The sequence below is a fragment of the Pan paniscus genome, chromosome 19 (genome assembly GCF_029289425.2).
Source record: "Pan paniscus chromosome 19, NHGRI_mPanPan1-v2.0_pri, whole genome shotgun sequence".
Lineage (NCBI taxonomy): Eukaryota > Metazoa > Chordata > Mammalia > Primates > Hominidae > Pan > Pan paniscus.
In genome coordinates, this window is record NC_073268.2 from 19513268 (window position 1) to 19730710 (window position 217443).

A 217443-nucleotide genomic window follows, 5' to 3' on the forward strand; every position below is an offset into this window, starting at 1 on the left:
GCATCATCAGAAAGGGGAGACAAAGGGAAGCCACAGACAGAGGTATCATGGAGAGAGAATCAACATGGCTTGGCATGAGACAGCAAGAAGAGGCGGGTGATGGAGACTCCCGGGGTTGGCGGTGAGGTCATTAACAGAGAGGGGTGGCCAAGGAACAGGTTTGGGGAACAGTGCAAAGCTGGAGATGCCAGATGGCTAGAAGGTGGAAATACTCTATGGGCCCCTGGAAACTCTGGTTTGGAGCCCAGGATCACGGTCAGAACTGAAGGTGTTAATCTGGCAGTCAACAGCAAAGAGAGGACAATTGAGAGAGCCAGGGCAGCCCAGATACACTATGTCCAAAGCCGGCGCTCCTCTTCTTCTTCCAGAATCCTCTCTTCTCCTGTGGCTCCCAACCTCTGCAGCCTCATCCCAGGCTCGCCCTCCCCACCCGTGTCCACATCCTGTCATCATACTTATTTTCTCAGTACTGATTCTCTCCATATTTTGCTCATCTCTCCTGCTTCCCATCCTCCTGCCACTGAGAGTCCAGTTTCCATCATTTCTCACCTGGTTCACTGCAAAGCCCCACAACTGGCCTCTAGGTCTGCAGCCTGCACTCTTCACCACTGCAATCAGAGAAAGATTTCTAAATTCCATTCTAGCAATGTTATTTGTCTTTTCTCCAACCCACTCTACTAAGAGTTGCCTACAAGGCCCTCCTCCACAATCCAGGTTGCAGACTGCAAGGCCAGCTGCATCTCCCTCCCAGTTCCTTGCATCCCAGACCCAGTTCCTCAAATATGCCTTGACTGTCCCCTGTCGCCATGCCCTTGTACATGTTATTCCTTCTGCCTGAATGCTCTTCCCACCTCATTCACCTGGCTTACTGCTAGTGTAGCTGGCAGCAACCAATTCAAGTATCACCTCCTCCAGGAAGCCTTCTTTGATCTATTCTATGAGTTCTTACCTCACCCAGGGATTCCTTCTACCCTCCACATCTATCGTTACCATGTCCATCTCCCCTGTTGAGGCCAGGCCTCATGACTCATTCATCTCTCTCCGGCACCAGGGCCTAGTCAAGTGCCTGGCACCAAATAGGTGCTCAACTACTGTTTGTTGAATGATTCAATACAGCCAGTAGTGGATGAGGACTCCAAGGGAGAGAGTGTAGAGAAATGAGGGGCTTAGGCCTGAAACTTGGAGGGTCTCAATTTTTAAGAATTGGAGAGGGAGGCCAGGTGCAGTGGCTCATGCCTGTAATCCCAACACTTTGGGAGGCCAAGGCGGGCAGATCACTTGAGGTCAGGAGTTTGGGATCAGCCTGGCCAACATGGAGAAACCCCGTCTCTACTAAAAATACAAAAATTAGCCAGGCGTGGTGGCTGACGTGTGTAATCCCAGCTACTCAGGAGGCTGAGGCAGGAGAATCGCTTGACCTGGGAGGTGGAGGTTGCAGTGAGCTGAGAATGCACCACTGCACTCCAGCCTGTGCGACACAGTGAGACTCTGCCTCAAAAAAAAAAAAAAGAATGGGAGAGGGAAACAGACAAAAAACACAGTATCTCAGAAACCCCGGAAAGAGGATTGGCCAAAAAAAATGCTCGTGATTGCTGTGAATACTTTCCCCTTTTTAACTGCCTTCATCTTTTAGGTTGCAGCTGAGTCCCTTCAGGAAGCCTTCTCTGAGCCTCTTCCACTAAGTTAGTCCCCCTTTATCCTCTCCCATCCCATACCTGCGCTGGTCCCAGGCTGTGTGCTCCCCCATCCAGCCCTCACCTGCTCTGCTCTGCATTGCAAGTGACTGACCCCTCTAGGCTCCCAGGCCAGTAAGAGGCTCTGGCAGGAAACCCAAAGGTAGAAGGAAAGGAGAATCCAGGGATTTCTCCCCATCCCTCTCAGTCTTAGTGGTATCTGTGGAAGTGGTTGTGTCTTCTCTATGGTTTCAACTTCTTCCAAGTGACCCCAGTCCCAGCCTTTGATTACACTGCCCCAGTCCAGTCCCTCCAACCCAGGGGTCGCAGCTGGATTCCTGGTTACTTCCCCCATTGTCTGAAGAACTTCTCCATCCTTTCATCCCCTATGTAACCAATTTCCTGCATTCAATTCTATGTTTATTCTGTTTAAAAACTCAGAGGCCAGGCGAGGTGGCTCACACCTATAATCCCAGCACTTCGGGAGGCCGAGGTGGGTGGATCACCTGAGGTCAAGAGTTCAAGACCAGCCTGGCCAACATGGTGAAACCCCGTCTCTACTAAAAATACAAAAGAATTAGCCGAGTGTGGTGGCAGGCGCCTGTAATCCCAGCTACTCAGGAGGCTGAGACAGGAGAATTGCTTGAACCCGGGAGGTGGAGGTTGCAGTGAGTCAAGATCATGCCACTGCACTCCAGCGTGGGTGACAGAGTGCATCTCAAAATAAATCTCAAAATAAATAAATAAATAAATAAAACAAAAATAAAAATTCAGAATGAGGCTGGGCTTAGAGGCTCATGCCTGTAATCCCAGTGCTTTGGGAGGCCAAGGCGGGAGAATCGTTTGAGGCCAGGAGATCAAGATCAGCCTGGGCAACACAGGGAGACCCCTACCTCTATCAAAATTAAAAAAAAAAACAACCCTCAAAATGGGTCCTGTTTTCCTGGCTGGATCCTACCTGACATGATACAGTCTCCCCATCTTCTTGCCACACTTGCAGTGGCTTAAGTCCTCATCTGTTGCTACCTGTTCAAGGAAGCTCCCTAAGGGCAGGGATTGGTCTGGAGGTTCCATGCTTCCTACCCAGAGCCTGACACAGAGGAGCTCAGTGCATCACATTTGTGGCTGGCTGCAGATAAGAAACTGAGACAAGGTCATCTACTAGGAGGCAGTTCATGGAGAGAAGGGCTGGTGAGCAGAAACCAGGCTGTAAGGAGCCCACTTGAGTGGGAGATGAAGCAGACTTTCAAGAAGTTTGGGAGTGAAGGGGGAAAGAAGGCTGGGCTGACAGTGCAGGGGAAAGCCAGAACTAGCAAGGTTTTGTTTGTTTGTTGTTTTTAGGGTGTCCTCGGCTTGACCTCATTTATAGGTTGAAAGGAAGAAGCGAAAGGAGGGAGATATTGAAGGGCAGGAGATGCTGGGACATTGGGAGTGGAATGACAGGACCTATGCGATCTCTTAGGAAGATTCAATTCACCAGAAGGCTTGAGGATAGTGTGGAGAGGAGACTAGAGGTAAGCAGGTGAGTCTGGAGGGGAAAATCTCCAAATCAGGAAATGAGAAGAATTTGTGTCAAGCCAGGGCACCCTAAGAAGGCTCCAAAGTTGGGAGAGGAGGCTAGATCTCTGGAAGGTATGCCCAGGACCTGTTCTTGTAAGGTCATCTTTGCCCAGTACCCTCCAGAGACCCCTACCAGCCCTCACCTCCATTCTTTGCTGAAATTGGCACTCCTCTCCCCCTCACCCACATCGCCATGGCCCCTCCTCTTCTACAGCAGCTCTGTGGTTTGTGGTGCCCCCTGCCATCTCCCTATGTGGGGTTGGTTTGGTGGGCAGCAGGCACAGGCCAGAACCAGCACACAGTGGTGTGCCAGCAGGTGTTTAACAACCAACTCAGGATGGGTAGCCCTGATTTATACTGTTTGCCAACTTCCATGGTATAAATACTCCCAACATGTCCAATTTCAAGCTACCAATATGAGATCACTGATCACAAAATAGCTAGAGAGAATGGATCACACTTTGCCTGCATCCATTTATCCATTTCCCCTCCTGCCTCCCTGGCCTCTCCATAGACCTCAGCTAACAGCAGCAGTAGGGCAGGTCCAAGCTGGGGAGGGCAGCAACAGCACTGTGGCTGCAACTTCAGGCAGTCCCGACAGGGAAAGGAAAACTGCTCTCCTCCAGGAACATCCACCCTACAGTCCCCAGTCATCTCTTATCTCAGCCTCACATCTGAATTCTCAAGTGTAACTTCAGAATCTCACAGTAATTTGGGGCCTGAAATCCACAGACATTCAGATGACTCATCAGCCACTTTCTCACTGGACATGGCTCAGCACCATAAACCATGCTGACTAAGGCAATAAAAACCAGAATATAATTTCCTTTCTTCCAAGGCAAACAGAAAAGGAAAAATGATCCAAGGATAGCATTCCTTCACTGATTTACTCACTCTTCAGCACTCTCCTAGAGAACTGATGGGCAATTGGCTCCCTGAAGCCTGAAGTCTCTCTGCAGAGTCCGGCATGCCGGAGGGCAGGGGCTCTGAAGTCAGACATGGTTTGAATCCTGGGTCTCCTGTTACAGCAAAGTGACACTGGGAAAGTTACTTCTGTCTGAGCTTCAGTTTGCTCATCAGTGAAATGGGGACAGTAATACTACCTATTCAATGGGGTCAGACTGTAGGGGTTTTCAACCGGGGGCAATTTTGCTTCCTTGGTGACATCTAGCAATGTCCAGAGACATTTATTGTCACATTGGGTGGATGAGGGAGTGCTATAGGTATGTAGTAGACAGAGGCCAGGAAAGCTTTTAAACATCCTGCAATGCACAAGATAGCCCTGATGTGGTTTGGCTGTGGCCCCACCCAAATCTCACATTGAGGCCAGGCGCAGTGGCTCATGCCTATAATTCCAGCACTTTGGGAGGTTGAGGTGGGTGGATCACTTGAGTTCAAGACCTGCCTGGCTGACGTAGCAAAACCCCATCTCTACTAAAAATATAAAAATTAGCCGGGCATGGTGGTGCGCACCTATAGTCCCAGCTACTCAGGAGGCTGAGGCACGAGAATCACTTGAACCCAAGAGGAGGAGGATGCAGTGAGCTGAGGTCGCGCCACTGCACTCCAGCCTGGGTGACACAGGGAGACTCCATCTCAAAAAAGAAAAAAAAAATCTCATCTTGTAGCTCCCACAATTCCGTGTTGTGCAAGGGACCCAGTGGGAGATAATTGAATCACTGGAGCAGTTCTCCCATACTGTTCTCATGGTAGTGCGTCTCATGAAATCTGATGTTTTTGTAAGGGGTTTCCCCTTTCGCTTGGCTCTCATCATTCTCTCTTGTCTGCTGTCATGTAAGACATGCCTTTTGCCTTCTGCCATGATTGTGAGGCCTCCCCAGCCACATGGAACTGTGACTCCATTACACCTCTTTCCTTTATAAATTACCCCGTCTCAGCTATGTCTTTATCAGCAGCGTGAAAACAGGCGAATACAAGCCCCGTCCCCCAACAATGAATTATCCAACCCCAAATGTCTATAGTGCCAGGCTGAGAAACCCTGGCCTAGAGGGAACATTCAGTGAGGTTATGCACATGAAGTACTCTAAGTCTGTCTGGCTTACTTTTTGTAAAGTATCAGAAAACAAGCTGCGATTCTTTCGGAATAGCACAGTCTTACTCTATTTCCAGACCTGAAATGGATGGGATGTGAAAACCCTTGAGTACTGAGAACCTAGTTCACTGCTCCAGGTGTGAGTCATCCTGTAAATGTCAATTTCTTGTATTTAAAGCAGAGCTGAGGCTGCACAAGTGACTCAAGGCCAGAAGCTTTCCCAGGTTGTCTCGACTTAAGCTTGGAGGAAGTAATCTCGTCCCGAAGCTCTCCTTCCAGAGGGTGCAAGCATTTCAAGACTCAGAGACACCACACTGCTCACTCTGGGTAGGTGTATTGTTTCTCACCTCACCCACACACAGTGGGGCTTGGAAAGACCTCAGAAAAGTAGCTGAAACGGAGAGGCCTTGCTTATCCCGAATATCTTCCTTACCAGTGTTTAGTGGTTTGCTCCTCCCCTGCAACCTGATGTGACATTCCTTCTCCAGAGTTACAGTTTTGAGTCAACACAGTTCACTGTCTCTGATTAATACACATTAGTGTTCAGGGACGGACTTAAAGACAGATCATCTTGATGGGGTAGGTGGGAGTGTACAGGGGACCCAGGACCAGAGGTGTCAAGGGAACCTGGGCAAAGTACAGAGACACTGGGTGTTTTAAAGAAGGAATAGTGAAAGAGAGAGAAGGCAAAGGCAAGCCAGGGAGCGTCTGCAGACTCTGGAGGTGTGCCCACATCTTTCCTGAGAAGTGGTGTGCCCAGAGGCAAACAGGTGGTGGGAGAGGCAATAAGGGCATCCAAGATTGCCGATACCAACCTGTACATCTGGCCAAGCTCTGCCTCTCCCTGAGTCACTGAAATGCAAAACCCTAGGGGTGGAAAGAGATTTGGGGGCCACCAGTCCAGCTTCTTTCTTGTCTGCCATCTCCCAGCTAGTCAGTGGCAGAGCCAGGGTGGGCGCCAGAGACTGTTTGGCTCTAAAGCACGGACTCTACGGGAGCCACAACCTCAAATGCTCCAGGGGCCAGACAGGTGACATAAGGTTAGATGGTTGGGTGGCGGGAACTGTAAGGAACCGCAGGCTCTGCTCTAAGGCATTCAAATTCAAATTTAAAAAAATATTGGGCCAGCCAAACAAAGCATATTTCTGGCCTGGGTGAGTGAATGAGGCCCTCAGGTTGTGAGTTTTTGACCACTGCCTAAATAAATGGTCTTCCCTATTCCCCAGCAGAGATGACTGTTTGGCACAGATATCCAGAAAGAAGAGTTCAGCTTCGGACTGTCTGCAAAGTAGTCTCAAGCAGATGGTGGTCTTTGCTCAAACACTTTCAGAGATGGGGTGTTCCTTACTTTTCAAGACAGCCTTGGGTGGGGCCTGCCTATCCCCGGACTAGAGCCACTCACCACACCTACCATGGACCCTTCATGGAAGTGGGATGCCCAGGGTAGGAGTACATCTTTTATTTTGCAATAAAAAAAAAAAGTTTGGATTTTTTTTTTTAAAGGACTGCCTCACTCTGTTACCCAGGCTGGAGTGCAGTGGCACGATCATGGCTCACTGTAACCTCAGACTCTCAGCCTCCCCTCTAGCTGGGACTGCAAGTGCAAACTACCACGCCTGGCTATTCTTTTATTTTTTTGCAGGGACGAGGTCCTTGCTATATTGCCTAGGATGTTCTCCAACTCCTGGCCTCAAGCGATCCTCCTGCCTTTGCCTCCCAAAAGCGCTGGGATTACAGGAGTGAGCCACCGTGCCTGGGCTGGAATTTATTACAAATAAAATACAAGCTCAGTGTGGAAACACTAGATAATACAGAGGGGCAAAAGTTAGAAAAAATTTATATACCTTCCCTACTCCCCACCCCTGACCCCCATTCAGAAAGAAGCACTGTTGACACTTCAATGCATATTCTGAACTCCAGGTCCTTTCTTTGCATACATCAAGCTCTCATCCTCTTGCCGGCTCTGTGGTCTGCAAACCCAGAGAGCAGATGCTTTGCTCAGCGCTTGTACCACGCCACGCACCCACATGCTCTCTTTGTACCTGGGTTTCAACCCACAGGTCGGGCCCCTGTAAGCCCTTGGCTCCCCAAGCTTCTCGAGGGCAGGCACTGTAACCTTCTTTACTCATTCCAGGGATTCTACAGGACCAGGCACACGGTAAGAGCTCAATAAAAACGTCTCTACCCCCACCACCTCCCGCCTCAGCCGCCACCGCTTGGCAGCAGAGAGGAAGCGGAACGCGCGCGACCCACGAGGGAGAGCGCCTCGCTGTCTCCAAGGTAACCGAAGTCAGTGGCAGGGAGTGCCCACGCATGCGCACACTCGCCCTTCCTTCCCGTAACCTCGAGAACGCAGCTGGTAAGACTGCCAGAAGCCGAGGGCGCATGTGTGGTTCCACCAACACCCTAGTCGCCTCCGCCTTCTGTCACTCCGCCCGCCCAGCGATCTCCCTTCTACAAACATCGTCCGGAAATAGTGCCCATTTCTGGAAACCAGGCCTCGTTAACCAATCGTTGCTAGGGAGCGGGAAGACGGGCTTGCCGGGACGACCGTCTCATTGGCTGGCCTAGGGGAGTGGGCGGGGCCACGGGTCGCGGTGCGGCCAAAGAAAGGAGGCGCGAAGCGAGGCAAAGTTACAGCCTCCGGGGGAGGCGTGGCCCCGGGGGCGGCCGAGAAGGCGAGGGGGCGGAGCCCGGGACCGGGGCGGGGCGACCACGGGCCGGGAGCTCAGCGGTCGGCGGCCGGCGGCGGGAGATCGCGGGCGAGCGGAGCGCAACACTCGCTTGGTTGGGGAGATCGGCGCTTGGCCGGTAGGTGACGGGGCGGGACCCTGGGGCCCGGTGCGAGGCGACCAGGGAGCGGCTGGGATGGATCGCCTCTCAGCCCCGGGCTGGGCTGCGGCCTGGCCCCTCGCCCCGGAGCAGTGGGGTCGGCGGCCAGGCCAGCGCAGTCCGACGTACCCCGTCCAACCCACTCGCGGCGGTCCGCGGGCGCGCCCTCGCACGCGCTGCCGGCGCCGCGCTCGCCCCGGGCCTCCAGGCCGCGCACTCCTGCCGGCCACACGCTGGCTCCGAGCGCGCGCAGGGGCCCCCTGCTTCCCCTTCACTAGTGCCCCGCGCCGCCGCCAGGCCCGCCCGCCTGCTCTGCGCCCCAGTGCCCCCAGGATGGAGCTCGCCTGGCGCGGGGCGGACGTGTCTCCTGCAGGAGTGCGCCCTGGCATCTGCCCTGGCGTGAAACCCTCCTGGCCTTTCATGGGAAGTTCTCAGGTCAAACCTCAAGGCGGGGAGCAGGAGCTAAGCCTGTCCTCAGCATGCAGCGGGGCAGTGCTGGCCGCCCGCAGCATCCTCTCTCCGCTCTCGGACCCCAGTCCTCCTCTGTAATTCTTGTGGGCTCTCCAACTCGGGACTTTATCTGTCGGTTCAAATATAACATTCCCATGTTGGAAACCCATCGTGGCCCTGGCATCTTGCAGCCACTGGGCACCAGGCAGAGAGGGGCCACTTGTACGTACGTTTCCCACCTGCCCGGGAGCCTCCTTAGTGCTGGGTAGCTTCAGAAAAAGTGTTTCCTTCCTAGTCGAGGTTAAAAAGTTGCTCTCGGCCCTAAAGGGTGGACTGGAGGTATGAATGAGGGAGAGGATAAGTGGTGAAAAGGTACATACATCAGCAAAGTAAATGGTAAAACTACTTTTGATCGCTGGAGACAATGAACACCAATGACTTAATTAAGGACTTTAAAAGCACATGAAATTAAATGATTAGAGTGAGGTCATGATATAAAATAGGAGTCTGGAGTTTATTCCAAGAAAAATGTTGGAAACCCCTTGACTAGAAACATGGTCTTTCTGAAAGATTAGAAGGAGACAGTATCTTAACATTAGTGATGTGTTTTTTGCTTAGTGTCTTCATACCTGTGAGCTCCGTTTTCCTTCAGATGGCTGTGTGGTAAGACAGATTGTAGTGTCTTGTTTTATGGGCGAGGCACCTGAGGCAGGTGTGTATGAGGGAGTGGGGGTGGTATATATCTTGCCTGATGCCTCATAGCTGGGACTAAGGATGGGTCTTCCCCAGAATCCTAGATCAGGACCACATTATAGAACTGAGATGCAGAAAGGAGGGAGAAGTTTTTGGTGTGGTTTTTATGCTCTTAATGTGAGAGGACACTTAAAAAGTGCTTGCCTTACTTTGGTTGTGTTTGGATTTACTCTTGGTGTTTTTTAAGTGATATCAATCAGTTTCTTTGGAGCGATGCCAGACCTCTGAATTTTTCAGACACCTTTCGGACATCCTTATTTATTTTGAAGGGTGTGGAGAACTTCTCAGAAGATCTCAAAATAAAAGTAATCGTCTCTGACTCTAATTTTAGAGATAAGTACCCAGGTATATGTATATGTACCAGCTCTTTGTGAAATCAGACAGCAAGACGCTGCCAAGCTTCAGGCCATCTTCTGAGTGTTTTCTGATTATAAGAAGCAGTTCTGAAGGGGGTTTTTTGTCATTGGTATTGTCTGTTAAGAGTTTGTGGGAGCGGCACCACAGAGACCCTGCCAAATCAGTCTCCCTCTATTAAACAAAAATGTCTGGTTGGGCTGTTTCGCCTCAACAGATGAAGGTTTGGTTCCTCATTTTGGTTCTCCTGTTGAACACTGACTCCTTTGTGATCTGCCTGGAATATGTGTATATCATTTACTGCTGAGAAGATGGCTTGCGCTGATTGGTTGTCCAGCCCTCAGCAACTGTTGTGATTTTTTTTTTTTTTTTTTTGGTGATTGATAACAGTTCATCCCTGGCTAGGGTCTGGTGAGAGATCTGCGGAGATGTGAAAGAGATGAAAGCTTTATCCAGGGTTGTTTTCTTCATTGTTGGCACCCTCTGAACAGTGTTTATCACTTTGGCCTGTGAAGGCACTTTTAACTTCCTATTTTTTTTCCTGTCTCAATGGACAGCACATGGGCTTTCCTAACAAGCCTGCCTGCCTCGATGAAGAGCTGACAGATTCATATTGGTTGGTTTGACAGATGTTCTTTCTGGGGGGAAAGTTCAGAAATCTTAAAAGCAAAGTCAGTCCTAAGTAAAAAGTCTAAGTCAGCCCGATACGCATAAAGGCAGCGTACTTCTACTGATGGCTTCCATCATCTCAAGGTTGTTTTTTTTTTTTTCCTGGCAAAAGGTTAAAATGCAACTAAAATTCTGCTTTCGTGATTAATAAGTCACTACCACAGTTGTGTCTGATGCTTCCTGTTTGCCCCATTTTAGTATTTCAGTTAAACTGGAAACATCTGAGCATTATGGGCACTATTGATGGCATCAGTGTGAAATTGGTGGGCCGGGGACAATTCCATGTCAGTGGATTTAGGGAGCTCTAAGGATGTCAGCCCCTCTGGTCTCCACACACCAGGATTCCCTAGTAAGGGAACAGAATGGGGCTGAGCATCTGCAAGAGCTGGGTGGGCGTTCAAAGTGATGCATGTGTGAAGGTTTTGCATTTACTCGGTGATGCTGGCTAAAATGCTGAAAGTAGTAGCCCAGAAAGGGAAGGCCAGACGTAGGGCAAATTGTAGGGGAGCATTTCTGTTGAGCTGAGCAGGACATTGAAGTATGAGATTTTTTTGTTCTGGGCTTATGACTGCCTGAATGACAATGCAGAAAAAGTCATTTTTCTTCAGTGGCCGGTGTGCTCTTTGTATTCTAGTTTAAAGGAGCCTCTTCCCTTCTTGCTTTTCTACATGTCTTAATCCCTCAGCTCCCTGATAGAAATCCCTTGAAATTATGTGGCATCAAGAATAATTTTATGGCCAGTCTTTGTATTTTCACACAATACTCATGTGAAGAAGGGCAGGGACAAAGATCAGAAAAGTGAAGCCTCATAAGGAGAAACAGACAGGATTGCTCAGAATCTAAACCCCCTTTTCTTGATATCTAGGTCACTGCTTTTTCTACTAACTTGCTCATGAAACGATAAGGATTTTCTTCCCCCAAACATGTCAATTTTGAATATAACGAAACCAGGGTAGCAGCTTTATTTATTGTACCAATCAATTATTAATTGATATTGATTGTTAATTAATAAAAGGCCAAAAGATGAATAGCCTGCTGCCTGGACAGATGTGCTTGTGCCCATTTTCCAGATGTAGAAACAAAGGCAGAGAGCCCGTGATTTGTCCAGAGCAACAGAACAAGTCCTTGGTGTCTCCGTGTCACATGTGGTGGCTGAGGCTGTCAGGTCAGAGAGACCTGGGTCAGGTCGAGGTCTGCCACGGCCTGCCTGTGTGCCCGCAAGCAAATCACTTCACTTCTCTAATCATCAGGTGCCTCATCTGTGAATGGGATCAGAAATACTTCATGGGGCTGTTTTGAGTAGAAAATGAGAGGAGATATGTAAAGTGCTGAGCCCAGTGCCCAGCACAGAACATAGAGGCTGTAACTGTTGTTGTTGTTGTTGTTGTTCTTGTTGATGGTGTTTGGTGGTGGTAGTAATAATAGTAGTAGTAGTAGTAGTAATAGTAGCAGTAGTAGTTGCCAATTACTGCATTGTGACTAAACCTGTTTTCTGTAAGATGATGTCAAGAAGGGTCAGACTGCCTGACAGGCCAGAGTCATTTTCTCAGTAGGACCTTTAGGGGGACAGTTCTTCAGTCTAAAAGCTTCAGCTCTCGGGTTCTCCCTGTCTTACACTATATACTGCCCTCACCATACTCCAAATGAGGCTACAAAGGTCCAGGCTCTGCCCAGTTGACAATCCTAACTCTGAGCTGGAGACACAGCTAGGCCTGTCTAGGGGCTTCCTGTGTCCCACATGTGATCAAGTAGGTTCCTGCATTAATCCTGGAGGTGAGGAAAGGGAAAATACTGTATGGCATGTAGATCAGCAAGGACTTGTTCTTTGGGGGAACAGGAGGGAACATTTGGTTCTGTGGGATGAGGTTCCCACTACCACATGGCATCCCCAGCTCACCACCCTTTCCCCCTCATAAAGATGTCTTTGTCAGCTTCTCTGAGACTCTGTCTGGGGGCCCAGGATCTGCAGTCAAGGACTTGGAGATTTCCCTTTAAATCTCACAAGAAGCCTGGAATGGTGACGTGTGTTTCTTTAGTCCCAGCTACTTGAGAGGCTGAGGCGGGAGGATCACTTGAGCCCAGGAGGTCAAGTAGCTATGGGCAACATAGCGAGACCCCATCTCTTGAAAGAAAAACGTTTGTTTTAATCTCACAAGGGAAAAAAAAAGTTTCATATTATATTTTAAAGTCTTTTTTCACCTTAATACAAAACAAAAATATAGGCTCTCACCAGGCTACTGTTCCCTTTAAATAACATTTTGTTTTCTCTTGGGGAAGCTGACTTGATGGCCGAAGGGTCATTTCTAAAGTGAAGCTAGTTTTTAGAAAAAATAGATCACCGGATGTCAAGCCTCATGTGGAGCTCGGTTCAGATGAAAATGAAACCAGCAGGCCTGGCGTGGCAGCTCTGCACTTGACTTCAGGCTGGAGGTGAGAGGCAGAGTGTGCCTGGACCTTGCTCCATAACTGGTTGGCCCCACAGAGTGCATTTGATAGGTGCCTTAGTCATTTTCCAAGCAGCTTTGCTTAGGTGAGCAGAGCACTTTCTCTGGAAGGTGAGTCACCCATGCAGGGGTGTAGGTGACAGGCGATTTATTCCCCAGCACAGTTGCAGAGAAAGTCCTCAGCAGACCTTCGTGAGGAGCCCTCTGCCACAAATCAGCCTCATCCCAGCCCCAGGGCTATGGAGGCAGGGGGCAGGAGGTAAACAGGAGGCTTCTAGGGCCAGTGGGCTGACAGCGGAGGGGGGATCGTGGACGGGGCACAGAGCCCAGATCAGCAGTGTCACTGACTCCTAAGTCCAGCCACCCTGAGGGTGGAAAATGGCCTGCTTCCAGTGACAGTCAGCAAAGAAGCAGGAGGGGAGCTTTGGCCCTGGGGAGCTGGGAAATCCCTTGGCAGAGAGCAGAGAGACAGGCCCTATTTTGGTGTGAAAAACCTTTTAGGAACGCTTTTCCACCTGCCTCCTTTTCAGCCACCTGAGTTGGAGGCTCTGCAGAGCTCCAGCGATTGTAAAGGCTAGATTAAACCCTGGATTTCAGAAAGCTTTAGGAATCCCAAGCCTGCCACCATCTCAGTTGTCTACACTTCTAGGACCAGGATTTGTACCGAGAAAGAAGCAGCAGGGGGTACTCCTGAGCCATCCCTCCCTCCCAGGTTCTGGTTACTACAGCTTCTCCTGACGCTCTTTCTGCTAAAGCCACTATCAGGTGTCCATTAACGCAGAGATTTTCTTCAGACACTGTTCTGGACTAGTGCAGTTGGTGTTGAACTTGACCGATTATGGTCAGGGACATCTATAAGCAATGTCCAGGACCAACTACAAGGAGGGCTTGACTTTAATGAAGCTGCAGCTCTTGCAAATAATCTCATTCCCTGTCTCTGGCAGACTACCAACCCAGCCCCTGTACCCATACCCCATCAATCTGGACCAACCAGTAGTCACCTCCTGCTGGCATGGCTAAATAACCTTAACCTCACTGTCCAGAAAGAGCTGTTAGGATTATAGCCTGGACATGATCATTCACATTTTTTGCAGTGAGAAAATGCAGAAGAGAAAATGGTGGCCCAAGAAAGCCAAGTGGGTTGCCCAAGGCCACACAGCTAGTTAATGGCAGAGCCTGAACTATAAAACCCAGACTCTTCACTGTACTCTGCTGCCAGGGAACGAAGGAACTAATCCTGAAGCAGGATTTTTTTTTTTAAACTAGCTTCTCCTTTTATTCCCCTACCCCAACCCTATCACTCTCAGCCTTTCTGCAAGCTCTGCCAGGCCTGGGAAGGGTGGAGCCACAGCAGCTGCTGCCCTGGGTCTAAGAAAAAGTAAACAGAAAGCTATTTGTTGGACGCTGTCTTATACCATGAGGTTCATGTAATCAAAAGGAGGTCAAGGTTGATAAGAAAATACAATTACCAGGAAGTCTCAAAGGTTGCCCACACCTTTAGGGCACTTTCCTACCTAGCCAAGCAGTATCTCACCTAGAGTGGGTATTTAGTAACTTTCAATGATTGATTACAGGGGTCCAAACCCACAGTGCACGAAGCTCTTCTGCATCTTTCTTCTGTGCAGGAGGTGCATGCATACTCTGGGTGTTATCCTAGCTGATCTGCCTGGCTCCTCTCAGTGAGAGGCTCTTTCTTGTGGGTGAAGCATGATGTCATGATGTCATATCTGGATGGTGGCCCCTGTAAGTGCAAAGAATTATTGTAGCCAAAATCTACCACCCACCTTCTACTGACATTAAAGTTTCCTTTTACTGGGCCAGAATTAAAAGGTAGGTGTTTCTGGTCCATACTAGGGATAGCCAGGAGGGTTGGGAGGAAAAGGAGGCTTAGCCAGCCTCCAATGAGGATGTGGTTGCCAGTTAAGATTATAAATGGAGGCTGGGCACGGTGGCTCGTGCCTGTAATCCCAGTGCTTTGGGAGGCTGAGGCGGGCGGATCACAAGGTCAAGAGATTGAGACCATCCTGGCCAACATGGTGAAACCCCATCTCTACTAAAAATACAAAAAAGTTAGCTGGGCATGGTGGCACATGCCTGTAATCCCAGCTACTCGGGAGGCTGGGGTAGGAGAATCACTTGAACCTGGGAGGTGGAGGTTGCTGTGAGCCAAGATCCACCATTGCACTCCAGCCTGGGCGACAAGAGCGAAACTCCGTCTCAAAAAAAAAAAAAAAAAAAAAAAGATGGACTCCTTTGGCCAAGGGAGTTGATTGGACCCACCAGACTCCTTGAGTCCTGCCCAACAGTCTCCACTGGCAGATGCTGTGCCTGGAGAGGCAGGAATAGCTTTGTATAGATCAATGTGAAGGACAGAGTCCTGCACCACCTCCCTCTAGTATGTATTAGATACTTGCAAATATATGCAAATCCAAGCCCAGACGGGTGTTGTCCAGTTCAGAAGGGTTATCTTCTCAAGCAATTAGAAGTAATTGGGTCTCTAGGTCAGCATTTAGGAAAGGGGATGGCAGGAGCAGCTCCACAGCCATCTTTCAGGACACCTGCTTGCTGGGGTGCAGTTAGAATACAGCCACCAAGTTGTGACTCCCTCCCTTCCAGCCTGCCAGGTGATTGGACAGTGTGGACATGTGTCCCTGTCCAGCCAGGCTCTCAGAGCCTGTGGCATTCATTTATTCCTCAGAAGTGTGTCTGTCCTTTCACTCAGGAACATTTGCCAAGTGTGTCAAATGGGCCATGTCTGCTAGGTGCTAGAAAACCAAACACAATTGAGGCACCGCCCTGGAGGACCTCACCAAGACAGGGGTAAGCTGGGCACGAAGGCAGACACCTCACAGGTCAACCCCGGTGCTGGTCGGGAGCCATGACTATAGGAGCTGGAGGGAGCGAGGAGGCCACCATGCGCAGCCCAGTGGCCCTCCTTTTCCAGCCTGAGCCAGCACTGTCAGGCGTAGAGCGTCTCGGATTCTGCAGGTGCCTGGGTGGGAACACCTTGGTATTTCTCTCACCCTGGGGTCTTGTACCACTTGTCAGCTTGGAGCGGGAGCTTGGTAACAATTGGGCAACTTCAGCACTCTGGGGGAAAGAAGTGCATTTTCAGAAGCGTAGGGACAGTCAGGAGAAATTTGCTCAAATGTTGCTTGGGCACAGTGGCTCATGCCTGTAATCCCAATGACTTGGGAGGCTAAGGCAGGAGGATTGCCTTTTAGGCCAAGAACTGGAGACCAGCCTGGACAACATAGTGAGATCCACCTCCAAAAAAAATTTTTTTTTAAACTAGCTGGGCATTGCCAGGCACAGTGGCTCACACCTGTAATCCCAGCACTTCGGGAGGCCAAGACAGGCAGACCACTTGAGGCCAGGAGGTCAAGACCAGCCTGGCCAACATGGTGAAACCCGTCTCTACTAAAAATACAAAAATTAGCCAGGTGTGTTGGTGGGCACTTGTAATCCCAGCTACTCGGGAGGCTGAGGCACAAGAATCACTTGAACCTGGGAGGCAGAGGTTGCAATGAGCCATGATCGCACCACTGCACCCCAGCCTGGGCGACAGAGCAAGACTCTGTCAAAAAAAAAAAAAAAAAAAGATTAGCTGGGCATGGTGGTGCTTACCTGTAGTCCAGCTACTTCAGAGGCTGAGGTGGGATGATCACTTGAGCTCAGGAGTTCGAGGCTGGAGTAAGCTATGGTTGTACCACTGCATTCCAGCCTGGGTGACAGAACAAGTCCTCCTCTCAAAAAAGAAAATATAGTTCCAAGTAGAATCAGACAGTGAGTAGCCAGCTAATAAACACATAACTGACCACCTCCCACCCCTCCAAGTGGGAATTGGGAGGGCAGTGACCACACTGGCACATCCCATAGGCTTGGTGCCACTAGAGAGTTGTAGGCAGGTAGATCAAGGCAGTGCTTCTAGGTAACTGGGTTCAGCATTCCAAGAAGGCCTTTCAAGGGTTTCAACAGAGAAGGCTCTTGGTCATCCTCATATTCCCGCTGGCCAGCACGGTGCCTGAAACATGGTAGCCACTGGTTAAATATTTGCTGTTGAGTGAAAGTACAAGACTTGAATCCAAACTCCTCTTGCTAAGCCCTGCTGGCCTCGGGGAGGACGAGAGAGCCGTGGGCTGTTTCATGATTTACCCTCTTTTACCAAAGAATCGTGTGAGATCCTCTGAGAATATTCCTCGTCATGCCCCATGTCCCAAGCCCTTTTATACCTTCCCAAGGGAGGACAAGAATATGACCCCTCATTATAAAGGGACCCCTCTGCCACTCATGTCCTCAAGCTGGTTACTTGGTCCAGCTTGTCAAAGAGCATGTGGGGCAGCATCTGAAATGAGGCCAGGGTCAAGGTTGCCCCGCCACAGGGCGGAGCTGGACCCGTGCCTCCTTCCATGCATTGGAAGCCTTCTGTGGAAGCTGAGTTCTTTGGGTTTCTTGTTTATTCTGAAGTTCCTCAAACTAGTTCCTCAATTTCAGAACCAGTCACCAGTGACTACAATGAACTTGAATTCTCCTATACAGGGAGCCTGAGCCTGTCTTTCTTCATCTTTTCTGAACACAGGTAGACGCTGCTTGAAGCCACTCCCACCTCTGAAAACCAGATTTCTAAACCCAGAAAGGAGCGGTGGGTGGTTGTATTTCAGCGAGATTGACCGTAGCCTAGGGAACTTCTTGCTCAGAATCCACCCCAAAAGGTTAAATAAGGAGAGTTGTTTTTCACAACCAAAATGCTGCTTGTAACGATGATCTCAACTTGGCAAGATCACAAAGTACGTTTTGAGTCATCAAAGAAACTGGCTGTGTTTCACATGATTTTAGTGTCAAGGGCAATTATGGCCATCTAATCTTTGGAAATTGGTCATGTTAAGTGGCATACAGGGCAGCCCCCACTTAATCAGAATATTCAGTTACACAAAATACCCTAAGTTGCAGATTTTGATGACACTTGAAATTTTTTTAATTAATTAATTAATTTTTTTTTTTTAATTTTTTGAGACAGAGTCTCACTCTGTTGCCTAGGTTGGAGTGCAGTGGCACAATCTCGGCTCACTGCAACCTCCACCTCCCGGGTTCAAGCGATTCTTGTGCCTCAGCCTCCCGAGTAGCTGGGATTACAGGCACCCACCACCACACCCAGCTAATTTTTGTATTTTTAATGGAGGCAGCGTTTTGCCATGTTGGCCAGGCTGGTCTCGATCTCACAACCTCAGGCAGTCCGCCCGCCTGGGCCTCCCAATGTGCTAGGATTACAGGTGTGAGCCACCACTCCCGGCCTGAAAAATTTTTTATACAATATACATTAAACATTCCTTGTTGCTTATTGTATAAAATTAAGTACACGTGTGACAGGTTTTTATCTCAATACTACCTTGCCCCACATGTTCTCCTGCATATTGGGTCTTTGTGGATCCATGATGCCCCCTGTGGCATCTTTTCTATTTGCTGTTGGCTCTCCTTGTGCAAAGGATTTGAAGGTTGAATTGAAAATACCATTGTAATACTTCTCTTTTAAAGCTTATAAAATGCCCTGTATCAGGGCCTGGGGGCAAAAGTACTGATGAAATTTATGAAGATAGCAAATGATGCTCGAGTCTTTGTTATAAAAAGAATGGTAAATAGGTTCAAGAAGCCTGCCGCCAGGCTTTGTAAAGTGAATGGCAAATTTGCATTTGTCATAGAATTTCTCCTTGGAATGGGCCTGGCTATGTCAGGCCTGGGTGGGCTGAGGAACACAGGCCCACCACAAGTCCAGCTTGGAGTCTTTCTTCCCTGTTGTCATTTTAAAGTTGCTTTTTCCAGAACATAGGCTGGCTGTAGTTCATGCTTCCTAATTAAGGTGCTTCCTCCCAGGCCAGTCCCTGAATTTCTCACTAACCTTTGACTTGTGACAGCTTCTGTATCTCGGTCCCAATTTTTAAAGCTTAGATCATTTGGGAGTAGAAAGAGTGTCATGGTTAAGAGTATGGGCTTTGACATAAAAGTCTCTTGTGCAAATCCTGCCGCTGCCACTTCACTGCTGCGTGGCCTTGGGCAAATTACTTGGCCTACTGAGGCCCAGTTTCTTCCTCCTTGTAAAGGGATAACATTAGTGCCTTGCTCACAGAGTTGTGAGGATTCAAGAAAAAAATGCATGCATTACCTAATACATGGCAGATAATAATAGCTGTCATTATTATTCATTTGTATGATTACCAACAACCAGCATGTAGTTATGTGTATACAAATAGCAGATTGTTGTAACACTCAAAGATGACCACAGGACAACTAATTTCAGCTTTAGCTGCCAAGGAATTGTGGGTCCCAGTTCATCACGCAGAGCTGAGGCACTGCCAGTGGACACAGAAGCCAGATGGGGTGTGCAGAATGCTCTTCAAAGAACATCTTCGTGGGTTCTTGCCGACCACTCTGTCCCTCTGCTTTCAGGATTGTCCTCCTCCTGCTTTGACCACATCTGTTCCAGACTTTCTGTCTGATGCTAGGGCTGCTGGCTAGAAGCTGTGGGAGGTAGGCTTCAGCGCCTTATAGCAGCAACTTTGAAGCAACTTAACACTTATAGACCATGACTCACATCTGTAATCCCAGCACTTTGGGAGGCTGAGGTGGGCAGATCACTTGAGGCCAGGAGTTCGAGATCAGCCTGGCCAAGATGGCACAATCCCATTTCTACAAAAAAATAAATAAATGAAATTAGCCATGCATGGTGGTGCATGCCTGTAATCCCAGCCACTTGGGTGGCTGAGGCATAAGAATCGCTTGAATTCGGGAGGTGGAGGTTGCAGTGAGCCAAGATCACACCACTGCACTCCAGCCTGGGTGACAGCAAGACTCTGTCTCACAAAAAAAAAAAAAAAAAACGGCCGGGCGCTGTGGCTCACGCCTGTAATCCCAGCACTTTGGGAGGCCGAGGCAGGTGGATCATGAGGTCAGGAGATCGAGACCATCCTGGCTAACATGGTGAAATCCTGTCTCTACTAAAAATACAAAAAATTAGCTGAGCGTGGTGGCGGGTGCCTGTAGTCCCAGCTACTCAGGAGGCTGAGGCTGGAGAATGGTGTAAACCCGGCAGGCAGAGCTTGCAGTGAGCCGAGATTGCGTCACTGCACTCCAGCCTGGGCGACAGAGCAAGACTCCGTCTCAAAAAATAAAAAAAATAAAAAAACATAAAACCAAAAAAAATCTTACACTTCCCGTCATACAAAGGTCTGACTGCTCATCTTGTAGCGGCTTCCATCTCACTGGAGGTTCCACTGATGTTTCCAGAGTGCCCACTGCATGCCAGGCACTGTGCTATGTAATTTAAACTTTGTTCCTTGCATTGAGTCACCGTGTAAAATTCTATCATGTAGGTTTGAGGATCCCTATATTACAGATAAGACTCCTGAGTCTCAGATTATGTGACCTGCCCATGGTCACACACCAGAGTATTGAGAAACTAAGATTCAAACTCAGATCTTCTGACTCCAAGGCCATCCTGTCATGTAGCTGAATGGCCATTCCTCAGGATTAGTAAGTAATATGTTGGAAGAAATTACCTCTGAGGGTCTTTCTGATCCTAAGAGCATTTTGATTATTCCTTTATGATTTATTTATCCATCTACCCATTTTTTCCCCATCTAGACTGTAGGCATGTTGAAAGCAAGGATAGCATCTTCACAGCAAATAAATAATACAATGTTTGGAAACCACCTATCTGATGCTATCTACTTCTCTGACACATAGAAACAGGAGAAAAGATATAACCCATTAACAAAAGAGTCACCCAGAAATTCCAATCCCAAGAGCTTACCACCTAGAATTCCTTCTACGTGTACACATAAATGTGAATAAGGGTAGAGTTTTTTCCATTATTACGTATAAGTGAAAAATTGGAAACAAAGTTTCCAGGTGGGAAAATGATGGTACATCTGTACCTTCCAATCTTATGAAGCCTTAAAAAGAATGAATTAGAGGTCAACCATGGTGGCTCGCACCTGTCATCCCAGTACTTTGGGAGGCCAAGGCGGGTGGATTGTTTGAGGTCAGGAGTTCAAGACCAGCCTGACCAACATGGTGAAACCCCATCTCTACTAAAAATACAAAAATTAGCCAGACGTGGTGGCTGACGCCTGTAATCCCAGCTACTCGGAAGGTTGAGGCAGGAGGATCACTTGAACTCGGGAGACGGAGGTTGCAGTGAGCCAAGAATGGGCTGCTGCGCTCCAGCCTGGGTGACAGAGCGAGACTCCGTCTCAAAAAAAAAAAAAAAAAGAAAAGAAAAGAAAAGAAATAAATCTAAATGTGCTGAGATGGAATAGTATTCATAGTATCTTAAGTGAAAGATACAATTTGTATGACATTACATGTGTATAATCCATGTTTCTTTTAAAAATAGTCCCAAACTAGGCCAGGCACGGTGGCTCACGCCTGTAATCCCAGCACTTTGGGAGGCCGAGGCGGCTGGATCACGAGGTCAGGAGATCAAGACCATCCTAGCTAACACGGTGAAACCCCGTCTCTACTAAAAATACAAAAAAAAAAAAGTCCCAAACTATATGTTTATATATGTATAGTAATTGGAACTAGAAGGATTTACATGAAACTTAAGTGTTTTTTATGTTGCAGAGAGGATGGGACAGTGCCGGGATTTTTTTTCTATATACAATTTTGTTTTGTTTACATTTTTACAATGAACAATTATTTTGGTATTGGAAAAAAATTTTTGAGATGGAGTCTCACTCTGTTGCCCAAGCTGGGGTGCAGTGGTGCAATCTCGGCTCATTACAACCTCTACCTCCTGGGCTCAAGTGATTCTCCTGCCTTAGCCTCCAAAGTAGCTGGGATTACAGGTGCCCACCACCACACCCAGCTAATTTTTGTATTTTTAGTAGAGACGAGATTTCCCCATGTTGGCCAGGCTGGTCTTGAACTCCTGACCTCAAGTGATCCACCCACCTCGGCCTCCCAAGGTGATGGGATTACAGGCATGAGCCACTGCACCTGGCCTGAAAAAAAATTTTTAAGCAAGGTTAAAGATCATATATAAGAAAGGCAGGAGAGGCTAGCTAGGAAAACTGTCCTCCCTTGGGTTTCCCAGACTAGGACTAACCCTGCGATTCCCACCCCTTTGCGCAAGCAGTGGAGGAAGGGCTGGTTTTTTTCTCCCTGGTCCACTTCTGCTGTTTTTCACTCTGGGGGGCCACTCGTGCCCAGGGGCATCTGGTCCATCCAGCACTAGCATGGGCCTGTAACCACGCGTGCATTTGCCATTCGATAAATCAAAGCAGGAAACAGTCCCCATCTTCTGAGCACCTTCCTATTTCTTGAGTCACAACTGATAAAACTCTCAGTCCTCAGCAGAGAACAAGGGAGGGAATGAAATGAAAACCAAAACCAGGAAGGACAAGCTTGCCCATCTCCAGCCTTCTGTTTTAGCGGCCCAGCTGCCAGAACTCAGTGAGCAGAACAGAAGAGCCACAGACTTTCTGGTGAAGTTTCCAGCCCACACATGGGTTTGTGCTTGCATGTGTGTGCATGTGCGCGCACAGGGTTGGAGAAACCAGCTCATCACATATTTATAAAGCCCCAATCTCAAGTGTGGACCTAATGCTTCCTAAATTCTCATCCCATGCCAAGAGATTCTTTTTTAGTTGTTTTCATGATTAAAAAGTAATACTTGGCCGGGCACAGTGGCTCATGCCTGTAATGGCAGCACTTTGGGAGGCCAAGGCAGGCAGATCACTAGAGGTCAGGAGTTTGAGACCAGCCTGGCCAACATGGTGAAACCCAGTCTCTACTAAAAATAGAAAAATTAGCCGGGTATGGTGGCAGGCGCCTGTAATCCCAGCTGCTCAGGAGGCTGAGGCAGGAGAATTTCTTGAACCCAAGAGGCGGAAGTTGCAGTAAGCCAAGATCACACCGTTGCACTCCAGCCTGGGCAATAGAGTGAGACTCCATCTCATAAAAATAATAACAATAATAAAAATAAATAAAAGTAATACCTACGGAGAAAATCAGTAGAGGGAGATACAAGAAACTGTTAACGGGGATCCCCTTATAGGAATGGAGGGAAGGACTCATGCTTTTCAATGGCACCCCTTCTGTATTTTTTTTTTTTTAACCACTTAGAAACATTATCTGTTAAAAATGAGAACAAAGGTCGGGCGCAGTGGCTCATGCCTGTAATCCCAGCACTCTGGGAGGCTGAAGCAGGTGAATCTCATGAGCTCAAGAGTTCAAGACCAGCCTGGGCACCATGGCAAAACCCTGTCTCTACCAAAAATACAAAAAATTAGCCAAGCGTGGTGGCACGCACCTGTCCCAGCTACTCGGGAGACTGAAATGGGAGAATCACTTAAGCCTGGGAGGCAGAGGTTACAGTGAGCTGAGATCATGTCACTGCAGTCCAGCCAAGGTGACAGAGTGAGACTGCATCTCAAAAAAAAAAAGAGAGAACTGAGAAAACTAATATGTGCTCACTGAAAAAGTGGAAAAATTAGAAATGTATAAAAAGAAATATTAAATCATCCATAAGCCCACCACCAAAAGAGAACCATTGCTATATGTCCTAGGTATCTGCATTTTTATAAATATCATTATAATATACCGACACATGTATATAGGGTCGTATTTTAGATATACTTCTGTATCCTCTTTCTACTAATTTAATATCCCATTTTTCCATATTGTTAAAATGATTTATAAACATTTTTAATGGATGTTCCATGATTTATTTAATAATTATCCTTCCCCTGTAATTAGACTTTTTTGTTCCAGTTTTTTACTGTTATAGAAATACTGTGAACTTTTTTTTTTTCTTGAGATGGAGTTTCGCTCTTGTTGCCCAGGCTGGAATGCAATGGCATGATCTTAGCTCACTGCAACCTCCGCCTCCCAGGTTCAAGCGATTCTCCTGCCTCAGTCTCCTGAGTAGCTGGGATTACAGGCATGTGCCACCATGCCTGGCTAATTTTGTATTTTTAGTAGAGACGGGGTTTCTCCGTGTTGGTCAGGCTGGTCTCAAACTCCTGACCTCAGGTGATCCGCCTGCCTCGGCCTCCCAAAGTGTTGGGATTACAGGCGTGAGCCATGGCACCCGGCTTTTTTTTTTTTTTTTGAAACAGGATCTCATTCTGTTGTCCAGGCTGGAGTGCAGTGGCGTAATCATGGCTCACTGCAACCTTGCACTCCTAGACTAAAGCAATCCTTCCACCTCAGCCTCCAGAGTAGCTAGAACTACGGGCACGTGTGACTATGCTCAGCTAAGTTTTGTATTTTTTTGTAAAGATGGGGTCTCACTATATTGCCCAGGCTGGTCTCAAACTCCTGGACTCAAGCAATCCTCCTGCCTTGGCCTCCCAAAGTGCTGGTATTACAGGCATAAGCCACCATGCTCAGCCCTAAACATTTTCGATTATGCTTTTTTCTGTTTTTTTTTTTAATTTGTTTTCTACTTAGATTGCAATTCTGTGAGTTGTGCACACAAAAAGTGGGTATCTTCACTTGCTATGATGTTTTATTGTTCCCAGAGTTCCTTCATCTACATTGTTTCATTGAATGAGTAAAAGGGAGTGGGGGCGTCAGGACCAGGAGGAGGATGAGGATAGAGGAGACAAGGTGCTGTGGGCAGGCAGAAAAGGAGGCCGTTGTACAGTGGAGCTGATGGGAGGAACTTCCTGGGTAGAGGCTGAGCCTTGCCTTTGAAGGACAAGCAGGATGTATGGGGTGGCCCACACAACAGCATGGCACACATGGGACCTGGAGAGTTGAGTAGCCAAGGGGTTGTAGAGAGATCAGACTGGCCAAAGCCAAACCCTATGTTTGGGGAAACAATGGCCAAAAAGATTATGGACCACAGAGTTGAGACTGAGCCCATAAGCAGTGCAGAGCCAGCAGATGTCTTTGAGCTTGAGGTTATCTTAAGTACACGATGTTTCAAGATTAGCTCAGCACCAGGGTGGGAGGTCAGAGAGAAGCTGGAAGTGGGTAAGACCAATGCCAATAGAATAGATGCGAGGGAATTGCCCTAAACATCTGAAGGGGCCTTATAGACAGTAGTTTCTGCACGGCTAGGGCTGGCCAGCCATCATCAGGCATGTGGTGGTAATTGCAGGACAGTCAGAAACTTTACCCCATAAATTGTATTTACCCTGCAGTTTGACCTGTGGGATTGGCAGCAAGACTGAGTTTTGTTTTTTTGAGATGGAGTCTCGCTCTGTTGCCCAGGCTGGAGTGCAGTGGCGCGATCTCGGCTCACTGCAACCTCCACCTCTAGGTTCAAGCAATTCTCTCATCTCAGCCTCCTGAGTAGCTGGGATTACAGGCACGCGCCACCATGCCTGGCTAATTTTTGTATTTTTAGTAGAGACAGGGTTTCACTATGTTGGCCAGGCTGGTCTTGAACTCCTGACCTCAACTGATCCAACTGCCTCGGCCTCCGAAAGTGCTGGGATTACAGGCGTGAGCCACCATGCCTGGCCGAGACTGAGTTTTTGAGGGCATGTCAGATTTGTTTCTTTTTAATAATTGATCTGTAAGATTTTAATGATTAATGTACCTTCACATTTCATATCCTCCTTAATGGGAAATGCTTATTCAGAAATTACTCTCCTGGGAAGCAGGCCTCAAGCAGGCCAATGAGTCCAGTTTTGAGGTTCCTCCAGCTGCGTTTCACTCACAGTGCCTGAGTGCAGGCCCCAGTAAGGCCCCTTCCTCCTTCCTCAGACATCTGTTTCTATGTCCCAGGGATCACATGGCCATTCTCCTTCTCCGCCTGAGGGAGAGAGTGAAGCAAGCCTTTCAGAAGCCTGTCACTTGTCAGATTGTTAGCCCAGGCCAGGGTGGGGGTTCTGTACCAATGGCAGGATTTTCTTTTCTTTTTTCTTTTTTTTTCTTTTCATAAAGACACAGTCTTGTTATGTTATACAAGCTGATCTCAAACTCCCAGGCTCAAGTGATCCTCTTGCCTCAGCCTCCCAAAATGCTGGGATTACAGGATTGAGGCACTGTGCCTGGCCAGTGCCATCTGCCCCTACTCTGCAGCTTCTGCCATCTGGAACTTTACCCCCAAGAGTCTGGGAGGAAAGTGGAATTATACCCCGCTCACTCATCTGAGAATTTAAACCCTGGGGGTATATGAGGATCAAGCGTGTGTCCATGGTCTGATACCTGAACTTCATCTGCAGCCTCCTCTCCTGGGACTGCCTGACTTACGCTTTACTCACCGACAACTTCAAGCTGCTGGTGATTGCTGCATTGACTCACCTCTGTGCCTTACCTTTTGCCATCCCCTCTACCCAGAACACCCTCTCCTTTTTCTTGGGCAGGTCTTGCTCACTGCTTCAGACTCAGCTCAGGCATCACCTCCTGGGCTGGACTAGGTGTCGCTCTGTGTTCCCGTAACATCTGCTGTGTGTCTATCTCTGTCCTTGCATCCCTGTACTGTACTGAACTCTTCTGACTTCTTGTCTGTTTCCCCCAGTAGACTGTAAGATCCTCAAGGGACAGTGTCTTCTTCCTCAGTGTACTGCCAGCACTCAGCACAGGGCCCAACACCCAGCAGACCTAGTACATGCCCAGGAACTGCCACGCATAAGATCCTTGCTCTGCAGCTAGACAGGACACTCTGGGGCCAAGACCTTACTCAACATAAAGCCTCAGCCTGCCTCCAGTCATTGGATTTGGAGGCTCTTTATCGGGTGCCTAGAAGTGATTATATCTTTTTGTCTTAAGTATTTTGTCTGATACGAATATTACTTCTTTGTGGTTAATATTGGCCTGGCACATCTCTTTCTATGTCTTTATTTCCAACTTTTCTGGATAATTTTGTTTTGTTTCTTTTAGTCAGCATCTAGCTGGATCTTTTAAAATCCAATCTGGTTTGCTGTTTTGTAATCTACTCACATGTACTGTGGTTAATGACATGCTAATATTTTGCCTTATTTCTGCCATCTTGTGTTTTTATTTTATATTTATTGTCCTTTTTGCTTATTTTTTCCTCCTTGCCTTGCCTTGTATCAGATTGACAGCATTTTCTATTTTTCCTTCTTTATTCTTCTGGTCTGAATTGTATTTCTATTATTTTAGTCATTACTCTTAAATCAACATACATACTAACTGTAATTTTTTCTAATAAAATTTAAAAGTTGTTGTACATAAAGTCCCCAAAAAGGCAAGGATCATGTTACTTTTTACCCATTGAACAACCCATTTCACCCATCTTCCTTATTATTGGTGTCTAGATTTTCATGTTTTAAAACGATTTAAACTGGCCAGACGTGGTGGCTCATGCCTGTAATCCCAGCACTTTAGGAGGCCAAGGCAGGCGGATCACCTGAGGTCAGGAGTTCGAGACCAGCCTGGCCAACATGGGGAAATCCCATCTCTACTAAAAATACAAAAATTAGCCAGGTGTGGTGGCACATGCCTGTAATCCCAGCTACTCAGGAGGCTGAGGCAGGAGAATCACTTGAACCAGAATGCTGAGGTTGCAGTGAGCCAAGATTGTGCCACTGCACTCTAGCCTGGGCGACAGAGCAAGACTCCGTCTCAAAAAAAAAAAAAAAAAAAAAAAGATTTAAACCAATTTTTCATATTCAACTGTTAATTAAATTGACCAACATATTGTTTGAGTTCCTGTGCCTACCATTGTTTCTTTTTTCTATTTACTTTTTTCTTTGCAAAGCACATCCTTCAGTGGTTCTTTCAGTGAAGGCAGTGCCACCTTACCTAGAACTCCTGTTTGTGTATGTGTGTATTAGATGTGCATTTGTTTGATTGTTTCAAGAAAATGAAACGACCTGTTAAAACCATGAAGTTAAGTCATAACACATAACATAACAGGATTTAGTGGCGTAACTGAACTAAAAGTCTGACAAATTGATGGCTGATTCAGCCCTGACTGACAAGACCCCTCATCAGTAAGGGATCTTCGTCTGCTTCCTGTCTACCTGGGCTAAGGAATTATTACCAACAGTAGATGGGCAGATGCTAGGGGTAGTAATATCCACATGGGTAGTAATACTGCTCAGTTCCTGGATGTTCTAGATGCCTCTGCCAACCAGATTTTATTCTAGGAAGGAACTGGAGATCCTTGGGTCCTAAGAGAATGGGCCAAGAGTGTCCTGGCTTGAGCCCTAACTCCATGTTGGATGCTCTAACTGTATAAATTGAGCCTCATTTATTCCTGTAGGTAATGTACCTCTCTAAGCCTTAATTTCTTCATCTGTAAAATTGGAGATAATATTGCCAACCTTGCAGGGTTGGTGTGGAATGCATCAACAAGGCAGATAGAGTTCCTGGCACAGTGCCCCATACACAGAAGACATTTATGGACGGTAGTGGCTATTACATTCCCTGGCACTTGGGAGACACTCATTGAATATTTATAGAGTGGATGCAGAAGCCTACCATAAAAGGCTTCATTGAGTAGATAGGCCTTAAAGGATAGGTGAGATCTGGGCAGACATTGATAAGGGAGGAAGGCAAGCACCCACTCCCTATGGGAGGAACAGGGTGGGCAGAAGAAGAGAATCAGAGGCTTGCCCAGTGCTGCCCTGCTCAGGCAAGTGAAGGAATCAGTCTGGAACAAACTGGGGGAAGGGCTGTAGGAAGGGCAGAAAGGGTAGAAAGGGGAGTCAGGGTGAGCATGTATGGGGACTTCTGAGTCTGCCTCGCCAGATGGCTGTTTTGCCAGGCCAGCTTGCTCTGCCTGATACTTGCCCTTGGTTCCCTCTTTTTTTTTCCCCTCCTTTTCTTTCTTTCTTTATTTTTCCTTTTGAGATGGGGTCTTGCTCTGTTGCCCAGACTGGAGTGCGGTGGTGCAGTCATGGCTCACTGCAGGCTCAAGCAACCCTCCTGCTTCAGGCTCCCAAGTAGCTAGGACTACAGGCGTGTGCCACCATGCCTGGCTAATTTTTTAATTTTTTGTAGAGATGAAGTCTCACTATGTTGCCCAGGCTGGTGTCAAACTGCTGGTCTCAAGTGATCCTCCTGCCTTGGCCTCCCAAAGTGCTGAGATTACAGGCGTGAGCCACCGCACCCAGCCCAGCCCCTCACTTTGAGTAGGCAGAGGTTTGCTTATTGTGGCCTGGTGGCCAGGCAAGCTGAAGACTTAAAAGAGGAAGTCGGGAGAAGATTGGTTTTCAACCAATATCTTATTAAGGAAGTTGAGTCATTCTACTTCTGCTGTTTATCCCCTCTGGGCATTCAGAGAAGGACAAGTTTTTACTTCCAGATGAAATAGTCATGAGAGGGATTTGCCTTGGCCCCTTGTAGACATTTTCAAGCTGGCCCTGTAAGACAGAGTTTTATTTCCCTTTCGTGTATGGAGAATCAAGGCTCCAAGCATTGCATGAACTAGGTAAGGCTCAAGATACCTTGGCTATATGGTGCTGAAACAGAGAAGTCCCATCTTCTCAGTGATGGCTTTTAGTAGCCTGGTGACAGACAAGGGAATGAACATTCATTTAGCCTCTTCTGTTGGCCAGGCAACCCGATTGGCATTTCATGTACTCGTCTTCATTCGGTCTTCAAAACAGCTCTGAAGGAGCTAAGAGAAGAAACTCAGAGAAGTTAAGTGGCTAGCTCAAGGTTTAGATGTTGGCTTAGGAGGCAGCAGTCTAGGTTCAACCCCACCTCTGCAACCTGCAACTGCGTAACTTTTGATGTGCTACTAAACTTCCCTAAGCCATATCTTCATGTCTGAAAATGAGATGACAGTAGGTACTTTGTAAGTATCGACAGTTAGTATTCTGAGTTGGAGTTGTCCAGCCCTCAAAGAATCCTGACAGATGGGCTACATTCTCAGAACTAGAAGGAACCTCAAAAGATTTCCTAGGCCGCTGGTTTCCAAACTCTTTTCTTGGAGAACTAGGGATTTTGTAGAGGTCCTCGGTGGATGAAGGGACACTGAGCATGTGGAGCTCCTTCAGCCAGGGTAGCGGGTTCAAATGTGAGTTACATGCCAGTTGCATGCATCTGGTTCTTTTAGTTATTGGGAGATGAGGTATGATTTCATTTGACAAAAATGGTCCCACTGCTCTTCTTAAAAAAAAAAAAAAAATTGTTAAGGCTAGAACCCATAACTTCTGGTTCCCAGTCTGGAATTTTTACTATGTTGTACTTGCTGAAACAGGGAACTGAATGAAATATGATATATTCTAAAAAGGTTATCATCTTTGAAGATTAACATTTAAAACATTGTTTTTGTATCTTCCAGTGAATCAAAAATTTGTTTACTGTAAACCCCATTCCTGCCCCAGAATCCTAGGAACAGAAATTTTACTGTCAGAGAAAACACCGCTCTCATCACCTCAGAACAGCACTGTCCAATAGAACTTTCTGCAATGCTGGACATGTTCTCTGTCTGCACTGTTGAGTATGGTAGCTAGTGTAACAAGGAAATGATTTTAAAATTTTACCTCATTTTAATTAAATGTAAATAGCCACATGTTGCTAGTGGCTACCATTTTGGACAGTGTCGCCTTGAGTACAGAGCAGGGGTCAGGTGGCAGTCTCTGGCCCTTTGGCATCAGAATCATCCAGAGAACTTGTCAGAAGTACAGATTCTGGGCCTAATGCCCAGTGACTGGTTCAGCAGGCCTAGGAGGAATGCATTTAAAGAACTTATCTGGTTATTCTAATCTGTGGTCAGATTGGAAACTGCTGCATTGGAGAGCTTTTCCTCAGAGTGGAAGAATAGAGCCAGAATCAGGCATTTAGCCCGGCCCTGATTTTCTAGGGAGACTAGAGGAACCTTCTGGGGAATGGCAGATCCTTGGAGAATCTGTTGAAAGCTATGGACCAAGTCTTCCCTGGAAAAATGCAAATTACATTTTTCTCCCTGAATCCATCCTTGAACCTAGATTAAGAACTCCTCATACAGCTATGCCCAGAGGTTGATCAGGTACCATCCAGATCATTCCTATCCCCCAGGCTTCTCCAGGAGGTCACTGAGGCATCACAGAAGAAAGAACCAACAGTGTCTGTGCATCAGGCCTCAAAGAATATGGAGTGAATTCTGCTCCTTTCCTTTCCTCTTCTGATTTCTTGGGCTTATGGGTGAGCCATGTGGGTTTGGCTGTTGCCACTGCTCGTGTCCTCAACTGTTATGCAGAGAGTAGAGGGCCCAATGCCTTTGGGGCGTGAATAAGCTGAGGAGAGTGTCTAGGCTGAGGAATGAATCAGGAGTTTGACTTGCCTTCAAAGGCGGAGACATAACTGGCTCCCACTTCGTCCTCCCCACACGCTGCAGGAGGGAGAAGGGGCAAAGTGTTAGGGCCATGAGCTGGGGTGACAGCCAGAGACCAAAGTCCAGGGCTGGGAAGGCCCCCTAGCCAGTAGTCCTGGACTTAGTACAGAACCATGATTTTTGTAGACCAGAGTCCAGATAGAATTAGGAAAGGAGGGAGGGAGCAAGTGCATCCGTATGTGTGTGTGTGTGTGTGCATATGTGTGTGTGCATGTGTGTCTGTGTGGGAGGTGGTGTTTGGGGAGAGCCACTGTCAGGCCAAAGTGTCCCAAGAATAGCCTCTTGAACTTGGAGGCTGTCGGTGAGGGTCTGAGTCATGGTGATGTGGCACAGAAAAGCCAGCCACAGGAGGAGCTTTACAGCTCCCAGGCCATGATTTGTGCCCCTGAGAGGTGAGGGTCAGCCTGTTTTCCCCATGTCCTTCACAAGTTCAGCTGCCATCTGCTGGGTCAGCTTCTCAACAGCCTCCTTGTTACTGTCTGCCTGCCAGGCTGTTGGATGAGTCATCGGGGAACTGCAAAGGAGTCTCTGAGCGTGGCTGCCTCAGCCTCAGCTTCCACTTCTCTGGGAAGAGGGGAGCCTGGTGTGCTCACAGAGGGGCGCTGGACAGCTGCCTACCTGACACCAATATGAAAGGACAACTCTGGGACTCGGGATGCCCTGCACCCCCTCTGGAGGAGTTCTAGCTCAGGATGACCTATCCAGAAGCCTCCGTTGGGCCATGCCAGGCGGAGACAGGCTATCAGAGCCCCCACACAGCCAGATCTGTAATAGCCACGTGCCCTCAGAGCAGCAACTGCACCACCTGGCCTCATTTTTCTCATTCATCAGGCAGGACTCTCTCTTCCTCCTCAGCATTTGGGATCATCCTGTCTCCAAAGGTTATGGAAAAGCAATCTCTGTCCTTTGAGTCCCTCATTCAGCCAGCGTCAGTTGCGTGGTCTGTGGCCCCTGTGCTATACACTGGGGAGGCACTGTGTGCAGGGCCCCACGTCTTCCCTCAGGAGCCTGTTGACCAGGGAGGACCTTAGTGTGCCCTCCTGCATTTGCCTGTAACCCAGGAGCTTGGGGAGTGGGCATCATAACCTAAAGAACCTAGGGTCTGGATCCTGGCCATGTCCTGTCACACGTGGGTTGGGTGACCTTGGGCAAGTCTCCACTGAATTAGGCCTCAGCTTCTTCAAATAGAAATGAGGAGGTCACGCTCACATCGAGCTCCCTGTGAGCATTCCCTACTGCTGTTAGGTTTGGAGACTTTTTGGTCTGTTCTTAAGATCTCATTTCCCCTGGTAAAGAGGCTGAGAACAGTGGGATCGGCTCTGGGCTTAGGTCAGTTTCTTTTTTGGAGGTAGAGTGGGGTGGGGAGGTGTGAGGTGGGATGAAAGTACAGTTACAAGAAGCATAGCCAGCCTTGAAGGGCTTTTGCCTAATTGGATGTCAGAACACCCCTTAGACTTTTTTTTTCTTTTAGAGACAGGGTCTTATTCTGTCACTCAGGCTGGAGAATGCAATGGTGCAATCTCAGCTCACTGCAGCCTCAACCTCCTGGGCTCAAGCATTCCTCCCACCGCAGAGTAGCTCTAGAGTAGCTGGGACTACAGGCCAGCTACCCCAGCTAATTTTTTGTATTTTTTTGTAGAGACAGGGTTCCACCATGTTGCCCAGGCTGATCTTGAACTCCTGGGCTCAAGTAATCCTTCTGCCTCAGCCTCCCAAAGTGGTGGGATTACAGGCATGGGCCACCATGTCCGGCCCCCTCAGACTTCTTAAGATCCTCAGGTAACAGTGAGGCCACCCATTCAGCCTCCTCAGCATCTGGCGTTTGGTACCAAATCCAGGCATCCTTGCAGGAAGCTGGAGCTGCTCCAAGTTCAGAGCTAGGAGACCCTTAAAGACAGAGATGCAAGGAACTAATCAATAGTGAACAACAAACCCCACCACACCCGCCAGCCAAGCTGGCAGAGCCTTTCATAGCCATCGAGGTGGGAAGACCAGTGAGGCAGATTCAGAAGGAGGAATGCTTCAACCTAGTACCTCAGCTTCCCACCATCTCATTCAGTCCTCAGGCCTCACAGGGCAAAAGGCCAGAGGCCTTAGAGTTCAGCTTCAGATGGTGTACCTGTCTGCCCCAGAAGCAGAGAAGTGATCCAGGGTTCACAGAGTTATAGCAAGGAAGATGATTTCTGCTGGTAGCAGCTTTAAGACAAACCTACCATCAGAGAGCAGTTATTAAAAATCTGTCTGCATTTGGGACCTTCTCAGGCTGTTTCTAAAGCAAGTCATGCCTGAGAGGGGCCCTGCCCTTTAAAAACTCCCAGCCTTTAAAAAGGTTTCCAAATGGTAACAGTCTCAAATCAGTGCTCTTCTCTTTTTTGCCAATTCCAGTCTGCAGGCTGTTTGCACAGATTGTTGGCAACTCTGGGTTGCTCTTCTTTGCAGCTTCCTAGGGCTGGGCAAGACAGAACCCAGAGAGACGTGAATTCTTATGCTTTATTCTTTATTTCTAGAGGTATAGGTTCGTGTTAGGGCCTTGAATATAAATTCTACTCCTGATGTTGCCTGAATGAAAAATGATACCTAGAAGTTTTCAGCCAATGAGTTTGGACATTAGAGGAGGAAGCATGTTAGTTCCTTCTGGAGAGCCACAAACAGACGCATTGGGCAAGGAACCACATGCTGAGCACCATTTGCATGCTGAGTTTTAGACTTTGTAGGACACACACACACACACACACAGATATCTACCTCCTACTAGGGAACAGAATAGAACCTTGCTTCTCTCCACTTGGAGAAAAGTCACTGTGGATGGTGTGTGCCAACAGGTCCTCTCCAAAGGCTTATGTGGGGTCAGTGAGGCCATGGTTTTGGAGTCTGGGATTCACCACCCTGTCCTGGGGAAACAAAGTTTGCCATAAAACAACAGAAAAAGATTGAGCCATCATAAAGGCAAGAAAGAGCCAACCCAGACATTTGTGCCACAGCTCTCCTAGAGGGAGTGGGCTGGCATCCTTGCTGGACACAGCGAAGGAGGCTGTTTATGTTGTGGTACTGGGAGGACCGGGGGCCTGTGCCGTGTGGAACATGTGTAGATGTTGAGAGGTGGACTCTGTTACCATTGAGGATGTTTGGAGGATGAGTATGTGTGGCAGAGGCACACATAAACAGGCAGAGACCCTTTGCCCCTGCCTTTCTCCCCCAACCCAAGGCTGACCTGTGTTCTCCCAGGTCTGGGATTCTAAGTGACCTGCTCTGTGTTTGGTCTCTCTCAGGGTGAGCACAAGCCTGGGAGATGGCAGTGATGGAAATGGCCTGCCCAGGTGCCCCTGGCTCAGCAGTGGGGCAGCAGAAGGAACTCCCCAAAGCCAAGGAGAAGACGCCGCCACTGGGGAAGAAACAGAGCTCCGTCTACAAGCTTGAGGCCGTGGAGAAGAGCCCTGTGTTCTGCGGAAAGTGGGAGATCCTGAATGACGTGATTACCAAGGGCACAGCCAAGGAAGGCTCCGAGGCAGGGCCAGCTGCCATCTCTATCATCGCCCAGGCTGAGTGTAGGGGCCTAGGGTTGTTGTGGGCATGGGGCAGGTGGGTGGGCCTGCAGGTGGGTAGCTGGGCCCAGGGGTTCCCTATGGAGGAGAGAGGTCCGTGTCACCGCTAGATAAGATTCTCATGAGACACAACCAGAGGTCTATGCCGAGAATCATGGAAAGTGGGGTTGTAAAAGTGCACAGATGGTGGATGTGGCAAGGGGAGGCTGTGCCCATCGTGACTGGAGCAGGGGAAGAGAGGTAACAGACGAGCACTCGGGACTCTGCAGAATCATCAAGCAGGCCATCAACCTTCTGCTGTGACCTTGAGCAGCCCCAGTGTCTGGAGAGGCTCCAGACAGGAAAGGCCAGGTCTCCTGGAAAGCCCCACTGGGGCCTGTAGGGCCTTCACCATCTTCCACCTAGAGGTGGCCCCACCCCCAGGAATGAGCACTGTGCTCTTGAGCCTGCTGGGCCAGTCCTGGGGCGGCAGGCCGCTGCAGGGTGAGGCCTAGTCTGGTCCTTTCTTCTTCTACTCATGATACCTTATGATGACTAGTAATGGTGGCTTCCCTTGGAGACAGAAACTCCCACGAGGCCTGGGTAGGGCCGGGAGTCCTCTCTCTCCAATGCCTTCCCTCAACCCGGGAGGCTTCTTGGGGTGGAACCTGGAGAGCTGGACAGCCGTGCTGGCATTTCTCCACACGCATACATCCTGCCCTCGTCTCCCACTTCCTCCTGGTTGGTTTTTGAGGACAGATGAGAGAATAAAAACTAAAATACAGAGAGTGACATAATAATTGTTTTAAAAAAATACACATATATCCACACTTATATGTACACACATATATAAATACCTAATAGCTGTTTTTCCTATGAGCCAGGCACTGTGTTGAGCGTTTTCTGTAGATCATCTCACTTCAGCTTCATAGGAAGTGAGGCGGGCGCCCTGTGATCCCCATAATATAGGCATGGCTATTTCAGAGCAGGTGGCTGAGGCCGTGGTCTGCTCTTGACCAGTAAGCTGAGAAGCTGGGGAGAGACAGTGCGGGAAGGAGGCATTGGTGGGGAGGTGACTGCCAGACAGGGGTTGTCTGGAAAGGAGGGGAAGGAGAGGCGCCAGAGGGGATCTCTGTAAAATGTCTCTCCCCTAAGTGCTAAATTCCTATTTTTTCTCCTCTCTGCTAATCTAACTCCTTTTGCTTTAGGTGAGAATAGCCAAGAGTTCAGCCCCACCTTTTCAGAACGCATTTTCATCGCTGGGTCCAAACAGTACAGGTAAGCAGGGGAGACAAGCCTGAGTGGGAAGGTGGGGACTGGACCCAGCGCCCTCGTCCCCAGCACTTGCCTGGGCTGCTCCTGCTGACCCCGGGCTCCCTCCCTCAGCACCTGTGGTTCAGCTCCTGGAACTCACCCAGGCTTTCCTGGCTGAGCCGCTCTCTCAGCCAAATAAGCTTTTCAAAGGCTTTTCACAGCTTGTGGCTGACTGCCTCTGGGCCACATCAACTTGACATTTTATTTTTATTCTCCTCAGAGTCCTTAATGCACCCCCTCGTTTCCCATCAACAGGGAGGGTGCTGGGAACAGAAGCTGCTTCCCACTCTTGCGTGACCGTGAGCGCAGGCCGGGTTGGTGGGGGGGGCCTTCCACCGTCCTCTATGGGAGAAACCTGCTGGTGCCTTTTCTCCTGGGAGATGCACCGAGTAGGGATGCGGGCGGTAGAAAAGGAGGGGACAGATAGACTTGGTGGCCCGGTAGAAAGGAAGCCAGGGTGGGGCTGAGTCTGTTCCCAGGCTCTGCATTCCCCCACAGATGATTTTTTGAAACGAGTTCAAGTGCTGGGCGCAATGGCTCTCACCTATAATCCCAGCACTTTCTGAGGCCGAGGCAGGTGGATCACGAGGTCAGGAGATCGAGACCATCCTGGCCAACATGGTGAAACCCCGTCTCTGCTAAAAATACAAAAATGACCTGGGCATGGTAGCGCATGCCTATAACCTCAGCTACTCAGGAGGCTGAGGCAGGAGAATCGCTTGAATCCAGGAGTCGAAGGTTGCAGTGAGCCGAGATTGTGCCACTGCACTCCAGCCTGGTGACAGAGTAAGATTCTGTCTCAAAAAAAAAAAAAAAAACAAGAGTTCAAGCTAGAAACAGCTCCTTCCCCTATCACCAGGCAGGTTTTGTATCATTGGAGTTTGGAACCTGCTAGTGATAAGATTGTGGGGAGGGCAGCTGGCTGCCTTGGAACCAAGAAATGCTCAGTTTGGTGGGATTCCTTCTGCTGTCCTGGGTGCCTTTTGGCCCAGGGTAGGAGCCTCTGATAGACACACTTCTTTCAGCTGTCCAAGAGAAGCCTGTAGGCCTCCAGTGGTCCCCAGGACTGCCATGAGTCTGCCTTCTCCATGGGGGCAGAAGATGAGGCCAAGGGAGGGTGGCTGAGGCCATGATCTGCTCCACAGCTGTTCTGCAGCAACCCATCTGTTGCCGGGTCCTTTAATACTTGGCAGGGATCCCAGTCCAGTTAGAGCCATGGCAGTGATGAGCCCCGAGGCCAGCAGAGAAGGGCAGGCTCCCCAGTACCAGGCAGCAGCCCAGGCTGTTCACCTTCAACAGCAGCCAGGGACCCCCAGGAACTGTGAGAATGGAGGTGACCAGCCTTACCTGTTCCTCCATCCGGAGGCAACAGAAACAAGCTCTGCTCAGTCAGAGCTGAGAGGCCTGCCATGAGCGTGGCCCCCTCCTAGGAACTCTCCAGGGGCAGCTCACCTTGGAGAGCAGTGAGCGAACCATGTCTGCTCCCCTGACTCTCCCCAAGAAGTGCTGAGTCTATACCCCATCACCATAGTAACAAGCACAGCTTCTTGGCAGCTTGCCTTGGGGCCAGACACTGAGCTGGGCTTTTTAAATGAACTAAATTATTGAAACTTCATTTCCACCCTGTATGGCAGAAAATACCAAACCCATTTTATAAGTGAGAAAACAGGTTCCTTGGGATTTAGAAACTTTGCCGCATTCACACAAGTAATGGCAACCTGGGATTTGACCTTGGATCTGCAGGAGTCCAGATACAAGTGTCTGGACCATTCCATCTTCCTGCTTCCTCGTGCTCAATATGCAAATCTGTCCCTTTTTTGACAGCCAGTCCGAGAGTCTTGATCAGATCCCCAACAATGTGGCCCATGCTACAGAGGGCAAAATGGCCCGTGTGTGTTGGAAGGGAAAGCGTCGCAGCAAAGCCCGGAAGAAACGGAAGAAGAAGAGCTCAAAGTCCCTGGCTCATGCAGGAGTGGCCTTGGCCAAACCCCTCCCCAGGACCCCTGAGCAGGAGAGCTGCACCATCCCAGTGCAGGTGAGACCCTCCACCCACTGCCCAGACCCCAGGTTCATGGGGCCTTGAAATTGGAGCCTGTCCCTGGGCCCTGGCCCTCTGTGCTGATAGCTGTGTTTCCCCCCACAGGAGGATGAGTCTCCACTCGGCGCCCCATATGTTAGAAACACCCCGCAGTTCACCAAGCCTCTGAAGGAACCAGGCCTTGGGCAACTCTGTTTTAAGCAGCTTGGCGAGGGCCTACGGCCGGCTCTGCCTCGATCAGAACTCCACAAACTGATCAGCCCCTTGCAATGTCTGAACCACGTGTGGAAACTGCACCACCCCCAGGACGGAGGCCCCCTGCCCCTGCCCACGCACCCCTTCCCCTATAGCAGACTGCCTCATCCCTTCCCATTCCACCCTCTCCAGCCCTGGAAACCTCACCCTCTGGAGTCCTTCCTGGGCAAACTGGCCTGTGTAGACAGCCAGCAACCCTTGCCTGACCCACACCTGAGCAAACTGGCCTGTGTAGACAGTCCAAAGCCCCTGCCTGGCCCACACCTGGAGCCCAGCTGCCTGTCTCGTGGTGCCCATGAGAAGTTTTCTGTGGAGGAATACCTAGTGCATGCTCTGCAAGGCAGCGTGAGCTCAGGCCAGGCCCACAGCCTGACCAGCCTGGCCAAGACCTGGGCAGCAAGGGGCTCCAGATCCCGGGAGCCCAGCCCCAAAACTGAGGACAACGAGGGTGTCCTGCTCACTGAGGTAACTAATCCCCCAGCACCTGTATATGTCCCTCTACCAGCAACCTGGGGGATGCTTTTCTCTCTTTATCAGAGTCACTCTTGCCTGTGGTGACAAATCAAACAGTAGGACAGTGCTCATTGTGGATGAAAAGTATCATCTCTTATTCCGCCAATCTCACTTCTCACAGCCTTTTTAGCGTCTTCTGTTCTGAGTTCTTCTGGTTGGTCACCTCCTGCTTGCTGAATGTGGGCACTGCATGAATAGTACACATGCTGAGGACAAGGGGAATCAGCCAGGAGCCACTGGAGATGTTATCATGGCCCCCAGAGACGGAAGATGAGGATGGGACCTGTTTTCACCACCCACCTCCTTCCCTTTTTCCTCTTGTTCACTTCCCAAATAATTTTATAACTTTAAATGATTTTATCAAACTTTGATTTCCGGGTTTTATTCCATCCATCCACTTTTTTTTTTTTTTTTTTAATAAATGTGTTTTTTGAGACAGAGTCTCACTCTGTCACCCAGGCTGGAGTGCAGTCGTACAATCATAGCTCACTACAGCCTCCGTCTCCTGGGTTCAAGCAATCCTCCTGCCTCAGCCCCCCGAGTAGCTGGGACTACAAGCGTGTACCACCACGCCCAGCTATATTTTTTTTAATAGAGATAAGGTCTTGCTATGTTGCCCAGGCTGGTCTTAAACTCCTGGGCTAAAGCAATCCTCACACATTGGCCTCCAAAAGTGCTCGGATTATAGGTGTGAGCCACTGCACTGTCTTATTCCATCCACTTTTTAATTTTTTAATTTTTTTGTTTTGTTTTGTTTTGAGACAGAGTCTTACTCCGTCGCCCAGGCTGGAGTGTAGTGGCACTATAACAGCTCACTGCAACCTCCCCCTTCCAAGTTCAAGTGATTCTCCCACCTCAGCCTCCCGAGTAGCTGAGACTACAGGTGTGCACTACCATGCCTGGCTAATTTTGTGTTTTTTGGTAGAGACAGGGTTTCACCATGTTGGCCAGGGTGGTCTCAAACTCCTGACCTCAAGTGATCCGCCCACCTTGGCCTCCCAAAGTGCTGGGATTACAGGCGTGAGCCACCATGCCTGGCCCCTCCATCCACTTTTAACATCATCCTTGACCCCCGCCCCTCTTCACTGTTCCTCCCTTCCCTCCACCTTCTAGCTCCTGAGTTTTGTTTTTTCATTGTCAAGGTGATTGGCAGTTCTGTTTCTGTCTCACCATCACAAGTCTGGGATGTTTTTCATCACAAGGATCAGTGGCCGCAGCCCATGAACCCTTCCCTCGCCTTCACCTCATTCCTCTGCCCCCTCTCTGGTGCTGCCCGGCTCAGATCCCTGCCTTCGCCCCAGGGCTGCCTGGTTGTGAGGGCTCAGCTCAGCAGCCCTGGCAAGGTCACCAGCTGGAGAGTCTTCCTCACTGTAGCCCTGTAGCCCTCTGCTGCCCTGGCCACTGAAACTGTCCTCTCTCTCCTGCCAACCCCAGAAACTCAAGCCAGTGGATTATGAGTACCGAGAAGAAGTCCACTGGGCCACGCACCAGCCCCGCCTGGGCAGAGGCTCCTTCGGAGAGGTGCACAGGATGGAGGACAAGCAGACTGGCTTCCAGTGCGCTGTCAAAAAGGTACGCCAGGGCTCAGGGGCTGAGTGAAGAGGGAAGCCAGGAAGGGGGCCTGGTGTGTTCCCTCTGCTTTCTGTCAAGGACAGTCGCAGGGTGGCCGTGGGTCTGACTTGTGAACAGAACTTGGCTATCACTAGCCACCTGAGGTCGGCTGGAACTGGAAGGGAGCAGCCTGCCACGTGTCCTGGCCTGGCTGCTGCCCCTGGCATGTGTGTATGTGAGAGGCAGTGTGAGAGGACGCACGTGGCCTCGGTGTCTCAATACAGCCAGGGCCTGAGGGGCAAGTCCCAACGTGGAAGATGGTTGGAGCATCATGAAATTCACACTGAGGTAAAACCCCTGAACCACATAGGAGGCCGCCCCTGACCTGGGCCAGATGATGGGAAAGCAGTAGCCTCCACCTGTGGGGCACTTCCAGGAGGAAGCCAGCCTCAGTGGGAGTGGGCAGATCTGCCAGAGTCGGAGCTGTGCCCCCTGTTGGCCAGGTGTGCCACAGTCCTGCAAGACAGACATGTTGGGGACATGAAGCTTGGCAAGACAGGAAGTCACTGGCCGGGTGGCAGAGCCCTGAATCAGACCAGGTCTGTCTGACCTGAGAGTTCGGCTTTCAACCACTCTTCAGGAAGAAGAGGGAAGAAGATAGACTTCTTGTCCTAGAGTTTTGAGTAGAGACAGAAGACAGGAATCACCCCTCCCACCCCTTCATCTCACTGATGTTAGAAGTGGAGAGCAGAGAGGACGGTGTGGCATGCTGGGCCTGGAGCTGAGGCCTCCTCCTGTCAGATCACACTGTCCGGGCCCAGAGGGAGCATCGGTGGCATCTGCAGACCCACAGACCTTACGGGTGTCGGTCCTTCTCCCCGTCACCAACCTTTCCCCCACCCCCAACTCTCAGATCATCTTGATTGGAAGCCACCTTGTCCCCAGTCAAAGCTCTCGGCCTCAAAGCCAGCACCAGGACCTAAGGCGCGTTTCTGTGGACCATCCCCTTGGCCCTCTGGGCAGGGTGAAGTAAGCTCTGAGATATACCTTGTTTCAAGTGGCTTATGTCAGAGACACTCCAATCCCCGAAAGAAAAGCAACAAATACAGGTAGAGCATCCGCAATCTGAAAACCCAAAATCTGAAGTGCTCCAAAATCCAAAACTTGGAGCACCAACCTGACACAGGAAATGCTTACTGTAGCCAGAGCACAAAAGCCTGGCACACGCTGGCCCCATTCAGAGCAGACGCTGCCACCACCGTCCGGGGTGCCTGTGGCCTTAAGGGGAGAGGAGACAGCTGGGATGTGAATAAACCCGGCTTCCCTGGTGTGTACTTGGGCTGGATGGTGAGACCAGTGAGGGGACTATCTGCAGGTACCACCCCAAACTTCAGACACACTGTGTCGAATACGAAAACTCCGCCCTCACCACCCCTGACTGGCAACACGTGCTGAGTGCGTGCTGAGTTCTTGCCAAGTTCTTGCCAGTGTGGATCATCGTCTTCCACTGGGGGAGGCCAAGGCCACGTGCCTGACCTGCTCAGCTGCAATTCCCCTCCCCAGGCTACCGGAGAAGGCTCAGCTGTCCCTCTTGAGAGGTGGTGGGAGGAGAGTGTGAGAGTGTGAAGAGATGCGCACCCAGCGCTGGGAGCTTAGTCACTGGGCTTCTCAGCTGTTCCCCTGCTGAGGGCCTCAAGAGTCCTCCCAGGCAACAAGGTAAACAACCCTAATATAGTGGAAGAGGATAAATACTCCATGTCTCGCCCCTCCCATCCACTGCAAGGCAGTTGGAAAAGCTCCAAGCACAAGGCATGGACTTCTCAGCACCAGAGCTGCAGCTCAAGCCCACCAGAGCTGCCACTCACAGAACCACTTCCTTCCCACCCCGGAGAATGCAGTGGGGATGGCTCTTTGGCAGCCCGCACAGCTGCCATTGGTTGGGCAGACAGCCCCTGCTTTCCCTCAAGGCAGTGGTGTCCTTTAGGGTTTTCAGCTGGAAGAGCAGGAGAAACAGTTCCCTGATTAGGAGATGGGGACCGGGAGGTGGATCAGGCATCAGAGGTCAGGCCGCACATCGGATCAGAGCAAGTCTGTGCCCCCCTGATGCTCCTTGGGGAGAATCCAGTGTGTAAGGTGTCACGTGGCAGTGCCAGCACTCCCTTCATCCTCCTGATCTAGATGCTGATTGGCCATAGGTCCAGGGTTTGATGCAGTTGTTTTTATTTTTAAGGTTTTGTTTGATCTTTTTTCTTTTCTTTCTTTTTTTTTTTTTTTTTGAGACAGGATCTCGCTCTGTTGTCCAGGCTGGTATGCAGTGGCATGATCACAGCTCACTGCAGCCTCAGCCCCACAGACCCAAACAACCCTGTTGCCTCAGCTTCCCACGTAGCTGGGACTTTAGGCACGCACCACCACACCCAGCTAATTTTTTATTTTTTGTAGAAACAGGATCTCACTATGTTGCCCAGGCTGGACTCAAACTCCTGGGCAACCTCCCAAAGTGCTGGGATTACAGGTGTGAGCCACTGTGCCCCACCAGGATCCCATTTTAATAGAAGAAACAACTACTTGTTTATACACGCATAAAAAGTCCAGGCTGGGTACAGTGGCTCACGCTTGTAATCCCAGTACTTTGGGAGGCTGAGGTGGGAGGATTGCTTGAGGCCAAGAGGTGGAGACCAGCCTGGGCAACATAGCGAGATCGCATGTCTACAAAAAAGTAAAAAATAGAAATAAAAAAGAAATTTTAAAAGTCTAAAAAGATTTCTGTCAAAGGGCAGTTACCTCTGAGAATAGGACTGGGGAATGGAGACTTTTGCTTTTTTTGGTATCATTTGCATTCTTTTATAATGAGCCTATATTTGTTTGCAATTAAAAGTAAGATCAGGGCCGAGCACGGTGGCTCACACCTGTAATCCCAGCACTTTGGGAGGCTGAGGCAGGTGGATCACAAGGTCAGGAGTTCAAGACCAGCCTCTGGCCAAGATGGTGAAACCCCATCTCTACTAAAAATACAAATATTAGCCGGGTGTGGTGGCAGGTGCCTGTAATCCCAGCTACTCGGGAGGCTGAGGCAGAGAATTGCTTGAACCTGGGAGGCGGAGGTTGCAGTGAGCCAAGATCACGCAAGACTCAGTCTCAAAAAAAAAAAAAAAAAAAGAAGTAAGATCAGGCCGGGCCTGTGGCTCATGCCTGTAATCCCAGCACTTTGGGAGACCAAGGGTGGTGGATCACAAGGTCAGGAGATCTGGCCAACACAGTGAAACCCCATCTCTACTAAAAATACAAAAATTAGCCAGGTGTGGTGGCGGGTGCCTGTAGTCCCAGGTACTTGGGAGGCTAAGGCAGAATTGCTTGAACCCAGGAGGCAGAGGTTGCAGTGAGCCGAGATTGTGCCACTGCACTCCAGCCTGGCAACAGAGTGAGACTCTGCCTCAAAAAAAAAAAAAAAAAAAGAAAGAAAGATCAGGCGGTGCGGCATTTATGCCTATAATCCTAGCACTTCTTTGTAGAGACCCCATCTCTACAAAGAAAAAAAAATTAGCCAGGCATGGTGGCATACACCTGTGGTCCTAGCTACTCGGGAGACTGAGGTGGGAGGATTGCTTGAGCCCAGGAAGTAGAGGCTGCAGTGAGCCAAGATCGTACCACTGCACTCCAGCCTGGACAACAGCGTGAGACCCTGTCCCCCAACCCCACAAGAAATGGGATCCTACTCTAGGGACTATTCTGTACCATGTTTTTTTCATGCAATAATATGACAGATTTCCTTATTGGCATATATACAACTCTCTTATGCTTTTTAACGGCCATGTAGAAGTTCTTATCCTAGTCAGTGGATGGATTGATAGGATCCATGAATTCTAGGAAATTTATTCAAAAGAGTGTTTGTCGGCCAGGTGCAGTAGCTCACGCCTGTAATCCCAGCACTTTGGGAGGCCAAAGCGGGCAGATCACTTGAGGTCAGGAGTTCGAGACCAGCCTGGCCAACATGGTGAAACCCCGTCTCTACCAAAAATATAAAAAATTAGCTGGGTGTGGTAGCGCATGCCTGTAATACTAACTACTCGGGAGGCTGAGGCAGGAGAATCACTTGAACCTGGGAGGCAGAGGTTGCAGTGAGCCAAGATCACACCACTGCACTCCAGCCTGGGCAACAGAATGAGACTCCGTCTCAAAAATAAAAGAATACCAAAGAAGGCCGGGTGTGGTGGCTCACGCCTGTAATCTCAGCACTTTGAGAGGCCGAGGTGGGTGAATCACCTGAGGTCGGGAGTTCGAGACCAGCCTGACCAACATGGAGAAACCCTGTCTCTATTAAAAATACAAAAAGTTAGCCGGGCGTGGTGGCGCATGCCTGTAATCTCTGCTACTCAGGAGGCTGAAGCAGGAGAATCGCTTGAACCCAGGAGGCGGAGGTTGCGGTGAGCCAAGATCATGCCACTGCACTCCAGCCTGGGCGACAGAGCAAGACTCTGTCTCAAAAAAAAAAAAAAGTGTTTCTGTGTTGCATGTATGGGCAATCACACATTTTTAAAGAATAATTCATATCATTTCCCAGATCCTCATAGGGGTCTATAGCCCAAAAAGGGTTAAGAATCACTCCTTTTAGAACATCTGGCTCAAGTGTGGAGTTCTGGGAGCTTTGCTTTGGCTCTGCTGCTGATCTGGGATAATGTGGCCCTGGCCAAGTCAACCCAGCTGTCACCAAACACCTGCTCTGTGCCAGACAATGTGCAGGGGCTGGGGACAGAGATGTGAAATCCACAGGCCTGACCTGAAGGAACCCGATTTGTAATGGGGGATAGACATTTATATTGGGGTAAAGGTGAGCAGCCTTTGGTCCTGGACACGTGTTTAGAAGGAAAATAGCACAAGGATCAGAGGAAAATACCTCGATAGAGGTGAGAAAATAAGGCGGGACCCTCTAATATTCATTGGACATCTGTGCACAGTACTGTGGTAGTCCCTTTCACATAGTTTACATTCCTGGAATCTTCAAAAGAATTTATAGAATTGCTCTTACGCCTTTTTTTATTGATGGAATAAAACAGATAAGAATACCAAAGAAGAGGCTGGGTGCGGTGGCTCACGTCTGTAATCCCAGCACTTTGGGAGGCCGAGGTGGGCAGATCATGAGGTCAGGAGAGCGAGACCATCCTGGCTAACACGGTGAAACCCCGTATCTACTAAAAATACCAAAAAATTAGCCAGGCATGATGGCGCCACCAGCTACTCGGGAGGCCGAGGCAGGAGAATCTCTTGAACCTGGGAGGCAGAGGTTGCAGTGAGCCAAGATCATGCCACTGCACTCCAGCCTGGGCGACAGAATGAGACTCCGTCTCAAAAATAAAAGAATACCAAAGAAGGCCGGGTGTGGTGGCTCACGCCTGTAATCCCAGCACTTTGAGAGGCCGAGGCGGGTGAATCTCCTGAGGTCAGGAGTTCGAGACCAGCCTGACCAACATGGAGAAACCCCATCTCTATTAAAAATACAAAAAGCCGGGCGTGGTGGCGCATGCCTGTAATCTCAGCTACTTAGGAGGCTGAAGCAGGAGAATCGCTTGAACCCAGGAGGCAGAGGTTGCGGTGAGCCGAGATCACGCCATTGCACTCCAGCCCGGGCAGCAAGAGCGAAACTCCGTTTCAAAAAAAAGAATACCAAAGAAAACAAGAGGGAAGTTCAAGGAGGAAAAAGTGATCCCCAGTGTCCAGCGTGCAGGCAATTGAGGGGAAGGAAGTGGCTTCTGTATCAGGCAGTAGGCTCATTGCTGACAGTGCTTCCACCTGGGGATGCTCAGTCCTAAATGTATTTTAAAACATTAGCATGGGTGCCAGGCACAGTGGCTCACACTTGTAATCTCAACATGTTGGAGGCCGAGGTGGGAGAATCACTTGAGCCTAGGAGTTCAAGACTAGCTTGGGCAATATGGCGAAACCCCATCTCTACAAAAAATACAAAAATTAGCTGGGCATGGCACCTATAGTCTCAGCTACTTGGGAGGCTGAGATAGGAGGATCGCTTGAGCCCGGGAAGGTCGAGGCTGCAGTGAGCTGTGATTGTGCCACTGCACTCCAGCCTGGCCAACCAAGGGAGACCTTGTCTCAAAAAAAAAAAAAAAAAGTTCAGCATGGAAAGGCCTTCAGGAGGCAGAGTAGCTGGCAGCTCTGGAGTCAGGCTTGCCCGAGTAAAAGCGCTGCTGTGATCTCTTATACCCAGTGACCTTGGGCAAATTACTTGACTAGGCTTCAGCTTCTTCATCTATAAAATGGGGATAATGATCCCACCAGCTTACAGGCTAGTAAGATCTGAATAACTAATGCTTAGAAAGGGCTTTACCGGTGCCTGGGAAATGATAAGTGGGCATTAGATCTTAGTTCTCATGAATATCCTCCTCGCAGTCCAGCCCCTCATTTTACGGATGAGGAACACGGAAGTTCAGAGAGGAGGGGTGGCCAGACGGGCAGCCAGCTTGGCCTGGAAGGCTGGGCTGCTTTCTCCTCTGGCACCGACTTCTAAAGCACCTTGTATTTTGAAGTATCTCCTCCCACCTCTTTGGTCTGGGTGGTTGGAAATATTTTTAGCATGGACGGGACACTCTAAGAGGACTTACAGATTTCTGCAAAGTTAAAGCCAAGTTTCCCCAACTCTTTTGGATCACAGCCCTGTTAATATCTCAGTCATTGTTTCAGGGCAACCCAGGCCAAAACAAATACCCAACAGTTCTGTTTATGAAGCAGTGAGGTCGAATAATAAGTCTTTATCCTAACAACTTGGTAGCCATTTGAAAAGCGTGACATAAGTTGAAAGAAAAAGGGTCCTTCCATTTCCAAACCGCCAGATTATTAACGGGATGTATGCCTTGTTGCACATCTCAACCCTTGAAATCAGATAGGACACCACCACCTTCATATCCCACATTTTCTCCTTGAAGTACTTTTAATCACAGTGACCTGCAAAAGCATAGCTTCATAGAGATACATTATCAAAGGGAATGTCACGTGCGTGATCGTACTTTGAAGCTGAACTGTCTCGAGCGAGTAGTTCACGGGGTGTCCTGCAGATACTGCGGTGGCCGTTTCCCTCAAATGTCAGATATCCATTTGGCGCCCTTCTGAGTTATCTGCAGTGCCCCGGGGTGCCTCAGCTCAGTTTGGGGGTGGTTAGGCTGAAGACATTTGCTAACAAGTCCTGTTGTTGAATTAGTTCCAACTCAGGTTCAGAGGCTTTTTAGAGCTGGAAACACTGGCAGAGTCAAAGTTCATGGGAGGTGATTAACCAAACCAGATATTAGGGAACCAGAAGGGCGACATTTTCCACTGATAGGCAAAAGTCCAAAAACCCCACAGTGTCAGGGCTGTTTGCCAAGTCAGCAAGTCTGTGGAGATCGCTTCCAAGCTGGTTCTGTTACTGCCAGCGCCCCCTGGCGATGCTACTCAAGGCTTACTTGAGAACCATCAGCAGCCAGGAAGGAGGACAAGTCTATTAAGGGGGGAGGGGGGAGGAATAGCATTAGGAGATATACCTAATGCTAAATGACAAGTTAATGGGTGCAGCACACCAACATGGCACATGTATACATATGTAACAAACCTGCACATTGTGCACATGTACCCTAAAACTTAAAGTGTAATAATAAATAAAATTAAAAAAAAAAAAAAAAGCCTAAGAGGCCGTGTGCAGTGGCTCACGCCTGTAATCCCAGCACTTTGGGAGGCTGAGGTGGGCGGATCATGAGGCCAGGAGTTCAAGACCAGCCTGGCCAACGTGGTGAAACCCTGTCTCTACTAAAAATACAAAAATTAGCTGGGTGTGGTGGCACGTGCCTGTAATCCCAGCTACTCAGGAGGCTGAGGCACAAGAATCGCTTGAACTCAGGAGGCGGAGGTTGCAGTGAGCTGAGATATCACACCACTGCACTCCAGCCTGGTGACAGAGCGAGACTCTGTCTCAAAAAAAAAGAAGTCTAAGAGGCCGGGCACAGTGGCTCACGCCTGTAATCCCAGCACTTTGGGAGGCCAAGGTAGGCGGATCACCTGAGGTCAGGAGTTTAAGACCAGCCTGACCAACATGGTGAAACCCTGCCTCTACTAAAAATATGAAAAATTAGCTGTGCATAGTGGCAGGTGCCTGTAATCCCAGCTACTGGGGAGGCTGAGGCAGAATTGCTTGAACCCAGGAGGCGGAGGTTGTAATTAGCTGAGATTGCGCCACTGCACTCCAGCCTGGGCGACACAGCGAGACTCTGTCTCAAAAAAAAAAAAAAAAGGTCTAAGTGTCAGTCTAAGTACCAGCTTCTCTGATGTGAGCTGGAGGAATTGGGGAGCTAGCACTTCCTGAGTGCCCACTGGTTGCCAGGCCTGGTGTCAGTTACCATTCTTCCAAATCCTTGCTCTACCCAGGAGCAGATACCACCGTCCCTGCTGTTTGCATGTGGAAATACGTGGATGGGAAGTCTGCTGCCTTGTTTTAAAAGGCGGAGCCAGGATCTAAGCCCAAGATGTTTATATCCAAGGCCTATTTCCTCCCACCAAGTTGCTGGTCCCTGCAGAAAGGAGTGGATGATCCCGGACCTGCCATTTGGCAGTGGGAGTGGCCTTGGCCAAACCCCTCCTCAGAAGCCTCCTTAAGTTCCCAGATGCTGGGAGACAGCTGCAAACAGAATAAACACTGCTCTGTCTATGTGGATGTTTTAGTCCTCCGGGAAAGAAAAGTGTTGAGGCCGGGCATGGTGGCTCACGCCTGTAATCCTAGCACTTTGGGAGGCCAACGCAGGCAAATCACAAGGTTAGGAGTTTGAGACCAGCCTGGCCAGCATGGTGAAACCCCGTCTCTACTAAAAAATACAAAAATTATCTGGGCCTGGTGGCGCACACTTGTAGTCCCAGCTACTCGGGAGGCTGAGGCAGGAGAATTGCTTGAACCCAGGAGGCAGAGGTTGCAATGAATAGAGATCACGTCACTGTACTCCAGCCTGGGCGACAGAGCAAGACCTCTGTCTCAAAAAAAAAAAGAAAAGAAAAAAAAATGCACCCGATGGAGTCCAAATCTTGGTTCTTGACAGTCAGATAAGTCAAAAACCCAGCTTCTGAGAGTAGACATGGATGTTGATAAGCAAAAGGTCCCACATCCTAGAAATTGCCCAGACATTTAGCTGGAGGAAAAAATGTTCTGCGTTTGGCAGATTTGAGGGCGGACAGCGTGCCAGCAGCCAGGATGACGAATGTAGGGGGGTTTTTGTTTTTTTGTTTTTTTGTGTGTGTTTTTTTGTTTGTTTGTTTTTTTGAGATGGAGTCTCACTCTGTCGCCAGACTGGAGCGCAGTGGTGCGACCTCGGCTCATTGCGACCTTGGCTCATTGCAACCTCCGACTCCCAGGTTCAAGTGATTCTCCTGCCTCAGCCTCCCAAGTAGCTGGGATTACAGCCACGTGCCACCACACCCAGCTAATTTTTGTATTTTTAGTAGAGACAGGGTTTCGCCATGTTGGCCAGGATGGTCTTGATCTCCCGACCTCGATCTCCTTGATCCACCCGCCTCAGCCTCCCAAAGTGCTGAGATTACAGCCGTGAGCCACCGCGCCCGGCTGGAATGTAGTGTTTTGTTTTGTTTTTTTAATTTTTTTTTTTTGAGACGGAGTCTCACTTTGTTGCCCAGGCTGGAGTGCACTGGCGCAATCTCAGCTCACTGCAAGCTCCGCCTCCTGGGTTCACGCCATTCTCCTGCCTCAGCCTCCCAGGTAGCTGGGACTACAGGCGCCCGCCACCACACCCGGCTAATTTTTTTGTATTTTTTAGTAGAGACGGGGTTTCACTGTGTTAGCCAGGATGGTCTCGATCTCCTGACCTCGTGATCCACCCGCCTCGGCCTCCCAAAGTGCTGGGATTATAGGCATGAGCCACTGCGCCCGGTGCGGATGTAGTTTTTATGTGGCTGTTTTTGCACACAGGCAGCACTCCAGAACTTTAATTAAGTACAAGAAGTTGCTCCTGATACCAAGGGCACGGGATACACAATTTAGCCTCTGAGGGTTCAGCAGGCCCCCCAGGCCCCTGCATCACCACTGGAAACAGCAGCAGCCTCTGTGTGTGGAGCACTAGGGTGCTGACAGGATGCCGGGGACCCAGCTCTGGTCCCCTCACCCTGTCTTAACAGCTGCCTCTGGGCCCTTGCAGGTGCGGCTGGAAGTATTTCGGGCAGAGGAGCTGATGGCATGTGCAGGATTGACCTCACCCAGAATTGTCCCTTTGTATGGAGCTGTGAGAGAAGGGCCTTGGGTCAACATCTTCATGGAGCTGCTGGAAGGTAAGGAGCCAGGTCCCACTCTTTCTCCAAATTCAGGGCCAAGAGTTTCCCCCTGAGTCTTGCCCAAGTTGGCCTTGGTCACTGATCTATCCATTGTTAACCTCTTGACCCTGTGACCCTGCTTTCCACTGCCTGCCCTGTGCTCTTGCCCTTGGCTGGCATGGAGGCTCGGGCAAGTCCCATGTATAGCCTGGCCTTTGGTCTCCTAGGTGGCTCCCTGGGCCAGCTGGTCAAGGAGCAGGGCTGTCTCCCAGAGGACCGGGCCCTGTACTACCTGGGCCAGGCCCTGGAGGGTCTGGAATACCTCCACTCACGAAGGATTCTGCATGGGGACGTCAAAGGTAAGGCCCAGGCCCCACGGCCCTGATCCCCAGCAGGCTCTTCTCTCACACCATCCTGTCTGATCTCCTCTCAGTTCTGGGCTAGCCTGGTCATCCCCAGTAGCAGGCCCTGAGTCAGGCTGACAGGACTGTGCCTGTAGGAAGGGGAATGATGTTCTCCAACCCCTTAGCCAAGCACTGTAGTTTCTGGTAGATGGTGGCCACAGAGAACCGAAGGTCAAGCTCCCACCCACTGGTGACCCCTGGTATGGGGTCGGCGCAGGCGAGCAGAATGGCAGCGTTCCCGAGTAAACCCTGCTCCTGTCCCTTTGCCCTCAGAGATCCTGCCTACCTCTAGCCTGAATTGATACCCTCCTCCCTTCCTCCACGATTAATGAAACTAATCAGAAGCAGCAGCTGCCACGTAGGGTCAGCCAGAAAATTACGTCACTGGAGGGCAGGCCAAACCGAGCCAGGGTGGGCTGGGACCCGGCATGACTCACCTGTTCCTCTTCCTCCCCGGGGCGGCCTGGCAGCTGACAACGTGCTCCTGTCCAGCGATGGGAGCCATGCAGCCCTCTGTGACTTTGGCCATGCTGTGTGTCTTCAACCTGATGGCCTGGGAAAGTCCTTGCTCACAGGTAAGGCCCCCCACCAACTGCCGTGCCCCCCAATGCATTCATTCGCCAAATGCCTTCCATGCTTTCCAGAATGGGAATTGAGGTGTGAACACTTAGGTCCACCTGTGTGTTTAAGCCCCGCAACCAGCCTAGATGATTATCAGGGGTTTCTTTGTTACGCGTAAATGTGATAATAGATGTCAGGTGCTCATTGTCGATGCTCCTGTACACAGGGAAGAGAAGGGAAAGGCTGGTTGACTCTCCGTAGGTCCCAGGCCTTCTGCCTTGGAGGCCCCGTGGCTCCCACCTCTTGTCTGGCCTTTGCAGGGGAGTGCACTGCCAGCCTGTGACCCCAGCTCTCCTGCGCCTCTGAGCACGGTTGGCTGGAAGCACAGTGGGCAGGCTGACCAAGGGGCCTGGGCTCTAAAGTCAGTGAAATATCTTTCTTTAACTCCTCTGATTATTGAAATAATCCATGCCCACTGTGAAGTATAGAGTTAAGCATATAAAAGAGGCAGAGAACAGAATTCTCACCATGTCTCTTACCCAGAGAGAGAATCACAAATTTTTTTGTTGTTTTCGTTGAGACAGAGTCTCACTCTGTCACCCAGGCTGGAGTGCAGTGGCACAATCTCAGCTCACTGCAACCTCCTCCTCCCGGGTTCAAGTAATTCTCCTGCCTCAGCCTCCTGAGTAGCTGGGATTACAGGCGCCTTCCACCATGCCCAGCTAATTTTTGTATTTTTAGTAGGGACGGGGTTTTGCCATATTGGCCAGGCCAGCCTCAAACTCCAGACCTTAGGTGATCCGCCCCACTCAGCCTCCCAAAGTGCTGGAATTACAGGCATGAGCCTCCGTGCCCGGCCGAATCATGAATATTTTAAATAACTCCTTCCAGGCTGTTGTTTTCCCTGTGCCTAGTTAGGGCCATTATAACACAATTTTGTGCCCTGCGTTTTTCATGTATAGCATTAAGGATAAAATGATTTCATTTTGACCAACGGAAAAAGAATCTTTGGAAGTATATGATTGTGTGTTGTTAAAGGACTATGTTGGCAATTCTGAAGATGTAAATTGAATGTGGACACTTGACCTCCACCCGTGTTGTTTTAAGCCCTTTTAAAATAACTGTAGTGGGCTTTTTCTTGTTACAAAAAAAAATGTATCTTTTCTGATTTTTTTTAACTTTTATTTTTTAGAGACAGAGTCTTGCTCTGTCACCCAGGCTGGAGTGCAGTAGCTCACTCATAGCTCACTGCAGCCTCAAGCTCCTTGGTTCAAGCGATCCTCCCACCTCAGCCTCCTGAGTAGCTGGGACCACAGGCATGTACCACCATGTCTGGCTCAATTTTTATGTTTTTTGTAGATATACATGGGGTCTCAGTATGTTGCCCAGGCTGGTCTTAAATTCCTGGATTTAAGCATTCCTCCCACCTCAGTCTCCCAAAGTGCTGGGATTACAGGCATGAGCCACTGCCTGACCCTTTTTTCTAATATCTGTTGAAGAAAGTAGAGCTAAGCAAAAATTACAAATACAAATCACCAGGAAAAAAACCACTGTTCACATCTGCCATCTATCCTTTCAGTCTTTTACGCATAGAAGTTTTCTATTACAATTTTTAAATTTCACTTACTAGTATTTCTTACTAGTAAGAAGTGTTACTTACTAGTATTACTTACTAGCCTTCTACAACCTAATTTGTAATGTCCAGCCCCTGCCCCATTTTTAAAAAACACTTTAAGGGTTTGGTCCAAAGGGCAGAGTCCACATCATGGATGCTCTGTTACTTTGTACAAGTTCCCAGCAGAGTCCCCGCCTAGCTCCTCCCTACAAGTCTGACTTGGAGACTTTATTTCTATATTTAAAGTATTTTAACATGGCCGGGCGCAGTGGCTCATGCCTGTAATCTCAGCACTTTGGGAGGCCGAGGTGGGTGGATCACCTGAGGTCAGGAGTTCGAGACCAGCCTGGCCAATATGGGTGAAACCCCATCTCTACAAAAATATAAAAATTAGCTGGGCATGGTGGCTCATGCCTGTAATTCCAGCTACTTGGGAGGCTGAGGCAGGAGAATCTCTTGAACCCGGGAAGTGGAGGTTGCAGTGAGCCAAGATCGCGCCATTGTACTCCAGCCTGGGTGACAGAGCAAGACTCCATCTCAAAGAACTAAAAAGATAATAAAATAAAAAGTACTTTAACAGTGACAAATGTAAGATACCCCGAGGATTAACCAGGGTGGCCATTGCCTAGTCTCCTGCCCATCAGCATTCCAGGTAACTTTGTCTCATCCCCCTTCTCAGGGGACTACATCCCTGGCACAGAGACCCACATGGCTCCGGAGGTGGTGCTGGGCAGGCGCTGCGACGCCAAGGTGGACGTCTGGAGCAGCTGCTGTATGATGCTGCACATGCTCAACGGCTGCCACCCCTGGACTCAGTTCTTCCGAGGGCCGCTCTGCCTCAAGGTCGGTGACGGCACCCAGCATGGCCAACAGGGGGAGCTGCAGGGCCCTGGGGCCCAGGCCGCAGGCTGGAGGGGCTGCTCTGCGGTGGCAGATGGAGCAAGGGGAGGCCTGGTCATCCATGTGGGATCCTAATTCAAATACTTGCCACCCAAATCTGGGGGTACAAGGGGAGATCCAGCTGCGGAGGCTCACCAAGTTCATGGCAGGTGAGAACTCTCTTCTGTCCATACCCTGGGCCCCATCCACCTGCCTCCTAACGGGCCAGGCCTGGAGGCTGTGGGCATCTTGCTGCCTGGCTCTGGCCTGTTTTACTGGCTCCATTTGTCCCTTTCCTGGGAAAAGTGCCCTCACTGTAGCCCAGACCCCTCCATTCCTTGTGGTAGACCCCAGCACAGCGGGAACAGGGGCCGGCGGGAGTTGCGCAAAGAGCAATAACAGCCGGGTATCAGGAAATGAGGGAAGGCAGGCCTCACCTGTTGTCTTTTGCCCCCCAGATTGCCAGCGAGCCTCCGCCTGTGAGGGAGATCCCACCCTCCTGCGCCCCTCTCACAGCCCAGGCCATCCAAGAGGGGCTGAGGAAAGAGCCCGTCCACCGCGTGTCGGCAGCGGAGCTGGGAGGGAAGGTGAACCGGGCACTACAGCAAGGTAAGAAGAGCCCCACGCTGGCTGACCCGGGGGGCAGAAGACAGAGGTGGACAGAGGAGGCAGGTGGGCACAGGTCCAGAGCAAGGCACCCCTCAGAGCCTTAGTTTCCCCCTCTGGATTATGGGGGTGCAGCAGCCTCAGGGTTGTTGGGAGATTGTGACAGTGCCACGCCTTGACGCAGAGGCAGCGCTCAGGAGATGGGAAAGAGAAAACTCACACGCAAACTCGAAGTGCTTTTTCCATTCTCCCACTCAACTACAATCAACCCAGAAGACTCCTGTGACCACATGTGTGGGGATTTCCACCCCACCAAGCCAGCAATCAGTTCTGCAGCAGACACTAGCTTGGTGTCCTCTAATTCAGTTCTGTTCCAACACTATCTACCTGGAGGTAGCGTCAGATCCCACAGCAGGAGGGCTCGATCCCCAAGACTGCACCCCCTACCCATGCCAGTCTCAGGCCCACGTGTTTACCTGTGCTTCTGACCAACTGGCTATAAGTCAGGGACCCCATGACCCCCTCCTTGGGATTGATTAATTGGCTGGAGTGGCTCACAGAACTCAGAGAAACACTTCCTTACATTTACCAGTTTATTAGAAAGGATATTACAAAGGATACAAATGAAGAGATGCATAGGGCAAGGCATGTGGGAGGGAGCACAGAGCTTCCAGGGCTTGGCACCCTCCAGGAACCTCCATGTGCCCAGCTACCAGAAGTTCTCTGAACCCTGTCTTCTTGGGTTTTTGTGTAGGCTTCATTACGTAGGCATGATTGAATAAATCACTGGCCATTGGCGAACAGCTTAACCTTTAGCCCCCTTCCCTTCCAGTATGTGGGATGGTGGGATGAAAGTCTCAACCCTCTAATCCTGCCTATGTCTCTCTGATGACCAGCCCCCATCTTGAAGCTACCTAGGGGCTGCCAGCCTTCAGTCAATCCATTAGTACACAGAAAGAGATCATTTTGGAGAGTAAGGCTTTTAGGAGTTCTGTGCCAGAAATGGGGTTAAAGATAAAATATATGTTTACTAGTATCATAAGGGTTATGATGTATAGAGGGGGCTCAAACTCACTAGGAATCCAAGAATACAAAATAAAGACAGGCCGGGAGCAGTGGCTCACACCTGTAATCCCAGCACTTTGGGAGGCTGGGGCAGGAGGATCGCTTGAGGCCAGGAGTTCAAGATCAGCCTGTGCAACATAGCAAGACCCTTCCTCTGCAAAAAAATTTAAAAATTAGCCAGGCATGGTGGCACATGCGTGTAGTCCTAGCTACTCAGGAGGTGAGAGGATTGTTTGAGCCTGGAAGATCGAGGCTGCAGTGAGCCATGATTGTACCACTGCACTCCAGCCTGGGCAACAGAGAACCTGACTCAAAAAATAAATAAATAAATAAAGCCAGGTAACACTCAAGAGCCATTTGACTGGAAAACAGCAGAAAGTTGGTGGGATGTAGGGCTGTTGGGACCCCTCAGGTGCTGCTGAGGACAGCCTTGTGGACAAGGCTACCCACTCTGGGGGGCACCTGGCTGCACTCAGGCAGACGTCTGCAGACTGAGACCAAGGACTTCTACCCCTGGGTGCACTGACAAAGGAATGCCAGCAGATCCATATGGGGACACGCCTGAGGATGCGCACTACAGCTTCCTTTGTGGGAGGGGAGTAGGGTACGATGGGGTCCCTCACTGGGAGGACAGAGACACAAAAGGGGATGCCGCATGGAGCACCAAGCAGTTAAAGCAACTCGGTGTTCACAGAGCAGCATGGATGGATCCTAAAGCGATGGTGCCAAGTGAAAAGAGAACCCGACACAGAATGGGACCCAGAACATAATGCCTGTTTGGTAAACTAAAAATTGATCAATAGCCAGGTATGGTGGCGCACATCTGTAGTCCCAGCCACTCAGAAGATTGAGGTGGAAGGATCGCTTGAGCCCAGGAGTTGGAGTCCAGCCTGGGCAACATGATGAGACCTCATCTCTTTAAAAAAATAAAAATAAAAATAAATTGATAAATAAAACAACGCATTTTGCAAGGACACAACCAAATCAAAAATGACACATCAAACATAATAGAATGTCACCTGAGGGATGGGCACAAAAAGGCTGTGATTATAGGAATGAAAATGAAATAAAGAAAACCAGAGAGATCTTGCACCTCACCAAAGGCAGCTGGTAGTTATAAGGATGAGGGTGGTCCCAGGGCTGAACTCGCCCCATGCCAGAACAAACGGTGCCTGGGGAAGTACCAACTGAGGATGGGGTAGGAGAGATGGTGGGTCCAGGATGCCACTTTGCCTGGGAGCTCTTGAGTTGGTGTAGCCCCAGGGCTGTTTTCAATCTTCTCTTTCTTGTTAACAAAGTCCTCTGGAGCTGATTCTGTAGTTTTTGAATTTGCTACTGATACCTAGAAGAAAAACAGAATCAAAGACAGAAATCCAGTCCTATCCCTGTCATATTGGGACCATTTTATTGAGGAAGTCTCCTGTGGAGACCACCATGCTGCCCTCTGGAGCCACCTCCCATGGTGGCCCGGGGCAGTGTCCTCCCCTTTGTTTGCCTCTAGCCCTTCTGCACTCAGGAGAGGCCGCTCCTGCCTGGACCGCTGTCTGTGCACAGCACGCTTCCCCTCACCATTGTACTCTCTGTTTTCTAGTGGGAGGTCTGAAGAGCCCCTGGAGGGGAGAATATAAAGAACCAAGACATCCACCGCCAAATCAAGCCAATTATCACCAGACCCTCCATGCCCAGCCGAGAGAGCTTTCGCCAAGGGCCCCAGGGCCCCGGCCAGCTGAGGAGACAACAGGCAGAGCCCCTAAGCTCCAGCCTCCTCTCCCACCAGAGCCCCCAGAGCCAAACAAGTCTCCTCCCTTGACTTTGAGCAAGGAGGAGTCTGGGATGTGGGAACCCTTACCTCTGTCCTCCCTGGAGCCAGCCCCTGCCAGAAACCCCAGCTCACCAGAGCGGAAAGCAACCTTCCCGGAGCAGGAACTGCAGCAGCTGGAAATAGGTACGGGCAGCCGTGGCTGCAGTGGGGCCCTGAGCACTGGCCCTGGGCCACCCGCGGAGGCCGGTGTTTCTCTTTACCTGCGGTGTGGGCTTTCTTCCAGCCCCTTCCCCAGCAGCTCAGCTTCTACCGACTGTGCAGGAAGAACCCCTGAAAACACAGCCAGCCTCCTCCCAGTCTTTCACAGCCATCTTCCACTTTTCCCTGCAGAATTATTCCTCAACAGCCTGTCCCAGCCATTTTCTCTGGAGGAGCAGGAGCAAATTCTCTCGTGCCTCAGCATCGACAGCCTCTCCCTGTCGGATGACAGTGAGAAGGTGAGTCGGTTGTGGCCCCGGAGCCATGGCTCCAGGGGTGTGGTTCTCCCGGCCCTGGCACAGAGCAAGTAGCTTTGCGTCCAGCTAGTGAATGGACACTGTGCAAGTAGTGGGTAAAAGGAGGGTGATGGGGGTCACCCCTTCCTTCTGGTGGGGGTCCTCACTAGGTTGGGGGAGGTGGTCATGGTTCAGAGTCAGAGAAACCATGGGAATCTACCTTTCTGGGATTAGGGAATGTGTTTTGCCACCAGAGATAATGGGGAGGCAGGCCTTGGTCCCCCATGGAGGCAACCCTTACCCTCCTCCAGCTGAGGGCATGAGCAGTGCCCCTTTTCCCCAAATGAGACCCAAGCCGGAGATGGATCCTGGAGCCCAGGGCCCTGAGTCCGTACCCAATCCTGTTGTTTCAGAACCCATCAAAGGCCTCTCAAAGCTCGCGGGACACCCTGAGCTCAGGCGTACACTCCTGGAGCAGCCAGGCCGAGGCTCGAAGCTCCAGCTGGAACATGGTGCTGGCCCGGGGGCGGCCCACCGACACCCCAAGCTATTTCAATGGTACAGTCCAATTCCCACCTGCTCAGCAGTCCCCGTGGCAGCTGATCTGCCTGGAGCTAGACAGCCATTGAGGGATTTTGTCTCCCCTCCCCTGGCACAGTGGGAGGGAGGAAGGCGCCTGGTCCCAGAACTTGAGGTTCCTGGCCAGTAAGTTGGGTTTCAAGCAAAGGTCCCAATCACCCACGAGCCTTTCCTGATGGGGCAGTGAGGGACCATTATCCCCTCATTGTCAGTTGATAGAGTCCCAGAAGATTCCCCTAGCTTGGGGAGGAGAGCAGTCTCTTGACCTGGAGTCAGGAAAATGAGCAATTAATCTCTTCTAAAGGGAAAAGGAACAGGACCCATGAGCATTTTAATCAAAAACTCAGCAAAAGGAATCCCCCTCTGGGATTTGAGGTCAGATGAGAAAGACAACATAAAATTCCTTCGTTTTCAAGCTTGATTGCATAGGTTATGATGTGGCTTTGCTACAACAAGGGCATCATCAGCTCGGAGTTCCCTGGCCCTCTCCAGGGCAAGTGTGACTCATGGCATCAGGGCCCCATGGCTGGCCAAAGGCCACTTCAACTCAGGGAACAATCTAAATTGCCCATAATCTAATTTAAGAATCCTTGTGTTCAGTTCCTTTCTGCTTTGCATCCAAGTTGAAATACTACTTCCCCATAGGAGCCAGCCCCAGCTCTTAGCAATGCACAGGCCAAATCCCAGGTGCTGACGGCCAGGAAGAACTAGCAGGTGTATATAATATGAGGGCTGTTCCAGCCTGAATTTTTTTTTTCTTATAAAATGCAGCTTTGTGACCGGGTGTGGTGGCCCACACCTGTAATCCCAGCACTTAGGGAGGCCAAGGCAGGTGGATTACATGAGGTCAGGGGTTCGAGATCAGCCTGGCCAACATGGTGAAACCTCGTCTCTACTAAAAATACAAAAATTAGCTGGGTATAGTGGCGCATGCCTGTAATCCCAGCTACTTGAGAGGCTGAGGCAGGAGAATCACTTGAACCCGGGAGGTAAAGGTTGCAGTGAGCTGAGATCACGCCACTGCACTTCAGCCAGGGCGACACAGTGAGACTCTGTCTCAAAAACAAAAAAAAATGCAGCTGTGCTTAGACCAGCCTAAATTTTATCTCTGCTGCTCCATCACAGCCAGATCTGCTCCCCCCTACATAGGGCAGAGTGACTTTTAACAAAAACGTTCCCCCAGCCCCTGCCAGGACCCTGGTCCTTGGGGAGCCAGCAGCCGCTCTCCTGACTATCACCTTGTCTGCCTTCTAGGTGTGAAAGTCCAAATACAGTCTCTTAATGGTGAACACCTGCACATCCGGGAGTTCCACCGGGTCAAAGTGGGAGACATTGCCACTGGCATCAGCAGCCAGGTAAGGGGGGCAGGTACACTCTGACGGGCAGAGTCCCAGAAGCCAGTGCAGCTGGCCCCACCCTCCAGGAGGAAAGCTTTCAAAGAAGTAGAATGGCACTCTAGGGAATACTTGGAATGGGCCTTCAACGTCCCCCAGGACCTCAAAGCATTCCCCAGGGCCTCAAAGCAAGGCTGGCAGTGGTGACGAAGAGGTCCTCCAGACCTACGCTTGAGCCGGGTGGGATTCTCTGATTCCCATGGAATGACAGACAGGCAGTGCCCTTAGGACTGCCGGTCTGGCTGGAGGGAGATGTCTTTACCTTTCTACATGGCTTGAGCCCTATGCCATGATCTCAGCCCACTGGTTTGCTCCACCCTTAGATCCCAGCTGCAGCCTTCAGCTTGGTGACCAAAGACGGGCAGCCTGTTCGCTACGACATGGAGGTGCCAGACTCGGGCATCGACCTGCAGTGCACACTGGCCCCTGATGGCAGCTTCGCCTGGAGCTGGAGGGTCAAGCATGGCCAGCTGGAGAATAGGCCCTAACCCTGCCCTCCACCGCCGGCTCCACACTGCCGGAAGCAGCCTTCCTGCTCGGTGCACGATGCTGCCCTGAAACACAGGCTCAGCCGCTCCCAGGGATCTGCCAGCCCCCGGCTCAGCAGTGGGACCAGGGCCTGGCAGCAGCAAGGTGGGGGCAAGCAGAATGCCTCCCAGGATTTCACACCTGAGTCCTGCCCCACCCTGCTGAGAAAACACTCCGCCACATGAAGAGACAGAGGAGGATGGCAGGAGTTACCTCGGGAAACAAACAAGATCTTCTCTGCCCTGCTCCAGTCGAGTTGGCCTGACCCGCTTGGATCAGTGACCATTTGCTGGCAGACAGGGGAGAGCAGCTTCCAGCCTGGGTCAGAAGGGGTGGGCGAGCCCCTCGGCCCCTCACCCTCCAGGCTGGTGTGAGAGTGTCAAGTGTGTAAGGGCCCACACTCAGGTTCAGTGCAGAACCAGGTCAGCAGGTATGCCCGCCCGTAGGTTAAGGGGGCCCTCTAAACCCCTTGCCTGGCCTCACCTGGCCAGCTCACCCCTTTTGGGTGTAGGGGAAAAGAATGCCTGACCCTGGGAAGGCTCCCTGGTAGAATACACCACACTTTTCAGGTTGTTGCAGCACAGGTCCTGAGTTGACCTCTGGTTCAGCCAAGGACCAAAGAAGGTGTGTAAGTGAAGTGGTTCTCAGTCCCCAGACATGTGCCCCTTTGCTGCTGGCTACCACTCTTCCCCAGAGCAGCAGGCCCCGAGCCCCTTCAGGCCCAGCACTGCCCCAGACTCGCTGGCACTCAGTTCCCTCATCTGTAAAGGTGAAGGGTGATGCAGGATATGCCTGACAGGAACAGTCTGTGGATGGACATGATCAGTGCTAAGGAAAGCAGCAGACAGAGACGCTCCGGCGCCCCAGCCCCACTATCAGTGTCCAGCGTGCTGGTTCCCCAGAGCACAGCTCAGCATCACACTGACACTCACCCTGCCCTGCCCCTGGCCAGAGGGTACTGCCGACGGCACTTTGCACTCTGATGACCTCAAAGCACTTTCATGGCTGTCCTCTGGCAGGGCAGGGCAGTGACTCTGTAGGAGCATAGCAAGCCAGGAGATGGGGTGAAGGGACACAGTCTTGAGCTGTCCACATGCATGTGACTCCTCAAACCTCTTCCAGATTTCTCTAAGAATAGCACCCCCTTCCCCATTGCCCCAGCTTAGCCTCTTCTCCCAGGGGAGCTACTCAGGACTCACGTAGCATTAAATCAGCTGTGAATCGTCAGGGGGTGTCTGCTAGCCTCAACCTCCTGGGGCAGGGGACGCCGAGACTCCTTGGGAGAAGCTCATTCCCACATCTTGCCAAGACAGCCTTTGTCCAGCTGTCCACATTGAGCCAGACTGCTCCCGGGGAGACAGCCCCGGCCCCCAGCACATAAAGAACTGCAGCCTTGGTACTGCAGAGTCTGGGTTGTAGAGAACTCTTTGTAAGCAATAAAGTTTGGGGTGATGACAAATGTTTCCAGGCCATCGGTGTCCTCTCTCTTGCCTGCCGGCCTGCTGAACCTCACGACCCTAACAACTGCCTCTCTTTGCCTTCTTGCTGAGATCTTTTCAAGTCCCCCTTGTTTTGGACAAGGACTGTTTCAGCCCTTGAGTGGGGCTGCTTTCCCACCACTCCTCCCAGTGGCTGCTTCTAGTCCCAACTCTGGGCTAGTCATTCAGACCAGTTAGGCAAGATGCCTTGCCCGGTGGCATCAGGGAAGTCCCTCGCCAAAATATGCCAGGCTGAGGGGTGGAGGAGGAGGACAACAAAGCCTGCATGCTTTGTGCCACTGCCCAAGTCAGGCAGCCCCCTACCACCAGAAGGGAAATAGGGATGGGTTCTGGGCCCTGACCAGCCAGGGATGCCGGATGCACACCACAGGCCCTCCACCCTCCCCTCCTGTCCTTGAGGCCTGGACTCTTAACCCTTTCCGCTGCCTCCTGAGCCCTGCATGGGGCCAGGGATGCCTTTGTAGGCTGAGTTCCTTGGTCATGGAGCTGGGGCACAAGGGGTGCCTTATCGAATCTGGTTCCACACTCCCTGTGTGCACAAGTGTGTGTGCGCGCGGCTTGGGTTGGTTTAGCCGGTTCTGGGAAGGGCCCTGGGACCACGAAAAGGGCGGCAGCCCTGAGCCCCTGGCGTGCAGAGCGGGTGCAAGTCCGGTCCAGCACAGCCAGGCTTACCTGCCGCCTGCCTCTCGCTCTAGGCCCGCTGCGGAAGCGCGAGCCCCACCCCCGAGGTCTTCGGAGAGGAAGGAGTTCTGGCTTCCGGCCCGCAGCCTTCGGAGGACGCCTCACTCGGGCCGTCCCCCGTCCGCCCGCCCGAAACCTAAATGCGGCTCCCTGCCTGTGGGGTCGCGGCGGGGACGTCACAGAGGCGGCGACATCACAGGCACCGGCGCCTCTAATATTTCCAGCGCCCACCAGTCCCTCAGCCAAAGAGCACACTGGAGGCGGAGAGGCAGCATCCACCAGCCCGCTCCCCGCCTCCAGGACAGAGCCTCGGTCTGCATGGGGGTGACAGGTGGGAGCGGCCGAGCGCCCGGGGGCGAGGGTTGGGGCAGGCGGGGAAAGCGAAAGTGAGGGGGGGAGGGGCGCGAAGGGGGCGGTCAGGAATCCGCCCAGGGCCCGTTCCCCTGCTCCCAAACCCCCGGCACCTGAAAGGCAGGTCGACCCGCCGCCAAAGCCCACCCGGTGCCCCTGACTACGGCTCCCAGCCTCAGCCCCTGCGCGGTGCACACCCGTGTGCTCTCACGGACACGCATGCGCGCCTTGGAGTAGGGAACTGCAGAGTCAGTGGTTCTTGAAGGGGTTCTGAGACCACAGAAGGAGCAATGGCCTTGTGCACAGGAAACGACTCATGAATTATCCTGAACTGCAGATCCAAAAAATCACATCCAGTTGTCCCTCCTTGATGCTTGAGGCTTTGCAGGGAGGAGCGGCAGTCTTCAGCAGACTTTTATGGAGCGCTTCGTTGATGCCTTGTACTCTTCTCTGAACCAATGAGCAAAGATGTTTGCCCCCAGTGCCCTGTGTCTCCCCTTCCCATAGGGGCGTCAGATCCCCCACTGAAATGGTGGCTTTCTTTTGGGGATCCTGTCTCCCAGAAGGGCATGGGCCAGCATTAAAAATGGTCAAAAATTAGGTGGGCATGATGGCTCAACGCCTGCAATCCCAACACTTCGGGAGGCAGAGGTGGGAGGATCACATGAGGCCAGGAGTTCAAGACCAGCCTAGGCAACACAGCGAGACTTTGTCCTCTACAGGAAATGTTTAAAATTAGACAGGTGTGGCGGCATGAGCCTCTAGTCCCAGCTATTTGGGAGGCTGAGCTGGGAGGCTCACTGGAGCCCAGGAGTTGCAGTGAGCTATGATGCTGCCACTCCAGCCTGGGCCACAGAGCAAGACCCTGTCAAAAAAAAAAAAAAAAATTAACCAGAGGTCGGGTGCAGTGGCTCACTCCTGTAAGGTAAAACGTAGATTAGACAGCCAGGTCTGTCATGGAGAGGATTACACTGATTATTTGAATTGGGCTTTCAGGCATGAGTAGGACTTTGCCAGAAGAAGGCTTTCCAGGTATAAGAAATAGCATTTGCAAAGGCACTGGGTGCAGAAAGGCCTGCCGTACTCTGGGGGTAGCTTCGGCTTAGGGTGAGGGACAGGAAGCTGGATGCCAAGAGATGAAAAATGAAGGTAGAGATCAGACCAAGAGGCCACATGGAGTCTGGGGGTAACCGGAGACAAGTGAGATGTAGCAGGCTCACTCTGAGGTCATTGAAAATCCAGGTTGGAGGGGGACATAGCTGCAGTGGTCCCACTGGAAGACTAAAGAGATTTAAGACAGTGCAGTGAGTAGCATCCCAGAGTTTGGAGCCAGCCAGACCTGCCTTTGGGTCGTGTGCTGCTCTTAATAGCTGCGTGACCTCATACACGTTTCCTCATCTGTGAGAGGAGAGCCGTGGCCAACTGGGCATAGGGTAGGTATGAAGACTGAATGTGCAAAGCACTCAGCACCAAGTGCCAAAGGGTAGGAAGTCATGGGTGTGTGTTGGCTCTGGTACTGGGAGACGAGGACAGCATCAGGGGTAGGAGGGCAGGAGCTGCGGAGTGAGGAGGAGTCACAAATGACCCAGGTTTCTCATTTGGGTGAAAGGATGAAGGATGAATAGGGCGAGGAGAGTGGGGTATGGAGAGATGACAGACTAGAAAGGGAGACAAGGGTCAGACAGGCAGAACCGTGGCAGCCACACTTAAGAGTCTGGACATACAAGGTATGAATTTGAGGTAAGAAATTAGGCCAGGCATGGTGGCGCACGCCTGTAATCCCAACACTTTGGGAGGCCAAGATGGGAAGATCACTTGAGCTCAGGAGTTTGAGACCAGCCTGGGCAACATAGCGAGACCTCATCTCCTTTTTGTATTTTTTTGAGACAGAGTCTTGCTCTGTCACCCAGGCTGGAGTGCAATGGCACCATCTCGGCTCACTGCAACGTCTGCCTCCCGGGCCGAAGCCATCCTCCCTATCAAAACCTAACAAAGACATTACAAGAAAAGAAAATTATACACCAATATCCCTCATGAATATGCATGTGAAAATTCTGAAAAAAAGCCAATCAGATTCAACAACATAGAAAAAGGGTAATATATCACAACCAAATGAGGTTTATCCCAGTAACGCAAGGCTGATTTAACATTTTAAAAAATAAATTTATAGCTGGGCATGGTGGCTCACACCTATAATCTAGCACTTTGGAAGGCCAAGGCAGGTGGATAGTTTGAGCCCAGGAGTTCAAGACCGGCCTGGGCAATATAACAAGACCCATCTCTACAAAAAATACAAAAATTAGCTGGGGGTGGTGGTGAACACGTGTAGTCCCAGCTACTCCAGAGGTGAGGTGGGAGGATCACTTGAGACAGGGAGGTTGAGGTTGCTGAAATTGCGCCACTGAACTCCAGCCTGGGCAACAGAGTGAGACCCTGTCTCAAAAAAAAACAATGTCTTTTACCATAAACAGAATATAAAAATATAAAAGAATTATCACCCAAATAATATAACATTACTCATATGTTAATGTATTATAACGTATGTTATGTATAACATATATAATATCATATTAAAGAAAAACCGTATGATCATCTCAATAAATGCGGAAAAAGCATTAGGCAAAATCCAGCATCCATTCCTAATTAAAACTAAGCAATCTAAGAGAGGAAACTTCACAAAGATGCCCAAGCTAATGAAAGGCATCATGAAGAAACCTACAGCTAGCATCATCCTTAATGGTGAAAGGCTAAACACTTTCCCCTAAGCTCAGAACGAAGCGAGGATGTACACACGCACTCCTACTCAACATTGTATGGAGACTGTCCCCAGTGCAATTAGGCAAGTAAAGGAAATAAGAGGAACCAGATTGGGAAGGAAGAAGTAAAAGTGTCTTGACTCACACACATTATTGTCTACGTAGAAAATCCGATAGAATCTAAAAGAAAAAAAAAGCGATGAGAACAAATAAGATTTTAGTATAGTTGCAGGATACAAAAGATGGATATATTTCTGTGTACTAGCAACAAACCACTGGAAATTGAAATTATTTTGGCCAGGCACGGTGGCTCATGCCTGTAATCCCAGCACTTTGGGAGGCCGAGGCAGGCAGATCATTTGAGGCCAGGAGTTTGAGATCAGCCTGGCCAAAATGGTGAAACCCCATCTCTACTAAAAATACAAAAAGTGAGCTGGGCATCGTGGCGCATGCCTATAATCCCAGCTGCTCAGGAGGCTGAGTCAGGAGAATCGCTTGATCTCAGGAGGCGGAGGTTACAGTGAGCCGAGATCACACCACTACATTCCAGCGTGGGTGACAGAGTGAGACCCTGCCTCAAAAAAAAATTATTTCAATTATTTCATATACTGCAGAATATCACTTGAATCCCTAATAGAACATTCTCAAGTCAGGCAACGAGGTCCCAAGCTGAGTCAATGTCTGACTTTTTCTCCCAGCCCCCAGTGCTGTTAAGAGGCTCACACAACAGTAATTTCTTCTCCTGTCCATACCCAGCTGCCGTTTATGGAGGGGTTGAGGCTGTGGGTGTTGATTAAACTGCCCAAGGAAATTCTGTAAAGGGAGCAAAGGCCCTGAGGTCAGAAGCCTGGGGGAACAGCAGGACCTGGGACAGGGGGAGTTGGAGAGGGAGAAGAGAGACACGTGAGGAAGCCAGGGAAGCATAGTGGTCAAGGAGGTGGAGGGTTCTGAAGAGATCATTGAGCCGGCCACTCTGCTGATACATCCCCCAAGACCAGGCTGAAGCAGATGGTCCCAATCCCAAGACCAGCCATGCAAGGACCCCTCCCTCCAGCCACTACATCTCTAGGAAGAGACCGCAGTACATTCTCATCCTTCCAATATGATCCTGGGAGCGATTCTTCCCAGCCAGAGCCAGGGCTGTCACTTCCTGCCATACCCCAGGCTGATGGGGACCCACCTTGCATGATGGCAGGGTTGTCGTGATGGCCCCACCATCAACCCCTATGCATGGCCCTGGGTAGCAGAGAACAGGGCAGCCTAGTGCTTCCCACTCCCACAGGGTGAAGAAACAGCTTCTGCAGTAAAAGATACAAGCCTCCAGGGAGGGGTTTGGGGTTGCGGACGTTCCCAAGGAGTCAGTCTCCCCTGCAGAGGGTGATCTGAGCTCATAAATCGTCGGATAGGTGCTAGCACCACCTCAGATCACACACCTGGGGTGCAGGCCTTGGCCTGGAGTCAGTGATGGATGACCCAGAGAGAGGAGAGGAAGCCGGCAGAGGAGCAGGAATGGGGAGATGGGGGAGGTTCACATGGGGCGTTATTGGGACTCCACGCAGTTACAGGGTCCTGGGAGTAGCCGGTGAGGGCAGGGAGTTAAGAGTTTCCTGAGTCAAGCCTGCATTCAAGTCATCACTTCAGCTATGATCAGCTGGGGGACCTTGGGCAAATGGACCTGTCCTAATTTTTTGTGTTGAATCAGTGAGATAAAGCAGGTAAAGTGACCAGGCTATGGAAGCGCTCTGTCATGTTCGGGGTACTGTTAGCAGTCACGGTTTGGGGGGATAGAGATGGAACCGGGAGCCTCCGAGGAGGCAAGGCACAGACGGAGAGTGGAGGGAGCAGGACTGGAGGATAGGAATGGCGACCGGCTCGGGAACAAGGAGAGCGGGGCAGGACGGTGAGGGGGAATAGCAGCCGGGAAGAGAGAAAAGAAGGGCAGGAAGAGGTGGCTGGCTCCGGAATCCCTCCGGGACTGTCCTCTACCCTGCAGCTCCCTGCCCTCACCTCCTTTCCCCTGTCAGGTACCCATGGATTTCCATGCTGCGGCAAAGGGTCAGTGGAGGTTGCAGAGATGCGGTGAGAACCATCCTCAATCAACGTAGGGCCTCCCCCGAGCCCTCCAGGACCTCCGACCTCACCCCCAGCCTAGGATCCCCCAGCCTAGGATCTCCCTCCCTTCTGCCATTTCCAAAACCTCTCCGGGGCCAGTGTCCAGGCCAAAAGGCTGGGGAGGGCGTGGGGCGTCTATCCTCCCACTTCTGTTTATGCCCTCAGCCCCTGGCATGAGAGGAAGACTGAGGGGTGGTGGGGCACACCCAGGAACAGGATAGGACCTGACCCCTCAGAGCTGCCTGGCTTGCTGAGGACAGAGCTGCTCAAGGCGGGGGTGGGCAGGCACTTGAAGAAAGAGTGGGCAGGTGGGTGGGAGGACATTGCTCTGGGGCTCCCCTGCTGGGGACTAGTGTTCTGGGCACTAATCCTTGAAGTGAGTTGCCCCAGCTCACCTGCAGTGCTTGATAAAAATGAGATTCCTGGGCCTTACCTCCAACCAACTGGATTCCTCTTTGGGGGTGGGGCATGAGTTGGCAAGGAGCTTCCTAAACTCACTAAAGTTTCAGAATACAACTGCAGACTTCCTGGTGGCAGTGGAGTGGGACAGCAGGGGAGTGGATGAGCTGCTGGCAGGGTGGTCGGGGGGAGGTGCATCGTGCCAACTTCTGTTACAAGGCAGAGGGCTTTGAGGGCCCCAGAAACCCCCTTCCTGCTGAAGCCACCACCCACCCCACAGATCCCCATCACCCACTCTGTCTTCTTCTGTCTTAGAGATGACTTAAGTCAACACCAGATACAAGAGGAACAGGAGGTAAAAATGGGAGTGTCCTCTTACGGGGAGGTGGTAGGCAAGCGGCAGGGCTCTTCCCTAAGTCCCCACCAGCCCCTACCCTTGACAATCCTGGGACCCTAGTACCAGGCCGGTGTGGGTACACCCACACACACACCCCCTCACCAGGCAGGTCTCTGAGAGGAGGCAGGCATGGGGTTAGGGGGCGGGGGGAAGAGAGCAGGACCCAGGTCAGGGGTGGGGCAGGGACTCGGTGCCAGGGAGGGCCTCAGGGGCAGGACCTCCCGCTCCTGCCTCCTCAGCTTTGAGTTGAAACATTTCAGCTGGAGGCAGACATGCTAGAGCAGAAGCCCCAACTCAAAGTGGACCTGGACCCGGACCCAGACCCAGACCCAGAACTGGAGATCGGACAGGTGCCGGCTTTACTGGAGTCAGAGCTATACCCAGCCCTCAAGCTTGAAGCTGAGCTGGACACGGAAGCCAACTCGAACGAGGAGTCTGACTTCGAAGAACCCATGCAGCTGGTATGCAAGATAGAGTCCGTCCACTCCAACATGGGGCTGCCCACGCCACAGACCTTCAGACCGTGGAGTCTGAATTCAAACTGCCGGAGTTTCACGGAGGAGAACCACGTGTCTGCCTGCCATCACTCCATCAGTGCGCAGACCTCCAAGCACCTCTTCTGGGCAAACAAGCTCATCCAGGCCTCAGAGCACAGCCTGCAGCGGGCCATCAACATGCAGCTCAACAATGGCAGCGCAGGCCAGCCCATCAGATCCCCGCTCCGGGAGGCCATCCCCACCAACGCCCTGTGCTCCGAGGAGCAGCTCCAGATCCCTGATGCCCCCTCAGCTCCTCCAGCCACAAGCTCCCAGGCGCCAAGCCCCCTCCTGTCCTCAGATCTCCCGCCACCCATTGACCTGACAGAGCTAATCACCTTTGCATCTTCCCTGGCCATGGCCTCCTCCAGCAGGATGGACCTGCCCAGTTTGGAACACATGATGAAAGCTCCACCCCAGGAGGCTCTGGAGCCTTCCACAGAGCCCCTCCTGACCACTGTGGAGGAGCGAGAGCCAGAAAATCACGCAGAGACCCTGCCAGAGAAACCACGCGAAGCCAGAGCACCACTGAAATCTTGGAGTCAGGAAGACAAGAACTTCGCTCAATCTTACTTTGATTTCAGCAAGCCGGGGATCAAGAGGGCCACCATCAAAGGGCAAATCCAGCTTCTCCAGCCACCAGCCACGTCCCCTCTGCTGCAGGGAAGCAAGGAAGAGTGAGTGAGGCCAGCCCCGCAGCTCCCATAGAGGGGCTGTGCTAGAACGTGGCAGGGGTCCTCACACAGCTGGGTAGGGGTGGGGAACGGTGGAATGAGGGCCTGGGAGCAGGATGCGGTGGGCTGTGACGCCTCCACCTCAGTGACCTCATAAAGGCTGTTGGAACGAGGTTCCAGTGGACTGAGGCGCAGAGCCAAGGCGAGGGCTGGAGGAAGCCTGGGGACCAAGGAGGGTGGGCACAGGGGCCTGGGTTCAAAATGGGAAGGACCACACTGGCATTAGGCGGCTTTCCACCCTGGGGGTCAGGCCTCACCAAGGTTGGGAATGCTCAGGCTGGGGTCTGCCCTGTTGAAAGCCTGTTGGCCCCAACCCTGGGGTCCAGGACACTTTTCTTGAGGGGAGAATGAGGGTGCAGGGCTCTCCAGTACACCTTGCTTGCTGGTAGTGAATGGACACAGAGTGTAACCTCAGCTGCCCAGACGCGGGCAGCAGCAGAAGACCCCTTACCCCCAGCGACCTCTTCAGAGGGGCCTCTGGGCTCACCCCTCTCCTTCAACCACCCTCTGGGGCCCAAGTGACACTCTCTCTTTTGTGTTGCAGCTCAGTGCCGCCAGGAAAAGAGAAAGAGAATCCATTATTGGTGAAAATCCATTTTAAGCTGTCAGCCCCCACAATCCCAGAGAAATGACTAGACAGAACCAATAAAGCCTCCAGTGCTGGCCGTCGGCTCAGACTTTTGTGCAAATGCCCCTGGGCCAGGGAGCCCTCCTGGCTGCTGTGTCCTCGTCTGTTTTTTAGGGATGCCACCCCATTTTTTAGCTGCCCCAGCTCCACCTGCCCCCAGAGGGCAATGCCACCCTTGTCCTGGCCACCCATCTCTCACCTGCCCACTCCCCAGGGTCAATTCCCTTCACTCCCTCCTGGCCAGCCCTCTAGGCCAGGAGAAAGACTTGTGGCTGGTCTTGGGGAGACCTCGGTGTCCTGTGAGGCTTCCATTTCTTAGACTGTGAAATGAGGCTTCCTCTTGGCCTGAGGCCAGGGACGTGTTGGGATCATCTGAGGAGATGGCCTTCTGGGCGTGGACTGGGCAGGTGAGAAAGTGGGTCTGAGGGGGTTCTTCCTGCGCTCTTCATGGGGAAGAGCTGGCATGGGGAAGGGATGGTGTCCAGGAGCTTGAAGGGGAGGAAAATGAGGCCGAAGAACTGGTCCTCCAGGGGGTCACAGGCTGGAGCTAGACGTACCTCCAAATGCAGGAGAGCCATAGATCACCCAGACATGTGCAAACAGACACCACCAGCTGCCTGGCACATCACACATACAGCACCCACACACAGAGGAAGCAGCACATGCCACACATGCCCATGTACACATGTGCCTGTGACAGTCGCATGTACCAAACATGCACACAAAGCCGGGTGTGGTGTCTCACGCCTGTAATCCCAGCACTTTGGGAGGCAGAGGCCAGCAGATCACTTGAGGTCAGGAGTTCGAGACCAGTCTGGCTAACATGGTGAAACTCCGTCTCTACTAAAAATACAAAAATTAGTTGGGCGTGGTGACATGCATCTGTAGTCCCAGCTACTGGGGAGGCTGAGGCAGGAGGATCTCTGGAGTCCGGGAGGCAGAGGTTATAGTGAGCTGAGATTGCACCACTGCACTCCAGCCTGGGCAACAGAGCAAGACTCTCAAAGAAGAAAAAAAAAAAACACACATGCACACAAATGCACACTCCTCCCACCCAGGGTTTGGCCTTGGAGGCCCAGAAGGCAGGCAGTATAGACTGGCTTCTGGGAGAGTAGAGATGGCAGCAAAGGAAGGAAGGGGATTCGGAGTATGCGGATGGACAGGGATGTGGACAGGGAAGCCTGGGGGAGGGAGAATGGGAGGCCGCGCCATGGCCTGGCCTCAGGTTCCCTGCTAAGCAAAAGCCCAGCCTTGTGGATCTTCAAGAGCCTGCCCAGCTTTCGAAGGGGCCAAGGAGAGAGATGCCCAGGTCCTGGAGGGTGGGATTAGGAAGGGGTGAGCAGTTCAGAATGGGCCAGGGCCAGCAGGAGAAGCAGGAAGGAGACTGGAAGGAGGGACAAGGAGGAGCTGCAGAGGTAGGTGTCTTGGGGGCGGTGGGGGACTGAGCCAGAAGCATCACTGGACTCTCAGGACTCATCTTTCCTTAGGTTTTTTTAAATTAATAGACTTTATTTTTTAGAGCAGTTTTAGGTTTGCAGCAAAACTGAGTGGAAAGTACAAAGAGTTCCCATGTACCCCTGTCCCCACCCACATACAACCTCCCCCGCCATGGACATCCTGCAGTGGTACATTTGTTACAACTGATAAACCTACACTGACTCATCATCATCACCAAAAGGCCACAGTTCACATTGGGGTTCACTATTGGTGTTCTACATTCTATGGGGGTTTGTTGCTGTTTTTGAGACAGAGTTGTGCCCTGTCACCCAGGCTGGAGTGCAATGGCGTGATCTCAGCTCACTGCAACCTCTGTTCACCTCCTGGGTTCGAACAATTCTCCTGCCTCAGCCTCCCAAGTAGCTGGGACTACAGGCACCCGCCACCATGCCCATCTAATTTTTGTATTTTTGTAGAGACGGGGTTTCACCATGTTGGCCAGGCTGGTCTTGAACTCCTGACTCTAGGTGATCCACCCGCCTTGGCCTCCCAAAGTGCTGGGATTACAGACGCGAGCCACCGCACCTGGCCCGTTCTATGGGTTTTGATTGTAGTATGATACAGAGTCGTTTCATTGCCCTAAAAATTCTGTGCTCTACCTGGCCCCTCCAACTCCTGTCAACAACTGGTCCTTTTACTGTTGCCACAGTTTTGCTTTTTCCAAAATGATTTGGAATCATACGGTATGCAGTTTGTTTGGGTTGGCTTCTTTCACCTGGTAATACATGTTTAAGGTTCCTCCTGTCTTTTCCTGGCTTGATAGTGCATTTATTTTTAGTGGTGAATACTATTCCATTGTCTGGGTGTATCACTGTTTATTTATCCATTCACCTACGGAAGGACATCTGGGTTGCCGCCAAGTTTTGGCAATTATGAATAAAGCTGCCATAAACATCCATGTGCAGGTTTTTGTGTGGATATGAGTTTTCAAAACATTTGGATAAATACCAAGGAGCACGATTGCTGGATCATGTGATAAGGGTGCGTTTAGTTTTGTAAGAAACTGCCAAACTGTCTTCCAGATTGGCTGCACCATTTTGCATTCCCACCAGCAATTAATCAGTTCCTATTGTTCCACATCCTCACCAGCATTTGGTGGTGGTGGGTGTTTTGGATTTTGGTATCTGAATAGGTGCATAATAGTATCTCATTGTTTTAATTTGCAATTTGCTGATAACATATGATGTTGAACATTTTTTCATATGCTTACTTTCATTTGTATATATTCTTTGGTGAGGTGCTTGTTTAGATTAGATTTTTTTTAATTTATTATTATTATTATTATTATTATTTTAGACAAGGCTTCATTCTATCACCCAGGCAGAGTGCAGTGGCTCGATCATGGCTAATTGCAGCCTTGAACTCCTGGGCTCAAGTGATCCTCCTGTCTCAGCTTCCCAAAAAGCTGGGACTAAAGGTGTGCACCACCATGCCTGGCTAAGCTTTTTATTTTTTGTAGAGATGGGATCTTTCTATGTTGCCCAGGCTGATCTCAAACTCCTGGCCTCAAGTGATCCTCCCACCTCAGCTTCCCAAAGTGTTGGGATTAAAGATGTAAGCCACCACACTTGGCTTTTGCCCATTTTTTTTTAAATCGGGCTGTTCATTTTCTTACTGTTGAGGGGTTTTATTTTTTTGTTTTTTGAGACAAGTTCTTTCTCCATCACCCAGGCTGGAGTATAATGGTGCCATCATGGTTCACTGCAGCCTTGAACTTCTAGGCTCAAGCAATCCTCCCTCCTCGGCCATCCAAAGTGCCGGGATTACAGTCCTGAGCACCATGCCTGGCCTTACTGTTGAGTTTTAGGAGTAATTTGCAGAGGGCAGAAGACCAAGAGATCCGAGTCATCACAGAAAACAAACAGGTGACCAGGGCTGGAGGAGGGTCCTTTTCCCTCACCCAGGGTGGGGGGAATCACTGCCCTACCCCTTTCCCCAGAATCCCCTGCATAGAGGGCTGTGGTACAGCTTCCTATGGAGGATCCTGGGAGGAGGTGGAACTGTATACCCACAGGCCTGGTCCCAGGTCCTCTGGAGTCTGAGTACCTGAGTGGGCTGGGTCCCTCTGCCCTCTCTCCTTCCTGCCTCTGAGGCCTCCACAGCACCCTCAAAGGCTGCTCACATGAGATCCAGCAAAGGAGCAGGCTGGCAGGATGCAGAAAGGGAGGCTGCAGCTGCATACTGCCTGGCTGACCCAGATGGAGCCAGCAGCAGCCATGGCCACAAAGGCTGAACACACCATGAGGAGGGCAAGAGAAACCCAGGGCCTTGTGAAGCTGCCCATCCAGCCGAGTCAGGTCCAGATACTGGGTCTCAGAGTTGAAGGCAGGGACCGGAGGCCAGGCCTTGGGTGCTGGGTTTGGGGTAAGGCCTGGCTAGCCCTGGCATTTCTATGCAACAGATGCAAAGACCTTTCCAACCTCTTTCTTTCTCCTGGGGCAGCTTGACAGGCAAGACACCCCAGCAGCTGGCAGGTGAGGGCCCCAGGACTGGGAGTAGAGAAGAAAATTAGGGGGTGCTCAGGGAAGAACTACAAAGGATTGCCTGCCCTGAAGCTGGGGTCACTGCAAGAAGCCAGTGTTTGCAACCATCCCTCCATGCTTGTCTGATTTGCTCATCTCTACAACCCTAGGGCTCACAGTCTTGTGTGTGTGTGTGTGGAGGAAAGGAAAAGAAAACTCAGTGGATTGGTAGATAGGTGAATGCAGGTATTTAGATGGATGGATAGATGGATGATGAACAGGATGGGAAAGAAGGGAGAAGGTAAAGAAGGAGAAAAAATGGGGGGAAAAATCTGAGTTCCCCTGCCTCATGGGGTCTAGGACCATAGGGGTAAAGGCAAAAGAAACTACAGCCCCAGTGCTCCCCCAAACAACATGTCCTGATATTGGCAAGGGCCCCTCAAAGCAGAATCACTTTATTCATCATCAACAATGTTCAGTGCCTACTACATGCCAGGCACCAGCAGGGCTCCAAGGCACTGTAGCTTCAGAGCCAGACTGCCAGATGTGACCTTGGACATGAGTTTTGAATGTTTTTCAAACATGAGTTTTGGACATGAGGACTGGATGGGCACATAACATGTACCAACACACAACAGCCACTGCTACTCTTTATGTTAAAAGTTATAGGCCAGGTGTGGAGGTTGATGTCTGTAATCCCAACAGTTTGGGAGGCCAAGGCGGGAGGATTACTTGAGCCCAGGACTTTGAGACCAGCCTGAGTAACATGGCGAAACCCCATCTCTACAACAAATTAAACAATTAGCCAGGCGTGGTGGCATGTACCTGTGATCCCAGCTACTCAGAAGGCTGAGGCGAGAGGATCGTTTGAGCCTTGGGAGGTTGAGGCTGCAGTGAGCCGAGATCTCGCCACTGCACTCCAGCCTGGGCAAAGAGTGAGACTCTGTCTCAAAAATAAATAAATAAATAAATAAAAATTTAAAACACCCAGGAGGGAGTTGGAATGAGCCAAGTCGTCAGTTCCACCTGAGTTAAGAGTGGGCAGCTCTCAGGGTTCTTGTGTGGGTGGTTCGTCTTGCCACCTGTCCCCTCTACCCTCAGCCTTCCAGGATATCTTCAAACTCTTCAGCTCCAGCCCAACAGGCACCGTGGACATGCGAAGCATGAAAGTTGCCCTGGGCAATGTGGGTATCCAGCTGAGTCCACAGGAGATGTTCGAGGCTCTGCGGCAGGCAGACTTGGATGGTGGGTGCCCCAACCCTGTCTTCTTGTCCCCTCCCACCTCCAGGCATTCTTTTAAAGAATGCCTCCCCTTCCCACAAAATCCTGGCCTGGTCCTATTTTAAAGTTCCCTCTTCCAGGAAGCCTGCCCTGACCAACACACCTATCTCATGGCCTGTAAACCTTGCTGCTGTGTTCATCCTAATCCTGATTTGGGAACCCCCAAGGCATGGGCCGTTTCTCCCCCATTGAAACTGGGGTCTGCCCTTGGCTAGAGGCAGGACTAGATTCTCTAACACCTGGAACTGCCAGCAGGCATGTGCAAGGCAGGCCTTCTGCAGGGGGGCAGGCACCCACAGCACCCCCTCTCCTCTCTCCCCAGGTGATGGAATCATAAGCTTCCTGGGTGTCTTCCTGGTGACTTCCTGGGTGTCTTCGATGACAACCACCGCTTGGCTCAGTGCATGGGTGAGGGGCAAGGCTGGTGGAGGAGGGGTGGGCCTGGCCTAGGGGGTGCCCCCTCCTCACCCTCCTTCACCTTTTTTGCCCCCAAGCCGGGTGAGGAACAGCCAGCTCTGTACCCCCAGGGACTGCAGACCCTGTTCTTGGAAATGCTGTTCAAGCTGCTGGGCCGGGGCTTTGTGCCCTCCAAGTTGGCACGTAGGGTGATGAGGTGGGCACAACCATACCAGCTCCTGGGCCCACAATGGGAGGAGCAAACCCTGCCCCGTGCAGGGACCCCTGATGTTCCTGCCCTAGAGACGGGAGCCCTGAATTCTGGGTCTGTTTCCTGGGCCCCAAGTCGCCCCAGGACAAAGACAAAGCAGTGGCTTCCGGCCCTGCTTTGGCTTCCGCACCTGTGAGACAGAGAGGGCTGGGAGTGTCTGAGGCGGCCGCCCCGCCTCTCTTCTCCAAGCTACTACTTCAAGAAGCAGCGGGTTCTGCGGCTCAGCCCAGGCTGCGGGGGTTGGGGGCGCTCCCACGCGGGCCTCGCCTTCTGCCACGCGGCGCGTATCAGCGACCTCTCCAACTAGGAGCTGGCGTGCTCGCTGCACAAACTGCACGAAGTAGGTGCGTCCCCGACAGGGCGGGGGGCGCCGGGACCCGCGGGAGGGACCTCTCCCGGCCACTTCCAACCCCCGCCCTCGCCTCCGACCCCAAGGACCCGTTCTGAGGACCGTCTCCTCCTCTACCTCCTCCCAGGCACCCGCCCCAGGTGCGCGCAGCCCGTACTCTCAGATTCCTAACCTGGAGGGGTTGGCGCTCCCGGAACGCAGGACACGAAGCCCAGCCCCGGGCCCCGGCTTCCGCCTGATCCAGCCCTACTAGCCCGGCCGCCCCAAGATCCCGCCCAGCCCGGGGCGTGTCTCGGCCTAGGTGAGAGCCGGCGGGCGGGGGAGGGACACGCAGTGAGGGGCGGGACAAGTGCGCGGAGGCGGGACAGACAGATGGGGCGACACTGGCTGGTGGAGGGGAGGAGCGGGGGCAGGCCCGGAAGAAATGGGGACCCAGCAGGCGGTGACGGAGGCGGCACGCGCGGAGATGTAAGGCGAGGTCACTCATGGCGTCACTAAGTACTGGGTAGGGCGAAAGGAAAAGGGGCCAGATGCCCAGGTGGGAGGCAGGACTGGCGCAAATGGGGCGGGGCAGCCGGAAGGAGAACTGCTGCGGGGCTGGCCCGGCGTGTCTAACCCCAGCTGCCCGCTCGCCCCTGCGCCCGCCCCCTCCGGCCTCCCGCAGGGATACTGGGCCAGCCACGAGAGCCTCCGCCCCCTCGATGCGGGCTCCCTCGCCGCCAACTCTAGTGAAGAAGCAGCCCTTCTCCCCGGCGCCCGCTGGTTTGCAGAGGCCTGCTATGAAGAGCTTGTGCAAGTAAAGCGTTTGCTGAGCGGAAACAGGCTGCGGGTGGCTGCGGCAGGCACGCAGCCGACGCGGATCTTTTGCAAACATCTTTATTAATCTCGTATAAAAATAAGGTCCATGGACGGTCCTCGGGGCTGGGGCTTGCGGGGGCGAGGTGCACTTTATAAGTTACAGGCCAGGCTCCTGCTGAGGCTAAGTATGGCTATTTGGAGGGGGCTTTAGGGTGGGTGCTGCAAGCAGCATTTGGGGGAAGGGGCGGGCGATGCTGCCCTCTGTGGCCAAGAGGAGGATGCACCAGCCCGTTTGAGGCGGGCCACAGCGGAGGAGGGGCTGCCCGGCCAGCCGAGCTGAGGACCACCTTCCTTGAGCCTCAGCCTGTCCACGGCCCCACACCCCTGCAGAATCCACCTGCAGAAATAGCGGCTACAGCGAGAGGTCGGAGGTGACCTGCAGTGGGGGGCCCGGGGGACGCCGACGGGCACTGCGGCGGCCTGTGTCTGCGCGGATGTAGGGCTGGTTCCGCAGATCTGGCAGCCGAAGGAGACACATTTACCATTCAGGAGCCCGCCCAGAGCTGGGAGCATGGCTCCAGGGCACAAAGCTTAGCCTCCTAAGGACTCAGATTGTGTGCACATGGCAGGGGTACCGTTTATGTTTGCCAGACCCCTCCACCCCACAAATCACATCCCAGCCATCCACTGGCCCAGGAGAAGGCAGCATGCCTCAGTTCCCCCAAGGGTCCCAGGGGCTGTGGGCAGGGTGGTATCAGAGGCCAGGTCATCTGGGTACCTGAGGGGCTAGAGGGGCATCTCTTCTCCCAGGCTGGCCTCACAGAGGAGCCGGGATGTCCGCTTGCCGGTGCGGGCCGTGAAGGGCACCGTCTTGATCACTGAGTGGGGGTGGGGCAGGTGAAGGGGAGTAGAGAAAGGAAAAAGGAAAGAAAAACAGAAAAGGTAGCAAGAAGCAGTGTGGCAGCCAGTCCCCCAGAGGGTAGGGGATTGGGTCAGAAGAAAGCATAGAAGGACAGACTGAGGATAAGACCAAGGCCTGGCCAAGCCCTTACCTGTGATGATGTCTTCAATGGCCCCGTCACGGTCGCTCTCATAAATGAGTGGCTCCTTCTGCTGCCTCCGTTTCAGCTCAGAGATGAGGTCCATCTGTGGCCGCCGGGCCTTTGGCGGTGACTAGGGGGAATTTATAGCTCCAGCTCCAGGATGCCTCCCCATCACCAAAACCCTGGAATATCTGCCTGGTCCCCCACAGCAAGGACAGCTGGCTTGAGCAGAAAGAACCCTTTCCCATCCCAGGCTCCTGGGGCAGGGTCAGTCTGTAACAGTGAGGGTGTGGGGGTGGCACTAGAGGGTGATGAGATGCCATGCATCCCTGCAGCCCAGTACCAAGCCCAGGAGCAGTTGCCTACCTTGGGTGCTGGGGGCTCCCCTTTGCCCGGGGTATCAGCGCCTGCCTCCTGGGCAGCGGCTTCTTTTTTCCACTGTTCCACCTCCTGCTCAGCTTTCTGTGGGCCAAGGCAGTCTCCATGAGGGTGGCCCTCCCTACTGCCCTACCCACCCCCTAAACAGAAGCAGCCCCACCCCTCCGCTGCCCAGTAGAAAGGCTTCAGTGCCCTACAGGGCTCCCAGCCTGCCCCAGACCCGAGTACCTTGTAGGCCTTAATGAAGCGGCTAAAGAGGGAGAAGAACAGGCCTGGGGATGTGGTCTTGGGGTTCTCTCCGAAGTACTCCACCACGGACTCAAAGGCCTCCTGTGGGCACAGCCTGTCAGCCCCCCAGCTTAGACCTCTCACAGCCTGTACCCCTCAGGACACTGGCCACCTGATCTGAGCTCCTCCCAGGCAGGGTGGCCCCTCATTCCTGCTGCATCCCCCCAAGGGGTCCCAGCTACGGCCACACCCCTCCAGGCTGTGCTATCTAGTGCTCCTACATGCCCCACCTCCAGGTGAGGCCAGCCCTGGCGCACCTGAGCCGTCTTGCTGTCTGCCAGCAGCTTGTCCATGGTGGGCGAGTTGGCCCTCAGGAACTCCTTGAGCACCATGCAGTCATCCTGCCGCACAAACTCTCTCTGTGTCAACTCTAGGCCTCGCTGCAGGGAGCGCACATCCGCCAGGACACTGTCCAGGGACACTGGGCCAGGGATGGGGCAGTATCAGGTCAGTGAACCGGAGAGGCAGCCCTCCCACCAATTATATACTGTGGCCCCCTAGCTTTCTCCCAACCTACCCCAGCCCACGGCCCCTCCCCGCACCCAAGGATCTGTGTGTCTCCTACCTGAGCCCGCCTTGTCCAGGAAGTGCAGGTCGCTGTGGAAGCCTGTGAGTTGCGGGTACTTCTCAGCAATGACCTTCACCAGGTAGTGCAGCAGCGTCTGCTTGCGATCAGTCGACTTCATCTCCAACAGCTGCACAAGGACCCATTGTAAGCCACAGGCCACCAGCCAGTCCCCAGCCCCAGTCCCCAAGCCAGGGGCCCCTCCTCACCGCATCCAGGCTCTGGAGCCGGAAGCCATAGGCTGCCCCACGCTTGCTACTGTTCATGTAGTTGCCAAAGGCCAGGACAATCTGGGAGAGGCAGGAGAAAGGCTCAGCAGAATGCCAGAGCTGAGGACACCGCTTAAGCATATTGCACAAGGAGGAGAAGAGGTGGCAAGGAGCAGGCCCCACACACTCAGCCCCTACTGTACTCCTGCACAGGCCCCTCAGATCCACAGCACATGTACATGTGTGTACACACAGGTGTCACACATGTGCACGGTTAACACCATGGGCACACCAAATTTTGTCCTCTGCTAGTCCAACCCACAACTTGTTGCCAGCATCCCCTCCTAGTCTGTGTGGTCACTGCCTTTCCACCAGCCATTTCTACTGGTTCCCGGGCCCTCCACTGAGCAGGTGAGGTTGCTCACAGAGCAACGCTAAAGGGGACTGAGCCCTCCGGCAGGGTCCCAGGTGAGCTGCTACAGACACGGCTGCTGTACCCCTTCCCACTCGCCACCACCCTTAGATTTGTCCTTCTCAGCATGTACATGAGAAGTGGGAATGTTATCTTTGTTGCATTGCAGGTGAGCAGGGCCTGAGTCTCCCTCTCACACTATCCGGAACAGGCAAGGGTGGGCCCCACCTCCTGGCCCCTCACCTCCAGGATCTGGCGGAGTTTGTCAGAGGACTTGATGGACATTGAGGCTGCAATGATGGCATTCAGTTGCTGGGGGTGGGATGGGGGAGGTAAGATAAGTTGGAGCCTCCTCCATCTGGAGGCTCAAGTACTCCCAGGTTCCCTGCCGCAGCCCAGGCTGGGAGTTGCCTCCTGCCCATCCCCTCCCAAGTCACACCGCCCTGCCCGCTCCGCCCACACCGGCATGAGCAGCTGGGCTGTGTCCGGGAAGTTGCCCAGGAAGGTGAGTGTGGTCATGCGCTCCGGCAGGCGCGGGATGCGGCTGAAGCATAGCATGAAGCGGTCCTCCTCTGACAGCTCCTCCATTGGCCGCTGCTCCCGCTCAAAGCGGGTGATGAGGCTGCGCTCATACTCTGTGGGCAGGAAGCGCATCAGCAGCTCCAGGAAGTCCAGGCCCAGAGCCTGCAGGTCGTACCTGTGAGAGGGAGGAGAGGGGAGATTGGGCATCATCCATACCCACCAGTCCCTGGGAGCAGGGCTACCCCTGCCTTGATTGAATAAATGAATTTCAGTATTTTCTATTTGCCAACAGCTTCAGAGAGCAAGAGGTAGGAATCCAGAGAAACTGGGAACTGGGAAGCCAGGGTCCCCATCGTACATCAGCGGCGGACACCAGGCTGTAAATCCCACAGCCTGGGTGCTCACAGCTAGGCAAAGAGGCAGGGAGGAAGTGGGACATCCTAATTTAGGCATGGACTGAGTTTTCTCCACCTTAAAATGGGGACAAGTTTCCTGGACCAGGGTTGGTATGAAGCCTGATGAAAGAGCTCACCATTGAGGCTCTTTTACTAGGATCTGCCTGACAACCCCAGCCTAGCAAAGGGGCCGGACTGCCCACAAACCCAGGACAGGGACACTCACGCCTCAATGGCTTGGCAGATGCGCTCGGCCCCCAGGTTGCCCTTCCGCAGGGTGATGGCCAAGTTCTTGGCCCGGTTGGCCTCAATGAGTGTCGCCTTGCTGGGGGCCTTCTGGGCTGCCTTACTCTTGAGAGCGCTGAGGTCCAGGCTGGGGCCTTGGGACTTGGTCTTGAACTGTTCCTCAAAATCACTCATGTCTAGCTCCTGAAGGTACAGGGTGAGGAGGCGGAGCTGGGTGGGGCTGGGGTCTGGCACTCTCCTGGCTGGGCACAGTGCTAGAGCCATCCATCTGGCCCTGACCAGGCCACCAGCAGAGAACCAGTAACCCAGCCTGACCACAGGCCCTGATGGGAGGCACAGGGGAAGCACAGGGAGCCTGGAGGAGGAGGGCCGCCTAACCCGGGGGACCCAGACTTGGGGCCATAAGAGCTAAAGGAAGAGCTGAACTGGCCAGCGGTAAAAAGGAGAAAGGAAAAGACATTCCAGGCAGAGGAAACAGAATGGAACGATGGCCTAGAGGCAAGAGAATACATCCTTTTGGAAAACTGGAAATGGAATCAGGAGGGCTGAAGCCTTGGCTGCCTGTGGGAAAGTGGAAGGAAAGAGGCCTGGAGGCAGAAGAAGTGGGGTGAGGGGATGCATCCCTCTGCAGGGATGGAGGGGAAGGCGTTTGGGAAAGCAGGATTCTGCCTGTTAGAGGTATTGGTCCAGTCTGGCTTAATGCCCATCCCTGGGCCTCCCCCTCCTCATCTGTGAAATGGCTTGGAGAAAAAGACTACCCCCAGGGCCCAGCCTGATCCAGGCAACTCCCCTCTTCCTCTGGTGCCCACATGCGGAGCCAGGCAGGGCCACTCACCTGCAGCACCTTCTCATCATTGAGCTCTGTGAAGACAGTGCCGGTGATCTGGCTGGGTTTCAGTGCCACCCAGTTCAAGAGTGGCATTCGGAACTTAGTCTGGATGGGCTTCTTGGCCTTCACTCCTGGGACGGGGGTTTGGGGGCAGTGGTGAGCACTGGGGGTACTGGAGGGAACCTGGGCCCAGGGAGGGCTGATGGGGCAGCCAGGAGGCAGCAGGAGGCCCCCAGGCAGAGGACCCTGGAGGACACTGAGGCCCAGGCCCCTCCCTCCATCTCCCCCCAGCCCCGGGCCCAAGGTGGTCCACTCCACTCACCTGGGCCCAATTCTGAGTCGCGTCTTCCTAGGGCATCAGGAGGACCTCCGGGAGGCGGCGGCGGCGGCGGCGGTGGCACCGGCCCGTCAGTGCCCGGAGGTGGTGGCGGTGGCGGTGGCGGTGGCGGGGGTGGGGGCGGCAGGTCTCCGGGCAGCGGCGGCGCAGGCGGGGGCTCCGGGCTGCCAGGGAGAGGCGGGGCCTGTGGGGGCGCAGAGGGCGGGGCTTCCTGCGGGGAGGGGAGGCCGGGCAGTGGGGGCGGCGGCGGCGGCGCTGCTCCGGGAGCCGGCTCTGCTGCAGGTGCGAGATCTGAGCCAGCGAGGGCGCGGCGTGGGGGAGGCGCGAGTCAGCTCCTTGGCTTGGGTGGGCCCCTCTCCGCCTCTCCGCTCTACGCATGCGCTCCTACCTGAGCCGAGCCTACAATCCAAACCTCCCTCGCCCAACTCTGCCCGCCACAGATGCCCCTGGGCTCCCCTCCAGACCCTGCCCCGCATCCCCGCCAGCCTGAAGCTCCTGCGCACCTGGGCTGGGGGAGCCGGTCGGCACCCCCGGAGTCGGAGCATCACCGCCGCTCGGAGTTGCCACAGCGACGGGGAGGATCTCGATGGAGACAGCATCCCCCGGCCCCCGCAGGATACGGATTAACCCCTTCTCCTCCAGCTCCTCCACCTTCAGCTCCAGGGCCGAGGGCCGCGTCGGGGCAGCGGGAGGCGCTTTCTCAGGCTCTGGGGGACGCCTGGAGGCGCCCATGGCGGTCGATTCGCTGAAGCGCTCCTACGAACCCCACGGGAGGGGTCAGTGCCCACCAGCAGGCTCCTTGGCACCAAGCCCCCATCCTCTTCCCGGGGTGGAGGGAGATGTCAAGCCTAGAAGCCTCAGCTGGCCTGTTCTTGGGCGCCTGGCCTACCACCCGCCCCAGCCTCACCCGCAGGGTCTCCAACTCCTTGCGCGCCTGGCTTAGCTGTTTTTCCAGTTCTGCAATCTTGGCCATGGATTCGTTCTCCGCGTCCCGAAGCCGCTCTGTCAGCTGTAGCACCAGCACATGGTGAGCCCCGACCCGCAGCCCGGCACTGGCACCGCCGGTGAGGGGGCGGCATCAGGCATGCCTGCCTGGAAGACTGGGGGAGGCTTCCAGATCCGCTCAGCCCAGGTGCCAAGGGTGGGCCGAGCCTGGCACTCGAACCCAAGCAAATAAGGAGAGGAAACCAAGGTACCAGTGATGCGGGAGGTGGAGGGAGAGGAGGAGACTGAGCTGGGAGGGGCCCCAGGCACCCATTTCAGTTCACCTGGGGTCTGAGCCTGGGTAGAGGAGGGGCCTGTCAGTGAGGGTGCTCACCCACACTCATTGAGAAAGACACCTAACAGATTCAGGCTTTGGATTCAGGCCAGGCTCTGGGGCCAGGCAGGCAGCACCTCCAATGCACAACTATAACACTGTCTGCTGCCCAGTGCCCATGCTTGCGTGGCCCTGTGGCCCGTGTGCCCTGTGGGCCTATGATGTGCTGGGCTGGGGTCAGGACCCACTCTCACCAGCGCCACTTGCTCCTGCAGTTCCTCCATGTGCTCCAGCACAGCGTTCTTGGTCTCTGTGTCCTCCAGCAGCGCCCCCACATCAAAAATATTGTCCAGGTACGCCTGGATCTGCACCTGCAGCTTGTCACTCTCGGTGAGCCGAAGCCTCTGTCCCCCAGATGGAAGGAGTGGGGTGAGGCCTGGTGTGTGTTGGGGGGGAGAGTCTTTCCAAACCACCCCCCTGCCACCACTGCCATCCAGAGGAAGGGGCCTGAGCCCTAGCCTACTTTTTCTTTATTTTTTAAGATATAATTCACAAATCATAAAATCCATTTAAAGTGTACAATTCAGTCATTCTTAGTATAGCCACAAGGTTGTGCAACCATCACCATTATCTAATTCCAGAACATTGTCATCAGCCCAAAAAGAAACCCCATAGGCGTCAGCAGTCACTTGCCATTCTCTCCTCCCCCAGTCCCTGGCAACCACTAATCTACTTTCCATCTTTATGGATTTACCCATTCTGGACATTTCATATAAAGCAATCATAGATAGCTGGGTGAGGTGGCTCATGCCTGTAATCCCAGCACTGTGGGAGGCTGAGGCAGACGGATCACCTAAGGTCAGGAGTTCAAGACCAACCTGGCCAACGTGGTGAAACCCCCGTCTCTACCAAAAATACAAAAATTAACCGAGTGTGGTGGTGGGCGCCTATAATCCCAACTACTGGGGAAGCTGGAAAATCACTTGAACCCGGGAGGCAGAGGTTGCAGTGAGCCAAGATCGTGTCACTGCACTCTAGCCTGGGCAACAGAGCAAGACTCCATCTCAAAAAAAAAAAAAAAAAAAAGCAATCATAGAGTACGTGACCTTTTGTGTCTGGCTTCTTTCACTTAGCATGTTTTCAAGGCTCACCCATGTTGTACCATGTGTCAATACTTCATTCCTTCTTGTGGCTGAATAATATTCCATTGCACAGATAGACCCCCCCGCCAGCCTGCTCTCTACCTTTTGTTAATCCTGGCTTTCAAAAATCCAACCCCGAAAGCCCCGCTCCTCCAGGAAACCTCCCAAAGGAAGCAGAGAAGGAGCTGCAGCTTCTCTGCTCAGCCTGGGCCAGGAAGCACCAAGCAGCTCTGCCCACCTTCCCCAGGGCAGGGAACTCCTCCATGTCCTGGGCCCATCCAGCATGAGCCAACTCCTGCTTCTACCCTGTATCTCTGGGTTCCCCGTTATATGCTGGAGTCAGAGCACCTGTCTGAGGCTGGTGCTCCCAGAGCCAGACTCTGGGCCACCTTGACCTGTTCTGGTGCCTGCAAAAACAGTTCCATAGACTGGGGGCCTGGTATGTGCCAGGCACTGGTCTATGCATTTAGAGTCAAGATTATCTTCTATGATTCTCCTATTTGACAGATGGCAAAACTGACACTGAGAGAGAGGAAGAGGCCTATCCAAGGTCACATGGCAGGAAATGGCAGAGCCAGGATTTAAACCCAGGTCTGCCTGACCCCAGCACTCATGCTGCTAACCACTCAGCCATACTCTGCCGTGGGCAGGCAGTTCAGTCTGGGGGGCAGTACAGGGCTTACCTCCAAGTACAGGTCCAGGCCCAAGTGGGTGAACTCATATTGCAGGAAGACACGGAAGTTCATGTTCTCCACCGAATGTACCACAATGTTGATGAACTGCATGCAGGCCACCTGGGAGCCAGGGACATGGGGAGATCTATGATCCTCTAGGTGGGGTTGCTCAATGTCTTCCACCTCCACTTACCCCAAGCCTCCCTCCTTCTCCACAGTTCTCACTCCACTAACTCCCAGCCTTGGCCTGCCCAACATTTCACCTCCATGTTCCCTCAATCCAGCCCCCTGCCAACATCCACCCTTCCCCTACTGACCACTCAGTCCTTACGCTTTGTGGGGGCAGAGCCCATTGCCCAGCACCCAGGACCCTAGCTGCTCCCTGCACCCAAGAGGGCCTGGCCCAGGCCTCAGGCTGCTGGGCTCCTGAGCTCACCATGAAGTCGATGTTGCTGTCCTCATTCCGGAAATATTCCATCAGCTTTTCAAAGCGGTGCTGCTCCCCACACACCTGGGTAAGGGGAATGGCTCTCACTGAGGCCCAGTGACACATGTCCTAAGCTACCTTCTGGCTGCCACACCTGTGCTTCAACAGGCTCCTCTCCAGTTAATTCTAAGTTGAGCCACGTCACTCTTCTGCTCAAAACCTCCACTCCCTCTCACTCTCCCACTCTCCCTCACTTTTTCCACTCTGGCTACACTGGCATCCTGGCACATTCCCACCCCAGGGCCTTTGCACTTACTGTTCCAACTCCCTGGAGTGCCCTCACTCCCACACCAAGTCCCTTGCTTCCTTCACAGTTTTGCTGAAATCTCACTTGCTCAGTGAGGCCTTCCCTGACCACCCTGCAACCAATTCCCCCTCCCTCTGCAACATTGCTGGCTTTTTTCTCACAGCATTTATCATTTCCTAACATACTATGTAATGTGCTTGTTTATTATATCATTTCTGTCTTTCCCTATATGGTTTCCTTTGTTCACTGATGTGCCCAAGTGCCCTGTTCCTGACACATAGTAGGCACTCAATAAATATTCATTAAAGGAATGAATGAATGAAGATATCTTGTCTTATGCATCTTATGCAGCCCCACACATCTACTTCTTGCAAGCCTCTTAGCCAGAGTCTGCAACTCCTGGAGGTATGAACCAAGGCTAGTTTGGATCTGGCAAGGCTGAGGTTCAGCAGGTCCCTGTAGTTGTCCCTACCCCTACCCAGGTGGTGCCCTTACCTGACCCTGTACCTTCCATTCAGATTGCTGAGCCAGTGATGTGGCTCAACTTCAACTTTTGGGCGTTCCCCAAACGCCCACCCAATGTCCCCAGCTGCCTCTAGCAAAGGCCACAACTGCCAACAACAAGACTCCAAGCAACACCATAGGGGGAAATGCATGTTTGGGTGAGGGACTCCGGTACCTCCTTGAAGTTGTCAAAGGCTGCAAGGATGATGTCATGTCCTCCCCGCACCAAGCACACGGCCGCCAGCAGCTCCAGCACCAGAGCCTTGGTTCTGGAGAGAGAAGGGGCAGGTTGTCCCTTGAGAACAGTCAGGACCCGCAGCAAGGGTGGGCACAGGCCTGGCTAGGAGGAGCATAGTGGGTGCGGAATGAGCCTCTGAGACCTGGAGGACAGAGTAAGCAAGGGGCTAAGTAGGAGAAGACTCTAGATACGGAGAAAGGTTTGGGGCCTGGACCTCACCTGGGGTTCTTGTTGTTGAGGCTCAGAGCAATCTCATTGACACAGGCTGGGTGGTTCATGACAAGGCTGAAGCCAGACTGGGGAGAGAGGAGAGGTCAGTGTCTCCAGGAAGGGCCCCCCAGGACTTCAGCCACCCCAGCAGAGTCAGTGCCGCGCCACGCAGATTTTTAACTGCCCTCGAGTTTAGGAAGTTCTTCGTATCCAACCGCAACTTCTGTGGCCATCAAAACCTGGCCTTGTTTCTCTCTTTTTTTTTTTTTTCAAGATGGAGTTTCCCTCTGTCACCCAGGCTGGAGCGCAGTGGCGCCATCTCAGCTCACCGCAGCCTCTGCCTCCCGGGTTCAAGTGATTCTCCTGACTCAGCTTCCCATGTAGCTGGGATTACAGGCACCTGCCACCACACTCAACTGATTTTTTTTGTATTTTTTCAGTAGAGACGGGGTTTCGCCATATTGGCCAGGCTGGTCTCAAACTCCTGACCTCAGGTGATCTGCCCACCTTGGCCTCCCAAAGTGCTGGGATTACAGATATGAGCCACCACGCCTGGCCTCTCTTTATTTATTTTTTATTTTTTTATTTTCATAGAGATGGGGTTTCAGTATGTTGCCCAGGCTGATCTCGAATTCCTGGGTTCAAGCAATCCTCCCACTTCGGCCTCCCAGAGTGCTGGGATTATAGGCATGAGCCACTGCACCTGGCCTCTTTTTAAACACCTTTGTGTTCCCAAAAGCCAGCATCAGGCACCTTGGAAACCGTGAAGCTGGCTTAAAGGCGGGCTAAGTAAAGGAGGACCCAGCTTCACCCATCAGCCCTCCAAATGAATCGACCCGAGGCTGTTCTCCCCTGGTCCTCTGGCGAGCCCTTCTTGGTAGGTGAGCCCAGTCCCTATGTGAGGCTCCTTCATGCCCCAGCCATGGGCAGGGGTACTCAGAGAACCTGACAGAGGCAGCAAAAACATGGGCTTCCCCTCAAGACTCATCAGCCTTAAAAGCCTGAGCCAACAGCCCAGATGCGCAAGTTCCCCAGCACAGCACAGGGTAAAGGGACAGTGGATCCCAGAGCCTCGGCAGCTTGTGTAGCCCCCAGTGAGGACAGGCTGGGCTCCCTAGTCGCCAGTCCCACGCCCCCCCGGCTGACCTGGTAGTTCATGATGGCGCGTAGGCACATAATACAGACGTGGACGTCGTCCTTCTGGCTGACGATGCGGGAATTCCGCAGGGCCTTCCTGCTGTGGGCTGGGGTCAGCCTGGGCGGGGTGTGGAGGAGGCAGCAGGAGTCAGAGTGAGCCCCAGCTTCCTGTTTCCCCACCACTCAGCCTCTGGGGTAAGAGGAGGCACATCTGGAACCTGACGGCACCACATCCCATCTACCCAACCAAAGAGGCTGGCTGAGGGCAGGCAGGCTTCCTCAGTCCTTAGACCTGGGGTCTGGCATGCTTGGAGGAGGGGGGACACGGAAGCAAAGACACTTCCCAGGGACTTGGTAGGGTGAGGGTCTATAGAAGGAAGAGACATGGGAAGGATCACCACAAGGTGGCGCTCATGGCCACTTGGGCTCATCTTCCAATGTGAGACGCAGATCTGAATTCACACTGCCAGGGTTCAGGCGCATCCCAGCTCACCATTTACTGGACAAGTCACTTAATCTCCCTGTCCCTCACTTTCCTCGCTTCTAGAATAGGAATGCTAATAATAGTAGCTTCCTGTCAGGGTTGTTGGGACTATGGAATAGGCTTAGAACAGTGCCTGGCACATAGTAAGTGCTATATGACTGTACTCCCTTATTCTTCGCCAACAAATGTGTGATGTTTTCATTGTTGCAGAACTGCCGACCAGGACTTCCACATGTCAGTCTCCCTGACGATTCTATCACATTCCCAGTAATACCGGGAGGCCCCGCCTTCACCCCCTCCTGCCACATCACCCTTTCTTGTCATTGTGCTAATATGCCAGAGTTTTTGTTCATGCTGTTCCTCCTGCCTGGAATGCTCTTCCCTGTTCCCATGGCTGCCTGTAAAGCCTGTATCTGTCTGTAAGACACAGTTCCAGTGTCACCTTTTCTGGGAAGCCTTCCTGATGTCCCAAGTGGTGGCCACCTCCCTTCTCAGAGCTCCCAGGCACACTTCCATGACAGCCTGTCACACTAAATTGTCCCCCACTTAGACTGTGGGCCCCTGAGGGCAGGGTGACCTGTCTCCTGGGCACCTGCCATACACCTAATACATACTAAGTGTTAAAAAAAAGTTTGCTGAATGCATAATTGCATGAATGGACAAATAACATATTGTGAAAGTTTGAGGCTTAATATGCAATCAATCCTCTAGACCCAAAGCAGGAAGCTAGGGATTCACAAGATGCTCTAGGGTCAATCTACTGCCTGCTTCCTGCCTCCCAGCAAGATGCCCGTGTTAGGATGGAGGAACCCAGCCACAGCACTGAACCCAGGGACATCAGTTGAATACCTCATCCTAACCCACCACCACCCTGGGAGGGAGTCAGCCAGGCATGCACCTGCCCCTAGATGGCTACGTACCGGGGAGAAGGGGGACACCTGGAGGCCGCATGGGAGAAAACAGGGGATTAGATGCATACAAGAGGGGTCCCACCAACCCAGAAACTCCCTTCTTATCCCAGACCCATCCAGACTCCAACTTCTAGGTGCCCACCCCTGATGGCTTCTTTTTTCTTTTTCCTTTTTTTTTTTTTTTTTGAGACAGGGTCTCACTCTGTCACCCAGGCTGCAGTGCAGTGGTGCAATCTCAGCTCACTGCATCCTCCATTCCCTGGGCTCCAGCGATTCTCCCACCTCAGCTTCCTGAGTAGCTAGGATTACAGGCGTGTGCCACCACACCCAGCTAATTTTTGTATTTTAGTAGAGATGGGGTTTCACCATGTTAGCCAGGCTGGTCTCAAACTCATGTCCTCAAATGATCTGCCCACCTCAGTCTCCCAAAGTGCTGGGATTACAGGCATGAGCCACAGCACCCAGCCCCACCCCTGATGGCTTCTTAACATACTGGTGTCCCAAACTCTGTATGAGTCCCTTACTCGGACCCCTAATGCGTGGCTACCCCTCTCGCCAACCCCAAGGGCCCGGGGTGGGCTGGCTAGATGCAGCAGTGTGGGGGCTGAATTCTCTGTTCTCCCACCACCCCACCTTGTGGCCCACATACTTGATGGTCAGGTGGCGGCTTTTGGGCACAGAGGAGGGTGGACCCTTGCTGAGGTCTTCCACAGACTGCTCCAGGGGCTTGTTTTTCTCTGAGTTGGAAGCCCCATTGTCTGTGCTCTCCATGTCATACCTGGGGACAGGATGCAATGGGGCTGGAGGCCAACACTGCAGGGGCCACTTAAGAGGGGGCAGAGGAAATGCAAGGAGAGACAGACCTGCAGGTGAGACTAAGGAGCAGGAGGAGGAGGCTGTGTTCTTGGCACTGTGCTGAACATAGTGGTGGAAGAGAGGCCACCCCTCCCTGTTGGGGGCAGGCCTTCTGGAAGGAGCATCGCTCAAGGCCAAATGGAGGGTTCCAGGGTAGGCTCCGGCTGCCTGGCTTGAAACTGGCCAGGGGAGTGGGTGAGATGCAGGGAGACGGGGATCAAAGCTCTGAGGAGCGGCATGAGGGCTGGGAGCAGGGGGCTTACGTGACAGAGCACTGGGCAAAGGCCAGGTACTCGAGCAGCACATCCAGGCCACGGTTCTCTTCATTGAGGAACTCCTGCACCCACCTGTGGGCACAGGGCTCCCTGAGCTCCAGCCAGAAAGGAGGTCCTGCCCCAGATGGGCACAGAACAGGGACAGCAAGGACCCCTGGGGTGCCCTTTCAACCCCCAAAGACCCAATGATACCAAAGGATTCTGGGAGACTCAGGTGGGTCCCACAGCCCAGCCATGCCTCAAGGTGCCAGTCAGAGCATGGGCAGGAAGGGGAGGGGAAGCTGTCCTGGACACCTCCAGGAGGTGGTCCACAAGCACAGCCTTGTGCAGGGGGCAGGGGGAGTAGGAAGGGGAAGCTCCAGGAGCTGCCTGGAAGCAGAGCCTTCCTAGGCCCAGAGAGGAAGATCTGAGCCCTCACTCACCCAATGTGGTTGGTCCTCAGGGAGGTCTCCAGCTCCCGTAGCACCTGTGTGGACTCCTGAACTCGCCTCTTAAACTGGGGACCGAGAACAGGGAAGGCTGGTGGGTGGAGCCCGGCCTCCCACAGGCCCACCAAGTCCTGAGGCAGCAGGCAGCAGCGCCCACCCTCCTCCAACTGGCACAAGTGGCCTTTCATGCTCAGCCTCCCCCACCACCTCCACACACCTGCCCAGCAGAATAAGAACTCACAGGCTACGTGTGCTCCCCCATACATAGACAAGCAGGGTACACACACCCCCGATACATGGGCACACAAGGTATACACATGCACACACAAAGAGGCAGGGTGTGCGTGCGCACACACACACACAGCACATGAACATCCATATACATGCACTCTAAATACAGACATAGAATATCCACACATCCATACATGGACACACACACACACACATTCTCTCTCCTAGATATGGACTCAATGGTACACACACACATCCATAAGTGGACAAAGTACACACATAGTATACACACACACCTATGTATGGACATATGGGCTGCACATGTGTATACACACAGTATAAGTACACAGAATGTGTCCATGTAAGCACACACAGGATGTACAGAGGAATATCTAAAGTGCACACCCAGGGCACTCTCAGTCCCCTATAAATACACAGACACACAAACACACACACACACACACTCATACATGCACCCACACACGCACATAGAAAAGTCTGTACACACAGTTACTCCAGCTGCCCAGAGCTTGGAAAATGTGGGGGAAAGGGACAGAGTAAAGAGGGGAGACATGTACCCCCAGGTTGGACATCCAATCAGCTGCTACCTTTCGGCTGACCCCACCAGTATCCACATAGCTCTTCAGCTTCTGGATGTAGGCTGCGGGGGGATTCTTGACTTGAAACCGCTCCTGGGGAGATGGAATGGGGTGTACAGAAAACCAGCCAGAGCTACCCCAGGGCAAATGACCAGTTCTCGTCCCAGTGTCCCATTCTCAGCTCTGATCTGAGGTCCCAGGCTTTCTTAAGACGCCTCTGAAATACCAAAGGTATAAACCCAAACAGTCCACCAAGCCACTTTCTTTTTTTTTCTTTTCTTTTATCTTTCTCTTTTCTTGCCCTGTGGCCCAGGCTGGAGTGCTGTGGCACGAACATAGTTCACTGCAGCCTCCTACTCCCGAGCTCAAGCGATCCTCCTACATCAGCCTCCCAGGTAGCTGGGACTATGGGTGTGCACCACCACGCCCAGCTAGCATCGGGCCACTTTAAAGACCCCTGGCCTAGGCCTAGCCTGCCCTTCCTGTATGGGCTCCCAGGCCACAGCCCTGACACAGCTTTGGGGTGGACTATGCAGGGTTCAGTCCTGCCGTAGGCCCCACCCTGGGGTGGGAAGGAACTCAGTCTAGCCGGCAGGTGGTGCCCTCCCTGGACCAGAGCTGGGATCCGGTGGGGAAGGACGGCTGGAGGTGCCTCGTGAAGGGGACCCAGCACCTGGGTAGGACTCGGACCCAGCCGCCCTGCACGTCTGCGTTGGCAGGAACCTGCGTGCTCCTCTCCTGTGCTCAGCGATGCAATTCCTAATCCCCCCACCCCACTGCAGGCTCCAGCGGCCACTCACACAAAGAGGCAGGGACCACGGCAAAGACCCCTCCCCAGAGGGGCCCCCACCCTTCCAACCCAAACCCCTCAGATTCGCCGAGCCACCCCTCAGACTTTCACTTCTTCCAGCCCTTTGAGCCCCCAACCTCTGAGATGTCAGGCTGAGCTGCTCCAAGGGGACCCGTACCAGAGACTCCAGGGGCAGCTCTCCACCCTCTTCCCACTTCCCAGCCCTTACCCCTGGACTGCTGCCCAGCCGGCTCAGGCCATCTGCTTCATTAACAGGAGGCAAAGGCCCAGCCTTGGCTCCCAGGGGAGGCTCTCAGCTCCCAACTCCGCACCCCCAGCCTCTGCAGCCTCCCTCCTTCACAGAATCCCTGTGGCAGCCGAGCCCCACCCAGCCCAGCGCTGAGAGAGGGTCGGCCCATGGCCGACCGCAGCCCTTGAAGCTGGAGGGGTGGGGACAGCTGAGTGATCCATGAGTCTAGGCACCTGGACGGAGCACCAAAGCAGGGGTCCAAAGTGGCTGGCCTTGGGGAGTTGCTGGTCAACTGCAGCTCCTCTGGACCCAAGGCAAAAGGGCAGGAATTCCCGCCCCTTAATCCCTCCCTCCCATGGGGTCAGGTGAAGATGTCCAACCCCAGGGTCACCCTCTCCCTTCCCCAGTCCAGAGAGGTTTCTCAGGAAGCTCAGCAGGAGGACAGTGACAGTGCGAGGCCCCAGCTGCCCCAGCCTGAACCAGCTCTGCCAGCTCCTCCGAAGCTGACCCAGCCCTGCTAGTGACTCACAAGGTCTTTTGGGGAGTTCAAGAGAAAGGGATCTGGGAGTCCTGCAGACCCCAGCACCCTCCCCAGGTGCTACATTGGCCACTGAGCAGAGTCTTGGCCCTATGGGCAGTATGGCGGTGCCCCTCTTCCCATAGCCCCAGCCTGGTCAGGGTGGGGTACTGACAGTGGGAGGGAAAGGGCGGCTGGGCAGTGCTGGCACCTACCTGATCACAGATGAGCTCCCACTTCTTCTCGTTGTCATACTGGCTCAGCAGCTGGACCTTGTCCGGGGGCAAGTTCATGCAGTTCTGGGGGCAGGGAGGACAAAGACCCCTGAGCCTGGGGCCCCAACAAGGGGAGAGGGGAGAATGGGCATTTGGGGGAAACCCACTTGGCTCCCTAGGAGGTGCATCACCCCCATGAATCCTCTGACCCTAGGAGATACGTAGTGTTATCCAATGAGAAGACCAAGGCCAAGAGAGACAGAGCACCTTTCCCAGGGCACACCAGCTAGAAGGGAGAGCAGGATTTGAATTCGAGTCTGCCTGCGCTGTGTCACCCCCCACACCGCCTCCCTGGCCTGCCTGGTGTGCAGGCAGGTGCGTGGGTTGTCAGCCTACCTCTCTGGGGACCTGAGACACTTCTGGGCCCCAGTTTTCCTGTTGGGGCATCATCTCTTCCCCCATTCTGGTGGGAAGCTAACAGGGGAGCCATCACCAGTCAGGCCAAAGTGTGGCCAGTGGCCAGTGGCCAGTGTCCCACCTCCACGTGCCACCAGATCCCACGTGTACACAGACCAGGCCCAGGGCACCAGTGCCTCACGAACACCAGGAAACCTCTTGCAAGGAGAGTGGACAGCAGCCTTCTCCTCATCCCTCTCCAGCCCCCCCCACTTGGAGGAGAAGGCTGAGAAAGGAAGGAGAGGGCTGGGGGAGCTGAGGGCGGCCATGTCAGCAGGCAGGGAGTTCCAGATCACAGCTGCAGGGGCGGGGAGATTTGCGGGGAAGGTCACTCGGCCTCAGCACTGGGGAGAAGAGCCAGTGCCCTGGGTCTGTGGTGCGGGCCGCCCAGCTGGGACTCCCCCAGGAGCTGAGAAATGTCAACAGAGCTCTGCCTGGGTCCTCCTCCCCTGGCCACAGACGACAAGGGTACGGTGCCCCTGCCACCACGGAGCAGGTTAGGGCCAGCCCAGGGCTGCAGAATCAACCAGGTGTCAATAGCACCAGGGGCTTTCTGGACCCCCAGACGTGGCTTGTCTCCCTGGCAGACCCAAAAGATGAGGCCAGTTCCCTTCAATTTAGTAAACCCCAGGTTATTAAGAGCCTTCTATATGTCTGGCCCAAAAAGACAGTTCCTGCCCTCAAGGAGATCTGAGTTGAGTAAGAGTCTCCATCGGGGATGTGGGAGACCCTGAGGGGCTCACCAGCCATGGTGGTTCACGCTCCACACCCTCAGTCATGTGGCTCTGCAGAGAGGCCACAGCTGGAGCAGTCAGAGGGCCACACCCACCTGAGGCTCCCCAGCCAGCTTCCTCTCCAGGGTGCTGGGCCTAGTTCTGGGGCTCCAGCCAGACCTTACCCCCAAAATCACTGCCTTGGGTCAGGCCCAGACAACAGGAAGCTGGGTGCGCTCAGCCTCCATTGCCTAAGCTTTCCGGCCAGGCCCTGCTGGAGAGGTGAAACTGCCCCTCCGCCAGGCCCCCCGCCCCCAGCGGCTAAAGGGGGTGGAATACGTCATTCCTCTCCCCTATTGCGAAAGTGTGCCTGGATTGAGGAAACCACCGCTGTCTCATCAGCCGCCCTCCCCCAGCCCTCCAAGGGCCAGGACAGCTCCTGCTACCACAGGGCCAGGGGGTGGGGGGAACCGCCCAGGAGTACAAAGGAGGCGAGGTCATTATCTGTCTCTCTGTCCCTGTCCATCTGTCTGTCTCTCTCTCTGATCCGTCTTGCTGATGATGTCTCTCAGTCACCCCCACCCCACAGGGACAAAGGGTGGGACAGGGCTAAGGTGGGAGCAAGGTGGAGAAAAGGGACAAAGAGGAGAGACACGGCCAGCAGTGCCAGGGAAACTGGAGCCGTGGCCGGCACAAAAGACGGAGATGGTGGCCAGGGAGTAAGGGGATGGCTGAGCCCAGCACAGAGCCACAGAGGGGACAGCTGCTTCCCGACATGAATCCTCCCAGGCCCTCACCCACCCAGGGAACTTTATGGTTCTGGAATGGCCCCAGCGGCATTTCTAGAGGCAGTAACTAGTCATAATGACATCCCCAACAGTCAGGTGGCCAGCTCCGCCAGAATGCCTACTGTGCAAGGCACTGCTCTGAGCCCTGCGCGCCGACGACTGCCTTCCACCCTCACTGCCGTCACTGGCACCGTTAACATTCCCACCTCACAGGTGCAGGCACAGATTAGTTTAGTGACCTGCCCAAGGTTACGAAGCCAGTAAGAGGAGAGCTGGGCTGGCTTTGAGCCTGGAGCTGACTCTGAGCCACCACCTGGGTCCACTCCCCCAGGACAGCCCCCTGGTTGTTACTGCCGAGGGGAGGCCTCTGCTGGGGCCTGGAGCACCTGTCTGAACAGTGGTGGAGGGCAGGGTACCCATGCCCCTTCCCCACCTGGGCCTTCTCAGGCCCCCAGGCCCACATGCCAGCCTGCCAGACAGGCTAAATTTAGGCTCAGAAATCAGAAATAGCTCTGACAGCGCCGAACACTAATTAGCAGCTGCTCCTCAGCTGTGGCTGTGCCCACCGAGGAGCCAGGCACTCCAGGGAGTAGGAGAGGGGCCATCAGATGCCACTCACTCGGGGTGGAGTGAGGCCACCCTGAAAACAGGAACAGACCCCCAGACCAGGGCCTTCAGCGAGGCAGCAGCACCATGGGATGGGGGGCTGGGGGACACACGGAGAGTTGGCTGACAGTGCTCAAGTAGGAGGGGAGGGGCTGGCAGTCCAGGTGGGCGGGATACCTGCCTCCTGAGGGGGGCAGGGAGGGACAGCTATGAGCTGCCACATGGAGGACCTGGAGCTGGCTTCAAAAGACCCAGGCTCTGGGCCCAACTAGCCCTACAGCTTCTTTGCCCCCTTGGACCTCAGCTTCCTCCTCCATAAAATGGGCGCACTCCCTCACCGGAGCCTCACACTCACGGAGCTCCTGGAACACTCAGTGAGAAGTTGAGTTTGGATTTAACAAAGCTCTTCAGTGGCCTAACACTATGAAGAAGCACTTCACAGAGGCAGAAGAGGTGGAGGGGCAGGGGTCCATGGAAGACCCCAGGGTAGGGGATGGTAGGGTGAGCAGAAGTTTGTGAAAACATCCAGAAACACAGACTTGTCTCCAAGGCTTTGGCCAAACCTTAACTAGCCTCAGCCTACTTTCCCTGCTGCCTTTAGTGCTTTGGGCCAGATGAGGAAAGAGACAGGATTCATCTTTTAGGGTGTGGCCGAGAAAAGGAACTGATTCCCCACATCTTTCTATTAGAATGTGTGGGGACCATTCTCCTCCCTCCCTGCCCTGAGTGTGAGAGGGGACCCCCAGCATCTGCTCACCTAAGACCAGCCCCGAAAAGACACTGCTAAGAGCCCTTCCCCCACCTCCCCCACACCAGTGCTTACTTCTGAGACAGTGTCCCAGGAGGCTGAAGGGGCTGCGTCCACATCTGGACACAGCCACACCCTAAGGTTTCACTTTCAGTTTGAGCGGAGCCTACGTCTCAGTCCACCTGCCCATCTCTCCCTATGGCCTAGCCCTTCAAGACCCAGGGTACCCCTGAACTTGGACATCAATCCCAGTCTCAGGCCAGCCCCACAGGCTTTCCTCAGCCCGATGGGCCCAGAAGCTGAGCCTGTCCCCCAGCCCCCACTCCCCCATCCATCTCCCTGCCACCTGCCCACCTCTATATGGTCTCAACCTTAGTTGTAGTGTTCTCGGCACATATCCAAACACAATCAATTTTACCTACTTTTTTAAACTTTGGCATATAGATGTTCTGGAGCTCTTATAAGCAATTCCAGGCTTACAGGAGATCTATGAGGAGACCCAGCCCCAGGATCAGGTGCTGAGGACCCAAAGAGCTAACAGCTTCTCCCATCAGAGTTCAAGGGTCCCCACAGCTGGGACAAGGGCAAGCAGGGTGGAAGCCACTACCTATATCATCCAGGCTGGTAGGAGGAAAACAACACCGACAACAGTAACAATAACAAACGCTCCCCAGACACTTTTTTTCAACTCAGAATTAATCTCTCAATCCCCAAACACTGGGTGCTAGGTGCCGTTCTAAGCGCTTTACATCAAAACTCATTTAAACCTCAACAAGCCTACAAAATAGATACTGTTATAATCCCTATTTCACAAATGGGAAACTGAGACTCAAGGAGGTTAAGGTGCTTGCCCAGGGTGGCCTCGGTGGCAAGCTAGCAAGGAAGACCCGGCTTCCTCCAAAGAAGGAGCAGCCGGGGAATGGGAAATGTGGGTCCTGGCCCCCAGGGGTCTTCTGCAGACAGCCTGGCCCAGATCCCCCATCTGAGGAACCAGGAACAGCCAGCTCCACTTCCTGCCACCCAGCGCCCCACGCTTCCTGTTGTTGCCCACACAGAGCTCTTACTCACTGGGGAACCCCCCCCCAGCACACCCTCTCTCAGGGGGAAGTGGAGGCCTCCCCTCCCCCTCCCATGTGCACACTGCTACCGTTAGCACCACCGCTGCCCCACCCTCCAGGAGAGGTGGGCCCTCCCTCCAGCGGTTTCCGGCCACCAGGCAGTTTTCGGTCTGGGCCCCACTGCTGGTGACCTGCATAACGGTGGGGAGGTTGCCTGGCCCTCACTAGCTAAGGATCTGGGGCTCCTGGGGAGTGCACAGTAACCTTGGGTGCTCTTGGTAGTGGAGGTGGAGGGAGGGGACAGGCAGGGTCTGGGCTCCCTCCGCTAAATGGGCCCTGAGATGGAGAGGACCAGATCAGCTCCAGCTTTATCCCCTTTCTCACAGTGGAGGGGGGTTACTGAGCATCTGCTCTGTGTCAGGCACTGTGCGAAGTCCTCTATTTCACCCTCTCGACAATCCTAGGAGGCCAGCAGATGCCATTATTATTCTCTTTTTACAGGTGAGGGAAACTACAGCTCAGAGAAGTTAAGTAACTTGTCCAGGGCCATGCAGGTAGTGACAAAAATGAATCTCAACCCCCAAACATCATGACCCCAAAGCTCAGGAAACGTCCCTGCCTTTCCCATAAGTAACCCCTGTCCCCTCAAAGGCCACCCAAGCCACTTTCCAGGGCTCCATGTTCCCAGGAAAAAGGCAGAGGTAGCCCTGAGAGCACCTGCTCCTGCCCGTCTCACCCAGCTCTCTGCCAATCAGCCCCAGATGTCACTGTGAATCATGCCCACCACATCCGTGGCTTTCCAGGGTTAGTATGTGCCAGCCCTGCCTGCTGGGAATGTCACCCCTCCCCTCTGCCCAGCCCAACATCAGACCACATGGCCGCATCCCCCCTGAGATCCTCTGTCCTGCAAATGGCAGGCATAAGGCCTGAGCGACCCCATGGCTCCATGTCCCCACACTTCATCTGCCCTGTCCCGGAGGTGGGAGTGGCCAGGGGGCAGTGCCTCAGTTGCAGTCCCTCCTGCCCTTTACTGCCAGCCCCAGAAGGGAAGGGCCCCAGCTGCAAGCAGGACTCCAGGCCCACACCCAATATGGGGCCATCCTGACCTCCCCACACAGCCTGGCCAGGCACCCAGGCCTCTGGGCACAAGCCAAGAGCACCCATCAGGCAAATTCCTCTCCACTGCTACTGGATGCCAGCATGGCTCTTGGCCTCATGTACACCACCCCTGACACCTTCCCTTGATCCCTCTGCCCCAAGGTTATGGGATTCTCCCTGCCCGGCAGATCAGGGGTGTCCCAGGCCCAGGTGTAAGCGTGGCTCTTCTGGCAGGCCTGGAAAGGTCGCCTTGTCATCCCAGTCCCTGACCCTGCGTGCCTCCCAGGGGAAGGCATGAAGGGGCTGGAAGACACCCAGCCTTGGGCATGGGCGTAGGAGAGGCGAGAGCTTGGCGCCCCGCTGGCTGGTGTTCCCACCATCACAGCAGGCCCGTGGGGCTGGGCAGCCATCGCTCCTCTGCTGTTGCTAAGGCAGCAGCCGGAAACCCTGGCTCAACCTGCTCTTTCTCTCCACCCCCATTTTAAGCAGGGGGCACCCCTTTCTTTCACAGCTTTCTTGGAAAGGTAGCCCCCCACCACCCACCCTTGCATGGGAGAAGGGCTCCCTGCACCTCCTGTCTGGCTGTAAGTGGGGACACCCCTCACCCACAAGAGAGGTCCTACAGCCAGGAGAGGAAGGAGAGTTTGGGGTATCAGGATCCTATGCCCCACCAGGGACAAAAGGGGAAGGAAGAGGTTCCCTGGGGCCGCTGGACTACATCCCTGAGGGCAGGACTGTGCCTCTCCCATTGAGACTGGGGACCACTGATGGCGGTGGGCCCCTCCCCTCAGCAATCTAAGGTTCTTCTCCTCTTAGACACTGACCGAGTACAGGACTGAGCTCTGGCCATGGTGGTTCGGGTGGGGGTTCACATAGCGACCAACTCTGCGATATACACTGCCAGACCTGAGGGTTGAACCAACTCTTTAGCCCTGGGCAGCCTCAGGCAGAGGTCAAGGTTGTCACCCTGGGGCAAGCCTCATGCCCCTGCTGGTGGGGAATGAGAGGAACCAGGGTCTTAGCCAAGTGTCCTTAGATTGGGTTTAACCTGCCCACAACAGGATATAAGACAGGCTGAGCCACCCCAGGAAGAAGGTATAAACACAATGGGGTTCCTGGGCACCTGGTAGGGGGTAAGCCCTGGTGGGTGCTGCTACCCTAAATTTCTGCTAGGCACCTCCACTTTCTCCACCAGCACACCCTCTCTGACCCACCTGTGGGTGTCCCCCCTCCACATCCTGGTACTCAGGGACTCCCAGTGGCATTTACTGTCAGACTCAGCCAATCAGTTACAGCCACAAATCCAAGCAGGGCAAACAAGTCCTACACACACATCAGAACCTCACCATTTGACTTGTGGATTTTCCCCTGGTCTGAATTATTCACAGGGCTCCTCCCCATCAGCGTGCTAAACAGAAGATTGGGGTCAGGACCTCACCCCAAGAGCCCACACCCTCGACCATAGACACACACTTGGCGGAAAGACAGACCCATGTCCCTCCAACCAGTTGGCAGGGGTCCAAGGACCCACCACCAATGCAGGCTCTCCAGATGGCCCCCAGAGACTGTCTCCTCATTCTCCCCCCTCCCCCATCTGCTCAGCTCAGCTCAGCTTTGTGAAGTCCTATGCTTGGGGAGCGGGGAGCAGGGCAGGTGGAGAGATGGAGAAGTCAGGGGCCAGCCAGGTGTGAGGCGTCCCTCAGTGTCCCTGCCCTCCTCTAATCAAGCAAGGTGTCTTCACAAGGATGGATCCCTCGCCACCCCATAGCTCCTCCAAACTCCCCCCAGCCTTCTCTTGGGAGAGGACAGAAGCCAACATTTTCAGGAACTGTTAGGAGGCGACCCTTTGGGGCCATGCTGAGGATCTAGCACGTATGGCCTAATGACCAGCCAGGCGAGGGGAAATGATGTCAAGGAGATGGAGGGCCACCAACTGAGCCAGCACCCTCTGCGGCCTGTGTCTCCGTTGAGCCCCCACCCTCAGACCTGCAGGGACTGGGAAATGCATCTGGGAGAAGGCACAGCCTCATTTGCCTGTCACCCAGCGTCCAGCAAGGGAAGGCTGACAGCAGGCAGGCCACCAGGCAATTAGTTAGAGGAGGGAGCCAGGGCCAGGGCGTCGGGGGTGGGGAGAGTGAGAGTGAGCAGCTCTTCCTCTCCCTACTTCTGCCTTATGCAGGGTCTTGGAGACCCCTGAGTCTGCTCTGGAGCCCCCACCCCACTGAACATGTTGACTGTTTCCAGGCTCGGCCTGAGCTGATGGTTCCCTCCCAGAGACCTATTCCCCAGCGACCCCGCTCCAATTCCCCAGGTAGGCACAGAGGGGGGTGGTTCCAGATTTTGCTCCACCCCTAGCCTGGGCGACCCACCCGTCCTGACCCCACCCTCCCTCATCTTACTCCCTTCAGTGGCTTGGAAAGGATGCCCCAAGATAAAGACCCACAGGCACCCTGGCTCTGACATATGGCGGGGTAGAAACACAGATACCTCCTGGCCATGATCCGACAACCCCATTCCCCGCAGCCCAGGCGCCCAACAAATCAGGACCCAACACCTCCAGCAGGTCTCCCGCTCCCGGGAGGTTGTAACCCTTTCATCTTTTACTCCAGACACAGAAAGGCAGATGCCCCAGACCCGCGCCCGGTGGCTGGGCCTGCGTGCAGTGGGGAAGGGGGCGACCCGGGACCCCTGTGCGTGCCCCGCTCCCAACTTCTTCACAAGACAGACTTGTTTAGACCTTTAGACCCAGCTGGGGTGGAGGTGTCTTAGGGAGGGAGACCGGGCGATAACTGAAGAAAGTTTTGGGGGGAGAGTGCTAAGTCACTCTGAAAAAAAGGCCACTGTCGCTCCCACCTCCTGGAGGGGGCAGCTGCCGGACCGGGGATCTCCAAGCGGCACCTGAGTCCCCGGGGGCGGGGACGCGCGCCCAGCCCCTGCCGCGCCCCTGCCGCCCCCGGCCCGCGCCCGACCCGCCTCCGGGTCGCACTCACCAGGGCGCGGTTGAACCTCTCCTCCAGCTCTCCGGCCGCGGGCATCGGCTGCTTGGGAGGCGCGGGCTGCTTGGGGGGCGGCGCGGCGGGGCCCGCGGGCTGCTCGGCGCTGCCGGCCGCGTTGCCCATGGTGTTCCCCACCCAGCCGGCCAGGCGCCTCCAGCCTCGGAAATCCAGCTTTCCGGGGGACGGGGACGAGGCTCCCGACCCGGGCGGGGGCGAGGGGGCAGCGGCTGGCGGCGGCGGCGGGGGTCTCGGCGGCGGGGGCGCTCGGCTCAGCGGCGCGCAGGGGCCGGAGCGCGGCGTCCCATCGGGGCGGCCCCGTCCGTGGGACCGGGCGGCGAGCTGCAGGGTTGGGGGAGGAAGTCAGGCTGCAGGCCGCCGGGGCCAGAGGGCTGGGCCGGGGGCAGGAAGCTGCGGCGCTGGCTCCCCCCTCGGCGATTTTCGAACTTCTGCTGTCGCTCCCCGTGCGCGCAAACCGCAGTTCGCCGCCGCCGCCGGGCACCCAGCCCCAGGGGGGCGGGCTGGAGGGAGGGGGCGGGCGCTGGCCGGGGGACCCCCGCAACCATGGCGGGCGGGGAGTGGGCTGCCGAGCCGCTTCACCTGCCGCAGAGGGGGCGGCCGGCGCCGCTTCACCTGCGGGAGCGGGAGGCCACCGAGGCGAGGCCGAGGCGGCGGCGCGCTCGGCGGCGCCTCCGGGTCCTAGAACCGCATCCTCCCGCTCGCCTCGGGCGAGGGATTGGCCGGGTCTGGGTGAGGGGGGTCACGGCCTGGGGATCGGAGGGGCACATCTTCTCCGCACCGAGGATCTCAGCGACTGCGAGCACGGCTCGGAGACCCACGGTGGTGCAGCGTTGGCGCGCCAGGGCTGCGTTCCCGTCTCGGGTCCCGGACTGAGAAGGTGGGAACCCCCTTCCAGGCCCCCCACCTTTTATTTCTCTCCTCCCCTGCTTAGCCCAGAGACGAGCTGAGGACCAGGGGGAGCCATCTCCAAACAGGAACTCCTAAACAGGGTGGGGGGCGCGGACGCAGGCCAGTGGAGACCCCCGCCACCTGTCCCACCTCGACCAACCGTGCGCCTGTGCAGGGCACCCCTACAGGTTTTAGAATGGGGGCACCTATGGAATATGGCAGGCTGCGAGAAGCTGGGCCCGCCAAGGTGGTCCCAAGGAGGAGTGGGGGGTTGCGGAAAGGAGGATGAGAGCCAGCCACAAGGCTGGAAAAGGAGCGGGCACCGCAGAGGAGGGAAAAAGAATCTTGACACTGTCACCGCCAGGGTTCTAGGGGGGCCTCTCACCTTGGAGAATAACAATCTCTGATGTCTGCTAATTACAGAAATACTTTCAGAGCTCTTTCATTCATCCTGACAATGGCCAGAGAAGGTAGGTATTGGTAGCCTTATTTTAGAGATGGGGAAACTGAGGCAGAGAGTAGGTAAGTAAGCTGTCCAAGGGCACTCAGCTAACAAAGGACAGAAGCAAGCCTCCTCACTGTCTACCTCCAAAACCTACACTGCTGTCCTGGCCCTCCACTGCCCATCTCATGTAGGATGGGAGAGTATGGGGGGCTGGGGTCCCATCTACAGCCTGAATTTGAGACTTTCAGTTGCTCCTCTCATTCCCCATTTAATTTGTGGGGATCCCCAACTGACCCCTCCCTACACTTCCAGGGCACTGAGGAGGGAGGGCCCGCTGAAGGAGCCCCGAATTATCTCTAGGCCAGGTCAGGAGCCATTAGTGTCCCCTCCCCTGACAGCATCCTCCTCCTTCTGCCCTCACATTCAGAGCCACTGACAAGACTTTAAGCAAGAGACGGAAAGTTAACATCTAATCTGGAGGAAGACCCTGGAAGGAGCCAGCCCCTTCCCCCAGGCTGACCTGGTTTAAGCCTTTCTTCTGCTAAGGTCACCAGCACCCCAGATGGGTGAGAGATGTGATCACTGGTTTCATGGCCTGACTAAGGACCTCCAAGGTGAGTCAAAGCAGGATTCTCCTTGGGCATGCAGGGAAAATGATCCATTCCCTGCACACTGCCATATTCTCCCTCTCAGACAGACCAGAGCCTTGCCCTTGGGTCCTTGCCCTTGAGATTAGCTAGGACCTCCTCCTCTTCTTCTCCTTCTTTCTTCTTCTTCTTGTCTCTATAAGATAACTGTTGTGGAAGACTTTTTTTTTCTTTTAAGATGGAGTCTCTCGCTGTTGCCCAGGCTGGAGTGCAGTGGCTCGGTCTCAGCTCACTGCAACCTCCACCTCCCAGGTCCAAGCAATTATCCAGTCTCAGCCTCCTCAGTAGCTGGGACCACAGGTGCGCGCCACCACACCCAGCTCATTTTTGTATTTTTAGTAGAGACGGGGTTTTGCTATGTTGACCAAGCTGGTCTCGAACTCCTGACCTCAAGTGATCCGCCTGCCTCGGCCTCCCAAAGTGCCGGGATTACAGGCATGAGGCACCCCATCCAGCCTGGAAGACTTTTTTTTTTAATGAATAAAAACACATTTTTTTAAAGAATGGATTCCCTGATTCCTCAATGGCTGTCTCTTTCAATTGAACAATAAACCTTTACTTAGCACCAGCTACATGCCCATCACTGTGCTTGGTCCTGCAGATTCTGTGGCAGATGAGAAATGCCTCGGTCCTTGGGCTGCTTGCAGCCTAGCGAGGGACAGACTTTTAACCTCTCTAGGAGAGTGGCTGCTTCAAGTCATCCTATGGGACCAGCTGTTCATGCTTCTTCTTGCCCACAACTACTTCTGTGAGAGGAAAAGAGAAGGGTAGGAGCGTGCCCTGCAGCTGGAAACCCAAGCCAGGCGGGGAGCCACGAATGCAGTAGTTACCAGACTGTATCTTCAATCCTGGGGGCTTCTCAAGCCATTGCCAGTCACTCTTCACCCAAGGCCTGGTGGAATATAGCTGGGCTAAGTAACACCTCTTCTGTGGAAAATTATTGTTTCTGCAAGCCTATATTCATTCTCTCTCTCTCTCTCTCATGCTGATCAGAACTGTGAGTTACAAAAAAAAATGAGAAGATGGACTCAATTATTACGTAGTAAATTTCATTGGCTTGGCAGGAGGTATCTTTCCCATCTTGGCCCACAGAGGAGGAAATCCTAGAAGGGATGACTGAAGCTTGGGACTAACACATTGGTGGATCTGTGCTACCCCCTGCTGGCCATAGACGGTATGACAGCCAAGATAGGGCAAGGCTTCGAGGGGCGATGGATGGATTCACCGCAGCGGCGACATTTCTGGACTGTTGTCACCTTCAGTGCAGTCACTGGGGATATTCAGAACCCCGGTGATTGATAAGGTTTCCCCAGGGATCTCTTCTCTCCCCTTCACCATTACTCAGTAGGAGCCTCCTTAAAAACTGAAAACGAGAGGCCGGGCGCGGTGGCTCACGCCTGTAATCCCAGCACTTTGGGAGGTGGAGGCGGGCGGATCACGAGGTCAGGAGATCGAGACCATCCTGGCTAACACAACCCCGTCTCTACTTAAAATACAAAAAATTAGCCGGGCGTGGTGGCACGCGCCTGTAGTTCCAGCTACTCAGGAGGCTGAGGCAGGAGAATCGCTTAAACCCGGGAGGCGGAGGAGGTTGCAGTGAGCTGAGATGGCGCCACTGCACTCCAGCCTGGCCGACTGAGACTCCATCTCAAAAAAAAAAAAAAAAAAAAAGGAAAAAGGGGCCGGGCACGGTGGCTCACGCCTATAATCCTAGCACTTTGGGAGACCAAGGCGGGCAGATCACGAGGTCAGGAATTTGAGACTAGTGTGGCCAACATGGTGAAACCCCATCTCTACTAAAAATACAAAAAATTAGCCGGGTGTGGTGGCGCATGCCTGTAATCCTAGCTACTCGGGAGGCCGAGGCAGGAGAATCGCTTGAACCCAGGAGGCCGAGGTTGCAGTGAGCCGAGATCACGCCATTGCACTCCAGCCTGGGCGACAGAGCAAGACTCCGTCTTGAGGGAAAAAAAGAAAAGAAAAGAAAAAGGGGCCAGGCACCTGTAATCCCAGCACTTTGGGAGGCTGAGGAGGGAAGATCGCTAAAACCCAGGAGTTCAAGACCAGCCTGGGCAACATGGTGAGATCCCATCTCTACAAAAAATACAAAAAAACAAAAACAAAAACAAAAAACAGCTGGGCATGATGGTGCGCACCTGTAGTCCCAGCTACTCAGGAGGCTGAGGTGGGAGGATTGTTTGAGCCTGAGAGGTCAAGGCTGCAGTGAGCCAAGATCGCATCACTGCACTCTAGCCTGGGTAACAGAGCAAGACCCTGCCTCAAAAAAAAAAAAAAATAATAATAAGGAAAAAGGTTATTACACAGTTCAAAAGAGAAACAAAGTGCAAAAGCATGTGCAAAGAAAGTAAAGTCCCTCCTGGCCAAGTGCGATGGCTCACGCCTGTAATCTCAACACCCTGGGAGGCTGAAGTGGGTGGATCATTTGAGGTCTGGAGTTTGAGACCAGCCTGGCCAACATGGTGAAACCCCGTCTCTACTAAAAATATAAAAATTAGCTTGGCGTAGTGGCGGGTGCCTGTAATCCCAGGTACTCGGGAGGCTGAGGCAGGAGAATCACTTGAACTTGGGAGGCGGAGGGTGCCGCGAGCCAAGATCACGCCAGTGCACTCTAGCCTGGGCAACAGAGCAAGACTCTATCTCGAAGGAAGGAAGGAAGGAAGGAAGGAAGGAAGGAAGGAAGGAAGGAAGGAAGGAAGGGGAAAGAAAGGAAAGATCTCTTGCCAATCAGCCTCCCTGTTTCCCTGTTGCCCATTCCCTCCCCAGAGGCAACCACTCTTAACAGTTTTTTTTTTTTTTAAACAGAGTCTCACTCTGTTGCCCAGGCGGCTGGAGTGCAGTGGTGTGATCTCAGCTCACTGCGACCTCCGCTTCCCAGATTCAAGCAATTCTCCTGCCTCAGCCTCCTGAGTAGCTGGGACTACAGGTGCGCGCCACCACATTCAGCTAATTTTTGTATTTTTAGTAGAGACAGGGTTTCACCATGTTGGCCAGGCTGGTCTTCAACTCCTGACCTCAAGTGATCCACCTGCCTTGGCCTCCCAAAGTGCTGGGATTACAGGTGTGAGCCACCGCGCCTGGTCTCTTAACAGTTCTAATGTATCTTTGCAGAGATATTTGGAGCATATGCTGTGTGTATGTGCGTGTGTGTGTGACACAAATGATAGCACACGCTCTACACTGTTCAGCACCTGCTATTTTCATGTCATAATATACCTGCCTGTAGATAGTCAACATAGTTTTCCATCATATGGTGTGTCACAATTTATTTACCATTCCCCTCCTAGTGGATATTTATGTATGTCCGCCTTTTATTACTACAAACAATGCTAATTACAGGAAATATCTTGGTACATATATTTGCAGACATATGTGTGTGTGTAAAATAAATTTATAAGTATGGCAATTCTGGGTCAAAGATTATGTGCTCTTAAATGTTTTATAGGTTTTCACAGAATTGCCCTCCAAAAATTTTGTACCAATTTACAAATCCCCAACAACGGATGAGATCACCTGTTTCCCCAAATCCTCACAAACAGGTTAATATCAGGCCTTTTGATCTTAGGTGATGACTCTTTAAAAGTCCTGCTCACAGAGCAGTTGATGATCTGTCTTTTTCTTTGGGCTGCGGGTTTCTCCAAGGAAGGGACTGTGTCTTTCTCATACCTGCATCCCCAGTGAAGGACTTGACACCATCCTTGGGAGTTACTCAAGAAGTGTCTGCTAAATATTGAGTGAAAGAAACAGAGCTGCATTTTGGCAGGCCGGGAGGGAGAGGGTAAAAGGTTAGGTTTGAACAGGAGGCCTGCTTTTTTTTTTTTTTTGAGACGGAGTCTCACTCTGTTGCCCAGGCTGGAGTGCAGTGGCGCGATCTCAGCTCACTGCAGCCTCCGAGGAGGACTGCTCTTTAGGGCCACTTTCTCTTCCAGACCCTGGTCAAGCCTCTGCCCCAAATCCAAAAGCCTTCCTCTTGCAGGAGCCTCCCAGGTTGCAAGGTCTGAGGTTGAAGGCCCAGAACTCCCAGTGCAGCTTTCACCCAGCTCTGCTGCATTCCAGGGATGGGCCCCATCATCCCCAAGCTGCCTGAGAACTGGAAACAAACTAGGTGTCCAGCTTTAGGGGACCAGTTAAACCACTGTCCTATAGAACTTTCTGCAATGATGAAAATGTTCTCTATCTGCCCTGTCCAATATGGCAGCCACTGGCCACTCATAGCTACTGAGTATTCAAGCTGTAGCTAGTTCAACTAAGGAAATAAATAAATGTTACTTAATTTTAATTAATTTCCATTTAAGTAGCCATGTGTGGCTACTATATTGGACAGTGAAGGGTTCAGTAAATTATGATATAGCCCCACAATGGAAAACTATGCAGCTGTAAAAAAAATAATAATAAGGATGCCAAGAAAAATGGAAAGATCTTCAGGATATATTTTGAAACAAAAATGTGGTACAGGCTGTGTGCAGTGGCTCACGCCAATAATCCCAGCACTTTGGGAGGCCAAGGTGAGAGGCCGAGGCAGGAGGATCACTTGAGTCCAGGGGTTCAAGACCAGCCTGGTCAACATAATGAGACTTCCGTCTCTACAGCAAGTGAAAAAAAAAAAAAAGACAGCATGGTGGTATATGAATGTAGTCCCATCTACTCAGGAAGCTGAGGTGGGAGGATTGCTTGAGCCGGGGAAGTTGAGGCTGCAGTAAGCTGTGATTGTGCCACCACACTCCAGCCTGTGTGACAGAGCAAGACCCCATCTAAAAAAAAAAAAAAAGGCCAGGCACGATGGCTCACACATGTAATCCCAGCACTTTGGGAGGCTGAGGACCGTGGATCACCTGAGGTTGGGAGCTCAAGACCAGCCTGACCAACATAGAGAAACCTCATCTCTACTAAAAACACAAAATTAGCTGGGTGTGGTGGCACATGCCTATAATCCCAGCTACTCAGAAGACTGAGGCAGAAGAATCACTTGAACCCAGGAGGCGGAGGTTGCGGTGAGCCAAGATAGTGCCATTGCACTTCAGCCTGGGCAACAAGAGTGAAACTCTGTCTCAAAAAAAAAAAATGTGGTTCAGAACAGTATACATAGTATGTCATCTTTTTTGAAAGAAAGGCAGGTAGGCCGAGCGCAGTGGCTCACGCCTGTAATCCCAGCACTTTGGGAGGCCAAGGCGGGCAGATCACGAGGTCAGGAGATCGAGACCATCCTGGCTAACGCGGTGAAACCCTGTCTCTACTAAAAATACAAAAAATTAGCCGGACGTAGCTGAGGCACGAGAATGGCGTAAAACCCGGGAGGCTGAGCTTGCAGTGAGCCAAGATCGCGCCACTGTACTTCAGCCTGGGAGACAGAGCGAGATTCCGTCTCAAAAAATAAAAAAAAAAAAAGAAAGGCAGGTAGAGGAGGCTGGGTGTGGTGGCTCATGCCTGTAATACCAGCACTTTGGGAGGCCAAGGGGGACAGATCACTTGCAGAAATGTGAGACCGGCCTGGACAACATGGTGAAACCCCATCTCTACACAAAATTCAAAAATTAGTTGGACGTGGTAGTGCGCACCTGTAGTCCCAGCTACTCAGGAGGCTAAAGTGGGAGGGTTGTTTGAGCTGGGGAAGTCAAGGCTGCAGTGAGCCAAGATTGCACCACTGCACTCCAGCAGGGGTGACAGAGTGAGACAGCAGGAGTGACAGAGTGAGACCCTGTCTCAAAAAAAAAAAGAAAAGAGCTTTGCACAGTGGTAGTATCGTAGCCAATGAATGAAAGGGAGGTGGAAATAAAAATAAATGTTTATATTTGCTTGAATTTGCATAGGGAAAGCAATAACAGTGGGTGACCTATAGGGAGCTGGGGAATCCTGTTGGGGGGGTAGGCAGGGACAGGGTGGGAACAGAACTTTCCAGTGAATTTCTTTATATTTCATTTTGGTTGTTGAAACATGTACATATATTACCTATTCAAAAAGTTAAATTAAGGTCAGGTGCAGTGGCTCATGCCCGTAATCCCAGTACTTTGGGAGGTTGAGGTAGGAGGATCACTTTACCCCAGGAGTTGGAGACCAGCCTGGGCAATATAGTGACACCTCCTTTCCACAAAAAGTTTACAAATTAGCCATAAGCCAGGTGCGGTGGCTCACACCTGTAATCCCAGCACTTTGGGAGGCGGAGGCAGGCAGATCACTTGAGGTCAGGAGTCCGAGACCAGCCTGGCCAACATGGTGAAACCTCATCTCTACTAAAAAATACAAAAATTAGCTGGGAATGGCAGCAGGTGCCTATAATCCCAACTACTTGGGAGGCTGAGACAGGAGAATCGCTTGAGCCCGGGAGGCAGAGGCTACAGTGAGTCAAGATCACGCCACTACACTACACTCCAGCCTGGGCAACAGAGCAAGACTCCGTCTCAAAAAAAAAAAAAAAAATTAGCCATATACGGTGACACGCTCCTGTAGTCCCAGGTACTTGGGAGGCTGAGATGGGAAAGTCACTTGAGCCAGGGAAGTTGAGGCTGCAGAGAGCCAAGATCGCACCACTGCACTCCTGCCTGTGTGACACAGTGAGACTATGTCTCAAAAAAATGAAAAGGTGGCTGGGCACAAGGCTCACACCTGTAATCCCAGTACTTTGGGAGACTGAGGCAGGCAGATCACTTGAGGCCATGAGTTCGAGACCAGACTGGCTAACATGGTGAAACCCCATCTCTACTAAAAATACAAAAATTATCTGGGTGTGGCAGTGTGTGCCTGTAGTCCCAGCTACTAGAGAGGCTGAGGCAGAAGAATCACTTGAACCCGGGAGGCAGAGGTTGCAGCGAGCCGAAATTGTACTACTGCACTCCAGCCTGGGTGGCAAAGCGAGACTCCCTCTCAAAAAAAAAAAAAAGTAAATTAAAATTAAAGCAAATTGCTTGCTATTTAACCACGAGGGCTGCTCTCTCCCTCTTCTTGGCAACTCGTGATAGTCACTACATTATCCTTTCTTTCTTTTTTTTTTTTTTTTTTTGAGACAAAGCCTTGTTCTGTCGCCCAGACTGGAGTGCAGTGGTGTGATCTCAGCTCACTGCAACCTCCGCCTCCTGGGTTAAAGCAATTCTTCTGCCTCAGCCTCCTGAGTAGCTGGGATTACAGGTGCATGCCACCATGCCCGGCTAATTTTTGTATTTTTTTAGTAGAGACGGGGTTTCACCATATTGGCCAGGCTGGTCTCGAACTCCTGACCTTGTGATCCGCCCACCTTGGCCTCCCAAAGTGCTGGGATTACAGGTGTGAGCCACCGCACCCAACCCAATGCTATCCTTTCTATGTAACTCACTAGAGGACAGCCCCAGGGAGTGGACCAGCAAAGACCGCATGAGCCATACCCCAGTGACACAGGCTCCCAAACCCGGCCATGTATCACAATCAGAATTTGGGGGGAGTACGGTCAGGGATCTGTGTCTTTTAAAGTCCTCCAGGTAATTCAGTCAGTTACTGACCTGTCCTTGTCAATGCTTCCCAGTGAAGACAGTACAGGCTACATGTCCCAGGTACATATCCCTTCCCTTTAGACAGCAGTCATCACTGACATCTTCTGAGTACCAGTGCTGTGCCAGACACTGAGGCATTCTACGTGTTACTGTAAGGCAAACAGCATCCCGGCAGGGCAGGCCTCGCCGATGTGCTCACTGAGCTCGGTGTCCTCTGGAGTGACTGACTTATTCAATGTCATATTGCTGGTAAATGTCAGAACTAGGATCTGAATCCAGTCGTAAACTCCCTGAGCCTCTGTTTTCTTCTCTGAAAAAAAAAAATGGTGACATGATTTTATTGAATTGTTTTGAAAGTTCAATACAATTTTATGTAAAGCACTTAGCAGAGACTTTTATTTCCAGCAATAAGGTGGACTATATATGTTCAGAAAAACTCTTGTGTACAAAACAGCTAGAAATGCTAGATAAAAAATTTAAAAAAATGTATATGGGTCTCCTTCCTTCCTTCCTTTCCTTCTTTCCTTCTTTGCTTCCTTCCTTCCCTCCCTCTCTCCCTCTCCTTCCTTCTCTCTTTCTCTCTCTTTCTTTCTCTCTCTTTCTCTCTTCCTCTCTTTCTCTCTTTCTCTCTGTTTCTCTGTTTCTCTCTTTCTTTCTCTTGCTGTGTTGCCCAGGCTGGAGTGCAGTGTTGTGATCTTGGCTCACTGCAGCCTCCACCTCCTGGTTTCAAGCAATTCTCTTGCCTCAGCCTCTTGAGCCTTGAGTAGCTGGGACTACAGGTGTGCATCACCATCCCAGGCTAATTTTTATATTTTTAGTACAGACGGGGTTTCACCATGTTGGCCAGGCTGGTCTCAAACTCCTGACCTCAACTGATCCGCCCACCTCGGCCTCCCAAAGTGTTGGGATTACAGGCGTGAGCCACTGCGCCCAGACATGTGTGTTATTTTCAATGCAAGGCTAAGCCAGCAAGAAAACAAGACTCCACAAAGGCACAAATCCAGAAAGGAACAAGACAAAGCCTGGGGTCTCATAAAGAGGAGGAAATTAAATCAGAGATAATGTACCCTTCAAAAAAGTCAAGAGTGAACCAGGCGTGGTGGCTCAAGCCTGTAATTCCAGCACTTTGAGAGGCTGAGGCAGAAGGATCGCTTGAGTCCAAGAGTTCAAGAACAGCCTGGGCAACATGGTGAGACACCATCTCTACAAAAAATACTTAAAATTAGCCAGGCATGGTGGTACACACCTGTAGTCCCAGCTACTCAGGATGCTGAGGTGGGAGGATCACATGAGCCCAGGAGACAGAGGCTGGAGTGAGCCAAGATCATGCCGCCACACTCCAGCCTGGGTGACAGAGCAAGACCCTGTCTCAAAAAAAAATTTTAAAAAGAAAGAAAGAAAAAGTCAAGGGTGCCCAAAAGGTGATATCCTTCGATAGTAATGGAAAAAACATCTACCCAGCAGAGAGAGATGCTAGGGATACTTGCTTACCTCAATCTATCAATAAGATATATCCATTCTAGGCCGGGCACAGTGGCTCACGCCTCTAATCCCAGCACTTTGGGAGGCTGAGGTGGGCAGATCACAAGGTCAGGAGATCAAGATTACAGGCGCATGCCACCATGCTCAGCTAATTTTTGTATTTTTTTAGTAGGAGAGATCGAGACCATCCTGGCTAACATGGTGAAACCCCGTCTCTACTAAAAATACAAAACAATTAGCCGGGCATAGTGGCGGGCGCCTGTAGTCCCTGCTACTCGGGAGGCCGAGGCAGGAGAAAGGCTTGAACCCGGGAGGCTGAGCTTGCAGTGAGCCGAGATCGCGCCACTGCACTCCAGCCTGGGCAACAGAGCGAGACTCCGTCTCAAAAAAAAAAAAAAAGATATATCCATTCTACAGTTGTATGTACCTAATAACATAGCTTCAAAAATCATAAAACAGAAATACTGGGAAAAATAGGCCGGGCTCAATGGCTCATGCCTGTAATCCCAGCACTTTGGGAGGCCCAGGGGGGCGGATCACAAGGTCAGGAGATGGAGACCATCCTGGCTAACACGGTGAAACCCCGTCTCTACTAAAAATACAAAAAATTAGCCGAGCGTGGTGGCCGGTGCCTGTAGTCCCAGCTACTCGGGAGGCTGAGGCAGGAGAATGGCGTGAACCCGGGAGGCAGAGCTTGCAGTGAGCCGAGATCGCACCACTGCACTCCAGCCTGGGCGACAGAGCGAGACTCCGTCTCAAAAAAAAAAAAAGAAAGAAATACTGGGAAAAATAGACAAATCTACCAATGGAAGATTTAAATCACCTCCCTCTGGAATTGGTACATCAAGCAGACAAAAAATTCAGTAAGGATTTAAAAGATTTGAGCGATGCAATCAGCAAGCATAATCTAATAGAATATTTTAAATACTCCAGTTCAAACAATTGGTGAACACACTTTTACTTTCAGACACACACGGACTACTTACAAAAATGACCACATATCAGATCATAAAGCAAGTAGTCTCCATCAACTCAAAATATCATATAGACCACATTTTCTAACAGCAATAGAATTAAATTAGAAATCAATAATTTTTAAAAATAAACAACCCCATGCATTTTTAAATGTCAAAATGCACTGGGCGCAGTGGCTCACGCCTGTAATCCCAGCACTTTGGGAGGCCAAAGAGGGTGGATCATGAGGTCAGTAGTTCGAGATCAGCCTGGCCAAGATAGTGAAACCTCATCTCTACTAAAAATACAAAAATTAGCCAAGCGTGATGGCAGGCGCCTGTAATCCTGCTACTCGGGAGGCTGAGGCAGGAGAATCGCTTGAACCCGAGAGACGGAGGTTGCAGAGAGCCAAGATCATGCCACTGCACACCAACCCAGGTGACAGTGTAAGACTCCATCTCAAAAAAAAGTCAAAATGCACTTCTAAATAATTCATGGGGCTGGACACAGTGGCTAATGCTCGTAATCCCAGCACTTTCAGAGGCTGAGGCAGGAGACTCGCTTGAGCGCAGGAGTTTGAGACCAGCCTGGGCAACATAGTGAGACCCTGTCTCTATAAAAAAAATTAAAAATAAAAATAGCCTGGCATGGTGGCACACACCTGAAGTCCCAGCTACTCGGGAAACAGAGGTGGGAGGATTGCTTGAGCCCAGGAGTTAAAGGCTGCAGTGATTCATGATCAAACCACTGCACTCCAGCCTGGACCACAGAGACCCTGTCTCAAAATAAATAAATTAATTAATGAATTAATTAAAAATTTGTGGCTCGAAGAACTCCTAACAGAAATTAGAAAATATCTACAACAGAACATCAAAAATACCTTGTATAGCCCGAGCGCTATGGCTCACACCTGTAATCCCAGCACTTTGGGGCCTGAGACGGGCGGATCACCAGAGGTCAGGAGTTTGAGACCAGCCTGGCCAACATGGTGAAACCCTGTCTCTACTAAAAATACAAAAATTAGCCAGGCATGTTGGCAGGCACCTATGGTCCCAGCTACTCAGGAGACTGAGGCAGGAGAATCGCTTGAACCTGGGAGGTGGAGGTTGCAGTGAGCTGAGATCATGCCACTGCACTCCAGTCTGGGTGACAGAACAAGACTCCATCTCAAAAACAAACAAAAAAAGCCATGTATAAAGTTCTGAGCACACAGTGCCCTAAAAATGGAAGTGAAGGTGAGGATGATGAATATGCAGCAATTGCTTGGAGGGAAGGTATCTGCAGGACAAACTTGGCAATAGTCAGTTCTGAGGTCAAAGGAGGAGGGGTAAAGACTAAAGGACTGGCCAGTTGTGGTGGCTCACATCTGTAATCCCAGCACTTTGGGAGTCTGAGGTGGGAGGACGGCTTGAGTCCAGGAGTTAGAGACCAGCCTGAGCAACATAGCAAGACCTTGTCTCTACTAAAAATTTAAAAAAAAATTAGCTAGGCATGGTAGCACAAACCCAAAGTCTCAGCTACTCAGGAGGCCAAGGCAGGAGGATTACTTGAGCCTAGGAGTACGAGGACAGCCTGAGCAACACAGTGGAACCCCGTCTCTACAAAGTGTTTAAAAAGGCCTGGCGCGGTGGCTCATGCCCATAATCCCAACACTTTGGGAGGCCGAGGCAGGCAGATCATGAGGTCAGGAGTTCAAGACCAGACTAACCAATATGGTGAAACCCCATCGCTACTAAAAATACAAAAATTAGCCAGCTGTGGTGCTGTGCACCTGTAGTCACAGCTACTCGGGAGGCTGAGGCAGGAGAATCGCTTTAACCCGAGAGGCGGAGGTTGCAGTGAGCCAAGATCGCGCCACTGCACTCCAGCCTGGGTGACAGAGTGACACTCCATCTCAAAAAAAAAAAAAAAAGTTTAAAAATTAGTCAGGTGTAGTGGTGCACACCTGTAGTCCCAGCTACTGAGGAGGCTAAGGCAAGAGGATTGCTTGAGCCAGGCAAGTAGAGGGTGAAGTGAGCCATGATTGTGCCACTGCACTGCCTGGCCAACAGAGCCAGACCCTGTCTCAAAAAAAACAAAAATTCAAGGGCTGAGTTTGAGAGTGATCACTGAGTCTGGGAAGAGAGAATCCAAAGGATGAGATACCAACAGCAACCCTGTGAACTGGAGATTATTCTAGTTTCATTTTACATTAGTGGCCACTGAGGCTGCTAATGATGAAGTAACTCAAGTCACCCACTTATAAAGTGGCAGAGCCAGGATTCAAACCCACGTTAGCCCTCTTGCTTTTCATGGTGCCTCTGAGGGGACAGCTGAGGGAGGCCAGGAGGAGTTTCTTGGTTAACAACAAATGTTTATATTTTTACTTATTTTATTTATTTATTTATTTGAGATGGAGTGTCTCAAAAAAAATTTTTTTGTATTTTTTTTTTGTATTTTTAGTAGAGACGGGATTTCACCGTGTTAGCCAGGATGGTCTCAATCTCCTGACCTCGTGATCCACCCGCCTCGGCCTCCCAAAGTGCTGGGATTACAGGTGTGAGCCACTGCGCCTGGCCTATTTATTTATTTATTTTGAGGCAGAGTCTTGCTCCATTGCCCAGGCTGGAGTGCAGTGACAAAATCATGGCTCACTACAGACTCCACCTCCTGGGCTTAGGCAATCCTCCTACCACAGCCTCCTGAGTTGCTGGGACTACAGGCGTGCACCACCATGCGCAGCTAATTTTTTTTTTTTTAATTATTTGTAGAAACAGATTCTCCCTGTGCTGCCTAGGCTGGTCTCCAACTCCTGGGCCTCAAGTGATCCTCCCACCTCAGCCTCCAAAGTGCTAGGATTACAGACATGAGCCACCACACTTAGCCTCCAAATCTTAATCTTAGATTAAGTGTCTTAATCTTCGAAACGGTCTGCCAAGGAGACATTTGGTCACTTCTCACACTCTGGCTGTGTCTGACTGACCTGAGAGGCTACAAACCACAGCTGTCACCTTTACTAGTCTGTCAGTCTGTCTGAAACAGCTCTGACAACCCAGCCAGAAGAGGAAAATGTAGTCATTTCTTTCAAGGCCCTAAGTCTTACAAAAAGTAGGGCAGATGGGGACCGGCTGCAGTGGCTCCTGCCTGTAATCCTACTGCTTTGGGAGCCCAAGGCGGGAGAATCACTTGAGACCAGGAGTTCAAGATGAGCCTGGGCAACATAGTGAGACCCTGTCTCTATAGAAACTAAAAAATTAGCAAGGCATGGTGGTGTGTGCCTGTTGTCCCAGCTACTCAAGAGGCTGAGGTGGGAAGATCGCTTGAGCCTAGGAGCTCAAGGCTGCAGTCAGCCATGATCACACCACTGCACTCCAGCCTGGGTGACAGAGTGAGACATTGTCTCAAAAAATAAACAGGCTAGGTGCGGTGACTCATGTCTGTAATCCCAGCATTTTGGGAGGCTGAGGCAGGTGGATCATTTGAGGTCAGTAGTTCAAGACCAGCCTGGCCAAAATAGTGAAACCCCACCTCTACTAAAAATAAAAAATTAGCCAGAAGTGGTGGCAGGTGCCTATAATCCCAGCTACTCGGGAGGCTGAGGCAGGCGAATCACTGGAACCAGGGAGGTGGAGGTTGCAGTGAGCCAAGATCATGCCACTGTGCTCCAGCCTGGGCGACAGAGCGAGACTCCCTCTTAAAAAAGCAAACAAACAAACTAGGGCAGGTGAGGTCCCATCCAATCTGCAGCCAAATAGACTGGGACTCACAGCTGCCCAGAGCTGCTGAGCTAAGAGGAGAGAGTGGACTAAGGGGGCCACCTAGAAAACCTAGGTCCATTCTTGGGGCTAGGGGAGCACAGCCTGGCATCTGGTACACAGTAGGTGTTTAATGAATGCTAACAGAAGGAACAATTATCGAAGACCCGCTGAACACCAGGCACGGGGCCTGTGAAAGGGTCTTGTTAGTTTCATCCTTGTGGCAATACATTTAGGTTAGTGTTACTAGTCCCATTATTTCATTAAGATGCAGAGACTGGGGCACTGAGAGGCTTAGTGACATATCCAAGGTCAAGAAAATGGCAGAGTCCTACCCAGAGCAATCAGACAAGAGAAAGAAATAAAGGACATCCAGGCCGGGCGCAGTGGCTCACACCTGTAATCCCAGCATTTTGGGAGGCCGAGGCGGGCGGATCACGAGGTCAGGAGATCGAGACCATCCTGGTGAACATGGTGAAACCCCATCTCTACTAAAAATACCATATATATATATTATATATATATAAAATATATATAATATATATATTATATATAATATATATAATATATATATTATTTATATTTTATATATAATATTATTTATTATTTATAATAAATAATATATTATTTATTATATATAAATTATATATAATAATATATATAATAAATATATAATATATATAATATATATATTATATATAATATATATAATATATATATTATATATATTATATATAATATATTATATATATTATATATATTATATATATTATATATATATTATATATATTTTATATATATATAATATATATATATTAGCCGAGCGTGGTGGCAGGCGCCTGTAGTCCCAGCTACTCAGGAGGCTGAGGCAGGAGAATGGCATGAACCCAGCCGGGGGGTAGCTTGCAGTGAGCCGAGATTGCCCCACTGCACTCCAGCCTGGGAGACAGCAAGACCCCATCTCAAAAAAAAAAAAAAGAAATAAAAGGCATCCATATTGGTAAAGAGGAAGTCAAACCGTCGCTGTTCACCAATCATATGGTCATATACCTAGAAAAACTCTAAAGATTCATCCATAAAGCTCCCAGATTTTATAAACAAATTTAGTAAAGTTTCAGGATACAAAATCAATCTGCACAAATCAGTAGCACTGCTGTATATCAACAATGACCAAACTGAGAATCAAGAATCTAACCTTTTTTACAATAGCTGCAAAAAATAATAATAAAATACTTAGGAGTATACCTAACCAAGGAGGTGAAAGACCTCCATAAGGAAAACTACAAAACACTGCTGAAATAAATCATAGACACAAACAAATGGAAACATATCCCATGCTCATGGATGGGTAGAATCAATATTGTGAAAATGACCATACTGCCAAAAGAAATTCAAAACTCTAAGGCAATTCCCATCAAAATACCATCATCATTCTTCACAGAACTAGAAAAGACAATCCTAAAATTCATGTGGGGCTGGCTATGGTAGCTAACACCTGTAATCCCAGCACTTTGGGAGGCGGAGGTGGGCAGGTCACGAGGTCAAGAGATTGAGACCATCCTGGCCAACACGGTGAAACCCTGTCTCTACTAAAAATGCAAAAATTAGCCAGGCATGGTGGCGCATGCCTGTAGTCCCAGCTACTCAGGAGTCTGAGGTAGGAGAATCACTTGAACCTGGGAGGCGGAGGTTGCAGTGAGCCGAGATTGTGCCACTGCACACCAGCCTGGCGACAGAAAAGAAAAATCCATCTGAAAAAAAAAATGCACATGGAACCAAAAAAGAGCCTGCATAGCCAAAGCAATGCTAATCAAAAAGAACCAATCTGGAGGCATCACATTACCTAACTTCAGACTATATTATAAGGCCATAGTCACCAAAACAGCATGGTACTTGTATAAAAACAGGCACATAGACCAATGGAACAGAATAGAAAACCCAGAAATAAATCCAAATACTTACAGCCAACTGATCTTTAACAACTCAAACAAAAACATAAAGTGGGGAAAAGACACCTTATTCAACAAATGGTGGCTGGGATAATTGGCAAGCCACATGTAGAAGAATGAAACTGGATTCTTATCTCTCACCTTACATAAAAATCAGCTCAAGATGGATCAAACACTTAAATCTAAGACTTGAAACCATAAAAATTCTAGAAGATAACATTTGAAAAACCCTTCTAAACACTGGCTTCAGCAAAGACATCATGACCAAGAACCCAAAGGCAAATGCAACAAAAAGAAAGATAAATAGACAGGACTTAATTAAACTAAAAAGCTTCTGCACAGCAAAAGAAATAATCAGCAGAGTAAATAGACAACCCACAGAGTGGCAGAAAATCTTCACAAACTATGCATCTGACAAAGGACTAATATCCAAAATCTGCAAGGAACTCAAACAAATCAGCAAGAAAAAAAAAAAACAAACAATCCCATCAAAAAGTGGGCTAAGGACATGAATAGATAGAAAATTCTCAAAAGAGTATATACAAATGGCCGACAAACATATGAAAAAATGTTCAGCATCACTAGTTATCAGGGAAATGCAAATCAAAACCACAGTGCGATACCACCTTACTCCTGCAAGAATGGCCATAATTTAAAAATCAAAAAATAATAGATGTAGGCATGGATGTAGTAAAAAGAGAACACTTTTATGATGCTGGTGGGAATGTAAACTAGTATAACCACTATGGAAAGCAGTATGGAGATTCCTTTTTTTTTTTTTTTTTTTATGAGATGGAGTCTTGAACTGTCACCCAGGCTGGAGTGCAGTGGCGCAATCTCAGCTCACTGCAAGCTCCGCCTCCCGGGTTCATGCCATTCTCCTGCCTCAGCCTCCCAAGTAACTGGGACTACAGGCGCCTGCCACCATGCCTGGCTAATTTTTTGTATTTTTAGTAGAGATGGGGTTTCACCGTGTTAGCCAGGATGGTCTCGATCTCCTGACCTCGTGATCTGCCCACCTGGGCCTCCCAAAGTGCTGGGATTATAGGCATGAGCCACCGCACCGGGCCAGGAGATTCCTTAAAGAACTAAAAGTAGATCTACCATTTGATCCAGCAATCCCACTACTGGGTATCTACCCAGAGGAAAAGAAGTCATTATATGAAAAAGAGACTTGCACACTCATGTTTATAGCAGCACAATTCACAATTGCACAATTGCAAAAATATGGAACTAGCCCAAATGCCCATCAATCAATGAGTGGGTAAAGAAAATGTCATATATACAGGCTCATGCCTGTAATCCCAGCACTTTCGGAGGCCAAGGCAGGTGGATCACCTGAGGTCAGGAGATCGAGGTCAGCCTGACCAACATGGAGAAACCCCATCTGTACTAAAAATACAAAATTAGCTGGGCGTGGTGGCACATGCCTGTAATCCCAGCTACTCGGGAGGTTGAGGCAAGAGAATCACTTGAACCCGGGAGGCAGAGGTTGCTGTGAACTGAGATTGTATCATTGCACTCTAGCCTGGGCAACAAGAGCAAAACTCTGTCTCAAAAAAAAAAAAAAAAGAGAAACAAAATCATGGCCTTTGCAGCAACCTGGATAGAATTGGAGACCATTATTCTAAGTGAAGTAACTCAGGAATGGAAAATCAAACATATGTTCTCACGTATAAGAGAACACAAAGGCATAAGAATGAACAATGGACTTTGGGGACTCTAGGGGAAGATTGGGAGCGGGGACAAGGGATAAAAGACTACACACTGGGTACAGTGTACAAGCTTGGGTGGTGGATGCACCAAAATCTCAGAAATCACCACTGAAGAACGTATCCATGTAACCAAACACCACCTGCTCCCCAAAAGCCTATTGAAATAATTTATAAAAGGAACAGGCTGGGCGCAGTGGCTCACGCCTGTAATCCCAGCACTTTGGGAGGCCGAGGTGGGTGGATCAACTGAGGTCAGGAGTTTGAGATGAGCCTGGCCAACATGGTGAAACCTCGTCTCTACTAAAAATACAAAAATTAGCTGGGTGTGGTGGCAGGTGCCTGTAATCCCAGCTACTTGGGAGGCTGAGGCAGGGGAATCACTTGAACCCAGGAGGCAGAGGTTGCAGTGAGCCGAGATTGTGCCACTGCACTCCAGCCTGGGTGACACAGTGAGACTCCATCTAAAAAAACAAAAACAAAAACAAAACAAAACAGGCCAGGCACCGTGGCTCACACCTGTAATCCCAGCACTTTGGGAGGCCAAGGCGGGAGGATCACGAGGTCAGGAGATCGAGACCATTCTGGCTAACATGGTGAAACCCTGTCTATACTAAAAATACAAAAACAAAATTAGCCGGGCATGGTGGCGGGTACCTGTAGTCCCAGCTACTCAGGAGGCTGAGGCGGGAGAATGGCATGAACCCAGGAGGCGGAGCTTGCAGTGAGCCGAGATTGTGCCACTACACTCCAGCCTGGGCGACAGAGCGAGAGTCCGTCTCAAAAAAAAAAAAAGAAAAAGAAAAAACAGGAAACAATAACTGGGGGGAAAAAAGAAAAAGAAAATGGCAGAGCCGAGACAATAACCCAGAAATTGGGACCCAGCTTTCTTCACTGTTTCCCCTGTACCAGGGACAGCCAGTTTCCAAAGCTCTCCCTCCCAACAGCCAGCCAACATGTAGGTCCCTGTGATGAAAGCCAAGAGCAAGGCCAAGACTTAGGCAAGCCCTGAACCTCTTTGCTCATTATTGCATAACTTTTTTTTTTTTTTTTCGAGACAGAGTCTCACTGTGTCACCCAGGCTGGAATGCAATGACCCAATCTCGGCTCACTGCAACCTCCGCCTCCCAGGTTCAAACGATTCTCCTACCTCAGTCTCCCAAGTAGCTGGAATTACAGGCACGTGCCACCACACCGAGCTAATTTTTGTATTTTTAGTAGAGACTGGGTTTTGCCATGTTGACCAGGCTGGTCTTGAACTCCTGACCTCAAGTAATCCTCCCGCCTCAGCCTCCCAAAGTGCTGGGATTATAGGCATGAGCCACTGCGCCTGGCCATTATTCCATAAATATTGATGGAGGGCCAACTGCATGCCCAGTGCCGAGGGATAGAGAAGAATTAGACCCCAACCTGCCTAAAAAGAGCTCACAGCCTGGGAAAGGAGTATGAGGGGAGGTCTGTTTGCCCTAGGGGCTGCTGAGGAAGAAACACTAAGCCCAGATCCATTCCTGACATAATTCTGCCTGGACATCCACTGAGTCAGGGTCAGAGACTCAGGGCTGCCCTCCTGGGTTGTTGAAGGAGAGGCAAAGTTGAAACCACTAGAAGGTGGGGCTCTCCAGGGGAAAGACCAATTCCAGGCACCCCATCTGAGGACAAAAGCTGAGAGAACATCTTCACTGGGGTGTGGGGAGTATACAAGAAATACCAGGACCAGGCCGGGTGTGGTGGCTCACGCCTGTAATCCCAGCACTTTGGGAGGCCAAGGCGGCTAGATCAGCTGAGGTCAGGAGTTCTGGAGACCAGCCTGGCCAACATGGTGAAACTCTGTCTCTACTAAAAATACAATAATAAGCTGGGCGTGGTGGTGGGCACCTGTAATCCCAGCTACCCGGGAGGCTCAGGCAAGAGGATCACTTGAATCCGGGAGGCGGAGGTCACGGTGAGCCGAGATCATGCCACTGCACTCCAGCCTGGGCAATAGAGTGAGACTCAGTCTCAAAAAAAAAAAAAAAAAGAAAGAAAGAAAGAAAAGAAAAGAAAAAAAGACCAGGACCTGCAGAATTTTCCTGACAAGCCACCACCTGCAAAGCTGGCTCCACAGTGGATCCACCTCTGTACCTCCCAGAGCAGCCGGCATTCTGTCATTTTTGATGAAGGAGGTGGGCGGAGACTGGGGCAGCCAAGCGCGGCCTTCTGTGGTTTTAGGGAGAAGGGCGGGTGAGCCAGTCCGTTGCCCTGAGAAGAGGTCAAGAGGATGAAGACTATGAAAGCGACTGAGTTGGGCAATTAGGGGTCCCTAGTGGCCTTCAAAAAGAATGCTTTCAACAGCAGCTGCTGAAATTTCAAGGGCAAGTTCGGTAGCGGGAGGGGAAGAGGGAGAGAGAGAATGCAGAGCCTAAGCCAGCCATCAGCAGAGTGAAGACACACGCATAATTCATGATGTCCTTCTTAACTTGTTTTGAAAATCTGATTTTTTTGACAGACAACTCAGGGGTTAATCAACCTCAGAGGTTCAGAAGTTCCATGAATCCCTTAAAGTGGAGAGAACTCCACCCAAACAATATAATATTGCTTATATTTGCACCAGGGAGACATAGCCTGAATCTATCCATAAGGAAATACCAGACAAACCTCAAATAAGGTGCATTCGATTAAAAGGAAAAATGTGTGGGGGAGTCCTACTCTGAAAAAATGTCATGAAAGATGAAAAAGATGAGGAATTGCCCCAGATTAAAGAAGCCTAGGCCGGCATGGTGGCTCACACCTGTAATCCCAACACTGTGGGAAGCTGAGATGGGCAGATGGCCTGAAGCCAGAAATTCGAGACCAGCCTGGCCAATATGCCAAAACCCCGTCTCTACTAAAAGTACAACAATTAGCTGGGTGTGGTGGCATGCACCTGTAATCCCAGCTACTCGGGTGGCTGAGGCAGGAGAATCACTTGAACCCAGTTGAGCCGAGATCGCACCACTGCACTCCAGCCTGGGCAATAAGAGCAAAACTCAGTCTCAAAAAATAAAAAATAATAAAAAATAAAGAAGCCTAAATATCTGGGTGTGGTGGCTCATGCCTGAAATCCCAGCACTTTGGGGGCTGAGGCAGGAGGATTGCTTGAGCCCAGGAGTTCAAGACCAGCCTGAGCAACATAGGGAGACCCCTGTCTCTACAAAAAATAGAAAAATGGCTGGGCGTGGTGGCTCATGCCTGTAATCTCAGTATTTTAGGAGGCCGAGGTGGGCAGATCACGAGGTCAGGAGATCGAGACCATCATGGCCAACACGATGAAACCCCATCTCTACTAAAAATACAAAAATTAGCTGGGCATGGTGGCAAGTGCCTGTAATCCCAGCTACTCCAGAGGCTGAGGCAGGAGAATTGCTTGAACCCAAGAGGCGGAGGTTGCAGTGAGCCAAGATCGCGCCACTGCACTCCAGCCTGGCGACAGAGCAAGAGTCCGTCTCAAAAAAAAAAAAAGAAGAAGAAAAATGGCCGGACACAGTGGTTCACGCCTGTAATCCCAGCACTTTGGGAGGCCGAGGTGGGTAGATCAGCCTGGGCAACATAGTGAGACCTCATTTCTTTTTTTTCTTTTTCTTTTTTTTTTTTTTTTGAGACGGAATCACGCTCTGTCACCCAGGCTGGAGTTCAGTTGCGCGATCTCAGCTCACTGCAAGCTCCGCCTCCCGGGTTCATGCTATTCTCCTGCCTCAGCCTTCCGAGTAGCTAGGACTACAGGCGCCTGCCTAATTTTTTGTATTTTTAGTGGAGATGGGGTTTCACTGTGTTAGCCAGGATGGTCTCGATCTTCTGACCTCGTGATCTGCCTGCCTCAGCCTCCCACAGTGCTGGGATTACAGGTGTGAGCCACCGCACCTGGCCGAGACCTCATTTCTAAAAGAAGAAAAGAAATATTAGTCAGGTGTGCTGGCACGCTGTAGTCCCAGCTACTCAGGAGGCTGAGGTGAGAGGATCTGTTGAGCCCAGGAAGTAGAGGCTGCAGTGAGCCAATATCACGCCACTGCACTCCAGGCTGGGTGACACAGTGAGACATTGTCTCAAAAAAAAAAAAAAAAAGGAGAAGAGGAAGCCAATTAAATGCAATGTGTGATCCTGATCTGGATCTTATACTACAGGGAAAAAATATTCTAAAGGATCCTTATTGATACAAATTGGAATATAGACAGTAAATTATTGTATTGATGTTAAATTTCACTGAACTGTGGTGATGCGAGAAAATATCCTTGTTCTTAGGTAATACCCACTGAAGTATTTGGGGGCGAAGGGGCATGATGGCTGCCACTTTCAGTTCAGTTAATATACCAAAAAAAAACTATGCTTTTATTGTTTTTTTGTTTTTTGAGACAAGGCCACACTCTGTCACCCAGGCTGGAGTGCAGTGGCGCAATCATGGCTCACTGCAGCCTCAATCTCTCTGGCTCAAGCGACCCTCCCACCTCAGCCTCTTGAGTAGCTGGGACTACAGTTACACATCACCACAGCTGGCTAATTTTGTTTATTTTTTTGCAGAGACGGGGTCTCACTATGTTGCCCAGGCTGGTCTCAAACTTCTGGGCTTAAGTGATTATCCTGCCTTGGCTTCCCAAAGTACCGGGATTACAGGCATGGGCCACTGCTGCTGGCCTAAAACTAGGTTGTTTTGTTAATTTTTTATTTTTCATTTTCTTGTCCCCCACGTTCAACCAACTAAAACTATGTTTTTATCTACTGTATATACAAAGAGAGAAAGAAAGCAAATGGGGCAAAATTTTATCAACTGATAAATCTAGGTAAGGGATGAAGAATCTTTGTATCATTCTTGAAGCTCTTCTGTAAGCTTTAAAGTATTTCCAAATTAAAAAATAATAATAATAATAACTACCCAAACCAGGAACCTCCCTAAAGTGAGTGGCCTTCATCCTACTCTTTTTCCCCCAGCCCTGGCCCTCGGTTAGTGTCCTGGGTGAACAGGGTAGTGTTAGGGGCACAGGTGGAGGCCAGAAGGGCAGAGGCCCTCCACTTCAGAACATTCCTCGGCTCGCAACATTTTCTGATCTGACAGCTGGGGAGGCCACAGAGCCAGGCCAGGAGTGACTCACCCGCGGGGCTCCCAGGGCGGTGGAGGAGCCCTGCCCCGCAGAGAGGGCCCCAGCCGGCAGGTGCCGCTGTTGAGCCAGCTCTGGCAGAACCTGGCTTAGGCTCAGCCGGTCCCTGGAGCTGGTCAGCCCATGGTTTTCTTCCAGAACCCAGCCCACCAGGATCTGTGAGCAGCCTCACTCCTCTTTGCCTCCATCTGGCCTCGGGCTCCCAGGCCCTCAACTTCCCCGCATTCCCGTCGCCATCACGGAAGCCCCAAGGCAACTCCTTGGGATAATGCCAAGTGGAGGAGGGGAGGAGTGCAGGAAGAGGCTTCAATCCTTGGCCCTAAAATCTAAGCTGCAAATTAATCCTACCCCTCTCCTCCACCCCCTCTCCCTCTCCTCCTCCTCCTCCTCCTCCTCCTCTACAGGCTTTCAAAACAAACACACACCTCCCCAGCCCATCCCCCTGCCTGGGCCTTTTTCTGGGGGTTGTGGGTCCTAGACTCCAGTTCCTTCTGCTGGATCCAGAGCTCAGGGTAGAGCTGGAGAAGGGGTAACAAGGTGCTGGGGAGCAGCGCAGACAATGCCCTGTGACATTATTTCTTCCTTGTCTAGAAAGGAGTTGCTCTCACAGCCCCTTAGTCATAGGGGCTGGGGAGGGGGAGTCATTCCCTGCCTGGGCTAGTGGAGCTGGCCCTTTACCCTAGGCTTTCCCCTGACCTACTCAAACTCAGGACGAAAGAGGCCTAGAGAGGTCATTTTGTCCATCCCCTGGCTCCAGGAAAGACCATAACTGTGCATAGGTCTCCCGATCCTACATGCGTTCACTAATTCCTTCAACAGCCCTTCACTGAGCACCCGCTATGTGCAAGTACCAGGAGCTTTACCTAATGCTTAAAGCACCTTAAATCCTCACTAGGACCATCAGAGATGGGTACTATCACTCTAAATTTGTCCAAAGATTCAGTTCAATCCAGGCCTTCTCTGTGACTCCTTCCAGCCCGTGCAGTGGAATTCATCTCATTCGGCTTTGGGGCCCCCAGTGCACCTCGAATAATATCCCAGTTACTGTATTTGTGTCATCGGCTTCCAGTAATTTCTTCGTGGGACCCCCTCCACCACTACCAGATGGCGCCAGACCACAGCAATAGGGACAGTAAAGCCTGGAGGTTCTGCACTAGCCCTCACTATGTGGTCTTGAAGTTCCCTAACTTTAAGTTCAGTTTCCCATCTGTAAAACAGGGTTAACAGCAATACCTTCCTCATGGGGTTGATATGTAGGTAAAAAAAGAAGATGATATAAAGGCCTGACTTGGTGGCTCATGCCTATAATCCCAGCCATTTGGGAGGTCAAGGCTGGCAGATTGCTTGAGGTCAGGAGTTCGAGACCAGCCTGGTCAACATCGTGAAACCCTACCTACTAGAAACACAAAAATTAGCCAGGCATGGTGGCATGCACCTGTAATCCCAGCTCTTGGGAGGCTGAGGCATGAAAATCACTTGAACCCAGGAGGCGGAGGTTGCAGTGAGCCAAGATCATACCACTGCACTCCAGCTTGGGCAACAGAGCAAGACTCTGTCTCCAAAAAAAAAAAAAAAAATGCATGTAAAATGCTTAGCACAATAAATTTAACTTAAAACAGGGAAGTTGGGCTGGGAGAGGTGGCTCACCCCTGTAATCCCAGCACTTTGGGAGGCTGAGGAGGGCAGATCACCTGAGGTCAGGAGTTCCAGACCAGCCTGACCAACATGTAGAAACCCCGTCTCTACAAAAAATACAAAATTAGCCAGGCGTGGTGGCGCATGCCTGTAATCCCAGCTACTGGGGAGGCTGAGGCAAGAGAATCCCTTGAACCTGGAAGGCAGAGGTTGTGGTGAGCCAAGATCATGCCATTGCGCTCCAGCCTGGGCAACAAGAGCGAAATTCCATCTCAAAACAAAACAAAACAAAACAGGGAAGTCCATCTCCACTAGAATGGCTAAAATGAAAAAAGCAGTCAACACCAAGTGTGGGCCAAGTACGTGGAGCAAAGGAATTCTCATACTGAACTGGTGAGGGTGGAAAACCATTTAGCATTTTCTGTTAAAATTGAATATATTTATATAGTATGACCCAGCAACTCCAATCCTAGATATAAACTCAAGAGGAATGCATGCACATGTGTACCAAAAGACATGTAAAATAATTTTCATAGAAACACTAATCATACATAATAACCCCAAACTGGAAGCAACCCAAATGTCCAGCAGCAGCAGAATGAATGAAGGCACTTTAGTATATTAATTCAATGGAATATTATACAGCAATGAAAAAGAATGAACAGCTACTACTCATAACAACATGGATAAATCTCACAGATATAATGTTGAAGGAAAGAAACTGAGCACCAAAGGGGTACATATAGCATGTTTATTTTCATAGAAAATTCCAAAACAGCCAACTAATCTATGTTGGGGTCAGGATGGAGGTTACCTTGGGGAACAGTTATTAAAAACAGGACTTGGGGCTGGGCACAGTGGCTTATGCCTGTAATCCCAGCACTTTGGGAGGCCAAGGCAGGCAGACCACCTGAGGTTAAGAGTTCGAGTCCAGCCTGGCCAACATGGTGAAACCCTGTCTCTACTAAAAACACAAAAATGAGCTGGGCATGGTGGTGCACGCCTGTAGTCCCAGCTACTCAGGAGGCTGAGGCAGGAGAATCTCTTAAACCTGGGAGGCAGAGGTTATAGTGAGCTGAGAGCCGAGATCGTGCGATTGCACTCCAGCCTGGGTGACAGAGCTAGACTCTGTCTCAAAAACAACAACAACAACAACAACAACAACAGGGCTTGGCTGGTTCTGAGTACAGACAGAGTTGTTTCTCTTTTTCTTTGTTTCTTTTGTGAGATGAGGTCTCACTCTGTTGCCCAGGCTGGAGTGCTATTGTGAGACCTCAGCTCACTGCAGCCTTCGCCTCCCAGGCTCAAGCAATCCTCCAACCTCAGCCTCCCAAGCAGCTGGGACCACAGGCACATGCCACTGTACCCAGCTAATTTTTTGTATTTTCGGTAGAGACAGGGTTTCACCATGTTGCCCAGGCTGGTCTCAAACTCCTGGGCTCAAGTGATCTGCCTACCTTGGTCCCCGAAAAGTGATGGGACTACAGGCATGAGCCACCATTCCTGGCCAGTTGTGTCTTCATTGGGTGTGGTTACATAGGTGTGTTGACTATGAAAATTCATTAAGCTGTACACTTACTATTTATCTACTTTTTTTGTATAAATGTTGTATACTTCCATAAAAAAATTACCCTTAATATAAGATAAGACAAAGAACAAAGACAAATGAATGGAGCTACATGTATCACATAAATAAATCTTTTTTTTTTTTTTTGAGACGGAGTCTCCCTTTGTCACCCAGGCTGACGTGCGGTGGTGTGATCTTGGCTCACTGCAACCTCCGCCTCCCGGGTTCAAGCGATCCTCCTGTTTCAGCCTCCTTCAGACTACAGGCACATGCCACCATGCCCGGCTAATTTTTGTATTTTTAGTAGAGATGGGGTTTCTCCATGTTGGCCAGGCTGGTCTCTAACTCCCGACCTCAGGTGGTCCACCCTCCTCAGCCTCCCAAAGTGCTGGGATTACAGGCGTGAGCCACTGTGCCCCTCCCACATAAATAAATCTTAAAACGTTTTAAGTAAGCAGCAAGTTATAAGATTTTGGTAGTATGATTCATAAAAATTTTTAAAGTGCTTAAGACTACATATTATTTAAGTATACATACCTAGGTAGTACAAATAAAAGACATGCAGTGGGCCAGGTGCGGTGGCTCACGCCTGTAATCCCACGAGGCGGGTGGTTCACCTGAGGCCAGGAGTGCGAGACTAGCCTGGCCAACATGGTGAAACCCCATCTCTACTAAATATACAAAAATTAGCCAGGCATGGTGGCGGGCACCCATAATCCCAGCTACTCAGGAGGCTGAGGCAGGAGAATCATTTGAATCCGGGAGGCAGAGATTCACATGAGCAGAGATTGCGCCACTGCACTCCAGCCTGGGTGACAGAGTGAGACTTCATCTCAAAAAAAAAAAAAAATGCAGAGGAGTGATAACACTGAATGCATAACAGAGATTTTCCTTCAGTGGGAGAGAAGGGACTGAGATATGCACAAAGGAAAAAGTTTCAAAAGTTTTTCTAGGCTGGGAGTGGTGACTCTTGCCTATAATCCTAGCATTTTGGGAGGCTGAGGTAGGAGGATCACTTGAGGTCAGGAGTTTGACTCCAGCCTGGACAACATAGTGACACCCCATCTCTACAAAAAATTTAAAAATTGGCTGGGCATGGTAGCTCACGCCTGTAATCCCAGCACTTTGGGAGGCCAAGGCGGGCAGATCACGAGGTCAGGAGACCGAGACCATAATGGCTAACACTGTGAAACCCCGTCTCTACTAAAAATACAAAAAATTAGCCGGGCGTGGTGGCGGGCGCCTGTAATCCCAGCTACTCAGGAGGCTAAGGCAGGAGAATGGCATGAACCCGAGGGGCGGAGGTTGTAGTGAGCTGAGATCACGCCAGCCTGGGCGACAGAGCAAGGCTCTGTCTCAAAAAAAAAAAAAAAAAAAATTTAAAAATTAACCAGGCTTGATAGTGTGTACCTGTAGTCCTAGCTACTCAGGAGGCTGACACTGGAGGATTGCTTGAGCTCAGGAGTTGGAGGTTGCACTGAGCTGTGATCAAGCCACTTCACTTCAGTCTGGGCAACAGAGTGAGACTCTGTCTCTAAAAGTTAAAAAAATAATAAGAGGCCGGGCGCGGTGGCTCATGCCTGTAATCCCAGCAGTTTGGGAGGCCGAGGCAGGCGGATCACAGGTCAGGAGATCGAGACCATTCTGGCTAACACGGTGAAATCCCATCTCTACTAAAAATACAAAAAATTAGCCGGGTGTGGTGGCAGGTGCCTGTAGTCCCAGCTACTCAGGAGGCTGAGGCAGGAGAATGGCGAGAACCCAGGAGGTGGAGGTTGCAATGAGCCGAGATCACGCCACTGCACTCCAGCCTGGGTGACAGAGCGAGACTCCGTCTCAAAAAAAAAAAAATAATAAGTATTTCTAGCTTTCTTTCTTTTTTCTTTTTTTTGAGACAAAGTCTCACTCTGTCATCCAAGCTGGAGTGCAGTGGCGCGATCTCAGCTCACTGCAGCCTCTGCCTCCCCAGTTCAAGCGATTCTCCTTTCTCAGCCTCCCAAGTAGCTGGGACTACAGGCACATGCCATCACGCCCGGCTAATTTTTGTGTTTTTAGTAGAGACGGGGTTTCACCATGTTGGCCAGGATGGTCTTGATCTCCTGACCTCATGATCTGCCCACCTCGGCCTCCCAAAATCCTGGGATTACAGTGGTGAGCCACCACACTCAGCCACTTTATGTCTTAAGTGGGATGTTCTTATCATGGGTGTTCATTTTATTATTCTGAATACTTTATATTTTTCTGATTGACATAGTTAAAAGAACTCCTCAGTAAAAGAAAGAGGGAGAGAGAGAAAAAAAAGAAAAGAAGAGAAGAGAAAAGAAAAGAAAAAAGAAAAGGAGGAAGGGAGGAAATTGTGTCCTATTTATCTTTGTCTTTCCAGCACCAACCCAGTGCTGGCCCTCAATAAGTGCTTGGGGAATGAAAGATCACTCGATCACTTGGCCAGTAAAGCATCAGAACCATGGTTTGATGCCAGACCCTCCTATGCCAAATCCCAAGTCCAGGCCATTCCCTACTCTTCTGCAAACAGGGGGTGACTGGAGAGGGGTAGCAATAGTAGAGACCCCAACCTGACTCAGCACTATCTGTATCTGAACTGAATTACAGAATTACTGAATTACAGGGCACAGTGAAAGAACAAAACTTCATTAATCAGAACTCTGCAAATTCAGGGCCGGGCGCAGTGGCTCATGCCTGTAATCCCAGCACTTTGGGAGGCCGAGGCAGTTGGATCACTTGAGGTCAGGAGTTCAAGACCAGCCTGGCCAACATGGCAAAACCCCATCTCTACTAAAAATACAAAAATTAGCCAGGCATGGTGATGGGTATCTGTAATCCCAGCTACTCAGGAGAATCACTTGCACCCAAGAGGCAGAGGTTGCAGTGAGCTGAGATTGCGCCACCACACTCCAGCCTGGGTGACAGAGTGAGACCTTGTCTAAAAAAAAAAATAAAAACTGCAAATTTAGAATCGGGTGGCCCCAAATTTCTATGGATAAATACTGCTCAAATCTTCTTGTTTTTTTGTTTGTTTTGTTTTGGTTTGTTTTGAGACAGAGTCTCGCTCTGTCACCAGGCTGGAGTGCAGTGGCGTGATTTCGGCTCACTGCAACCGCCGACTCCCAGGTTCAAGCGATTCTCCTGCCTCAGCCTCCTGAGTAGCTGGGATAACAGCCATGCACCCCCACACCCAGCTAATTTTTGAATTTTCAGTAGAGATGGAGTTTCTCCATGTTGGCCAGGATGGTCTCGATCTCCTGACGTCATGATCCACCCACCTCAGCCTCCCAAAGTGCTGGGATTACAGGTGTGAACAACCACGCCCAGCCAAATCTTTTAATAATTTGATCTTTTTTGGAAACCTGTTCAGATTTGCCTATGTGATAGATGTAGCTCAACCCATTGGGCTCTTTTATATCACTGCATTGTCCTTTTCATGGGAAGACGGGGCTCTCTAAGCCAAGGTCTGGCCCAAACAGCTTGTGGCATTGCTTTGAACAGTGCAAAAAAATCAACAAACAGCCTTCAGCACATTAAGTCTGCGTGCAGAGATGCCACTAATTGCAGACACGTTTTATCTGTTTATTAGGCCTCATGTGGAATGCAGCCTCTGAGAAAAGCACTTCTCACCACTCAAAACCCACCGAAGCATGCCCAGCCCTGAGAGGGGCTTCTAGGAATGCAAAACGAGCTGTCTCTGCAGCCACGAGCAGAGCTAACTGCATAATAAGCACACTGGAGGGGATTCACAGGCTTTGAGGATTGTTTTGAAGGAAGAGAAATAGGTCCTACTTCTGTGGGAGACTGATTATTCCTTTAACTCCAATCAGAGCTGATAGTTTGAAGGGTAGTGAATGATGCTGGCGGTGGTTGAAGCTGCAAGAAGCCCATCTGGTTACCGCATCATCGCACACCTGCCCGCACAGCAGATTTCTCACCCTGACTGATATGCATTCAAGCAAGGTCTCTACTAGGCCACAGATGAAGGCAGAGGTGTTACTGTACTGAATGGTAATAAAATGATGATTCTCTTCAAAAATGCTCTCGTTCACACTTTGCACTCAGACTGTCTTGCTACCAGCAACTCCCTCACCAGGCAGGCTGAAATCAGTCAGTTACTCATTCGCTCATGTATCAATTTAATATTTAACAAAAAGCCATTTGTGCCAGCCACTGTGTTAGCCACTGGGGTGACAATGACCAAGAGGTTCCCTACCCTCAGGATCTTGGAGTCAAGCTAACAGATCATTAGGATTCTGTGTGATTAGGACAATGATAGAGGGAAATATGGAAGGCAGGGCCCAGAGGAGAGTGGGGCCAGCTACTTACCTGTCCCAGCCCCTCCCCGACAGGTACCCAGCTTACTAGCCATGCCAACACCTGCCTCCCAAACTCACTCCCCTGGGTCTTTACCCTGCCTTTCTGTTGGTGACACCCCTTCCTACGCCTACCTGTCTCCAAACTGCTGCTCCTCCCCCAGGATTCAGGTCAAAATGATAGGCCCCAAATTCAGAAGGGCAGTTCATCTAGAAGGATGAAATCAGGCTGGGCATGGTGGCTCACTCCTGTCATCTCAGCACTTTGGGAGTCTGAGGCTGGTGGATCACCTGAAGTCAGGAGTTCAAGACCAGCCTGGCCAACATGATGTCTACTAAAAATATATATATATGGCTGGACGGGGTGGCTCACGCCTGTAATCTCAGCACTTTGGGAGGCTGAGGCACGCGGATCACCTGAGGTCAAGAGTTTGAGACCAGCCTGGCGAAACCCTGTCTCTACTAAAAATATAAAAGTTAGCAGGGTGTGGTGGTACACACCAGTAGTCCCAGCTACTCGGGAGGCTGAGGAAGGAGAATCGTTTGAACCCAGGAGGCAGAGGTTGCAGTGAGCTGAGATGGCACAACTGCACTCCAGCCTAGGCAACAGAGTGAGACTCCATCGCAAAAAAAAAAAAAAAAAAAAAATCCTGGGCATGGTGGCTCATGCCTGTAATCCCAGCACTTTGGGAGGCTGAGGCAGGAGGATCACCTGAAGTCGGGAGTTCGAGACCAGCCTGACCAACATGGAGAAACCCCGTCTCTACTAAAAACACAAAAATACAAAATTAGCCAGGCATGGTGGTGCATGCCTGTAATTCCAGCTACTCGGGAGGCTGAAGCAGAGGAATCACTTGAACCTGGGAGGCGGAGGTTGCAGTGAGCCGAGATTTGTGCCATTGCACTCCAGCCTGGGCAAAAAGAGCAAAACTCCGTCTCAAAAAAATAAAGAAAAAAAAAAAAAAGAAGAAGGATGCAATCAGGGAGGAAAACCCTGGGGACTGTTTTGAGGAGGGCGGGGTAGTATTTTTAATGTTTTATTTCCTAAGCAAGAGGTTCATTCTATTATTCTATATGTGCCTTTCTGTGTCTGAAATATTTCATCATTATATATTTCCAAAAGAGATTCCATTCAAGCTACACTTCCATCTTTAGACCTACCTTCTGCTATGTTTCCTTGTCAAGAATCAAGCTCGAAATTCCCTGTCAGTCAAAAGCAACTTCATGTTTCTAAAGATGCATGGAAATGATTGTCACCAAGCTAGGATCCCAATTACCTCTAGGAGGGAGAGTGCAATTAGAGAGCAGAATAATGCTGGGGCTTCAACAATCACCACAATGTTGCAACTTTTTTTCTTCCTACACACAGCATTAAATGCTTCCCACACACAGCATTAAGAGTTGATAGTTCTTAAACCGGGTGATGGGTACATAGGTATTTTAGTAGAGACAGGATTTCGCTGGGCAACATGGCAAAACCCCATCAATATTTTAGCCATAAATATAAAATATTATGTAAAATATTATATAATATTTTACGGCCATATGTGTGTGTGTGTGTGTGTGTGTGTGTGTATATATATATATATATTTTTTTTTTTTTGAGACGTAGTTTCGCTCTTGTTGCCCAGGCTGGAGTGTAATGCCGCCATCTCAGCTCACTGCAACCTCCATTTCCCAGATTCAAGTGATTCTCCTGCCTCATCCTCCCTAATAGCTGGGATTACAGGCATGCGCCACTACACCCAGCTAATTTTGTATTTTTAGTAGAGACAGGTTTCACCATTTTGGTCAGGCTGGTCTCGAACTCCCGACCTCAGGTGATCCACCCACCTTGGCCTCCCAAAGCGTGGGGATTACAGGCTTGAGCCACCGCACCCAGCTTAAAATATTGTATAATATTTTATGGCTAAAATATCATATAATAAATTAAACATTTGAAAAGTAACTCTGGGCCGAGAGGGGTGGTTCACGCCTGTAATCTCAGCACTTTGGGAGGCCAAGGCAGGTAGATCACTTGAGGTCAGGAGTTCAAGACCAGTCTGGCCAACATGGTGAAACCCTGTCTCTAGCAAAAATATAAAAAATTAGCTGGATGTGGTGGCGTGTGCCTGTAGTCCCAGATACTGGGGAGGCTGAGGCAGGAGAATCACTTGAATCCAGGAGACAGAGGTTGCAAGATCGCACCACTGCGCTCCAGCCTGGGCGACAGAGCTGGACTCCATCTCAAAAAATTAAAAAATACAAATACAAATACAAAAATTAGCCAGGTGTTGTAGTGCAGGCCTGTAATCCGAACTACTTGAGAGGCTGAGGCAGGAAAATTGCTTGAACCTAGGAGGCGGAGGTTGCAGTGAGCCAAGATAGTGCCACTGAACTCCAGCCTGGGTGACAGAGCAAAACTCCATCTAAAAAAAAAAAAAAAAGAAAGAAAAAGACGGGAGGAGGAGGGAAGAAGGAAGGGAGAAAGGGAGAAGGGGTTGGGCACAGCGGCTCACACCTGTAATCTCAGCACCTTGGGAAGCCAAGGCAGGAGAATCGATTGAGGCCAGAAGTTTGAGATCAGCCTGGGCAACATAGGAAGACCACATCTCTACGAAAAAATAAAGGGAAGATAGAAGAAAAAAGGAAGATGGAAGGTAGCAGTTAATGCAGTTGATAAGGAAGAGCAAAGAGGTGGCTCTCTGCTAGGCATGGAGGGAACATTAAGGTTTGACGTGCTGGTGTAGAGCAGAGGGCAGCAACAGAGACATGAGGCTGTGTCTTTTTTTTTTTTTTTTTTTTTTTTTGAGACGTAGTCTCGCTCTGTCGCCCAGGCTGGAGTGCAGCGGTGCAATCTCGGCTCACTGCAACCTCCACCTCCCCAGTTCCAGCAATTCTCCTGCCTCAGCCTCCCAAGTAGCTGGGACTACAGGCTCCCACCACCACGCCTGGCTAATTTTTGTATTTTTAGTAGAAACGGGGTTTCACCATATTGGCCAGGCTAGTCTCAAACTCCTGACCTTGTGATCCACCTGCCTCGGCCTCCCAAAGTGCTGGGATTACAGGCGTGAGCCACCGCGCCCAGCCGAGGCTGTGTCTTGATGTAATGAGCAACGTGGGGTAGCTGAGCTGGATGCTGCAGCTGGGCTGCCTGGGCTCAACTCCTGGTGTGACCTTTTTTTTTTTTTTTTTTTTAAGAGACGAGGTCTCACTATGTTGCTCAGGCTAGTCTCCAACTCCAGAACTCAAGTGATTCTCCCACCTCAGCCTCCCAAAGTGCTAAGATTACAAGTATGAGCCGCCACACCCAGCCCGGATGTGACCTCTTATTAACGATGTGACTTTGGACACCTTACTTCAATTTCTTTATCCTGCAAAATGTTTATGGGGATCATATAAGATGAACTACTGACTGGGTAATTTATTTAAAAAAAAAAAAAAGAGATTTATTTGGCTTATGGTTCTGGAGGGCAAGAAGTCCAAGATCAAGGGGTCCTGTCTGGTGAGGGCCTCCGTGCTGCATCATGACATGACAGAAGGCATGACATGGTGGAAGTATGCAAGACAGAGAAAGGAAATCTGCCAAACTTATCCTTTTATCAGGACCCAATCCCACAACTAACACACTTCCTCGATAACGGCATTGATCCATTCACGAGGGCAGAGCCCTCATGACCTAATCCCCTCTTAAACGTCTCACTTCTTTTTTTTTTTTGGAGACAGAGTCTCTCTGGCGCCAGGCTGGAGTGCAGCAGTGCAATCTGCGCTCACTGCAATCTCCGCCTCCCGGGTTCAAGCAATTCTCCTGCCTCAGCCTCCTGAGTAGGTGGGACTACAGGCACGTGCCACCATGCCAGGCTCATTTTTTGTATTTTTAGTAGAGAAGAGGTTTCACCATGTTGGCCAGGATGGTCTCCAACTCCAGACACCTCATGATCCGCCCGCCTCGGCCTTCCAAAATGCTGGGATTACAGGCATGAGCCACCACACCTGGCCAAATGTCTCACTTCTTAATGTTGTCACAATGGGCCAGGCATGATGGCTCACGCCTGTAATCCCAGCACTTTGGGAGGCCAAGGCAGGCAGATCACCTGAGGTCAGGAGTTCCAGACCAGCCTGACCAACGTGGTGAAACCCCATCTCCACTAAAAATACAAAAATTAGCTGTGCGTGTTGGTATATGCCTGTAATTCCAGCTACTTGGAAGGCTGAGACAGGAGAATTGCTTGAACCCGGGAGGCGGAGGTTGCCATGAGCTGAGATTGTGGCATTGCACTCCAGCCTGGGTGACAAGAGCAAAACTCTATCTAAAAAAAAAAAAAATTGTCGCAATGGTAATTAAATCCTAACACTAGTTTTGGAGGGGACATTCAAGCCATATCACAATGGTTGGCATTGAGCAAGTGCTGGATATTGTTATTGCTTGTGTTATTACTTATAAGTCACATGACCCTAAACAAGTAATTTCAGGTCTCCAAAAGACAGTCTTCCCACTCGTGAAATGGATCTCACCATATCACCCAAATAAACTCATATGGCCTGGGCGTGGTGGCTGATGCCTGTAATCCCAGCACTTTGGGAGGCCAAGGTGGGCGGATCACGAGGTCAGGAGATCAAGACCAACCTGGCTAACACGGTGAAACCCCATCTCTACTAAAAATACAAAAAATTAGCTGGGCGTTGTGGCACGCACCTGTATTCCCAGCTACTCAGGAGGCTGAGGCAGGAGAATCGCTTGAACCCGGGAAGTGAAGGTTGCAGTGAGCCGAGATGGCGCCACTGCACTCACCTGGGAGACAGAATGAGACTCCGTCTCAAAAAATAATAATAAAAAATAAAAAATAAACTCATATTAATGAAAGCACTTTGAATATTCCAAAGTGCTTCGTAAATGAGAGTTATTGTTTAAAAATAAAACTACTGGCCAGGCATGGTGGCTCACATCTGTAAAGCACTTTGGGAGGCCAAGGCGGTAGGATCACCTGAGGTCAGGAGTTTGAGACCAGCCTGGCCAACATGGTGAAACCCTCTCTCTACTAAAAATACAAAAATTAGCTGGGTGTGATGGTGTGTGCCTGTAATCCTACCTACTGGGGAGGCTGAGGCAGGAGAATCACTTGAACCCAGGAGGTGGAGGTTGTAGTGAGCTGAGATCATGCCATTGCACTCCAGCCTGGGAGACAAGAGTGAAACGCCGTCTCAAAAAAAAAAAAATTAATTAATTAATTAATTAAAATAAAACAAATAAAATAAATAAATAAAACTTCCAGCCTGGGCAACATGGTGAAACCCTGCCTCTACCAAAAATACAAAAATGAGCCAGGTGTCATGGCGCATGCTTGTGGTCCCAGCTACTCAGGAGGCTGAGATGGGAGGATTGCTGGAGCCCAGAAAATCGAGGCTGCAGTGAGCTGATCACACCACTGCACTCCAGCCTAGGTGACAGAGTGAGACCCTGTCTCAAAAAAGAAAACTTCATATGAAAAGATCAGAAGAAAGTGTAAGCTCCATAAGGGTAGTGACTGTGTCCATCAAGCTCACTGGGATATCCCCAGCATGCATAGCGTGGATACCCAGTGCTATGAATTGAATTACGCACCCCAGACAAAAAAGATATGTTAAAGTCCCAACTCCTAGTATCTTTGAATGCAACCTTATATGGAAACAGTCTTTACAGAGGTAATCAAGTTAAAATGAGTTTATTAGGGTGGGCCCTAATGACTGGTGTCTTTATAAAAAGGAGAAATTTAGTCCGGGCGCGGTGGCTTACGCCTGTAATCCCAGCAGTTTGGGAGGCCGAGGTGGGCTAATCACCTGAGGTTGGGAGTTCAAGACCAGCCTGACCAACATGGAGAAACCCTGTCTCTACTAAAAATACAAAAAATTAGCCGGGCGTGGTGGCGCATGCCTGTAATTCCAGCTACTCATGAGGCTGAGGTAGGAGAATCGCTTGAACCCGGGAGTCAGAGGTTGCGATGAGCTGAGATTGTGCCATTGCACTCCATCCTGGGCAACAAGAGTGAAACTCCATCTCAAAAAAAAAGGGAAAATTTGGACACAGAGACACACATGCATAGAGGGAAGATGGACATGTGAAAACAAGGAATTGAAGCCATGCATTTACAAGTCAAGGAATGCCAAAGATTGCCAGCAAACCACTAGAAGCTAAAAATAGGCAAGGAAGGCCAGGTGCGGTGGCTCATGCCTGTAATCCCAGCTCTTTGACAAGCCAAGGTGGGAGGATTACTGGGGGCCAGGAGTTTGAGACCAGCCTGGGCATTATAGCAATATCCCGTCTCTATACATAAAAGTAAATAAAGAGGCAAGGAAGGATCCTTCTCCCACTGGTTTTAAAGAAAGTGTGGCCCTACCAACACCTTGATTTAAGACTTCTGTCCTCCAAAACTGAAACAATACACTTCCATTGTTCTAAACCACTCGGGGGTACTTTATTATAGCAACTTAGGAAACAAATACACCCAGTCAATATCTGTTGAATGAACAAATGGTGCTGCTTGTGTTCCTGATGAGTCATGGCATCTTTTCACCAGGAGAGAGGGATGTGTGTGTCCAGGCAGGACAATGGAAAGGTGCCTGGCCTGCTCTGCAGAGGGTACAGAGTGGCAGTGAGCCAGGTAAGGCAGGACCTTCTTTTTTTTTTTTTTTTTTTTTGAGATGGAGTCTCGCTCTGTGGCCCAGGCTGGAGTGCAGTGGTGCAATCTCAGCTCACTGCAGCCTCTGCCTCCCCAGTTCAAGTGATTCTCCTTCCTCAGCCTCCTGAGTAGCTGGGACTACAGGCACCCACCACCATGCCAGGCTAATTTTTTTGTATTATTAGTAGAGATGGGGTTTTACCGTGTTAGCGAGGATGGTCTCGATCTCCTGACCTTGTGATATGCCCACCTCGGCCTCCCAAAGTGCTGGGATTACAGGCATGAGCCACCGTGCCCAGCCAGGACTTTTTTTTTTGAGACGGAGTCTCGCTTTGTTGGCCAGGCTGGAGTGAAATGGCATGATCTCAGCTCACTGCAACCTCCACCTCCCAGGTTCAAGTGATTCTCCTGCCTCAGCCTCTCAAGTAGCTGAGATTACAGGCATGCACCACCATGCCTGGCCAATTTTTGTATTTTTAGTAGAGGTGAGGTTTCACCATATTGGCCAGGCTGATCTCAAACTCCTGATCTCAAGTGATCCACCTGCCTCAGCCTCCCAAAGTGCTGGAATTACAGGCATGAGCCACTGCACCTGGCCAAAGTCAGGATTTGAACCTGGGCTGTCCAACACCAGTCTGTGCTCTCAATCTCTGCACTTGCCAAGACCTCAGAGTAACTCAGCTAGCTCTAGAGAACCCTCCCTGTCCTGGCCTCCAAGTGGCCTCCTTCTTCCCCACCTCTGCTCTGAGTGAAGCAGAAGAAATGGGGCTGGGATAATCAAGAAGATACTAAGGAGGAAGCAAGGATAGCATTTGATTCTGAAACTTCCGGGGAGCTCATACACAGCACTTGCCCCCATGTGTGCCACCAGCAGGAGGCCTGGAATAAACCCCAGTGCGGAGGCCCCCTCGCCTGGATAGGACAGAAGTCATCACGCGCACACACACACACACACACACACACACACACACACACACACACCCCGGTGCAGGGCGTTGTGCTGTTGTGGCAAAAAAGCAACAGTTCCTTGCTAGGCAGAATTTCAGAATCTGATTGCTGGAGGAGCACTTGGCATGTTTTCTGGTCTGACCTCCTGCCCTTTCACAGGCACCCTGGCACACCCACTGATGGGAGCCAGGAGTCTCTGGGGACAGCCTGACCCCTAGCTGAGTGGTGGAAATTCCTCCTTCCCTTTAACTTGAGCTCTGCCCATTTCCTGGTCGGCCCTCTAAAGCTCCCCTGCCTGGTATCTAAACCCTGGAGGTCGTGCCATCTTGGAATCCTCCTAGGGATGTGGGCAGGTGCAAGGCACTCCACACTTGGGACTCCTGGTCAGGGCAAGCCGGGCAGAGAAAACCTCTGCAGCTCTCTGAACTCTGGTTCTCAGCCCTGGGTGTACCTGAGCATCCCCCAGGGAGCCTCAAAAATCCCAGAACAATTAAATCAGAAATTCTGGGCCAGGTGCGGTGGCTCATGCCTGTAATCCCAAGACTTTGGGAGGCCGAGGTGGGCAGATCACTTGAGGTCAGGAGTTGGAAACCAGCCTGGCCAACATGGTGAAACCCCGTCTCTACTAAAAATATAAAAAATTACCCAGGTGTGGTGCCGGGCGCCTGTAGTCCCAGCTACTCAGGAGGCTGAGGCAGGAGAATGGCATGAACCCGGGAGGTGGAGCTTGCAGTGAGCCAAGATCACGCCACTGCACTCCAGCCTGGGAGACAGAGCGAGACTCCATCTCAAAAAAAAAAAAAAAGAAAAGAAAGAAAGAAAGAAGAAGAAAAAAAAAGAAATTCTGGGCATGGAACCTAGGCACTGGAACTGTGAAAACTTTCTCAGGTAATTCCAGTGGGAAGTAACATTGAGAAGCAATGATTTCTTGAACATAGGAGTTCTGCAAAGGGAGGGAAGCTGGACTCTGGCAAGACGGAAAGCAGCAGGAAGGCAGTCATAGGGAAAGGCTTCCAAAAAAGTAGAAGGTCTGGTACAGATAGGAGTTTAAAAAAATAAATAGGCTGGATGCAGTGGCTCACGCCTGTAATCCCAGCACTGTGGGAAGCTGAGGCGGGTAGATCACCTGAGGTCAAGAGTTCAAGACCAGCCTGGTCAGCATGGTGAAATCCCGTCTTTACTAAAAATACAAAAATTAGCCAGGCGTAGTGGCACGAGCATCTAGCCCCAGCTACTCAGGAGGCTGAGAAGCAGAAAAATTGCTTGAACCCGGGAGGCAGAGGTTGCAGTGAGCTGAGATCATGCCACTGCACTCCAGCCTGGGTGACCGAGCGAGACTCCATCTCAAATAATAATAATAATAATAATTAATAATTTTAAAAAATGGAAAAGTAGAATGGTGGTATTCAGGGGCTAGAAGAACATGGGAAATGATGAGTTATTGTTTAATGTGTATAGAGTCTTAGTTGAGAAGATGAAGAGAGATGGATGATGGCGAGGTTACAGAACAATTTGAATGTATTTAATGCCACTGAATTGTACACTTCATTTTTTTGTTTTTTTTTTGAGACGGAGTCTCGCTCTGTCACCCAGGTTGGAGTACAGTGGCGCGCTCTCTGCTCACTGCAAGCTCCGCCTCCCGGGTTCAGGCCATTCTCCTGCTTCAGCCTCCCGAGTAGCTGGGACTACAGGCGCCCGCCACCACGCCCAGCTAATTTTTTGTATTTTTAGTAGAGACGGGGTTTCACCGTGTTAGCCAGGATGGTCTCGATCTCCTGACCTGGTGATCCACCCGCCTTGGCCTCCCAAAGTGCTGGGATTTACAGGCGTGAGCCACCATGCCCGGGGTGAATTGTACACTTGAAAATGACTGGCTGGGCGCGGTGGCTCACGCCTGTAATCCCAGCACTTTGGGAGGCCAAGGCGGGTGGATCACCAGGTCAGGAGATCGAGACCATCCTGGCTAACACGGTGAAACCCCGTCTCTACTAAAAACACAAAAAATTAGCTGGGCGTGGTGGCGGGCGCCTGTAGTCCCAGCTACTTGGGAGGCTGAGACAGGAGAATGGCTTGAACCCGGGGGGTGAAGGTTGCAGTGAGCCGAGATCACGCCACTGCACTCCAGCCTGGGCGACAGAGTGAGACTCTGTGTCAAAAAACAAACAAACAAAAAGGATTAAAATGGGCTGAGAGCGGTGGCTCACGCCTGCAATCCTAACAGTTTGGAAGGCCAAGGTGGGCAGATCACTTGAGGTCAGGAGTTTGAGACCAGCCTGGCCAACATGGTGAAACATTAGCCGGGCATGGTGGTGCATGCCTGTAGTCCCACCTATTTGGGAGTCAGAGGTGAGAGAATTGCTTGAACCAGGGAGGTGGAGGTTGCAGTGAGCCAAGATCGTGCCATTGCACTCTAGCCTGGGCGACAGAGCAAGACTGTCTCAAAAAATATATATTAATAAAATGGTTAAAATGGCAAATTTTATGTAATGTATATATAATGTATATTTCCAACAATAAAAGAAAAATAAAAGAGAGAGTCATAGATTTAGGCAGATATTTAATCCAGCCTAAAGCTAGGATGTTGAATTAGCTAACGTCTATGAGTATCTCGCATGTCTCTTTCCAACACATCTATATCTGTGTCTATATCTGCACATCTATCTGTCCACCCAACTAATCTTTTTTTTTTTTTTTTTTGAGACAGGGTCTCACTCTGTCGCCCAGGCTAGAGTGCAGTGCCGTGATCACAGCTCACTGCAGCCTCAACCTCCTGGGTTCAAGTGATCCTCCCACCTCAGCCTCCAGGTGTGCACCACCACACCCGGATAATTTTTGTATTTTTAGTAGAGATGGGCTTTCACCATGTTGGCCAGGCTGGTCTCAAACTCCTGACCTCAAGTGATCCACCTGCCTCGTCCTCCCAAAGTGCTGGGCTTATAGGTGTGAGCCACTGTGCCCAGTCCATTTGTTTTTGTTTGTTTTTTACTTTTAGTAGAGATGGAATCTCCTTTTGTTGCCCAAGCTAGTCTAGAACTCCTGACCTCAAGCGATCCCTCTGCCTCGGCCTCTCAAAGTGCTGGAATTATAGGTGTGAGCCACCATGCCTGGCCTGTATAGCCATTTGGAAAAATTAAGACTACAACAATAATTGTGTGTGTGTGTGTGTGTGTGAGAGAGAGAGAGAGAGAGTGTGTCTAGCTCTGTTGCCCAGTCTGGAGTGCAGTGGTGCCATCTCAACTCACTGCAACCTCCAACTCCTGGGTTCAAGCCTCCTGCCTCAGCCTCCTGAGTAGCTGGGATTACAGGCGCCTGACACCACGCCCAGCTAATTCTTGTATTTTTAGTAGAGACGGGGTTTCACCGTCTTGGCCAGGCTGGTCTCGAACTCCTGACCTCGTGATCCACCTGCCTCGGCCTCCCAAAGTGCTGGGATTACAGGCCTGAGCCACCATGCCCAGCCTACAACAATTTTTTTTTTTTTTTTTTTTTTTTGAGATGGAGTCTCACTCTGTTGCCCAGGCTGAAGTGCAGTGGTGCAATCTCGGCTCACTGCAACCTCCGCCTCCTGGGCTCACGCCACTCTCTTGCCTCAGCCTCCTGAGTAGCTGGGACTACAGGCGCCCGCCACCACGCCTGGCTAATTTTTTTTTTTTGTATTTTTAATGGAGACGGGTTTCACCATGTTAGCCAGGATGGTCTCGATCTCCTGACATCGTGATCTGCCTGCCTCAGCCTCCCAAAGTGCTGGGATTACAGGCGTGAGCCACCGTGCCCGGCCTACAACAATAATTTTTAAAATCTGCTAGAATCTGGAGCTCAGGGAAAGAGGGGAGGAGAGGGAGCAGGTGATTGCTGCCCGGGGAGGCCAGGGAAGCCAGGGTTGTTCAGGAGAGAGCCTGGGAGGAGGGGTATAGACCTGTGGCAACAAACACAACTAATGTGAATTACAAGTGAGGACAGTGGGACCAGGGGCCCAGAGAAAAAAGATCCTCTTTCTCAGAGGCTCAAGAGGGAAACAGCTGGCTGGTGCTGAGAAGCAAAGGCATGGAGGTCAAGCCCTTAAGGATGTGGGGCCTGGGGACTTCGTGGTCCTCAGGCTGGGAACTTGCCAGCCCGGCAGCCACAGGGCTCGGCTCAAGGTACGGGCCACGAGGGAGCCTGTCCAGGTCCTCAAACTGTGGCAAAGCAGTCACCACATGGCTGACTGAGGCTCACGTGGGTCACAATGTCCATCTCATGACTTAGTCTCCTTGAGCACGTCCTCCTGGAGGCATCAGGTAAGGAGAGGGACCCGTCATGGATGCCCTGAGGCAGGACACAGCAGGTGCCTTGAGGGCTCGTCTGGGGTTTTCCATCTTAAACGGGGTCTAGAGGGGGCTTCTGGGGCAGGTGGTCTCTGGAATGTCCATGCTCACAAGCCGCCGGGACACAGTGGCCAACTGGGTGTCAGCTGTGCAGCCTGTCCCCCTGACAGGCCAGGCCTGAGCAGTCCCCTCCTTTCTCTGGCTCCACAAAAGACTTCCTCTTTGAGGGGCAAGGGTGGAGGTTCAGCCATGAAAATATGGATAAATACAGTTTGAAGGGATGCGGGGAGGAACAATAAAATCTCCTTATTTGAGGGGGAAGAAAAACAATGCTTCCCACACATCCACTTGCCTGAAGGGTTCAGGGTCCAGGGCCCCCTCCCAGCCCCCACGAAGGCAGCCTGGCGCAGTGGCTCATGCCTGTAATCCCAGCACTTTGGGAGGCTGAGGCCAGTGGATCACCTGAGGTCAGGAGTTCAAGACCAGCCTGACCAACAAGGTAAAAACCCGTTTCTACTAAAAATACAAAAATTAGTCGGGTGTGGTGGCAGGCGCCTGTAGTCCCAGCTACTCAGGAGACTGAGACAGGAGAATTGCTTGAACCCAGGAGGCAGAAATTGCAGTGAGTCGAGATCATGCCACTGCACTCCAGCCTGGGCAACGGAGCGAGACTCTGTCTCAATTTAAAAAAAAAAAAAAAAGGCCAGGCGTGGTGGCTCATGCCTGTAATCCCAGCACTTTGGGAGGCTGAGGCAGGTGGATCACGAGGTCAGGAGATCGAGATCATCCTGGCTAACATGGTGAAACCCCGTCTCTATTAAAAATACAAAAAATTAGCCAGGCCTGGTGGCGGGTGCCTGTGGTTCCAGCTACTTGGGAGGCCAAGGCAGGAGAATGGCGTGAACCTGGGAGGCAGAGGTTGCGGTGAGCCGAGATTGCGCCACTGCACTCCAGCCTGGGTGACACAGCGAGACTCCATCTCAAAAAAAAAAAAAAAAAAAAAAAAAACAAAGAAAGAAAGAAAGAAAAAGCTGTCTTCCTAGAGAGGCTGGTAGAAAGGGCAGAGAGGACACCTGCTCCCAAAGTTAAGGGAGGGAGGGCCGGGCGCGGTGGCTCATGATCGAGATCATCCTGGCCAACACGGTGAAACCCCGTCTCTACTAAAAATACAAAAATTAGCTGGGCGTGGTGGCCTGTGCCTGTAATCTCAGCTACTCGGGAGGCCAAGGCAGGAGAATTGCTTGAACCAGGGAGTAGCAGGGAGTAGGAGGTTGCAGTGAGCCAAGATCGTGCCACTGCACTCCAGCCTGGCAACAGAGCGAGACTCTGTCTCAAAAAAAAAAAAAAAGAAAAGAAAAGAAAAAAGAAAAAAGTTAAGGGAGGGAGACAGTGAGAACTCCCAAGAACCACCTTGTAATAGAGCTACTCATGATTACACAATGTCCTGGAAGTCATAAAATGTATGGCTGCTTCCATCTGAGCACACCTCCCACACAGCTGGCACTTGGCTAAGCCTTTAATTTACTTTATCTCTTTGAAGATAGGAGACTAAGGTGGTCAAGGGCTCAAACTACAATCAGAGAACCGGCTAAGGCTCCAGTATGGCAGGAATTGTGTGGCCTTGGGCAAGTTTCTCAACCTCTCTGAGCTCAAGTTTCTTCATCTCCTGTGTCTTACCCTAAACCCCACAGTATTAATCACACTGTCCCCTGGCTCCACCTTCACTGCCTGGACTCACAGGGAGGAGGCAGGAGATCAACGGGGTGGTTGGCCAGGCAGCATTGTTCCAGGTAGAAGCCCCCTGGCCAGGGATGGGTCCTGGAGGATGCAGGATCCTAAACTGGCCTGAGGCCACCTCCCAACCCTTTGAACAAATGAAGAAAAAGAGCCCCTGAGTGAGAAGAAGAACTGGGATGGATCACAGGGCTCAGGACTCCTGGTCCAGTGCTCCCTCTACAGCAGCACCCTCGGGGAGTCTGTGTGTTTCAGGTACAGACACCAAGAGACCAGAGAGTTTTCCCCTCGTGGCTCTACCACCAGAATATCCAGAATGAGTAAACCCATAGAAACAGAAAGCAGATTGGTGGCTGCCAGACTAGGGAAGGACGGAATGGGGAGTAAATGCTTAATGGGTACAGGGTTTCCTTTCGGAGTGATAATGTTTGAAACTAGAAGTGGCAGTTGCACACATCATGAGTATGTACTAAATGCCACTGGGTTGTTCACGTTTTTGTTTTTGTTTTTTTTTGAGACGGAGTCTTGCTCTGTCACCAGGCTGGAGGGCAGTGGCGCAATCTCGGCTCACTGCAACCTCCACTGCCTGGGTTCAAGCGATTCTCCTGCCTCAGCCTCCTGAGTAGCTGGGACTACAGGCGCGCGCCACCCACACCCAGCTAATTTTTTGTATTTTTAGTGGAGACAGGGTTTCACCACATTGGCCAGGATGATCTCCATCCCCAGACCTCACGATCCACCCACCTCGGCCTCCCAAAGTGCTGGGATTACAGACATGAGCCACTGAGCCCAGCCTTTTTTTTTTTTTTTTTTTTTTGAGGCAAGGTCTCACTGTCACCCAGGATGGAGTGCAGTGATGCAATCACAGCTCACTGCATCCTTGACCTTCTGGGTTTAAGCAATCCTTCCACCTCAGCTTCCTGAGTAGCTGGGACTACAGATGTGCACCAACACACCTGAATGTTTGGTTTGGTTGTTTTTTTTTTTTTTTTTTTTGGTAGAGACAGGGTCTCATCATGTTGCGCAGGCTGGTCTCGAACTCGGGCTCAAGCAATCTTCCCACCTGGGCCTCTCAAAGTGCTGGGATTACACATGTGAGCCACCATGCCCTGGCCTTATTCACTTTTTTTCTTTTCTTTTCTTTTCTTTTTTTAAAAGGAGTCTCGCTCTGTCGCCCAGGCTGGAGTACAGTGGTGTGATCTCGGCTCACTGCAACCTCCGCCTCCTGGGTTCAAGAGACTCTCCTGCCTCAGCCTCCCAAGAAGCTGGGATTATAGGCACCTGCCGCCACACTCAACTAATTTTTTTCTTTTTTCTTTTTTTTTTTTTTTGTTTTTTTGAGACGGAGTCTCACTCTGCTGCCCAGGCTGGAGTGCAGTAGTGCGATCTCAGCTCACTGCAACCTCCACCTCCCGGGTTCAAGTGATTCTCCTGCCTCAGCCTCCTGAGTAGCTGGGATTACAGGTGCACGCCACCACGCCCGGCTAATTTTTGTATTTTTAGTAGAGACGGGGTTTCACCATGTTGGTCATGCTGATCTCAAACTACTGACCTCATGATCCACTTGCTTTGGCCTCCCAAAGTGCTGGGATTACAGGCATGAGCCAGCGTGCCTGACTTAATTTTTATATTTTTTAGTAGAGATGGGGTTTCACCCTGTTGGTCAGGCTGGTCTCGAACTCCTGACCTCAGGTAATCCGCCCACCTCAGCCTCCCAAAGTGCTGGGATTACAGGCATGAGCCACCCACACCCGCCCGTTGTTCACTTTTAAAGGGGTGATTTCGTGGCATGTAAATTTCACTTCAAGAATGAAAAATAGGCTGGGTGCGGTGGCTCACGCCTTTAATCCTGGCACTTTGGGAGGCCGAGGTGGACGAATCACCTGAGGTCAGGAGTTTTTTTTTTTTTTTTTGAGACGGAGTCTGGCTCTGTCGCCCAGGCTGGAGTGCAGTGGTGCGATCTCGGCTCACTGCAAGCTCCGCCTCCCAGGTTCATGCCATTCTCCTGCCTCAGCCTCCCGGTAGCTGGGACTACAGGCGCCCGCCAGCACACCCGGTTATTTTTTTGTATTTTCAGTAGAGACAGTGTTTCACAGTGTTAGCCAGGATGGTCTCGATCTCCTGACCTCGTGATCCGCCCACCTCAGCCTCCCAAAGTGCTGGGATTACAGGTGTGAGCCACTGCGCCTGGCCAGGAGTTTTTGAGACCAGCCTGGCCAACAGGGTGAAACTCTGTCTCTACTAAAAATACAAAAACTAGCTGGGCATGGTGGCGGGCACCTGTAATCCCAGCTACATTGGAGGCTGAGGCAGGAGAATTGCTTGAACCTGGGAGGCGGAGGTTGCAGTGAGCTGAGATTGCGCCATTGCACTCCAGCCTGGGCAACAAGAGTGAAACTGCGTCTCAAAAACCAAAACAACAAACAAAAAAAGAATGAAAAATAAGCTGGGCATGGTGGCTCATGCCTATAATCCCAGCACTTTGGGAGGCTGAGATGGGCAGATCACCTGAGGTCAGGAGTTTTTGAGACCAGCCTGGCCAACAGGGTGTAAACCCGTCTCTACTAAAAATACAAAAATATTTTTATTTTTTTAATTTTATTTATACGGGTGTCATGGCAGGCGCCTGTAATCCCAGCTACTCGGGAGGCTGAGGCAGGAGAATTGCTTGAACCTGGGGGGGCAGAGGTTGCAGTGAGCTGAGATCGCACCACTGCACTCCAGCCTGAGCAACAGTGAGACTCTGTCTCAAAAAAAAAAAAAATAAAATAAAAATAAAAAGAATGGTACCAGTAGCTAAGAGTGGACAAGTGCTAAAGAGGTAGGGGTGGTAACAGGAGGGGCTGAGGGCTGGGAGAGGGGAAGACTTGGCAGAAACAGGTAAGGTTTAGGTGGTGGAAAGGTTTGAGGGAAGGTCCCAGGCTGCAGGTGAAGGTAGTCTGGAGGAAGCTGACTTTGATCCCTTGGCCAGCAGGGGAGAAGCAGAAGGAGCGGGATTCAAGGAAGGCCCTTGCAGCCTCTGGGCTGTTTGCTTCCTCTCTGACTGGAAGGTCCTGGTTAGGGGGTAGGGCCTGCATCCTTTGAGCTGTTTCACTTTCAAAGTGGCATCACAGGTGGATGGTTCTTTTAAAAACCCTGGCACCAATGGAATGAAATGGAACACGTAGGCAGCAGGAAGATTTGCCGCCGCCCACACCAGGGAAGTGAGGCTGGCACTGGGCTGCATGTGTGCCACCTCCAGGCGGCCAGGAGACTCCCCAGGGCAGAGAGGGACTGCCCAGCACCCATGGCAGCTTCAGCACTTGCAGAGGGCAGCACCCCCTGGGGCCTGGGGTGGGGGAAGGGATTGGGTGAGCACCATGGGCTCCTTTGTCAGACCCAGGAAGGAGAGTGGGGGCAGCTACCGGAAGTAGGGGGATGAGAAGCTCCCTCCGGAATGTATGCCCCCCTCTCCCCTCCCCTCTCCTCCCCTCCCCACATGCACAGCCCCTGCACATGCTCAGTGTGCCCATGAATTGGGTTGGTTGGGGGAGGGCACTGACTGGCACCCCCACTTAAAGGGCCAGTGCCACACTTGCCTGTTCCCAACAAGGGCAATGGGACCTGGCCACCCTTCCCCCCAATACCGTTACTTCCCTTTGGACCCCCTCCCCCACTCCCTGGCAGCTTCTTCCTGCCCCAGCCCACCAATCTCTGCCTACCCCTCTCCCTCATTCCCTGACCCTATTGCAGGCAGGGTCTGTCCACTGGGCACAGGAGTTTCCACCTGGGGTCGGGCAGTTCCTGCCGGGGAAGAAAGAGGGATCCTAAGACAGGCTGGGCAGGGGTGGTGGGAGGCTTCAACAGTCACTCCCATGAAACATATGTTCTCTGCGCTTCCCTCCCCTGGCCCAGTTGACCAAGAGGGTCCCAGAAAGCACAGGGCGTGAGGGCAGCTGTGGAAAGGCCCAGGGAGGCTGTGTCCAAGCCCAACTTCCCCAGCTAGAGCGTGTGATGTGGGGGTGGGGGTGTCTTGTAAACTGGAGCTTCCACCATTGCAGTAGGCGGAGTGGAGGCCCAGGCTTCAAGACCAAGCAGCAGGTGTGGGAACAACTGGAAGCAGCGAAGGGGGCGGGGCACCGAGGGACCCAGGCCTGGCTCCCACCCACAGCTGAGTCGGTTCTCTCCAGTGCTAAGCCCCAGCTCTGGCCCCAGGACAATCTCCTCCCTGCACACCCCTTAACCAGGAATCAGGGAGCCAGACAGGGGGAGGGGCAGACAGGGACCCTTTTCACGGACCCCTCCCATTTGGGTTCAGACCCTCCCACACTCCCGGCTAGCATCCTCTCCTTTGTTCTCTTCTTGCCCCACCCGCCCTCCAGCGGGGTGAGGTGGGGGTGCGGGAATTAACCCACCGAGGTGCTGCCCTATTTGCGCCCTTCAGCCTTTTATGTGTAAGGGGGATGTTGGAGGAGCAGCTGGCAGCTTCCCTGCCTCCAGGCTCCTCAGCTTCTGGGCCAAGAAAGGCCAAACTCTTCACCTGCCCCTCCCTGGCATAACCAGCCCACAATGAGCCCCCAGCACCCTCACCCACACCCCTCCCCCGACACTCCAGCAGCCCTCTGGAATCTTCTCTCACCTCCTAGACACACACACAGAGGCACCTCCGGGTAAACAACCTTTGTCCACCTTTGTCCCGGGCCTCCTCTCTCCCTCGGGCTCCATGCTGAGGAATGCAGCTGGGAGGCTGCCAGCAAATGCCAAGGGGCCTCTGGGTCCCAGGCTAGCACCCCACAGCACCCCACAGGGGCAGGCAGGCCTCCAGAGGCTCTCCTGGAATCCAAAAAGCCACTTCCTCGCTAAGCCTCTGGTTTCCCGTCTGCAAAGTGGCCATGATCATTCCTGCTGCCCTTCCTGACTGAGCTGTCTGAGGACCCAGGGTTCCAGGGGCAGGTGTCCCAGGATGGGATTTTGCTTTCTCCTGAAACCCATGCGTTCCTAGAATCTGTTCTGTGTTTCATTGTAGGAGGCTCTGGCCAGGCCTGGGTGTGGCAGGATAGAAATGAAAGTTGTCCTGGCAACACACAAGATTTCATCAACATTTCCATCCCCAGCAGCTCCTGGGCCAAGCCTCATCTTGCCCAATGTGGCCTGTCAAGATGAGGGCCTGGAAGAGAAGCCAGACTGGGCAGCCAGGCCTCTGCCCCTCCCCTTGCCTGCTGGCACAGCCAGCACTGGCTCACTGGTGAGTTGACTAATTTCCTCCGCCACCATTAGTTGTCCATGTTCATTGCTGCCTGACACCCAACACCAGTCTGCAAGGGCACCAGGAGGGGATGGAAGAGACAGGGTGTCTGGGGAAGGGTGGGTCTGAGTGCGAGGGGGTGGGTGAGCTTGTCTCAGAGCCTGACGCTGGCTGGTGGTATCTGCGTTACCCAGGCTGACCCAGCTCTCTCTGATGCAGACAGGCGAGGGCCTCACACACTTCAGAGAATTCACACCCACATGATGAGGCTGAGAGGAGCAGGACGCACAGACACATGGCAGGCACCAGGAGAGCCAGGCTGCTCTGCTCTGCTCTGCTGGGGATCCATGTGCTGTCCCCCTCTGTCTCTTGACTTTATTTTCCATCAGGAGAGCACCTCCCTTAGTACCCTTGGGAGGTAAGGGACAAACACAAACACATGATGACTAACCTCAGGCCCAACCCCCTGCAGAGAGGGGTCAGGGTTGGGGGCTGTCAAGAACAAGGAGGCACAAGGCACCCAGAACCCGTCTAGTCCAGCCTTTAAACTGTGGGGAGAATACAGGGAGCTCAGGAGCAAACTCTGAAGGAACCCCTGGGCCTGGGTCTTCTCCGAAAACCCCCGTTCTCTCCTCCAGGGAAAGCTCACAGTTCCTCACAGCGATCTGCTATCTTGAGCGTCAGTTTCTGGCCGAAACTGGGGGCTCCTGACTGAACTCCCTCCCACCTAGAAAACCTTCTGTTTTCTAGGCTTGGGGCAGCAGGGACTGGGACCCCACTCAGACCTCTCTGGGGCAAATGTTTTGGTTCTCACAACAGCCCTAGTGAAATCAATCCTAGATACTCCCATTTGGTCCCACCAAGGCCATTTAATTTCTCTGTAAAGGGTAAGATGACACAAAAGAGCCAACTATGGAAACGGTGAGGTGGGAGTCTGAACCGATTTAGCTGTTCTCCGGGCGCACAGGGTGTTGACGGTGGTTTTCATCTGCCACCTGCCTCCTTGAGACCCAGCTGGCCTGAGTGTGCACGAAATGGGACCTTCTCCTTGGGTCCACCAGGCTGGGAGGCACCCCTAGGTACCCGGCTCCTCATCACAGCGGCAGCCCTCTCGGTTCCACATCTGGTTCTCCTGACGAAGCCGCTGGTTTTCGGTCCGGAGCCTCTGGACCTCGGCAGCCAGCTCCTCCACCTGGCGGCAGGACTGCTGGCCGGTGCACGCCTGCAGCTGCTGCAGCCTCCTAGTCTCCTCCTCCGCCTGCGACAGCCGCTTCTCCAGCTCCAGGTAGTCTCGCACCAGCTCCTGCTTGCTGCGGCCCTGCAGGCTCTCGGTGTGGAAGCGTTCGTAAGTCTCAGAGAAGTCCTTCCGCTGGAACTCACCGTGCGCTCGGCCCCGCCCATCACTGTCCCCGGCCTCACTCTCCCCACTGGAACCTGGGTGGGAGATCCCATGGGGCACATCCAAGTTGGGCTCCTCCGGGTCTCTGTCATTCATCAGGAACTGGGTGGTGTTGTAGGGGGCCACGGGCTGGCCTTTGGCGAACATCTCTTCGCGGACCCGGGAGGCCCTCTGGCTCTGCCTCTCATCCCGCTGTTGTTTCTCAGCCCAGCTCAGCTCCAGGTAGGGTCGCCAGTGCCTTTTGCGCTTCGATGGCCGCCGACGGTGTTTCTTCCGGGCCAGCACAGCCTCCGCTGAGCAGCCCCCTGGGCTCTGGGTCCGGGGACTCCTACTGTTCCAGCCCAGGCCACCGACAGCCCCAGCAAGATCTTCATCCTCTGAGTGGCTCTCCATCCGCGGTGTCAGGGGCAGGGAACCACCAGAGTCATGACGCTCAGGGGGTGTTTGGGGGCTCCCCGGGGCACCAGAGGTCTAAAGAGAGGGAGGAGGAAGAAGGATGGATCAGACAGCCTGTCCTTGGAGGTGGAACCTTTCCCTCTCTACCTAGCCTGAAGCCTACCTTCCTACACTCAGCTAACTTGGTCACTCTCAGCCCCTCAACCTTTTGCAACCATTTGTTTACAAAGAGACCTGTCTACTGTCTGTCCCCCAACCTTCCCCAAGTAAACTCATGGTGAGAGCAGGAATTTTGCCTGTGTGTTTCACTCTGTAATTTCAATGCCTAGAATAATACCTGGCACTGAGTAGGAGTTCCATAAATACTGTCCAAATGAGTAAAGTAGGAGAAGAAAACTGGGATAGAAGATGGATCTTGATGCATTTGCTTGATCAGAAGCCCAAATGGCACCGGCTCTTCCCTCTTCCCAGAAAACCTGACTTTCAAACACCACTGGCTTCATGGGCAGGTGACCTGTGAAGTCCCACAGAGGCCCCACACCTGGCTTCATGCTGTCCTTGTCTTAAACATGTTATTCAAAAAAAAAAACCTTATTTTATTTCATTTTTTGAGATGGAGTCTCGCTCTGTCACCCAGGCTGGAGTGCAGTGGTGCAATCTCGGCTCACTGTAACCTCTGCCTCCGGAATTCTCCAGCCTCAGCCTCCCGCGTAGCTGGGATCACAGGCACGTGCCACCACGCCTGGCTAATTTTTTGTATTTTTAGTAGAGACAGGGTTTCACCATGTTGGCCAGCCTAGTCTCAAACTCCTGACCTCAGGTGATCCACCTGCCTCAGCCTCCCAAAGTGCTGAGATTACAGGTGTGAGCCACCGCGCAAGGCCTAAAATAAGTTTTTTAGGCTCAGCATGGTGGCTCAGGCCTGTAATCCCAGCACTTTGGGAGGCCGAGGTGGGCGGATCACCTGAGGTCAGGAGTTCGAGACTAGGATGGCCAACATGGTGAAACCCTATGTCTACGAAAAATACAAAAATAAGCCGGGCGTGGTGGCACGTGCCTGTGATCCCAGCTATGCAGGAGGCTGAGACTGGAGAATGTGGGCGGCGGAAGTTGCAGTGAGCCAAGATTACACCACTGCACTCCAGCCTGGGTGACAGAGCGAGACTCCATCTCAAAAACAAACAAACAGGCCGGGCGAGGTGGCTCACACCTGTAATCCCAGCACTTTGGGAGGCCAAGATGGGTGAATCACGAGGTCAGGAGATCGAGACTATCCTAGTTAATGTGGTGAAACCCCATCTCTACTAAAAATACAAAAAAATTAGCCGGGTGTGATGGCGGGCGCCTGTAGTCCCAGTTAGTCGGGACGCGGAGCTTGCAGTGAGCTGAGATCGCGCCACTGCACTTCAGCCTGGGCGACAGAGTGAGACTCCACCTCGAAACAAACAAACAAACAAACAAACAAAAAAGACTCTTATTTTTAGAGACAGGGTCTTACTCTGTTGCCCAGGCAAGAATGCAGTGAGGTGCAATAATAACTCCCTGCAGCCTCAAACTCCTGGACTCAAGCAATCCTCTTGCCTTAGCCTCTCAAGTAACTGGATCTACAGGCATGCGCCACCACACCTGGCCACTGTCTTTAACTTTTTAATAATTTTTGAATAAGGAGCCCTTTTGCACTGGGCCCCACAAATTATGCAGCTGATCCTGCTTCCAGCTATTTGCATGGCTTTTTTTTCATTTTTTGTGTGTGTGTGTGTGAGAGTCTTGCTCTGTTGCCCAGGCTGGAGTGCAGTGTTCCCATCTCAGCTCACTGCAACCTCCGCCTCCCGGGTTCAAGCGATTCTCCTGCCTCAGCCTCCTGAGTAGCTGGGACTACAGGCGTGTACCACCATGCCAGGCTAATTTTAGTATTTTTAGTACAGATGGGTACTAAAAATGGTTTCACCATGTTGGCCAGGCTGGTGTGGAACTCCTGACCTCAAGTAATCTGCCCACCTTGGCCTCCTAAAGTGCTGGGATTATAGGCATGAGCCACTGCACCTGGGCTTTTTTTTTTTTTTTTTTTTTTTGAGACAGAGTCTTGCTCTGTCACCCAGGCTGGAGTGCAGTGGCCCGACCTCGGCTCATTGCAACCTCCACCTCCCAGGTTCAAGCGATTCTCCTGCCTCAGCCTCCAGAGTAGCTGGGATCACAGGTGCCCACTACCATGCCCAGCTAATTTTTTGTATTTTTAGTAGAGATGGGGTTTCACCATGTTGGCCAGGCTGGTCTCAAACTCCTGACATCAAGTGATCCACCCGCCTCGGCCTCCCAAAGTACTGGGATTACAGGCGTGAGCCACCACTGCCAGCTACCTTTTTTCATCTTTTAGAGCTTAGTTCCAATGTCACTTCCTTAGGGAGCCCCTCCTTGACCACCCTACCTAAAGTAGACTCCCCCATCTCGCCTCCCTAGTGATTCTATCACATCACACAGTTAGCACATAGCATTTAGCATATGGCCATTTAACATCTGTCTTCCTCATGTGAGAACGCATCTCGTCTGTCTGTCCAAGTCACCACTGTATTCCTATGCACAGCACAAGGGCAGTGCTCAGTAAGTATCTGTTAAGTGGACTAAAGATTATAGGATAGGGAGATCCAAAAGATATTGGGAAATAAGACTTACGGCCGGGTATAGTGGCTCACGCTGGTAATCCTAGCACTTTGGGAGGCCAAGGAGGGTGGATTGCTCAAGCCCAGGAGTTCAAGACCAGCCTGGGCAACATGGCGAAACCCCATCTCTACCAAAAATTATAAAAAATTAGCCAGGCATGGTGGTGAGCACCTGTAATCCCAGCTACTTGGGAGGCTGAAGTGGGAGGATCACTTGAGTCCAGAAGGTTGAGGCTGCAGTGCGCTGTGATCGCGCCACTGCGCTCCAGCCTGAGTGACAGAGCTGGAGTCTCAAAAAAAAAAAAAAAAGACTCCCCTTCTCTATCCTTCTGGCATAAAGAAGATGCAGCGGGCCAGGCGTGGTGGCTCATGCCTGTAATCCCAGCACTTTGGGAGGCCAAGGCAGGTAGATCACCTGAGTTCAGGAGTTTGAGACCAGCCTGACCAACATGGCCAAACCCCGTCTCTACTAAAAATACAAAAAAATTGGCCGGGCGTGGTGGCACGCACCTGTAATCCCAGCTACTTGGGAGGCTGAGGTAGGAGAATCGCTTGAACCTGGGAGGCGGAGGTTGCAGTGAGGCGAGATCACGCCACTGCACTCCAGCCTGGGCAACAGAGTAAGACTCTGGCTCAAAAAATAAAATAAAATAATTAAATTAAATTAAATTAAAAAATAAAATAAAATAAAATGATGGAACATATTTATTCCAGGCAGAAGTTGGTAGGTGGTATCACTCTCCAATATGAATGGCAGGAAAGAGATCCTTTCCAAAGAGAGGGAGGGTCAGCCTCCAGTCTGCAGTGAGAGAGTTCCAGAACTTATCTAAGAGGTATAAAGGCTGTCAAGAGAGTGTATGTTCAGGGCATCTGTTTATCTCTGTTGTGGGAAGGGTGGGAGTACTGGGTGTGGGAGATGGGAAATGAATTGCTCTAAGTTTGTGGTTTGGGCAATTTCTAATAATAACCACTACCACTGGTATGTTGTTGAATAATATGCAACGCAGTTCAGAGACATGTGAGCATGGTCCATGCACACAGGGTGTGTACTGAGCAATGTGGTGTATGCGCGGCCCTTAAGAGCCAGGCATATGTCGTGTGTTTTGCAGACCCTGAAGAGAATTTCAGGGAAAAGGAGGTATGTCAGGGTGTGTATGTGTGTGGGGTGTGTATGTATGTGGAGTTTGTCGTGTTACTTCACCTGCAGGGAGATCACGAAATAAAAGCAATAGCCCTTGTCTCCACCAGTGGCTTGGGCCAAATGAGACAGAGCTGTTGCCCCAGCTGGGACAGGCAAGGCCACTGGGATGCCAAGGCATGGTGGCTTGTTGGTGTACACAATCAGTCACATGCTCCCAGCCCTCAGTAGAAGTGCCCTATTGATCCTCCACCCTCGCCCAAGCGAGCCCAGCCCCCTAGCCCTACTTGCTGCCTCCCTCCTGAAGACTTGGCCCTCTACCACCATGACCACTACTGTAGATAAGCTGTGTGACCTGGCTGAACATTGTAGCCCTGACACGTCATGAATTCCGAATTCAGTCAATCCAGAAAACACGGAATGGGCTAGGCATGGTGGGTCAGAAGCTCTCTGACCCCTGTCCTAAGCCCCCTGCTCATCTATAGGGAGTTGTGGACTAAGGAAGAATGGGTAAGGGCAGGTACTGAGAGAACATGGGCCGAACAAGCATGGGTTCCTGTTGCCAGGTTGGGAAGTGCCATCCTCTGAGGGCCTGATATGATCTTTCTCTCTCCTCTTTCGTGGGTTATATCCTACCCCCACCTCCATTACAAATTATTATTATTTTTGAGAAAGTCTGACTTTGTCACCCAGGCTGGAGTGCAGTGGCGTGATCTCAGCTCAGTGCAACCTCTGCCTCCTGGGTTCAAGTGATTATCATGCCTCAGCCTCCCAAGCAGCTGGGATTACAGGCATGCACCACCACGCCGGGCTAATTTCAGGTTTTTTTATTTTTTTGGTTTTTTTTTGAGACGGAGTCTCACTCTGTTGCCCAGGCTGGAGTGCAGGGGCGTGATCTCAGTTCACTGCAAACTCTGCCTCCCAGTTTCAAGCGATTCTCCTGCCTCAGCCTCCCAACTAGCTGGGATTATAGAAATGTGCCACCACGCCTGGCTAATTTTGTATTTTTAGTAGAGATGGGGTTTCTCCATGTTGGTCAGGCTGGTCTCGAACTCGTGACCTCAGGTGATCCACCCACCTCGGCCTCCCAAAGTGCTGGGATTACAGGCGTGAGCCACTGCACCCGGCTTCCAGCATTTTTTTTTTTTTTTTTTTTTTGAGAGAGTTTTGTTCTTGTTGCCCAAGCTGGAGTGCAATGGCACAATCTCAGCTCACTGCAACTTCTGCCTCATGGGTTCAAGTGATTCTCCTGCTTCAGCCTCCTGAGTCGCTGGGATTACAGCCGCCTGTCATTACGCCCATCTAATTTTTGTATTTTTAGTAGAGACAGAGTTTCACCATGTTGGCCAGGCTGGTCTTGAACTCTTGACCTCAGGTGATCCACCCACCTCAGCCTCCAAAAGTGCTAGGATTACAGGCGTGAGCCACTGCGCCTGGCCTGTTTTTGTTTTTGTTTCTTTTTTGAGATGGAGTGTCACTCTGTCGCCCAGGCTAAAGTGCAGTGGTGTGATCTCAGCTCACTGCAACCTCTGCATCCTGGGTTCAAGTGATTCTGGTGCATCAGCCTCCTGAGTAGCTGGTATTACAGGCATGTGCCACCATGCCCAGCTAATTTTTGTATTTTTAGTAGAGATGAGGTTTCACCATGTTGGCCAGGCTGGTCTTGAACTTCTGGTCTCAAGTGAATTGCCTGCCTGGGTCCATCCCAAATTATGAACCAAAAACTCTTCTTCCTGCTTCAGACTTGGTTCTTAGCCTGGACAAAATGTAAACATTCAACCCAGTCCCTCCATGCCCTCTTTGGACTCGAGGTCAAGGCAATGTTCTGTTGTCAGAAGGCCCTAAGTTTAAACCCTGGGTCTGTTGCTTGTAGACAGCATGATTCTGGAACAGGTATTTCAGGTCTCAGAACCTTAGCTTCTGGGAATTGGAAATAATTCCTACCTGAAAGGGTTACTAGGAATTTTTTTTTTTTTTTTTTTTTTTTTTTTTTTTGAGACGGAGTCTCGCTCTGATGCCCAGGCTGGAGTGCAATTGCGAGATCTTGGCTCACTGCAACCTCTGACCCCTGGGTTCAAGCGATTCTCCTGCCTCAACCTCCCAAGTAGCTGGGATCACAGGCATGCGCCACCATTATGCCAGGCTAATTTTGCATTTTCAGTATAGCCAGGGTTTTGCCATGTTGGTCAGGCTGGTCTCGAACTCCTGACCTCAGGTGATCCACCCACCTAGGCCTCCCAAAGTGCTGGGATTACAGGTGTGAGCCACCGCACCCGGCCAGTTACTAAGATTTCATAAGCTAGCATAGACTGGGATTCCGGCCTATTGCCTAGTGCATAGTACGGATTCGTCAAAATACTGGTTTTCCAAATCTACCAACACATCTGGGACAAGAAGTTTGGATCTCAGCTGTGGGACCCATGCTCGTGGTGCTCGGGTAGGCAGGAGGGCAGGGACTTACCTTGGCCTCCTCCAGGGCCACTGGTGACTCTGCATTACAGGCGGTCTGGTTCGGAGTGGCCATCATCTTCCGTTCCAAATCTTTCAGCAGACGCCTGGAACTAGTGACACCTGCTTTGAACAACAACAGAAACCTAAATCCTGAAGGAACGTTCTCAGGAATACTCTGGCTGCTCAGAATTGTTTGCCCAGGCAGTGGCAGCCATTTTGTACCTCAGCCCTTCATACCCTTATTCTCAAATGCAGGCCCCGAAGGCTGCCTCCACCGCTGGTTTTCACACCTCCAGCCAGCAAGGGGCCAAATGGGATTCAGGGGCCGTCTTCTCTGTCCTGCTCCTCGGGTCCCTCACCAGGACTCATGTCCTGTACTGTCCTCCTGGAAGTCACCAAGGCCCAGGTTGGCAGCCAGGAAGCCAGGTGTAAGTTTTGTTTCCCCAACCACCAAAGGGGCAAAGGAGGACTGCCTGGGGAGGCTGGGAGTGCAGCGGGGCTGCTGCTGCCACGGGAGAACATGGAGCAAGCTCACGAGTCCTTCCCCACTGTCTCCAGTGGCCCCAATCTTGATGCAGCCCTGCACCCCCAACCTTCTCCCCAAGCTGGGCTCCAAAGGCCAGAAGCACAGTTGGAACCTGGGCCAGCCTAGTACTGAGGACTTTTCCTCTAAGGTCCTGGCCTACCTCCCTCCTTCCTCTCAGAAAGGGAAACAGGAGAAAGGGGAAAGAGGTCTTTGCACTACATGCAGCTGGGAGGGAAACCCAACTAGGATAAGGATGGATTTCTTGGAAGAGGGGAGATAGTCATGGAAAGAGGTTTTGCAAAGGTGGAACTGACCTATTCGCTGTCAAGGGCTATGCACACCACTACACCTGTGTGCCTTTCTGTGCGACTGCCTGTCGGTGCAATTCCCAACGCCTGAGCCCTACCTCTTGCTGCAGTTGCAGCAGCTCTGGTCAAGCCGCTCAGGCCACTAAGATGGGGGGGAGGAGAGAGCCTGGACGCGCGGTGCCTGCTGGGGATTGTAGTTCTTCTAGCCTGAAAAGCGATCCAAGGGCCTGTAACGTCAACAGGCACACCCGAGACTCCAAAACCCATCTACCCTTGCGCGGGGGCAGACCGCGCGCGCGCATCGCTGCCTTCTTTGATTGGTCAAGCCTTCTGCCAATATTCTCGCTTTTTTGGCAACGATTAGCTGTGAGGAGGCACAACTGGACCCGCCTTCTCCGAACTCAATTAAAAGAGTTCATTGATGGCGTTAATCTTTACGGGGCAGAAAATAGATCCGGCTAAGGTGGGCGGGGCAGTAGGCGCGGAGGGATCCTTGGCCTTTGAGGAAGGCGACGAGAAGCTCGGCGGCCATCGCCGCCATTTTGGGCTGGGAGGAGGCAGCGGAGGGACTCGCTGCGCAGTGAGAGCACCCCGTGGGGGGTGGTCCGGGCACGGGGAGAGGCCGGGCCGAGTGGGCTGCCTGAAGTGGCGGCGCCGGGAGACGGCGGGAAGTGGGACCGGGGGCCAGGGAGGGTGAAGGTTGGAGTCTCCCAGGCCGAGCCCGGTCCTCAAACCGTCCCGGCAGCCCCGCAGCCTCGCCTCTCACAGAGTGCGGGGTTCTTCGGTAATTACCGCGTGTTTCCCGAGACCCCAGAAGGGGAGAGGCTGGTGAAACGGCTTCCCTCTGCCGTCCTTCCACAGGGGCGCGGATCCTGAGGCCGAGCTCTGCCAGCTTCCCTCCCCACCCCCATTCGGCCTGGGTACGGCGGCGAGGCCCCGCACAGAGGGACTCCCACTTCGACTGGAGAGGTGGGGGCGACGCCAGATTCCAGAGGCTGGCGCCGCGGGGGAGGGCGGAGGTCGCAGGTCTGGCCACAAGTCGGCGTGGCAGTCAGCTGGAGGCTCCGAGAGCGGAGATCCCAGTGCACCCACCTTACCTCGCTTACGCCAAAGCGCCATCTCGCCGCCCGGGTTGCGAAAAACCACGGCCCTCTTAAACTACTGTAGCAACCACTAATTCCCCCTGGGAGCAGCTAGAGAGGGGCACGTGGAAACCTTCACGAGCTCGGTGCCTGAAGGTCTCTGAGGCTCTTGCCCTCAAGATCTCTCCCATTCAGCCCTGATTCTCCGGACAACCTGACCTAGCATGTCGCCAGCCTCTTGGTGAAACGCCTAAAATGTGCTGCCCCACTTCTCTTGAAAGTTTACACCGAAGGGATGAGGTTTTGCCCTTTACAGGGTTGGGGCACAAAGTCGGAGTCGCTGCGGCTCCGAAATAGAAATGGAGTTGCCCATTTCGTATGCTTCATCAACATCTGCTTGCATTTTGAAATCCTAGTCTTAACTTTTACAAAACTTTTAGAGAAATGGCTGCCCTCCTAGAGGGAAAAACGAACTACAGTAATTCCAATTCCAATGTAATCTTTGTAAGACTACAAAATCTTTCCAGTTTAAAGATTTTTCTTTTCCCACAGACTAAACAAAATCAGAGTATTTTGTGTTCTACTGGTGCATTGTTACTAGGTAACCTCAATTTTTTGAAATTGCAAGTAATTGAAGGATCGCTTTTGTAGATCCTAAATGCTACCAAAAAAGAAACCAGTTTTTATCTATTTCATATGTATAGCGTTTAAGAGATGAGGAGACCTGCTTTGAAAGAATAAACTCTTAACCTTACATTATAGCTGTAGCAGCTTCTTAAAGATTGAAGTTTGATGTGAAGTTCTTTTATTGAATTGCAGGTTAAACCATCTTACTTCCTACTGCTTGAAATCTAAATCCAGAGAGATTTGTGGCTCAAGGATATCTTCAAATAAAAGTTTTATTGCTAAAATGTCAGTTAAAATTATGCCTAGGTAGGTGCTGAAGTAGGAGAGGCTTTGACGTAGCAGGGTGACTGGCAGTGAATTTTGTGGGTACCTTGTGATGAGTCTCATTATCAGTTACAAATGGTCAAAACATGCCTAAGCCTTCAGCCTTACTAAAAGTTTAACAGAACTTGGCCTGGCGCGGTGGCTCACACCTGTAATCCCAGCCCTTTGGGAGGTGGAGGCGGGTGGATCACCTGAGGTCAGGAGTTTGAGACCAACCTGGCCAACATGGTGAAGCCCCTTCTCTACTAAAAATACAAAATTAGCCGGGTGTGGTGTTGCGTGCCTGTAATCCCAGCTACTCGGGAGGCTGAGGCAGGAGAATCGCTTGAACCCGGGAGGCAGAGTTTGCCATGAGCCTCTCACCGTTGCACTCCAGCCTGGGTGACAGAGTAAGACTCTGTCTCAAAAAAAAAAAAAAAGTTTTCCAGAACTGAAGTTCTGCTCCTCCTATTAATAATTTTCTTCAGTTGGAGTGACAATTCCATAGCATTAACTTTTTTCCCTCTGCTCCCCAGATGTCTTACAACTGGATTACAAAATAGGATCATCATTGACTAGGGTCCTCAATCCAAAACTGGAACCACTTACTCCTAACTGAAGCTTCAGTACACTTGATGCCTACTGTGGGTTGATTTTTTACCTACATATGACATGTTGGCTCTACACTGATCAAGAGATGTGAGTTTAAAAAAGCTAACTAACTTGGTAGGACTTAAATAGTCATAGGAGCAGAAAAGGCTTTTAAAGATGATCTTTGTGGGTCTTCTGTCAAGAATTTAATGGGGGAGGATCCTAGACACTTGGGATTCATCCTCCATTATGAAGTAATCTAGTGAAATTTTTGGATGCTACTGAGTGGCAAATACTGTACCAGCAGCAGAAATTTGTTACTCATTTGTAAATGAAACTTACTATCCTTAAGGTTGACCCACAAGCTTTTCCATTCTTTGCTAAGAAAAATTGGGAATAGGCCGGGCACAGTGGCTCACGCCTGTAATCCCAGCACTTTGGGAGGCCAAGGCGGGCAGATCACGAGGTCAAGAGATTGAGACCGTCCTGGCAGACATGGTGAAACCCCATCTGTACTAAAAATACAAAAATTAGCTGAGTGTGGTGGTGTGCGCCTATAGTCACAGCTACTTGGGAGGCTGAGGCAGGAGAATTGCTTGAACGCGGGGGCTGGAGGTTGCAGTGAGCCGAGATCGTGCCACTGCACTCCAGCCTGGGTGACAGAGCGAGATTCTGTCTCAAAAAAAAAAAAAAAAGAAAAAGTGGGAATAAAACCAGCTTATTAGTGGCCTCCTGGTTATCTAAGGAAAACACAGGACTGTAGGACTGAAAATTAGGAACTCCGAGCTCTGTTTCTGTGTGTGCTGCCCTTGACTTGGTTGACTTGGCCAGAGGCCAAATACTGATAATGAGGCCAAACTGGTCATTTTGCTGCTTAGTCTATTGTTCATCTACTGTTCAACCAGACCTTCAACTTCCTTTTCAGCTCTCCCCTCTCAGATGAGTTGCATTATGCTTTTATGACAAATTCTACAAACTCTATATTCATTTGAAAATGGTATCAGCACTGTCTCCTCATAAATACCTAGACGAGTAACTAGTCTTAAGTTGCTATGTAAACACCTACTCCTTGTAACTTTGTTATATGAGAACTTCACAAGGAATGCTTCAAAGATCATTGGGGCAGTTGGAAAGCCTGCCTTACCAAAGTGTGGCCTTAGTTGTCCATAGCATCACAAAAGAGCCATCCAAGTAGGCTGAATGAGGATCAATCTCTCAGGGTGCCCACTGGTTGTGGCTGTGAAGTCCTGGACACTCATTTTGCCTGATGGCCAAATCCTAGGGACCAGTGACTGTGAGTAGGATTCGTTGACAGAGGTAGGAGGTTTTTTTTTTTTTTTTTTTCCTGCTGCCTGTATAATTGCAGAAAAGGAGTGATTCTTTACAGTAATTCCCCCTCTTCGGGATGAAGATGCTTGCTTCTGTTTGGTTTCCACAGTTAAATCAATTTTTTTTCCTTTTCTTTTGAGATGGTATCTTGCTCTGTCGCCCAGGCTGGAGTGCAGTGGCGCGATTTCGCCCACTGCAACCTCCACCTCCCAGGTTTAAGCGATTCTCCTGCCTCAGCCTCCCGCGTAGCTAGGATTACAGGCACTCACCACCATGCCTGGCTAATTTTTGCATTTTATTTTTTTCTGGAACGGAGTTTCACCTGGTTGCCAAGGCTGGAGCGCGATGGCGTGATCTTGGCTCACCACAACCTCTGCCTCCTGGGTTCAAGCGATTCTCCTGCCTCAGCCTCCCGAGGAGCTGGGACTATAGGCATGCGCCACCATGCACGGCTAGTTTTGTATTTTTAGTAGAGACGGGGTTTCTCCATATTGGTCAGGCTGGTCTTGAACTCCCAACCTCAGGTGATCCTCCCGCCTCAGCCTCCCAAAGTTCTGGGATTACAGTCAATGAGCCACTGTGCCCGGCCTGTATTTGTATTTTTAGTAGAGACAGGGTTTTACCATGTTGGCCAGGCTGGTCTCCAACTCCTGACCTCAGGTGGTCCGCCCACCTCGGCCTCCCAGTGTGCTAGGATTGCAGGCGTGAGCCACGGTGCCTGGCCAGTTAATCAGTTTTTTATGGTCCTGTGTTTAGGCCCCAACGTCCTGTTATTGATCGTTTTTGGCAAAAATTTGGCCAAAGATTGAAATTTTGCCTCCTGGACCATATATTTTGCTCCAGTTGCAAAGTATGACTTTTATCCTTTGGTCAGCAGTTCCCATGGTGTTTAGGGCCTGAATTTGACATTCTTTTTTTTTTTTTCTTTTTGAGATGGAGTCTAGCTCTGTTGCCCAGGCTGGAGTGCAGTGGCACGATCTCGGCTTGCCGCAACCTCTGCCTCCCGGGTTCAAGCAATTCTCCCTGCCTCAGCCTCCCAAATATCTGGGATTACAGGCGCCCACCACCACACCCAGCTAATTTTTGTAGTTTTTTTTGTTTGTTTGTTTGTTTGTTTTTGAGAGAGTCTCACTCTGTCACCAGACTGGAGTGCAGTGGCGCAGTCTCGGCTCACTGCAACCTCTGCCTCCTGGGTTCAAGCGATTCTCCTGCCTCAGCTTCCCAAGTAGCTGGGACTACAGGTGGGCACCACCATGCCTAGCTGATTTTTTTAATGTATTTTTAGTAGAGACGGAGTTTTACCATATTGGCCAGGATGGTCTCGATCTCTTGACCTAGTGATGCGCCCGCCTCAGCCTCCCAAAGTGCTGGGATTACAGGCGTGAGCCACCGTGCCCGGCCAATTTTTGTAGTTTTAGTAGAGACGGGGTTTCACCATGTTGGCCAGGCGGGTCTCCAACTCCTGACCTCAGGTGATCTGCCCACCTCGGCCTCCCAAAGTGCTGGGATTACAGGCGTGAGCCACCGTACCTGGCAACATTCTCTTTTTTTAAAAAAATAACTTTTTATTTCTAGCCTCAACCATTTACACTTTGCTTGAGAAAGAATAATAAAGTGGAATTGTTATTCCAGTGATGTTGTGCAAATGTGAGAAATAGTACTTCCCCCAAAAAAACAAACCTCGAAACCCCACAAACTCAAGTGTACTTAAGTACTTAACGTTCAAGTACTTTTTAACTATAACCAACTTTTCCACCACACTGTTGTGAATATTTGTTGCTAGCTGTTATGGGTATAAGTGATCAAGGGAAGAACTGATGCATTACCTAATGCTTGACTAAATATAGCCAGCCCTTAAGTAGGTAGAGTATTTGGTTGTGGGTTTTGTTGTTTAAGTCTGTGGAGTCCCTCTTTGGTTTCTTTAACTTTTGCAGTCATTAGGGCAGAGTATATTTATTTACATTTCTCCAAGCAAAGTCTGTTGCCCAGGCTGGAGTACGGTGGCGCGATCTCAGCTCATTACAACCCCTGCCTCCCAGGTTCAAGCAGTTGTCCTGCCTCAGCCTCCCGAGTAGCTGGGATTACAGATACCCGCCACGATGCCTGGCTAATTTTTGTATTTTTAATAGAGACGAGATTTTGCCATGTTGGCCAGGCTGGTTTCGAACTTTTGACCTCAAGTGATCCATCTGCCTTGGCCTCCCAAAGTGCTGGTATTACAGGCGTGAGCCACCATGCCTGGCCTAAATTTACTTTTTAATAGAGACGAGGCTGGTTATGTTGCCTGTGTTGGTAACTGTGTTGCCTAGGCTGGTGTCAAGTGCCTGAGCTCAAGTGACCCTTCTGCCTTGGCTTCCCAAAGTGTTAGGATTACAGGCATGAAGCCACTGCGCCTGGCCTGTCTAATCTTTATTATGCTTCCCCTCTTTAGAGATACTTAGTCTGTTTTTCAGAACTAAACCAATCTGGAACTCCCTAGCTCTCTCTCCTAAAACTCTGAAGTCTAAAGGACCCTGTCTCCTAGGGCTCTAAGAAAAGCTGTCCAGCTAGCTGTGTCAGTTTGAGAAGCAGTTTTTCCTGATTGAATACCTAGGCCCCAGTAGGAAAAAGGGAACAAACTGAAATTGCTAATTTGTAAGCCTGGTCTCTTGAGCAGCTCAGTTAAAATGCTTGACAGAGGACTTAGGTGAAAGGCTAGAGTGGGCTGGGGTTCATTTATCATCATAGCCCCCTGTTCAATGTAGGTAAATCAGCGGGGTGTGTTGGTATCCACCTTTAGTCCCAGCTACTCAGGAACCTGAGGTGGGAGGATCACTCAAGCCCAGGAATTTGAGGCTGCAGTGAGATATGATAGCGCCACTGCAGTCTAGCTTGGGCAACTGAGGGAGACCACAGCTTTTTTTTTTTTTTTCAACTTTTTTTTTTTTTTGAGACAGGGTTTCACTGTTACCCAGGCTGGTCTCAAACTACTGAGCTCAAGGATTCTGCCCACCTTGGCCTTCCAAAGTGCTAGGGTTACAGGTGTGAGTCACTGGGCCTGCCGAAACCCCAATTCTTTAAAAAAAAAAAAAAAAAGCTTTTTTTTTTTTTTTTTTTGAGACAAGAGTCTTATTCTGCTGCCTAGGCTGGAGTGCAGTGTGGCGTGATGTTGGCTCACTGCAACCTTTGCCTCCCGGATTCAAGTGATTCTCCTGCCTCAGCCTCCCAAGTAGCTGGGATTACAGGCACCCACCACCATGCCCAGCTAATTTTTGTTTTTTGTTGTTGTTGTTTTTGTTTTTGAGACGGAGTCTCGCTTTGTTGCCCAGGCTGGAGTGCAGTGGTGTGATCTTGGCTCACTGCAAGCTCTGCCTTCCAGGTTCACGCCATTCTCCTGTCTTAGCCTCCCGAGTAGCTGGGACTAAAGGCGCCCGCCACCACACCCAGCTAATTTTTTGTATTTTTAGTAGAGACGGGGTTTCACCATGTTAGCCTGGATGGTCTCGATCTCCTGACCTCGTGATCCGCCCACCTTGGCCTCCCGAGGTGCTGGGATTACAGGCGTGAGCCACCGCACCTGGCCAATTTTTGTATTTTTAGTAGAGACAGGGTTTCACCATGTTGGCCAGGCTGGTCTGGAACTCTTGACCTCAGGTGATCTGCCTGCCTTGGCCTCCCAAAGTGCTGGGATTACAGGCGTGAGCCACTGCGCCCAGCCTTTTTTTTTTTTTTGAGGCTGAGTTTCACTCCTGTTGCCCAGGCTGGAGCACAATGGGGCAATCTCGGCTCACTGCGAACTCCGCATCCCGGGTTCATGCCATTCTCCTGCCTCAGCCTCTCAAGTAGCTGGGACTACAGGCACCCGCCACCATGCTCGGCTAATTTTGTATTTTGTATTTTTGGTAGAGATGAGGTTTCTCCATATTGGTCAGGCTGGTCTCTTAACTCCGGATCTCAAGAGATCCACCCACCTCAGCCTCCCAAAGTGCTGAGATTATAGGCATGAACCACCACGCCTGGCCCAACCTTTTTTTTTTTAAATTAAAATATAGGTAACTAATTCTTCTCTCTGCCAGGAGAGCAATATGCTAGTTAAATGTTTCAATAGAAAGTGTAGAAATAGGAGGCCGGGTGTGGTGGCTCACACCCATCATCCCAGCACTTTGGGAGGCTGAGGTAGGTGGATCACGAGGTCAGGAGATCGAGATCATCCTGCCTAATATGGTGAAACCCCGTCTCTACTAAAAATACAAAAAAAAATTAGCTGAGCGTGGTGGCGGGTGCCTGTAGTCCCAGCTACTTGAGAGGCTGAGGCAGGAGAATGGCATGAACCTGAGAGGCGGAACTTGCAGTGAGCCGAGATCGCGCCACTGCACTCCAGCCTGGGCGACAGAGCAAGACTCCATCCACCCCCCGCCCCAAAAAAAAGAAAAGTGTAGGAATAGGCTGGGCTTGGTGGCTCACAACTGTAATTTTGGGAGGCCGAGGAGGGCGCATTGCTTGAGCTCAGGAGTTTGAGCCCAGGAGTTTGAGACCAGCCTGTGCAACAGGGTGAAACCCTGTCTCTCCAAAAAAAAAAGAAAAAGAAAAAAATAGCCAGGCGTGGTGGCAAGTACCAGCTACTCAGAAGGCTGCAGTGGGAGGATCGCTTTAGCCTGGGAAGTGGAGGTTGCCATAAGTCCAGATCGCAACACTGTACTCCAGCCTAGGCAACAGAGAAAGACCCATCTCAAAAAAAAAAAAAAGCCGGGCGCAGTGGCTTATGCCTATATTCCCAACACTTTGGGAGGCTGAGACGGGCGGATCACTTGAGGTCAGGAGTTCGAGACCAGCCTGGCAACCATGGCAAGACCCCGTCTCTACTAAAAATAGAAAAATTAGCCAGTCGCAGTGGCGTGCACCTGTAATCCCAGCTACTCGGGAGGCTGAGGCAGGAGAATCGGTTGAACTCGGGAGGCTGAGACAGGAGAATCGGTTGAACTCGGGAGGCTGAGACAGGAGAATCGGTTGAACCCAGGAGGCTGAGGTTGCAGTGAGCCGAAATCACGCTACTGCACTCCAGCCTGGCGACAGAGTGAGACTCCGTCTCAAAAAAAAAAAAGTATAGAAAGTGTTAATACAAAACTGAAATTTTGAATAAACCTCATCGTGAGAATATAAATGCAAAAAAAAGGTAAAATGCTAGTGCCTTTGAAAGCAAAATTCAGACATACTTGCATAGCTTAAGGTAAATTGATGTATGAGAGTTATTTATAATTAGATATTTGTGTATATATATATTTTTGAGACAGTTTCGCTCTTCTTGCCTAGGCTGGAGTGCAATGGCGCGATCTCCTCTCACTGCAACCTCCACCTCCCGGGTTCAAACGATTCTGCTGCCTCAGCCTCCCGAGCAGCTGGGATTACAGGCATGCGCCACCACACCCGGCTAATTTTTGTATTTTTAGTAGAGACGGGGCTTCTGTATGTTGGTCAGGCTGGTCTCTAACTCCCGACCTCAGGTGATCTGCCCATCTCAGCCTCCCAAAGTGCTGGGATTACAGGCATGAGCCACTGTGCCCAGCCTAGATATTTGTGTATTTGAAGACTGGACTGAATTTGTCTTCTAAAACATACTTTTTCTGATGATAAATGCATTTATAGTCTTTCCAAGATTCATTTTCTAAATATCATTTTTCTAATAGTAGGGGAAATAAGATTTTCATAGCTGAATCCCTCTTTAAGAAGAGGGTCTGGGCTGGGCACGGTGGCTCATGCCTGTAATCCCAGCACTTTGGGAGGCCGAGGCGGGCGGATCACCTGAGGTCGTGAGTTCGAGAGCACCCTGACCAACATGGAGAAACTACGTCTGTACTAAAAATACAAAATTAGCTGGGCGTGGTGGCACATGCCTGTAATCCCAGCTACTAGGGAGGCTGAGGCAGGAGAATCGCTTGAACCTGGGAGGCAGAGGTTGCGGTGAGCCGAGATTGCGCCATTGCACTCCAGCCTGGGCAACAAGAGCGAAACTCCGTCTCAAAAAAAAAAAAAAAGAAAGAAAAAGGGTCTAATATCAGAGATAATCACTGCTACATCTTACAGTTCAGTCAAAATGAGGCTTCAGCTGTGCACTGTAAAGCCAGAGGGCACTGTTGCTGCCTTTCCAAGCAGCTGTTTTTCTGGGGCTGCTGCATGACGTCATAGCAGAAGAAAAAAACACGAAGAAAACTATTTCAAAATAAATGTTTAATATAATTTTTAGAGCAAAGAAAAACTCAATCATACATTGTCTCCAGTGGACCATATGTGCCGGAACAGGACCAACTCAGTCCAGCTTTGAAGGCCCTGATTCAGTCCTACTGGTATAATCTCCCTTGATTTATTGATTTGTGTATGCTTCTTATGCAATACAAGGTGCATTTTGCTCTTGAAGTCCCTATCACCTCCACCATCGCCATTTAACTGCAAAAGCATGCTTCCTAATGGGAGGGTTTTCTTCCCCCTTCCCTGCAGAGGTTCTGAACCTTCTCCCCAGAAAAATGTACATACAAGTCTACAAATAATTTCATGGGGTTCATGGACCCCAAGGCCCACAATGGTTTCTAAGGCCCCAAATTAAGGAACCTCTGTGCTAGTGATTTGAGCAACGCAATTGCCCTCAGAAGACACTGACACAGGGCAGGTGAAGGACTGGGTTAACCAAAGTGACAGGAGGGAATCTCATAATTTCTATTTTTATTTTGGGGCAAAATTTAGTTCTCAGGGCTTCCCTACGTTTAAGAGCAGAACTACTCAAGAACCTAAGCAGCTATCAGCATAGTTTAAGCGATTTAGAATAGGGCTGTGCAAGGGAATGTACAGGGTTCCTCATTCAGCTGAGGACCTCATTTAGCTCCTTAACTGGAAGCTTTACATTTGATCTGCAGTGAGGGGACATTTCTAATTTTAGTTTGACCCACATGGAAAGGTGGATAGCTTTTTTTTTTTTGTTTTGGTGTAGAGAGCACGTAGAATTGGACAATTAGGTAAATCCTTGGAATCCCCCAAACAGCCATTTGCTTTATAAATCCAGTATTTCTTACCTCTGAACGTCTTAAAGAGCTGCCTCACAAATTAATCTAACCATTGCTTGCACTAAGAAGTTTGCCAAGAGCCTCTTCCAGCCTTACTGGGGGGAAGGAAGAGATTACTGAAAACCAACTTGTAGGAATGAAGTGAGGCTGTCAGTTGTCTAACCTAACAAACTGCCAAATTAGGTTTACATTTTTTGTTATTAGACTTTTGAATGGCCGAGGCAGAGTTAAATTTAAAATTTTGGATTGTAGCCACTTTCCACTCGCCTAAACACTCAATACCGGTTTGTTTATTTTTCCAGCATCAAGAAAGAAAACCAAGGCACTAGAAAGCAAGCACACTTAAGTATTGAAGATAATTACATCTTAAATTTTGCCTGAACTGTATATTGTAGCATACTTAAACCCATTCAAGGAAAAAATTGGCAGATTGAAAATTCTCCCGTTAAAGATTGATATTTTTGCAAACTGACAAATTTAACGATTTCGGTACCCCTCCCCAAAAATGCAATCACATAAAATATATCAATACTATTTTGAATTAGCTCTAGAAATCACACTGAAACTATGTTACATTTACAAATATTAAATTTATTATAACTAAAATGAATTTAATTGTTCTCAGATTTGGCCACCTTATAGCTCCGTTTAAGGAGGGGATTTGTTAAAAACAAAAATGCATTATAACTTGGTCAAATTACTTTCACATTAAGGAAAAAAACTTCTAAAAAGGAAAACAAGAAAAGCAACTCTTCAGTTTCACATAATTAAAAGAACAGGAGAAAGCACGCAAGCTACATATAGCTAAATTTACGAAACCAACCAAAGCCAGGGGGATTTCTCTTCTGATTATGTGTCATAAAAAGGTCCACTGTCTTATATACACATGTATATAATGTTACATTCCATCACTGTAAAAAGTCCCCTTTGCCCCCTCCCCCAAAAAAGTTTCAGTCTAGTCTCCAAACTTGGAAAGCGGCGCTCGCTCCTGCTGCCGGTGCAGTTCGTTCTCGGTCAGCAGCTGGAGGTTCTCGGCGCGCAGCCGGTCCAGCTCCAGCTCCAGCTCCCGCACACGCGCGTCGTCGCCACCCAGCCGCTTGCTCTCCAGCCGCAGCCGGTTGTTCTCGTCCTCCATGCGCGAGAGGCACTTCTCCAGTTCCAGGTACTCCTTGATGAGCTCCTGCTTGCTCATGTTCTGCAGGCTCTCCGTGTGGTACCGCTCGTACGTCTCCGAGAAGTCCCGCTGCAGAAACTCGCTGCCGTCCCCTCCCATCCCATCGCTGCCCCCATCCTCCTCACCCCCTTCTTCCATGAAGTCGTCATCGCTGGTGTCGTCGGATTTGGCGGCGGCCCGCTTGGAGTACAGGCCGGTTTTGAGATCCGGCTCCTCCTGGTCGTGATCATCCATGAGGAACTGCGTGGTGTTATAGGGCGCGACCGGCTGGCCCTTGGCGAACATCTCGGCTCGGATCCTTGAAGCTCGAAGGCTCTGTTTCTCGTCGAACTTTTTCTTCTCTTCCCAGGTCAGCTTGTAGTACGGTTTCCAATGCCGCTTCTTCTTGGACGGGCGTCTCCTATGTTTTTTCTTCCCCAGCTGTCTCTGCTGCTGTCCCCACTCCTCTTCGCCCCCTGCGGCAGGAGCCCCCAACTTACTGGCCTCGGAGTCATGACAAGGCTGGGCGAGCAGCTCGGCCTCGGGCGTCGGTTCCACTTCTGCCGGCGGCGGGAAGTCGCCGCCAGCGGACGAGTCGTCCCCATTCTGGCCCTTCTCGCCCTCTCTCAGGCAGCTAGATTCTGGACAGGCCTGGGTCTGCAAGGGAGGTGGTTGGGATTCCAGGCTCCCTTCCCCCTCCGGCCCCGGACGGCCACCCAACTGGGGGAACGCTCTCGATTGCCACCTACTGTCCTCCTCGGGCACCCGCTCCTCCGCGCCTGGGGGGCGCTCAGGGTTCAGCTCTTCCTGGACAGCAGCAGCACCTGTACAGTTGCTAGTTTGAGGCTGGTGTTGATATTCTGACAAGAATGGCTCGGCCATGGCTAGTAGAGTCCTCGAAGTTTAAGAAATTTTGGCTAGTAAGTCCTTAAGGAAAAAAATGGGTTTTTCTTAAAAAAAAAAAAAAGAAAAAGAAAAAAAAAAACAGTCCAACAGAGTCCTCTTCAGTTTGTAATTCCTGCAGTGACGCCTTTAGCTAGTCCTTCTATCAGCAAACTCCAACTGCAATCTGGGGAGCTCAAGTCAGTAAAGGGTTAAGCGCCCACAGTGCGGCCAGCTAGCGGGTCCAAGGGGGTGCAGCGGCAGGAACAGTACGTAATGGGCGGAGGTGGGCCTCAAACCTCCAAGCGGAGCACCCCAATAAAGGAGTTGGTGAGCAAGGTGATGAGGGTAAGTCCACTGCGTGAAACCCAGCCCCGAAGGGGTTAAAACTACCGATGACGCTGCCTCCGAGGGGCCAGATCCACAAAGGGTTAAATCCCCTGCCGCAGAGCCCACAAGGGGTTAAAGTCCCGGCGCCACCTCCTCCCACTTCCACGGGTGTCGCTTCCACCCAAGCTCCCAGTTCCCTAGGCCCGGCCGTAGCCTCAGCAGAGGACAGACAAACTCATCTCCCCTTTGGCTCGATGCTCTGCTCTGCTCAGTTGTCCTCCGCCTCCTCTTTTCCTCCCTCCCTCCTCCCCCTTCCCACAGCTCCTCTTCCGCGTCCTCCCCCGACTTTCCCTCCCAACCTGCCTCTCCACCTGCCAACTTCCAACTGCTGTCTCCCAGTCCTCTGCGCCCCTTTTATATAGAAGCTTGTTCGCCCCGCCCGTGCGCATGCGTAACGGAGTTCTCTTTGCGGGGCGCCGGGAGTCGTAGTTCTTATCTTTCGGGCCCGCCGCCCTCGCGCGCCGTGCGACGTAGCCTATCCCAGGACGCGTAGGGGGCGTCTCCCTGGCCGCCACCTTCCATCGCTTAGACCTCGCTAAAGAAACGCGAGCGGCCATTGGTGAAAAATCACACGACTCGCTGAGGAAGGACGGCCAATCGCAGAGAAGATGGGGCGGGTTCTGGACCGTACCATTCTGTTTCAGGAATACGAGAAGATTCGATGGCCTATGAGAGTCCACACAGAATATTTTTATGAAAAGGTGCGTTATAAAGGCTATTATCGTATTTTGTTCTCAGCGGAAGGGTTCCGAAGGTTATGAACCTTTATTAACTAACGCAAGAATGGTTTATTCCTAAAAAGTAGTCCCTAAAATGTAAAAGAATTAAATCCTATAAAGAGAGACGTCGGCCCACGGCTGCTAACTCGCGAGTCTTAAGATCATAGAAATGGCTTCACGGCGGGTGGTGAGTGCCTGAGACTGACACTTGCGGAAGGATATCGCGAGCACATTTTGTAAAGAACGAAAAGCGCATGAAGAAGTAAACAAATGAAGAATAAAAAGTGCCGCCTTAAAGGGACAGTGTGACTGCGTTTAGCGCCGCAGGCTCGCACTAGGCCTCGGAAGACGAAAAGGCGGGTTCGAGTCCCGGTGACGCCGACTCCCGGACTGACCTCGGTACCCTTAGCTGAAGGTGGCGGAGTCCCAGCCCCAGCCTGGTCTCAGAAAGCCGCCCCCGCCCCAGGGGCAAATGCAAACTGGTGATTCGCGACCAAGGCTCTTCCCTGGGCCGAGATCGGAAAGCCGGGGCCGGGGGCGGGCGGGGGAGTGGAGGGGGAAGCGGGGGAAGGCCTCGCCCCCACGCCTCAGCTTCTGTCGAAGAAAATGGCCTCCTGGGGCCGATTTGGTCTTTTCACTTCCGACCGAGATCATTTCCTGAGCCGGGACAGAGGAGGTCCGGGACAGCCATGAGGCTGTTTGTTGGGAGGAGTTCGGAATGATTAATGAGTTGAAATCATCAGCCCTGGCTATCCGAGAGGGAAGCAGGTCTCACCCGCAGAGGCCCTTCCTCATCAGTGGGCGCTGGGCAAGACTGGGAGGGAAGCATGGAGGAGGCCTTGCTCCGAAACTTGCGGCAGGGGATTCTGGCGCAGGGCTCGGGGGGCCGATTCCCCCGGGGGCGTAGTTTCTCAGAGAAATTCTCTAGACCCAAGCCCCCAGCCCTCCATAAACAGGGACTGAGAGGACCCAGAGAACCCTCCATACCAGTCACTGAGGCCTAAAATCTTGGCGCCCTTTCCACTTCTCCTTCGCCACACATCCAGTGACCCTTTCTTCTTATTGCTTCCTTAATAGCATCCCTGACATTCCAGCACGTTTGCACTGTGCACCTTTTACGCACAGAACCATGTGACCTCACCACAGCCTGGCAAGTTAGACACGATAGGAATGAGTGTCTCCATTTTACAGATAAGGCATCTCTAAGACACTGGAAAATAAGTGACTTGTCCAAGGTCACATGACAACCATGGGGCAGTTCTGGCTAGAGCGCTGGTCTTTGTGACCCCCCCATGCCATTTTTCTTTCTGTCACAAACACAAAACCCATTTTTTCTTAAAATCGGGGAAAACTCTGGATTTCGTTCTTTTTATTCCCAACAACTTCAACCTTATTCAGCCCCTATATCATTTGGCAAACAGGAGGGTACAAAGAGGGGTGGGATGCCATTCTTGCCTTCAAGTTGCTCCTGGACTGTGGAGAGGCCATCAGACCACAGCCAGCCTAAATGGCAAGTGAGGGAAATCCCGGTGGGAGCTGATGAGCCGAGTGCATGGGAGCTGGGAATTATGGACAAGTGTCAGGAGCAAGTGACTTCCTGGCTGGCTCTGAAAGATGAAGAGCTTTCAGGCAAAGTGGCACGAAGAGGGGCATTTTAGGAAGACCAAGCATCATGTGCCAGGAAAGGGCTAGTCTGGGACTTCGGTGGCTCTGGGCAGTGTGAGATATCAGGGGTGGGGGCCAGTGGTGATGGGCATGGCCAGTGTAGATGCCTCTAAGGGGAGCCGCAAGCACGCGGGCCTCTGGGCACAGCTATATGTTCTGAAAATGAACACCTTCGTTTGTTTTGTCTGGGCTTCCAAGAATTCGGGTCCACCTGAAAAGTTCCCCACTCCGTGTGGCTTCATCCCTTAGGAGGCTTCCTGAGAGCAAGAACTGCCCCTCAGAGCACTCCTGGAGGAAAAAGGGATTTTGCAGAGAACTTGGTTATCATAGAGAGTTATCACAGAGACCTCCAAATTGTTACCCCATCTTCAGACTCCAGAGGATTCTGGGGTACCCCCAGTCAGGGCATTTGGAAGGCACTGCTGAGCCTAGCCTCAGTGTCCTGGACTGGGCTCCACTGTATGGTCTCATGTGTTCTATTGGGGGAGAGGTGGACTGACGAATAGGTTGTGGAATTCTAGAATTCTGTCAAGGGGCCAGGCAACCTTACTGTTAGCTGGGTTCTAACCCTTTGCCAGGCATTTAACATGCCCCATCACTGGTAAACCCCAGGACTGCCTTATGAAAAAGAGATCAACTCTATTTCACAAAAGAGGCCACCCAAGCCCAGAGCAGTTAAGAATCTTCCCCAAGGGGGCCGGGCGCGGTGGCTCACGCCTGTAATCCTAGCACTTTGGGAGGCCGAGGCGGGCGGATCACGAGGTCAGGAGATTGAGACCATCCTGGCTAACATGGTGAAACCCTATCTCTACTAAAAATACAAAAAATTAGCCCGGCGTGGTGGCGCCCGCCTGTAGTCCCAGCTACTTCCGGGAGGCTGAGGCAGGAGAATCGCTTGAACCTGGGAGGCGGAGGTTGCAATGAGCCGAGATCGCGCCACTGCACTCCAGCCTGACAACAAAGCGAGACTCGGTCTCAAAAAAAAAAAAAAAAAAAAAAAAAAATCTTGCCCAAGTTCCACAGCTACTGTGCAAGTGGTGGAGCTGGCTTCAGCTCCAGGCCTGCATCCCCCACCAAGGTGGCCCTGCTGTTGTCTGTCCTGCTTGCTGCAGTCCAGCCTTATCACAGGGGCTATTCAGCCTGTGCTTGTGACCCTGGGCTGAGCCGTGCAGGTGCAGAGCGCACCGTCTAGCCTCAGGGATGCCTTCCCGGCTTTGAGAGGACTGACGACTAAAGAGTGACTGTGGCTTCCAGTGGGGCCAATGATGGCGAAGCCTGGGACGGTGGTCGAGACTAGAGGCTGACAGGGAACTCAGGAGTTTAAGAATCTCAGCCAGGGGCCTTCAGAACTGCCTCTTCCTTACCCAGTGGTAGGAAGGTCCTAGGGCCCAGGTGATGGCAGCGGCGGGGGACTCCGGTAGGGACCCTGGCCAGTGGACTTGGAGGCGCTGGCACCAGGCGGCGCTCAGAGCGGCCAGTTTCGCCATTGAATACGGGCCGGATCGAGGCTTGAGCCAAGACGGCCCACGGACGACAGGGCTTGTGCTGACAGAGGGAGGCCAAGGCTTCTGGCCCGTACTCCCCGAAGGCGACTGCACGCGGGCGCTCGGCCCACCCCGACAGGGGCTTCCAGGCGCGCAGGGCCCTGCTCCCTACTAAGGGCAGGGCGAGGACGAGGCTCTCGCTGGGCCTTGGCCTCCCAGAAAATCCCCTGGGAAGGCCCAGGCCCGGAGGTCAAGGTGGGGCACCGGGAACTGAGGCAGCTGAGGAGGGGGCAGCGGACATTTCTGGGGCCGGGGGCTCGGAACCCCATCTCTACGCCCGGGGCGCGGAGCTGGAGCAGCCGCGGTCCGCTTTGGGCGGGGGCCAAACCAGCTCCTCGGCCCCGCCCAGCCGTGCTCCGCTCCTCCCCGCCACCCCCAGCTCGCTCGGACCCCGCGTCCCCGACGGGGCGGCGGGCAGGGCTGCGCCCTCGGCCCCCCGCATTGGCCCCGCCTTCCCAAGGGCGCCCCGCTCCCAGCCCGGGCCACCCTTGGTTCCCCTCCCTCTCCCCTCCACACAGAGGCCTGTTTTCCCTTCGCTTGCCCGGGGAGGAGGGAAAATATTCCCCATTCAGAAACACCAACCGCTGGCTTCTTTCAGGGCCATCAGGGGGGCATTGGGTGGGGAGCAGGAAAGGGACTTGTGCCTAGCTCGCGCCGGGCCCCGCTCCCCGCTCCCTCCGTAGGGGACCAGACAGCAGAAGATTATGGTTTTCTTTTATTTAGTGAAACATTCGTTTGTAAGTGAATCTTCAATGAAGACTTCCCGAGTGTGTGTGGGGGCGGAGGGGGCCGGCAGGGGAGGAAAGCGAGCAAACTGCGCTCATCCCCCTCCCCCGGGGCCTGCTCACTCCTCCCAACTGGTCCGGGCCTCCTGGCCTCCCTCCCGCGGCCTCCCAGCCAATCATTCTTCCAGGCCCCCGCCCAAGTCCCAACTTGCTCAAGAGCTGAACCTCCTCGGGGAGAAGCAGGGGTGGGAAGAGTCAGGTGACCCAGAGACTGGGGAGGGCAGGGGCTGAGACCCGATAGCCCCGCCCCCGAGTCACGGCCAACCCAGCACCGGGGTCGTGTACCACAACTGCAGCCTCCCAGGGGAGCCTGGGGTGGTTGCGGGGAGGGAAGGAAGCGTCCCTGTGAAGCTGCAGGGAGGGGTGGGGTCTTATTTGCCCCCCGCGCTGCTTTAGGGGAGGAGGTGCGAAGGCAAACACTGACAGGAGGGGGAATTTTGAATGCTGTTCTTCTAAACCCTAGGAAGGCTCAGGGCACAGCAAGATGGTCTCAGTTGGCTGCAGAGACTCCTCCACTGACAGTCACCTCTTTTGGGTCCGAAACATTCGGAAGAGCCACTGGACGACGAAGGGCCACAGGAGGAAGAAGAGCAGCGCGGGCCCCGGGAGCCCAAGGGGCCATGGCCGAGCACTGGGCCTGGGCTGCGGCCTCTGCAGCCAAGAGGGAGGGAGTCAGAGGCCAGTCCAGGCCTCAGCACAGCCTCCCTAGGAACCTGCTTCCAATTCAGTGGAAGATTGGAAAGACCCTGCCCCTAAGTCTGCACCACTAGAAGGGAAGTGGCCCCCAGGTGGTCCTGACAGGTTGCATGCCAACTCCCTCCCACATCTTCCTCCCCAGGGCAATCCCAGTATCAAGAGAGGCTGGAGGGGCTGCGGGTAGAGGGAGCGGCTTCCATGCCATCTTCTCTGGGCCACAAAGCAATGACCCTTGGTATGACCTGAAGACCTGTGTTGTTAAGGATGTGCCACATATGTCAAATGAGGACCCTGGGTACCTAGATTTTAGTTTCCAAGTATCATTCTCCACTAAAAAGGAGCCAAGGCTCCTTGGAGAAGTGGCTGATTCCAGGCCTGGGGCAGGGAAGGTGGGAGTGAATGTGGGGTGCCTTGTACCAGGAAAGCAAGGTCGCTTTTAAAGATTCATCAGGTCGTGTTATAAGAACATAAGATCCGGTATGAAAGGGTCTTGAATGGCCAAAGTTGTGACTGTCTGAACATCAAAAAGAATGACTGTGGCAGACCGGGTGGGGTGGCTCACGCCTGTCATCCCAGCACTTTGGGAGGCCGAGGCAGGTGGTCACGAGGTCAGGAGTTCAAGACCAGCGTGGCCAAGATGGTGAAACCCCGTCTCTACTAAAAATACAAAAAAAATTAGCCGGGCATGGTGGTGGGCGCCTGTAATCCCAGCTACTCGGGAGGCTGAGGCAGAGAATTGCTTGAACCCGGGGAGGCGGAGGTTGCAGTGAGCCGAGTTCACGCCACTGCACTCCAGTCTGACCGACAGAGTGAGACTGCATCTCAAAAAAAAAAAAAAAAAGAATTACTGTGGCTCCTGGGAATACTGAATCTGTGAAATCCATGAGCCCACAGTGATAGTCAAGAGAAAACTGGAATTTTGTCACCATTTAGGTGGCTTTTAAATTAATTTCTTTCTTTTTCTTTCTTTATTTCTTTTTTTTCTTTTTTTTTTTTTTTGAGGAGTCTTGCTCTGTCTCCCAGGCTAGAGTGCAATGGCATGATCTCGGCTCAGTGCAACCTCCGCCTCCCGGGTTCAAGCGATTCTCCCGCATCAGCCTCCTGAGTAGCTGGGATTACAGAAACCTGCCACCATGCCTAGCTAATTTTTGTATTTTTAGAAGACACAGGGTTTCACCATGTTGGTCAGGCTGGTCTCGAACTCCTGACCTCAGGTGATCCACCCACCTCAGCCTCCCAAAGTGCTGGGATTACAGGCGTGAGCCACCGTACCCAGCCTAAATTAATTTCTTACTTCAAAAATAGATAACTAAAGAGAAAGAATGAAGTATTTATCTTGCCTTTCCACTGTATTTCAGGGAAACCCAAGATGATGAGGGAAACAGTATACAAATGATAGCTAGTAGATGTTAAAGGAATCATAGCATTTAAAAGTCAGCTTTTTTTTTGGCAATCACTAAATTATTGACTCAGGCAAGGATTAGCAATTGTCAAAAACTAGCAAATGGAGTTGATGGGGGACTGGATATTCTCCGACTGCAGGAGGAAAACATGACTTTACAATGGTGGGATCAGACCCCCTTCAACCATGCCAGTGGTCCATGCTAGAGTTACTAATAATGGGACATCCAGATAGCATGTGTCCTCTGCCATGAAAAAACATCACCTCTGATGTAGTCTGGTCCAAAATGTTGTGGTTTTTTGTGCTTTGCGTTTTTTTGAGACAAGGTCTCACTCTGTCACCCAAGCTGGAGTGCAGTGATACCATCATAGTTCACTGCAGCCTCAATCTCCTGGGCTCAAGTGATCCTCCTGCTTCAGTCCACACCCAGCTAATTTTTAAACATATATTTTGTGGAGACAGGGTCTCACTATGTTACCCAGGCTGGTCTCAAGCTCCTGGGCTCAAGCGATCTGCCTGCCTCAGCCTCCCAAAGTGCTGGGATTACAGGCGTGAGCCACCATGCCCAGCCCAAATGTTTAATATGACTCTAATCTAGTGTTTAGATCTAACCTCCAGTTCACAGGAAATGTGTATCGAGGAACCACCCATGAGGATGTAATTAGACCCAAAAGGTGGAACATTCTATAGGACACCAGCCCAGACTGGTCAGCAAGTCAATGGCAAGGACTGGGCTAGATTAAAAGAGAATTGAAAGGGGAACAGATGCAATGTGTGGTCCTAGCCTGGAAAAACAGAGCAGCTGGAAAAGGCGGTTTCAGGATAACTGGAGAAACTGGAATTTAGATTGGATATTTGATGATATTAAGAAATTAATAATTGTAATAAAATGTTGTTTGGGCTAGGTAGAATGTTCTTATTTTGAGAGATATGGTTTTTTGTTTGTTTGTTTTTGAGACGGAGTCTTGCTCTGTAGCTCAGGCTGGAGTGCAATGGCACCATCTCAGCTCACTGCAACCTCTGCCTACCAGTTTCAAGTGATTCTCCTGCCTCAGCCTCCTGAGTAGCTGGGATTACAGGTGCCTGCCACCTCGCCCAGCTAAGTTTTGTATTTTTAGTAGAGACGGGGTTTTGCCATGTTGCCCAGGCTGGTCTGGAACTCCTGACCTCAGGTGATCCACACGCCTTGGCCTCCCAAAGTGCTAGGATTACAGGCGTGAGCCACCACGCCCAGCCTATTTTGAGAATATGAACCCAACTCTTTTGGGGTGGAACATCATGATGTTTAGAATCTTTTTTTTTTTTTTTTTTTGAGGCAGGATCTTGCTATGTTGCCTAGGCTGGTCTCGAACTCCCAGGCTCAAGAGATCCTCCCTCCTCAGCCTCCCAAAGTGCTGGGATTACAGGTGTGAGCCACCACACTGGCCTGTAATCTACTTTAAAATCTTCAACATTTAAAAGTAGTAAATGGTAGGAAAAAAAGAAAAGGGGGCCAGGCGTGGTGGCTCACACCTGTAATCCCAGCACTTTGGGAGGCTGAGGCAGGTGGATTACGAGGTCAAGAGATTGATACCATCCTGGGGACCGTGGTGAAACCCCGTCTCTACTAAAAATACAAAAAGTATCTGGGCATGGTGGTGCTGCCTGTAGTCCCAGCTACTCCGGAGGCTGAGGCAGGAGAATCACTTGAACCCGGGAGGCGGAGGTTGCAGTGAGCCGAGATCATGCCACTGTACTTCAGCCTGGGCGACAGAGCAAGACTCTATCTCAAAAACAAAAAACAAAAAGAAAAAAAAAAACAGAAAAAAAGAAAAGAAAGCAAGCCCTGTTGAGGGGGAGGGGCAGTGTTGAAAAGTTAGCCATTGTGGATCTGAGGAAATCCTGCCGCTGTGGGCTCACACCTGCTGTGCTGAGTGGGTTAGGGGTCACCCCAGAGATGCCTCACATCTGGGAACCCAGCCCTCTCTGCCCCCACTACCTCAGGCTTTTCAAGAACAGACCCACTCAGAGTTAATGGTGGGTACCAGCTTTGCAGGGAGACAGAATAGGGGCCACTGCCAACTCCATCGCTTAATGTTAATATTAACAGCAATAGTAGCAACAGAACCGACTGGAGAAGGCTTTCTGTTTGGTGGGCACCACGGAAGCACCAACATGCATGGTTGAATCCTCACAGTAGCTCAGAGAGGCTCTCCCAGGCTGTGTGCCCTCAGGCAAATTAGCCCCTTGGAGCTTTAGTTTCCCTCTCTAAAAGGGAGGTGAAAAGAAACTCTATCTCATAGGGCTGTTGTGTGGATTCAGTGGGAAGATGCCCATGAGTGTTTGGCACCCAGCGGGGCTCCAGCAATGGCAGCTGTTATTTAGTTTGCAGGAGCCCAGGATCCCAAGTGTCAGAGGCAAGCAGAGCTAGGAGTTGAGGAGAGGGATGCAAGGGCTGAACCATTTGGGGCAAATCCTAATTCTGGGAATGGAAGTCCTGACTGAGGGGCAATAGGGACCCGCATCCTCAATGCCCAGAGCAGACACATCATGGCCCTTCCCACACGGGATTAGTCCTGAGGCTTAGCTTCTCTCCAGGCAGAGGGAGGGGAGAACGGCAAAGGGCCCCACCCACTGTGCCTTCAGAGTGGAAGCATGTCAGCCCCCTCCACCCTCACCCCCACCTCCTGCCTGTAGCAGGAGCCATGCCATTCTCTGGAGAGAGATGTGGGCAGGTGGAGGCGTGAGGACAAAAACAAAAGTGGCTGGAAGAGGAGCCCAGAATAAAGACCGGATTCTGCCATCATCTTGTCCTATGGGGTGGGGGACTCTACCTGCTCAGGGGGCGGGGGCATGCTCTCCAGGCTCTGCACCCTCGCCTGCACCTCCTGCATGCTCTCCTGTAGTGCTCGAACTGTCCCCAGCAGCCACACGTCCAACTCCTGGGGCCCCGGCGGGCTGCCCCGCAACCCCTCTGCGGAGCACAGACACACAGGGAAGGGGGCTCAGGAGGCAATTCAGCTCTGGGCAGGGTGGGGGCAGGCTGGGGCAAGCCCAGGAAAGTGTAGGAGTGGAACCCAATCGCTGTACCAAGTGTGATTCTTGCAAAGTCCATCTATGTAGCTGAGTAATGGGCTGCTATGGGTTTAATCCCAGCATGGCCGCTTATGACGCAGATCAAGTCATTACCTTTTTTTTTTTTTTTTTTTTTTAGACAGTCTTGCTCTGTCGCCCAGGCTGGAGTGCAGTGGCACAATGACCTCGGCTCACTGCAACCTCCGCCTCCTGGATTCAAGCGATTCTCCTGCCTCAGCCTCCCGAATACCTGGGATTATAGGTGCCCACCACACCCGGCTAATATTTGTATTTTTAATACAGACAGGGTTTCACCATGTTGGCCAGGCTGGTCTCAAACTCCTGACCTCAGGTGATCTGCCTGCCTTGGCCTCCCAAAGTGCTGGGATTACAGGCGTGAGCCATCGTGCCCGGCCAAAGTCATTAACTTCTCTGGGCATCATTTTGTCATCTAAAAATTAGGAGAAGATGTCATTTCTCTCACAGGGCTGCTTGCTCAGAGGAAAAAAGGAGAAACTTTTCAAAATGTCCACACAGGACCTGACACACAACAGGAGTTCTAGAAGGGAAGAGGGCAGAACTCATTGTCTTCTGAGATTTCCAAACGGGGGAGTCCAGAGAATATGGATGACTTCCCGAGGCTGTGCAGCTGTAGGTGGGAGAACTGGGCTAGGACTCCCATCCCGCTGGCCTTACTCAGCACCTGCAGAGTAAGCACCCAGACTCCTGGGTGCTCTTTGGGGAGAGGAGGGAGGGCGGGGACTTTGCCCATCCAGGCAGGTATCTGGCTGGTTGGCAGCCCTTCCTGGACAGAGGCTTCTCGCTCAGTGCCCAGCAATGGACTTTCAACTCTGCCCTAGGAAGGCAGCCAAGAGAAAGCCTGGGGTGCCAGGACCACGGGAAAGGGCAGAAGTGGGTGAGAGGTTGGGTAGGAGCTCACCTTTCTTTGTGGGGGGCACGGGGCTGTTCCTGGGATCACGCTTTCCTCCAGATGCTGTCCGCTGCTCTGTCCAAACCTGCTGAGATGAGTCAGAGAGCTGAGGGTGGGAGTGGGAGCACAGTGGGGTGGGAAAAGGGGGGAATGGGGACTGGGCTCACCAGCTCAGGCTCCAGCTGCTCCAGGGAATCACAGAAAACCTCGGAGTCCAGGTCCCTGGGTGAATGGGACTCTGTGGAGGGGTTGGTAGAGTTACTGCCCAGAGGGAAGCTGTGGAGGGAGAGCAGGAGTGTGCACTGGGCAGAAGCACCTGTTTAGGAGACACTAGAGATACGAGGCACTAGAGATATCAACACCTGAGGCACAGATGGGCGCCAGAAGCAAGGCCCTGGAACAGGAATCCTAGACCCCGGTCCCCACCTTTGGGAGCACAGGAAGTCTCAGTGTCTGTGGAGGGCACAGCGTGGCATCCAGCCTTCTCCCCTCCAGCCCTCCCCCAGCCTGAGTTTGGTCCACCCCTCCTGCTCAAGCACTAACCTGGGCTTGGGGGTGCCAGTTCCTTGGGGAGGCAGGGAGGCTCTGAAACAGCCCCAACATCTCCATTCACAACCTGCTCTTTCCAACCTGCCAAGACACAGCACCCAGAGGTGGGCCTGGGGAGAGGCTGGCACCTCCCAGTGTGATCAAGCCCCTACTCGTGATGAGCCATGGATGCTGCCTGGGATCCACCTCTCGGGGGCTTGGGGGTCCTAACAGGGATGTCGCCTGGAGCCCTCTGCCCCCAGCCCACCTCAGCCTAGACCTAAGACGGTTCACTCAGCACTTTTGGAGCTCCCAGCCTGGGAGTCTGACCTGTGACCCTTCTCAGGAAGGTCTCTGGGGGCCTCGGCATGTCAGGGATCACCTGGTACAGGGGCTCGAAGTAACCAAACATGTCCTCTGCCACCTCACCCAGGGGCACTGTGTCGATCACCTGTAGGGGAGGGGGTCTGTTGGGGACGGAGTGGCCTCCTGTCCCTTCCACCCTGCTCCTGCCCTGTCACACACCTCCACCCTGTGCCCAGTCAGGGGCCAAAGATAGGCAGGGCTGGGGGTAACATGAAGGTGGTGATTCCCATGAGGGGTTCCATGTGTAGGAAATGTAGTGGGGGTCAGAACTGGAAGGGTGAGGCCACCTGGCCAGGAGCCTGGGGACAGAGAACCTGCAGCCCTTACCTTCTGTGCCACCAGTTTCATTTCAGTGACGTAGGCAGACATGGCCTCCTCCCTGCTCATCTTGCCCAGACTGTTCCAGGCGTCCCTGGGGGCAGAGGGCTGTGAGAGGGCTGCTTGACAGCTGAGGCTTGTTTGCCCAGCCAGCAGGGAGCTCACCACTTATATCGTCCAATGGGGTCCCAGAACCCGGGCCGGGGGACCAGGCAGGGCCCCATGGTGGCCTGCTTGTAGTAACTGTAGAATCGCAGCATCTCTTCATAGGAGGGGCGGTAAGAACCTGGGCAGAGAGTTGGGAAGCCAGGGCAAAGCATCACTCCCAGCTCCAAGGGGCGGAGGGGCAGGAGAACCCTGCTTGGAAAGGGCAGAGGTGGGGATGAGTCCCACCCAGGGCATCTGGACTAGGATAGGAAGCGGAGGGAACCCCCAGGACAGCCCAGGCAGGGGCTTGTCTGCAAAAACTGCAGTGATCAGGACCATTCTTTCTTCAGAGTCAGACCCCAGGCGTCCTGAATGCGAGTCCAAATGCGAGTCCCCGCAGCCTCACCGTTCTTGGGCAGGTTCTGGATGACGCTCACTGCAGCCTGGAACTGTTTCTGGCAGTCGGGCTCTGGGCTTTCTTTCTCGGTGCCCATGCTGCTGCGAGCCCTGGGGCCCTACTTTTGAGCGACTCTGCAAGAAGCAGCCTTCGTGTGAGGGGGCCTCCAGGGTCCCCCCGGCACCATAAGCCAAGGATTCACTTCCCAGAGGGGCAAACTAAGCTCTTTAGAGGCCTCAGACACCCTGGGAGGTCAGAAGTTGTGGTTGAGGAGCCTCCTTTTCCTACCTCAAGGCAGTGTGGTGGGGTCAGGGTCGCCAGGTGGCGAGGCAGGTGGCGAGGGCCTCAGTGCCAGATGTGTCCGTCCCCAGATGCGCCTCCTTTAGGTGCACATCTCCAACTCCCGAACAGGTGGAGAAGCAAGAGAGGAGGACTCAGGGCGGGGCGAACAGTCTCCCACCCTGGCCGCCTGCACCTTGGCCCAGCGTGTGCCCCGCGGCGCCCACTGCCAGGACACCTGGGTCCTCTCTCGCCACCACCCCGCGGCTTCCTACTGACCCCGGGGTCCAGCAGGGCCGGGATGGCGACGCAGATCGAGGGGGGGAATTTAGGCCAATGAGAGAGCCTGTTTCACATTCGGCTTACCTACCTCAACCATTCAGCACGGCTCTTTCAAGATCATGCAAATAGTTTCTCAGAGCCTTTCCCAATCAGGCGGGGCTTAATCGAAGGGTCGGACTTCCCAGCCCGGGATGGCCAAGGCGGGCGGCAGCGCCCCCTGGTGCACATAGTGAAAGGTCGTGGCGTCCTAGCGCCCCCTGGTGGAAATCCGCATCTGTTCGCTGATATCCAGGCCTGGCCGATCCGAGGCAACCCACTCAGCTCTCTAGACACTTAGCCACTGGGGATTAAAAAAAGTCATGTCCTGTGGTCAGGTGTTCTAGAGGAAGGACATCACAGCTCACTTTTGGAAGATGGTCGGGCACGGTGGCTCATGCCTGTAATCCCAGAACTTTGGGAGGCCAAGGCGGGCGGATCACCTGAGGTCAGGAGTTCGAGACCAGCCGGGCCAACATAGTGAAACCCCCGTCTCTACTAAAAATACACAAATTAGCCGGGCGTGGTGGCGCGCGCCTGTAATCCCAGCTACACGGGAGGCTGAGGCAGGAGAATCGCTTGAACCCGGGAGGTGGAGATTGCAGTGAGCCAAGATTGCCCCACTGCACTCCAGCCTGGGCGAGAGTGAGACTCCATCTCAAAAAAAAAAAAAAAAAAAAAAGAGTAAGCAAAATGGACATCGCAGAATGATGGTTACCAGAGGCTGGGAAGGGTACTGGGGAGGGGGGGGAAATGGGTACAAAAATACAGTTAGAATGAATGAGATCCAGTGTTCGGTAGCACAATACAACGATTATAGTTACCAATAATTTATTGTATCTTTTTATTTTGTTTATTTTATTTTACTTATTTATTTTTTTGAGACGGAGTCTCGCTCTCTCCCGGGCTGGAGTGCAGTGGCGTGATCTCGGCTCACTGCAAGCTCCGCCTCCCGGGTTCACGCCATTCTCCTGCCTCAGCCTCCCGAGCAACTGGGATTACAGGCGCCCGCCACCACGCCCAGCTAATTTTTTGTATTTTTTAGGAGAGACGGGGTTTCACCATATTAGCCAGGATGGTCTCGATCTCCTGACCTCGTGATCCGCCGACCTCGGCCTCCCAAAGTGCTGGGATTACAGGCGTGAGCCACCGCGCCCGGCCTATTGTAGGTCTTTTTAAATTAATTATTTTAAAAACAATTTTTGTAGAGGCAGAAGTCTCATTATGTTGCCCAGGCTGGTCTTCATTCAATACCTGGCCTCAAGTGATCCTCCCACCTCTGCCTCCCAAAGTGCTGGGATTACAGGCGTTAGCCACCGCATCCGGCCAATTTATTGTATATTTCAAAATAACTGGGCGGGAAGTGGTGGCTCAGGCCTGTAGTCCCAACACTTTGGGAGGCCAAGGCAAGAGAATTGCTTTGAGGCTGCAGTGAGCTATGATCATGCCACTGCACTCCACCCTGGGCAACCAAGTAGTGAGACCTTGTCTCTAATAAACAAATAAAATACAAATACAAATAACTAAAAGCGGAATTGGAATGTTCCTAATACAAAGGAATGATAAATGCTTGAGGTGATGGTTACTTCAATTACCTTGATTTGATCATTACACATTTTATACCTGTATCAAAACATTACATGCCTCTCCATAATTCTCTGCAACTATTAAGTGTCCATAACAATTAAAAGAAATGTAGACTTAGCCTATCCAACAACAAGAATAACAAAAGGGTAAACCAGGAGAATAAGGAAGGTTGTTTCTGGAGGAAGGAACGGCAGGATCAAAAGCACAAAGGCGAAGACGATAATCAAGAAGAAAATTCAGGACCCCAGAGTGGCGTAGGGACCCAAGCCAGTGTGCAGAATCTCTGGGCCTGGGAGATCTGAGGATGGGGTAGAGCAGGGCAAGTAGGTGGCAAATCCAGGCCCTGAGCACTAGCCTCTGTGTAGGATGCCACGCCGCTGGCCGCCGCAAAGTGGCGGTGTGCGCCCATGTCTCTGCCGGACCCAGGCCACCGGCTGCAGAAACGCTGCCACCTGGACGTCCCCCACTTCGCGCACGCACTCTGGTGCTTGCATATAAATAGTAAGTGCACACCCGACTCGGCCACCAGAACCTGCACACGGATGCCCACCCACGGGTTGACGTCGCGGACAACTACACCGCGGGTGCCGGGCTGGGGTGCCGGCCTGTCCAAGCCTCGAACCCAGAACCAGTTGCTGGGGACTCCAGGCTCGGCTCCGTCTCACGCTCCCCAGGTCCGTCAGCTCCGAGACTGTGGCTCTCCGAGGGGGCAGCACCTGGCCTGGCACAGGGAGGTTAATCCTATGACGTCACTGCCAACCTCCCCACCCCCATGCCCATCCCTTCGGGTTCGCGCTGCCCCGAGCGGCTCAGCTCCTGGGGTTCTGCCGTCGCTCCCGGCCCTGCGTCCCGTCCCGGCTCTGGTTCCCTGCTGAGGCCTGCCGCGCGACGGGGACGCGGAAGGGAAGGAGGAGGGGGTCCTGCGTCAGCCTCGAGTCAGGGCCCCCGGGAAGGAGAGGGTGTCTGTGCCAGAGGATGGCCCTCGTCCCCGGTGCCGGCTCCCACCCCCAGCCCCGCAGCATGGGGGCTCTAGTCACCCTTGCAGCCAAGATCAGAGGCTTGCCCGGACTAAGGGGAGACGGACTCACGAGCAGGGGCGAGCGCTGAGGCTCCGGGCTTCCAGGCCACCGCCTGGCCCCGCCCCCGCAACGCCCCGGCCCCGCCCCCTTCCCTTCCCGCCCCGCCCCGCCCCACCTCCTGCTGCCTCCTCCGACTCCCTCCCGCGCCGCTAAGTTTCTTCGCTCGCCGCCTCGCTCAGAGCCGGGGCCGGGCCAGAGCGGCGCCCCGCTGCCCTGTCCCCGCGTGCAGACCCCGGGCCCGGCCCCGGCCCCCCGCTAAGCCATGCTGTGCGGCCGCTGGAGGCGCTGCCGCCGCCCGCCCGAGGAGCCCCCGGTGGCCGCCCAGGTCGCAGCCCAAGTCGCGGCGCCGGTCGCTCTCCCGTCCCCGCCGACTCCCTCCGATGGCGGCACCAAGAGGCCCGGGCTGCGGGCGCTGAAGAAGATGGGTCAGTGACGGGCAGGGGGCGGTGGGGTGGGCGCGGACCGTTCCCAGAGGCCCAGTCTGGGGCGCTCCAGGGAGCAGTTCGTGGACTCCCCAGGCTGCACGGGGCTGGGAGGCTATGGCTAGGGGCGGAGGGCCAGCTCCCTCCAGCTGGGGGTCGCACCTGGGGTCATCCGAGGGTCCCGGGGCGAGCCGGGCGCCCAGGGTGTTCTTTGCTTCCCACCAGGGGGCGCTCGCGGGGCGTCTGAAGCGCGAATTCGGGCACGGGGCGCTGGTGGGGTCTCCAGGGAGAATGGAGCGGGAGAGGGAGGCTTGGGGTGTCCCTCGTCCGGCTCCCCAGCAGTATCTAGGTTCTGCCAGGGTGTCTCGGGGTCTTGGCAGCCCTTAGGAAGGATGCGAGTTTGCGGTCGGCCTCCGCAGAAGAGGCTGGCCTCCGCAGCAGCCCTCCAACCCGCGGCCCCACAGAGGCGGCCACAGCCACACTGCTCTGGCAGGACTGGTCTAACAGCCTACGTCCGACAGCCAAGGCTCTCACCTCAGATTTGGGGAAGTCAGTCGTGGAGAAGGAATGTAACTGTGGCTCACTGGAACATCACAGAGGCAGCTGGCACTGGGTGGGTTACACAGGTGGTGTCTTGCAATCTTCCTCGACTTCCTAGGTGGGAGGTGAATCCTCATTTCACAAGTGAGGAAACTGACTCAGAGACGGCAAGGAATTTGCCTGTGACCACAGCCAACAAAGGGCAAAGTGTGACTGGCACCCTGGTGGTGCCCCACCACATGGGCCCTGGTACCCTCTCAGAGTCTGGGAAAAGTGGGACCCGCAGGGCAGTGGAGGGCTTGAATGAGAGGGTGTGTGCGAGAGTGTTGTCTGACGTGGAAGGGACCGCGCCACTGAAGTGCTGCGTTGGACCTGCCATTGGTAGAATAGTCAGTGATGGAGAGGCTAGGTGTGGAACTCCGGAACAGAAGGACAAGGCTGCCAGGGACCCCGTGTAGAACTTAGGGCAGAATTCAGGGGTCCTGATTGCCAGTTTTGCCTTCTTGTTACCTCGACTCGTTCCACCTGAGCGCTGACTATGTCTGGGTGCTGTGCCTGGCACTCTGGTTACTGAGACATAGGACACCATCTCTACCCTGCCATCCATTCAACTGTGCATGCATTGGACAAGCACTTATGCAGTGCCCATGGTATGGTACTATGGTACAAGCACTTGCGGAGTGCCTATGGTATGCTCCACCCTGGGGCTCTTGCATTAGAGAGCTGAGGTTCCAGCAGGGAGATCAGACAGTGAAACAAAGGAACAGGACCTTGGGGGTGGGGGAACAGGGGGCAGCACATGAGGGGCTGGGGAGCCAGCAGGCCCTGGCTGGCCCCAGCTGAGGAAGACGGGAGTGGCAAAGGGGAGAGGCTGGGGGTGGGAGGAGCTTCTCCAGGCCCTCCCTGGAGAGTCATGGACTTTATCTGGAGGGCATCAGGAGCCCCAGAAAGGGCTTGGGCAGGAGTGAGTGTGGAGAGTGGGGGGCAGGTTGGACGAAGGCAGGGGCGAAACAGGGAGACCCAAGGAGGGAGGCTGAGGAGTTAGTTGGGCAAGGGGTGGGGACCAGACTTGGGGGACACCCAGGATGGACCCCAGAACTCCCAGGAGATAGACTGGGCTGGACTCTGTGATCGACAGGTGTCATTCTCTGGGCTAAGAAATGGTGTGGTTTGGGGATGGCTGAGGGCAGCCCTGGGAGTCAGCCCTGGCAGGGTCATGGGTGCCGCGGAAGGGCTGAGGGGAGGCCCCGTGCCCATTGGCCTCTTCATCCCACACGTTTGCTGAGCGCCATTAGTGGGCCAGGGTGCTGTGCCAGGGGCTGGGGCTACAGAGATGAGTAGCACAGAGCTTTGCCCTCAGGGAGTGCACAGTTTAGTGGGCAGAGTCACATGCAGACAAATAATTACAGCTGAGCCCGGGCCTCGGTACTCATCAGCTGAGTAAGGCTGCACGGGAGCTCTGGGCACCTCATCAAGGTGACACTCTCGGGAACTACATAGATATCAGAATGTCATCTAGGTCACCCTCATTCCTCACCACTGCCCTGTCCTGCTGAGTGACTGCAGAGAGAGGAATGTTGAGTCCGAGTCTGTTGGGAATGTCCCTTCCCCAGGCCATAGGGAGTCCAGGGACAGGGTGGAGAAGGAAACCCAGTCTTGGGGCCCAGCCCCTTGGGCCATCAGAGGCCAAGGCCTAGGCCTGTCACCCAGGTAGCCTCCCCCGCCTCGCTCTGCCCCTGCCATCACCACACCCCTTAGCCTAACAGAGAATAGATTTTATATCAAATCAGGTCAAGGGACTAGGGCAGGGAGTGGCTCAGAGGGGCCTGAGGAAGGAAAATCCTTTAGGGCCACACTAGGGAGACCCAGATGAGCGGGGAAGGAGGAAGAAAACACCCCCACAGTGAGTGGGAGTCCTTTGTCCCCCCTCCAGTCCCCCGCTCCTGGGCTGGGCTGCTGACTTGCAGGGAATCATTGAAGAGAGAGGAGCGCTAGAGCCCAGTGAGCACCCGCCATGCGCGAGGCACTGTGCTGAGCTTGCATCAGACCTGATCCTGCTTAATCCTCAGGCATCCCTGTGCGGGAGGTGCTGTCCTCATGTCACATTACAGACGGGAAGCTCAAGGCGGAGGGGTGAAATCACCGCCCAAGGCCACATGCCTGCCTGCTGCCAGAGCCTAGTTTTCCATGATGGCTCCCAGTGAATACTTTTTGTTGTTGCTGTTGTTGTTAGTTGTTTATGAGACAGGGTCTCATTCTGTCACCCAGGCTGGAGTGCAGTGGCATGATCATGGCTCACTGCAACCTCAAATTCCTGACCTCAAGTGATCCTCCCACCTCAGTCTCCCAAGTAGCTGGGACTCAGGAGACTGGGAGACTGGGTACCACCACATCCAGCTAATTTTGTTTCTGTTTTTTGTAGAGTTGGGGTCTCACTGTGTTGTCCAGGCTGGTCTTGAACTCCTGGGCTAAAAGAATCCTCCTGCCTTGGATTCCCAAAGTGCTGGGATTACAGGTGTAAGCCACCATTCTTGGCTAGCCTGATGAATACTAATGAACAATTTTGTCACTGTCCCAGGCGCTTTTCGCATATTATCTCATTTAATGCTCACACTAATATGAGGTAGGTGGTACCAGTAGCCTTCTCTTACAGATGAGGAAACTAAGACTCCGAGAGATTTGGTAACTTGCCTGGGGTTCAAAGCTGGGAAGTAGCTGAGAGAAAATTTGAACCCAGGCAGTGTGGCCCAGAGTCTGTGCTTGTCACACAGTGACTGATAGAGAAGCTGATACCTGCAGGGGGCCTCCTGGCCGCTCCTCTCCCATGGGGGCCCTGCCAGCCCCCAGGAGCGTCCTCACAGGGCTGCCAAATAAAATACAGAACACCCGGTTAAGTTTGGAATTCCACTAAACGCGGAATATGGAATGTATTTATACTAAAAAATTATTTTTTATCTGAATTTCACATTTAACGGGTGTCCTGGATTTTCTCTGGCCACCCTGTGTCCCCAGAGCCCTGTGTGTGCCTGTGCCCTGATGCTCCACCCCTGCCCCTCATCCTCCCCATGGGCAGAGGCCTGAGTGGGCAGAATCCTGCCCCCTTGCCTCCCCGGCCTACACACACTACCAAGTGCCCCTGAGCGAGAGGGCTCGGCCCATGGCCTGCCTGGGATGTCTTCCACAGGGTGAGTGGGACTGCTGTGGGTGACTTGGCAGGTGAGGGTCTTCAGAACAACCCCCAGCCCTGGCAGGTGCCTGGCCTGGGTGGTGGGTAAGCTGGGTGGCCCTCCGGTCTAAGCAGGGGCATGCCAGGTGGGACTAGGGGGCTGGCTCTGCCAGGCCCTGTGGTCCCCCTCACATCTTTCCCTGTCCCCTACCCTGACTTCCGCACCCAACCAGGTTTCATGCCTGTTCTGGCCCCAGAGAAAAGGGTGCTGCCACCCCCGCTTGCTGTGTCCGGCCCGGGGCCAAGGGAAGCACCGCCTGCCTTTCCTGACTTTGTTGATTCTCCAAGGAATGTTATGGACTCTGGCACCGAGCCCCCGCCAGGCTCCAGCCCTGGGTGTGGCAGCCAGCTGGGTCACGGGGGACATGCTTGGTGCCTGAGGTGTGGAGGCTGCCTGCTGGCTAAAGGATTAGGGTGGGAGGGTCTTTGGGACCCCTCGCCATTGTGTGTCCTCTCCTAGAGCCTCACAGCCCCGGCCACCTGGAAACGCTCTTTCTCTACTCCCTGCTCGGCCTTGGCCACAGCTGCTGGCTGTAGCAGTTCCCTGCATGACTCGCATTCCTGTGGAGCCCTGTGTGCACCTCCCGAGTGCGAGCCGCCTATTTCCCCCTGGCTGGCCCACCTTCCACCCTCTCTACCCATGAACCCTGTACACACACACACACACACTCACACACTCACACACATTCACTCACACTCATACACACACACTGTCTCACGCACACACACACTCCCCACCTATGCATACACCCCGCACACACCCTGCCCTGCCTGCATGCCACCCCTCCGGGACACGCCTGGACAGAACTCCCACCCTCCCTGCCAGCTGCCCTGGCGCCTGTCTCCACCGCACAGCCTCTATATCCATCCCTGCCTGGGGGCGACCTGCACTATCTTCAGCACACAGGGCTTGTCCTCTCTGAGCTCAGTGGTGCACCTGTGAAAAGGGTGGGATTTGGGGCCCCTTCCAGCTCTGACATGAGGTAGTTTCTGGTCCCTGGTCTTGGCTACCCTTACAGAACTGCTCAGGCCCCAGACCATCCACGCCCCAAACCGCCCGGGCTGCAGGTGGAAGTTGAGAAACTGGGCCTGCCCTTTCCTCAGCACGCCTGACCCCTCTCTGAGGCTGAGATAAGCGGGCAGCTTGGGAAGGTGTCTGAGCCCCAGCTGACAACACTGAATTGGGCGGGAGGTGCCGCTGTCCTGGTCTGGGGAAGGTACCCCCTGGAGGCCATGGGACTAAGGGGACAGATGGATCAGAACACGTGGGTGCCTCTTTCCACCCGGGGCACTAACTCACTTCCCCAGAGCCCTGCCTCAGTTTCCTTCTTTGTGATCATTTACTGAGCACCCACTATGGGCCAGGCCTAAACCAGGCTCCATGTGCTTGTGCCTGTTGTGGCCACACACAGCCCTTTGGGGTCAGACTCCCCCAACTTCCACCACATTTCAGCCCCACCGGGTGCCGACCTGGCTGTCTGCCTCTTTAACAGCATTTTTGAGATATTCATTCACATACCTTATAATTTATCCATTGAAAGTACACAGTGCGGAGCACTTTGGGAGGCAGAGGCTGTTGAATCACTTGAGGCCAGGAGTTTGAGACCAGCCTGGGCATCACAGTGTGACCCCAACTCTACAAAAAAATTTAAAAATTATTCAGGCCTGGTAGTGCAAGTCTGTAGTCCCAGCTCCTCGGGAGGCTCAGGTAGGTGGATTGTTTGAGCCCAAGAGTTTGAGGCTGCTGCAGTGAGCCATTATTGTGCCACTGCACCCCAGCCTGGCTACAGAGCAAGACCCTGTCTCAGAAAAAAAAAAAAAAGTATACAATGGTTTCCAGCATATTATATCATTAAACTTTAAAAATTATGGTAAAATAGGCCGGGTGCTGTGGCTCACGCCTGTAATCCTAGCACTTTGGGAGGCCGAGGCGAGTGGATCACTTGAGGTCAGGAGTTCGAGACCAGCCTGGCCAACATGGTGAAACCCCACCTCTACTAAAAATACAACAATTAGCCGGAAATCACTTGAACCCGGGAGGTGGGGGTTGCAGTGAGCTGAGATCGTGCCACTGCACTCCAGCCTGGGCAACAGAACGAGATGCTGTCTCAAAAAAAAAAAAAAAAACAAAAAACAAAATAGGCTGGGCGCAGTGGCTCATGCCTGTAATCCCAGCACTTTGGGAGGCTGAGGTGGGCGGATCATGAGGTCAGGATATCAAGACCATCCTGGCTAACACGGTGAAACCCCGTCTCTACTAAAAAATACAAAAAAAATTAGCCAGGTGTGGTGGCGGGCACCTGCAGTCCTAGCTACTCAGGAGGCTGAGGCAGGAGAATGGCGTGAACCCAGGAGGCGGAGCTTGCAGTGAGCCAAGTTCGTGCCACTGCACTCCAGCCTGGGCAACAGAGCGAGACTCCATCTCAAAAAAAAAAAAATATGGTAAAATATATATAATGAAATTGGCCATTGCAACCATTTTTAAGTGGTTAATTCACTGGCATTAATTACATTCACACTGTTGTGCAACTATTACTGTTGCCTATTTCCAAAACTTTTTCATCATCCAAACAGAAACTAACCATCAAGCAATAACTCTCCATTACCTCCCCATTCCAGCCCCTGGTACCCTCCCAGCTACTTTCTGTCTCTATGAACTTGCCGCTCTGGGTACCTCACATGGGTGGAATCACATAGTATTTGTTGTTTGGGGTCTGGCTTCTTTCACTTAGCATGATGTTTTCAAGGTTCATCCATGTTGTGGCGTGCATCAGATTTCACTCCTTTACATGGCTGAATACTATTCCATTGTATCGATAAACCATATTTTGCTTATGCACTCATCTGTCTCATATGTTTTTTGTTTGTTTTGTTTTGTTTTGTTTTTTGAGACGGAGTCTCGCCGTGTCACCCAGGCTGGAGTATAGTGGCACAATCTCAGCTCGCTGCAACCTCTGCCTTCTGGGTTCAAGCATTCTCCTGCCTTAGCCTCCCTAGTAGCTGAGATTACAGGCGTGGGCCACCATGCTCAGCTAATGTTTTCTATTTTTAGTAGAGATGGGGTTTCACCATGTTGGTCAGGCTGGTCTCGAACTCCTGACCTCAAATGATCTGCCTGCCTCGGCCTCCCAAAGTGCTGGGATTACAGGTGTGAGCCACCATGCCCAGCTAATGTTTTATGTTTTTAGTAGAGACAGGGTTTCACCATGTTGGTTAGGCTGGTCTCGAACTCCTTGCCTCAAATGATCCACATGCCTCAGCCTCCCAAAGTGCTGGGATTGCAGGTGTGAGCCACCATGCCCGGCTGATGTTTTATATTTTAAATAGAAACAGGGTTTCACCATGTTGGTCAGGCTGGTCTTGAACTCCTGACCTCAAATGATCTGCCTGCTTCGGCCTTCCAAAGTACTGGGATTACAGGTGTGAGCCACCATGCCCAGCTAATGTTTTTTATTTTTTGTAGAGACAGGGTTTCACCATGTTGGTCAGGCTGGTCTTGAACTCCTGACCTCAAATGACCCGCCTGCCTTGGCCTCCCAAAGTGCTGGGATTACAGGCTCATCTGTTGATGAGCACTCAGGTTGTTTCCACCTTTTGGCTTTCGTTTGCCCTCATTTTCACTGCTATTATTTTGTGATTGTCTCCACCCACTCAGTCACTGGCCCAGCAGCTGCAGGATCAAGGCAGAGATGGTTCAAGTAGATACAAACCCCACAGGAACAGTAGGAGGTGGGCGGCTTGTGCACCTGTTCAGAGCAGGTAGGAACAAGGTCAAGGCGACATCTGTGGGTTTGGGCCTGGCAGGACCTATAAATGTCTACTGGGTGGCTGGATGGAGAGCCACGGTCCTCGCAGCATCACTGCCCCGGCCCTGAGCCCTCCCTCTGACCTTGCCTCCTTACCTCTGTTGGTCCTGCCCTTCCTGCTGGACACCCCAGTCCTCTCACTGCCCCAGGGTTCAGAAGCACGAGCAGTGGGGAAACAGAAGCACCCAACCAGGGACTCAGCACCTGGCCCCGCCTGGGACTGCACCCTCCTTCTGTTTGGCTTTTCCATTGGGTGTGTGTTTGGGGGGCAGTGCCAGTTTGCGGGGCAGCCTGGAATGTCACCCCTTCCCCCAACAGGTTCCTGGGGAGCTGAGGGTAAGGGGCCAGAAGTAGGGGCCCCCTCCATTGGGAGCCTGCCCAAGTGGGGGCCCAGTCAGGCGTTCAGGCTGCCTGTGTTGATGGCCTGTTTGCAGAAGGCTCTGGACAGAGCAGGCCCCGGTGACTCACCCCCATTTCCGGCCTTAGTCACTCATCTCCCCCACACCCATGGGCTTGGCATCAGAGGGCTGGCCTAGGTAGGGGAGGCAGCCCCAGCTGCAGAGCCTGGTTGTCATGGCAATGAGCAGTCCCCTTTCCCATGGCCAAGGGGGTGTAGGAGGATGTGCCTAAGTGTAGTGGCGCTGCAGGCTCCCCTCTGCCCTCACCCTGTCATTGCTCAGGATGGGACCATTTAGAGGCTACCTGGACCTGGTGGGTGGGGGGGTCTGGTGAGCCCCTCGGCCTGGCACGTGCCGTGTACGCCTAGCTGTTTGTCTGGAAAGAGGAGGGTTCCACTTTCCCCTTCCTGACCAGGGGGTACCGAGTGGGCATTCACTCAGAGGGCCACAGTCTAGACCCTGAGGGACCCTCTGGAGCTGTTAGGGCCACAGGCTGGCCCCAGAGGGGTCATGGCCTCTTAAGGAGGTGGATTTCTCCTCTTGCCCCTGAGACCCTGATTTTCAGTCATGGTCAAAGTGGGTTTTAAAAATACAGATGCCCAGGCCCCATCCCACACCAGCTGGGTGAGATGCCCTGGGCTGTGGTGTCTGCAGCCTCCCCTGGGTAATTCCGATGCACAGCTAAGGTTGAGAAACCCTGACCTGCGAGGCCTCTGCCCTGAACTCTGGACAGATGGGGCAGAGCTGGGGATAGAATTCACTTAGTCCCCCCATCTGTCCGTCTACCTGTCTGCCCCTTCAGTCAACACTAGCTGGTATCCTGGCTCTGGGATGAGCACTGTGGTGAGGAGATAAGACCTCATTCCGCCCTCAGATTTATTAAAGTATATAGGTGGGTTTTGTGTTTTATTTTAATTAAAGCAAAAAGTGCTGTTAGTGGTCAGAGAGGGAGAATGTCCACTTGAGGACAAATCAAGGAAGGTTTCCTGGAGGAGGTGATATCTGAACTGGTCCTTCAAGGACTCAGATAGGAGGAAGAGAAGGGAGAAGGATCCTACAAAAGGGTCCAAGAGAGGGTGAGAGGAGATGGTCCAGAGATACAGACTCAATTCCTTAGGTCAGAATTTGCAATTGGGCAAGCCAGGGCCTTGGGGTCACAAAGCCAAACCCAGTATTAGGGGCTTGTCGAAATAAAGGGAGGAAGAGAGGCCCTCTGTCTTACTTCTTTTGGCCCACACAGGGGTTATTGGTTTTTATTTTTTTTCAATTTGATTTCGTTGTCAACATTAGAATATCTGGAGGCTTCACACACAGATCTATATTCCGGTTCTCTGGAAACTCTGGGCCCTCATTCACTCCGGGCTGTGCCCCACCTCCAAAGGCCATGGACTCTCCGTTTACCCAGTTCCCACCTCCTCTATTGTCCTCTGACTCAAAAATCTTTGGTTGTGACTCTCGTTGAGGCATTGTAGAGCAGGGGGTGGCACTGTTTGGGCTGGGCATCACGTGTTCCAGGGGGCCAGAGCCAGGAGAGGGCCGAACCTCTCCGGGGCACAGTGTCGGTCACGCTGTAGAAACCTCTGAATTTTGGATTTTGCAGCAGGTATGATTGTGGTCTCCATTTTATGGATGGAGAACATGAGGCTTAGTGACAGGTTAGTGCCACTGGGGCCATGTATTAAATAACTGGGAAGTGATAGCGTTGAGACTTACTCCCCAGACTTCGGAATTTAGAAGCACTAGAAGAGCCGTGCAGTGCAGGGCCAAAGGTCAGAGGCGCTGGACCCTGACCTCCAGAGCCCAAAGTGGCTTCTACCAGTATGGAATTCTGACAACTTACTTAAGCTTCCCTGAGCCTCAGTTTCCTTGTCTGTTAGTACATGAGCAGGGCCTGCACACAGGAGATGCTTTTATTTATTTATTTTTTAGAGACAAGAGTCTCACTCTGTTGCCCAAGCTGGAGTGCAGTGGCACAATCTTGGCTCACTGCAACCTCCGCCTCCTGGATTCAAGTGATTCTCATGCCTCAGCCTCCCATGCCTGGAGATCAGCTGGGCAGGGCTGATCCTGGAGTCCTTGGCCTGTGACCCTGGAGCCAGGGTGGCCTCTGCTGTCCTCCTTGTCTTTGGGAAAGCAGAGGCAAGGTGCTTGGGTTACAGCAAGAGAGATCTAGGTTAGATGGTGAGACCTTCCTGATGGCTACGGTTTCACATCAAGGGAAAAAGGCTGTTGGTGGCAAATTCTGGACTTGAAGGCTGGAAGCCATGTGGTGGGGGATAGTGGCAGAAAAGGCAACTTTTTTTTTTTTGGTTAAGACGCAGTCTCACTCTGTCGCTTCGGCTGCAGTGCAGTGGCACGATCTTGGCTCATGGCAACCTCAGCCTCCCGAGTAGCTGGGATTACAGGGATGTGCCACCACACCCAGCTAATTTTGTATTTTTAGTAGAGGTGGGGTTGCACCATGTTGGCCAGGCTGGTCTCGAACTCCCGACCTCAAGTGATCCACCCACCTCGGCCTCCCAAGTGCTGAGATTACAGGCGTGAGCCACCGCGCCCTGCCAGAAAGGGCAACCTTTAGTGAGGCCTGAGTCCCAGGCATTGTCCGAGGGCAGTTCCACACTGAGGGACTGCAGAGGCCGCTGCTTGGAAGGAAGGAGGGAGATGGGGTACGGGTTGGGGGTTGGGGGGCGCTTATGGCTCCAAAGCTTAAAGCCAAACCCAGTGCAGGAGGCTTCTTACAATCGGGGAGGAGGGGAGTCCTGCGAGGGGGAGGGAAGCTTACTGTGGGGCGAAGGCCTGGGTTTGGAGAGGCTGGAGGAAGGGGCAGCAGGTCCTAGCGGGGGAGGGCAGGGGAGCCTCTGGGCAGGTACGGCCTGACGCCCCGGGTCCTCCCGCCCCGGCAGGCCTGACGGAGGACGAGGACGTGCGCGCCATGCTGCGGGGCTCCCGGCTCCGCAAGATCCGCTCGCGCACGTGGCACAAGGAGCGGCTGTACCGGCTGCAGGAGGACGGCCTGAGCGTGTGGTTCCAGCGGCGCATCCCGCGTGCGCCATCGCAGCACATCTGTGAGAGGCCGGGGAGCGCCGGGCGGACAGGGAGGTGGGGACAGGCCCGGTCCTCCGCCCTGACCCGGCCCTCCTCTCAGTCTTCGTGCAGCACATCGAGGCGGTCCGCGAGGGCCACCAGTCCGAGGGCCTGCGGCGCTTCGGGGGTGCCTTCGCGCCGGCGCGCTGCCTCACCATCACCTTCAAGGGCCGCCGCAAGAACCTGGACCTGGCGGCGCCCACGGCTGAGGAAGCGCAGCGCTGGGTGCGCGGTCTGACCAAGCTCCGCGCGCGCCTGGACGCCATGAGCCAGCGCGAGCGGCTAGACCAATATCCTGCCGGGGCTGGGAGGGAGGGCCCCATCCTTGGAGAGCCCCCACGCCCAGGGAAGGCAGGGCCCCTGTCCTGAAGGCGCACGGTCTGGGTCGGAGCCCTTGGTCTTCGAAACTGAGGGTGGGGACACGCGCCCTGGCTAGGCCCAAGCTCCCACCAGGAGGGGTGGCGCGGCGCCTCCTTCAGGGAGGCCTGAGGCCTTCTGAGGGTGAAGACAGGGCCTCCTGTCTTTGGTAAGCCCCAGTCCTGCGGAGGAGACACTGCTACCGTGCTCGGGGAGTGCACAGGCCAAGGGGAAAGTCCAGCCCCTAAACTGGGGATCCCCCAGACCCAGGTGGGGGTGACTTACCAGCCAGTTACCTGAGGGCTGGGGGCAGCCTGGCGTGTTGCTGTTATTTCCTGAGCACCCACACCTGGATCCACTCCTATCTGCACCGGGCTGACTCCAACCAGGACAGCAAGATGAGCTTCAAGGAGATCAAGAGCCTGCTGAGAATGGTCAACGTGGACATGAACGACATGTACGCCTACCTCCTCTTCAAGGTGGGCTTCCGCCCTGAACCCCAGCCCCTGGCTCTGCCATCACTCTGACCTCTGCCTGCCCCCAGCCATCTGAATCATCAGATCCCCTGCCCTCTCCATCTGCAGGTTTTTTGGAGCGAGCAGCCTTTCCCTGCACAAAGGCAACATCTGGGGTTAGTTAGCCTTTTGCCTCCCCTGAGGCCACTGGGCCAGGAAGGGAGTGGGGAGCCGGGGCCCAGAACTTTCCTCATCCTCAGTTCCTACCCCTCCAAAGTGAGCAGCAAAGCTGTTTTCATTTCCCTGAGTCTGCAAGGCACCTTTTGCACAGGCAGGAGCCAGCCTACAGGCGTGCATGTGCACAGATACACGTGTGTACCCTTCTCCACGCAGACCCTCCACTGTGGCACGTGTTGGCACCTCATGCATGGGAGCACAGGAGCACACAGGAGTGGGCTCTGCAGCTATGGCCCAGCTGGAGCCCATGGCAGACCTCTGTGTGCATGTGGACGGTGGGACCCACCTGTGACCCCGAAAGACAGGAGAGCCCATGGCAGCTGGACCCCTGGGCCACAGCTTCACAGGGATGCTCCATGAATTCTCATTGACTTGTTCAATGACCCTGGGTGTGAATATGTGCATGTCAGGATAGTAACGTGTCCACCTAGGGGAGTGTGAGGGCCCAAGGGCCCTGTCTTGGCCCAGGGTCACCATTTTTCCTTCCACATCTTGATTCTTGGGGTAGGTCATGGTGCAGAGGGGCAGGCACTGAACGAGAGAGACCTTTAAAGTCCAGCCCTGCCGGCCAGGCTCAGTGGCTCACCCCTGTCATCCCAGCACTTTGGGAGGCCTAGGCGGGAGGATTGCTTGAAGCCAGGAGTTTGAGATCAGCTTGGGCAACATAGCAAGACCCCATCTCTACAAAAAATACAAAAATTAGCCAGGTGCAGTGGTGCACACCAGTGGTCCCAGCTGTCCAGCTATTTGGAAGGCTGAGGTGGGAGGATCACTTGAGATCACGCGTTGGAAGCTGCAGTGAGCTATGATCATGCCACTGTGCTCCAGCCTGGGTAACAGAGCAAGACCAAACAAACAAACCTAAAAAACAAACCAAAAAATCCTGCCCTGTAATTTACCAGCTGTGTGAGCTAGAGTCACAAGTCTTACTCTGTTTTTCTACCTGTGAAATGGGGACCATTGCCTTCTCAGATGTGGTAGATGACAGATGGGTCAAAGGGGCCAGGTTTCCTGGAGTGTCTGCCTCCTCTGAGCTTCTCCTGCTGCTCCCCAGGAGTGTGACCACTCCAACAACGACCGTCTAGAGGGGGCTGAGATCGAGGAGTTCCTGCGGCGGCTGCTGAAGCGGCCGGAGCTGGAGGAGATCTTCCATCAGTACTCGGGCGAGGACCGCGTGCTGAGTGCCCCCGAGCTGCTGGAGTTCCTGGAGGACCAGGGCGAGGAGGGCGCCACACTGGCCCGCGCCCAGCAGCTCATTCAGACCTATGAGCTCAACGAGACAGGTGGGGGGGGGTGGCACGGCCAGGTCGTGGCACCTGAAAGGGCTGTGTTCCCAGCCAAGCGGGTTCTGCTGCGGGCTGGTGTGGGCATCATCTCGGGCAGGTTACCTCGCCTCCTCCAGACTCAGCTTCCACATGTGTAAAATGGCACAACAGTTTGTCTTCCTCCCAGGGTCTGGTCGAAGGTTAAGTGGCATGACTTACGTGGAGTCTAGTCAGTAGATTGTCTAGTCATTATTCCTAAGTTGAGTGGGCCTTGGGGGCATTGGAAGCTGGACATGGGGGATCCCTATGTGGCCTGATGCCCTCTCCTGCCACCCCTGCAGCCAAGCAGCATGAGCTGATGACACTGGATGGCTTCATGATGTACCTGTTGTCGCCAGAGGGGGCTGCCTTGGACAACACCCACACGTGTGTGTTCCAGGACATGAACCAGCCCCTCGCCCACTACTTCATCTCTTCCTCCCACAACACCTATCTGACTGACTCCCAGATCGGGGGGCCCAGCAGCACTGAGGCCTACGTTAGGTACTGTAGCAGGGGGTGAATGTTTCCGGGAGCCCCACCTGGGGAGAGACATGGGCTGGCTTCCTGGGGCCTTCCTGGCCCAGCCTGCCTGCTGCCCTGCTCTGTGGCACTCTGGCAACACCTTGCCTGTCCACCCATCTGTCCACGCACAGGGCCTTTGCCCAGGGATGCCGCTGCGTGGAGCTGGACTGCTGGGAGGGGCCAGGAGGGGAGCCCGTCATCTATCATGGCCATACCCTCACCTCCAAGATTCTCTTCCGGGACGTGGTCCAAGCCGTGCGCGACCATGCCTTCACGGTGAGCCCCTGGGATGCCCAGCCCCAGCCCCACAGCCTTCCCAATGACCTCCGTCCGCACTCACATGCCAGCTGCCCTCCGTCCTTCCAGAGGAAACCCTTGCCCAGAGAATCATTCATTCACCAAGTGCTGCTGGGATAAGTGGCCAATGGGGTGGCATAAAGCTGAATGAGATGCCACCCTCATATTTGGGAAATATGTTCCCTCTCTCATATTTGGGAAGTGTCCTAAAAATCACAGAGTTTCCAGAAGAAAACCTCTGGGGGAGGGAAGGACATTTTAATCATGACTTCCAAAGAATAAATAAGCTGTAAGAGAAGCTCACCAGTGGCATCTGCATAAACACTGCAACTTTGGTCACAGTGTGCAAATCTTCCCATCAGCAAATGATGGGAGGAGAGTTTTCACATCACTGACATGGTCAATGTCATTCACATGTAAAAAGCATTTATGGGACCAGGTGCGGTGGCTCACACCCGTATTCCCAGCACTCTGGGAGGCTGACGCGAGGATCACTTGAGGCCAGGAATTCCAGACCAGCCTGAGCAAATAGCTACATCCTGTCTCAACAAAAATAAAAATTAGCTGAGTGTGGGGGCATGTGCCTGTAGGCTGAGTTACTCAGGAGGCTGAGGTGGGAGGATCACTTGAGCCCAGGACTGGAGAACACAGGGAGACTGACTGCGCCACTGCACTTCAGCCTGGGTGATGGAGAGAGACCAAAGCTTAAACAACAACAACAACAAAAAATCGGCCGGGCGTGGTGGCTCACACCTGTAATCCCAGCACTTTGGGAGGCTGAGGTGGGCAGATCACCTGAGGTCAGGAGTTTGAGACCAGCCTGGCCAACATGGTGAAACCTCATCTCTACTAAAATTACAAAAATTAGCTGGGTGTGGTGGCGGGCGCCTGTAATCCCAGCTACTTAGGAGGCTGAGGCAGGGAGAATCACTTGAACCCGGGAGATGGAGTTGTAGTGAGCTGAAATTGCACCACTGTACTCCAGCATGGGCGACAGAGCAACACTCCATCTCAAAGAAAAAAAAAATCATTCCTGCAGCCGCCCTCAGCCTCCTGGACAGTCTGCTGCTTCCCTGGGTTCTCCAGAGCCCTGCCTTTGCCTGCCTGTCCTGAAGGGTCTGGGAGCCAGATGTTGGGAGATACTGGCAGAGGGAGGGGAGTGGCTCTGAGCTGCTGCCCTTCCCCCCACAGCTGTCCCCTTACCCTGTCATCCTATCCCTGGAGAACCACTGCGGGCTGGAGCAGCAGGCTGCCATGGCCCGCCACCTCTGCACCATCCTGGGGGACATGCTGGTGACACAGGCGCTGGACTCCCCAAATCCCGAGGAGCTGCCATCCCCAGAGGTGACGCCCCCCAGCCCCTAGCCTGGGTGGAGGGAGGTCTGGTGGGAGTCCGCCTCCCTGCACTGCTCGTGCCACCTCTGTGGCTCAGGACCCCTCACCTCTTGCTGCCTTAACTTTTCTCTGTTCCTCCGTTCATCTGAGGTCTGCCATCCCCTGGTCTTGTCCTTCTGCTGCCCTCTGGCTCTCCATTCTTGACTAGACCCCCCCACACACACCCTCTTCTGTAACCTGGCTTTGCCCTGCTGGCCCTGCGTCCCTGCCTGTAGAGTCCTGCAGGCTCTGCCATTCCCACCTGCAAGGCCCCGCTTGACACTTTCTCCACCTGGAAGTCCCTTCTCGGCCATCCACACTTGCCAAGCGTCACCTGCTTAGAATTCAGCTCAACTTCAGCCACCTCTTCCTGTGGCCTTATCCACTTCCCCAACTCTCGGGCCTGAGGCGGCCTCCTGCTCTCCCCCAGACACCAGAGCGTGTCCTTGGCTCTCTCCAGACATTTATCCTGTCGGGCTCCTTGAGAAAACTCTCCTCCTACTTCCAATCCCCAACATGCAGGCAGGGTTGACTCACCCTCGTGTGTGTGTGAGATGTGATTTTTGTTATTACTGTGAAAATCACACCCATATGGTAAAAGAAAACTGAGCTGTACTAAGGGACGCGATGAACAGTGCTCCCCTCCCTCCACTGACCTGTCCTCTTTCACAAGAAGTAACCATCTCTAACTTTCTTGCATGTCCTTCAAGAATTTCCCCACACACATTACCTGTGTACACATGTGTACTGTCTTCTCTTTTAAATGGTACCAAAAAAGGACATGTGATTCCAGGTTGTAGCCTCACTTCTTCCACGTAAGATCTTCTTTGAAGAGGGCCCCTTTCCTTTCAGTCCCGAGCTGTCGCGTGCATTGTAGTGGCTGCTGTGTATATTCTGATGTGGAGGGACCTTATTAAGCATCCCTTCCTGATGGCCTCCTAGGCCATTCTCCACTCTTTCCTATTAGAAACATCACTCATCTCTGTGTCTCCTTTCCTGCCTCCCACCCCTAGCCAGCCCCTCACAAGGCGGTGGTTGAATAACTGACTGACTGGCTGCCACAGGGGCGAGAAGGCCTAACCCTTCATCCTCCACGTTGGCCCCCACAGCAGCTGAAGGGCCGGGTCCTGGTGAAGGGAAAGAAGCTGCCCGCTGCTCGGAGCGAGGATGGCCGGGCTCTGTCGGATCGGGAGGAGGAGGAGGAGGAGGAGGAGGAGGAAGAGGAGGTGGAGGCTGCAGCGCAGAGGCGGCTGGTGAGAGCTGGGATGGGTGGGGTGGGGAAGGGGGGGAAGGTGGGAGGACGGGTGTGGGAAGCGGGGGCCAGCTGAGCCCCACTGAGCCTGGTCTCCTAGGCCAAGCAGATCTCCCCGGAGCTGTCGGCCCTGGCTGTGTACTGCCACGCCACCCGCCTGCGGACCCTGCACCCTGCCCCCAACACCCCGCAACCCTGCCAGGTCAGCTCCCTCAGCGAGCGCAAAGCCAAGAAACTCATTCGGGAGGCAGGTAGGAGCTGGGGCACTGGGTGTTTGGGGGCGAGAGGGTGAGAGACCTCCTGAAGGGAGTCTGGAAAGGAGTTGAGGGGGCTTTGGGGGACAGTAAAGAGGTCAAGAGGACCCCAAAGAGGGGCTGGGCTGAGGGAATGAGGGCCCCGCACATGCCAGGGTGGATGGAGGGGAGTGGCACGCTGAGGGCGGCCTGCTGTCTGCCTTCAGAGCCCTGTGGTGGGGCCGGCCATAGAGGGTGATGGGTCAGGCTGGGCTAAGGGCTGGGGGAGCCCAGCAGCTGCTGCGACACTGGGGAGGAATTCCTAGGGCAGGTGATGCTGAGAGGACACATCACCCGGAGGACTAGGAAGCAGCCAGGTGAAGAGGGGAGAGCGCTTTCCAGACAGGAGGAACAGGTTGTTGAAGGCCTGGGGGGCTTGGCCTGGAGAAGAATTCCGGGAACCACGGTGGAGCTGGAGGGCTGTGGGCATTCAGTGTACTTGGTTGGAACTTTGTCAGGAGCGGGGAATTGGGGGCTGGGGATGCGGGGCCAGGCTGTGTGGCTGGAGGGGGTCCCTGCAGCCTCCTCAGTGAGCTCCCCTCTCACTCTAGGTCAGAAGAGAGTGAGGAGCGGGGGCAGGGCGACCTGGGGATGGGCTTGGGCTCTGTTCCCTGGAGGTTACAGGCCGGGGCTTTGGGTGAGGGACCCCCGGAGTCTGTCACAGTCTCACCCCAACTCTGCCCCAGGGAACAGCTTTGTCAGGCACAATGCCCGCCAGCTGACCCGCGTGTACCCGCTGGGGCTGCGGATGAACTCAGCCAACTACAGTCCCCAGGAGATGTGGAACTCGGGCTGTCAGCTGGGTAAGTGGGGTCCACAGGAATGGGAGCAGGCGGGGTGCCACAGTGTGGGGGAGGCCTCAGCAGTGAGGGGCCCACACAGCCTTCCAGACGGTGGAAACACGCATTTTGTTGATTATTTTTAAAGTTGCCAGCAATGTAGGTGGGAAAATCAAATCAGGCTCGTTTGTTCTTGACAGTGTACAGGTCTCGCATTTTTATCATGGTAGAAATTAAAACCTCCACTCCCATGTCCCCCGGACACACACAACCCCCACACACCTGGCAGTCCCACTAAGTCAACACTGACAAGGGTGGGCTCTGGGGGACGCTGAGCCCCACCAAAGGAGGGCTGTATCGTCTCCTTGGGGTAAGGATGGAAACCCCAGGCTTCCTCAGACCCCTGGCTCTGACCCAAGCCTGGCCCTGAGGGTGGGGGCTTTTTTAGTACCTCCCACCCCAGTCTTGAGGGATCCTAGGGCAGAAGTACAGGCGACAGTGGGGGCTGGGTCCATGACCCCCTCCCCTAAAGTCACCGTGGGGGCAGAGCAGCACTAAGCAGACAGTGGGACCCCAGGCCCTTTGTAGAGAGGAATGCAGTCCCCTGAAACTGAGTAGTGAGAACAGGGCCGCTAAGAGCCCCTGCTCTGACCCTGCTGTGTCCACAGTGGCCTTGAACTTCCAGACGCCAGGCTACGAGATGGACCTCAATGCCGGGCGCTTCCTAGTCAATGGGCAGTGTGGCTACGTCCTAAAACCTGCCTGCCTGCGGCAACCTGACTCGACCTTTGACCCTGAGTACCCGGGACCTCCCAGAACCACTCTCAGCATCCAGGTCAGCAGGCTGGAACGGGCCCCAATGTGGGGTCAGACTGGTTCTGGAAAGGCTCTTTGTGAGGTGGAGGAAGGCAAGGGAGGCTGGGGACATTTGGAAGTGAGGGTGGTGTGAGCTTGAGGCCCATGAGGGGATGGCCAAGGTGGGCTTGGGCCCCAGTCACTCCCTCCCTCACCCACAGGTGCTGACTGCACAGCAGCTACCCAAGCTGAATGCCGAGAAGCCACACTCCATTGTGGACCCCCTGGTGCGCGTTGAGATCCATGGGGTGCCCGCAGACTGTGCCCGGCAGGAGACTGACTACGTGCTCAACAATGGTGGGCAGCCACTGGCGGAAGTGGGGTCGGGGGAGACTGCAGAGAGCGAAGGGTGGTGCAGGGTGGGTCCTGGGGCCCCTGGGCTCTGACTGCCATCCCTGTGCCCTAGGCTTCAACCCCCGCTGGGGGCAGACCCTGCAGTTCCAGCTGCGGGCTCCGGAGCTGGCACTGGTCCGGTTTGTGGTAGAAGATTATGACGCCACCTCCCCCAATGACTTTGTGGGCCAGTTTACACTGCCTCTTAGCAGCCTAAAGCAAGGTTGGTGGAGGCTGGTGGGGATGGAGAGGGATGTGGGTCCAGGTCCTGCAGACCCTGTTCACCTTTGTGCCTCGAATTTCCTGCCCTGAAGCAGGCCCGGGCTGGGCCAGACCCCCAGGGTGCACAGAGGACCTGAGGCCTGGCTGTCCTCCCTACAGGGTACCGCCACATACACCTGCTTTCCAAGGACGGGGCCTCACTGTCACCAGCCACGCTCTTCATCCAAATCCGCATCCAGTGCTCCTGAGGGCCCAGCTCACTCGCCTTGGGGTTCTGCGAGTGCCAGTCCACATCCCCTGCAGAGCCCTCTCCTCCTCTGGAGTCAGGTGGTGGGAGTACCAGCCCCCCAGCCCACCCACTTGGCCCACTCAGCCCATTCACCAGGCGCTGGTCTCACCTGGGTGCTGAGGGCTGCCTGGGCCCCTCCTGAAGAACAGAAAGGTGTTCATGTGACTTCAGTGAGCTCCAACCCTGGGGCCCTGAGATGGCCCCAGCTCCTCTTGTCCTCAGCCCACCCCTCATTGTGACTTATGAGGAGCAAGCCTGTTGCTGCCAGGAGACTTGGGGAGCAGGACACTTGTGGGCCCTCAGTTCCCCTCTGTCCTCCTGTGGGCCATCCCAGCCTCCTTCCCCCAGAGGAGCGCAGTCACTCCACTTGGCCCCGACCCCGAGCTTAGCCCCTAAGCCCTCCTTTACCCCAGGCCTTCCTGGACTCCTCCCTCCAGCTCCGGAACCTGAGCTCCCCTTCCCTTCTCAAAGCAAGAAGGGAGCGCTGAGGCATGAAGCCCTGGGGAAACTGGCAGTAGGTTTTGGTTTTTATTTTTTGAGACAGGGTCTCGCTCCGTCGCCCAGGCTGGAGTGCAATGTTGCAATCATGGCTCACTGCAGCTTTGAACTCCCAGGCTCAAGCGATCCTCCCATCTCAGCCTCCTGAGTAGCTGGGACTACAGGCACAGGCCACCAAACCTGGCTAATGTTTAAATTTTATGTAGAGATGGCTGGGGGGGCGGGGGTCTCCCTATGTTGCCCAGGCTGGTCTCGAGCTCCTGACCTCAAGTGATCCTCCTGCCCCAGCATTCCAAAGTGCTGGGATTACAGGTGTGAGCCACTGCCCGGCCTGGCCGTAGGTTTGTAACTGTTTCATAGAAGAGCCCTGGAGAAGACAGTAGAATGAGCCTATCTAGTTTAAAAAATAAAGAAGCACGTTGATTTCACCACCGCCACTCCCTGAGCACCTCTATGCTGCCACCCCCACAGGCCCATGAGGAGGGACATGGCTGGATGAGTTTCTTGGGCCTCTCCCCTCAACAGGGCATGGACTTGTCTAAGACAGCCAGGGGGTGGCAGCAGGAGATGCCACAGCTCTAAATAGCCCGATCCCTGCTCCTGGCTTAAAGCTGCTGCGAGTATCACAAGACTGTCTGAGGATGCCAATTCAGAAGGTCAGCGCCTCCCCACAACACACACACACACACACACACACACACACACACACACACACACACACACTCTCTCTCTCTCTCACACATACACAGGGGCCTTGAATGAAGAGGAGACAGGAGTCTGAGGGACCCTCAGACTGCCACTCTCCAGGCTTGGCTGGGCTCAAGGCCCCTGTCTGCTCAGTAGGGCAAATCCCAAGGACACGGGCTTCCCTTCCTCCAGCCAGCCAGCCTTTTACACAAAGGCTGGAAACGCTGCTTGGGCCGCCTCTATAGAAATGCTGGGAGAGCGCACTGGACACTAGGCGACAGAATCTGGAGAAAATCCTGCACCCGCCCCTGCCAGCAGGGCGAAATGTGGAGGCCTGGTGTTTTAGGTTCTGCCAGCCAACAGTGCCGGCACTGGACAAGGGCAGAACTTGACATTAGTCCCCAGAGGGTGGCCTGAAACTGGGCTGGGATAGGCCTTGAACTGGCCCCAAGCCCCACAGAAACCAAAACACAGGGCTGGGGCAGACTCCACCTTCTAGCAACTCCAAGAACTAATGCAGAAAGTGGCAGTGTCCCCCGCTCCTTCATGCTGGGAGTGGCGTTTGGCTCTGGTTAATTTGTGTGTCTGAAAGAGGATAATCAGAATCAAAAGGGCCCAGAAGGAATGGGCCGGGCCAGGCGGGCCAGGCCAGGCAGCCTGGGCATCTGGCACTCAGGGCTGTCAGAGGATCAGGCTGCCAAACTGCAGCCTCAGGATGGGAGGCACAGTGAGGCTAAGTCCAGTTTTAGCAAATGAAGAGCTATTAGCATTGTCCAGCCCCTGCAGAGCCAGGTCTGGCCAGGGGCTGGCTGGGGGGTCTGGGTCAGGTGAGCACCAGACCCAGGGCTGAGTGCCCATCCTGCTTGGCTTCTCTGGTTTCGTATCTGGTACCAAGAGGAAGGGGTGAAGGCTAGGATGAGGGCCCAATACTGAGAAGGCTGCCTTGAAAGGGCAAGAGTCTTTTTTTTTTTTTTTTTTTTTTTTTGAGACAAAGTCTTGCTCGTCCCCCAGGATGGAGTGCGATGGCATGATCTCGGCTCACTGCGACCTCTGCCTCCCGGGTTCAAGCGATTCTCTTGCCTCAGCCTCCGGAGTAGCTGGGATTACAGGCGCCTGCCACCACACCCAGCTAATTTTTGTATTTTTAGTAGAGACGGGGTTTCACCATGTTGGCCAGGCTGGTCTCGAACTCCTGACCTCAGGTGATCCACCCGCCTTGACCTCCCAAAGTGCTGGGATTACAGGCGTGAGCCACTGCACCCAGCCAAAAGGGCAAGAGTCTTTAAGGAAGTGAACTGGGAAGCAGAAGCAAGGGAGAAATCACAGGGGTTTTTTTTGTTTGTTTTTTTGAGATGGAGTCTCGCTCTGTCGCCTAGGCTAGAGTGCAGTGGCACGACCTTGGCTCACTGCAAGCTCCGCCTCCCAGGTTCACACCATTCTCCTGCCTCAGCTTCCCAAGTAGCTGGGACTACAGGCGCCCACCACCACGCCCGGCTAATTTTTTTGTGTTTTTAGTAGAGACGGGGTTTCATAGTGTTAGCCAGGATGGTCTCGATCTCCTGACCTCGTGATCCACCCGCCTCGCCCTCCCAAAGTGCTGGGATTACAGGCGTGAGCCACCGCGCCCAGCCTGAAATCACAGCTTTTTATCCCGGAGGCCCATGGGTAGAAACAACACATAGGGCTATGTTCTCTCAGCCCAAAGCTAAGGGCAGGAAAAAAGGCATGGGCCATAGGAGCCTGAGTGACTTGGTTTGGGACAGGAGGGTTGGGGGGCTTTAGAGGGGTCAGGCAGGTCCTGTGTCCTCTCAGCTTCCCTGGAAAGGGGCTTGGAGGCACCAGTCATGGATCTGAAAGGATCAGAGGGTCAGGGAATGGGTAAGTTCCAGAGGATGAGAAGAGGGGGAATGGGAAGTCTTAAACACAGCTACTGGGGCCCAGCAACTTCCCATGTTAAAATGCACCCCTAGTGACTCAAAGAACCACCCGGCCAGTGGTGCAGGAGGAGAGATGTGGCACCTGGGCACAGTGGGAAGGCACGGGGCCTGCACCTCCACCAGAGGAGCCACTGCTGACCTGGACCAAGGGGGCTGCTCTGTGCCCAGCTAGGGAAGCCTGGGCCGGCTCCTGTGCTGAGGTGCTCAGGTGCTGGCTGAGAGCCCAGTTGCTGCTCTAACTTGGAGTGAACCTGGGTCAATAGCAGCTCGTCTCTGGCGGGTGGGAAGGGTCTGACAACACCAAGTTTGCCCTGGAAGAAGGGCAGCCTTAAAGGAAGGCCTTTGGAAGCTGGCCTGGTGCTGTGGGCTTGAGGGACTTTGTGGCCAAGCCCTGTGGTCCTGGCTCCAGCACTCCATTTCTTCCACTGCCACCTGCTGACCAGGAATACCAGGACAGAAGGTTTTGTTCAGCTGCTTTCTTTATTAGAAACAAGTGAGATGTATTGAGCAGAACAACAATGCATTTGGTATTTCCTCCCCGACCCTGGAAATGGATGCCCCCCCACAGCCCAAAGAAAAGCCAAGACAAAAAGGTGAAGCTCCCCGGTCCCTGTTCCCAGACATGGCACCTGCCTGCCAGCCAGTCAGTATTTTTTAATTTAATGGAATGAAATTGTCCTAAACAGCCTCCCTAGGTGTAGCCGGCTTGCGGGCCCGCCTTCATTTTGCAGCAGAGTAAAACTGAAGCCTCAGGCCTCCCCTGGTTCTGGGGAAGGTGGGCCAGGCCATCAGAAGGCTGCCTCACAGGTGGGTAGGCACTGACGGGAGGGACACTCCTGCTCCCTCCCCTGACCTAACATCTGGTTCCCCTCCCTCTCCTAGAGTGCAGCTCCATGCAGTTGTCCAAGGCCTTTGGGCCCTTAGGTTGGTTAAATGCTGGTCGTCTTTGGGGAAAGAATTCAGGACCACAGGGACTCCCCTAGGCTTCTGAGAGCCAGCAAGTAGGGGGGCGACAGCAGTTAGACGGGAGTTGTGGGGAAGGCCTGACATTTTCCATAAACCTGGTGTTAAAGTAGCTGGGTGTGGGCTGGCCTTCAAATAAGACAGAAGCCTCTTCAGAAATAGGCATGTGTGGGGAAACGAGCCCTATACAGGCCTCGATCCGGAGTGGAGGCCTCCTACTCAGCTCTCTCCCTACACACAGACTGGAGTCCGTGGTCAAATGCAGAGTCAATCCAAAGGCAGGAGGTAAAGGTCGTCTTTGAAACATGGCAGCTGGGAGGACTGGGTGGCAGAGGGTGGGGGCCAGGCCCAGGGAGGCCTTCCAACAGCAGTTGCTTGAGGAGGGTTAGCATGAAGGCCTCAGGGTCCTTCCTTTGCTTGGTTTGAGGCAGCCATGGCGCTACCACACTGCAGGGCTCCTGTGGGGAGGCCCTGACCCCCGGGATGGTGCTCTCTGAGCTGAAGTCCCAGAAGGGGTTGAATGAAGAATGCAGAGACTACTGGGACAAAAATCAGATGAGCAGCAAGCAGCCCACAAGCCAAACCGTGCACACCTGGGCAGGGTTCTCACCGCGACATAAAGCAGAGTCCGAGGAGCCGGGCACCTGGTTTCAGTGAGGGAGATGCTGGGGCCTTTGCCAGGAGATCTGTTTCTTCCAGAACAGCCACTGGGGCCTCACCGTTTCCATTCCATGACCTGGGTCAGCCGAAACAGAGCTCACTCCAGAGATCCGCACAGCCCAAATCTCAGAGGCAGCTCAAGCTGGGACCTGGCCCAGAACAGATCAAGACTAGGACAGGGAGCCTTTCCAAGTTCCAGGTTCCCCCAAGGTAGGAAAGACTTGGGCACTTTGTCCTTTGATATCCTCAAAGGTCTGGACAGGGTGAACCACTCTGGGGCTTGAGGCACTGTGCAACTGTTGTCTGTGGGGCTGCAAAGCAAGCCCCTGCCTCTCCGACTCCTCCCACCTGTGGAATGCAGTGCGCATCTTGCTAAGAACAGCAGCTTCTTTGGTCTCAGTTTCTTGGAGTCAAGGAGTCAAACGTCAGTCACGATTGCTGGGGCCTGCAATTTGCAGCGCAGGAACAATGGGAAAAGGGAGGGCCCTGCAGGCCCCTGATGAAAATCCACCTTAGTGGAGTTGCTGGCTCTAGCAGCAGTCTGCAGAGCGGGCAGCATTCCCACGGGTGGCACGGCCCCCATCCCAAGCATACGATGTCTTCTGGTTTTGGAAACTCTGCAGAATTAGCCTCTGACAAACCACACCAAAACCCACAGCCTGCAACAAGCCCCTGCTGGCCTGTAGAAAGCGGCTTCGGTGAGTGGCACAGGGCTGAGCCTGGCCTCCTGGCTAAGGCTTCATTCCTGTATGAGCGGAGAGGTGACGGCAGCAAGGAAACCCCGCACACCACACGTCATGCTACCTCCTTCCCACCACTTGCTTCTCTCTAGAGCAAAAATTACATCCAAGCCCGGAAGTGAGTTCCTGACAATTCCACAGCCCAATTTTGCCCGGTCACTTGGCTGAACACCACTCCAGAATGCCTACATCGACAGCCATGTGACCAGAGGCTTGATTACGTTTTGGGAAACTGGCAGCACTGACAACCATCACTACCACAAAAATCCACAAAACAGCATCAGCGAAAATCAGACTCAGACAATGGAGATGGGAAACCACTTCTGTTGCCAAGTCCAGATCTGCCTCTAATCACTTCTTGCTACCACTTGCA

At 52.3% G+C, this 217443-nt stretch overlaps 7 protein-coding genes and 2 long non-coding RNA genes across 49 annotated transcripts; 4 read left to right on the forward strand and 5 right to left on the reverse strand.

Annotated features, from left to right (window-relative positions):
- Window positions 1-7960: 7960 nt before the first annotated feature.
- Window positions 7961-61861, forward strand: MAP3K14 (mitogen-activated protein kinase kinase kinase 14). 2 transcript variants are annotated; one of them, XM_003806535.5, is made up of 16 exons: window positions 7961-8097; window positions 34302-34577; window positions 35762-35831; window positions 37692-37902; window positions 38011-38625; window positions 40108-40245; window positions 50400-50529; window positions 50739-50870; window positions 51386-51490; window positions 53771-53934; window positions 54429-54579; window positions 57233-57586; window positions 57794-57900; window positions 58311-58455; window positions 59731-59831; window positions 60194-61861. In XM_003806535.5, exons 2-16 carry the CDS (start codon window positions 34322-34324, stop codon window positions 60356-60358), a joined length of 2844 nt encoding a protein of 947 aa, XP_003806583.1. In that variant the 5' UTR covers window positions 7961-8097; window positions 34302-34321; the 3' UTR covers window positions 60359-61861. The 2 variants fall into 2 exon arrangements, with proteins under 2 accessions (XP_003806583.1, XP_063455055.1); XM_063598985.1 differs by having other exon boundaries at window positions 57233-57900.
- On the reverse strand, window positions 55156-66372 carry LOC103783438 (uncharacterized). Of its 2 annotated transcripts, XR_010110626.1 has the most exons (4): window positions 62570-66372; window positions 57664-57879; window positions 57491-57576; window positions 55156-56983 (listed from the first exon to the last, which is right to left on the reverse strand). It is a non-coding gene; the product is annotated as an uncharacterized LOC103783438 (long non-coding RNA). The 2 variants fall into 2 exon arrangements; XR_001337307.4 differs by lacking the exon at window positions 57491-57576 and having other exon boundaries at window positions 62570-66359.
- On the forward strand, window positions 62632-70528 carry SPATA32 (spermatogenesis associated 32). Its single transcript, XM_003806536.5, has 5 exons — window positions 62632-62909; window positions 67710-67764; window positions 68512-68551; window positions 68854-69806; window positions 70408-70528. The coding sequence occupies exons 1-5, from the start codon at window positions 62897-62899 to the stop codon at window positions 70493-70495; spliced, it is 1149 nt and encodes a 382-aa protein (XP_003806584.2). The 5' UTR covers window positions 62632-62896; the 3' UTR covers window positions 70496-70528.
- A 7079-nt stretch (window positions 70529-77607) lies between these two features.
- On the reverse strand, window positions 77608-104469 carry FMNL1 (formin like 1). Of its 10 annotated transcripts, none has more exons than XM_034941640.3 (28): window positions 102679-103319; window positions 94222-94305; window positions 92459-92542; window positions 91614-91687; window positions 91180-91263; window positions 90711-90839; window positions 90071-90088; window positions 88676-88784; window positions 87539-87615; window positions 87257-87350; window positions 86280-86354; window positions 85853-85963; window positions 84282-84431; window positions 83677-83778; window positions 83273-83525; window positions 82755-83060; window positions 82439-82563; window positions 81584-81786; window positions 80903-81137; window positions 80684-80752; window positions 80029-80109; window positions 79820-79949; window positions 79512-79675; window positions 79195-79296; window positions 78955-79050; window positions 78598-78718; window positions 78324-78423; window positions 77925-78061 (listed from the first exon to the last, which is right to left on the reverse strand). In XM_034941640.3, the coding sequence occupies exons 1-27, from the start codon at window positions 102805-102807 to the stop codon at window positions 78332-78334; spliced, it is 3297 nt and encodes a 1098-aa protein (XP_034797531.3). In that variant the 5' UTR covers window positions 102808-103319; the 3' UTR covers window positions 77925-78061; window positions 78324-78331. The 10 variants fall into 10 exon arrangements, with proteins under 10 accessions (XP_034797530.3, XP_034797527.3, XP_063455054.1 ...); XM_034941637.3 differs by having other exon boundaries at window positions 92429-92542; window positions 102679-103311; XM_034941639.3 differs by lacking the exon at window positions 78324-78423 and having other exon boundaries at window positions 77608-78061; window positions 102679-103323.
- On the forward strand, window positions 83825-109646 carry LOC129394488 (uncharacterized). The gene is made up of 3 exons (XR_008621779.2): window positions 83825-83961; window positions 104463-104649; window positions 105284-109646. It is a non-coding gene; the product is annotated as an uncharacterized LOC129394488 (long non-coding RNA).
- A 44657-nt stretch (window positions 109647-154303) lies between these two features.
- Window positions 154304-163702, reverse strand: HEXIM2 (HEXIM P-TEFb complex subunit 2). Of its 8 annotated transcripts, XM_003806528.4 has the most exons (4): window positions 162341-162472; window positions 161738-161885; window positions 161511-161620; window positions 154304-155329 (listed from the first exon to the last, which is right to left on the reverse strand). In XM_003806528.4, exons 3-4 carry the CDS (start codon window positions 161574-161576, stop codon window positions 154535-154537), a joined length of 861 nt encoding a protein of 286 aa, XP_003806576.1. In that variant the 5' UTR covers window positions 161577-161620; window positions 161738-161885; window positions 162341-162472; the 3' UTR covers window positions 154304-154534. The 8 variants fall into 8 exon arrangements, with proteins under 8 accessions (XP_003806576.1, XP_008953027.2, XP_008953023.2 ...); XM_008954779.6 differs by lacking the exons at window positions 161738-161885; window positions 162341-162472 and adding an exon at window positions 163432-163702; XM_008954775.7 differs by lacking the exons at window positions 161738-161885; window positions 162341-162472 and adding an exon at window positions 163432-163673 and having other exon boundaries at window positions 161511-161623.
- A 10165-nt stretch (window positions 163703-173867) lies between these two features.
- HEXIM1 (HEXIM P-TEFb complex subunit 1) lies at window positions 173868-179378 on the reverse strand. Its single transcript, XM_008954768.6, has one exon. The coding sequence runs from the start codon at window positions 175330-175332 to the stop codon at window positions 174253-174255; it is 1080 nt and encodes a 359-aa protein (XP_008953016.1). The 5' UTR covers window positions 175333-179378; the 3' UTR covers window positions 173868-174252.
- A 974-nt stretch (window positions 179379-180352) lies between these two features.
- On the reverse strand, window positions 180353-191598 carry ACBD4 (acyl-CoA binding domain containing 4). Of its 22 annotated transcripts, none has more exons than XM_063598991.1 (13): window positions 191547-191595; window positions 191009-191179; window positions 188924-189175; window positions 188563-188674; window positions 188284-188408; window positions 187896-188016; window positions 187740-187824; window positions 187377-187497; window positions 187062-187148; window positions 186686-186794; window positions 186528-186603; window positions 185347-185486; window positions 180353-181086 (listed from the first exon to the last, which is right to left on the reverse strand). In XM_063598991.1, exons 5-13 carry the CDS (start codon window positions 188369-188371, stop codon window positions 180888-180890), a joined length of 1026 nt encoding a protein of 341 aa, XP_063455061.1. In that variant the 5' UTR covers window positions 188372-188408; window positions 188563-188674; window positions 188924-189175; window positions 191009-191179; window positions 191547-191595; the 3' UTR covers window positions 180353-180887. The 22 variants fall into 22 exon arrangements, with proteins under 22 accessions (XP_063455061.1, XP_054957753.1, XP_063455062.1 ...); XM_055101778.2 differs by having other exon boundaries at window positions 186528-186624; XM_063598992.1 differs by lacking the exon at window positions 191009-191179 and having other exon boundaries at window positions 186686-186756; window positions 191547-191598.
- Window positions 191599-191650: 52 nt separating this feature from the next.
- Window positions 191651-212511, forward strand: PLCD3 (phospholipase C delta 3). Of its 2 annotated transcripts, none has more exons than XM_034941642.3 (15): window positions 191651-191962; window positions 202833-202994; window positions 203075-203303; window positions 203720-203849; window positions 205117-205345; window positions 205669-205870; window positions 206023-206167; window positions 207380-207532; window positions 208672-208815; window positions 208915-209065; window positions 209794-209910; window positions 210555-210721; window positions 210903-211038; window positions 211148-211297; window positions 211456-212511. In XM_034941642.3, the coding sequence occupies exons 1-15, from the start codon at window positions 191800-191802 to the stop codon at window positions 211542-211544; spliced, it is 2367 nt and encodes a 788-aa protein (XP_034797533.3). In that variant the 5' UTR covers window positions 191651-191799; the 3' UTR covers window positions 211545-212511. The 2 variants fall into 2 exon arrangements, with proteins under 2 accessions (XP_034797533.3, XP_034797534.3); XM_034941643.3 differs by having other exon boundaries at window positions 208675-208815.
- The last annotated feature ends 4932 nt before the right edge of the window (window positions 212512-217443 follow it).

What these genes read in the sequence shown, in the direction of transcription:
- HEXIM2 (XM_055100870.3), bottom strand. Translation starts at nt 162,601, where the DNA reads ATGGGTTTTGGAGTCTCGGGTGTGCCTGTTGACGTTACAGGCCCTTGG. An exon ending in TGCTGCAACTGCAGCAAGAG is followed by an intron (nt 161,621 to 162,432) that starts GTAGGGCTCAGG and finishes TGTTCAAAGCAG; the next exon opens with GTGTCACTAGTTCCAGGCGT. An exon ending in TGGCCCTGGAGGAGGCCAAG is followed by an intron (nt 155,330 to 161,510) that starts GTAAGTCCCTGC and finishes CCCTCTCTTTAG; the next exon opens with ACCTCTGGTGCCCCGGGGAG.
- ACBD4 (XM_055101778.2), bottom strand. Translation starts at nt 188,371, where the DNA reads ATGGGCACCGAGAAAGAAAGCCCAGAGCCCGACTGCCAGAAACAGTTC. An exon ending in CCCATTGGACGATATAAGTG is followed by an intron (nt 187,825 to 187,895) that starts GTGAGCTCCCTG and finishes CTCTGCCCCCAG; the next exon opens with GGACGCCTGGAACAGTCTGG. An exon ending in TGCCCCCGCCCCCTGAGCAG is followed by an intron (nt 181,087 to 185,346) that starts GTAGAGTCCCCC and finishes TCTTGGCTGCAG; the next exon opens with AGGCCGCAGCCCAGGCCCAG.
- PLCD3 (XM_034941642.3), top strand. Translation starts at nt 191,800, where the DNA reads ATGCTGTGCGGCCGCTGGAGGCGCTGCCGCCGCCCGCCCGAGGAGCCC. An exon ending in AGGAGCTGCCATCCCCAGAG is followed by an intron (nt 207,533 to 208,671) that starts GTGACGCCCCCC and finishes TGGCCCCCACAG; the next exon opens with CAGCTGAAGGGCCGGGTCCT. An exon ending in GAACTCGGGCTGTCAGCTGG is followed by an intron (nt 209,911 to 210,554) that starts GTAAGTGGGGTC and finishes CTGTGTCCACAG; the next exon opens with TGGCCTTGAACTTCCAGACG.
- MAP3K14 (XM_063598985.1), top strand. Translation starts at nt 34,322, where the DNA reads ATGGCAGTGATGGAAATGGCCTGCCCAGGTGCCCCTGGCTCAGCAGTG. An exon ending in AGGGTGTCCTGCTCACTGAG is followed by an intron (nt 38,626 to 40,107) that starts GTAACTAATCCC and finishes TGCCAACCCCAG; the next exon opens with AAACTCAAGCCAGTGGATTA. An exon ending in GAACCGGGCACTACAGCAAG is followed by an intron (nt 54,580 to 57,232) that starts GTAAGAAGAGCC and finishes TCTGTTTTCTAG; the next exon opens with TGGGAGGTCTGAAGAGCCCC.
- FMNL1 (XM_063598984.1), bottom strand. Translation starts at nt 102,807, where the DNA reads ATGGGCAACGCGGCCGGCAGCGCCGAGCAGCCCGCGGGCCCCGCCGCG. An exon ending in ATCTGCCAAGCCATTGAGGC is followed by an intron (nt 81,138 to 81,583) that starts GTGAGTGTCCCT and finishes TCCCTCTCACAG; the next exon opens with GTACGACCTGCAGGCTCTGG. An exon ending in GCTTCATTAAGGCCTACAAG is followed by an intron (nt 79,051 to 79,194) that starts GTACTCGGGTCT and finishes CTTGGCCCACAG; the next exon opens with AAAGCTGAGCAGGAGGTGGA.
- SPATA32 (XM_003806536.5), top strand. An exon ending in GTGGAGGTTGCAGAGATGCG is followed by an intron (nt 67,765 to 68,511) that starts GTGAGAACCATC and finishes CTTCTGTCTTAG; the next exon opens with AGATGACTTAAGTCAACACC. An exon ending in AGATACAAGAGGAACAGGAG is followed by an intron (nt 68,552 to 68,853) that starts GTAAAAATGGGA and finishes GAAACATTTCAG; the next exon opens with CTGGAGGCAGACATGCTAGA.
- HEXIM1 (XM_008954768.6), bottom strand. Translation starts at nt 175,332, where the DNA reads ATGGCCGAGCCATTCTTGTCAGAATATCAACACCAGCCTCAAACTAGC.